The sequence below is a fragment of the Mixophyes fleayi genome, chromosome 5 (genome assembly GCF_038048845.1).
Source record: "Mixophyes fleayi isolate aMixFle1 chromosome 5, aMixFle1.hap1, whole genome shotgun sequence".
Lineage (NCBI taxonomy): Eukaryota > Metazoa > Chordata > Amphibia > Anura > Limnodynastidae > Mixophyes > Mixophyes fleayi.
Window position 1 is genome coordinate 51,931,352 of NC_134406.1, and position 288,358 is coordinate 52,219,709.

The window sequence follows — 288,358 nt, forward strand, 5'->3', positions numbered from 1 at the left end:
TAAGTAGTGAACCTGACTTTGGACCTTCTTTGAATCCAGGATTTTCTCCACAATAAACTCTTGATGTCCATCCACCGAAACTGGTTGAGGTTTGAATTTTTTGAAAGATCGAGCAGGTTTCAACAAAGAGCAGTGAAATGTACTGGGAATTTTTAAGGATTCCGGAAGCTTCAGTTTGAAGGTCACTGAATTGACTTGCTTTAGGATGGTAAATGGACCAATAAATTTAGGTCCTAATTTCTTACACGGCTGAAGGAGTCTAATATTCCAAGTTGAGAGCCACACAGAGTCTCCAACCTTGAATTAACAAGTGGAACGATGTAAATCAGCAAAAACTTTGGACTTAAAGGAAGCTCGAAGTAAAGACTGATGCACAGACTTCCATATCTTCCTGAGGCGGATGGCCGTGTTTCTGGTTTCAGGTGGTCTATCAGTGGCTAGAGAGGATAAGGAGTTGACTCTGGGATGGTACCCCAGGTTGCAATAAAAAGGAGAGTACCGGGAAGACGTGTGGCATGCGTTGTTGTACGCAAATTTGGCCCAGGGAAGGAGGTCAGCCCAATTGTCATGGTATTTGGAAATATACAGTCAAAGGTATTGCTCCAAGGATTGATTCACCCTTTCGGTCTGTCCGTTTGACTGTGGGTGATAGGCAGATGACAAACTGAGGCTGATGCCTAGGAGAGAGCAAAAGGCCTTCCAGAAGACTGCAATGAATTGTGAGCCCCGGTCTGACACGATATCCTCCGGTAGTCCATGTTAACGGAATATATATTTGACGAACAAGGTGGCCAAAGAACGGGAAGAAGGTAACTTGGTTAAAGGAATAAAATGGGCCATTTTGCTGAACCGGTCCACAGCTACCCAGATGGTGTTACACCCAGAGGATAGAGGTAAGTCAACGATGAAGTCCATGGACACATGGGTCCAAGGTCTGACCGGAACAGGTAACGGCAGTAATGGTCCGGAAGGGGAACTCCGGGAAACTTTGTTCTTGGAGCACAGGTCACAGGATGATATATACTCTTTACCATCCTTAGACAATGATGGCCACCAGACAGTACGAGAAACAATTTCAATGGTCTTGGCAATACCGGGATGTCCAGAAGCCTTGTTGTCATGACACCGGGAGAGGACCGACTTTCTGAGGTGTACAGGAACGAAAAGTTTGCCCACTGGTGTCTCAGAAGGTGCCTGTGGTTGACATTGCTGAAGGGTTTTACCCAGTTCCTGCGTGAAGGCAATCAAAATAGAAGAAGCAGAAATAATGGAACAGGGCTCAGAAACTGGATTTTGAGAAGAGATAAATTTATGGGACAGGGCATCCGCTCTTAGATTCTTTGAAACAGGCCGAAAAGTAATAATAAACTGGAAACGGGAGAAGAAGAGGGACCACCGTGCTTGCCTGGAGTTCAATCTTTTAGCGGACTCAATGTAGGATAGGTTTTTGTGGTCCGTATAGATTGTGATAGTATGTTTTGCCCTTCAAGCCAGTGGCACCATTCTTCCAATGCCCATTTGACGGCCAGTAACTCACGATTGCCCAAGTCGTAATGTTATTCAGCGGAAGAGAATTTTCGAGACAGATAAGCACAGGGATGAAGGCGGTGGACTTTAGGATCTTTCTGAGACAATACGGCTCCAACTCCAACATCCGAAACATCAACTTCAACAATGAAAGGGAGGTCTGGATTAGGATGTCTTAGAACTGGGGCATACATGAAAGCACGTTTCAAGGCTTTGAAGGCGGAAACTGCAGTAGGCGACCAGACCTTAGGATCAGCACCCTTGCGGGTCAGAGCTGTGATGGGGGCGATGAGGATAGAAAATGAACTGATAAACTTCCTATAATAATTGGCGAATCCCAGGAACCTTTGGATGGCCTTCAAATTAGATGGTTGTACCCAATCAAGAATGGCCTGTACCTTTGTGGGGTCCATTGCAAAGCCTTCAGGAGAAATGACATATCCCAGAAAAGTGACCCAGGAGACTTCGAAGTCACGCTTTTCTAATTTGGCATACAGACGATGATGACGGAGCTTCAGAAGTACTTGTCGAACATGTTTTAATGAGCGGGAATAAATCAGGATGTCATCTAAATAGACCACTACGAAGGAACCCAAATATTCACGAAGGACATCGTTGATTAAGTCTTGGAAAACGGCTGGAGCGTTGCTGAGGCCGAAGGGCATAACAAGGTATTCATAATGGCCGTGTGAGTATTAAAGGCGGTCTTCCATTCGTCGTCACTTCGGATACGTATCAAATTGTAGGCCCCTCGTAGGTCAATTTTGGAATACCCTTTAGCTCCTTTTAGTTGATCAAAGATGGCTGAGATAAGTGGCAAAGGATAAGTATTTTTAATGGTTATTTTATTTAACCCTCTGTAATCAATACAAGGCCTAAGCCCACCATCTTTTTTAGCCACAAAGGAGGAGACTTGGAAGGCCGGATAAAGCCTTTTTGCAGGTTCTCATTTACATACGATTCCATGGCTTGGGTCTCTGGAATAGATAAAGCATATAGCCTTCCCTTAGGCAACCTAGAAACAGGGACAAGGTCGATAGCACAATCGTACTCCCGGTGTGGAGGAAGAACATCTGCTTCTTTCTTAGAGAAAACATCAGAGAATTCACTGTAATGAAAAGGCAACCGTTCACGGCAGATCTGAGTAATTCTGAGTGGCAGAGACAAGCATGAGGCAGGACATCGAGGACCCCACTTGATGATTTCACCCTTGGTCCAGTCGATACAAGGATTGTGAAGAACAAGCCAGGGGTGACCCAGAATTAAAGGAACCGAAGGGCAATTAATTAGATACAGAGAGATGGTCTCGGAGTGAAGGGCACCCAACTTTAACTGCAGAGGAGGTGAACGATGATGTATTTCACCCTTATCTAGGCGACTTCCATCCAATCCAAAAACAGTGATGACGGATTCCAGAGGAACGGCTGTGAAACCCAAGGACCGGGCGAGGGCCAAGTCCAAAAAGTTTCCGGCAGCTCCACTGTCCAAGAAGGCTGGAACTGAAATATCTCGTCCGTTAAAGGTGAGCTGAGCAGGTACAAGCAAAGAATTTTGTGGAGAGATATGGACACTCTCCATGTTCACTTAGCCTGGCCTTTTTCCCGGTTTAGCGGGGCAGGAACGGAGCAGATGGCCCTTCTCTCCACAGTACAAGCAGAGACCCAAAGTACGCCTCCGGGTCCGTTCCTCAGATGACAGTCGATATGCTCCCAGTTGCATAGGCTCGACTTGATCAATAGGAGCAGTTTGCGGAAGCATAGGAGAAAAGGATGAAGAACTTTCCTTCTCAGCCTTCATTTCTCTGTATCTCCTGTCGATCCGGATAGCTAACTGCATAAGTTCTTCGAGGGATCCTGCAGTAGGGTACTGGACCAGGGAGTCCTTAATTTGTTCAGAGAGACCCAGACGGAATTGACTACGAAGAGCTGGGTCATTCCATGCACAGTCTGAAGACCAACGCCTGAAGTTGGAACAATATTCTTCAGCGGAACGTTGCCCTTGCGATAAAGATCGAAGCTGTGCTTCGGCAGAAGCCACTCGGTCCGGGTCATTGTAAATCGAACCAAGTGCTTCAAAGAAGGCGTCCACAGACTGCAACTGAGGGCTGTTGGAATCTAGGCTGAATGCCCAAGATTGTGGATCCCCTTGTAGGAGAGAGATAATTATCCCCACTCTCTGCTGTGGAGACCCAGACGAGAGAGGTCTCAATTTGAAGTAAAGCTTGCAGATTTCACGGAAGTTACGGAAGAGCCTGCGATTTCCCGAAAAGCGGTCAGGTAAATGCATCTTGGGTTCCACCACGGCGGACTGAGCAGCTTGTGAGGCTCTGGACGCCTGTTCTTGGGCAGCCTGCTGCTGGGACAGCTCCTGGACCATTTGGGACAAGTCTGGATTTGTCCTGCCAGCACTTGCGCCGGACTTGGTTCCATAGGACCGAATGCAATACAATTCACTCCCTCCGAGTAAAAAAAAAATTTGGGCCGGTAATAATGTTAGGAACCCCAACAGCCAGCAACACAAAACCCGGAGTCTACTCAGAAGTCTGGTTTTCGCTGGAGCCCCTAGTGGTGGGGACAGACTTGGCCGCAGACAGCTGAGGGTCGTGAGTAGTGCACTGACTGGGGAGAACCCAGCGATAGCGTAAAGGAGTAAATAGCAGAGTGAAATCCAGGCAAGGGTCGGGGGCCGGCAGCAGACAGAATATCCAGTGAACAAAACTGAGGTCACAGGCAAATCAGCAACGTAGGAGTCCAGGCAAAAGGGTCTAGGGGCACAGGCAATCAAACGAAGTCAGGTAACAGGCAAAGGTCGGCAACAATAAATCAAATCCAATAGTAACAGGAGAACTATAGCAGGCTAGTAGCAGGAAGCAGGAACTATAACCGGCAGGGGAGGATTGCCTCTCCCTGCCTTCTAAATGCACCCTAGCCAATGGAAAGGGACTGGGGGCAGGACCTACATTTAGCCACCTGGCTAAGGTATAGATTAGCGCGCGTGCCCGGGTACCCTGACGCGGCGCTCCATCTAATAGCGTCCCGACTGTTGCCTTGGCAACGGTCGGGGTAAGACGGAAGTGACGTCCCGGTCGTCATGACGACGGCCGGGACGCCGGGAGACAGAGGGGAGCGAGTCGCGGCGGTGCCCAGAGCCGCCACGGCACGTAACAAAGATAAACTTTGCACACACGTTTCTTGTGAGCGCAACGCTAAAGTAACAGTGACCAGCTTTCTAGACACCAGCCACTGTCTGGCCTCAGTCACACACATAAAAGAAAAAGACAGGTTTAAATAATTTACACTCCTATCACAGCTCTAACTTGATAGACAGATGACACTCCCAACTTGCCTTTAAAATACAGTTCTTTGCAGGTGTTCTGTTTAATTGCAGACACAACCTGTCAGCAGATTGCTTTGGAAAGGATGCCTTTTAAAGCACTTCAAATATATAAGTTAAATCAGACTCTTTGCTATTATTTTGTCAAACATATGTCTTCCACCTGGATCTCTTTAACTTAGTTAAACTACTGCACAAATGTGTAACTCGATTTGCAACCTTTCTCTGCAGATTGCCAGCAAAATACCTATCTCCTTGTGAAGATACCGGGTTTTCTGGCCCAATTCTACCCACTTCACTCTGGCTGGCCACCCACAGGTGCCTTCAGAGATCAGGAAAGCCTATGCAGTACCTTCTAAGGTTCTTATTAGTCACTCAGGCAAATGCAGTTAGAAAAGTACAACCGTACATTTATTGTAACAAAAACAACTCACTAGAATATTATGTACACACAGTAAACAAATGCCAGGCAGGTACTCCACATCTTCTGTCCCTTACCCCACTAGCTTAAGGAGTTACAGTCACCTGGCTGTCCAGACGTGATGACCCATGGATCTTCTGATGTATTTCACTGGTAGAGCCACCAGCCACCCTGCAGCTTCAAGTCATCAATTCCCAGAATGAACATTCCCCCCCCCCCACCTCCCGTGGAGTGGCTCCTTATATCTAGGGTCAAATTTCCAAAGTGTTTTCCCCTCCCTGGGCAAACCCCTGGGTCTCTCCTTGTTAAACATTGATGAGTCCTGGACTAGGGGGTTGTAGAGGGGAATGGAGATAAGCTGTACTTCCACAGAAACTTCCCTGCTAGATTGTAGACCAAATGTCTGGAGTAGTCTTGTGAAAACAATGGATACTAATATGCCTTATCCCTTACCAGTGTTTTGGAACCTGATCCCTACTCATAACCCACTTCACTTTAAGGACAATGACTAACAGCTTTCATGCAATATCAAAAAGATACAATAAACAATATAAATATTTACAATGAGCTACAATGTCCACTTATCCACATGTAATTAGACACTGCAGTTATACTCTCTTGAGCTGGGGAACAAAAGCAAGAGCTATAAAAAGTCCATACTATAATCCACATATTGTGAGAAATGAGGGACAGACTGGTTAAGGTGTTATCAAACCCGTTTGTCACACTCCCCTTGTACAAGCCTGTGGCGAACACCTCCCTTTGTCACAATATATAGAGAGATTAATTAATTAGTTGGGCTGGTTATGAGGAAGGAGGCCTAATTATTAAACATGAGCGCTGTTAATCTAATTTAATACTGGGGCTGTATGGGGGAATTAGGTATATTTATTAAATGTGAATGCTATTAAATAAATGCTGGGGCTGATTTGGTGAATGAGCCCTTTTTATTAAACAAAAAAAGCTACTGATTGAAGGTCCATCTTGTTGGGTGGGGGGTAGTTTGGTTACACACTGCTCTGGTTTCCAGGAGGAGAATAGTAAATATCTCGCTTCCAAAGAGTGCCCCACAATTCCATGATCCGGCCAAGCAGCATCTAAGATACCAGCAGCAGAACCAGGTAATCAAAGCTATAAAAACAGGTAGGAAAGTGCAGCGCAGTGTTTGAGAAAGGCATTGTTCTTGTAAAGGTCTAGGCACATCCCCTCCGGCAGTGCAGTGCCACTGAGAGGCAGCATCTACTCCCACCAAGGTCCAGGGGGGTGGGGGTGGAGGGTGCCAGGGTTCTGTTTTGCTCAGGGCACTAGAGTGTTACGACTTTGCTGATGGTTATGCAGGTCACATATTTAAATGGACGAGAAATGCAGGGAAAGTGGAAAACAAAAGCATTATAACTGTGGGCAGTGAGTTCAATGCTTTTCTATACAAAAGCTATAGCAGGACAATTCAATTTAGAACAAATCTGACCTGGATGTCCAATAAAGCAGCTGTCATCAAGCTGAAATTAAAATATTTCAGATACATCATAAAAGAGACTACTTAAAAAAACTCAAGGCAGTAGATATACCTGTCTTTCTGGCATACAAAAAGGGGTGTGTTCTACTGGATAAAGGGATGTGACCATGTCAGAAATGGGCATGGTATGAGTATATCTGGGTTGGCATATTGGGAATATGGTCTAATTTGTCCCAATTTTCCCATCAAAAATGTTGGCAAACATCACAAAGCATTAAATGGCTAGATTACCTATCATTGGGGGAGATTTAGGGCCATCGCTGTCTTTGCATGGTTGCCGTGTTCACACAATGTCGTGAGCAGCGCTCTGGTCTCCAGTTTTCATAATTACTTGGTAGATTCCTTGGTTAGCACTTACCACCACCTTCTTCACCAACCAATCTTCTAGTTCCCTGACAGGTAATACCATCGCTTTCAGTGATCTTATAGGAAATGGAATAAATAAAAAGCAAGTGTTTCATTTACTCCAATATGCAACCTCAAAAAAAATATGTTGTGCCCCAGGACCTAGGAACCTTAAAGCAAAACCCTCATACATGTGACACTCTATACTTGAATCATTATTGATGGAGTAAGTCTATACATCATTTATCTATTGAATATGTCTGTTGAGTAAGTGATGTTTAAACAAGAAGTCTTTTAGGAAATGATTTAGGAAAAACTGTATCCAAATTGCCCTCAAAATTAATTTGCCAGTCACCACGATAATGATATGTATTTATGTTTTGTATTGTTACATGCATGTATAAAGCAACTGAGTTTGAGCTTGTATAAAGCTGCTGCTTGAAAGATTATTGCAAACAAGTTTAATGAGATTAAGGAGAAGGTTGTTTACTGCAGCGTATTCTAGCACAAAATGTTTCTGTAACTATAGCCAGTTGTTTTTAACAATTACAAGTAATGAGTTAATGAACAGCACACACAATGCTTTGGGACATGCACAGATGGCAAATAAAAGTATTGGCTGATCATACTGGCAAGAAAGGGTAATAGAAACAGAAAACAAAGAGTTTATAACATGTTCTAGGAAAAGATGATCTTTCTAATAATGCCCATTATTATAACAGAGGGATTTGCCCGGGGGCCCACAATTACATGTACTGTTAAAAGAACCTACAGCAGACTAGAGCTTTTCTCCTTGTGATCACTTGACCTACTAATAAAAGTGTCTCCAGCCAGTTAGACTGAATATAGCCTAGAGTTGAATTATCTGGAATATAAATAAATAATTTCGTACTAATTAGAGCCCACACACCCTTTGCAAGCCAGGACAATATGCAAAGCTCTTCAAATTTACAAAGCTATGGCTCTCATTGCAGACACTTCTACACTGATTTTTCAAAATTAATTTGCAGCTTTATTATGAAATTAGTGTGGCAAAGAGGCATATTTGTCACAGTTCCCCTATTGGAAAATAGGTAAAAACACAGCTAGGGCTAGATTTACTAAGCTGCGGGTTTGAAAAGTGGGGATGTTGCCTATAGCAACCAATCAGATTCTAGCTGTCATTTTGTAGAAAGCACTAAATAAATGACAGCTAGAATCTGATTGGTTGCTATAGGCAACATCCCCACTTTTTCAAACCCGCAGCTTAGTAAATCTAGCCCCTAGTCTGCAGCAGCAGGCTGCAGCCAGGGTTAAATTTTCCCAGGGATCCTCTTTCAGCACATACACACAGATGTTCCACATAGGTGTAATTGGTTTGTTTTGCTGTGATTTGTTTGTAGTGCTTGGGGGGAGGATAAAGACACTGGGCCTGATTCATTAAGGATCTTAACTTGAGAAATTTCTTATTTCAGTCTCCTGGACAAAACCATGTTACAATGCAAGGGGTGCAAATTAGTATTCTGTTTTGCACATAAGTTAAATACTGACTGTTTTTTCATGTAGCACACAAATATCAACTTTAAATTTCAGTGTACAAATAAGCTATCAAGTATTTGTGTGCTACATGAAAAAACAGTCAGTATTTAACTTATGTGCAAAACAGAATACTACTTTGCACCCCTTGCATTGTAACATAGTTACACGGTGGCAAGGCAAGCCCAACCGGTCCCCAGCAACCCAACAGACAGGGTGGCATAGGCATATCTTGTCACAGGTTTCTGATGGCAGCAGTGAAATAACACTAGTCGGCTTTTCGTGCTCCAGTCAGGAGAGCAGAGTTATTCAGGAGAGGAATAACTGCAGCCAGGCGAATGCACAGGATGTCTGATTACACCAACGTGTCCAGGGCGGAACTTGAGACTCTGCAGTGCCAAGGGCATTGATATCCTTCATTCGCCAAATAAGGTGGAGATGAGAGCATTGCTGAGGGAATAGCACCAACACAGCATGGTACCCCGGAGGAGGAAACTGATGGCAGCAGTGGCCAGGGCGGCGGCCCAGTTATAAAACGGGAACTAAGTAAACCAGATGCTCAGACAACAGAGACCTCTTCTCAACAGACTGTACCTGCAGAACCAACCTCTCTGTACTATAATGAGCACAGGGCCACTGGGCTAAAGATCCAGCTGGCGGCCTTAGGGGACAAGGCAACAGAAGCTGAGCAGGCCCAGGTCATTGAGGCATGGTGCCAAGAGTGAAGAGGTGCCAGCCATGCAGCCCATGGAGGAGGCGCCCCCTAGGGAATCAGGACAGTCATCTTTACCTTGCCCTAAATTGTAAGAACACTATTGGAAATATTGATGAGCACCTGCAGGTATTTGAAAGGACCTGCACACTACACGCTGTACCCACATTGCAAGGATGTGCAGTGGAGGCCAACCGTGGAGTGCCCTCTGAGCTCTGTGCAGACTATGATATAGTGAAAATGGCACTCCATAGACGGTACACTATTACCCAGAGAGCTATCGTCAGACGTTCGAGACCTTGCCAAGAACCTCCACTCCACCCATGAGGAGTCTGCCAGGAAGTAGGTGCACGGAACCGGTGCCAAAGCATAGCATTATCCAAAATGACTTGGTACACTGAAGCATTAATATTGCTTTGCCCTTCACTGAATATAAGGGGCCTAGGCCAAACACTGAAAACAGCCCCATAACATTAAACCCAGACTCGTCCATCTGACTGCTAAACAGAGAAGCATAATTCGTCACTCCACAAAACACGTTTCCACTGCTCCACAGTCCAGGGTCGGTGTGCTTTACAGCACTCCATCCCCTGCTTGGCATTGGTGATGTGAGGCTTGCATGCAGCTGCTCAGCCATGGAAAACCATTCCATTAAGTTCCCACCGCACAGTTTTTGTGCTTACATTAATGCCAGTGGAAGTTCGAAACTCTTCAGCTATGGAACCAGCAGAACGTTGGCGACTTTTTTGCACTATGCTCCTTAGCAGTCGTTGAACCCGCTCTGTGATTTTACATGGTCTTCCGCTTTGTGGTTGACTTGCTGTTGTTCCTAAACGCTTCCACGTTCTAATAATACTACTTACACTTGACCGTGGAATATCCAGCAGAGATGAAATTTCACGAACCGTCTTATTGCAAAGGTGGCATCCTATTACAGCACCACGCTTGAAGTCACTGAGCTATTCAGAACAATCCATTTTGTATCACAAATATTTGCAAATGGAGACTGCATGGTTAGGTGCTTGATTTTATACACCACTTTATGGCAACTGGTCTGATTGAAACTCCTCAATTCAATAATTAACAGGTGTGACCAAATACATTTGTCCATATAGTGTCCGGGTACCACACCTCGCTTCTGATCACCCTAGCACGTCCGCCGCTGCTGAAGCCAGGCCTTTGGTTCCTACAGGGAAAGGATACTAAAAACACAGGTTACATACAAACAACACTAACAGTTCGGTGTGTTTCCTGCCAGTGACCACCTCACCCAATGGTCACTTCTACTCTGGGAGTGAATGTAACCTGCTGCTGCTCATCCGTACTGGGCCACCTGTGTCCGCCGGATACGCAGCCGCTCCGCAGGCCTCTACCTGCCACCTGAACCCTGGCTCTTAAGCCCACTTCTCTTGGGGCTCAGAACTTCGGGTGCCCTTCCAAACTGGATAGAGGGGCACTGTATGCCACTCTCACAGCCTAATGACTACACTCACTAGGGACCAAATGTCCCACTACATCAAGAGCCAAATGCTCTCCTAAACTATCAGGAGCGGTGGTAGTCAGTTTCACGATACTGACTACCCCGACACAGAACAGAAAGACATTGTCACCGTCACTAAGATTCTCGACCCAGAATTCTGCCAATAGTTGTTACTACACCCGAGGTGCGGAGTCTAACTCAGCGGCTGGTCTTCTCCAGCGACGTGGCTACGATTATCAGGCCAGTAGATGAGATAATAGGAGATGTAGCTATGATTAACGGATGGCCGGTATTTACCACAGAAGTGGCAATGATTATCCGGGCAGTAGATGAGATAATAGGAGATGTAGCTATGATCAACGGATGGCTGGTATTTACCACAGAGGTGGCGATGATTATCCGGCCAGTAGATGAGATAATGGGAGATATAGCTATGATTAGCGGATGGCAGGTATTTAACACAGAGGTTTGCGATGATTATCCGGCCAGTAGATGAGATAATAGAAGACGCTGCAGTGATCAGCGAGAGGCAGGTATTACCACAGATGTTGCGATGAAGTTATCCGGTCAGCAGATGATGTATTGAAGACGCTGCAGCGATCAGCAGAAGGCCAGTATTTACCACGGACGTGGTGATGAGGTTATCCGGACAACAGGTGAGGAGGTCTGGAGACGCTGAGACACGGAGAGGAACGGGAACTACAGAAGAGTAGACCACAGCTACCACAGCTAAGTGAGGATCAAGAACAGACAATTAGGAGAAGGTCATAGGAGCCTTAAATAGGGGAAGGCTGACAGGTAACCAATAGGAAGTGAGGAAAGGTTTTAAAGTTTGTTCTAGTCTGCACATGCGCAGAAGTATTCCTAAGATGGGGGACAGTAGCGGCGCTGCACGGACGCCGGCAGAGAGGTGAGTGGCCTGGATCTAGGTCCAGAGCAAACAGAGATCCGGCAAGTGACAGACAGGTTTCCGAATAAATAGTACACCGACCTGTGAAAAAACATACTTACCGGAATGCAGATGGCTTCACATCACGACTCCTTCTCTTACCGGCTGGAGAAAATGACATCATCAGCAATCTCGACTTGCCTTAAAGCGGCGATGGACAGAGCCGCCTGTCATTTATGTAATGTAAGTACTATTTTAGGGGTTAAGGTTAGGGTTAGGTTTAGGATTAGGGTTAACCTTAACTCCTAACCCTAATATCCCTAACACCCCTAACCCCTAAAACAGTACTTACATTACTTCTCGTGGCAGGGTAGCTCTTAGCACTTACAAGGGTACCCTGCCACTTCCGCCACCGCCGTCTTCTTGGCTTCAGGGTCATGGTGATGCAGTACGTTGATGCGGCGAGCCAATCAAGGCTTGCAGCGGTGCCAAAAGTTCAAACGGCAGGAGGTGAGTCCTGTCTTGAATCTCCCAGAGCATGGCAGTCCTCTCAAGAACCTCTGGTCACAGGTCAGTGTTCTCTGGAACCTTAAGACACAGGGCAGTTGTCACAGTTGCCTAGAATACTTGGATCCTGATCTGCCAAGTTTGACGCTACACCTTTCTGAGAAGTGGAGTCTAACATAGTGGATGGTCTTCTCCAGTGATCCTTGCAAGAAGGTTTGGGTTTAGTTGCCTCCACTACGCAGGTCGCGGCCCTCTTCGGGAGTACTTGGCGAGACTTGCAGGGAAAAGGCAACAGGAAGATCACGGAAGAAATAGTATTCTGCGGACGGCGGTAGGATTACCATTGGAATGGTGGAAGATGTAGTAGTCTGCGGTCAGTGCTGAAGACACAGAAATGTTGACAGGTGCAATGGTCTGCGGACTGCTATGATCTGCACGGAGATGCTACCAGGTGCAATAGTCTGCACACAGTGCTGATGACACAGAAATGCTGACAAATGCAATAGTCTGCGGACTGATAACACCGAGGAGATTGTGAGAGAAAAAACACAACCAACTCCAAACAAGTCAGTAACCTAAAGAACAGGCACCGAGGGTAGATAGGAAGTGTTTAATATAGTAGGTACCTAAATTGACAACCTATAGGGAATTAGCATATGTTTTAAAGCAGATCGGGTCTGCGCATGCCCAGACCGGCAACTGAGATGGCGGCTAGCTGGAGCTGTCAGCGGGAACGCCGGCGAAAAGGTAAGTGAGTTGGGCTTCAGTTTAAACTGAAGACCCGGCGTATGACAGTTGTCCTCTCTGTAACATCTGGCCTGCTATGCCCAAAATCTCGGAGAACAATGCATCTGGAAACTCAGGAGGCAGGGAAATGCTCTCTAGAATATCTGGGCTGCTCTACACAAAAAATCTGTAAAATGGCTGCGTGTAGAACCTCAAGAGGCAAGGCCACCCTCTTTGGAAACTCTGGACATATCACAGTTATCTCAGCAACCTCAGGATGCAGGGCAATCCTATCTGGTACCTCAGGCACAGGGTAGTCCTCTCTGGAACCTCAGGACAGAGGGGAGTGCTATCTGGACAACTAATGTGTTAGGCATGCCCTTGTCCCCAAGAATAGGTTGTACTCTCCCAATACCCTCTCTGTACCAGTTTCTCGGGCAGGGACCAACATTAAAAAAAATACATATTTTTTATTATACAAATTTTATTAACTACCTGTAAATACTACCATCAACAATTAAACAAAATACAATTATTTAAATCCAAATGTAGCATATTATCTATCTGTAATACTAGCACTATCAATTCAACAAATACTAATACACAATTATTCAAAGTAATATGTATCATATCAACTTTACAGAATTGGAGTTGAACTACAGCACTCTGATGCCTCGGGATTTAGGTCAGTCCCCTCTCGAACCTCAGGATGCAGGGAAGTCTTCTCTAGAACCTCAGGGTTTAGGGCAGTCCTTTCTGGAAAATAAGAGTTCAAGGCAGTCCTCTCTAGAACCCCAGCAGGCAGTGAATAGTGTCTAGAACATTTAAATGAATAGCAGTACTCTCTGGATTAAAAAATGGATGGCAGTACTTTCTGGAACCTCATGACAAAGGGCAGTCTTCTCTGCAACCTCAGGGTGCTGGTCTGTTCCCTCTGGAACCTCAGCATGCAGAGAAGTCTTCTCTAGAATCTCAGAAGGTTATGCAGTCCTGTCTTGAATCTCCCAGAGCAGGGCAGTCCTCGCCAGAACCTCTGGTCATAGGGCAGTGCAGTGTGGAACCTCCAATCACAGGCAATTCTATCTGGAACCTCTGGGCTGCTCTACACAATTTCTATAAGACAGCTGCCTGTAGAACCTCAAGAGGCAGGGCGATCCTCTTTGGATTCTTAAGGCATATCACAGTACTCTCTGCAATCTCATGCTGCATGGCAATCCTATCCAGTACCTCAGGATGCAGATCAGTCCCATCTGGAAAATCAGGATGCAGATCAGTCCCATCTGGAACCTCAGGATGCAGGGAAGCCTTCTCTAAACGCTTTCTCAGAAAGTAGTGCAGTCCTGTCTTGAATCTCCGAGAGAAGAACAGTCCCCTCTGGTCAAAGGGCAGTGCTATCTGGAGCCTCAAAACACAGGGAAGTTCTCTCTGGAACCTCAGTGTTCACATCACTTCTCTCTGCAACATCAGGGTTCAGGGCAGTACTCTCTGGAACCTCTGGGCTGCTCTGCCTGAGGTCTTTGAAAGGACTGCCTCTGGATCATGAAGAGGCAGGCCACTCTTCCCTTGAACCTCAAGAAAAAGCGCAATCCTATCTGGAACCTTAGAGTGAAGGGCAGTACTCTCTAGATCTCAAGATGCAGGACAATCCTCTCTGGAACCTCTGGACACAGTGAAAGTCTTATCTAAAACCTTAAGAGTTAGTGCAGTTTTGTTTTCAAAAGCAGGGCAACCCTCTTTAAATACTCTGGTTACAGAGCAGTGCTCTCTGGAATATTAGGACACAGAAAAGTAATTTATGGAACCTCAGGATTCAGAGCAGTTCTCTCTGGAACCTCCAGGTTGTTCTTTCTAAATTCTCTGAGAGGATTGCTTTTGGAAGGTTAAGAGGCAGTGCAATAATATCTGGATTCTCATAACACAGGGCAGTCCTCCCTGGAACCACAAGACACAGGGGAGTCCTCCCTGGAACCACAAGACACAGGGCAGTCCTCCCTGGAACCACAAGACACAGGGCAGTCCACCCTGGAACCACAAGACACAGGGCAGTCCTCCCTGGAACCACAAGACACAGGGCAGTCCTCCCTGGAACCACAAGACACAGGGCAGTCCTCCCTGGAACCACAAGACACAGGGCAGTCCTCCCTGGAACCACAAGACACAGGGCAGTCCTCTCTGAAATCTCTGGGTTGCTCTGCCCAAAGTCTCTCAGAAGACTGCTCACTGGAATCTCAGGATGCATAATATATATATATATATATATATATATATATATATATATAACAAAATACAATAGATAATACAGCGCGTAACTCTAGGTAGACAAATAAGAATGGAGATAATGTCTCTTTAGATAAACGAAAGTCCTATGTTCAGGCGGCTGCCAAATCCTCACAAGGCCAGATGGTGTACTGGATAAAATCTAGAACAAAAATAAGCGAGAGGGGGCGCCACATAGCATAATACTGTATGTAAAAATACAGACTGATGTACCAAATAGTAGAAATAAGGATCACCACGTGGGTACAGACACACAGGTTGAGGTGAATCAATGAATAAGTGCACTCAGGGGTACCGGCACCATACAAATGTAATATGCGTACCAGATATAAAATCTTTAAGGCTTATCTGTTAATATCCTGTGTCATCAGGAGCTCAGATTTTTCTCACAAGTCGGTGTTGTCAGACAATGATCAGTTCGCTGTATTTAATGGGTTATGTTAATTTCTCAGGAGTAAAAACCACAGCAAAAATAACAACATCTAAATCCGCCGGTCCAGCGTGGGCATCACTTGCAAAGTGGAAGAAGAGAAAAATAGTGCCTGGGACAAGAGGCAGGGAAAAGAGCGAAGCCGTAGAGACATTAACATAACCCATTAAATACAGCGAACTGATCATTGTCTGACTGCACAGAAAGTACCATCGCCTTGAGAAATTGCCAGCTCCGTACCCCTATCGCTGTGTGAGACAACACCGACTTGTGAGAAAAATCTGAGCTCCTGATGACACAGGATATTAACAGATAAGCCTTAAAGATTTTATATCTGGTACGCATATTACATTTGTATGGTGCCGGTACCCCTGAGTGCACTTATTCATTGATTCACCTCAACCTGTGTGTCTGTACCCACGTGGTGATCCTTATTTCTACTATTTGGTACATCAGTCTGTATTTTTACATACAGTATTATGCTATGTGGCGCCCCCTCTCGCTTATTTTTGTTCTATATATATATATATATATATAATTTCATAATTTTTTTTCAAAAATATATATTTTTCTCTTCCTCTCCGGGTTTGCGGCGCATTTCTAAGTGTCCATCGCCACACATCTAACAATCCACAATGTTAAAGGAAAAGACCCACATCAACATAGTCATTGTACACATAGATTCTGGAAAATCCACAACACCTGGACATATTGTCTACAAAGGAGGTGGCATTGATAAGCGAAGCATTGAAAAGTTTGAGAAGGAAGCTGCTGAGATGGGAAAGGGCTCCTTCAAATACGCTTGGGTGTTGGGCAAACTGAAGACTGAGCGTGAACGTGGTATTACTATTGACATCTCCCTCTGGAAATTTGAGAACAGCAAATACTATGTCACAATTATTGATGCTCCTGACCACAGAGACTTCATCAATAACATGATCACTGGTACTTCTCAGGCTGACTATGCTGTCCTAATTGTTGCTGCTGGTGTTGGTCAGTTTGAAGCTGCTATCTCAAAGAATGGACAAACTCGTAAGCATGCTCTTCTGAGTTACACTCTGGGTGTGAAGCAGCTCATTGTTGGTGTCAACAAAATGGATTCTACTGAACCACTATAGCCAGAAAAAATACAAAGAAATTGTAAAGGAAGTAAGTACTTACATCAGGAAGATTGGATACAAACCAGATACAGTTGCTTTCATGCCCATCTCTGGTTGGAATGGTGACAACATGCTTGAACCTAGTGCTAATATGCCTTGGTTCAAGGGATGGGCCCTCACCGGCAAAGAAGGAAAGGGCAGTGGAACTACTCTACTTGAAGCTCTTGACTGCATCTTGCCACAAAGCCACCCCACTGATAAGCCTTTGCAGGATGTCTACAAGATTGGTGGTATTGGAACACTACCAGTTGGCCATGTGGAAACTGGTATCCTGAAACTAGGCATGGTGGTTACTTTTGCCCCAGTCAACGTAACAACTGAAGAAAGTCTGTGGAAATGCAGCACAAAGCTCTGTCTGAGGCTATGCCCGGTGACAATGTTGGTTTCAAAGTAAAGAACGTTTCCGTCAAGTACAACCGTCTTGGTAACTTTGCTGTTGAAAGCACGAACGATCCACCATTGGAAGCTGGTGGCTTCACTGCACAGGCCAGATTAGTGCTAGGTATGCCCCAGTACTGGATTGCCATACTGCTCACATTGCTTGCAAATTTGCTGAGCTCAAGGAAAAGGATTGATCGTCGTTCTGGTAAGAAACTGGAAGAAAACCCCAAGTCCCTGAAGTCTGGTGATGCTGCCTTCGTCGAAATGGTCCCAGGCAAACCCATATGTGTGAAGAGCTTCCCTGACTATCCTCCTCTTGGACGCTTTGCTGTGCGTGACATGAGACATATTGTTGCCATTGGTGTCATCAAGGCAGTTGAAAAGAAGGCTGCAGGAAGTGGCAAAAGTACAAAATCTGCCCAAAACGCCCAGGAAACGAAATGAATATTTTCAAAAGCCAATCACCACCTCACTCTTAACCAGCAGTGGAAGAACGGTCTCAGAACGAGTTGTATCAATTGGCCATTGCAATTTAATAGTAAAAGACTGGTTAATGATTACAATGCATCTTCAGAAGAAAAGGAATGTTTGTGGACCATTTGTCTGTGGCAGTTTTACGTTATTAGTATTTTAAATCAGTGTTTTTTAAGTGGAAACCTTAGTATGCAGGTCAGTCCCCTCAGGATGCACGGAAGTCTTCTATAGAACCTCAGGAGGTAATACAGTCCTCTCTTGAGTCTCCGAGAGCAGGGCAGTCCTGTCTAGAACCTCTGATCACAGAGCAGTGCTCTCTGAACAGTCATTTCTGGAACCTCAGGGTTCAGGGCAGTTCTCTCTGGAACTTCAGGAGGCACTTGTCCTCAAATAAAGGGTAGTATTCTCTGAATCTCAAAATGCAGGGCAGTCATCTCTGGAACCTCATGACACAGGGCAGTCATCTATGGAACCTCAGGGTGTAGGCCAGTCCCATCTGGAACCTCAAGATGCAAAGTAGTCTTCTCTAGAGCCTCAGAAGTTAGTGCAGTCTTGTCTTGTATCTCTGAGAGCAAGGCAGTCCTCCCCAGATGCTCTGGTCACAGGAAAGTTTCTGGAAACTCAGGACACAGGGCAGTTTCTCTCTAGAACCTCTGGGCTGTTCTTTCTGAATGTCTCTGAGAAGACTGCTTCTGGACCTCAATTAACCTTCTGACACAGACCAGTACTCTCAAGAACCTCCTTGCCTGAGCTCTATGAGATGACTGCCTGCATAACCTCAGGAGGCAGGTCTGTCCTGTTCTGAATCTCAAGACATATAGCAGCCCTCTCTACAACACCAGGATGCAAGGCAGTTCTATCTGGACCCATAGTGCTAGGCATGCACTTACCCCTAAGAAGAGGTTTCATCATCCCAAAGACCTCTCTACCTCTTCTTGGTGGCAGGGGTGGCTTTTTCAAAGATTAAAAAAAGCATATACTTTAAAATATAAATATTATTACATGTATATACTAGCATCAACAATTCAACAAATCCTAACATACAGTTATTTAAAATAAATGTAGCAAGTCAACCATGGAGGATAGGTATAAATGCAGGTCAGTCCCCTCTGAAACCTAAGGATGCAGGGAAGTCTTCGCTACAACTTTAGGAGGTAGTGCAATCTTGGGGTAAATGTATTGTACCCCGGTTTTTTCAACTCGCTGGGAATCGGCAAGTTGACAGCTATAATTTAAAGCTGTGCTGGCTTGTAAAAGCAAGTGCTGCCTTTACAAGCCAGCGCCGCTTTAAATTTTAAAACGGGGTATGATACATTTACCCCCTTGTCTTGAATGTCCAAGTGCAGGGTAGTCCTCTCTAGGACCACTGATCACATGACAGTGCTCTCTGGACATAGGACATTCATTTCTGGAACCTCAGGAATCAAAGCAGTCCTTTTTGGTACCTCAGGATTAATGGCAGACCTTTCTGGAACCTCTACGCTGTTGTGCCCGAGGAATCTGAAAGGACTGCCTCTGGAACCTCAAAATATAGGGCAGTCCTCAGTTGAAACTAAGGCAGTTGCACAATCCTATCTGGAATCTTAGAGTGAAAGGCAGTACTCTGAGTCTCAAAACGCAGGGCATTCCTCTCTGAAACTTCTGGCCACAGTGTAATCCTCTCTGGAACCTCATTGTGAAGGGCAGTTCTGTCTGGATCCTCAGTGTGCAGCACAGTCATCTGTTGGACCTCTGGTCTGTTCTGCCCAAGGTCTATAAGGAAACTGCCTGTGAAATCTCAAGAGACACGTCCATCATGTCTTGAATCTCAGGAGCTAGTGCAATCCTGTCTGGAACCTCAGAGCAAATGGCAGTACTATCTGGACCTCAATATGTATTTCGTCTATGGTACCTCACCTCTGCTGTACCCAAAGTCTCTAAGAGGACTGCCTCTTGAACCTCAAGATGCATGGCAGTCCTCTCTGAAATCTGAGTCACAGGTCAGTCTTCTATGGAACTTCAGTAATGTGAATATCATAAAATCAAACTTGCCCACTTTCCCGAAATTTCCAGGAGACTCCCGAATTCCAAGTAGGTCTACTGGACTCCTGGGAGATCACACCATTCTCCTTCACCATGCCCACCTTGTCGTGAAGTGGGCAGAATAGGGGTCTCCATAACACGATAAATGGCAAAACGCGTCATATTGGCCCCACCTTAATCACAACATTATGTGTCATATTGTCACTGGGGTATATGTATAAAATAAAATTTACAGATATTTAGAAAATATTCCCAGACAATAGATGAATGAGAATGGTCCATAGAACAATTTCCCTGAAGATGATTCTTTTTCTTCCTAGTGTGAATAAAAATTGATTTTATTTTATTTTTATTTTATTTTTTTTCTTGAGTCCAGCTCACTCTGGATATCAATGCTGAACATCTTCCAGTGTGTTATTCTTCTGCCAGTAATTACTGATCCAATTGTGAGTGCATCTTCCTGCAATTAGTGGCCCTGAGTTTCATTGCAGCTTATCCATTTCATGGCCAGTGATTTTTTTGTTTAGGTGATGGATATATTTTATTGCAAGTAACAGTGATGTACCCTCCGGCAGCCTTTCAACTTTCATCTGCATTGGAACTTATGAGTACCATTGAGGTTCAGTGAGTGCATTCCATTTGATCATGTACTAACATGAACTATGTTTTGACTTGCATGAACTTGTCTTTCCTATGTGCGACTAGTTACATGAAATCCAAATACTGATCTTCTTTGAATTATCTGCTATCAAGAAGATGAACTGTGCATATACATAGTTATGGGTAGTGTCAAGTTATTATCTATGTATTGTGATTCAACTATGCTTCACGTCTAGCTCCTGTCCAGTCTTATATTATGAAATGAGTGTTGGAGATTGCCTGCTATTTAAATTGAAGACTGAACTTTTATCATTTTAAACCTGTGTCATCTTGATATTGTGCTTCTGGTTGCTAGAGTTAGAGGTAATTAGCAACTTGGGTCTAATCACCATCATCAGCTATTTCTATAGCAGCACTATTTCCGTAGTGCTATACAGAGAACTCACATCAGTCCCTGCCCCATTGGAGCTTACAGTCTAAATTCCCTAACATACACACACTCAGTCAGAGAGAGAGAGAGACTAGAGACAATTTGATAGCAATTAACCTACCAGTATGTTTTTGGACATGCCATACCATGCACATAAAGGACTTCTTTTATAGTTTAACGTATTCTGTGCTCCAAATGTACATGTAACTATTCTCCAGCAAACAAAGTGTACTCATGTATGTTGAGTCACATGCATCACAATATATTTCCATCTGAAAGTTGCATTACTCTTTTCATACACAATAAAATGTAATGACGTGCCCCATACATGACAGATTATTGTCTTCACATTGTTAATAAATCCAATAATTGTATTTTCTATAATTTGTAATGAAACTCAAACATTTCCAACTATAACTTACCGTTTTAAAATTCTAACAGGAATCTTTTCCCGCAGTAGTACAGTTACGTGGACATTACTGTCCTCAACTTACGCTTGCTTGTCACCATTCCCTCTTCATGGGGTAAGGGGCAACAAGTCTAAGATACACATAAATCTAGTTACAGACCCATTTTGGTCCACATTCAGTTTCTCTCTTTAAAATTTGCCTCCATTTCTTAACCCTTTTATGTCCCAGAAACACAGATCTACGCCTCATCACACGCATCTCGCTCTTAGGCCACCTCCAGACATTTTATTGCCATGTCACCACATCCAGGGAAGTGTGGAAAATTAGGCAGTCTTTATTTCCCAAGCATGTACTTCCTGTGACCTAAAAAGAAAATAAAAAAACAAATCTAATGAGGCTTTTTCTTATTGTGGTTAAAGTAAATGGAGAGGAGGTTCTTAGAAACCAAATTGGAAGCATCAAATCTTTTCAAATGACCCCCCCCCACACACACACAAAAGTCAACCTATAGTTTTGGCTATTCTATAGCTAAAGACTTTAGAACCCCCCGATATTTTCTAAAGTAGTTTTCATTCCAGCCTAAATTCTGTATTAAATTAATAATGAGATTGAGGGGATATCAGAGTTTTACTGCAACATAATTATATAACAATTATATAATATACCTGCACATCCCGAGCACTAGTAAAAAACCATTCCTTTTGCAGGCAGAAAGAGGCTGTGGCCACTGAATAAGTAAGCAAGGTCCATGTAAATGATCACTCTCCATCCATTGAATCTCATTCAAATATGTTGTAAAAAGTAGATTTTGTTTTGCAGTACATGTGGGTGCAATTCAAGCCACATGAGTGAGCCCTATCTGGTATGTCCCAATTGCCTCGCTAATCAAATCAGAAGCACATCCCACACAGATGCAGTTATGTAGACCCCTGCTGTTCCAGTAACATCAATGCAATCACACAAAAATTGATGCATGATGTCACCAAATGACATATGTGCTCTGTGTCACACTTTTGTACATAGATGATCCTTTTCCTTAATATGCAGAAATTAAGATTAACATTTATAAGTATTTTGTCCACTAGAGGGAGCATAAAGTTCAGCTTTAATAATTAAATCCTTCTTTGAACAAAAAAACCCCAAAAACATTGAAGGGAATCATTTAATAGTAAAACATTTTTGTGTTATAAACTAATATTTAGAAGTACATCAGCTAATAACACATAAGAAAGAACACAGCATATTCAATATGAATAAAGACATACAAATAAGGTAAAATAAAATTGAAATATGAACAAATAACATAATAGTGCACACTAAATCAGGCACATCAAGATAAGCTGTTCATTTTTTGTTACAATAAGGAGTGAAGCTGGGGTGGGAAAGGGAATGGTGTTACTGCTAAGGGACAGAGGAGCGTGGGAAGGATTTGTGCGAAGGGGGCCAGCTAAAGATGAAGAAAGCACATGGGCAGTAATCCATTGTTTTCCATGATAGGACTTTAGATATTTAGGGGTAAATGTATCATACTCCGGTTTCTTCAAGTCGCCGGAAATCGGCGAGATGACAGCTAAAATTTAAAGCCGCGCGACTTGAAGAAACTGGAGTATGATACATTTACCCCCTGATGTGATAACCTGAAGACTTTCAGTTTTGTTCAGATGATTGTATAGCCTGAGATGCCAACAGCCTTCTCCCTGGATGCTCCGGATCCAGTTTTGGAATCTGCTGATGAAAATAAAAGATAACACCGTGCGGCTACGGTCAACTTCTTCCATCTGGAGGATATCTTTCAAGTAAACTGTGGATTTCAATGTAATTTATTTACATTTGGGCAAGTTTGGAAAGTTTATACTAACTCTCTTCAACTAACTACTCTTCACTCAAGCTTAAAACAGCTGATTCACTAATAAAAGTTATATCATACTTACCCACTCTCCTAGAATGTCCGGGATACTCCCGAATATCAGGTAGAGCAGGGCATTCTCCCGCATCCTAGGAAGTGGGAAGGATGGAAGCCTCCATAACGCAATTTGCACCTGTCCCCTTTTGTCCTCCAACTTCACCTGCCCTCTGGGAGATTCCGGAGGGGAGGTGTAAAGTGTTGGCAAGTAGAAGTTACATCCAAAAATTTACTATAAGCATACCTGCATTATCAACCAAATAGTGGCCACTTAAATAGTTCTTTTTTTTAATGGACTATTTTCCAAGTTCATGACATTAGAATAATCTAAATTAGATCACAGGATATTAATTTTTGCCTTGGACAGTTTAGAATAGCTGTGTCTTACTAGCCCTGGACGTTTCAAAGCGTATGATTGATGTTCATTGCATGAAAGTGTGATGTTATCTCATTAATTGATATAATAAAAATAAATATTGTCAGTGTTTGTTTATAGTGTTTGTTTGTTTTTATTGTGTTTTTTGTTGACACTCTGAAGCAAAAGCAATACAAATTGAAACATCGAAGCAAATATTATTTAGATGACCGTGTACAAAATAACATTATACAATCATTATCTGTTTTAGACTATGAAATACAATGTTGTAAACACCCTATAGCAACAAGCCATATATAACCATGCTTGCTATATATAGGTGAACAAGCATATACATAGCAGACATATAAGAACAATTGGTACATTTCAAGTAGAAGGCATTGGTAGAGACATAATGTAATCCACTGCTCCTGTATGGGAAAGTACCTCCATTTTACAACAAAATAGGCAGATCGTCAGCAACAATTCTCAATTCATACCATGAGGTTGTGGAAAAAAATTTTAAATCTGTGATTTAATGTCTAGTTGAAGTGAATCAATGTAACTCTCCCACATTTCAAAGAAACCACTGACTTTAGATTCCGTAGCAAGTGAGGCCTCAAGCCAATCCATCTTGAGCATGTAAAACAGTTTTTCTTTAAACAAATTTAAGGGAGGAGTCCCTCGTTGTGACCATACCTGCAGAAGTCTTTCTGACAGCTGCATTTAGGGCCAGAGGGGGACTACCTTTTGACACACCCCTAGGAAGGATGCCCAAGATGGCACAATGAGGAGTAAAGGGACGATAAATGACCAATTTATCAAGTTTTGCCTTTGAGCCAAAAAAGCCCAACTCCATAGACAGTGGAATAAATCTGCAACCCTTTCCTGGCAACGTAGGCAGTGGTGAAAGGATGTTGAGCCCATCATAAGACTATGGTGAGGGGAAATATAGGATATATGGTAGGTATTTTAAAATAATTCAGTATACATGGATGCTGATATCAAGCGACAGGGAACATCCAAATTCCTTAAGAGGGTGTCTACTGTTAGGTCTGGAAATGAGCGTAACCATTGAGAGACACCTGTTGTAACCTCGGCATGATCAATAAGGTCTCTGATGAAATTATAATGGAGAGTGATTACATTGAGGAGGGCTACGGGACAAGAGGGAATCCAACGAGTTCTGCGAATCATCTGGTGAGAATTATCTAATTACATTGGTGATATAATGGTGCACAAAGGGGAAGGGACTAAGGAAATTTAAATTTTGTGTAAGGGGGCGTTTATTTGGAATATCTAACAAACAACCTGTTTTAGTAATACCACGTTCGCTCCAGGCCACAAAGGGGTAGGAAGATGAGCCATTTTGAAAGTCAGGATTGAGTGCAAGGGGTAAATGTATGAAGCTGAGAGTTTTTCGGGGGGTTTGAAAACCCAATCAGATTCTTGCTATCATTTATTAAGTACATTCTACAAAATGACAGCTAGAATCTGATTGGTTGCTATAGGCAACATCTCCACTTTTCAAACCCGCTGGAAAACTCTCAGCTTGATACATTTACCCCCAAGTGTCTGAAAAAGAGAGTTTAGACTTAATTTGTGCCTCAAAATATGCCAGACTTTGTGTGTATTCCATAATAGGGGGTAATCTCTTATATCTTGGGAAATGTCCTGATCCTGCATGTGTAAGAGGGAGACCAGACTGATATTCGTAAGAATGTTGGTTTCAAAGTATCTCTATAAATATCTGTGCCGTGTAGCCAGTCTCTTAGGTGTCCGAGTAGGGCTGAATGGTTATAGTGTGTGATATTTGGGAAGTTAATCCCACCATTAGTTTTTGGTTCTTGCAATTTAATCAAGCTGATCCTTAGGGCTAGATTTACTAAGCTGCGGGTTTGAAAAAGTGGGGATGTTGCCAATAGCAACCAATCAGATTCTAGCTGTCATTTTGTAGAAAGCACTAAATAAATGAAAGCTAGAATCTGATTGGTTGCTATAGGCAACATCCCCACTTTTTCAAACCCGCAGCTTAGTAAATCTAGCCCTTAGTCTCTTGTTATTTCAAATGAAGGAGCGGAAACGTGAGTTTGCTAATTTTGTGTCACGTTGGGTGAGGAGGAGTGGTAGGCATTGCACAAAATACATTAGTTTGGGGAATGAAACCATTTTTAATAAATTTGCCTTCCCTGATTAGGAGCGCCTTGTATAATATAGTCATTTTTAATACATTGAAGAATTTACATTATCAGTGCTCTTGCTTTCTCTCATTTGCTTAGATCTACAGTATAAACCTATGTTGCCAAGAGGGTCCATGTGAAGTGTTAAAGAAATCTGATCAGGGTTCCTAGACTTTAGAGAAAGTTTTGCTGAAATTATTTACAATGCTAGTCATATATTCCATATGATGAGTGTGCCAGATCCTATTAATGACAGATTGGTTTGAGGGGGTAGTGGTCTGTTTGCAATCAGCTGTCAGACAAAATTATGTGTCCTATCAACTGATTCTGGTGATGGGTGGCGGTTGGAACTCCAAGAGGGAGGAAGAAAAACTTAAGAGCAAAGAGGATATCCATTTGTAGTATCGTAAATATTAGGCTTTTGATGTCATGTCAGAATGTGGAGAACTTCGGACTGTGCCACCAAATACGTAGGAATAAAACTTCTGTTGGGAAGCTTCTTCAACACCTGTTTGAGGTATCAGGTTTTAGTTAATGCAGTCTTGTTGGTACATAGTACGATTTGTATAGTAGTTTGTATACATTCTCATTAATTCTTGCATAGATCCTTTGTTGTCCAGACTTTCACCGAGGTCCACTTCCTATACTGACTTATGGGAGTCCCTAGGAGCATACTTTGCTACTGTTAGTTCTGCATAAATCATGGATATCAAGCCCTTTGCAGTCACTTGCCTGTTTTTTTGTGAAAAACAGGTAAAATCTTAATTTTAAGTTGTTTATGTTCTTATATTAGTGTTTTATATTATTAAAATTCATTTGCAGTCTATTTTATAATGAGCACCTCACGCTGCCAATATTTTCACCAATATTGGCCAAAGGCTGCAGCAAGTTGGCTGGATCAAAATAGTGACAGAGCCATGGCACAAATACGTGGCAGTTTAATAAAAGATACAATACCTATGAAACATAGTGGCACAGCAGTGGCAGATGGGATGGCAGTTTAATAAAGTAAATGACACCTTTAAAACATACAGGAAGAGAACTGGCTGATAGGATGGTTATTTTAGAAAAGAAGATAGACCAAGGCGTCCTGCGCCCAGAAGTGAAATGGTTTGGGAAAGACAAAGGACTTATTTGTTATTGACGTTAGACAGCAAGTGTCAAACATTGTAGAGAGGCAGTAATAAAAGCTTAGTAGACTGATAGCAGCGGCATCAATAGAGATTTTAGAAAAGAAGATACACCTAGGTGGTCTGCACACAGAAGTGAAGTGGTGGGAAAAGACCATGGACACAATATTTTAAACATTAAACATTTAAACGCATGTATGACTCATTATAGAGAGGCAGTAATAGCAGCTCAGTAGACGAATAGCAGAGGCATCAATATAAATTTTAGAAAAGAAGATAGACCTAAGTGAATTGGTGGACAAAGAGCACAGACACAATATTTTCAACTTTAGACAGCATGTGCTACATATATGAGAGGGACAGAGGCAGCACTAAGAAATTTACATTTTAGAAAAGATGGCACACCAAGTAGGTGAACATTAGACAGCATGTGTGACACATCGGAGAGGGAGAGCAGTGGCAGTAATAAGAGATAACTAGATAAATAGAAGCTGCTTCAATAGACATTTACACAAGCTGATAGTCCAAGGCAGGACTGTAAAATAGTGCAAGATGTGATGGTCCTTGGGCCTTCCCACACACCTATATGTTAAAGGATATGCATAGTTTAACAAACCAAACACTACAGTGGCAGCGAATGCCACTTTTGTGACAGAAGTGCTTGATATGTTTGGGCCCTCACAAAAGAGTACATGTTGGTTGTTGCTTGTTGAACTGTAGAATAGATAGGGATTTTAACAATTTACTAATGAGCAATAGGCCAACAGTGGTCATCCTCCTCAATGTTGACAATATCATCACTCTCATCATCATCACACAATATTCAGTAACAAAGGTATTGCTCATACAATTTTTAGTTCATTTTGATAAACACGAAATAAGGATCTCTCCTCTTTGTCTGTTTTGATCTGTCATATGTGCAATTACTGCACCTACCATGTGCAGGATCATTCTTGCAGTTCACTGATTTAGCTGGTTGCTAGGTAAATAATTACAAGTTTAATTCAGCTCTAAGTCTGTCAGCCTCAGGTGTGCAATCACCTACCACACTCATGCAGCTAATCATCCTGCAGTTTCTGATTGGTTTTGCTGCTTTTATAAACCTCTTCCTGGCAGCATACCAATGCTGGTGATTGTTTACTTCTTGACATAGTGTGGCTTGTATTCTGACCTGTTCTGGTATCAGTGTTTTACCCAGATTGTTTGAAGGATTTTGCTGTCTTTTCCACTCCAGACTCTTGACCTATTAAACGGATATACATATATATCTCTACTCCTGAGCCTGGCCTGCCTGTTATTTGCATTAACCCTTGCCTGTCTGTCAGTTTGTAATACAACACCATCTGATTGCTCACTACCTGCTACCATGTGCTGTCCACTTCACCAGGCATGTGCTAGTTATATTCTCAGTTTACTTTCGAAACCATCAAAGTTGCTCACTACCTCCTACCGTGTTCTGTCTACTCTAACAGGCAATTGTAAAACAACTATTACTACCCAAGGTTTAATGGGGACTGCTAATGGGGATACATCTCGAGAAGCTGCTCTAGTAGTGGAGGATTACATACACCTTGCCCTTTACACGATTTAAGTGTATACATATAATTGGCACTGCTAAAAGAACACCTTAATTCTATAATTACTTGTTAAAAACCACTATATGTATAAGAATATTCCATTCCAGAAATAGACAATAGCCAAACAATTAACCTACCTCTCAGGTTAAAATACACACAAAAACTATGGTACATAGTTAATGTCTGTATCGAGTGACATAAATATGTAAAATAAAACATCCAATATTAAAGCGCACGGAACACTGTGCTAAAAAAAAATAAAAAAATCCTTAGCATACAGGAATACTATTTAATAGGTTAAAAGTGTTTTTATTATAAAATAAATGTATAGTTAAGTAAAGTGCAGAATTTAAGTACACCATAATTATGTGAAATGACAAATGAATGTAAGTCTGTGACAGCTTAGTCTCAGTTATTGAAATAAATCTCTCTACACTGCAACTTAACCAAAAAATCTAGATATATTGTTTAATTGAAGCCCTCTAGATGCAGAGACGCAAACATAATTGTCTACTCTCCCAGACATTTGACAGTTTAGGTTTACATAATATATTAGCACCATGTTTTTTTAAAGTGTTTGCTTTTTTAAAAAAATGATTAAATGATGAGTTGTGTGGCTGAATTTTAAAATTGGATCCAATGTGTCATGAGATAAATACCACTGGATGCAAATACTGGGATGAACAGGGATTTTATTGTCCAGGTAGTAATGGGTGGATCCCGATGGCACCATGGTAGCCAGGCAAAACAGGTATTCTATAGAGACTATGATACAGGGAATATTGGAGACTGGCCACTCCCTTGAGGAGAAGCAAGTGCTATGGCAGCTGTAGTGCAGGCTAAAATACATGGGACAGTGGAAGGTGACCACAGGCAGAGGTGCAGCTGGGTGCTGTGTTGGGCACAGGCAGTATAATACTGCAGCATCAGAAGTACAGGACTGTGGAAGCTGACCATAGGCTGAGATGCAACAGAGTGCTGTGGTGGCTGCAGTGCAGATCCAGAATATGGGAACTGGTCACAGGCTGAAGGTGCAGCAGAGTAGTCAGGCTGCAGTGAAGGCAGATACCCAGAGAGCTATGGAAGCTGGCTAAAGGTTAGAGGTGTAGCAGAGTTCTGCAGTGCTGGTGGAAACACAGGGAACTGTGAAAACTGGTCACAGATTGAAGACTGTAGTGCAGGTGAAGACCCAGTGGACTCAGGAGCTATTTCATCTTGTGGAATTTCATTCTGAAAGGAATATTCACAGGGGGCATGGAGCCTGACACAATGTCAGAGTAGGGTAATATTTCTGACTATATTTTGTACTAAATGAGACAAACTTATTAAATTCAATTTAGAAATAAAAAACATGGGATTATGAATGTTTGTCTCTCTTGCATTATATCTGTGTTTTAGCCAACATAGTTTCCTTATCCATATGCAGAGATGTCGTTTATGCACTGAGAACAAGTGGAAATTGTTACTTTTTCTGTTTAAATACACCTTTTGGTATGCTAGGTTGTTTCTTAAATGTCTCTGATAAGAAATTTCTTCATATACTTTCCCTATAGTGATTGCTCTGATAGTGTAATAATTATTAGTGTCCACTTCTTTGCAGACAGTACAACTAATTTATCATAGAGGTGTTGTCTACTAGTGAAAGTGAGATTAATTGAATTGTGAGTAAGGTGTGTGACAAAGTCATTGACAGAAGATTCGGCACAAGTCCAAATGAAAAAACGATTGTATATATAATACCCATAGAGGAGTAGAGTCGCCCTATGGTCGACAGCCCAAATAAGCTGCTCCTCAAGCAAACTCATATAAAGTTTGGCAAAACTTGCAGCGAACCTAGTTCCCATCGCTGTGCCCAGATTCTGTAAATTAAATTGGTGTTTAAATAAAAAGAGTAAAGTGAATTGATTGTAAAACTCATTCAACCTTTATGAGAGATTTCAAGAGATAGTCATAATGCCTCTCTGGTGGATTGCACATTGCTTTGTGTTTTTTTAGGAGGTGGTAGTACAGAGTGGTGATTGGGTGCAAAACAAACAAAAAAGATTCTTCTTGTCTGGATATCACCCCCTCTGTTAGTGCACAGACTAATATTATTTTTATATATTTCTTCAAACAGACTAAATTGTCACACATTTACATTTCAATTCACATAATTGTGATGTATACTTAGAGTCTACAATTTATTTACCCTTATATTTATTTTATTACAAAAACCTTGTCACTCTATGTATTCATAGTATTCGTGTATTTTTTCAGCTCTATGTTCTAAACATTCAATTTAATATTGGATGTTTTATTTTTACATATTTCTGTGACTCATTGTTACAGAGATTAATTAAGTTACATAGTTTTGAAGGATATTTATACCATGACTAAATGGTAGGTTGGTCATGTGGCTATTACCTATCCCTTCTATAGCTAAAATTAAGAATATTATAGTCTTGAATGAGTACTGACTTTCATTTAGGAGCTGGACACATTTTACTCCTGAGATATTTGTAGCGTCTCTTAGTAATTCTAGTGTTGTTTAGTCCACAAGTACCATTAAAAGGTAATCATTATGTGCTTGAATTAATATTTCAGCTGTTTTAAGACATATTACATTTTTTTTTTATTTTACTCAGTTATCAACCTTTGTGGAGTAACTTTCGTTATAAAAGCTGCTGCTTGATCCAATGGAACTAAACTTAGATATAATACAACTCTATATAAATTATGTACCATTCAACAAATTACTTGATTAGTAGAGCTTATATAAAATCAAGTATGTTCATTATTAACATAACACACACATCTGTATATATCATTGGCTGTTCCTTTGCTCTCATCTCCAACCTATTGAAATGGATTTGTCATATTGATCCATCTGTTTCCATAAGACTACATACTGTCCTGCTTATCAAAGATTGCACTGCCTTTGTTTTTATTACTTTTTCGTGAATTGTTTTATTGGTTTCTGCGTTGGAATATTTTTATTAACAAAATGTTTTTTTAACAATTAATTATATAACTAATGTCTTCTTTTACAGCTGACAATATCCCTTTGTTTTTTGGTATTGGTTAATTGCCGACAAGTCTCAACAATGAGCAAGTCAGCGTTGTCCATATTTTCTTCCCTGTGGATAAAAAGCTGGAAGAAAGAAGAAGATCCCTGTGGATTTCGCTGAATAATAAGTTTGTGAGCAAGGTTTTGGGGTAGTATTTGTTTAAATAAAAAGTTTTATCATGGTGCCTATGTTATTAACAGTATTTTTTGAGGTCTCACCACAGGTCCCTGTGGGCCCTAGATGTCAGTTCATGCTGGTGCTTGTAGTTCTACAAGTGCCAGCTTGGATTGGCAGCCATCTATAGTTTTATAAGTGCAAGCAAGGTAGCTATTATATTGCTGCAGAGCTACTTAAAAGAGAATTTTGCAGCATCAATTGTCTGATGCCCATGACCCTACATCATGTAAAGAATCTGTAAGGGGGTGGGAATTTCATAGCGATATCTTAAGTTATCTTAAATTCAACTAGTTGATGTCACATTAAAAATTCCTGTTCTTAGTCTAGGAGGTATATATATGAAGCTCCGATTTCTACAACTTTGCCTTTACAAGTCATTGCCACTTTAAATTTGCCCTACAAATTTGCCGATTTCCGGTGACTTGCAGAAATCGGACCTTCATACATTTACCCCTAGGAGTTCATGAGAGATTTCTCCAGTCTGACATTGACCGTGTTCTTGTTCTTTCCATACAATTGTCTTTACAATTATATTAAACTATTATCTGCATGTTATTCACATTAGAAACATTATGCCTCTAGACCAGATACAGGTAATCAGTGGCTCTCCAGCTGTTGTGATAATTACAAGTTCCAGCATGCCCTCTAGCTCCACAACAGCAGGAAAGCCACAGGTTGCCCAAGCATGCTTTAGAGAATTACCATGCTGGCCCCCGACACTTTGCTTAATGACATTACTATTTCACCAGGCACATCATGAACTTTAATTGTAATATTCATCTTTATCCTCCCAACAAAACTTGGACGGCTCCAAACAACATTTGTGTTCAATTACCAATAGCTCCACTCTTGCTCAAGAATTCAACCCAAGTAATGCTGTGTTTTCAGGGGTCAAAACAAGGGTTGCTAAGTCATTCGGGCTAGATTACCATGAACATTATCTCTTGGCAAAGTCATTATTAATCATGTTTTAACAGTATTTTTTAAATCACATCCAAAGCATAATTTATTGATGATAGTTAATAATTAAGAGGAAGTATATTATTCATTACAAATGAAGGTAGGAATGCTAATCTGCAGACATAATTTGGATCTGTTTTAAAAGATTAATAAGTCATTGGTAAAATTAGATGTACACATTTACGTTCGTGGAAATTAAAATATACTTTTGTGACTAATGAGCAATCATAATTTATTGAGAACAATCCATCCAGCATTGTAAGATGCCATTATTGTCGTTATCATGAGAGCTCCTCATTGACAAGATGCTGTGGAACCTCATTTAATCTTTTAGAACTGCTGACTTTCTACAGAGATGATTAGATCTTTGAAACATAACAAGGCAGGGACAATTTGGTTTTAACAACATTTTAGTTTTCATGTGGTTTTTAGAATATACTTTCTTTTTATAAATGAGTAAACTGTATATCATTTAACATCTGCGTAGAAAAAAAGCCCAGTATAAGTTTGCTGATTGTTGCTTGTTTGACAGTGTTGGCTCTCAGAAGAATAATACAGCTGCATGAAAGCGGAAATTCTTGCAGACCTATATGCTTGATTTCCTAATTCTTTATCCTTGGGTTTGAACTCATTCTGACCACATCAGAAGTCTTAGATGCAATGCTGTGTTGTCTGCTCTTTGTCACATGCAGAGTGGGATCTTGTGAATTTTTCAACAGATCAATAAATAAGTTAAACTGACCATTAGATAAAAGGGAATGAAATGGTCTTTTAGTCTAAAATATCTGTGGCATGCAAGAGGGATGACCTAAACATGGACAGCCATCCCATCAGTAGATATTTGAAAGGAGAAGAAACATTGTATATTCATTAAAAGCAATTATTATGATAGATGAAAAATCCACAGGGTTGTTTTCCACCACAAGCGTATATCCAACAACTAGATAACATGTTATAATTTGATAATTCAATCCTCATTGAAGTATGTGTATTGTAATCATATGATTAAAGTCCAACGCACCTATAACTGTCCTACTTTGCACTGCAAATTTCATTCTATTCATGTCAGTGAAAAATTGTAATGTGTGTGAATCAATCATTTTTTGTTTAACATTCTGATTATAATTGATTGGATTAAGGGTGATTGAATTGTAACCCATGTGCCTCAACTTTGACGTGACTGTGAAAAAGTAGAATTGTTTATTTGTAAACTATGCCTGTGTGGCTACCTTTAGATAAAGTCTTTCTAAAGACAATTTTAAAGAACAAATTGAAGCAAACTTTTGTCAATATGTTAATTTTGCAAATAAATTTGCACATTTTATAAAATGTGGATACAAGAATATTGTACAGTATACCCATGCTTTATTATATTAAAAATGATACGAACATATGGGATTATATGGGACAGATTTATAGAAATGTATTACTGCATTTTACACCCAAATAGGAAGAATAGGAAGAAATGGATGCCCTTTATGGCTTAAGCAAACTTTATGGTACATTTGTCACCGTGTTTCAAAATTATGGGAACCCTACTATTGCCATCCCATTGCCTTACTACTCAGCATTTCAAAAGGGTTAAAGTGACACATATGTAACCCCTGGAGATGCTAGAGTTGGACTTGAGCACCCAGGGGCTAATCATAATTGGTACTAATCATAATTGCATAAGTAAAAAAAAAAAAAAGAGAGATGGACATTGTCATTTACGAGTCCAGGAAGAGAAACTACATTTCCCACAAGTCTACTGTGAAAGGGGATGGAGCCTAACAAGACTGAGAAATCCTATGGCAGGGGATTTCCCGAATCTCTCACTGGTGTATTTCAAGAACACCCCCCAGGAGAAGAAAGCAGTGATTCGGATGGAGGCACTGAAAACTATGTACAGAGGTGAGAAGCACCTACATAATTCAATGTATATACACCCTCACAATGCATAATACCGAAGAGAGTGTTACAGTGGAGGCACTGGTGAGATCCTGAAGACACTCAGTGAAAACCGCTCAGCACAGACGTCATTGATCGTATAAGAGAACAAATGTTTTTGTGGTGTGAACAGTAGACCCGATGTTTAGGGATCTATGACAACTCTCAGGGAGTGACGGAAGAGGAAGTCCTGCACGTGATTCACAGGATTTATGGAGTAGAACATCCTAAAATCCTTGGATGGAAAGATAGAAATGTGGATAAAACCAGTCTGATCCTAAGCGAGATGCAAGAGGAATTGGATAAGGATTTTCTTCCCTCCATCATTTCTGGGCCACAAAAATAAAGATGGCACATTGTGATTCCATTGAAGCCAACAGAATTAGCCGCAGCACCTCTTACTGCTGAACTTTCGGATGGAAATATTAACAAACAAGTATACCCTGGGACGAAGGAAGAGAATTCTCAGTCACCCTCCAGTACTAAGAAAACTGGTGAGGCTCGAAGCAAACGGTCCCTAACTGCTCTACAGAAACTGGTGGAGCAGTTAGGAAAGGCACAGCTCTTCTCAGGAATAAAACCAGTCCCTGCTGGGGAAGAAACTTACGAAGCATGGAGATAGATGGCCACCCAATATCTGGAGAAATAGCATTGCTCCGAACCATATAAGAGACAGCAGATCTTTGAAGGCCTGAGAGGTCCCACAGGAGAACTAATCCAAGCTGTACACAGAAGTGACCCCCAAGTCACTGCTCAAGACTTAGTGGCTCTAGATCTGGAACGGCATAGGATGCTACAGATCTGCTCTATCAGCTACGCCACAACTATCAGGAGTCGGGGGAGACATTGTCCAGTTATATCTACCGGCTGGACAAGCTGAGCAATCTTATCGTGTCAAAGAAAGGGATACCCATAGCAGAAGTGGATGATAGGTATATACAACAAATGTTACATGGAGCTCTGTCCCTTGACCCAATAACAATGAAGATAACAAATGCTCAACTGGGACAAACATCACCTACCCTCATTCAGGTGATACAGGATGAGGAATATATAGTGGAGTTCTGAGAGAGGGTGACCAAGAAAGTCAAGGTCATACAGTCAAAGCCTGAGGCTGATCTTTCCGTCACTGATCTAATGAAGATTGTGGGGAACCAAGACAAACAGATTTCCCAGTTGTTGGAGATGTAGAAACAGATCCAATCCCAGATGCTGATAGACCACACTACTGAGCGACCGCAGACAAGTATCTGCCCCTGACAAGTATCCAAAGCTAACATTACTCTAAAGCAGGGAAAGTACTTCCCTTGTGAAATTTGCTAGACAATGTATTACTCAATGACAATGAGGGGAAGGAGGTCTCTCGCATTACCGGGGAGGACTAAGAACCCCCACACTGGCCCACTAAAGAAAGTTGACATTAGCACTTTGGGGAACTCACATCTGGGATAAAGTCATTTGCCTAAAGGATTGTTGGGACCCACGCCTCACATGCCTGCATGCCTAAATGGAAGACTTTGCATGACCTTGCCAGATAGTGGCTCACAGGTATCCATTGTGTTCGAGAAGTGGTACCGAGAGGATCTGACTTTCCCATCAAGCCGTTGTGTGGCCTGACCATCTGAGGGTCTAAGCAACAAGAATTATGCCTATCTCAGGTACATCACTGTACCTTTGAAGTTCTCAGAGGAAGTAGCTGGTATAGAAGAAGAGGTAAGGTGGTTGCACTTGTTTGTCCAGAGACTGAAGGAGAACCTTGAGATGTCCCAGTGATTATTGGAACTTACTCCACTTGTATGAGATACTGGACAACTGGTGCCAAGAGATGGGAGGGGCAAGTTATAGTAAAAGATCTATCTGTATGTGCCTGGCTGCTTATAAGAAGTAAGAGGTAAAGATTTCTCCGAAAGATACCACGTTACAAACAGGAAGTTTTGATCAATGCCTTGTTGGAAGTGATGCCAATCAAGAAGACAGACACTAGCATGTTCAGCAAATGCTACAAAGAGAAGGCTGTCCCTTTGAAGAATATCTCCAGTAATGGGTCCTTGAAGTTAGTCTGTATTGACTTTCTGTCAATGAAACCAGATGAGAGCAACAAGTGTATCATTCTAGTGATGACAGACCATTACACCCGATATGCTCAAGCCTACCAGGCATAAGACCAGAGAGCTGTGACCGTGGCAAAAATTCTATGGGAAAAGTTATTTGTACACTATGGCCTGCCTGCCCGCATTCATTCGGATCAGGGTCGGGATTTTGAGAGCAAGCTTATCAAAGCTAGAGAAAAAACAAGCCCGCGCTCAGTATATCCCACATTATATATGGTGCCAGCTGCATGGCAATAAGCCAGCGCTTGGCATAACCCATGGTACCAGCTTCGTGGCAATATAAATGCCCATATATGTATAAAAAACAAAAATATATACCGAGTGCGGGCTTGTTTGTTTTTTTTCCCCCCCAAAATAATGCCTTATTGTCATAGCAGGTATCCATCAAGCCTATTTAAGGCGCTTTGGGTATGGCTCACAAGACAGCCCTTGCTAGATGTAAACCCCTATACCCGGGAGGTGAGTGCATCTGATTTTAACTGCATTTTAATGGTGTTTAAAGCGTATAGGTCAGTGTAGGATCTGCATATAATGAGGTGCCCTTAATGCTGGTATGCAGGCTTAAAAGTTTTGAACAAAATATGAACTAATACCTCATGTTTTCAATTTGCTATATTCACACAGATATGCAGTGTAAAGGATAAGCGCAGACAACTGTCTTTTTGTTTTGTATACATATATGGACATTTATATTGCCATGCAGCTGGTACCATATACAATATGGGATATACCGAGCACAAGCTTATTTTTTCCTGGTTTTGTTTCAAAATATTGCCTTATTGTCATAGCAGCTGTCCATCAAGCATATTTAAAGCTTATCAAAGAACTGTTGAGGTTTGCGGGATAAAGAAGTCGAGGTCTACTCCTTTCCAGCCTAAGGAAATCCGCAGCCGGAGAGATTCAATCGGATACTTGTCACCATGATGGGCACTTTGGACACTAAAAAAAAGGCACCTTGGAGTAGACACATCAGCCATTTGGTGCACGTTTACAATTACACGAAAACAGAGTCCATGGGATACTCCCCATATTTCTTGATGTTTGGAAGGGAGGCTAGATTAGCAATTAATATCTGTTTTGGAATGGACACTGCTGATCCCCAAGAAAAGCCCCTTTTGAAATATGTGGAGCAACTGAAACAAGAACTAAAGGAGACCTACAGACTAGCAGAAGCGGCTGCATCAAAAGCTGTACAACGGAACAAGGATCGTTATGATCTACAGGTCAAGAAGCATATTCTGGAGCCAGGTGACAGTGTTTTACTTCAACACTTGGGCCTCCCGGGGAAACACAACTTAGCCAATCATTGGCGAAAGAATCCTCATATTGTGGTTGTGAAATTGCCAAATATTCCAGCCTCCAAATTTAGCCCAAGGGGCAGACAGGCCCTATAAAAACATACCACTGACAACATTTGCTTCCCATTGGAGCTGGTGTTTGGTCTCATCTGTTTCAGGCTCCTCCCAGAACCGAAGTGTCCAGACCAAGAAGATCACTTTGATTCAGAGAACTGCTCACAGAAGAAGAAGACGAGGAAGGAGAGGACTTGGGGTATGATGCTCCAAAGAAATTAGGAGAAATAGATTTGAGACAAGATATAAGAGGGCTCACTAGGTGTACCGAGGGGGCCGCTGTGAGACCTCCACAAGTAGAAGAAAAGAGACCTATGTGCCATTTCAGATGAAGGTGTCAACTCAAGAGTAGCTGGATGGTTGGATTCTCAGTGTCCATTGGAAGAAGGATCTAACCAGAGAGTTGACATGGATGGGGATGTGGCTGATTCAAATGGAGGATACATTGAATGCCCCAGAAGGGTGTTGGGGAATCCACCAGTTCAGGGTCAGGCCAAAAGGACTTCGAGAGCCCCAAAGATGTTGATTTATAACAGACTAGGTCATATGACTGTGATTCCTAAGGTTATTCATCCAAGTGGCCATATCTGACTCCAATATTTGTTATGCCAGGGCCTGTTGTGTATGAGTGTGAAAGTGTGTATAGACAGGATGTCTTACCCCTTTAAAATTGCAGCATGTGGGACAAGTCTCATCATTTGTTCATTGTGTAATTGCCCCACAGGAGCAGTGTGTAACCCCTGGGGATGCTGCAGTCGGACTTAAGCACCCAGGGGCTACTAATAACAATTGCAACAGTAAGAAAAGAGATGGACATTGTCATTTACCATTCCAGGAAGAGAAACTACATCTCCCACGAGACTGCTGTGAAAAGGGGGTGGAGCCTAAAAAGACTGAGAAACCCCAGGGCAGGGGGTTTCCCGAATCTCCCACTGGTGTATTTTAAGAACAGCCCCCCAGAAGAAGAAAGTGATGATTCGGATGGAGGCACTGAAAACCATGTACAGAGGTGAAAAACTCCTACATCATTCATTGTATATACACTCTAACAATGCAAAATACTGAAGGTGTTAATCATAAAATTATGTTATAAGAAATACTCTGGACTGACGCTGCTGTTTTAACATTTTTGATTGAATGCATCCAACTAGAATAACATGGGACTATGCTCCTCCACTTGGATGTATTCACACAATAATATATCCATGATATCACAAAATAACATATATTTGGCCCTTTTTACATAACCTTTTATTATGTAGTTTTTATTTTATTTTTTATGGACAATAGAGGGAGTGTTCAATAAAGTTTTATTATAATCTGAAGGCAATGGCTCCTTCTTGGTAAACCATTACAGGGATCATCTATGAAGATATTTTGTATCGTTTTCTTTTTCCAAAAAATAATTAAAATAGAGCTGTATAAATCTATAGTGTCAACTCCTGTTTTTGAAAACAAAGGTGGGTGGTATAATAATTCTACAGGACCACATCAGAGGAAAACTGCAGCATCAAAGAGCTGCTTCTTATGCCCCATACAGCCAGTATAGGAATTGTAAGGGGGTGGGCATTTCAGACACAGCTATGCAAGGGCCCACTCCCAAATAATTAGCTTTAATTCAAATAATTTATGACATATTAGGAATCCCTGCCCTTAGCTTAGGAGTTTATGGTAGTTCCATCCATTGTACTACGCTACCCCTAACCAGACTTTCCAGTATACAACATATTTTGCATGCAGGAGCTAGACTAATTTCCCTTGCAAATCATTCTTCTGCAACTGTTACACTTGATTAGTCCCTATAATGTTTGCTTGCATTTTACTGAATCCAATATAGAAAACTTCTACTAAAAAGGCAATAAAAAAAACTACACCAACACACATCTTTCCACTTGTCTCAAAATATCTCCCAACTTGACTTTATCTGTGTCTCTTATCCACACTCATTACCTTCTCTCATTCCCAGTTACAGAACATTTATCTTGTACAACCATACTTTCTTCTAGCCTCCAAAAAGTCAACTCTTCAAGCAAACTTATTAAATAAGTAAACCACCCTCTTAACCTCCCTCAACTAGGGTCAGATCTAGACTTTTCTTATTAACACCGACTCCTCCCCCTCTACAGCCCTGCCTCCTGTAGGCCATGTGCCCTACAACACTATATGTTACACGACAATGTATTTTAGGATTCAAGTTAAGCAGGTTTGTTCGTTGCTTTGAGAAATATGATTTTGCTGAGCTGACACCATCTTGTTACCTGTCAGCCATTTTGTCTTTGTACAGCTTAGATACAGCTAGTTTGTAGAACTTATTCATTATTATCTTGTTGTTTACGAGGGGCTGCGTCCATATGGCAGAAAGAAGATAAACAACAGCCCCCTTGGGAGAATTCCTGTGAGAATGTAGCAAGGTCTGTGTACCGAAATCATGCACAATGAGTGGTTAAGATGAAGATAAGACAGTTACAGGCGTAGTTTGCTGAAGTACGTGATTTTGTGTAACCAGAGTGCTATAAGTATGTGAATTTGCAAACAATAAAGTAGAGCTAATTGCACACACAGAACTTGCAGTGCCTTTTATTCTCTCCGGCTGATGAGCTCATAAACTGGCGCTCACAGGTGAACTGACTGATTACATCCAACAGCTTTTTTTTAAGCAAAACACTATATAGCTAAAACATCACAACAATAAGAGCATCAAATAACATATATGTCTGCCCCTTCATTACACTGTTTCCCCTTTATCACACTGCTGCCACCTTCATCACACTGTGTCCTCTTCATCACAAAGTTCCTCCTTCATTCCCATTGCAATGGAGACAGCAGTGTGCTGGGGGGGCGATCACCCCAATCACCGCCCCTGGATACGCCCCTGTCCTCAACCAACCTAAATCTTTGGCAAGTAACCTCATGTATCCATATTATATATGGATATTATATATGGATAGTAACAGCATAAGAAATAAGAGGGCCCTGCTTACAAGCTTATAGTCTAGACTTGTTCTATTATTTCGTGTTTTTCCCCAACTATAAAATGCTGCCACTTTATTATATTGTAAATTATATGAAACACCAGTTTATCCCTATTAAAAAATTCCCCAATCTTCAAAGATTCTGGTATTGTACAGTATAATTAGATATCAATACTCCTAGTAAATTTTATGGGGCATATTCGGTTAGCCGCGAAGTTCCTTCGGAAAAGTCATGAAGACACTCTGCGACCATATAACATTGGGGATTTCTCTTTGCCCCCATCGAGGTGTGAGAAAAATTCCACGATGTTGATGTACAGGAGGAACATCGCGGCTAATTGAATATGCCCCTAAGTATGATGCTCTGTATTTTTAGACCAGCCAATTCAAGTCCTAGTTCTCACAGACTGTAACCATGGAGGATGGCACCTTGAGAATATGTGCTATGGAGAATAGACAACTATAATTGTATTACTCCATTTGGTGTCCATAAGGTCAAAAAAGAAAACTTCTATTGCTTGAGAAAACTTTAGGGCACATGGGTGCCTGAGTTTTCTGTGTCAACATTATGGGATCCCTAGTATTTGGTGTTACCTTGTAAATATACTAAGTTTATTTTGAATGCAAGTCTCTCTCTTCACCAAGTTTTCATAGTGGTCAAAACCTTTCAGCATATAAAAATTATGAGATCCTAGATGGCAATTAGGCTTGCACACTTACTCCTTTTTTTGCTTTGCTCTCCTTAATGACTCAGGGCCGCTGTTACCAAACCTTTAACAGATAGATATAGACATGTGGAGGAAAACGACTTAAAGCAGTATTCGTGAACTTAGCAAAAAGGTTGTTAATTTCAAAACATCGTTTCCCATTTGAATGGTCTTTTAATTTTCTCCTTATCTAATTCATGTATATTTAACACCATTTAGTACCACAATTGCATAAATGCTAACTTGCTTGGCAGTCAAATGTAACATTGTTCTTTATAAATAGGACTTCATATTGGTCGTTTTAATTGTACTTTTTCCAACTATAAAATGTTTGCAAATTTAAATTGAATAGATTGTGATTCAAATTCAAAAAAGGTAGTTTTAGTCTGTTTTAAGAACAATTAAAGATCTTTCAATGTCCAGAGAGAGCCAAGAATCCTTCAAATTCAAGAAAGATCTTTTCATATTAGGTTAACTGGCAATAAAAAATGTTTTTTTTTCTCCCATTATTTAGAACAAAAAAGCCTCTCATGAATATGGCTCACTGGTTGAAGTGGAAAACAGAAGTGCTGCTATGGACATTTGAAGAGACTGGCTGGGGGCCTGAAGGAGTTAGATCAGCGGTTCCCAAAGTGTGCGCCGCAGCTCCCTGGGGTGCCGCGGCGCTGTCACAGGGATGACGCGATCGCCCTAAAAAAAAAAAATATATATAATTTTTTTTTTTTTTTTACTAATCCAGCGCCAGATCCTCCTCCTCACTGTTCTCACTGACTGCCGGGGGCGACGTCATCACGTCTGACAGTGTCAGTGAGGAGCAGCAGCAGAGGGGACATTAGGACAGAAGACAGCAGAAAATAAGGAAAGAAGGTAAATAAAGGAACGGAGAGTGAAGGGGGACAGAGTGTGAGTGGCGAAGGGGGGGGCACAGAGTGTGAGTGGCGAAGGGGGGGGCACAGAGTGTGAGTGGCGTAGGGGGGGGCACAGAGTGTGAGTGGTGAAGGGGGGGCACAGAGTGTGAGTGGCGAAGGGGGGAGGGGGCACAGAGTGTGAGTGGCGAAGGGGGAAGGGGGCAGAGTGTGAGTGGCGAAGGGGGGAGGGGGCACAGAGTGTGAGTGGCGAAGGGGGGGCACAGAGTGTGAGTGGCAAAGGGGGAGGGGGCACAGAGTGGGAGTGGCGAAGGGGGGGCACAGTGAGTGGCAAAGAGGGGGGCACAGAGTGGGAGTGGCGAAGGGGGGGACACAGAGTGGGAGTGGCAAAGAGGTGGACACAGAGTGGGAGTGGCAAAGAGGGGGACACAGAGTGATATGTTGAAAGGGCGCAGTGATATGATGAAGGGGCATGTCATGGTGAAGGGGTCTAAATACATCTTACGTCATTTTGACCCAACTACTTAAAAAAACGGGACTACCCGGTAATTGGGGTGCCTTGGAGAAATTATGGTGACCCTAAGGGTGCCTCAAAATGAGAAAGTTTGGGAACCACTGAGTTAGATGCTTTTTAACTCTATATGGATATACAGATTTTAATTTCCTTTCCTTGTGTCAGCTCAATAACAACATTACTTCAAGCTATCAAAATCCCCTTTCCATTTTTTCTAGTTTCACCGGATTCAAAACTCGGTGCCCTTTCCCTCCCGTAGTTCCCCTCACCCCCACCACTGCCATCTAACTTTACTTCATTGCACATATTAAAAATGTTTCTCAGAGGGTTTGTTTTAGTTAGAAGCAGAGTGGGAGTGGTGATACCTGCCATCTCGAACTGAAAATAGCTGTGAATCTACATAACTGCTCTCCCTAGCGAAGTTTCCACCGCTGTGCTGGTGTCAGAGGCTCCTTCTTCGGGGAAGAGAGTTTAAATTTACCTCAGGTGAGCCCAATTGACTCTACCTTAAACCCCACTCCTATATCGGTCTGCTACATGAACCTTTGGCACCCTTGCTCCTAATCCTGCCTGCCAAGCCACCAATGCCCCACAGTGACTAGTGTGCCTGGATTTCCTACTATCATTGCCTACCATCTCTGAGGCAACTACAGGATATCAGATCTGCCATTATCTCCAGTCATAAATACGCTCAGGGAGCAGAGAACCGCTTGGCCCTTCCACCGCCAGCCTTTTTATCCTCATCTGCATCTTCTCCACTGCTTGATCAGAACAAATCTCTTACTGTTCACACAATGCAACATTTCTTGGCTACTTTCAAAACTGGGATTACAGCCATTCTGAGATCTTCTCTTAATGCCCATGAAGCATTACAGAATGAAGTGTCTACTAGGAGATATAAATTAAGGGATTTGGAACACAGATCAAGAAGGAACAATATTAAAATCAGAATTATCCTTGAATCAGTTACATATGCAGTATTAAACGATTATATCCTTAACCATTTCCAGAAACTCCTTCCTGATGGAGCAGATTCTAACCTTCTGATTGATCGTATTGATTGCTTACCACAGCCTAGACATGCACCACATAGCTTTCCAAGAGCCACATTAATAAGGCTTCATTATTTCCACATTAAAGAAAACTTCTCAAGGTGGTTAAAACGTCAGATTCCTCAATAGAGATCCTGCAACTATTTCAAGATCTTTCACCAGCTCCTGAAAAAGGTGACCTTTTCAGGAGTTGACAACAGCACTTCACTCAGTGGATATCCACTGTAAATGGGGTTTCCCAGTTAAATTGATTGTCCATTACAACAGTATCACTTCTACACTACTATACTCTGTAGATGGACTCGGAATCCTCAGGAATTGATGCATTCTTCCAGAAGGAGCCCTTAACTCTGCTTCACTGATTCACAAGGACTAGCACTTGACAGGCAGAAAGAAATAGACTCACTAGTACAACTTACAGCAGTCATTGTGTTCCCCTTTTTGGGTTTTTCCTGGACTGCTGGCTGTGTTATCCCCCCCCCCCCACACTATTTTTTCTTTTCTCTAGTGATTAGTACAGTGTTGCACCTCAACTGTGCATTGCCCGAAGAACTGGGTGTCTCCAGCTGATAAACAGTATCTGAGAGTCGTTGCTCAGTTCCACATTTCATTTGTTAAATAACTTTGCAGTATGGCGGACAGCTCTCCTTCTGAATGCGGTTTGATTATATACATGTACAGCTGCCCTTATTTTCATCCTCTTTTTCATTGTCATTTTTATTTTCCCCTCTATTCTAAATCTCTTTCTCACCATCGTCATTCTTGTTTATAGTTCTCCCCTTTTTTTTTCTCCATATACACTTCCTTCTTGGATGTTGAAGTCACATCATTCTACTGATATACATGGTACAACCTCATCTTAATGGCAAAAAAAAATAGTAATTCTTTACCCAAATTAAAATGGGAGGCAGACGTGGGGACGACTTTCTCAGAAGATGACTGGGAGAGAATCTTCAGAGACAGTCACTGAATTTCTATACACACAAAGCATTCCTAAAGGCCAATTAAAATGATAAATAGACAATATAAAATATGGCCTAACCACTCACAATATTGTTGGAGGTATTGCAGTTTTATAGACGATTTATTAGATGTGTATTGAGATTCCCCTTTGGACTGATGTGACCAGTTTCATTATGCGTTTTACCAGTTCCGACCTGTTGCTGATCCCTGAGTTGGCCCTTTTGCCTCATTTCCCTGTTACGCTCTCCGCTCCCACCACAAATATCTTCCAGGACACATCCTTGTGGCCTTTAGAGTAACTATAGCACAGAAATGCAAAGACCCTACACCCCCTTTACTCTATGGTGATTGTGACAGTTCATAGAAGTTTTGAAATGGAAACCCATGGGAAAGGAATACTCCCCACTCAATGAAATGGTACGGATGGCATGTCTATAGTAGGGAAGGTTAAGACTACCATTGAGATTGGGGATTCTACACTCTGTATATTCATTACTGTCTTTTGTGTACAGCTATGTAACACTTGTATATTATCACTATTTGTTTCAATCTGTTGCAATGTTATGGATGAAGTGGTCATTTCCAGCTTGAAGCTTGTGTTTCATAATTACGTATCTAACCTGAATATGTTGTATATGTACCTTTGTAACTTTCCTTTACACATTTACTTTTTTTTGTTATATTCCCCTTACTTAAAAACTTAATAAAAAAACATTGTTAAAAAAAGGGCTATTTATTGCATCTCAGGGAAATGACTGCACTGTAGTCACTAGTGCAAACTGATTATATTTTACTGTAGCTACAATATTATATATTTTGCATTACAAACTGATATTGGGTTCCATAAAATTGTTTGAGAGTATTATTATTATTATTATAAAATATAATCACAGTGTGGTGTTCTTAGTAGAAACAGACATGCACCATGGGATGGAATACTTAAAAATATACAGCCATAAAAAAAATCACTGTTAGAGGTAGAAAAAAAACAGTATTTATTTAACAACATTATATAAAATTCATATCAACATGTACTCTAGTATATAGCATGAAAACCCTGAAGCAATTTGTTTTACATTTAAAAGGAAGCAAAATTAGAATTTCAGTGAACACATTTATATACTCAGCTGCTGCAACCTTGCTTTGGAAATCAAACAAAGCATAAGGTGGAACAGAAATGTCACCCATATTTATATATTCATAGTCAAAATCATATTCATGCTGTGCTTTTCCATTTTGCCTCATACCATCATAATCCTCCCTCTGATGTTTTGCTACTGCATTTTACAATACACTAATATATATATATATATATATATTTATAGTCAAGGAAAGTCTTTTTGATGGAGTAAGGGATGCACCTCTAAAAACCTTTGGCCGCGGTATAAACAATATCTTTATGTAAAGATAAAAGATAAGAGGAATGTCATTCTTTACTGCATGTTTTTAGACACACATTGTGGATAATTTTAATAATTTTATTTGTGCCATACGGTGCGCCAATTGGATCAAGTGTTTGTGTTTACATTGTGGATATGTTTAACATTAACACCTTACCATAAGGAAAACCAATCATGACTGCCTTAAAGCCAGGTCCAGGAGAACTCCACGAATACTCATTTCGACATTATTTGGTAACATCATGTATGTAGGCTACAACCACAGAACTCGCTTCCTGAGCTGCCACCAAAGAGCCCATTTCACACTTTAAATTGGCCTCTTCTCTCTCTCAGAATCATCAGAGCTTGTTCTACCTTATACCCCATTCATACTGCACCAAAATCCCGGGTTTTTGCCGGGGCAAGCTCAAACGACCCGGGTCTTGGTGCAGTATGAATGGTGCAAGTCAAAAATCCCGGGTCTAAAAACCCGGGATTTATCGAGGGGTAATTCCCGGGTCAGACCCGGGTTGCCTGCACTATGAATGGTGCTGCACAGAAAACAAGCTGATTTGCTGTCTGCCTGTCTCTGGAGGATGATGTCATCGATGGGAGCCCGTGGAAGATTCGAGAAGGAGTTTAGGAGAAATGGTGGAGTGCAGATCAAGCTGAAGCAGAATTGGAGTTTGTTGGAGAAAATTGCTTTTATTTCACTGAAAAAGTGTGTATTCACCACCCACTTTTGCATAATCTTTATGTGTCAAAAAACCAGTCACCTTTCAATGACATCACCATTTTTCAGCCAATGAAAACTGCTCTGGTGATGACTCCCACAAATTGCCAGGGCACAGACTTGTGCAGTATGAATGGGGTCAACCCAGGAAATTCCCGGGTCCGAGGTGCAGTATGAATGGTGTTTCTGAGCTGGGACGCTCCGAGTCCCGGCAAAAACCCAGCTTGAAAAACCCAGGATATTGCCGGGGCGGCAGTATGAAAGCGGTATTACTCATCTTTTTTGGATGGTTTAGATAAAAGTTCTGGGGGTAAATGTATCAAGCTGAGAGTTTTCCGGCGGGTTTGAAAAACCAATCAGATTCTAGCTATCATTTATTTAGTACATTCTACAAAATGATAGCTAGAATCTGATTGGTTGCTATAGGCAACATCTCCACTTTTCAAACCCGCCGGAAAACTCTCAGCTTGATACATTTACCCCCTGATGTCCTAGCTCCTCACACATCCTACAATTGTGCCATTAACCTTGTTTCAGTGGTTTAATTTTCTAAGGCTCATTTATGTACTTTGGCTGCCTGAGTCCAAGCTATGGGTGACTATATGAAAGAAGGTCTTCAAAAAGGATTTATATGCCCATCCAAATAAGCAGTAGGAGCAGGTTTCTTTTTTTATGTCCAAAAAGGACAGAGGATTAGGGCCTTGTATTGACTATAGAGAACTCAACAAAATAAACATTAAAAAAATTACCTGCTACCTTTAATCTCGGAATTGTTTGACCAATTAGGAGTAGCCACCATCTTCAAAAATAGACCTGCGAGCTTAGATTCTAATAAGGATCAGAAAAAGTGATGAGTGGACCACAGTCTTCATCACTGATACAGGACACCAAGAGTACCTTGTTATGCGCTCCTGTGGTCTTTCAATAACCCATAAATGTCAGCCTCCGAGAATCCTTGGGATGTTTTGTTGTGGTTTACCTGGAAGATATTCTAAAACAGCTAAAACTGGTGGACGGAGAAGCACAGAGTCTTCACCATCCGTGGTAGATTCATGCCAGGATATGCATTTAACTATGGGAGTGGATGCCACCATAGAATAGAGGCATCAATCGTCTCCATTTCATAACTGAAGTGTATTTTAGAAACAATTTTGTGAACAGTGGGAGAGGAGGGATATTCCCATAGCTGTGCTAGCACCGTTCTGGATGCTATAAGTATATGTATCCAAATATACCTATAGTGTTTGGGTATTTGGTCTGTGTAAAGATGGAAGAGAGCAATAAGTGGAGATAGCGCTAAATATATTGGTGACTTTCCTCGCTAATTCAAAAGACCTCCAATCAGAGCAGCTGGATAACAGGACACATCCAGAACACATGAATATTGTCAACCACAGCACCACAGTTGTACCAACAGAGCTTCCAATAATCAGGCCCTATGTTCTGCAGGCGAGCCGGGTGAGGTAGGTTCTATATAAAAGTTTAAAAAGCATTTCCAAATGATTGGCACATTTAGGAGCGGAGCCATAAATGGTTTTCTATTGGACCGAGGAAAGAGAAACATTAGGGTCTGATTCCCATTTGCACTGAGAAGCATGTTTGGGTATATCTGAGAAGTAGGTCAATTGTTGGTACCAGAATGTAATACCCCCTTTTATATTACCCACAGTCAAGTTAACATGCAACAATATCAGTGGCAATTTCAGAGGGCAGTCATGATGTAGAAGGTCAGATATCCAATCACCCAGCTACAGCTATTTATAAAAGTCTTTAGAAGGAATGCACAAAATTCTTCTTTATGTATATGCTGATGCACAGTGATTTATATATTGTGATAGTGATTTATCATATCACTGGACAACTATATTCTTTTGTTTGCATATGCACATTGGTCTCAAATTGTCCTTAGCAGCCATCTCAAATGATTTGATTCATTTGTACACATTACATTAATTTAGAGAAGTGCACCTTTTTCTTTTTCATTAATTTCTGGCTTGTTCTGTTCTTGGATCACCCCTGTGTACCTCTATCTCTGGTTGGTTCTGATCCGGATCATTTGACTACTCTTTTCCTTCTCTGCTGCTACGCTGGTAACTATCTCGGAGAACCGCGACCTGGGTACTCTTACCAGCAAAGCACAAACTTCCTTGCGGGGGTCCCTGGTGAATACCGTGAGTGCATTAGACTCTGTGCCTCCCTAATCAGTTAATACCAGCCAGTGGCTTCTCCAGTGTTACAGTTGTGACACACACACACACACACACACCTTAAAACAAACCCACCCAATCTGCCCATACACAACAACTAAGTTACAAAGGAAAAGAACCGCAAAACCACACCACGGCAGCCACCTTCAGCCTGCGTTCCACCACTATGTAAAGAGAAGTACTACCTATTCTATTTTTACTAAGTTGAGGAACCCATGTTTACTTACGCACACACACCTACACCTGCCTAGCGCAATAGTGTATTCTAAACTAAATTCTGAAGTGTGCATGATCTTTTCAGCCGACGGCTATGACAGATGAAGGACATAGACCTGAGTGTGTATAGCGTGGACACATCAATTGGCATGCTGATCGGGACTTTCAGTCATTGGCAAAAATCATTAACAATATCGCACCAGGAGACATTTTATGTAGTGTGTACCCAGCCTAAGAGGCAGATTAGATTGGAAAAGAGAGTTTAGTGTGTGCAATATGCATGTCATTATCTGTTGGTATTTACTCTAGAAATATATTGCCTAGGAGAACTTAATAACTGAAACATTTTCTCGCTATATTTCTTTAATCTAAACATCTCCAGAGGACAAATGAAAATGCACAACAGCATGTGACATTTTGCAACATCATTTGTTAGGATGGATCAATTATTTCCTTATGCATATTTATAACCCACAAATGCTTCATGTAAAACAAAATATGCGTGACATAGCATTGCATGAAATAGCTTAAAAAGCAGAAAACGACTCTTTATAATCAGTATCTATTCAGTTATTGTTTGCCTTACAGATTGCGTGTTTACATCCTGTTTCTGTAAATGAAGCAGGACTTTGAACAGTAAAAGATTTTTTTAACCAGTAACGTTCTCTTTATTGCAGCTTCCATGAACTGAAATTCAAGGTGGATAATGTCTTGAAAGCTGATTGTTAATTGCATCTGCTTTTAAATTAGTTGTATATATGCTCACATATCTGACACTGTGCTGACAAAAGTGTATGTATGCATTGTGCAGAAATAATTTTAACAAATTTCCATCATACCAGATAGTAAAAGGTATGTTAGCAACAAAATTTGCAGCGATTAACTATAGAAGATCTAATAATACAATATATTCTGTAATTGCATCATCTGACCTTCCACTGCTGTTCAGCTATTGTGCTACAGTACCATGAGTAAATGAGGCTAAGAAGTCACATGACGTTGATTCCCTATAGAACAGCACTGAGATGAAGATAGTGGAAAGCCAGGATCATGGGATTTCCGGCACCTGCTCAAATGACTTTGTCTCACTAAATAAACATTACCCCTCCCCTATCTTTATACAATGTCATTGCTTCATCATCATTATCCACAGTTCACTCTACCTAAACTCTTTCCGTTTCCATATTCTCTATGTATTTTTGTGCTTAATTTTACTTTACTTCACGTTAGATCTCAAAAATTAATATATATATATATATATACTGTATGTACTGTTTGAAGGTATTTATGTGTTTAAGTCCACAAGAGGCATGATAAAGAAAGGCACAAAAGGGAATATAGAAAGTTTATTAATAGGGTTTCACATACAACTCTGGGCACAAGGAGTCGAGGCAGCACAGAATTATTGGTGCTGGCCATGGCCAAAAGGGGACTGTTCCAATCTCTGTGTTTCCTGATGAATGGCCACTCCTCAGGACTAACCACATATGAGCTGCACCGTCCCTTCCACATGTCCCAAGTCCACTTCAAACCTCCCCTCCTACTTCCCAATGTTTCTCATGTTCCCTCCACTCTCTATATATGGCTAGTGCAGAAAGTTCACAGCTTTCAAGGTCCGGTGTCTTGGGCAGGATTAATACAATGTTAGGGTGTGGCATTAATATTATGTGGGAGGGGTATTGTTATGTGGGAGTTGGTGGGGGTATTAATGCTATGTGAGGACTAGTGTGGGGGAGGGTATTAACGTTATGTGGGAGCTAGTGGGAGTGCTACTATTATTATGTGGTAGCTGGTGTGAAGGGTTATCAATGATATGTGGGGGATGGTGGTAGGGTATTCATTTAATGTTGGGGCTCTTTTTTTTATTGTATGTATGTATATATATATATATATATATATATATATATATATATATACACACACACACACTAAGGTATTTGTTTATTATATGGGCACCACTTGAATTGAGAAAGTGCTGTGTTGGGAGTCTGGGCTTGAACCCCGGAGTGTTTTCTGCCACCTGTGCGCTGTCCACATCGTTCACTATTTCCTTAAGCAGCTGATGAGCAGAGGAGCTTTTAGGGGTTTGGGTGGGGGGTGCCTTGGCTAGCAGCATGAATCAGTGGTTCATATGAAGTGGAAGATTTTAAACAACTGTACAAGTGGAAATGGCACTGCTGAGTTTTTACAGAGATGCCTGTACAATTACCAGGTACACACACATGTACATATCTACATTATCTCTCTCTAATTATATATATATATATATATATATATATATATATATATATATATATATATATATATATATAAAAATTCATTGGTCTGTTTCTTTGTTTGTCTGTCTGGTTAAGAATTCGGACACCCCTGCACAAATTGGAATGACACCAACGCGAGGTGAAGTCAGACCTCTGGTTGGTGTACACTGGCCAGAACTTTGACCTGGGGGGCTGTTCTGAGCCTTCCACTGGATGGATTTGGATGAGAATTAATGCAAAAATGACACTGGGCGGCCGCCTCATAGGGGTGTTAAAAGAGCTGCTAATTATTGTTAAAAGGTTGACAGTTACATCCAACCGATTCATAACTTGAAGATTTAAACCCAGGCAACACCAGGTACTTCAGCGAATATATATATATATATATATATATATATATATATATATATATATATATATATATATATATATATATAAAATCTCCTCATAGCCAGGCTAGTTGCTTGGGATTTCTAGTTAACTGTGTCCACTACACAGATGCAGCTGGAACGTCTTTCACTATAGAGGTCATCGGTTTCTTTTGGCATGATCTGTAACCCATGAATAGCAGGACACACCTGGTAGGCAGCTCATTCTATTTGTGTTGTATCCTGCATTTCTATTTATGTTAAACACAGAGGATGTGTTTAACATAAAATGTCAAATGTTTTCTACAATGACAGACTTTCTAGCAGTGTCTACAGCATGGTGGATGTTTCTTACATTATCAGTAGTAAAATGTTACTGTAATGTAGTATGTGTATTTCATATATGTCAGAATTTAAATGGCTCATCTGTCAATCATATCTCTAGCATTAACATATAAGGATATGTGTCTGAACAATAAAAAAAAAATAGAAAATATAGACTTTTCACAAAAATAATAAGAAATACATATCATTACTAATCTCCAAACAAATGTTAGCCAATTCTAATCTAGATTATTGTGATATTATCATGCAAAAGGTAAGTACTTGTGTTAAGAACACACTATTATATCCTGTCTTCATCTAGTATGTCCAAGTACTTACCGGTGTTCAGACATCCTAGCGGAAAATTGTTGAGTTTATTCCAAATGCTTCACAATTAAATTACAATTTTAGTCTTTACTGCTGATGGTATAAGTTTGTTCCAATCATGCACTAATACTTTCAAAGGTAAATCAACACGATCCATCAAGGAGTCTCCTCTGGCTAGGTCAGTGTTGGCTAACCTGTGACACTCCAGGTGTTGTGAAACTACAAGTCCCAGCATGCTTTGTCAATATACAGCAGCTTATTGCTGGAAGGGTATGCTGGGACTTGTAGTTTCCCAACACCTGGAGTGTCACAGGTTAGCCTTCAACCCAGACCCATGTTCACTCACCTATCCCCCCTCACTTCTTTCTCCCGTTAATGAGAACGAGATCGTCACATTGATCACTTCCTCTCTCTCTTCCTGTTCCCTTGAACCCATTTACTTATATTTCAATATTCCTGTTACCTGTAATAGTCTAAGTGAGACGTTTAGTTCTCAGAGTATTCAGTTCCCCAAAGGTGCAAATTTTTGAATGGCTCTAGGTGTCGTGCGTGACGTCATGACGCCACGTCACGCCCGTTATTCAGCACGTACGGAGCAGGGAGTAGGAGGGGCGCCCACGCTGTGAGGAGGTAAGGATTTTTTTTTTTTTGGCGCGCTGCTCCCCCCCACCAACGAAGTGGGCGGAGCCAGTCCGGCCCTGTCACCCAGGGACCCGCCCCCCGGCAAAAAAAAAATAAATAAAAAAATGAAAAAGAAATTTAGGTTTAAAAAATAGAAAAATAAATGAATAACGCCGGTTGGTACTGAGTGCCCGGACCAGCACATGGTAATTATCACCCCCCTCCCTCTGGATATAATGATTTTAATCCTGCTGTGGCAACAATTCTCGATTTTATTTCTACAATGTACAACTGAAAACCTGTCTCATACTGCATTTATGTTGGAGTATCTGTGTCCCTTGTCTACTAGATAATCCTGCCAGGCACACGTGGAAGACATGAATGCAGTTTGCACGCCATTAATGTGATATTTACTCTTCTGCAGGTAAATGAGCTCTGGGCTATTTTGGAATGATTTCTCTACGCAGTCAGTCAGCAGGAACTAAGCTGTGAGGTTTGCAGTAATATTTCCACCCCTCCTCACTGAGGTAGGGGTGTGTTTGTGTATATGCGTCTCTGACAATCGGAGGTGAGGCTCCCAGCCTGCAGATACATCGTGCACACAGCACTGCAGCCTGTGCCAGCTGTCCACAGTGCTGCTGGAACATGCCCCTGCACCGCACGGCAGCAGTATGACTGTAGGGCAGGCGAGGAGGAGGAAGATGCAGCCCACCTCAGAGAGCAGTATCGGTGTGTCCCCTACGGGGCCAGCGGTTCCCTCTCTTAGCCGGAGCCGCAGCGTCCGTGAGCAGCAAGCGCAGCTGAAGCATAAGCTGAGGGAGCTGCCATCCCTTCTGAGGAGCGGCCTGACTCTGCGGAGAAGGAGTTCGGTCTATGGACCCTCGCCCTCGCTTTCGGAGACTGAGGAGACGGCGACGGCAACCGCCAACAATGGCCCGGTAAGTGACACCTATTCGCATTGAGAGACACATGGGTGCGCTCTCCAAATGCCTGACAACTGCAGTGTGATTACACCCGATTTATTTACACTAGGGGCACATGCCAGTGCACCTGGTTTATTTACACTAGGGGCACATGCCAGTGCACCTGGTTTATTTACACTAGGGGCACATGCCAGTGCACCTGGTTTATTTACACTAGGGGCACATGCCAGTGCACCTGGTTTATTTACACTAGAAGCTATATGCTAGTACCCTCAGTTCATTTTCACTAAGGGCAACATGCCGGTGCACCTGGGATATTTACACTAGAAGCAACAAGCTAGCACCCTCACTTCATTTACACTATAGGCAACATGCCAGTGCACACTAGTTATTTACAATACTAACATGCCAGTACGTTCAGTTTATTTACACTAGTGGGAACATCTCAGTGCACCTGGTTCATTTACACTAGTGGCAACATGCTATTGTGCCTAGTTTATTTACATTAGGGACAACATGCTAGTGCATCTGGTTCTTTTACAATAGGGGCAATGTGACAGTGAACTCAGTTTGTTTAAACTAGGGGCAGCATTCTAGTGCATCCAGTTCCCTTACTGGGAAAAACATGACACTGCACCCAGTTCTTTTACACTACAAGTAACATGAAAGGGCTCACAGTTCATTTACACTATAAACAGCATTCAAATGCATTAATTTCTTGCCATTGCCCCCAGTTTATTTATACTATGAGGGACATGTCAGAGTACCAACATGCTAGTTAGTGCACTGTTTTATACACACAGTGAGCACGATGACATTGCTGTCAGTGGTTTACACAAGAAACATAATATACCACTATATCCAGCTCACTTACAAAACATGTCAATGCAGTGTATTTACTTTTGCATTGTGCCAGTGTAGTTCACTTCTTTACGTTACAATTTGGCATTGCATACTGTTCATCTACATTAGTGAAATGCAGTGTGCCATTCGTTTAGATTAGCGATATTCCAGGGTATCAGTTCTCTGACACAAGCAATGTGCACAATCTATCATACTAATATACACTAGCAGTATGATACTTCAATTTAGTTTTGCAAGCAATGTGCCATCATGTCCAGTTCTCTTATAGTAGAAGAGTGCCACTCTGCCAGATTCACTTACACTGACATTGTATCTCTGGGACCAATTCATTTACAGTTGCAGTATGTACAATCCATTACCCACATGTGCCAGTGTCTCCAACCCATTACTCTTCAACCATACCTTGCTACAGAATCTGTATACATTTGTCACTGCACAAACACCATTGTCTTTCCACAGTTTCTTATGTCATTTCCCCCAACCATTAACTGATAAATGGCCACAGATAGATCTACTTCTGCTTGTGCACATAATTATTATATTGCCCTTTACTGATTGCACAATACTAAACCATTAATGGATTTGTTTGTTTTTCTTAATCAGTCAGTAGAAATGTTTCTAAACAGATGAAGTAAAATCTGATGCTGCTATCTAAATGAGATGTAATTTAAATCTGTTTTACCTCAACTTTTTTTTTTGTCAGAGCTTTCTCTAGGAGTTTTGACATGGGTGCAAAACTGATACAGATTTTACAGTATTTTATTTGTTTCAGTTTTAATCAATTTCCACTTGTGTACATATAATTGGCTTATACTTTTTTGTTTTTTCCATATTTAGTTGGTACACATTAGATGAGTCTTTTTCTTTATATTTGTTACTTCATACACTATATGGTCATAGGATGAGTTTTCTTAAAACAAAATTTCCCCATAGAAGTCTTATTTTGTCCCCTGAGCAGTAATTTGAGTTGGCTGTAGCTAATGTTATCCCAAAGGACGGATGATATATTACCTTACTGTGACACAACTAGTTTATCTGTGATGATATACTGGGTACTTTATCAGCAGGATGACAAATTCTCCTGAAATATCTTTACAGAGGTCTATTTAACCCTTACTGTAATGTATACATGATCTTTAGTAATACATTTTAGACGCATTTTATTGCTATTGTATCAAATGGGAAATTGGTTGCCCACTGGACTTAAGAAACCGCCAGTGGCACTACATGTTAAATGCCATTGTGTTTGACATGCGGTGGTAACCAACACTTTCAGTCGGGGTGTCAGTGGATGAATGGGAGACAATAGAGCAGACAGATGCCACTCCCGACCTTAGGAGCAAGTGGGTATGTGGACATTAGAATTAATAGGTTTTTTGTCCATTTACATGCTTTTATTAGCATTAAAAGACACAAGTAAAAGCATGATTTTTGATGCTTGTTGGTAAGGGGCCTAAAGCTGATGAAAAGAGGTTTTTCTATTTTTTGTTAGGGCTGTTCTGTTTGCTTAGGATATTATTTATGAGTTTGGTTATTGTGCTCAGCTGGTTCTGCGGATCTGCGTGGCAAAGTGGTTTTCACTGCAGAATGTGTATATTGTGCTGGAGGCAATGAGAGGATGTGGGCATTCCTAAATGGTGTATGTAGGATAGGAGCATTGAAACACTGTGCTATATGCTGCATCAGAGATTTCATTTCGTGAGAAGGGATATTAGGGGGGATCTTGTACTTGCATAAAAACATTCTTATTTTTGTTGGGCACTCCAGGGCTTTAAGGCTATACAAAGTGATCGAAAATTTGGAGGAGTCGGATACATTATATTGGGACTGTATATGTGATGGACTGATATGTTGTTTCAAGTGGTTATAAATGACAAGAATCAGCGGTATTTAATGGGGGTACGCAAAGTTTATATTATTGCCTGCCAGTTCTAGTCTATGTTAAGTTTGGTAATCTAACATCATATTTTGCATATATACACATACAGTATGAGTAAGTTTTCAGTACCAAAAAAATTCCTCCCATTGATGGTTTAATTTCCCATGAATAATCTGTTATGGGCGATGTTCATATGGCTTTTATTTTAGTGTTGATTTATTTACAAAAATTGTCTGTCATTTTATTAAGCTGGTAATATGACAGATCATTTGTTCAGTACTTTAAGAAATCACATTAACACTGATTATCATCGGTGAAAGCCTTCATGTGATTTCTCTCCGTACAGAGTTATGAATAAACCTATCCTTTTTAGATCATTAGATTAAGCTGAGACACAACAAGCTCAGTAAAGAATAAACATTAGAAATGCTTCAGCAGAAAATGAGTCAGGTTTTAATCAAACTATGAACTATCTATGATGTGTGGCAAAGTTATTTATTCATCAGTGCTTGTTGCTACACATCCTTGAATGGATCGCTATAGTCTGGTCTCTGATATATTTTTCTGCCTTGAAGTGCTGAAAAATCTATTGCATCACCTAAAAACATTTAGGGGTAAATGTATCAAGCTGTGAGTTTTCGGCAGGTTTGAAAAGTGGAGATTATGCCTGTAGCACCCGATCAGATTCTAGCTATCATTTTGTAGACTGTACTAAATAAATGGTAACTGGAATCTGGTTCCTATCATCGACATTTATTTAAATAGCGCCAGCAGATTTTGTAGCGCAATAGGCAACATCTCCACTTTTCAAACCCGCCGGAAACTCTCAGCTTGGTACATATATCCCTTAGACTGTTTTTGCATTTGGCAGATACAGTTATAACTTGGGTACTGGCAAATTGAACTAGCGTCTCTGTTTGGTTTGAAAAGCATGTAGCTTGCATAATTTCCATCATTTAGCCAGGCAAATTTGGGACAAAATAAGCCCCACCAGATCCATGCAATACATGCGCTATTTACACAAAACACGCCCTAATCTGCATAATCGCACAAATGTTTCAACCAAGACCAAATCACTTAGCTATATGCTCCACTCTTTCAAATGATTGGTTCCTATGAGGAGCGGAGTACAGGGCCCATGTGGCAAAACCACTGTACTATTTTTTTGAACACTGGTCACTGCTCCTCTCATAGGGAATGATGCTTGTTACTGCTGTTGAACTTTAGCCCCTCCCACTAAGCAATAGGAATAGAGGGAGACAATCAGGTTAACACCGTTTATTTTAGCTCTGTCAACTTGCGTACCAAGCCGTAATGATGATTACAGTGTAAGTAAGGTGGAAAATCAACAAGCAGATGTTTGAATTGCTTCTCGAGAGGAAACCTGGTTTGCCGTTGCTCCCACTGGTGTGTGTTGGGTCACTGGCCATATTGGGAACAGGAAGTAGTAAAAAAAAAAATCTCTTCTTTTAGTATTAGTCTACAGCATATACACTGAATGACATGAATTAGAAGTTAAATAAAAACAGAATCAGATTGTATTTTCATTGTTCAATAAAATCTCTTGGCTGACCTTGCATGATACTATATTGGGCCTCTATGGTGAAAATTATATTGTAAGGATATTCTATTTTATAAAGTTCTATGTAGAGCTTACAAGCAACTCCTGTTCACAAATATATAATACATATTTATATCAGGCAAATAGTATACGTAACATGTTTTTTATCTCACTCATGTGAGAAAATTCTGTGTTTGTGATGACCCGTATTGGGCAGAGGAAAGGTTCTGTATATTGTTGTTCATCTGAACATTAAGGATGGGTACACACTACAGTGCTTTCAGCCAACTATCGGGCCAATCACCCGATAAATGACTGTTTAGCCTGATATTGCATTAGTGTGTACACTTAGGCGATGAACAATACTTGTTCTAAAGCACCGACCATCGTTTGTTTTGATTGTTCAGCAGAACTATAACTATCACTCAGCTATGGAACGATGTCCTTCCAATCCTGCAGTGTGTATGCACTCACCATCAGGATCTCTTTAGAGTTTACAATCATGATCTTTTCAGCTGATGGTCATGACAGTTGAAGAGCACAGATTAGGGTGTAAATCTTTTTAAATATGTATGGCATGCTGATCAGGACTTTATTTATATTTAGTTGTTAATAAAATTGTTGTAGATAACACCTTTGTTGGAAAATTCTGTAGTGTGGAGCTTGTCTCTGTGTTATAAAGAAAAACTCCGTCTTTATTCTGCTGTAACAATTCATGACAAGCATGTGAGTGCTTTTGCACTAAAGCTACACCCTCCCCTGCCCCCACACACCTATTTTGGAGAAACTGCCGTGGATTATCCTCTGTGAAAGTCATTGTATTCTATCGCTCCAGAGGTCACAATTTTGTGGTTCTTTGGAGCAGCAGCTGCATTTATCATTCTACATATTACAGCTTGTAGTGACAAAATGATAAACAAGCCTGGGCTAGTCACTGGTATAGATGATATTAAAATTCCAAATTTGTCCAAGCAGAGGTTTACTAATATTTGGCTATAAATCAGTAATGTGGGTGCATCTTTTTTAAGCAGCACGGATGCAGGTTTGTGACTTTAAAAAGAGCCCCCCTCACCCCACCTTTGTTGTAAAAATTAAATATATACACACCAAAAAGGGACACCTTAATTTGAAGGGGGGAGGATGTGATTTAATCTCTTTTAGAGCTCACTGTCTTCTACTATCTACTTCAAGGTTATTTATTGTCTGCTGGTGAGAGAGGATCAGCAGACAATAATTAAACTGGTGCAGTCACTTTGAAAGAAGATGTCCCCAAGTTTTTCTGAACTTTTTTGAAAGAACTGCTATCCCTGATGTTTCTTTGCTTGTTGGCCAGGAGGAGCGTGCAAGTGCACACTGTGATGTCACAATATGCATGCAACCTTATTATGATGCAGTGGGTCTGCCACTATAGCACTACAACAAAACCCACCAATCACAGTGGGTAGTGATCGGTGGGTTATGTTTTGAATCCCTTAAGTACAAGAAGAGTGGGTGAGGGTGTGTCCAACTTGTCCTTAGCAGTCAAGGGGTTACAAAAGACAACCAAGGATATAAACATTAGAAGTGATTACCTGATTGCATCATAAGTATCATTGATGTTGCTAATGATTTAGAACTATGAATCATAAATATTTCCAACCAACACTGTAGTTGCCAATGTCTAACTACCAAGCGTTGCTTTATTAATAATTACCTTCCTTTTAAATCTGTATAGAGTTTTGTAAATACATTAATTTAAAATCAAACGTCGCTTGTTATTTATTTCATGGCTTTCTAAACAAAACTTTCTGAAGTTAAGGAGGAGATATATGCTTTATTACAATTTTGATACTTAGTATAGTAATTTAGTAATTTTTACATTCACATTGCACCAGGGAAACTTGAGTTTTCTCTAAGGAGGAGATATAACCTAAAGTGACTTTTGTTAATTTTTGAAATAGTTTCCAGAATGGCCATGTTTTATTTACATCTCCCAAAAGTCCTGATTTTCTTAGGCGAGAATAGGTGTGACCTGTGTGAAAAGGGACAGGACGTTGGGTGGTTCAGACATGACTTGGACAGACATGGATTTGAATTTATCCTGATATAACTATTGGAAATGTTGGGAGGTATGGTGTTACTGAATGGTTATAATAAAGTATTCAGATCATATTATGACCTGACATCTGTTCACAAGCTTTGTTTCTATTCCTGTCACTGTGTAAGGTCATATAACTATATGAAGGACTCTCACCCTATTTTTCCATTTGTCTAATGTAAGGGATGAATGTGGAAAAAATTTAGGACTTTATTTCGTTTCCATGATAGTGCTAGTTTGTCAGCTTGCACAGCTCCCAAACCAGATCAGGTCCCATTCCTTCTCTTCTCCTCCCTGTAACATATCTCCACACCGTCCTAATTTAGGAGGGACAGGTCTGAAATGATGGCACTGTCCCGGGGGATGGAAGGTTAGGAGATATGTCCCATTCACAGCTGCTATGCATAATAGTGGTGAACAGTGCCATGCACACCTGCCTCTGGAACGCAGAGCACATAAGGGGTGTTTTTAGGGAAGAGGGCTGGGGATGGCCCAGCACTTCAGAAGCACTCGATGCACACTGCCGCCCAAATTCCCCAATATCAATGGGGGGAGGTGTGCTATAATACTGTATGTTCGTCTTTTCCTAGACCTCAAACTGAGGTGAGATATTCCTAATGCAGTACAATAGCTAAGGGAATGTCCTAGTTGCAAGGGATATATGTGGCAAGTTTGGAGGTAGGTCATGGCATCAGTGAGAACTGAAAACGACATATGGATTAGCTCTCCTACCTCTTAACCTTGCACATATCCTAAACTGGACGCAATCATAAAATGATGTCTAGCATGGACATTCGTTTCTGCTAGGCTCAAGTAAACAAAGAGGTTTTTGCAGTGCTATTTGTTGTACTTGAGATTTTCTACAACAAAGCTACAGTACATAGCATTTGTGAAATTCCATTTTTCTCTCTTAGTCAATCATCAGGCAAATGACAAACAATATAGAAAGTAGAATTTTGTCTTTCATTTTTGTATTTTCAAATTTGCCAAAGTGATTCTTTTCATACCACAGCGAACTAGCAGTCTTTTAGATTGAACAGATATTCGAGAGAGTGCATTTGAATACCGAAGGAGACCGTGCCTGCCTCCCTGTTGTCACTGGTTCATAAGGTGGATATATTCAACATTCAAATGAGGATGCAGGCTCATTATTTAAGTCACTCATCAAGCTGTGTCTGTTAGGTGCTGTAGTAGGGCCAAAACCATTATGTTTTGTTGCATCCATAAAAATAGTAATGATTTAAAAATATATAATGGATAAGACAAAATTGAAACTTGAATGAGGCAGCCATTGACCTCCCCCCTCCCATGCTTGGATGTTTTCCCTTTTTCTGTACTATATCTGCCTCTGCCTTAGATATATAAGCCAAATAATAACACCTTTTAATAGCTTTGCAGACTGTAGCCCAGTTAGAGAAATGGCTTGTGGCATTTTTATCCCAACCTACAGTCACTTGATGTAATGCCATTTGGCATAAAGAATAGTTACCAGCAATTTAATATAGTTTCCAGGGACATTTTGCTGTTATGCCAGTGCATCTAAGTATTTGATGTGTGATACTGACTCGGCGGGTATAGGAGCACCACAATCTTCGTCATTACAAGTTTAATGAATCTAAATATAACCTATTCCCTGGGAATTAAGGACAGTTGCAAACTAAGCATAACGATGTGTATGTTAAGGAAAGCTTCGAGGACATAGTTGTTTTAAGTAAAGATTTTTTTACCTTTTTAAAACTGCATGATGCTTTTCAAAAGATTATTTTTACACATCATCTTTGCTCACTAGATATAATTGGAGAGTAGTATACTTTTTAGCATCAGGCTGACGATAGATTACCTTTTTCTTTGTGCTCATTCTGTCTAATAATGCCATGTGTTTCACAGATCTATTCCACTGTAGAAACATAATTATGAAATTGTCAGACAACTGGTTGTAATCTTTTCCATGAGAACAGGTATGTCAGGCAAACTAGGAAAAGCAAAGTGTCAAAATACAAATACCCAAATTTCTTGACCCATAAAAGAAATGTATTTTATGTCTTTTTTTAAATACATATATTTCTGTAATACATTTTGGTATGCACAGCAGTACCTAAATAGTTAAGTTGCAATAAGCACTTTTTGACACTTGACTAAACCACACAAAGCTTATGAATAAGTTAGATGTAAATATTACAGATACACAGAAATAAGGTAGCAAGCGTTTAAGCCCAGGTCATATTGTGCAAATCCTTTCGCACAAAACACCAGGTTCCATAACTGTATTAATACATAGATTTAAACTTATAATCAGTTTCTTAATTATGATTATATTAAGTGTTACTGACATTCCATTGGTCAGTTAAATTAAAGCATATTGCTAAAGGGAACCTTATCAGTGTGGCATCATTACGATACGATCATTACGATATGCTCATTCAAAGGCTCTGTAGTAGGAATTATATGTACTAATGTAATTTTTAGTAAACTGCATCACAACTAGTTAGGCTGCAAGCTGACAACATTGCTTCAGGAGAGACGCTAATACTGACACATGCAGGAGAGAGTGAAAGTGAGAGGTCAACCGTAGACTGGAAGATGTAGACTTGCCTTATTTACCTTCAATGCAATTCTAGTACTGGGGGGATTCTGTGTAATTGCAGAACCAGGAGATTTCTACGGTGTGCCAAAATGGGGAGGAGGTTGCCTTAAATGAGGCAATCTTCCAGTATTATTTGGCTGTTTTCTGCATGCATTTTGGCCATTCAACGAACAGGTCACATGTGTGTCTAAAACTATCCACTAATAATAACTAGCTACCAGTGTAGACCTGAACTATAATAATCTCTGTTTATCTCCGTATAAAAATGTATGTTTAGCACAATGGAGCCATGGTAACAAATTCATTTCACTTTCCATCATTTCTTCAATAGAAATTAATCTGCCGATAATGCCTTTGCTTTACCATCTTTCAATCTCTGTGACCTTTTGAAGCCAGCAAATTGTGCATTAATGATGTTAGCGCTTTGTCATTACTTTTCATGTGTCAGTGGAATGTGATAATTGCAGTAAGTCTGCTGGTGTCATGAATACAACAAATGACTAAAGTGTGAATTAAGAATACAATGATGGAAGCTCGATGAGATCCACATATGTTTTGATTATTTGGTGTATTTTGTAGGTTTTACAAATGTATGGAGCATATATTACAACTGTATAACCAACATTTAACCCATCAAATTTTGCTATAGTTTCTGAGCACTTTGGTATATAGTTTCTTAGGGGAAGTTATGTACAATATATTGTATAGTACATTGTATATAAAGTTGTTCTGCAGATCATTACTACTTATAATCTGTCATGTACTGAACATGCTGATGGTTTCTTTGTGCCTCATTAATGTCACTAATGTCTAGTGAAGTGATAGGCTGACTGTTAGCTTTGTCTAAAAATGTCGTCTTACTCTGTGTGTTAGGCTGGGTACATACTACAGGTTTTTCAGCCAACTATTGGGTCAAACTAGCGAGAAACAGCTGTTCGGGCCAATATCACATTAGTGTGTATAGTTAAACGATGATCGACAGTCGTTTCAAAGTACCGATTGTTGGTTCATTTGATTACTCATCCTGTTTAAAAATCTCGTTCCAACCGCCTTTGCGATCCTGCAGTGTGTATGCACTCACTCGACTCGCTGCCCAGAGAGAATTATCAACCTGTGTCTGTGTTGTTAATTGTAGAGAGTGCTGTAGGTGGAATAATTCATCTGTTCGTTCTGAGACTGAATATTTCATTTCAAAGTCACAGAAGCTAAAGAATTTTATAATGACATTGTGGAAAAGTTTATTTTGTGTTTTATAATCGGTGTGACAGGAATGACTGACCACACTGCTCTTGGACCAAATGAAGAGCACAGATCAGAAGGTAAATTGCGTATAGTGTGTAAACATGAATCTGCAGACTGATTGGGACTTCAATCATTTGTAAAATCGTTGGTGATAGCAAATTGGTCGAAAGTTTTTGCAGTGTGTTCCCAGCTTTCGTGATATGTATGCTTTAAACCTGAACTATACTCAAGAATAGGGTTACTGAATGGAATTCATAAATAAACTTTACTGTTAGTAAAAGTTCCTCTTCTACCCGTTTACAATTTACAATTGGAGTAAAAAATCTCCACAGTGCTGGGTGTCATGAGTTCAGTACCCGACCATGGCCTTATCTGTGTGGAGTTTGTATGTTCTCCCCGTGTTTGTGTGGGTTTCCTCCAGGTGCTCCAGTTTCCTCCCGCACTCCAAAAACATACTAGTAGGTTAATTGGCTGCTATAAAAATTGACCATAGTCTCTCTCTCACTCTCTCTGTCTGTCTTTGTGTGTGTATGTTAGGGAATTTAGCCCCAATGGGGCAGGGACCGATGTGAATGAGTTCTCTGTACAGGGCTGCGGAATCAGTGGCGCTATATAAATAAATGGTTATGGAAAAATGAAAATAAACAACATTTTTCTTTTCCATGTACAATATACCGGATTTTAGATAATTAATCTAAGTCTTTCTTACTATTCTGTGTAAACTTTATTGAATTTCATATGTATGCAGTATGTTTATACATTCTTTTGGTATGTTTCAAACTCATTGTTTTGTTTTGAAAAAACCCTAATAAAAATTACTTAAAAAAAAATAATAAAAAAAATAAATGGTTATGATGAGAGATAGATATAGATAGATATAGATATATATATATATATATATATATATATATATATATATATATATATATATATAATGAGAGAGTGTGTTCAGCCTACTTTGAGGGAGATCATTACGGTAGCCCCCTGCCAGCTAAAACAAAGTCAATGTAAATGACTCATTTGTCACTTTGTAATGCACTAAGAAACTGATGTGCAAATGTAGTTGCTTCCTAAATTCTGTATTACACTTTATTTCTGTACCTTTTATTGCTCACATATAGGGGGGTATTCAATTGTTTCTTTTAACGCGCTAAAACAAAAAAAAACGAGCGCTTGAAAAAAACTTCATATTATACGGTAATTTTGCGCGCGTAAACCGTTAATACGGTACTTACTCGCTGCCAGCGGGCTGAATTTCAGCTCGCTGCTCAGGGAACTGCGAGATGATATTTAGCGAGTAATTACCGTATTAACGCTAATATTTTTAGAGCGCTCGTTTTTTTTTGTTTTAGCGCGTTAAAAGAAACAATTGAATACCCCCCATAGTATTTCATGAGATACATTTAAAAAACGTTCTGGTGGAAGATTTCCTATGGATTTTAACATGCTTTCCTGTTCTGCATAGTAAGTGCTCCTTTTTTCTCATTTGTTTTTCTCACTCTCTGCATCTATCCTTTCTGTGTTTTGCCTGCATTATCAACTTCCCATTTTTTTTCTCTTTACTGATGTTTTTTTTTGCATTATCCCTCTTGCTCTAATTTAGGGGGGTAGATTTAATGCCCCACGTTGTTCTAAATAACAACATGGGAGGTGCATCATTACCTTTTAGTAGGGTAATTTTAACACAGATTTCTGCTTTTGGCTAAGGGAGCTGCTAGCAAAAATCCGCACTGAAATTACCGTACTGACGGTAATATTGTGCATATATTACCGTAGTAATGGTAATGATGCCCGCTCTGCGTTGTTCTTAAGACCAACATGGGGAATTCAATCTACCCCTAGGTATCCTTCTCTTTGCATCTTTCTTCCTCTCCTGGCAACCCCATTTGTGTCCTATAGATTGTAAGCTTTCGAGCAGGGTTCTCTTACCTCTCTGTCTGTATGTATTACCCAGTATTGTCTTATTAATGTTTGTCCCCAATTGTAAAGCGCTACAGAATTTGCTGGCGCTATATAAATAAATGATGATGATTTGTGCCTCTTGCTTACTCTCTTGACATCACCTTTTGCTGTTTGTCTGCTCTCTGACACCTCCCTTCCTCTGCCTCATGCTCTCTCGCAGGCTCTCCTGACATCATCATCATCATCATCATCATCAATTTATATAGCACCACTGATTCTGCAGCGCTGTACAGAGAACTCATTCTCATCAGTCCCTGTCCCATTGGAGCTTACAGTCTAAATTCCCTAACACACACACACACACACACACACACACACACAGAAAGAGAGACTAGGGTCAATTTTGATAGTAGACAATTAACCTACCAGTATATTTTTGGTGTGTGGGAGGAAACTGAAGCGCCCGTAAGAAACACACGCAAACACTGGGAGAACATACAAACTCGACACAGATAAGGCCATGGTCGGGAATTGAACTCATAACCCCAGCGCTGTGAGGCAGAAGTGCTAACCACTGAGCCACCGTGACATCCCCCCTTCCTCTTCCCCTTGCTCACTCGCTCTCCTGACATCCCCCTACCTCTGACTATTGAGCGCTCTCCTGACATCTCCCTCATCTGCCACTTGCTCGTTCGCTCTCCTGACATATCCCACCCCTCTCTGCTTGTTGTTAAATTTAAAACAATGTGTATTAGGCTGCTAGCTAATACATTTGTGGCTTTTTCTTTATGACATAACTAACTTCATCATTCATTTCAGTTGGATTGAAGAAAATCCCCAGGTTTACAATCTGACTACGGCTTTGTACACTGTCAGACAGATCGTCAGAATTTATGTGGAGATCTTAAGGCAACAGGAAGAGCTAAAAGCATGAATATTGATAAGCCTACAGTTCACATAAATTAGTCTGCATGTTAGTGTACCTCATTTTGTCAGACACTTCTAGACATAGGTGCCAGCTCTGTGTTTGCTTGAGCACCCCTAATATTTGTGCTACCACTAGGCATTGTCTATACATTAGGGGGCTCATGTTTCTAGACATGCAGCTCCGGCATTAAAAATCCTTCATATTGCTCCAAAGTAACATATTACTTTTATTGCCTTAGAAGTAGAGATGTTCACTGACCCCCGTGTTCTGGTTTTGGCAAAACCGCCCTTGCGTGTTTTGGTTTTGGATCCTGATTTATTTTTATTTTTTTTCCCATCTAAAATCTCTATTTTTTTGTTGTTGCAAAAATCGCATATTTTTGCTCCCCCCTACATCATTATTAACCTCAATAACACTAATTTCAAGTCATTTGCAGTCAATTTTGAACACCTCACAGGTCACAATATTATTTTCATACACTTTCCAGCAAAGACTGCAGATCTAGAAGACCAAGCCTGCCAGACCTATTATTGTATTTCAGCAATGACAATTGACAATGGTGCTCTCCTCTTTGTATGTTGCCTATATAACACAGTACATTATGGGACTGCAGATTTAGAAGACCAAGCCTGCCAGACCTATTTATTCTTTCTATTTCAGCAATGACAATTAGCAATGGAGCGGTCATGAATTTCACTGTAGACTTTGAAGAACACTGCAACCCCCTCCCCTTTCTATTCTACCTATGACGATGCCCAACCGCTCTACAGACTGCCAAGAACTGTGCTACCCCTTTTGTGTACCTCTGTGAAATGTCACTGGATCGCCGTGCAGGGTGGTACTTATAGAATCCAAAACTCGCAAGATCCGAGATCCGACGACGTTACAATGACGTTTTGCCTCGTTTACAATTCCGAGGGCAGCGAAAGTTCGGTACTCGGATCTGCTAAGTTCAGGTGTGTTTGGTTCTCGGTGAACCGAGCCTGAGCATCTCTACTTAGAAGTGGACATTTTGTGTAATTACAAATGTCAACATTTACTGCATTTTGCTTATACAAATACATTTTTTTTTACTGTATTTAGACTACACAGTAAAACTGGCTATTTCATTTTGGTGCTATGAACATATGGCTGTAAAGTGTCTATTATGGTGTCATCCTAAATGAAAATTGCAGGATAAAGAAATTGATAGCGGCCTACTGAAGAATGTGCATCGATCATAGTGATTTTTTTTTAATTGCTGCTTATTCCTGCGATAAAAGAGCAGTTAGTGCAAATTATTAAAATCTTGGTGAGAAAGGTGAGCTGTACTATGTTGGCGACACTGGCCCAGAGCGATAAGGGTTAACTTGCCACTCCGCCGGTGTGAGGGGACTTGCGCATGTATGATCTAGGTAGATGGTTCATGTATGCGCAGTGGAACTGAAAATAGAAAAAACTATATATGGTACATATTTGTTGAAATGTAGAATATTCTACATTTTGTTTTGTAATGAAGAACATGTAAAATGAACTGCAAGGAGAGGGCATATCTGCTGGTATGAGTAATCCTGCAACGGATATAAAGCCTTTAAAGGCTGCAGAATAACCACCAGCAGAACTGGGGCAATTTTTTTTTTCTTAAAGTGTATTACACTAAGCTAATCTTTATTTTTTTTTACCCTCCTCTTAAGGGGGAACAACCAGTATCATAAGTGCACGGGGGTTAGCAAACAGGGGGTGTACCACCGTTGCCAGTTGCGGTGTTCTCAATACAGTGATCAGCTCACAGGACCCTCTACCATGTTTTCTAAGTGAGGGAGCAGGTGCAATATCTAAGTGTTTGCCAAAAGTGGTTTTTTTTTTTTTTTTTTTAATGAAACCCACAAAGCTAGAAAATCATGGAATATTTGGTCGACTTGGTTTTAGGACTGTGATCAGTGACCATTATTTTCAGGAATAATTTTGTAATACATGTAAATAAATTCTCATTGTTTCCTGGCAAATCACACTTGGCAGGAGAATATTAGTTTTCTGAAATTAACAGGGTAAATCCACATGTCCTCCTTTGGAATCAGTCTTGGCAATGCTACTTTGGGGTGTGGCCATGGCAGTAGAAACGTAATTACATAATTTGGGGACAGAGCAAGACCTCTAGGGTTCAGCGGTAGCGTGCGGCACCCACTCAGCATAGTGATGTACGCTCAACTTCTCCGGAGTTGGGTAGAAGTGCTATCTGTTGGAATGGCGAGATAGTCCCATTAAATCAGGACAGTCTTCTCTAAATTGGGACAGTTGGTAGATATGTAGTGTAAATGTATTATTAATTAAATCAGTATTTTTCTTCTCTTCTACCTGGGGAGTGAAATGTTCCTGATGTGGGAGTCACCATATTTATTTTCCTCAAATTGTAGCAAGTTTTCTCCTTTACAGTCTTTGTCAGAACCCCCTCATTCCCCTTTTCTGCTGTACTTGAAATATATTGCTATTAATGTTAAAATGTGTGAACAGTTTGTCAGGACAGAATAAAACTGAGTTTGCCAGATCAGCCATGTAAATCTCAGCACGTATCCATTACACATGCTGTATGACATCCCTACAATAGATCACATGCATGCTGAATGCCTGCGTGGTAAAATCTGCAAGTGTGCATTTCAGCTAATTGCAGTGCAGCCATGTAGCATTTTTAATTTGTGTGTAGTTTCATGATTATTAATGGGTAGTCCATTAATGTTATGCTTGCCATCTACTCTGCGTATCAGCAGCGATACTGGGCAATATTGCAGCATGTGTGGTTCCAAAACAACTCCCAATCCTAACAATAGTTTGATCAATAGGCCTGAGCTCTTTAAATATGCAAATATGTGCTGTGTATGTCAACACCGGTATGCAGATTTGGTCCCCTCTTACATTGGTAACTCCTACAACTGAAGAGGTGGTACAGGGGAGGGAACAGACTGACAAATGCATGTCTGGGTAACTGAAACTGAGGCAGACTCACAAGGAGATACAGATACACCTGTTATTAGCTGTATCACTTGAAAGTGCCTGAGGGGCAGGGGCAGACTTACACTATTTTTTTAGGGGTACGATTTTGCATAGCCACGCCCGTCCTTTACTCTGACTGGTTGATTGCCCCTGCCCCCACCACCTGATGACCTCTACAGCAACAATTTAATGGGATGAAGATTGTTGCTAGCGGGCGAGTTCCCCGATTTTTTTTCCCCCCTCCCCCTTTCCTCTGGATCCACCAGTGCTGAGGAGTAGTACAAGGACATGCTGATGATAACTGTTGTCTGCACTAGCTAGCTGATGAGGGTTGTCTTTTAATTTAAATCAAACCTATTAGTGAATGAATCTTTCACCATCAAACAAATGTTTAAAAAAGCAAAACGTATCTTGTGCTTAAGTCCCGGTTGGGTACACGAGTACCCCTGATATAAACCTGGCTTATAGGCAACTATCGTGAGATTTACTTACATTATTTATTATTATTATTATTATTATTTTTTTTTCTGTCTACCTATATTATCTGCTTTCTTATTGGTGTTTTGAATTGATTGCAACTGGGTAAAAGCTAAAAAACATTGTAGCTGTCACAATATAGTACCTGTACAGTATAATTCTAGAGTAAGAGTAATAGAGAACTTTCAAACTGCATGTCCAAAATTGTTATTAAACACCAATGCTTCTCTCAAGTATGTAATGACCATAATTTTATAACGTATCTTTAATAGGTACTACCATAGAAAGGGGTGGGAGTGAACAATCTATTAAAATGTTATGTTTCCACAACCAAGGAAGACCAAAAACTACTTTAAAAAAATGAGACTGAATCAAGAAGATATATTTTCTCTATGTGCAAGTTTCCTACAGCCACACAGTCGGGTCACAAAACAAATGATGCCATCCTTCAATGGCCTATTATCCAAGACTAAAACTCAAAAAGAATATTCAGCTGGTGCAAACAAAATACTTAAAGCCTTAGAAAAAGTCTGAAATTACCTGTAGACAATGTAAGTGTGGTAATACATGACCAAAATCCCAATAGATAGGTCAACTGGCATATACAGTAAATTCTGTTCAGAATTGAAGATGGTGTCTGTTTCTATAGATGGGTTTTCCAGGCCTCTCAAGAGAAAGGTGTTTTTTTGAGACTAATTCAAACTAGATTACCTTTTTCACAGCAGTAGAAAACTGGGCCTAAGTTCTGATGACATAACTTCTCCTGTATGGGTAACTTAGTAGAGTCAATTTGCATGGGCTCTTCCGAAGACACTGTGGTGTATACTGGTAGAGGGTTAAAGGTTGAAAGATTGGAAGTAGGAGATCGATGTTTGAGTCTTCAATGATTTTGATTTTTTTTTTGATTATAATATTTTGAATCCATTTTGATGTTATGCTCACAGGAGTCCCTCAGTCAGTATTAGCACCAGCTCAGTAGGGCGTGGAGTCTAACAGCCTCTCAGGTCTTCACCAACAACTGCTGCTAGGCAGGATGGGCTTGGCTGCTGAGAAACTGCAGGTCGCGGCATCTACTAAGCTTACAGGCGTGAGGGATCGGAAGACAAGCGGCAAAATAATACAGGAAAGGTACCTGTGGCAGGAGTCCGATGAACAGTGGAGATTCCTCCAAGGTTGGTAAGGTATAGCCGGATCAGGTACACAGCAGCAGATGTCAGTCATGCCAAGGGAAGATCCAATAGGATAATGAGGACCAAGCCGGGTCTGGTATTCAATAGCGGATGTCTGTCACGCCAAAGGAAGATCCAAGAGAGTAGGGAGTTCAAGCCGGGTCTGGTACACTGGGAAGTCTCTGGAGATACAGAAGGGAACACAGGGAGCAGATACAGGGAGCCAGGAGTCAGGAGTGTAGCTTGTTGCTCTGACACAGGGCTTGTGTCAGAGCGCGATTTATATAGAAGGACAGACAAAGTTTGAATTCCCCGCCGGGGGTAACCTGATCGGCGCTGCCTCAATCCGGAAGTGACAGGCGGCCGACTGCGCGAGGATCTTTGAGCGGTGAGTATTACAGTTGAACAATTGATTGATAGTCCTTTTCCACCTAGTCTGAGCATGCATGAATCGGCTAGCTGGTTCATATTACATACTGGGTTGTTAATTTACATGCAGACACAGAATCGTATTTTTGAACCTATGTCTTTTTATCTCGACCTCCATCTTGTATAAATTGCCAGCACGCACTGTAATATTGTAGGCACTTTGCAAATTTGTCTTATTTGGCCAAATTGCAGGATGAGACAGGTGGCTGGATCGTTTGTTGTGGGCACCTTAAGAAAGCTTAAAATCTAAAAAATCAAAAAAAGGTCTATACTGTATCAGATTTTCATTCACATAACCTAATTTGGAAACTGGGTTAATAAGGTAGTGTGCTACTTTTAAATCCAAATAAGGACTTGATCTGAGGCGAGAGTACAGTATATGGCGGGACATTTTGCTGCTGACGAACAATTGATCTAGCTATCTTATCTATTGTATATATTCATATTTTATGGGGATTTTTTTAGACTATGGCTATTGCCCTCTGTTTGAAAAATAATTTCATTGTGAATGACAACTGATATGTAAGTGATAATATGCACTGATGTTCCAAACAGTATACATGGAATAGTCTAAAGCTGGGTACATACCTTTGCAATTTCTGTAACTATTTCACCAATGATTGAAAGTCCCGATGAACATGTCGATTCATCCGTACAAATCTACACAATTTACCTTCAGATCTGTGCTCTTCTCATAAGAATCTCCTGAAAAGATCATGACTCCGTACACACTAATACAGTTATCTGCAAATGCTGCTGGTCGTGAGTGCATACACACTAATACATTTGTCCGACATCGTTCCATTGTTGATCTTGATTTTTAGGAATGTCTTGTTGTTTTTCGTACAATGAAACATGATTGTGGGAGCATACGCACTCTTGCCATATCTGAACAAACGGTCATCAATCTTATGATGTGTGTGAGCATTGAATAGTTGTGTACCCAACTTAAGTGTTAAACATACATTTCTTAATTCAAAATATGTTGCATTAGTGATGTATCGGTCACATGAAAGCAAAACAATAAACCAGTTTGTAAAACAATCTATGTGCTTTCAACTTAATAAGCTGCTGCTGTAAGTCTTAAATTGAGACGTCCTATAATTTAAATTGCCAATTTGTATAAATGATGTTTACAAGACATTATTTTAAAACTGTATTTACTAAATTAACTCCTTTTTTATTTTATTAGGATACATTTATAATTAAGGCCAACTGGGTTGTTGAGCATGAAATAATATCAATAGTTTTGTAACATGAAAGACACTTCTATGTTCGTTCTGAGACTCGGAAACAAGAAGGTGGACAGGTTTGTCTTGATGCAGGAAGAGGAGCAGATGTGGTATATTACTGTTAAATCCCTATCATAACCAGTGCTCAGTTTCAGCTGGCATCAGTATAATACACCTTACAGATCAAATTAACCAATCTGAGATAGCATTTGCTTCTTTGTATCCATTGTCAATTCATTCATATTTTTTTAATGAAACAGTCCAGATTCAGGAAGCACATAACACCACGGAATGAACCAAGATATTTGGATTCAGAAAAAAAAAGAAAATCCATAGATTTCACCATAAAAATATCAGAGCCCGGTGGTCAGTTATACTGCAAGTTGTGTGACAGACGGTAGTTTAGCTTCATCCAACACGTGAATTTTACATATTTGTTACTCTCATTTGTTCACTAAGCCAGACAATGGTGTTCTGTTTTCTCAAAGATTGTGTTTTGGACCACATCTTTACATGTAGCATTAAGGGGGGAATTCAATTCCCCCTAAAGTAGTAGCACAGCGTTAAACCTATTACCGTTATTACGGTAAATATAACCCGGCTTTCTGCTCGCAACTCAGGGAGCTGCGAGCAAGCCGGCGTTGAAACTACCGTAATATCAGTACTATTATGCGCACTATTACCGTAAAATGGTAATAGTGCACAGGCCGCCTTACTTTTTACAGTACGTGGCCAATTGAATTCCCCCCTATGGGCCTGATTCATTTAGGAACTTAGGCAAGAAATTTCTTACTTAAGTCTCCTGGACAAAAACATGTTACAATGCAAGGGGTGAAAATTAGTTTTATATTTTGCACATAAGTTAAATACTGTCTGTTTTTTTCATGTAGCACACAAATATCAACTTTACAATTCAGTGTACAAATAAGCTATCAAGTATTTGTGTGCTACATGAAAAAACAGTCCGTATTTAACTTATGTGCAAAATAGCAAACTAATTTTCACCCCTTGCATTTTAATTTGGTTTTGTCCAGGAGGCTTAAGTAAGAAATTTATTGCCTAAGTTCCTTAATGAATCAGGCCCTATGGGGCATATTCAATAGTTGGCGAAAACGCCAAAAATCTTGCGGCGCGCGCACTATTACGTTATAACGGTAATGGTGCGCGTACATACCGTTATTACGGTAGTTTTCTCGCTGAATTTCAGCTCGCAGCTCCCTGAGCCGCGAGCTGAAATCCAGCTTACTATTAATGTAATAATGGTAATAGTTTTAACGCCATGGGGATTCAGAACAAATGAATACGCCCCTATGGGGCGTATTCAATTGTCAGCGTTAACGCTGCAAAACGAGCGCTCGAAAAATATTACCGTTTATACAGTAATATTGCTCGCGAAAAGCGTTAATACGGTAGTTTACTCACGGAATTCCAGAGCTGCGAGCTGAAATTCCGCGAGTAATTACCGTATTAAAGGTAAGATTTTTCAAGCGCTCGTTTGTTAGCGTTAACGCTAACAATTGAATACGCCCATATGAGCCTAGTCACTGCAGATCATACACGCATATGAAAATAACACACTGTAGTTATGTTTTTTTGAAACGTGTATTTCCTTTCCAGAAAAGGGAAGAATAAGTGCTCTGTATCATAATAAAAGATAATATCTAAAAATAAATATGATGCAAACTAGGCTATATAACGTGCAGAATAATAATAAAATGGCAAAATTTGCAAACTTCTGATTTAATATCTTCCATAAAAAAACATATGTCACTGATAGTGTAAAGGGAATTTCCAGTGCTTATGATTTAATCTGTATCACGGTTGTCAAAAGTAACAGGAGATAAGCAATGGACAATCAATGTACACAGTGATGTTGATTTTAATATATTGATGTTTTTGGTGATATGTTTTATTAAAGTTCCTGGTTGACCACTTTGTGAGCAGTGATATTTTTATTAGTTATTGCACTATATATCAATTTACTTATTCTTTCTTTAAACTTCATTCTGTTGGATAAATATAGATATATTGAATACTACACATAGGCCTCATGTGTTCATTCATCCATCCATTGTTCACCTATCAATTGTTTGCTGTACGGCCAAATACGTACCTTAGCTTCCAGGTGATGGAATAAACTTTGTTCCCAGTCTGAGGTGCGTTTAAATATCAGCATTTTTATAATTATCAATGATGCTTTCTTGGTAGCTGGAAATGAATTCAGTCTGTGAGAACAGAAGTATTTCAAGATGAGTTTCATGATAATCTAGAAGAGTAGTCACAGCTATAAAATAAAGTTCCTCAAACAAAATGTTCTAAACATAAAGCTATAACACCATGTAATGAGTAATTTAGTCGGTTGGCTCTATACATACAGGTTGTGTCATGTAAGCAAATGTACTTCCTCATTGAAAGTTTTAATATAATATCATTTGAGCCTTTGGGAGGTGGGGGTTGGGTGTGTTTTTCCAGTTTTCCCTTCTTTATCTCTTTATTATGCTAAAAGACTACCATGTGTATATTTACTTGTAGTATATGAGAAAAGACTGTATACAGATATAATTAGAATATTGAAACATTACTGTATTTTTTCCTTTATATCCTTCTAAGGAACTTGTTACTTTTAGAACCATATTGATGAGCAATGGAAAATTTGGTCACCTGTGTAATTACGTTACAACCGTTCCACAAGAGGCGACAGTTGTTGCTGCCGATCCTCACAAAGTCTGTGAACGTCTTTAAAATGTGGGCAGCTGCAATTGGGCTCTTTTGTTCCTGGTTTGTGTAATTGCAGTTAGCACAATTTCAGATGCCACCCAGTGTAGGTTATTGGGGCATTAGAGATTTAAGACAGAAGACACTTGAAACTAACAAGGTTTTTTCTTGCTTTACAGTAAATAGCTTATGTCATCTGTTTTCCCTATTGATTTATTTTAGACCTCATATGTAAACGGAGTGCTATATTATTAGAGCCAGCATTGTAAATCACCTTGCAGCTTAACACCTGTACTGAAATGTTCAAACTGGATGCTGTGTGTTTTTCCAAGTACATGCAATAAATCATTTCAAGATATCTACTATTGTATGAGAGGAAAATGCTGATATTGTATAAATGGTGACAATAAGCTGTTACAGGTATTGAATCCTTGTAGACTTATAAAGCAGTCTGTTGCCTTGCTCTACCTCCCAGCTGTCTTGGTTTGCAGACTTCAAAAGGGGCAGAGCTTACATGGAAGTGGATGGAGTTTTGATAAAAACTGGGTGTTGTGGGTGTATCTGGAGCGCAGTTTGGGCTGGTCAGGGGCAGAGCTTATTTTGTCACGATTTTAACATGTATAAATCTTGGGATTAGGCCTGAGTGCTATGTTACGTCATAGTGTTAAGTGAACTGTTGGGAGCCTATTTATTATGCTTTAAACTATGTGTAAACTGGTGTATCTTCATGGTTTAGGCATATTTTAACATTGGGGCTATTTAACAAAAGCCTAACGCAGGAGTCATCAGAGATATCGCCTGCATTAGGCTAACTAGTGCAGAATACAGCTGTCCCCAGGATTCTCAATGGGGAATGTGGTCTAGAATCTAGAACAGTTTATCAAGCTCCAAAAAGATTAGCTTTTCATATCTTGACCCTGATGGCTAATACCATTAGAAGATGGCCTATTCCAGCCTATGGGGAGAGCATTGCAGGAGAGAGATCTTTAGCAGGCTTCATGCTCCTCCCTTCCCTTCTGTGCATGATGGCCAGACCGCATCCAGACGTGTAATAAAGGAAGATTTATTACACGTATGGATTTATTACACGTATGGAAGATCGCAATTGCGATCACTTTACCATGGACTCTTCACCGGCACAGAAATGGTAATAAACGGGGAGAAAATGCGAAGGGTCCTAAATAGACCCCTTAGACTACATTAGTAGTTTGTGAACCACACAGTACGATCAGTTATTTTTAGACAATCATTATTAAATCATTATTAGTTTAGAGAATACTTTTGTAACATATTATAAATTTGCATTATATCATGTGCACCAGAGTCCTTTTTATTCTATGTAGGGAATTTTGCCCAAGATTTGTAATGCTTCTTCTGTAAGCTTACATGTTTGTTTATTGTGTATTCTTCATTCTGTCTGATTTTTTTTTTTTTTTTACTTACTACTTGTGATCCTAAGACCGTCATATGACCTGTTATGTTGCTGGTTTATGCAACACAACATGCAATAATGTCTTTTTTCCCCATTAAAAGGATCACATGAAAAAAGTTTTCAAGGTAGTAAAAATTCTGGCATGTGTTGTATGGCTTTTCATTATTTAAAGCCTAACAAATTGGATATCCTTACACTAGATAAGAGTAGTACATTTTTTCAACTTATATATAAATCTTGCTTACTTTTCATACCCCTCTTCAGGAAGATGGGAAGGAGAGTGGATCAGTGGGTGGGGCAATCACATGATGCCCCACCCACCTCACTAAACTTATTTGTATCCTGTCCCTGACCTCTTTGCAGCAGGTAAGCCCTCTCCTGAAGAATTGATGGCATTCTCAGGAGGCTGGGAGGTCACTCTCTAAATCTGGAGTTTCCACATCATTCTGGGATAGCAGACACCTGCACTTACACTTCTTGTAAAATCAGAACTGTAGCTGGTGAAATATATCTACACTAATGTCAACATCAGACACTATCTGGCAAATGTCTGCCAGTCACAAACTCACACAGCCAGTGAGGATGCAGCTCAGGTTATGTTAAGTTGTTTATTGCTAGTGAAGTTCAAACTTCGTGATCTCTCACCCTGCACGAGCAGGACCCTCCTTCTCACATCTGTACCTCCTCCATCAACCTAGTCTGTACTTGTTTTTGTTTTTATGTGCGATCTGGTATTAATCCAACTGCGCTACCACATTTTACTAGGTGTTAGCGCAGCTTTAACATCTTTCACAGTGGTAAAGGTGGAATTGTACCACATTGGGTTTAAAAATCCATGTCCGTAAAATAAGTCTATATAGGAGCTTTTTGTACAGTTGTATTTTTATCAAGACAATTTTCAGCAATATAAATATTAGTTGTAATTTTACTACAATACAAAAAAAGTGCCCCTTCCACCAATGATGTCCTTGTAAAACTAATGGCAAGCAATGTATCAAGCCTTATAAGCAGGAATGTTGAAACGGGACATTAATCTCACAGTATATCAGATTATAGAAAATGGTAATGGGCGTTTTGCAGTATTTATTTTTCTCATTTTGTATGACAACCCAAATATGTCAGTGTATGATTGTCTGCGTAATGTTGGAGATAACATCTTCAGATTTATATAGTTTATGAAATGTAAGTGTTTAAACGCTGTGCTTTGCGAAACTGATAAGTTATGAAGTATAAAGTATTGGGCACTCAGAAATCCTATATCAAAATATTTCAGCTATCTCTCCCACTGCAAGTTTTAAATGAATATAAATATTTGTTTCTTGATTCATTACTGTTAGTAATATATAATAAGTATTTGCACACTTTTTAAAGGGCAAGTAATATTGAAAGATTAAAACATTGTACAGTTGCAAAATATTTTGACTTTAATCTGTAGGCGAACAGATTTAATAAATGTCACAAGCAAATCTGATAAATATATAAAACCCCATTGGGTGGTAAAAGTGCATATAATCCATCAAAGAGTTGTTTCCTTTTTTTTTTTTTGCCTAAATACATAGCTTTACCCCTGCTATTTAATTTTCTTGCAGGCTTATAGAAACAATGAAAATGGTTAGGAAGAATTTTAAGCTATATCCTAAAGTCTTTGTGCAAATGAGGAGCAACTCTGTAGGAAAATTGAATTCTCAGAAATAGAATTTTCTAAGAGATAATTCCTACCTATATTGAGTTTATTTATTTTTTACCTTTATCGGGGCTCACTGGGGTAGGATAGGGGGCTTTCTGCTCAGATTGACTTGTAAATGGAATTTCCCAGAAATCACTGCTTTTAAGGAAGTTGATTGCGATAACATCATAGAATGTCTTTTGTCGCAATTAAAAAGATCGGGAGGGTTATATATTACTAGAATGCAAACACCCAGTTACCAAACACTTAAATGTAATCTAATTTCTGAATCATTGCTTTTGTTTACAGCACATTATACTGTAGTAATCCCCATCATCCCCGGGGGAAACCTCCACCCCAAAAAAACACCCCAAAAAATTAAAAAGCCCCAGCATGTTTTATAGTTTACCAGATGTTCCCATTTCTCAGGGACTGTCCCCGCATTGGGTGTTTTTGAATAGCCAACAGCACAGTGATACCTATTTTACATTGAATATACTGCAATTAGGATATGTTTTTATTATGCTGGTCTTCATGAGGCATAACATGCGGTAACCACAGACAATGGTATTTTAGCCATTGCTTAAGAATTTTGCTGGGGTACCTACTCCAGTGGTAGGAATGGAACACCATTAAGGGGCATGGTTTAACATGGGTTGCTGGGATAAGCATGGATATTAATATAATGTCTGTCCCACATTTATGTCTCAAACATTGGTACCCTCACCTAATTTTAAAAATCATACTTTTAGTTTATAATGCTTTTGGCTCAGTTGAACAGTATCCTTATAAATGATAGACAGTAAGTATATAATATGCATATGAAGTTGGCTCTGGTAGAGTTCTTGGCATGTACAGTATGGGTAGTATGGCATGCTTTAAAGAGTCCATGTGGCACCGCTGCATATTATAGTGCCCTATATCTTGTCCTGTAAGATGGGGATCCGCAATTTTGCCTCCTTTTCTTGTGGAGGGTAAGATGCTGTTTGTTCCGCTTTCATTTTTTCAGCACTGCATCTACTGTCCCCTTTTGTAACCAAGTATGATTTGTAAATGGACTGTTTTATTTCAGTGTTATTCATGCATCATTTGTCTAGATTACAAGGAAGAGACCCAGCCATTACACCATGTTAGTCATCAGGCCCTCAGAGATGATGATGATGATGATGATGATGTTAGACAGTGATCTCAGTGAGAAGGAAAACAGGTTTAACAAACAAAACTGTCTGTGAATAGGAAGAGTCTGTATTTTATTGTTGCATTTATTGTTGGAGACCTTTATTTGTACGCAAAGTGATATGTGAATGCAGACACATTTTGACAAAAAAAGAGGTTAAGGAAAATCTGTCCCATGTGAGAAAAAGCAATAAATAAGCTTAGGAGACAGGTTTATATTTATATGTCATGTGTAGGTATTCTGCACCAAGCTCAGAGTTACAAGCAATGAGCGCTGGAATTATTAAAGTGAAGATGGGCCAGAGATCTTCCACAAGTCAGACCCATCATAAACCTGGGACCTCTTGTCCAAGTCATAGAACCTAGAATATTTTGGTATGCAGGTGTTGAAATGCAGCTGGCTGGATGAGCCTCAGTGTTCCAGACCTGTGGATGTACTAGTAAGGTGCTCATGCAGTCAAGGCCGCACTTGCGCCCCATAGGAGCTCCCCCCTCTTACTTTGTGTAGAGCGGAGGAACGCCAAAATCCTGTTTCTAGGTTCAGACCTGCTTGTGATTTTAATAGTTGGCGAGCTATTTATTTACTCAAAAAAATTAAGAATAAAATTCTACTTTTAACCACTGTGAAGTTGGAGCTGTCCTAATTAGAGATGTTCACTGACACCCGTGTTCTGGTTTTGGTTTTGGATCTGGATTAACTGCGTGTTTTTGTCTTGCAAAATCGCCCTTGCGTGTTTTGGTTCCCGTTTTTTTTTTTTTTTTTTTTTTTTTTTTTTTCTTTCTCTCCTGAATTCCCAATTTTTTTTTGCTAAAATCACATTTTATTTTATTTTTTTCCCCCCTTAAATTATTATTAACCTCAATTTTAAGTCATTTGCAGTCAATTTTGACCACTTCACAGGTCACAATATTATTTTCGTACACTTACAAAGACTGCAGCGACCTGGCTGAATGCTAAGCGACAGAGCAATGACTCAAACACACGGCAGTTCCTAGCACATCTAGAAAACATTGCCACACAGCAGTGTCTGTAAAGGAAAGTGGTGCAAGATGGAATTTGTCCTTGGATCACGAGATCAGTTATGGTTCATTTGATCACTCCACCCGTTGACTGTGGTAATTCTACAGCTAATACATGGTGATGAGCCCTGACACCCCCCCCCCCCCCTCCTCTCAGGATGCATGCTTTCATCAGATCCAGACCAATCCAGGGTGCCAGACAATGCACTAAAAAGAGTCATTGTAATTCACAGCAAAGAGCAAGTTCATCACTGAGCTTTGAATCAGCCCCAGTTCACAAAAAAATTATAATATAGTTAGGTACCTTTGACGTAAAGTGCAGATTACAAACACTTTGTGCAATACTGATGAAACAGCAGCAAAGTGGAAGGTAATATATATACACGTCTATTTAGACATCCATGCTTACATTACTTCTACAAGCAACGTTGTTCTTTGTTAATAAAACTGTTGTTTTTATACCGTTCAAACAAATTAAAAATAGTCCTCCACCATTCTTTGGATGTTGATAGTGTCACTAATTCTGATCAATTCTTTTACAGTAGACAAGACCAGGGGCCTGATTCATTAAGGAACTTGGGCAAAAAATTTCTTGCTTAAGTCTCCAGAACAAAACCATGTTAAAAAGCAAGGGATACAAATTAGTTTTCTATTTTGCACATAAATTAAATGATGTGTTTTTTCATGGCAGTACTTATAGAATCCAAAACTCGCAAGTTCAGAGATCCGACGACATAAAAATTACGTTTTGCCTCGTTTTCAATTATGTGGTCGCGCAAAAGTACAGAGGCGGCTCGGCTCTGTACTCGGATCTGCTAAGTTCGGTTATCAGGGAACCAAGCCTGAGCTCCTATGGTATAAAATTGTTGAGTAATTTCAAACCCTAAAAATTGGGTTTTACTGTGACACTATGCACTAACTCAATGAACTGAACAGAAAATGCATGGTAACACACTGGCTTCCACTTTTGGCAAGCAAAATAATAAATATTTGTCTGGAATTTATATCATGTTGACAGCGTAATCTACTTAATGGCTACAGAAGTTTGGAAGTTGAAAGAGTATCTGTGCCAGACAGTCAACAACATAGATCCTGCTTTTACCGGAATATATATACCAATACAGGTGAAGACAAATATCTATGAATAATTTGTTCCTGTGCTGCTTTTTTACTTTTGTATTTGTTTTGATGTGCCTATTTTATTTTTTAATGTGTTCTTTGCAAATTTGTCATACTTACTGTGGTCATATATATACAGAAAGAGGTGGTAAGAAAGACTTCTCTCTGGGTCAGATAGACATGAGGATAAACAGGTTGTATTTCCTAGCCCACCTTGGTGACAGGTCTGTATACACCTGCAGCGCCTATTGTTCCACTGATTGCAGCGCAGCCCTGCTATGAGAATATACACAGGGATATTTATGAGAACTGCTGCACAGGTAACCGTGCAAATAAGAGACATTAATCATTACAAGCAACAAGATGTTTGCTTTAGTTTTGTAAATTGCACTAGTAAAAAAATATTAGCATCTCATTGGGTGCTGTGAGTTCCAGCAATTTTGTTTGCAGAGTTACCTTCATAAATGTCCTACACAATTTCGAAGGTGTAAAACTAAATAATGCTATTGGGAAAACTCATTTTGAAATGATTTTACTTGTTCCATAATGTTTCTGGACAAGTAGTGTTTGTCTAACTATTGCATTCCCATCTATGGTGAAAACTGTCCATGCATCTATTTTTCCTTGTGGTTCATCTCACAGTCCCTTCTATGTGTTGTGGCAGGGACCAACATAGACCAATACAAGCACGCAGCTTGATTCTTCTTTTTAGTCTGTGGGAGACTGACACCCAGTTCAGGGGCCATTTTTACATCTTTACAATAAATGATTTTATGTCATGGTATGTGACTTTAACTCATTCAACCAGTGTCTGCCCAGCTCTGGCGAAATACAAATCTCTCAACATGTACTACCAGCAAGTGACTCATAGTACAGCAACAACTGGAGAGCTACAGGTTGCATAACTTTACTGGGAGGCTAAATCCAGACATAAAATGCCTCGCCATTCTCTTTAACAGGATTCTGAGAAAGAAACAAACTTAAAACCACTGTAAATGTTTGTCTTTATAAAAACTCCACATGTAGTTATGGGAAATGAGCACTGTCTTATTTTCCACTCTCCTGGATGCAGCGTAAAAAAACAAAATCCCTATTAAGTTTTTAAAAAGAGAGCGTCATTTCGGACGCAATGTAATTCTCTAAGTGTTCGCAATGGTTCAAACGTTTTGGTGGTTCTATTAGCACTAAGGGTTAAGGAATTGCAAATTATGTGAAGTTAAATGATACTTGCAAATTACTCTCATGTAAATATCCTTGTGTATGGAAATTCTCCCTCGGAATGAGTATATTACTGAACGTGTTGTTTAGTAGTCACTCCTGCTTGTCATGTATTATGGTAATGGAATTCTTCAATATGCGGGGGATGGAGAACTCATCTCAAACCTTTGTTCAGGTTAGGACATTTGAACCAGACACTTCAAGTTGTCATCTGGTGTGTATGTGGTGTCCTGTCAACCTGCTAAGTCCTGTCTGAGCTTATTAAATATCTGGTGAAACCCCTTTCATGGCTGTGTGTTCAGCTGTGCAGAATAACCTATTACTCAGATCCTTTGCCCCTAGGCCTATGTCTGGCAGCAGAGCACACGTCATTTTGAATAACTCTGCCTAGGAATTTGTTGGAATTGGTTCGGTAGATTTCACTACGGTAGATTTGATTAATCACATTTGCTATCATTTATGTAACCCACTAAGCAATTTTCACACTTATTGCAGGAGCATTAGGATACATACAAACCTATGTACTTTTATGTATGTGGGTTTTTTGCATGACAGATGTATAAAGCGAAAATTTAGTTGAAATAATAATGTCTGTCTACATTTTTTAAACTAAGTTAAAGTGCAGTGAAACTAACTCACTCTGTTTAGCTATTAGATCTACTGAACCAACTATCACTACTGTAATTCTCTGCTCAGTTTCAGGATCTCTTGGCGTTATACTTAGAAGATGTTTATACTTAAAAGTCCAACATCCCCTCCCCATCCCCACCCCTTGCATCACACAGCTTTATCCATATTGTCCCAACACTAATCCACTCTACTATATTTAACACTTCTGGGGGTATATTTACGAAGTGGTGGTTCTGACAAACCGCTGATTCTCAGCACTTCTAGTAAACACTGGTGTATCACCAAATCCAGGACCTCCCCAACCACATTTCCTAAGATTTAATTCTAATTCTCTGCACTATGGAAATTGAGCAAACCTCAAACCTATGACCTGTCTCCCATCACTCATTTAAATGTGCCCTATAGAATACATACTCTGTTTGTGACAAACTAACCTCCATCTACGCCTTCCTCTCAAACAACTTAAACATCCTGGCAATAGCAGCAACGTTGCTCACACAATCAGACATTGCCTTACCTGCAGCCCTTCCACGTAGTGGTCCCCACTTCACCCACACATACAGGCCTGGAAGCAGCCGAGGTGGGATTGGACTTCATTTGCCATCACTACGCTTTCAAATCCCCCCCACTTTTTCCCTCGCACACATTATCTTTTGAAGGTCATATTATCCACAACACCAAGCCTTCGTTTTCTTTTGTTGCTGTAATCTATCGTTCCTCTTGATTACTCTAACAATTCCTTGATCATTCTTCACTCTGCTTCCCATATTTCTTATCCTTTGCAATCCCTATCAGCATCCTGATTAATGATCCACATTTTCCTCTTGCCTCCAGATTGCTTTTGCGAACGCCCTCTTTCTGTCTCTCCCAGTGGGTCTAATCATTATGATGATAACTGCATTATTCTTGTATTCCCTCAACTTTGTTCATTTTATGGTTTCTGTAATGCTCTTTTCCTACGCTCGGACCATTACCTGATCACCTGCAGTATCTTTTCAACCACTTTAACCTCTTTGCATTCTCACTCAACCAAGTCTTCCCATACCAATGGTAATCTCCATTCTATCTATTAATTTTCAACTTATCTCCCTGATTTCAACATTCTCCTGTCCTGATCGGGCAGCCCACATCTTAATGACACCCTAGAACAATCCTTGATCAAGTGATCCAGCTACTCTTCTTCGTGTTGGCCACGATCTCAGCCATGGCATACAAAGGAAAAGCAATGCCTTCAGAAACTCTCCCACAAAGTAAGTTGTCAGAGGTGGAAATCATGTAGTTCTAATGACTTCCTTGAATATGATGTTATTTATCACACTCACCAAAATGGTAGGGGTACTGCCAAACAAATGTACTTCCAATCTTAAATCTCCAGTCAGGCTTCTAACCCCAAATACCTCTGTAATGCATTTAAACCTCTTCTAACATCTTACTTTCCAACCCCACCACCACTGTCCACGACCTTTAATTCCTAGTTCAAGGACAAGATTGATATGAAATGGTTGCTTAGGAAAAGAATATAATCTGTTCAGTTCCTTAATCTTCTAGTACCTTTTTTTCTGCCCACAAATTATATTACCTACGTTTTCCTTCTGCTTCCACTGTTTTACTGTTCACTGAACCTTTCCTCTCACAATCCTGTGCCCATACCAGCCTTTACTATCATCTGTATCATCCATTACTATCTTTCCATCATTATTCCAGTATTTGGTAATTATTCCTGTTCTGAAACAACCACATTTTCTCCAAATTACCAACCCACCTTAACATCAATGCCCTTTCAAGCTTCCCATCTCTCCTCAAACCGTCCAACATTCCCTGAAAATTTGCATCTTTAGAAAAGCTAATCAAATTCTTAACCTCCCTGGACTATCTACTGTTTCTGTGTAATATGGGACTTTTTCCCCATTGTAATCTGACTGAACCAATATGTAATCTGTGGCTTTTAACCTTGTTAATTTAACATCAATTAATTCATACAGATCAGTGTTTCCCAACCTGGTCCTCAGGGACCCTTATCAGGGCAGGTTTTCCATGTATTCTCTCTGCTGGAGTACAGGTGTATTTATTACTAACTGACTGACACATTTTGAAAAATCCACAGGTGGTTCTCATTATTTCACTTGTGATCTTGAAAACCTGCACTGTTAGGGGTACCTGAAGACTGTGTTTGGGAAACACTGATATAGTTTATAAGCTTGCAAGCAAGGCCCTCTTACCTCTTTGTTAGAAGTTATGGTTTTTATTACATCTTTCATTCATTCATGCTAGAAATGCCCTTCATTAGGGAATGTGCAAATAAGGCTTGTACCAATATCAAGAAATCTTATCTGATCCAAAAATTGCACAGCTCTTCAATAGCACCTCCTTAGTTTCTGATTTTTCTCAAATATGCAGAGAAACTAGTGTAGTACATTCTAAACATACACTTTAATAAAATAATTAAATCACATACACATTTAAAACAAAACAGCTTATATGCAGATGATCTCACCCTCCAGCTCCACTGTTCCAATTTAAGGGAAACAGTCCAATCCAAGGAGGGCTCCTAGTCAATTCTTATAATAAAGGGTCACCTTCTCGTTGGTTTGAAAATACAGTCATTGACAAAAGTTTTGAGAACGACACAAAAATTATTTTTCACAAAGTCTGCTGCTCAGGTTTTATGATGGCAATTTGCATATACTCCAGAATGTCATGAAGAGTGATCAGATGAATCAGGTCTGTGATTCTCTCTATAACACAGGTGAGAGTTTGGATGAGGACAGGGCTGGAGATCACTCTGTCATGCTGACTGAGTTAGAATAACAACATGAAAGCTTTAAAAGGAGGGTGGTGCTTGAAATTATTGTTCTTCCTCTGTTAACCATGGTTTTCTGCAAGGAAACACATGCAGTCATCATTGCTTTGCACAAATGGGCTTCACAGGCAAGGATTTGGCTGCTAGTAAGATTACACTTAAATCAACCATTTATCGGATTATCAAGAACTTCAAGGAGAGAGGTTCAATAGTTGTGAAGAAGGAATCTGTGGAATCTGGGCACCACCAGTGCAGAGCTTGCTCAGAAATGGAAGCAGGCGGGTGTGAGTGCATCTGAACGCACAGTGAGGCGAAGACTTTTGGAGGATGGCCTGGTGTCAATAAGGCCAGCAAAGAAGCCACTTCTCTCCAGGAAAAATATCAGGGACAGACTGATATTCTGCAAAAGGTACAGGGATTGGACTGCTGAGTTCTGGGGTAAAGTCATTTTCTCTGATGAATCCCCTTTCAGATTGTTTGGGGCATCTGGAAAAACGCTTGTCTGGAGAAGGAAAGGTGAGCGCTACCATCAGTGTCATGCATCCTGAGACCATTCATGTGTGGGGTTGCTTCTCAGCCAAGGGAGTGGGGTCACTCACAATTTTGCCTAAGATCGCAGCCGTGAATAAAGAATGGTACCTAAACATCCTCCAAGAGCAACTTCTCCCAACCATCCAAGAACAGTTTAGTGATGAACAATGCCTTTTCCAGCGTGATGAAGCACCTTGCCATAAGGCAAAAGTGATAGCTAAGTGGCGTGGGGATGAAAACATCAAAATTTTGGGTCCATGGCCAGGAAAATCCCCAGACCTCAATCCCATTGGGAACTTGTGGTCAATCAAGAATGAGTGTCTATCAGTCAGTATGTGGCCCAGAAGTTGATTGACAGCATACCAGGACGAATTGCAGAGGGTTTCAAAAAGAAGGGTCAGCACTGCAAATATTGACTCTTTGCATAAACTTAATGTAATTGTCAATAAAAGCCTTTGACACTTATGAAATACTTGTAATGTTACTTCAGTATACCATAGCAACATCTGACAAAACCGTCTAAAAGCACTGAAGCAGCAAACTTTGTGAAAACCAATATTTGTGTCATTCTCAAAACTTTTGGCCATGACTGTATATATAATTTTGTTTTGTGATGACCGATAAAGGTTTTCTTTTTGTAGGTAAATACATTTTAATTTTGAAAACATAACGTAGGTAAAAAAAAAGTCATAAATAGAAAATGTATGGTAAATCTTGTTTCCCTGGGCTGATGGTAGTGTTTCTACCCTTTACTCCTACGTTGCTGTGTCTTTGGAACAACCACCTGGCTGTAGCCCAGTTTTTCTCGCCTCAGGCTTTTATGGGTCAGATATTAGCAAACAGGTGTCCCTAAACATACAGGTTATCATACGGTGAAGCAGGTGTAGTGGTGTACAGTTACTAGTGATAAAAGGAATGGCAAGCTATCTCCTTTTGATGAAATAAATGAGGTTGTTTATGTACAGTCACTTACTAACTTTATTCTCCTTCACTACATTACATGTAGTAGTATAATCACTTGATATAAGAGTTGATACTCTCATGTTATGGGATTGTTACTGTACACAGGGTTGCGGTCTTGGTAGCATGCACACTGCTCCAGAAAGCAGCTTCACCTCACTCTGTGATACGTACTTGTAGCAGCTGCACTCTCCAAACTTCCAATGCACACACCATTTGACTTGCATTTGGTTTGCAGCACTCTGACCTGAATGCATATTTGGTCTTAACACACCAGGCTCTATCCACAGCATCCCCTTTTAAGCTCTGGAGTCAGACACAGACAAGTAATGACGCAGTAAAACATTTAACATTGGACACACATGAGAGCGCTCTAAAAGATGTCTCTCGCCTGCATAGAAACACAATTTTAAATCGTTTGTTACACTGTGCTTCACCAACTATTTTCTACTCTTCTTCAATGAAAAATACAAGATGTATTTCCTGACAAGTTTTTACAACAATCTGCTGTTTTTAACCAAACCAAGGAGCAGTCTCCTCACAAAGAGTTCACTGTTTAAACGTCAAGCTACAGCAAAAGAGCCTCACCTTCCCTGGGCTCAACCCTAGGGATAAGTAATCCTGGTGGCTCTTGGAGGGTGGCTTTTTGTGGTAAAAGGCAGACAAAATTTTAACTATAAAACATCATATATCTGCTCTAATAAACAGGCCATGTTTGGGGAAATGCCTGTCTTTTACAACCATTAGAAACATAGCAATACACTATGAGGACCAAATGTTGGTGTAACTTCCAAATTTTGGTTCTGTTCAGACTAGGACAGCATCCAATCTCCTTCTTCTCCTCACTCTTGATCACCTATGAATACCAAAAAGCTATCGGGTATGAGCTGCTCAGTGTCACCCTGCTCTACAGGCCATCAGAACCAATGACAGCCACAGCCTATTCCTCCCCCTTGGTCTGCTCAGGGCTGACATCATGGTCCTACTCTGTGCTCGTTGACAGGACCTCAAAGTTGGGCACATCATCTGATCTTTGTCACTAGATCCTGCTCCTGCGAGAGTATCATCATCTATTTATAGAGCGCCACTAATTCTGCAGGGGAGAGTAATCATATTGATACCTTCTGCACAACATCGATTGGTTTATACAATTTAGTTTTACAAATATTCTGTAATACTAATGTTTCCCTGAAACATAAGTAGAAGAAATTTTTGGTTTAGAGGCATTTGTTAAGAGAGCCCAAGGTTAATGGGACATCAATGTGCTGAGATAGCTTTTCTGCTTTTTTTTTGCCTGTGTCCATACCTGTAATTGAATCCCCTGGCATTTTATTTGGTTATTCATATATTTGTACATTTTAAAAATACACTAAAAAAAGGTTATTTCCACCCTTGTGTGCTTTTAAAGAAGTGGCTGGTGAATATTATCCTGCAACTTTTATTTATGGCATCCTTCTGTGCTTTTCATTACTGCCAACTGTCTTGATTATTGCTGGACAGAAAGATTTGTGGTGGCCTGCCAGATCGGGTCTAGTCTAGTTTGTGTATATTGTCCAGGTTTAATTTGTTCTGATTCTCATATTGGGAATGTTGATAGGTATGGATCTTGTCTGTTTCCATTATTAGCGCTTCCTGAAAGTCAACCTCTCCAAATCTGATCTCCTCATGTTTCCTCCTGCCAGTGTTGCTATTCATCCCAATATCTCCCTCTTGGTTGACAACATCACTCTTTCTCCTGTCACCAAAGCCGCTGCCTTTGAGTCACCCTCAACTCAGCCCTCGTATCCAGACCCTCACCAAATCCTGCCACTTCAGTTTCAGTAACATCACGAATATCCATCCCTTCCTCTCTCAGGAAGCAACCAAACTCCTGGTCCATTCACTCAGCTTTCCTTGTCTCGACTATTGCATCCTCCTTTTCACTGGCTTTTCTGATTCAAATTTTTGACCTTCAGTCCATACAGAATGCTGTGGCTAGGCTCATCTCATACCTCCACCACACCTCTTCTCCTTTGCCTCAATCCCCTCATTGGTTCCCTATCTGTTTTAGAATTCGGTTTAAGCTCCTTACCCTCACTTACAAAGCCCTTACCAACACTATCTCCCTTACATCTGACCTTGTTTCAAGTTACATGCCTACCCGACCACTCTGCTCTGTCTCTGACCTCCACCTCAATTCACCTTTCATTACCTCCTCCCATGTATGCCTCTAAGACTTCTGCCATACTGCCCCTAATCTTTGGAACTCGACTCTCCCCCAACCTACAGTCCTTCAAACGCCTAGTACTCAGCAATGTGCATATCTACTCTCCACTCTCAGGAGACACCTTCACAAACTAGAGCACCTAGGTGTGTAGGGAGGTGACAAATCAGAAAAAGCACAAGTATGCAGAAGTTACATCCTCCAACCACTTTCATTAAGTTCAACTTTTCCATTTTTCTACTTTAAATACTGCTTGCTTTAACCTCCTTTGTATAGCTTAAATGGATCATGAGAGTGAGTTGACCTCAACATTGCATGTGACACTGTCAAGTGTTTGAAATTTCCGTTGTCGTATATAAAACACAATGCCCAGATGCTAGTTGAAGCAGCTGGATACAATGCATCCTGGCTCAATGTGAAAGGTGTTTAATGGTGACTAAAGTCTTTCTTTATTAAACTGTTTTTAGATTTTGAAAACCAATTACAATAGTTGTTTTTTAAGTCTGGTAGATTATTGTTCGGTAATTATTCTCCCAACTGTTTCAACCACTTACAATGGCTACAATCTTAATATATTATTTTGACATGCTGGAATAAGTGATTGTTTGTTTGACATACTAACTGAGGTCTAGATTAATCTGATTCTGATTCTAAAACAACATACTGTTTGGATGGTCTACGTGAGGGGAGATTCTGCGCTCAGATCACTGTTACATTTTATGCAATTCATTGTGTGATACCATGTTAATGGCACATGGCCGTAAACATATTTATAAAATAAATGTAGCTTTCGCATGACAAACTTGTATTACAAATAAAGAACTGGTAGTTGCTCAAATCAATTTATAGGCTATAACAGGTGCATGAAAGGGTGGGGTTATCCTAAAAGGAAAAAACAGAGACAAATACCCCCAGCACACTGCTATAGCCAGCAACAGATCTGCTATTTCTACTGTAGATAAAAATGCAAAAGTCTCAGTTGCACACATTTGCAAATGTATGTTGAAGCCACCCACCACGCCAAGGTGCTTTTGCTAATAGGGTGGTCCTACTCTAAACAATGAGAGTCCCATATATTTGGGCCATACATATGTGTTTTTAAATTGAAAGCTAACTTACCAAAGAGGTACCCCAGAGACCTCCAAATAGCAATCCAATGTCAGTACTCCCCCTCAGGTACTAACACCAACATGCCTCTCAGACAAATAAGTGCAATTCATTGTGTGATACCATGTTAATGGCACATGGCCGTAAACATATTTATAAAATAAATGTAGCTTTCTCATGACAAACTTGTATTACAGTGATCTAGAGCAGCACACCATATAATGATATTTCTTCTGTCGGTATCTACACAATAACTTGTTCTTTATTGTTATATGGAACAGTGTTTGTTTTGTTTGTTTTTTCTCAAGCAACAAAGCTTGGTCATTCTTTTATGTTACCCTCTTGTTTTTTGATTTATAGGCTGACAGCTGGTGTGGCAAGTGGGACTTTTTTCTTTCTTTCCAAAGTCTTTGTTGGCCTAGAGCTGTGTAACCTGAGACTATTTGGCTTTTAATCCCACCTACACAACTCCCTCTTTGTGTGACCTTGAGCTAATTAATCGCCCTTCTGTTGCTTTTCCTCCGTGTCTGCTCTCCTTTGTGCTTCTCTTCCGTTTTTCTCTCTAATAAGCAGAATGATGGCACAAGAATAACTCCAGTGAAGTGACCTACTGTTCCCTGATTGCTATCTGTTATTGTTTATGTGCTGCTAACAGTATGCAATGACACTTTAATCTCCAGGCTCATAGTTGTGTGTGAGTGTATTTGTGTGTGGGATGGAATCTTGATGATTATTACTATATGACTACTACTCTGTTTACATTTTGTATGACTTTTTTCTATTACTTATCTTGTATTCACTTGTGATAGTACCCAGTGATCTTAAAACATATTTCCAAATTATCCATTTATTAACACAAGCATAGTGGTGATTTCACAGGAGACTACACCCTGAACACTAAGGGCACCAATGAGGCTAATCAGGGTTTCCACAATCACTCTTTTTAATTTGGTAAATCTACATACTAAACAAAAGTAAGTCCAAAAACTAAAACCAAGCCAGTGTCTTTCCAAACTTAACTTGGATGTCCCTTTGATATAGTGATAGTATCATTTCACTTGACATTACTATTGTTTAAACTCCATCTGGCTAGTAGTGTGAGCTTATCTTCATTACACAATGTGCACTGATGTCCTATACCACCTTTATCAATCAAATTTAGGATATCTTTAAATATATAAACTGGGACTCCCCAATGATAGCAATTATACTCCGTTCTTGTGTACCCATAATTTATGCCCAATAAAGATAACTATATTGTTCAGCTTGTTAATTTAATATAAATTAGAGACCTCACTAAATTGATCTAAATGCATTAGGAGTCTGACTTCTGAAGCTTACTACACGTGGATTTGTGGTAGACACTGAAAGTGGTGAAGTAAATGAGTGCTTTTCCTCCTATGACACTATTTCTAAGGATAATTTTTGTAAAATAATAATGTCATAATTGGTAGTTTACTGTAATTGTTTTCTACAGTATTTAAATACACTGTATGAATTGGTTAAATAAGGCAATATTTTATGTTCTGATACAATTGAAAAATTCACTAATACAACTATCATTTGTTTCACATACTAGTTACCACTACTATTTAACAACCAGTAATGCTCTTTGGTAATTTAATAATGCATGTAAAAGAAAACCATCAGGATACCTAGGGGCTTGTTCAGCCCTTCAACCGTAGTCAGGGTAATCTCCTATTACATATCCTGCATGCTTTCATGTGGCCGAAGAGGGACGCTTCAATTATTGTTTTTCTGGGGACATGCACGGTGGACTGCTCCGCACCTATTATAGAAATGCCCATTACTGCATTTAAAATTGGGTAGAACACATAATGCATTGTGTGACCTTGAAATAATTAATTTAGAGATCGTTCCCTAATAATGTAGAATTTGTTTAGAGGTTTCTACTAGTGGTTTCTTCTTAGTAAACTTAGTTACGATTAAAACGTCAATATTTGTGTTTGGTTTGCACACATCCAGCTTATGGTCATTTCTGTAATACCATGTTAGTTGCCACTTCAGGCAGTACACTCACATTGACATATTCTATAGTTGACTGAATTGATTTCTTTAAAGTTGAAATTCAGGTTCTGCACATAATTTAGGCATTTCTGAGTCTTTTTTGTTTTTTTTGTTTTTTAATATTTATTTATATATTTTTATTCCCCCTAAGTGAATAGATGACCATTTTAGAAACGCATCAGAAGCGCCAAAGCAAAGCTGTGAATGGATGAATCGATTAGTTTAGATTAGAAATATTTAATTCCTCCTGATTTGTAATTACATGTGCTCCTATTTATCATGTAACTGTATTTCTCTTGCCAACAGCGTTCTGCCAGCTTAGAAGGTACAATGATCAATCTAACTTGTTCTATCTGCTGCATGCAAAACAGTGGACTCCAACAATTAGGCCCCCAACTTCCCTTTCAGCTCTTAAAATATGTTGCATACAGCCCTTAATTCCTGCCCAGCACATGAAAGGCATAAACGACTATGTATTTTTATAGTCTGGTAAAACACATCATGTTACTGATGTCTTCATTTGCTAAGTGCACTGAAAAAACCTCCACCTCTGTGCCTAATTTATGGGTTTTTATAATACTGGACAAATTACGTGCAAGCGCCTGTCTAGGTAAAACGAGTGCATTATATTTAAATACAGTAACCTCTCTGGAAGGGGGTAATACAATGGGAACCCATGGGAGTGCAATTGAACACTAAATGAAAGTCTGTACACTGTGTATTTTCCATTACTGGCTTGAACATCTAAATGCTAAACATTTCAGAATGGACAGGAATGCTACATGTGTCAGTGCATTATTAAATGTTTAGAGTGCATGCAGTTGCTATGGGAACTTGGGCTTACGGCAAGTATCAATAGATGCTGTGTAGTTGGCAAGGTCTCAAATGGCTGGAAAAAAAATTGGTTGATAGGATTTTTTTTCTTCACATTCAGCTTGGTAGAGATATCTTATCAGTGTATTGTCATATCTACCACACAGCAACAAAGACAAGCTTATAAAATGGTACCTTTTGTAGGAGTATTTCTGCACACCTTTTTGTGAGAATTTTAAAGACACAATTTAGTGCATACATCTTTAGACATATCAAAGCCTTTTTTTTCATTTGATATACCAATGTAAACTTTCCCAGATTTTTTTTATTTAGAAAAGATCTGTTTTTCTTTCTGTGAGGACCCTTTTGAAGCGAATTCTTTTAATCCCTGCTTTTTTTTGTTCTCTCCTGATAGATTGGTTGGGAAACCCTGTCTGACAATGTACCCTACACAATGACCAGTGTAACTAGCCATATAGTACATTGAACAAAGTGCTTTATTATATAATAATATTATTATTATTATTATTATTATTATTATTATTATTATTATTATTATTATTGTTGTAACTGGTTTTAAGTCAATTGACTAGCTATATTCTCATCAATACTCACAAACGGCTGCTTTCATTATGCACAAGTAAAAGGTACACTTTAATTATATGTTCCTTGTAAACAGAGCAGGTCTTTCATTGTTCTCTTTTCATGTATGCCATTGCTCCTATATAACCTATAATTCTATAATGTGTAGTTGTCATATGCCTAGCAGGATTTTTTTTCACATTAATAATATATAGTGCATGTACACCTATACATATTTTAGTCTAGTAATATAAATGTTTATATAGGAGTGGTACTGTAAAGTATAGTATCCGTGTAAGATCTGAATCTGAAGCCAGTGTAATGCTTTTGAGTTTTGTTTTTTGTTTTGTTTTTCTCTCATTTTACTTTATGTGATTTAGGTGATTATTGATCTCTCGTGTTCTGCAATAAAAACTCCAAATATTTAATGCAATCATAAAGCATAAGATATGAAGACTGGTCCTGATGTTTTGTGTAGCAACAACTCCGTGATCATTAATGTGTGTGTGTGTGTGCTGTGTGTTCGCATTAAAAGAAGGATAGCAGAGCAGCTCTTGCCTGTGCAACATGTTGTGACAAGGGCATGTATTTCAACTGTGACTCCCAATGTTTCCACAGTACAGCTGGAGGTGCTGTGAGGCAGAAACCAGTGAAGCGTGGATCTTGTAAGCGTGTGCATGACCAGATACTAATCAGATAGAAAAAGATTCAGATTCTCACATGCGTAAACTCTAATTCTTACCTAATGTGATAGTTTTGCCTGTGAAAAAAATGTGTTACTTGGCTTACTTCATGCAAAGTATGAGCCTCTATTTCTGGAAACCTGTAATCTCTGTTCAGTAAAATATATATATCTGCTTGTATCCCTATTATACAGACTGTACTACCCTGGGCCAATGGGAATTAATACAAACTTCATAATTGTGCAGTGGGTGTTCTTTTTCTGCACTGTTGAATACCCCCTATGAATTATACTGAATATGTGTGTGACCAACTAAATAAGAAGGTGCAGTAGGAGGGCTAGTGATTAGTCAGTGACTAATCGAAGGCGGTACCATTGATTGGCCGCACGTCACTGCCCCTTTCACAGTAACACATCCCCTTGGTCCTCTCTGGTGGAGCGTCCCTTGGTGTGCCTTTGTGCGGACATGTTAATGTCGAGTCCAGAGGGGGGCAGTCGCGATGAGACAAGGCTTAGCAGCGGCCAATAGTAAAGTTTGGATTCTTGGGATAGTAGTAAGTACGGTTTACCTTCTGCTGTGTTGGTTTAAAGATTGGTAGTTAGCTGACTGCTTTGCTCTCATCGCCTCCAGATTTAAGAAAGAAAGATGTTATTTAAGTAAACTGCAACCTTTCTTTTGCCAGATTTATTCTCTGTGACCGTGTGTTTATTTTTAGTTAAGTATGGCAATACGCATAACACATAAAGGTATTGGGTGCAGTGACAAGAGACATTAACTCTTTTATTGAAACCAGTAAATATAATCAACTCAAAACTTAACAAACTACATTACCTCAAATATTGCTCACATTTGTAAACTTAATTAGGAATACTTCGACACATGACCCCCAGGTACTTGGTCCGGCTCCTGCTCCTTAATAGCCCAAAGGTTATTTTTGAACATATTACACAAAGAAGGAGCAGATTTTCAAACCTATACACTAATGCGTTCCCATGTCCGCTTTTTTTTTTTTTTTTTTTAAAGTTTTATTTTTGAGAAGGTCAATAATGAGCATCAGTCCAAGACAAAATCTGTTACAATCAGGTTATGCATGTTCAGGGACTAATACAATCATTGTATATCATAATAAAGAGAGTTTTGATATTGACCAAGTTTTAACTATAAGAATAGAAGAAAGAAGAGACAGAAAAGAGAGGATAGTCAGAGAAAAGTGGGCAAGATAGATTAGGAGGCGGTGTGGCAGGCCGCCAAAAGAAGAAAAAGAAAGCAAAGCAAGAGGTAGAAGAGAAGTGGGGGGGGGAGGCAGGGGGGGCGGGGGATGGTAGCAGGTTGAGGGGGGATATCAAGTGGAATGTTTTAGAGGAGTCATAGAGCAAAAGGAATTTGGATTTGAAAAAATGACATCCACGGCTCCCAGACTTTGTTGAATGATTTAGAGGTATTGCGCAGTATGCATGTCATAAACTCCATTTTGTATGAGTGCCAAACTCTATTAATAATTGTCTGCATAGTAGGCGCGGAGGGTTGTTTCCAATTAGTGGCAATTTGACACAGTGCTGCAGAAACTATGTGGCGGAACATTTTTGTTTGATGTTTAGTTGCGGATGGAATCCCAAGTGGGAGAAGGAAAAACCTGGGAGAAATTGGGATGTCAATCTGTAGAATCTGAGACGCAAAGTTCCGTAGTTCCAACCAGAATGGGGCAAGCTTGGGGCATTGCCACCAAATATGGAGGAAGGACCCTTCCGACGAACATCCTCTCCAACATGAGCTAGATGAGTCCGGAAAGATTTTTTGTAATCTGGTCGGGACCAAGTACCATCGATAAAGAAGCTTATAGGCATTTTCTTTCAGCTTCACACAGATTGAACTAGAGGCCGTGTTGGCTTTTATTTTATCCCAATCTTCCCCATCCAAAGAACCACCCAGATCCTCCTCCCAGGCTCGCTCATGGGAATCTTGGGTGTCTGAGTCAGGGACTCTCAGCTCTCCATATAGCCGAGATATAAGGCCATTGGTAGAAGATCGCCGAAGGAAAAGTGAGTCGAATGAGGTCAACGGCCTGATTCTTAAAGATGATTTAGTGGTGGAATGAAAATTTCTTAGTTGCAGGTATTGAAAAAAAAAAGTGTTGGGAATATTGAATTTGGTTTTTATGTCTTCGAATGAGGGAAATGAAGCGTCTGTAGTGATATTATTAAGATGGTAAACATTGTTCCTTTTCCAAAATTCAAAGGACGAAACTATACGACCCGGTGGAAAATCTGGGTTATCAAAAAGAGGAACAATTGGACTAGGAGCCGGGGCGAGATTAAACTTTGAGTTTGCTCGGTCCCAGAGAGAGAGCGAATGCGATACAATTGGGTGATAAAGAGCGGACCGAGGACGTTTAGTGCGAGGGAGCCACAGGAGAGAGGAGGCGGAGGAAATACCTAAGCTTTCGGTTTCGATCCAGACCCAAACTCTGGAGGAGCCCGGGGAGTTCCATAAAATACATTGGGCAAGTTGCGCTGCCAAGAAATAGTTTTTAAAATTGGGAGCCTAACTCTTGGACGTTTTCTACCCCATATGAATTGTGAAGTATAATGTTGCAAAAATTTGAATACATAAGGAGGGATGCGTATGGGAAGGGCTTGAAAAAGATATAATAACCTGGGCAAAATGTTCATTTTGACTGAATTGATTCGCCCTATCCAAGATATGAGGTTTTTACTCCAGGTTTCTAAATCAGATTTAATTTGGGATAGTAGTTTAGGATAGTTAGCTTGGAAAAGCTGACTATATTGTTTAGTTATGTAGACGCCTAAATATTTTATCTTTTTTTGGTGCCATTTGAAGAGGAATTGTTGAGTGAGAGAAAATTTCATGCTATCTGTGAGATAGAAATCCAGAGTTTCTGTTTTTTGAGGATTGATTTTGTATCCAGAGATGTAACTGTAGGTTTTGATGTCTGCGAGAAGGGGGGGAAGAAAAACAGCGGGATCCGAGAGAGTCAGAAGAACATCGTCAGCATATAATGATATTTTATGTTCGGATTTCCCTGTTTTAACTCCGTGTATCGCCCCGTTAGATCGGATTTTTGCTGCTAATGGTTCAATTAACAGGGCAAAGATTAAAGGGGAAAGTGGGCATCCCTGCCGCGTCCCATTAGAAATTGAAAATGGGGAAGAGGCGACTCCGTTGGCCACTACCGTTGCTCTGGGAGACTGATACAAAGAAACCCATTGACCCCAAAACCCTAGACATAAAGGTCCAAGAGATGCGATCAAACGCTTTTTCGGCATCAAGTGCCATGATTAGTGATGGTGATTTACCAGAATGAATAGAATGTATGAGGTCAATAGCCCGTCTGGTGTTGTCTATAGCTTGGCGGCCTGGTATAAATCCGACCTGATCTGGGTGAATCAGGGAGGGGAGAAGGGTGTTCAAGCGGTTAGCTAAAATTTTGGCATAGATCTTGAGGTCCACGTTTAATAAGGATATAGGCCTATAACTGGGACAGGGGGTAGGATCTTTATCTGGTTTTGGTATAACAACGATAGTGGCCAAGGTCGTCGCCTCATTAAAAGGTGAACCCATTAAGATGTTGTTAAAGAAATCTGTCATATGTGGGGCAAGGTCCAGTGCCGTAACTAGACATTTTAGTGCCCTGGGCGGGACAGGGCACCGGCGCCCCCTATCTAAGTGGGAGTGACATTTGCCAAGTGGGTGTGGCCAACCTAATGTGGGGGTGTGGCTAGCACTTTACTGAATGAATTCTTTTGCATTGCTGTGTAGTTGGTAGCCTCAAAAATACAGGTGTAACCTATACAAATTTCTCTCACTATAGGGAAGAAATATAAGAGCCCTTGGCTACACCTGTATTTTTTGCAATAGACAATAGACAATATGTGGAGGAAAATAGAAATCATAGATTATGAATATGAAAATGACAATTCGACATACACTATATAAATTTGGATTTTTAAATACATATAAACCCAGTGCTGGAAGTGGGCTGCAGGATGACAAGTAAGAGGAATAGGGGAGAAGATGGTGCAAGGGGGTAGATAAGAGGGACAGGGGAGAAGGTGGGCCTGGGGACAAGGTGGCACAGAGGGGGTAGTAGATGAAAGGGCCTGGGGACAAGGTGGCACAGAGGGGGTAGTAGATGAGAGAGCCTGGGGACAAGGTGGCACAGAGGGGGTAGTAGATGAGAGGGCCTGGGGACAAGGTGGCACATGGGGGGGAGTAGATGAGAGGAACTGGGGAGAAGGTAGCACAGGGGGGTAGATGAGAGGGACTGTGGAGAAGGTGGGACAGGGGGGTAGATGAGAGAAACTGAGGAGAAGGTGGGACAGGGGGGTAGATGAGAAGGACTGGGGAGAAGGTGGCACAGGGGGGTAGATGGGAGGGACTGTGGAGAAGGTGGGACAGGGGGGTAGATGAGAAGGACTGGGGAGAAGGTGGCACAAAGGGGGTAGATGAGAGGGACTGGGGAGAAGGTGGCACAGGTGGGGTAGATGAGAGGGACAGGGGAGAATACATAAATGCAAAATACCAAAAAATACAATACCAAAAAATAATCATTATACATTTTCATGTCCCCTGCCCCCATAGCTTTTGCTTCCCCACTACACTCCCTCAGTTTTTGCTCCTGGATGGAGCACCCTATTTCCTATTTTTTTTTTTTTTTAAATATATATTTTAATTACAATATACCATTTACTTACCTATTTTTCTTCCCTCCTGGATGGTCAGCATAGCAGTCAGCAGTAGATGCAGGGGACTCACTCTCTCTGCTCAGCAATGGCCGCTCCTCACTTTCTTTTCAGAGGGGGGGGTGGAGCGGAGCACAGCATCCTGGAAGGGGAGGGGGCGGGTCCTGACAAATAACTTTATACACACTGTCTGACAGACAGTGTGATCATTCTTTGACCAGCCACCACACTAGCCCCTCCCCCGACTCGCGGCAACCGACCCCCCCCCCTCCCCCGACTCGCGGCCCCCCCCCTGCATGAGTCGCGGGGGGGGGGGGGGGCAATATTTTTTTATTTTATTTTATTTTTTTTAGATATTTTTTTTTTACTTTGTGCCACAGAGGGGAAGGTAGCGGGCGGCTGCTGCGCCCCCTCGGGCTTGCGCTCGGGGCGACGGCACCGCCCGCACCACCCTAGTTACGGCTCTGGCAAGGTCTATGGCATATTTCTTATAATATTGTGCCGTGAATCCATCGGGGCCTGGGGCCGATGATGATTTCATCATTTTTATCGCTGAAATTGTTTCTATCTGGGTGATATCCGCGTTCAAAAAAGCGATATCAGTGTCTGAGAGATGTGGTAGTGAGAGAGATGACAGAAAAGATGTAATTTCTGTATCAAGAGATTCGACAGAGGCTGAGGTCTCGGGGAGATTGTATAAAGCTTCCCATGTCTGCTTTTTTAAGTACATACTTGCAGGTGCATTAGGTGAAAGTTTGTGCAATTTCAATCTGCCAAACACCACCTTGACACGCTAACCGATGCACATAACCATAAAATGGGCACAAAATTAGGCACTTAATGTTGCAAAAGAAGAGGCAGCATTTGCTACATTCATTTGCAATTTTTTAGCATTCATAACAACTTTATGACCTGTGCATCAAAAACTACATAGAAATTATTTGTTTTCTGTCTGCCAATATGGTAACTTTTGTATTTTGTGACCTTTTGCCTATTTTGTAGATAAAATGTGGAATGATCGTTCTTAGTATTACTTTCTTATAATCCCTGTAAAATGTATTTTAACATTCCAGTTTGACATTGGGCATTCACATGGGAAAGGTGTGGTAAGCCTTTAATTTCATATTGCTAACCACACCTGTGCTATTCCAATTACTGTCTTTTTTTTTTTTTTTAATTAGCTGCAACTTTTAAGCCAAGCAAAGCTGGGCACACTTTTCTACAGCTGTCAGCCTCTATAATGTCTTCTGGTTGGTTGGACTTGAATTATGAAAAACAAAAGATGGTATAGTTTGTGAGGAATTAACTACTGCTAAAATAGATGTTTTTGTTTTTTTTAATACGTAATGTAATTTTAAATTTTGGTTCCATATAGTGTTCTGGTTTCTTTATATGGTTGGATTTGTTTTTTAGTGATATCGGGTGGTTCCAGTCCTCCTAAACTCGACCTGTGTCCTGGGTTAGGGATCTTTGATATTAGGGCCAGACAGCAGACGCTGATATATAGATATTAGATTTATATGTATGCATTGACAGTTTTTTTTTTATATCGATTTCAAGAGTGACAATGCATTTTATAGGACATTGCTACAGCAGCACCAGCATATGGTATCTATATTATCTATGAATTATTATATGCAATTTTGTTTGTCTTCTCTTCTAAATATTAACACTCTAAAACACATGTGCATATAAAGTTATTTAAAGTGTGGATTTATATAAATATTTCATAGATGACTGTGAAAGATGTGTTAATAAGATGGTTAGGCTGATGACATTTTGTGCTAATTATGATGAATTCTTTTGCTGAAAGGGCATTAATTTTCACCATAGGCAGGAGATGTAAAGTGACTGTCTTGTTACTGTTATGGAATGTACTAAAACAATTGTTCAATTTGTATTTTCAGATTCTGTCTGAAAGGATTTCAAATTTGTATGCAGATAACTCAACCAACAAGGTAAGGTAGAAGTTGTTGTTTTCCTCCAGAATTAATTTGACAATATTTATCAATTTATAAAGGCAGTGCTGCTGAGATGGGGGGGGGGGGCAGGCCTGCCTGTGTAGTGGTAGGAGGAGCCACTAACCTGTGTGGACACGCCCCTCTCAGTAGTTCTGAAAGGGGCCCTAAGAAGTTGGTGTAACGGGGCCAGAAATTCCGCTTGGTGGCCTGCGGGCACAGCATACCATTCACATTTTTGTTGTCTCCGTCCAGTAAACTCTTTATCTTCTGTCAAAGCCTCTTGTCAATCCTATTAATGTGTGATAATCTCCTCACAATATAAATGCTTGTTGCTGTGGCCTAATGGGGAATGGAATATGATCTAATTTATGGCTGTGGTTAGCTCCATAAATGTTTGAACATGTCAGAGAGCAAGAAGATGAGAGGTACACATAATTTTCTAAGTTTGCTTGTAGCCTGTACAGATGAATACTATAGGCTCTCTCTACTAAGCACACATGAGGTCAATGGCTTTAATTTAAAATATAATTTATGTATGTGGTCTTTTTCCAGACTTAGAAGCACAAGTCTGTGGACTGATCCTAATTATAAATAAAATATTGAACAATGAAATAGCCATAAGCTAGTGGTCACATCCCAAGTTAAACCCCACAAATATGTTCTTTGCTTCATCTATGAGATTTTCGTGTTCTCTTCTGTGCTTCCAATCTCTGAAATGTGCAATGTATAGTCATAGTCTCAGGCCAACATTTGACATCCTTCTCCACATGCCCTTTGTACATTTGTATCCTGAAGAGGTGACAAGGTATACCAAATTTTTGCTGCTTGATATGTTGCGTGTGCATAAACGTATAATGACCCCAGAAAAAAGTATTTGTTTTCAGCTTTAAATAAAATTGTTTCTGTTGTACATTGAAAGGCTAAATCCACTTGTCTTCTTAACTCTCCTGACCTGATCTTACATAGTGGGCCAGCTTCCTCTGTGCTGTTGAGATCTCTGAAATGTGACGGAGGACCCGGATTCCAAGTAGACATTGGCAGAGCCTGGGCCTGTTGTGCTCCTTTCTGCATCATGAGGCTGGGACTTTAAATCTTGTCAGCCAGTAGCTGCACCAATAAATTTTGCACTGTAACTTCTGTCGCAATCAACTTTCAAAGTTCCAGCTTTTGATGAGGCCTCCTCAAGATCCTCAACCGTGCAGAGGAAGCGGTTACAGTGCATTATGTTTCTGGAATTATAAAGCATCACTGCTTATTAACCATACTGCTTTTGTCTTTGTTTTCTTTCAGTCTTATGGTGAAAGTGTAACTTGTGCTGGTAGAGCATTAAGGAATACCGTAAGAAACCAATCGCCTGGTCTAATCAGGGATCGAATGTATCTTACTTGTATCTGCAGGTAAGCTACTTTTTGCAGCACAAACTTATTTTTCATCTGATTAATTATACAGTTAAAACATACTTTACTAAACAATCATATTTTGCCATATGTTTGTATGGCACATGCATACATACAGCATAAACAAACCTCACTTAATTTATCAAAGGATGGTTCTACCCAAAACTGAGAACTTTTGTTTTGGGATGCATGGCAAGGTATGTGAATGCATTCATGCACAGAGCTTGCAGCACTAGCATTCTAAATCATCCTGCACAGAGCCGATTGGTTCTTGTTTCTGCTGCAAACTAAGGTTTGCCAACAGATCTGCTTGTGGTAGAGGAGATCTAGTAATGGGGAATATGAGCCTTACAGCAAGCTGAACATTTTCCAAGGTCTGGCTCTCATAATGGTGCTGATTCATGTTCCCCAGAACGGAGCTCTGCTGCAGGCAACTCTGATGCCTTCATGGATAGACATTAACCCTATGGGGCTAATGCAGAGTAACCAAAATAAAACACACGCATGTCCTTGCAGGCTTTTTGGAATCTGACGCTTGCACAACCTTCCGCTTAGGAAATCCGTAACGGGGAGGGGGAGGTGGGGTAAACATAGGCCGTGTACCGTAAAGATGTGGCCTGGACAAAGTCACATGTGCAGGATCTGTGCAGATTATGATGATGAGCAGCACAGACCTTGCTAGTGTTAATAAAATGCTTATAAATAAATACATTTTAAAAACTGCATTCATAGAGGTTACACCCCCACATGGTGCAACCACCACTACTAACCTATGCAGAACGGGTTTCCCCCACACTGACAAATCCGTATTGTCTAGAACAGACTTGGCCAAACTGGGCTCTCCAAGTGTTGTGACACTACAAGCCCAGCATGCTCTGCCAGTAGGTAGCCCCCTGATAGCTGCTAGGGTATACAGGGACTCGTAGTTTCACCACACCTGGAAAGCCACAGGTTGGTCAGGCCTGAATTAGAAGCTGACAGAACGGCCTGAAACAGATAAATTAGATGAGTTTTAGCTTCAACCCATGATGAGACTGCATTTCCTAAATTTGTTTAAGGTATGGGTGGACATTTGGCATCTTAAACATCCAAATATGTTAGAATACTTCTTCCACATGTCCCACCCCTACTTGTTTAGAATAGATCTCACACATGTCTAAGGGGATGATTCAGTCTGTTCTTAATATGATGACACTGAATGTAGGCTTACAGGGAGGGACTTCATTTTGGAAACTTCAAACCTTCCTATCTGGTACTCTTATTTCAAGGATAGCTGGTCTGATGACATTCACTGCTGAAAAAGAGCAGGAGTTAGGGGGGGAATATAGACTAGAAAGAGTATATAGAGTCTCTTAATGATTCGTTGTGTAAATTTTGGACAATGACAGAAGAATTGGTTGGATTTTCTAATTAATCCAAGCATAGATTATTAGTCTCAATAGGTAAACTAAATGCCTTGGGTGATGAGGCAGGTAGTTTTTTTTATATCACACTTTGAAATGAAGTTTCAAGTAATGTTATTCCTGTAATTAGCTCCAATGAGGCGCTGTAAAATACAAGGGAGTAGGTTATCGCTATTGTTCTTTAATGTTGTTTTGAAAATTTGTATGTTTTCTCTGATACATATAATCTTAATGGATGTCCTATGTGGATAATATTAGACTACCTGTCCTGACAAATAAAAGACAGGGAATTTGGGGGTTTTCCCATTACTAAAAAGAAAGTGGACCAGGCCACTGGCTCTTTCCCCAATAATAAGGCACCTGAATTAGATAGGATCCCTATAGAGCTCTACAATAAACATAGAGCATTATTTGTGACAAAATTCTGGGAGATGTTTGCTCATTTCTCGCCTGCACAAACACTGCCTGTCTCTAGGTCCGAAGCACTAATAATTTTGGTGTATAAACCCGTCAAGAATGCGCTTCTCTCTGTATCTTACAGACCCATATTTCTTTTGACAATAGTTGTAAAAGTGCTTACATAAATTCTTACCATTAGACTACAGTCCAGTGCTGTAAATATCAGGAGTCTGTTTACTACTCTACAGAAGCCCAGTGTTAAAGACCCTGAGGCGGTGGTGATGTACTTGAACGCCACCAAGGCATTTGACTGCTGACTAGGGCTTCCTCTGGGAAACCAGCCAGAGGTTTACACACTAGTTCCTACTGCAATATGCAGCTCCATTAGCGATGATAGCTGGGTGATAGATGCTTTTCCCTCTGGGTAGAGGCACCCTTCTTACAAGGAATATATCCCTGTCGAGGGAGGTATTTAGCATATACAATCAAGAAGACTTCAGGATCTTGTTGAAAAAGTCAAATAAATAGCATTAAAAAATAAGAGTAATATGAACGCAATAGTGTTTAGAATTAAAATATTATTTGTTTGAAGACATTTGTAAGAAATTCCTTTTATCAAATACCCATTATTATTAAAATGAAAAGACTAGAGACCAGTCTATGGTTGTTTAGAATTTACTGTACATGTCAGGTTACCTGTCAAACGAGAGAGCTCAGCAGTTCCTATGTTATTTGTTTCCTGTTTGTGGTAAATGCTTGGTAATGTAGTTTTGTTACTAATCTGTTTGTTCATAGACGTATCATTTTATTTAAAAAAACTGTTTTGTTTTGTCAGTTTATAATGTATATTATTGTATCACAGCACTTTTAAGTTTTATTCCACAGAGATCTGTTTAATAATTCCCAATATGCCTTTTGCTTCTCAGAAAAAGTTGTGTGGGGTCGGAGCTGGTGGATTGGCTCTTGCAGAACTGCCCATTTGTCCAGTGCAGATACACAGCCGCTGGGGTTTGGCAGATCTTACTCAAACTAGGAATTCTGCTTTCAGGTCTGTTTAATTCAAAAGTTTGTGTTTAAAGAGCACACGTAATCTGTATGTGAGACCAGAGACAGTATAAGCAATTATACTCTGTAATATATCCAACTGTTCTTAGGATTAATTGAGATGAAAATAATTTTATGGACGTCTGTTACTTCTGCTCCCTGATTTGAAAGAAGCAGTGCATAAAGAGGAAAGATTACCCTAATTTGATAGCATTTGCCAACTGTTCTATATAAGTTTGGTGCCTTCTGCGTGCCATTTTTATACGGGTGCAGAATTACCCATAACTGTTATTTTTTTTTGTACATTCTGTAGCTAATCCTTCATAGAACATGTCTGTACTTGGGACATTTGTTTCCAGTGCTTGTGTTCATACTTTGACTTGCTGAATTAATATTTCAAAACACATGTATTTATATATTTAAAAAAATTGAAAGTTCATAAAGTTGAACTTAGTCTAAATTATATCTTTGTTTCCAGATAATGACACAATTTAACCACAGTAAAGCAGTTACCATTTATCCAGACCCAATAAATTATCTGGATTAACATTGCCATGTATGTTGAATTGGTAACAAGATTTGAACCACACATTTGACCTAGTTTTTGGCACAAATATGCAGTTCGCACTATAAAGCGTGTTACCAAATCAGCATTAAGAAAACATGCCTCAGGATTTTGCACAGGGCATACCTGGTTCACCAAAGGCTACAGCAATTCTTTCTGAGCATATAGTTTTACAAGGTACCGGACTACCCGATCCATTTGGCATGTTTGGTGGTAAAGAGGCTATGGACTAAAGTGGTAAACTCTGAAGAGTTCGGTGTCCCTATAAATAAGTTGGTACCAGTGGTCTTATAAGGCCACAAACCTCCTGGTATCAGGAATTCACATTGTTCTATACAACTTTTGGAAGGATTGCATGACTGCAAGTAGCAACAATGTGGAAGAAACATAATGTATTGTCCACAGCTGCTAGAGGTATAATAACATTTCATTTCTACATTATGTATAATAAACATTGTGTCAGACACAATTTTTGAGTGGACATGGTAAACTTGGATTACATATAGTAATCTGTATTAACTATTAACCACCAGCTTGGTGGTCTGCTTTAACCGCTAGCCACCAGCTTGAAAGTCTGGTTTATAGATACAAGTCGCCACAATTGCCATTGCATAGTGTAACTGCCCCAATAATAGGTGTCTGTTTGTATACTATCCATGCAGGGTCTATGTTTAAAGAAAAAAAAATTGTGGGAAAATAAAACGGGGACGGTATCAATCTAGTAGATTATTTTACTGAATGTAAACGGTTATGCACTCTTACATATGTAACAAAATGTATCCCTTTTGGTGTTTTACTTACATAATTACATTCCACAAGTACAATATATGCGATAATTACATTTCTATTTATGGTTGTGTTTTAATATACTGTGTCACCACTCTGTGTTGTATATTGTAATTATTTCTCCTTTTATATAGTAAAATGTTTTGACTTCTTCTTTAATTAAACTGTGCAAGTAGATGTATACTATAATCTAAAGCAGACAATCGCATACAATAGACAGAATATAAATTGCTGAAAACTGATATCTGATTTAAATAGGCCCATTAGCTGTTTTTGATTAAATATCAATCATCATGTAGTTAAAACATTTTTTATGGCTTAAAGCAGTTTACACATAGAAAGCATGACTCATTTGAAGCTGGCACTGTCATCTGCACATGACTGACAAGTGAGTTGACCTTAAATTTCATCTTGCAGATCAACATGTGCTGTTATACACAGGTCCCCAGGGGCTCCATTTTCAAAATATTTTATCACACGTTCTACCTAGCAGTATATTTTCTACATATCTCTGCAGTACATCACAGCAGTGACATTTTAACACATCGCAATTATAGAATGTGCTTTGCTGGTGGATAAATGTTGTATATTTACATTCTTGCAATTCCCATTTGCATGAAGTGAGATAAGAGGTGATAAAACAGATCCCATGCTGATGGTTTTCTATCCGTGTGATGCCAGAAAGAAAATGTTTCCACATTTGCAGAATTAACCCTTTTTTATTATTATTAATTATTTGAATTATTCGATTTTTACTATGGATTCACAGCTATGAACTCTCACTCAGTTTCTTTGTGTTTTGCACAAATGAAAAATATTAATAGGATGATATTTATGAAAACTGGTGCAAAAGAATATTCATGAAAGGAAAATTTAGGCTACACCTCCAATGTCCCGATTCACACTAATCATTACCTTTCTCGGGCTTCTTTCCTGATATGAGATACGCTTGGGTGCAACCAACTTTGTGGGTTCCCATTTTCATCATGTGTCCTTATCAGTGTAGATTTGAAATGTTTCTCATAGGACTGACCTCGCGGTTCAGGGGGTCGGAGGTTCAGATTCGCAAACTTTTTTTCCAACTCCCGATAGGCTTATAACTCTCTAAGCTTGACTGGGTATTTTCTGGATATAAATTATAATGTAGGTTACAGTGGTTTATTGTTGTGATATGAGACTTTTTCTTTATGCCATTTTTCAAATTAACAAACTGTAAACTCCATTATGACTTTTGTCTCTTCATACAGTGGACAAGCAACATTGTTTCCAGGATGGTTTTGTGTTCTACCAATTTTCTTCTGACGAGTGTGCTGATGCTGTCTGCGAATTTGAAAGAGATAAAGGGTGGCAGATGGGTGTTCGACTTCTGAAACAGCTTGCACCACTTGCTCCACTGACATCGAATATCTGTGATGTGTAAGTTTTCTACAAATGTTCAAACCGGCTAGTCACATAAATGCTGCTTGTACAGTGTATATTACAAATGTGTTACATTTAAGAGCATAGTAGATACTATTAAAAAATATTTTTTTTTTAACAATCTCTGACAACATCCGTTGCAAACCCTAGGTAGTCATTTTTATAATGGTAGTTATATGTTTTGTAGTAGTTAGGGCATTGGAAAGCTGGGTACACACTACAGGGTTTTCGTCCAATAATCTGCTCAACCAGCCGACATACGACCGCTCGTTCAAAAGTCGGGTCAGTGTGTGCAGTGACACGATGGTCGAAAGTCTGCCCAAATGGAAGATTGTCGCCTCATTTGGTTGGTCGTACCGTTAAATATTTTCGTTCCAATCTTGTTTCCGTTGTGTAGTGGGTATAAACTTCCGACCGATCCACGACGAAATTGCAATCATTGCTCACGACAACATGGCTGTAAAAAGTCGCTCTTCCCTTTATCATCTAAAACAAGGCTAGTGTGTATGCAGTCCATGGACCAAGCGATCGGACCATCGATCGCATGTAAAATCGATCAGCATAAAAAGTTGGTGGGAAATTCTGTAGTGTGTACCCAGCTTAACTAATGGTGATAAGCAAATCGTTGAACAAATAAAGATTCCCATACAGATATAGGTGGACAGAACAAGGTAGCCCTATGTCTGTGTGATAATTTGTTCAAAACTTACTGGTTAGTAAAGACAAGCACGTCTTCTACCATATTCTGTCATAATATGGTTTTTCTAGTCACTGTTCTCTTGGAGTCTATTGCTAATATTTTTTTTTAACTGGGCCAGTAAATCCAAATAATATCTTATGTTTATAGATTCTTGACATTCTCTGTATAAAAAAACTGAAGTTACTGAAACTTTTTTGTAAAAATTAAGCAGCAACCAATAGGATAGGGTTCCCTTCTGTTTAAATGATGCTCCAAGGTCTTGCTTTGCTGATCACAATCTCCTGCTTTGTAGCCTCTAGCTATAGTTCTTTGGTTACAGTTCGTTCCATTGTCCTTTCTCATTTTCATTCATTAAACTTATTGCGCTGTCTTCCTGTCATATGAATATCAGTAAAACCATATGTAGGGCTACTAACATGCTTTGTCTAATTGACATTCATTTTCACAACGTTATTCTCTACAACGGTGTATACTAACATATTTACGGAGAGAACACTGTGTACATATAAACATCACACGGTATAGAACAGTAATAATATTATTGTGATCGTGGACACCAGGCAGACATTTCTTGGGAATGACTGGTGCATGTGAGGTTTATAGAAACTTCTCCCACATAATAGCTTAAAAAGTAGATTGCGAATTAAATTGCCATAACAGTGCACTATAGTGAGACATGCCTATATAGCAGGATGTGCAGGATTGTGTACCACGGTGTGAAAAGAGTAGCGATTAAAGGAGAGGAGACGATCGGCTGGACGCATAGTGAAATATTTACCAAAGTAGCCCCACTAAAATAATAAACTTAGTGATATAAGAGCAAGCTGCTAAGCTAAGGACATCTACAGAAACTGTCATTACAGATTTTATAAATCTAGTTCATCGTTGTCGATTTACTTATGCAGTTTTCGTTACACAGTTTTTTTTATACAACCATCTTTATAAATGTTCCCCATAACTGTTAAGATTTAAAATGTGCTCTGCAAAATGATCATAAAATATGTGAGCTTTGCCACATGCCTGACTGAACAGATGCCATTGTCTTGTTTCTTTCTCCACCTCATTTTACACTGTGGAAAGCCAAGTGTAGTAATGCAGGAGGATGAGTGATAACCCTGGTGTAGAAGCAGGGTGTTTATGTAACAAATGAGGAATGAAACATTCTCTTCAACGGTTGGGAGGTGGAGGAAATAAATTAGCATTAAGTAAGATTTTCATTCTTAGATGATGCACTCCCTCTTAGAGCATCTCCGTAATACATTCAGCTGTTCTGCTAAATGAATCTGTAAATAAAGGAGCATGTATAGCAAGCCAGGATTCAGCAGCAGTAGTAGTGTCTGCAGTAGATCACATTAACGTCACAGATGTGAGTGCATTAAATTGACTGTCTGGAGGTTATTTGGCTCATGTGGAGATGTTGCATTGAAAACAAAATGAGAAGCCTCTGTAAAGACCAAGCTGTTATCCTGCTATCTGATGACTGCCTGATTACACATACATTACAAACAGTGCATCTAACGTAGAGACAGAATACCGAAACATGGAGACAAGTTGCCTAAATATGATGATGTACATATTTCCTGAACGACACTCCAGCTTCACATTTCCTGTCCAGCAGGATTTGCAGAAGCCTCATCCTGTTCTCATCTCACAGTTTGTAAACAGTATATGTCTGTCTTGTTTGTTTTTAAACATTGCATAGCCATATGGTGTGTACAGAACCAACAGGTGCCTGCTTATATTGCACACATTACATTTAGGTAGTTTAAATATCAAGTTTCTAGGACTAGACCATGGGTAATATTAACAATGTTTGCTTGACATATTTATCTGCAGCATTGTGTCTCTCCTAGTATATATGGATCTTCAGTCTTCCAACCTTGGAAAACATATAATAATAATATGGAGGATGCATATAATACCTTACGCATAAAGTCATATCTTTATATTAGGCTAGTTAACTGCCTCCCATTTAATCTTCTGTCCCACTCACTCATTCTCACGTTGGCCCTCACCCAGGGCACAGCTCATCCCAGGAGACAAATGTAATTTATTTGGTGAGTTTAAAGTTCAATCAGTAAACTTGTCTATTTATATATCATTTTTCATAGTTTCCTAGCTTGGCTCAATTTTGATTCTTCCTTCATTTCACCATGAATCAACAATCTATTACTCTCACACCCTTCAGGTTACTCACTTTTTCCTAAATCCATAATTAGTTGCCTTTTCTCATTTGTTCCCCTCTCAGACTGCTGGTGGGATGGGAAATTTAGGAAGCATATGAGCACACAGCTTACATTTTGTACCTATGTGTTAGACACAAGAATGTAGAGAGATGCTGTATTATGCAATAGAAAGTGACCACAATAGACGTTAACAAGTAACATAGAAAACTGCAGTCTAGGGACAGTTCAGACAGAATGAAGTAATAAAAAAAGAAAAGAAAAGATTTGTAGTCATTTATTTACACTACGTATAATGCTGTTTTATACTGGAACAAATAGTTGTAATTCATTTGACATTCAGCTTAGTTACTTTGTAAAAATCAATGTGTGTGTTCAGGATTATATGTCCGTGTGCTTATTTGTACATATCTGTTACAATAAAAACAGAATTTTTTTTCACTTATTGGATAAATATTTTTTTCCAAGATCATTAGTGATACAGTGGGGTTAAGTACAACCCGAGGTGATGGGTACAAGGGGCATATTCAATTAGCTTTTGGATTCGCGGTAACGCGCGTTACCGCGAAAAGTGCGCGTTCTTGCGGGTATTACGGTACCACATTAACGCGGATTTTCGTTCGCAACCCTATGGGCTGCGAACAAAAATCCACGTTATTGCGGTACCGTGTATTACATTTCGCGGCTGTTCCGGCGCGTTACCGCGAATCCAAAAGCTAATTGAATATGCCCCAAAGAACCTTACTACCATCTGCATATATGAATGTACTATAATAGTGTTAAGTACATTATCTGCATAAGCTTGTCATACTGCCTGTCTGTTGCGGTCAGTATTAACTGTGAGCAACTGTATATATGTATATAACATCTGTTACAACTATTTCTGAAATAAAACCAACAAATTGGTTAAGGCTAAAAGTTTGTGGTTTAACATCTACCACCGACATCGCTGAAACCTATTCTATATAACAGCACAAGTGCCCTGATAGGTTTCTGCCAATACAGCTAAGGGGGACTCAGGACAAAGGAGACATCCCACTGCACTTGGTTATGGGGAGAAAGGGATTGTTACTCTGCGACCCCCATCTGGAACACTTTCTAGCCAAAGCTAACCTTAGCCAGTGAGACGCAATATGCACCCAATAGAAGCAGTGTAGGGAAGACTACGTGACTTCATGAATCCACATGTTTCCTCATTTTGAATTTCTCTTGACAAATAAAAGTATTAAGTGTGAGGTCTAGTACAGGACAGAAGGAACCATCGTCTTGGAAACTAAAAACAAGTTTGAGTAGAAACTGAAGCACCATGGATCCGGAGGTACCAGGGTGATCACCTGTGAGTCCAAGAGATACTGCAGGCACACATGCAGTGTACTTTGCATTTTGTATCCCTGAAAGTCTAAGAAATAAAGAAACAAGATGAGGGGCATTACTTGATGAGGTAACATCTGGAAGGAACAGACAATATCTAGTGATCCGCGAGGGATTTATCCATACAATCCATAATACACTGTTACCCGCCTACTGATCAGTGGGGGAGAGGCATCTAACGATCAGAATACATATGTTTGGGCTTAGAGCCGGCCTGCCAAACCCAGGAAGATTTATAGTTTATTTATAGTATAGTTTAAAGTTGCTTTTGACAACCTTATGCAATTGCTTTTGATTACCATTACAGGGGAAGGAAACCAGAGACTTGTTTAAATGATGGTCTGCCGATCAACCTTTAAGCCATATATCTTGGCAATCCTCAGTTGAGTTAGTTGAACAAATAGATGTGTGCTTGGCCGTATGCAGGATTACATCAACGATGTAGGAGACCTCTTCAAGTGTCCAATCATTTTATTTTGTTATCAAAGTGTGACAGATCCTATACGGTAGCCATGTGCCCATTTCCCCATGGCTTTTGCTATCTAGTAAAAGAGAGTTGTAATGTTTTTCCAGGTGTGATTTGATAGCCTAGTCAATAAAACGTCTAATTTAGGGCCTGCAGACCAGGGGGTAAATGTATTAATGTCCGGATTCTTCAACCCCAGAGTGTTCAGCGTCTTCGGCGATTAAATTTAATGTGGCGCTGCATTGTAAAGGGAAACTTCCCTTTACAATGCAACGCCGCTTTAAATTTAATCGCCGAAGACGCTGAACACGCCGGAGTTGAAGAATCCGGACATTAATACATTTACCCCCAGGTCTGAATGTCTTCCAGGGTCAGGGGTTATGAAGTCCTAGATCATCTAATAGTTTAAAAACTTTTTTGAAGGTGTTCCATTCTGCCTCAATAAAGACAAAAGATCCTCATCACACTGGAAGCAGATTGAGTGGAAATTAAAAGAAACCAACTTCTCTGAGTCCAAAGAATGTGAAATATTAATGCTATGAAAGATTCTTTGGAAAGGATACTCACTTTCCTCTACTGTGGCTGAAAATTCTCAATTGTGCCATGTTTTCCTATTAATAAGGAAGAAACAGATAATCAAACGAAATCTTGATTTATAGCTGCTACCGCTGCCAGACCCTTCATTTTCTATTTTTTTAGGCAGCCATGGCTAGAACAAAGGCAAGCTATTGTGATTGTCTTGTGTTGTCACCTATTTTGAAAACTGGCAGCTCTAAGAAGGTACTTTGCAACATACTGTAAAGGAGGAATATCAAATGAAAACAAAAATCTAATCATAACTGCAATTCTATCAATATTTTACGCAAAATAGCAAATATTTTGATGCTGTTTTTATAATTACATAATCTAAAAAAATAATATATAATATTAGCTCTTGTTTGAATATGTACCCAAAATTTATATTTCTTATTTTTATTCTTAGGTCTGCTGATAAATTAGAAAATGGCACAGATGCAAACAACAGAGTTCTGCAAATACAAGCACTTGCCCGGCTAACTTCTGCGGTATGTTAACCCAATGCAATATATTATTACTATTAATTGTGCATTTAGAGACTCATACTCTCTATATTTGCAATAAAGTTTTCTTTCCGGTGCAGTCCTATCATTTTGTATTATATATCATGCCATTCATGGTTCAGAGTCTTAATGGGTCTCAAGCAAATTGTCCTCATGGAGCAGTGCGACAATTACATTTAATTTTGAGGAGAGTAATTATTGAAATTAGATAAAGGGGTGGAGAGGGTGCATCTTTTAGGGGTCGTTGCAGTGTGACGTAAGATGGCCATTTCCACTCTGTAAAAGGATTTTTGTAGCAGCTGTGATGGAGATTTTGTCTTCTATACTTTTAATGGGAACAGTTTTGAGGCTGATTGAACTTTGGAGAAGTGCATTTCTAGGGGCACTTTGTGAATCAGAAGCCCTCTTTTACACTGGTCAAAGTGCAACATGTAATGAAGGCAGTCCCAGCATCCCTCACTCATGATCAGTGTAAACCATAAACTGCACTGTATTAAAGGAGAAAAATGTAAAAGTTTAATTTAATGAAAGGGGTGATTCTAAAGTGGTAATAGGAGGTTACACTTTTTTTTTTTTTTTAAACAACTCTTTATTAACTGAATCAAGTAATTACAAAGATGAAACCAATAAGCATCCTACGTAGAGGATAAATGCAATAAAGGTGCACTCCTTATTATTCCAGTGATTTCTTCGGAAGTGGTCATTGCATGCAGTGACTGGCTGAGTTCTATTACCACCCCCCAAGAGTGCCAGAAATATGGTGCTGGCTGTCACTGCTCTGGGTGCAGGTTGGGCGGTGCAGGCCCCCCTTAACTCATGTGTCCATGTGCCCTGTACTCCATGCACCCATTATCCACCACTGGGGCAGCTGAACACCTTTACTACATCCCATCCCATCACTGTTTTAGCAAATATCACATACTTGCCAACTTCTTATAGTTGGCTTCCGGGAGCCGGAGGTGGGCGTGCTTCCGGGAGCCGGAGGTGGGCGTGCGGCCGGCAGGGACCCGAAAATCGTGTCATTTTGGCGCCGTGACCTAATGACGCAAACGCGTCACTTTACAGCGGGAGATTCCCGGAGAATGGCTGCATTTTGGACCTAATTCTGCCCTCTTCACTAGGAAGTGGACAGATGCGGGAGATTGCCATACACTCCCGGGAGTCCAGGAGACACATAACTAGTGACATATTAAAATTACTTGCAACACTGAACTTGAATCTGCAATTTATTACATGATAGGGTTTGCTGAATTATACAGAACTTTTACATTGGTCCTTTTAAAAGTACTTGGAAGCAGGAAGAGTAAAAATGCACCAGTGGTTTTAAAGTCATATTCTTTTTTTATGCCATCTTCTATTTACTGTAAAGCTTTGTTCCTGTTTGTTTTTGCCAGATTTGAATAGTCACACCTTAATTTGATTGAGATCCTGTCTTGGTTTGCTAACAGTATTTTCTTTGTTATTGACATAGTCTGGACTCTGTGTGCCTGTAAAAAGAGCATTCACGTGTCATTTTTTCAAAGTTTGTAAATCCACAGAATAGCCTGAGGGACGGCAGTTGACTGTAGCTAATTAGAACGCTCATTTACAGAAATCATTAAAATAATATCCCAGCATTTCAGAATTGAAAGACATTTGTTTTGTCTTGCAAGATGTAAGTCAGATCTGTGATGGGTAAAACAGCACTTGTCAGAACACAGCCCAGCCAGTACAGTGAATCCATTCTTTCACAGTAATTGGTCACAAATGAGTGAGTAGCTGACAAAACTGATCACATTAACCCAGATAACATGGTCTGCCTTTAGCCAAATGGGATATGCATATGCCTGAACAAACACATTGACTTTTGCACTTATGAATCCATAACAACTTTGAAGTCAAGCTTAATCCTTATACACTAGTGATATGGTTTTTGTTACCTATAAAAATTCATATATTTTTTTAATTTTTAAAGTTGGGACCAGGGCTGATCTATTTTTTTTAATGGCTCATGTAAGGTTGACAACTAATCACTTGTTTAAAAGCCAAGCAAGAAGCCAGTACTTCTAGCTCAGGAGAAGAATTTATAATCTGCATCAATCCGGGGTAGCCAAAATCAAACCGATATATATAGAAATGAGTATCTGCACCATCCTAGTCACTTTTGTAAGTGAATTTTACTATGAGCCAGGAACTTATATTATAAAGCGTGGCACGGCCTAGCAACCGCCAATGAGTCACATGTCGCCTTAGGCATGAATGTCCCTGTTAGTATTACAGCCCCTTAACAGGACTTAACACCCCCTGCTACCTTGGGATCCTTCGCTGTCTGTCTGCAGTAGCTGGTGTGGACCGCAGACAGCCATGTTTCAGCCGTGCTAGGGGAGACTGGGGCTGCATGCTGCGGCTCCTGACGCGGTCCGTCACCGACCTGGTGCAGTTTCTTGGTCCCCATTCGCTGCATCTCTGCAATCAGGTGACCAGCGTTGGTTGGGGAGCGGCATGGACCTCTTCCCCGCTCTCATCTGTGGTGGTCACTTCTGTCAACACCGCTATGTACCAAAACATACAGATAATTAAAATAAATTTAAAATGAAATAGAACTAACTCTGTAGCTACTATACAAATTAAGCTGATTCTCCTCCATCCAGGGGGCATTGAGGGGAAGGAGCGGACCAGACAAGTTGTTAGAATTTAGTGCCTTACTCCCAGCACAGCTCCCTCTATACCCCATGGTAAGTAGTGTCCCCCAAATGGCTGTGCCAGAGAAACTTGTATTCTAATCCGTGACACAGCCTAGCAATTTCCAGTGAGTCACATGTAGTCTTAGGCTTGAATGGGCCCTAACCACAAAGCATTCTTAGGACATCAACAGAAGTAGCTCCTCTCCTTCAAGTTCTCCACGAAATCACAGATAAAATCAATTTTTCACAACAACCCATTTGCTTGCATATAACTGTGATTGCTGAAGAGGGTAATGAACAATCCCAGTGCTCCAGCTGCAGGCCCTTTTATCTGCTCAACATAGACTTGAAATAATTTGAAATACAAAACATGAACCATCTCAAGCTCCTACATCTGGTCCTAACCCAGAATGGAAGAATGCTCAGTACATATTCTGGCAAAAATATTCCCAGTAGATACAAGACCCTGCTTGCATGACTCGCCTCATAATTGGGCCACTTTACACTGCATAGATGTTCTAAAACACATATCGTCTCAAATGTCGCCACTCATTGCAATACTATGAAGTTCAAATTTCTCCCTGGGCTTTCTCCTCATGCACTAAAATGCAGGTCATAGATGAGGGTACTTTAGTTGGCTGATTGGTAGGCACTCTGGAAATCCCTCCTCTTCCAAAATTCAACAGGAGTTTGCTCTATCGCCCCTTGAGCAAAGGGTTTAGTTGCAGAGCGTGAGTATGCCTAAGTATGCTCAATAATTTATGTATTCATCTTAGACCATAAGAACAGAACAAGTAGAATTCTATTTAGTATCTCACTGTCAACTGCCTCTGGGAGGTACCTTGGTCAACTACACACTAGTTGATTTATTCATATAATCTCACAATAATATAGGGACCCAACCAGCGCTCTTTATTTCTCAAATGAAGATGAGAATAAACCTAAAAATACTTCTATTCAATGATGAGTGGGACAGATGTCGTTCACAACTCTTCCATGTTGAAAGCAGGCATACATATGGGGAGGAAAGATGAACACAAAATAGCGCTACATGATTAAAAAAAAAAGCCAGTATTTTCTTTATGTGCAAACTAATTTGCACCCTTTTGCATTGTAACATGGTTTTGTCCAGGATCAAATTAACTCCTTTTTTTTGCCTTGCTCTCCTTAATGACTCGGACCCAAAATATATAGCTTGGAGCAGAGGATAGAGAGGGGTGATATGATAGAAGCTTTAAAATCTATCAATCGTTTCAACAAGTTACAGGAGGAAAGCATTTATATAGATGAAGGGAAGAATTAGCACTAGAGGTCATGCACTAAAACCAGAGGATAGTGGCTTTAGGGGAAAATTGAGGAAAGATTACATTACTGAAGGCATAGTAGATACCTGGACTAGCTTTCCAACAAAAGTGGTAGAGGCTAATATGGCAGGGGCATTTTAACATGCTTGGGATAGATATAAGGCAATGCTAAATCTGGAAAAGTCTAAGGATCAAATATGGTCTGACTATTTTAAAATAAAAATGGGTTGTGTGCTTCTATAAACCTTCAAATTTAATGTTCCTAAGCTTAAATGATCAGACATGTTCAGCCTGTCAATAAGAAAAGGTGCATTCTGAATGACAAGTATTTCTTCCTGACACTACTGTTTTATTAAAAAAAAAAAAAGATTTTACGATTGTGCAGGGTTTGGAACTCCTTAGCCTACAATTCCCATTCCTTTCAAATGACGTTTTTCATTTTTGTCATAAAATAATATTGCCAATAAAAATACAGTAAAGGTATTTAGAGAGTTTGGTAAGCTTAATAGCATGCTCCATTGCTCCATTATTTACATAGACCATAATATCCTGATATTTTCTGCTTTTATAAGGTAAGTTTAGTTGGTAATTTACAAAGCATCAATGCTATTTCCTTAATTGTCATTCCATATAAACAGAGACTCTCTGATTACTGATGTGCATAAATACCACATTAGCCAATAACAATTAAGCAAGTAAATGAATTCCTATTAAAACCTCCAGTCTGCAACAGATTACCCTTTTTGGAAGAAAACCACACATATTGCAGATAGACATTAAACTGAGTCATTAGAATATTTTGCTTAGTTAGGTTAAACATTGGGAGTCTTACGGACCAGAAACCCTTGAAGACTAGCTGCATATTTTGTTGCATACATGCATCTATTTCTTTCTGTGCACTTTCAAAGATGAATGCACACAATTGTAATTTAACATTAGAGGAATTTAGGAGACCTTGCAAGATAACTCCCAAAAATGTAAGCATAACATGTATGAATGTAATAAATGTAGAATGTTAGGTGGGTCATACTTTGAGTTACACTCTGCTAATGCAAATGAAGTTACTAATTTAATTATATGCAGTGGTGCAGTTTACTTTGTAAAAATCAACACCATAAATTCACATTATCCTGTGCAGTGCTGCCATCTAGTGTCGAGAAATGAAATCCGTTAATACATTGCTTTAAACTGATCTGAAATCTTAAAAGAAACATTGTGGTGCTTTTTTCTTTAGTTTGAATTCTGATCACATACCCTACAATATTTATAACCATTTCATCAGGGACCTCTGTTCATATCCCACTTTTTTTTTACTGAATTAACATGGGCTGAATTATTACATTGATAAAAGAAATCTTTTATCTTCGGTTTATCATCATCATCATTTATTTATATAGCGCCACTAATTCCGCAGCGCTGTACAGAGAACTCATTCACATCAGTCCCTGCTTACAGTCTAAATTCCCTCATATAAACACACACAGACAGACAGAGAGGGGGACAGACAGACAGGGAGAGACTAGGGTCAATTTAGATAGCAGCCAATTAACCTACCAGTATGTTTTTTGGAGTGTGGGAGGAAACCGGAGTACTCGGAGGAAACCCACGCAAACACAGGACGAACATACAAACTCCACACAGATATGGCCATGGTCAGGAATCAAACTCATGACCCCAGTGCTGTGAGGCAGAAGTGCTAACCACTAGGCCACTGTGCTGCCCATATGAATTCAGGTGACTGAAAGATAAGTGACATAAACAGGAGCAGATTATTTATTATTAACATCTATTTATGCACCAGCATATTCAACAGCACTTTACAATTTGGAGGAAACATTGTAGTTAAAAGTAAAATATGACCGGGTAGTAACAAACAATAAGGTAAGAGGGCCCTACTGGCAATTATACAATTTATAGGAAAATAGCAGATTGATACATGAGGTTAAGTGTCACGTATTTTAGATTAGTCTAGCCAAGCGCTTAGAGAGGCTACTGATCCAGTCACACTGCTGGTTTGGGCACTGAGTTTTTGCATAGAAAATAAGTGTAAGTTTTGCGTGAAAAATGTAGAAGTGTAGCAATTGGGTAAAATACTTTAGGGAGGTTAAGAAAGTGGTTCAGGCATTTGATAAGCATGCATAAAGGTCAGTTTTTAGGCAATGCTTTAAGTTTGGAGGCTTGGTGAAAGTATTATATAAGGGAAGTACCACAGAGAGGATGCAGCCCAAAAAAAGTCTTGTAACCAGGATTTGGATAAAATAATGGGTGAGGAGGAGAGAGGTGCAGGTCTTGGCAGAGTGGAGGGATTGAGTTGACAAGTAAAGAGATGTGTGCTGCTGCAATGTTGTTAGCGGCTTTTGTGACCGTATGGGCTTACTCTGTCACCCTATCAGGGGTTGGATTTTACTGACCTGGCCTGGGGTTCCTCTTACCATTGGTAATTTGCTATTATTGACCACTCATACTGGTGTCACCAGGCACTCACCGACTGTAAGGGTCAGAGGCTCACCACCATGGTGCCCCACTTGCAGGACAATAATCACTGCCACCAGTGGGCTTCATCACTTGCACTTGGAACTGTGTGTGTGTGTGTGTGTGTGTGTGTGTGTGTGTGTATAACTCATACGGCACCCTCACTGCCGGTGACTGTGCCTGATTGCTTCTATCCATTTAGCATCAGGACCACTTAGTAGCCGGCAGAGCATTAACACACACTAGATGGTTTCAACACAGAACATCCGGGGATGGTTGAGTGTGTCTGTTCTTTCTGCAGGTCATGGGATTTTAGAAATATATAGGTATCTTGCAGGAATAAAGTAGGATATTTTAAGAATAGTAATGTTTATTGCTCATCAGTTGCTCTTAAAAGAGCTATTATTATCGTAGATTTGTAAGGTGCCACAGAGCTCCGCAGCGCCGTACAGTAGGGAAAACAGGACATACATAAAACAGGGATATACAAGATAGACAAAATAAATGCAGACATGAAAACAAAGGGTATGAAGGACCCTGCTCATTACATTCGAAGTGGAAGAGGGCACAGCTGAAACAAGAGCAGCAATTGTGGCTCAGAGTAGTGATTGGGACAGTTGTGAGGGTGCATTAGTGTGAATGGTGTTATCGGGGATAATGTCACCTCTAAAGGAGAGAAGGGTTTTCAAAGACCATCTAAAGATTTGAAGGCTGCGGGAAAGTCTGATTGAGTGTGATAGGGAATTTCATAAGTGGGGAGCAGCACGGGAGAAGTCTTGTAGGCGGGAGTGAGAGGTGGTTACCAGAGACCAGACAAGGCACACACAGGTCAGAAGTAACTCTAAGAGGGCGGCAGGGAGAGTATTTTGATATGAGATTTGAGATGTTTGCAGGGGTCGTGTTGTTGGTTAATACACACTACCCACTTTAAAGTAGTGGATGTACACACAAATTACAACAACATGTGCTCCTTTTATAGAGCCAAAAGCAGTTTCCACCACTGCTATAAATTCAAATAAGCAATTGAAATATCATACCTATTCTATGGGGTGATGTGTGTAGGCAGGGCAGCTAAGAGGAATTTCAGGGACCTTCTTGGGGCCCCTTGCAAAGCCACAGAAAAGGGTGGGTGGCTCCTGCCACTATGCATACAGGCTAGAACCCAAGGCAGGTAAGGGCCCTGGTATTTTTTACTGTGGCCCTATGCAGGTGGCCAGGCTGGGAAAGGAGGGCAGACAGCACTGCGCCAATCAATCAGGACATGGTTTGAATGGGTCAATAACGAGGACTTTCTGCTCATGTGCAATTCATTTTCCCTTGGTTCGTTATTCATAAGGACAAACCTATCTTTTTGCACACTGCAAAGCTTTCAACACAATGTTATTTCTTAGTAGAGATTGGCATTTGGGGGTGGACTCATGGAACAATGTGGTGTCTAGAAATTGGACTTAAATGCAGGTTACAGTATTTCTCCCCAATAACTGCGTATGCCTACATAGTTTTCGTTCATCATTAGTACAATTTCCAGAACCGGCCCTTGCTGATACAATAAGGCTCCTGGTGGTTTCATGGCCATTCCTTCTAAGGAATGTGGTTGGCAATATAATGTCTTCCCCCTCCCCTTGTGCCAATGGCACAAACATCTTACAATTGCTAGATCTTCTAAAATGTACAACCAGCTATGATAAGAGTTTTTGTGATGTCTTTTGAGGGATACATGCCTATTCTGGAGATGTTGCTTAGATGCATGTAACAGGATTTGGAGACAGATTGGATGAGGGGACCGTTCTGAGCCATGGATGTCATCTAGTCAGGGAGCTTATGGACTCGATTTTATTGAACTATTGTCAACAGAATAAGGGATGTCTGGTAAGTAGCTTCTGTTGGCTAGCGGAAAGATTATTAGTTAAGTTTTTTGAAAGATTGAGTTTGAGGTTCTGAGAAGACGTCCAAGTTGAATTGTCAGAAAAACATTCAGTAAGCCAACAGAAATCTGTAGATCTGGAGGGGATAGATACATGTGGTGCTGAAACTAAAGGCGCTTATTACTTTTCCAAGATATGTAGTGATATAGATAGAGAAGAGCAGAGAGCTCAGTGCTGAACCTTGTGATACTCCCATTGATAGAAGAAGCATAGAAGGGGAGGATCTAGAGAACATTGAATGAGAGGTTTTATGCCTTGGAATGAGAACTATGGGCCTGATTCATTAAAGAACTTAGGCAAGAAATTTCTTATTTAAGTCTCCGGGGAAAAAAAAAAAAGGTTTCAATGCAAGGGGTGCAAATTAGTTTTCTATTTTGCACATAAAATTCTTGTAGCACACAAATATCAACTTTACATTTCAGTGTACAAATAAGTTGTCAAGTATTTGTGTGCTACATGAAAAAAACAGACATTATTTAACTTATGTGCAAAATAGAAAACTAATTTGCACCCCTTGCATTTTAACATGGTTTTATCTGGTTAAATAAGAAATTTCTTGCCTAAGTTTCTTAATGAATCAGGCCCCATGATAGGACAGTGTCCTAAAGAGTTAGGGAATGATGCATTTGTATGAGAAGTTATTTGTCAAGTGTGGTAGAGAGACCAGGAAGACTTAGAAGCGGGAATTGTCCTTTTGATTTAGTAGTGATCAAATCAGTGACATTAATCAGTGCAGTCTGTGTAGAGTGTTGGGCACGAAAGCCTGACTGAGTAGGGTCCAATAAGTTGTGTTATGAAAGGAAACATGGGAGTTGAGATATGGGTTGATAATCTGGCAGACATTTTGGGGCAGAATTTGTTGATGATTTTTCCAGAATAGAAGTAATCATCACATGCTTGAACAATGATGGAAAGATACCAGTGGAGAGAAATTGCAGATGTTCATTAAGGCTGGGAAGAGACAGCGAATGACTGATTTGTGAGGTGAAAGGGTCAAGTGGCCAAGTTAGTAGTTTGGGAGAAGTGAATGAAAGACAAAACCCATCGGGTTTTGGCTTTAATAAAATTGCATTTTTTAAAAAATGACAGTCGGTGGTTCCTTAGAACCGCCTCTTAGTAAATATACCCCTTAATCTTCGTTTGTGGGATCAAATATAGTGAAGTTGACAGTGAATGCAGGTGGTTGCTCAGAGAAGAGGATACCAATTTATATTGGATCTTGTCAATTTTGTCATTGAAGTAGGAAGAACTTAGACAGTCATAGGAGTTAGAGGGGTTTGTGTGGGTGCGTTGAGAAGAGTTTTACATGGATTAAAGAGCCGTTGGAAGCTTTAGATTTGAAATACATTTGTTTGTCAGTGTCCAGAGTGGTAAAAAGCAGTATATTTGATGTGGTCATTAGAACTACGACATTTCCACCAATGATGATCTATTTGTTGGAGAGTTTTGACAGTAGTGTTTCCTTTGTTTGCCATGTTTGAGATTGGGGATGGTGCAGAGAATAAAGAGGAGCTTTAGTCAATTGATCAAAGGCTTTTGCTGGGGTGTGAGTAAAATGGGGGACTGTCAGAACAGGAGCATGAAGAAATTGGGTAGAGAAGTTGTTCAAGAGTGGTGGAAAGCTGATGACATACAAATTAAATTGTCATTTCTGTGGGTATGAGGAGGCTTGGTTTAGTTACAGTGCTGAGGGAAAGATTGTGATCAGGTCATGGTCTTAGAGAGTGAAAAAGGTGTGCTAAAGAAATTAGAAACTGAATATGATGAGTAGAAGATGTATTCCAGCAGGAGCAGCCGAGAGAGATAGAAGTAGTAGTAAGTAGGTAAGTTAGTTATTGCAGATCAAACTCCTGTTTACTAAGCTCTGATGTCCAATGATGGTGTCTATTGCTGGTCACTGCAGCTAATTATTGCTATTTACTATATGAGCGCTCCTCATTTTACTTGTTCCCCTCTCTATCCAAGAGAGGGATGATGCAGAGGGTCGTCTCTCAGTCTAGTTCTAGAGGCCCTATACACCCCTCCATTGTAGGATGGGTTGTAGTAATCAGACTGTAATGCTACAGCTGTTGTGGACTTACAGTCCAGTTGCCTTGTCTACTACAGTTTTTTGAGCTTCTCCATCATTGATCACTGTCAGTGTATCCACTGTGTTGTAGCACTGCTATCTGTCCCAACTTATTTAAGGTACCACCATAATTCTTGTTCAGCTATCGCCATATTAGCATGGTAGTAACAGATGAGAATCATTTAAATAGGCTTTATTGTTTGAATAACATTCTTTTTAATGTGTAAACATTTTTTAAATATTTTTCTAAAGAAAACCATAATATTCAGTAGGCCATCATGTTTTAGACAGGTGTTTTTTCTATTCTCAATACATATATTTTTAATAAAGTGTAGAAATGATTAATTGTCCCTTGCAAATTGTCTAGTGTGCCATTTTAATTTACAATTGCACAGAAAATGCAAATAACAATCCTAGCCGGGAATGATTAATGCAGTATTGGCAGTGTGGCTCCTTTGGGACTTTCAAAGCAGATTATTTTCTTTAAACAGTAGACATTTCTTAATATTTTAATGTAATTTAATTTAATTATGACCTTGATCACAGTTAGGCCTCATTGTATCTTGTAACCATGACAATAATAAAATATATTTAATTTTAACCACATAAACAGTTTTGTTCTTCAAGACCTCAAATCCCTCTCCCCCCCCCCCCCCTCCAAAAAAAAATGGATAGTTCTTAACTGTTAACATTCCAGATATTGTTTTAAAATGGTAATTTAAAGTACTCTTAAAGATATCTGAAATTAGCCATGCATAGCCCAGTTTGGAAATTTGGGGACCCAGTTCAGAATGTCCTAACTGTTCATAATAAAGTAGTAAATAGTATGTCTGCATCAGCTAATGTCTTGATATTGGAAGGCTCTTATATAGGTTGCCGCCATATTATGACCATGATAACCACTTGCCTTCACACACAGGTGTTCTTAATATGCAGTTAGACTCTAGTAAATTTGATGTTTCTAAATTTATATTAGCTTCTCTCCTGTATATTATGTATTTTAGTGACAGTTTGAGGTTGTGTTTTCTTAAGCTGTTCTTTAATGATGTATGCCTGTAAGTCTGCCAAGGTGTGTGAGCAATTAAAGCCTAAACATAGTTGAAATATGTTCTGACAAGTTGCAACTATATCCCTAGAATTGTGCATTTTAAAATATCATTATGTTTGCAGCATTTTGAAACCTGATATTTTGTAATTTCTCTTTTATATTTTAAAGGTGCTAGAAAAAAAGCTGACATTAAAATGTCATCCATAAGACCCACTGGAAGCCTAGTGACCCTTGTTATGGTGGACTTAATAAAAGGCTTTCTTATTACACAGTGGTGCTATTCCAGTTAATACATTTAGTTCCCCTAATCAAACACTTTTTGATGATTAATTACGGTACCAAGAACATACAATACTTATCTAGTAAAGTTGATGGCAACTACAACTCTGTTACACATTTGGACAAAAATAAATATACTACCTTCTTGTTTATTTCTATGAGCCATGCTTTTAATTACAGTTTGCAGTTTTTGCGGCATTTTCAAGCTACATTATATTATCTACGCTGTTAATTGATTATTTGAATTCATTATCTAGACTGTGGTATAGTCAATAATTTATTTTTCTCTGTTCAATCCGAGATTTTCTAATGCAGAATTAATCTTACACTTTGATTTTAATTATAATGTCAACACAGATTTATCGTTTGCCAAATAAAGTAAGGTTGACTACCGAAATCAGTTTTATTTGACTGGGTTTTTCACATAAGTACCTTTCATAAATTAATTAATTTATTTTTGATTTTATAGGTGCAGCGAGAGCTGGCAGCTGTTATTGCATTGAAAGCAAGAAAATCTGGTAAGTAGTAATTAATCAATGCCACATAAGCATCAGATTTGATGTCTGTTGGTATATACAATATTACTATGCACTTTCAATAATGTAATGGAAAAATCCTTATTCTCACAACTCTGCCCATATAGGATTTGTTCATTGAGCAAGTACGGTAATTAGTTAGCACCAGCCTAAATCTTATAAAAATATTTCCATACTTTTAACTGCATACACACAGTGGAGGCAGCTATTTCAATATTTGTCAGAATGTAGACTTGGTAATTGTAACATCATGCCTCAGTGTTGTCACTAATTTCTATTAAATGCGTAGGCTAAATATTATTTGGCTGTCTTCATATATTGATGACATTTCCCGTTTTTTACTCCAACATATAGATTATGTACTTAAAATTAACGTAGTAAGTGTTTATGGAATGTCCAGACAACTCCCAGAGTGCTCACCTTCCACAAGGTGGGTGGGGGCATTACACAAATTGCATAATAAAGCACGACCCATGCTCAGTAAGTAACTAATGGCAACGAGTGGGGTTTGATAATGTGATCACCCCACCCACTTTTCTGACTGATCAGGATAGTAACTATGGTCATAACGGTTCCTTCTCTGCCCTTCCCTGTGCAGGCTTCTTCCTCCCCTCCTGATCTCTGCTCTGCTCTGCTCTTCAATTTACATATGACTGTCCTGACAGTGCTTATTCTTATAGTACAACAAGCTACCCTTCTCACTCTGCTCCATCATTCCTTCTCCTGTCACTCCTTGTACCTCTTCCTTCTGCCCCTCTGTTCCTGCTCCTGTCACTGCTTTTACAATCCATTGTCTGTTCCTCAATTTCTGCTCCTGTAACATCTTCTGCACTTTAATTTAACTAAGACTGTGCTGTCAGTGCTTATTCAAATAGTACAACACTTTAGTATATATCACCATACATTACACTGCTCACTCTGCTCCACCATTCCCTCTCCTGTCACACATTGTATACTCCTCACTCTGCTCCACCCTTTCTTCTCCTGTCACTCCTTGTACACTCCTCTCTCTCTGCCCCCCAGCTCAGCCAGCCTGTCTGTTTCTATACTGCTCTCCCTGCTCCTACATTCATGCTCCTATATCTGCTTGCACACTCCTATCCCTTGGTCCTGCATTCATGCTCCTATAACTGCTTTCACACTCCTCTCTATGATCCTCCATTCATGCTCCTATAACTGCTTGCACACTCCCTGCATTTATGCTTCTATAACTACGTGCGTACTCCTATCCTTGCTCCTGCATTCATGCTCCTGTAACTGCGTGTGCACTCCTTTCTCTGTTCCTTCATGTCATGGCTTATGAACTCTTGTGTCTGCGCCTCTGTTCCTCTCACTTCTTGTACACTCCTGTCTCTGCTCACACAACTGCTTCTATCTGCTCCTGACACAATGCTAGTGGCATATTAGGATAGTACTAACAGTGACAGGAGGAGCAAAGAGAAAATTGCACACCAGGCACAATTATTTATTTAATTGCCATTGAATACAACACAAATCTGATCACTAGATACAATTGTATTCTGTGCACAAAAGAGCTGTCCAACAGGGCTGTCTTAACGCATGGGCACGCTGGGCAGTTGCCCGGGGGCCCCATGAGCATAGGGGCTCCATAGGCTTTCAAAGTTTTCAGCATATTATTCCAGGAGATTTATTCAGAACCTTCAAACCCTCTTTATTGAAAAGTTTAGGTGGACTAATCACCTCAGTATCAGCTGTTATCTGTACATGTGATCTTGCTGTTGTGAATACATATCTTGACCTTAATGAAAACAGCGTACACGTACTAAGTGTACATCAGTGGGTGAGTGGTTGTGTAGGTAGGGCCCCAGTGCACTACTTTGCCCGGGGGCCCATAATGTTGTTAAGATGGCCCTGCTGTCCAAGGCAACAATAGTAAACAACTCTGGTTAATGCTATAACTACATGGCTAAAAAGTGCAGAAGAGCCATATACATAAAACAATGTATTTAGTAAAAGTTAGGGAGAGTATATGTGTATAAGCCAACACATCAAAGTCATCTGAAGGTTTAAAACATATTTAATCCTTATTTGGCTTTGAGTTACTTTGATATAGTTAAGAATGTGGCAAAAATCTCAGAAATTTGTGCATTTCTTTCTTTAAAAAATGTAACTGGTATCCACAAACACTTGTAATTTAAACAACAAATCAAAGATGACTAAGTCCACGGCGCAAAACAATGTATCAAATCAAAAAAGGCTGCCTGTAGCAAACTATATAGGAAACACCAATCCCTATCAAACATATATATACACACAGCAAATTTGCAAACAGGCGCCAATCATCTAAAAATCCACCAAAATATAAAATCAATAATAAAAAGTCCAGAAAAAGTATATATAAGTATAAAGGACACGCTTTTTGCCCTTCTGAGCACGTTCAATTTAATCGAGGGAAACTCTACATTATTGGATTGATATTTGTGAAGAACTACATCTCGGGTATGATTTGGGTTTTACCACACTACCTGTCCGGTATTATCGAGTGATATTATATATTAGAGGACCGACGAATCTGAAGAGTTACATCTTGCATACAGGCTTGTTTCACTATACTATTTGGTGAGTGCGCAACCCTGAGGGGTTAAGTTTAACCCATCATCACGTGAGGTGTTCCCGTTTTTCTATTATTGCACGGAGTACATAAGGTTTTTTTTTCTCCTCCATCTACATTTTTGGTATATATGTGGATTGCACTATGTTTTTTCTCCTTCTCTTTTACATGTATGACCTATGAGAAATTTTGAAATATTCGACTTGATCAGAAGATTCCATAACTGTGCCTTTTGGAACATAGGACTTCCTTTATACTTATATATACTTTTTCTGGACTTTTTATTATTGATTTTTTATTATTGATTTTACACTTTCTGTAATTTGTAGGAGACTGGGGTCTCCCTACCATTAGGTGAACCTAGGTCTAGGTCACCAAGGTTTAGGGTGTGCCTAATATTACTCATCCGTATTTTTAAAATGATAAAGGTTCCTATAAACGGTAATATTTTTTGAGCGCTCGTTTTCAGCGTTAATACCCCCCTACAGTTTAAAGGTAAAAGTACCTGTGTTTTATTTGTGTACTTTTTTAGTTAAAAGCAATAAAAAATGCATTTACCTTCTTTAATGGCTTGTCTCTATCTTGTTTGTTGTAATGCTGCCCCCTTGCTGCATGTCTTCAGTAATACAATTCTTTCAGCCAGTAAACTATATAACGCTATGAAACGTAGAACCATAGAACTTCCTCAACCACATAAATTTGTGGGGTTGTCTTTAAATGCCACTGATAGACGTGAAAGTGCTCTGCAGATCTTAACAAAGAAATGATACAGAGAAAAATAGATCATTGTGCCCCTTTATTTTCTTTTGTTTTGAAAAAGGATAAAAAAAGAAGTCTCTGTTCTCATCGCGGATCATTTATATGCATCCCAATGACACCATATGAAGATCATCTTAGCACAGAACTGAAAGGAAAAAAACAACTTTGAAACATAGTGGTCCATTGTTGTATTAAATGAATTTGCCCGGATACATGAGTCAGGAGAATTGTTCCTGATATAAGTTTAGTCACATAAGAACATTTCAGCTGTAACACAGATAATAAATATTCTACATAAATACCTCTTAAAGGTGCTTATTGACCTGATACTGATTCTCAACCAATGTGTCTGGACACACTTGTGTGTCATAATGCAGACCTAGATCATACTTATCAACTTTATGGATTTGTCTTCCGGGAGCCTGCCGGGGGAGGTGGGCGTGTGAGGGGGGTGGGGTGCCAAAAATCGCGTCATTTTGGACCCGTCCCCTGTGACTTAATGACGCAAACGCGGCATTTTACACCGGGGTCGGGGGCCAAATGCCACGATTCACTGAGAATCGCGGCATTTTGGACTAAATTTGGGAGATTACCATACTCTCCCGGGAGTCCGGGAGACTCTCCCAAAATGCGGGAGTCTCCCGGACATTCCGGGAGAGTTGGCAAGTATGACCTAGACATGTCACCAGAATTTACCTGGGATAAGTGAAAATTGTTAAGACAAACAAATTACAGTATGCAGTGAAAATATGTGAAATATATTTTATTAAACTAAAAGTAAAATTAAAAGAAATGGATGATTCCCGTTTTTACACATCTTTTTCCTTATCCACATGCTACAGTGGTAAAGGTCATCTTTAGTTTTAAACTAGAAAGTCTGTAGAATTTTTAGGAGAGTGGATCCCAATTGGTGAAATTCCTGCTGATACAGCTTCCACCTAATTAACCTCAGGCCATTATTAAAATATGCAAAGCACAGAATCATGAGTAAATACTTAAAAATCAAAGTAAAATGCAATTATTTTAGTTTACAGTTATAAAATAAGGATTACATTAAACAATACCATGTCTTTCTGCATTGTGAGAACATAGCAGAGGAAAACACTTATGTTATTTCATGCACCATTCAATCAGAAAATGTTAATGCATGATGACCGGTATATGTTAATTATGGGAAAATGTACTAATGTATGTTTTGTGTAAGGTCTGCTTGCTGAGTACAGTAAGGGTACTTGTTTCTTAACTTCTGAAATACATCATGTAAGCATCCTAAACTTTGTGTGCACATGTGGGAAATATTATGGTGGGACATGGTTATACTGTATAAATTAGAGGGTGTGTGTGTGTGTATATGTGTTATACTCGTCTTTAAACAGTGGTGTATTTAAAAGTACCTATGGTGTGTGTCATGATGTCCTATGGCCATTTCGGGGCCCTTCAAGCACCTTTGACAAGGGCTGCCACCTTGTGTTAGTGTGGCAAGCATTATGGTAGGGTTTGGGTTATACTGTATATATTGTGTGTCTATGTATTTGTGTATGTAAATATATATATATATATATATATATATATATATATATATATATATATATATATATATATAGTGTATATGTGTGTGTGTGTGTGTGTGTATGTATATATATATATATATATATGTATGTATATATATATATATGTATGTATATATATATATATATATATATATATATATAATATATAATATATATAGCCACTGCAAAGTTACAATTATTTACTTTTTTATTTTATGTTTTTTGGAACTTTTTAGTTCCCATCCTGTTATATGTACTTTTTGGTTTAATATGATTGTGTATGCTTTTGTAATGTGCATAGAGGCAGATGTTTTGTATGCAGGGCTGGCACGATATCCTGATTGTTCATCGCTGCAATTTTAGTCTGATATCGTGCTGTGGCTGATCAATTAAATCAATGTCACTTTACACTAGGCTTGTATTCTCTGTGCCCTGTATAGCTGGCACCTGTATTTTCCCCCTTACAAACAATAGGGCAGATTTATACATTGGGGGTGCAATTTTGGCAGACTTTCTGAAGCAAAAGGACTGTCTGACAAATTACCACCATTAAAACATCAGTGACGTGATGTATCTGCATCGTTCTATCATACAATAACATTGTCAATATGAGAAAATCACTGTGTTCTGTTCCTACAGTGTGACCAATCTGGATGTCTGTGCATTCTGCTCTTTTAATCTCTGCGTTCTGCGTAATTCTTTTGTCAATGAAAGGAAGTGTTTCTGTGTGTCTTTCTTCAGTCCCGCTTCCTTTTACTTTTTTTCCCAGCAGATAGACAATCCCCAAGATATTGATGCATAAATACAGCTGTTTGTTTATAATCTAGGCCATTCTACATATATTTATATGCATATTTATAACTGCACTAAAGTCAAAGTAAAGTTAATAACATTTGCATAATGGGTTTTTGATATATTGTGGTTCTCTATGTATAAGGTTGTAGAAACTTAGGCTAATTGGTTTTTAATCTCTCTAGCATTTCCAAATTAAAAAATCAGGGCGATAACATGCTCAGCCGGGAGATACCTCCAGTTATTGTTAATAAGATCCTGTGTTTTTATAAAAGAAGAGGAGGAGGGGAGGGGAGGGGGGGTATGGTGCTTTTGCATGGAGTTACGGTATTGAAAGAAATCCCCATTTATTTTTGGCATATCTGAATATCCATAGCACTAATTAGTTTCCTTTTTTGTAATTTAACTGATTTACTTAGCAAAACATGCCTTTTAGCACTTGTTATCTGGGCTGCCTTTTCCCAAAGGCTCATGGAGTATTCCTGAATTAATGAGAGACTCTACAGCACATTTTCGTAAAACAGAAATAGCTACAGTAGATACATTGTACGTGGAGACATTGGTAGAAAATGATGGATTGTTACCTATTATAGCAAACACGGCATCTGCTGTCCTGTATCTTCATAACCATAAAGTATGTAGCAAGAAGAGTGGGTTATCTGGGCTGCTGTATGCCTTACTGCAGAAACATTTGCAACATTTTCTTTGTCTGGTGGCTGTGTTTTTTATTATTATTATTATTATTATTTATTTAAAAAAATGTTTCTGTATATTTTAGTAAATGTAGCAGATATTAATTTCCAGCTTTGAATATACTCAAAGCATCTATTGCCTTTATGCAAAACCATGAACACATGGAAAACTCAGAGATGTAATGGGCACAGCTATGACAACCCAATCAGGGCAATCGGCAGAACAGAGTATTTCAGCTCTGCATACTTGTGTATGTCCAGCTTAAAGCGGGAAGGGCTAGGTCATCATATAGCCAATGTAAGCACTATCAGCAGGACACGTAAGGCTGTTGTGAATCTGATCCTGGAATAATGCCATGTCGGTCACTTCTATATAAAATAAAATGTATACATCTGATTTGTAAATCTTGAGCATCTAGGGTGGTTGTTGGAGTGCACAACAATAACCTGCATTTCTAATTTAATAACTGTCCTCATTGATTGTGATTATGGTTCCTACATCTAGGTAAAGGCAAATGGGCTAATTCAATATTTTTAATATGTATAGAACGCATCTTATCCCAAAAGATGGTTTCTAATAATGATTCTAACATCATATTAGATTATATTAAACAATAGCTTGATTTTTTTCAAGCTGATGTGATAATTAGTCATCCTCTTCTTAATATTATACACCCACTGTGATAATTGGTATCTACCTCCTTTGAGACCATCAGACGGTAGGTATTCTTCTACTCAAAGTCTGTTTTATTTCTTTGGGATTGAGCCATATCTTTCTACAGACATCTGGCAACCAAGTTATTCTCCAGTAAAGGAGCCTGACATTCATAAAAGGAAAAGATATTATAACAAACTAATTATAGGGTGCAGTGAGGCAAATGCGACTGAGCTCTCTCTGTAGACTGCACAGGAAGTAGAAGCTGGTTTTGAGATTAACATAGAGGTACTGGAGCAGCATCATTAATAGTCATTTTACCTTGTCTTAAAATATGCAATTCCCTTAACATCCTGTGTGTCATGCAATGATTAAAATAACCAGCCCTTTGTGTGTGTTGAATTAATATCTTGTATGAAATCGCAAAAGCATTTGAAATGGATGTGCTATAGGGTTATTCTAGAACCTTGGATCAAATAGGTCACACAAAGTATTATGGATAGCTAAATACACACAAATTAGATTTCATGGCTTACGATTAAGGAACTTTCATTTTGCCCTCATACTTGGGGTGTTTGCAGCAATGCCTTGTGTGAGGCCTATTTCACTGTAGGTTTTCTGGTTATTGACTTGGTCATCAAATGTCTGCATTTCTAATATCCTTATAATATAGTGTTTGGGGCATTTCATCCCTTATGAGTTACAAGTAGGTGACAGGGAAAGTGGTACAGTCTGTGACGACATGATTGCTGTAATACATTAACCCATCTTATCTTAAAATAAAAACATAAGGGGGTAGATGTATTAAACTGCGGATTTTGCAATTCGTTGATATTCGGTGACACTGCAGAGGAAATTTAAAACTGCAATGTTTAAAGGGAAAACTTAGCTTTTTTTTTATTAGTTTTTCTTAAATTTTTGAACAAACAATTGACAAGTACATTGTATGAGAAATCAGTTACATATTCTGATGAGTTCAAATACAGTTAGGGTTTTCAGAACAATTTGGCATCAGGTTTCAACATTAAACATAGACCAAGTAATTGTACTGTTATGATTATATGGAAGCATTGTAAATATCCTTATACGTATTCATCTATGCATATAACTGATAAGGACCATTATCTGCTGAAGAACAAAGCTGAAAAAAACACAAATTTAACAAAACATAGAAACATGGGAAGGGATGAAGGGGGAGGGAGGAGAGTAGTTGTATTTTAGTTAATAAAAATAAAATAAAGGATATAGATCAAACCTTTATCAATAAACTGTGTCCTTAGGGGGTTCAGGAGGGTCAAATTATTGGCTTAAGGGATTATCCTCCTGCCATTTCAAAAGTCAAACAAATTAAATTTAAATTTCAATTTTAGATTCCAGAATTTTAGGTTTTTGGGTTTCAACCAGTCTAAGTAAATACCAGGTAGTATATTCAAATAGTTTAAAAATGTTTTGTTGAACCGAGGGCTCCAGCCATTCAATATATACGCCCCATTTTTTCTGGAACCTCAACCCACCTTTTTCTATATCTGAGAGAGTGGCTCTCCTGTAAAATATACAATATTTAAAATTTTCAATTTTGAGCATTCCTACTGGTGATATCCAATATCGCAAAAATCAGCTTCTTTGTTATCATAACTATTACCTTCAGAGCAGCTAAAACATCAGAGGACGGTAAAAAATCTTTCCAACTACTGAAATCAGCCAACAAAAGAGGTTCTGCGGCTAATATAACCCCTATCTTAAAAGCCAAATTAATAAAGTTAACAAACTTATACCAATATTTCTTAACCTTCCTGCAGCCCCAGAAATGATGTAACCAGTCCGCTCTTTGAGATTTGCATTTTGGATAGAGACCTGTCTCCCCTTCAACCATAAAACATCATCTTGTCTGTGGAATATATGCTCTATGGATCACCTTTAAGTGTACTTCCTGGAGACGGGCAGTAGATAGTGATTTCCAAATGGACTCAAAGTGGCAAGTTAAAGTAATTGGATCATTTATACTGATATCTTTTTGCCAAGCTTCCACTGTTCGTTTCCAGGGGATTGTAAGTTGTGTAGATACCAGATTTGCGTAAATAAATCTAATTTTAAACTTAATGTTTTTCTAAAGGCAAAACTTACCTCTAAAGACATTGTCATTTTAAATTTCCCCTGCAAAGATGCCGAATATCGGCAACTTGCAAAATCAGCAGTTTAATGCATTACCCCTAGATTGGATGGTTGCCATGGCTGTTCAATCGCATCTTAACACAGGCATGCTCTCTAAATTCTCCAGGCTGGTTAAATCACATAGAGTTTACAGAGTCGTGATCTTTTCAGCCGACGGTTATGACAGGTGAAGAGCACAGATCTTAGGGTAAAAGTTTTAAAACGTCTGTATGCATGAATCAGCATGCGGATTGTGACATATTTATTTTCAGTTGTTAGTACAATCGTAGATAACACATTGGTCAGAAAATTCTGCAGTGTGTACCTAGCCTTATGTGTGTTAAAGGTATAATGAGGTGTTATAACGAGGGAGCACTGTATACATCAGGAAGAACTGTCTCTGATGTAAAATATATGGGGATTCTAGTTTTCTTCTAGGCTGAGAGGAATAAAGACTATACAGATTGTGTCGGCATAGACTTAAGGACATTGTGTTTGGCTGTTCTCCAAAGACTACAGACTTTATGCCTATGTTGGATTACAAGGAAATTTCCCAGGAAAATACAGTATTTGGAAATATTTTTCCATCTGTATTTTGTATTCTCTTCTAGGACTGAATGTTGCCGATGTAGCATGGTCGCTGAGAGAAAGTATTTAGTGTAATTTCTTTTTCTTAACCTCTGTAGAGTGGCGGCCTGATTTTCAAAATACTTAATAAATGAGTCTAAAAATATACAACATGTATGGAACTGGTGTAATAGAGGTATAGCAAACATTTGTGCCTCGATAAACATCACAGTTGTTATGTCGAGGGAAGTGAGATGGAAGCAGGAATCCATTAAATTAAAACATTTGAGTTCTACTCAGCACATAAGTGACTTTGAGCTTTTTGCATACTTTTGTTGCATTCAGCGGAGTTTAATTCTTTACACTAATAGAGCTCTACAACTCATGTCCATGCACGTTTCAAAAGCTGGAGAGACACACATCACAGACCGGAAAATATTTACTATGGACACTAACCGTTTGGCATAATGCAGCTAAATAGAATGCAAACCAATAGGTAAAGGCAAATGTTTGGCGATGTTTTGGATAAAGCATTATTTATCCAGAATTTTGATTTGATTTTAAAACATAAAGTAGTGATTTTCTCATTAGGAAGCATATATTGTTTTTACAATATTTGAACATTACATTTGTACCAATATCTACCATGCCATTGATATTTTAATTGCACAATAAGTCTTCTGTGGATGGAAGGAGGCTGATTTTCGGAAAGGAAAATCAGATTTTGCATTTGAAGATTATTTGGGAAAGAGTCACAATTGTGGGTAAGACCTTTGAAGAATTTCATAAGACAATATATTGTGTTTTGAAAACATCGTGTGATACACAAGCAAGGAATTGTAAGGATAATTGTGAATATAGTTGTTTATCTACGTAACATCCATTGACTGGTTGGCTTGATGGCTATTTAGTAATGGGTATAGGTGTAAGCATCCACAAAATTTGAAACTGTAAAATTGTAGCTTATTTATTTAATGCAGCTTAAATGCAATTATAAAAGTCCTTGTTAACGGCACACTTTTTTCTTTCATTTTGAATTATTACGGCATTGTTGAAATTCTCTTTTCATGTTCTTGTACAGTCAGTGATGAAGAGGAGTTCAACTGCCCAGAAGAATCCACTTCGACACATTCCGAGCATACATCGGACACGGAGGTAATTTTCATAATCGTTACTAAATCTGAAATCTGTTAAATGTATAGTAACTGTATGTGAGAATACCGGACTTATGTGTAGCTCTGTCCTTGTTGGTCCGCCAGCAGTCGTCTTATGCGCTAGGTGAATGGACCTGGTACTTTCATGAGTTCAGAATCACTTGGGCAAAAGCAACTGGAAAGATACAAATGTACCGTTATTTTATTTACAAATCACACTGTAAAAGCCAGAGGGTTCACCACACAGAGAACCTACTGGACTATTGTACTATAGAGGCTATAGTTACTGTTTTCTGGAGCACTGTCACGTTCACTGAGTCAGACTGCATGCCCAATGTCCTCCTGCTTTTGGCAGGCCCTAAAAGAAGCATAATCTACAGAGACTTAGCAGATCCTATCTTAGGCATGATCTTGAACCAATCCAACAGGAGCTGTAAACCATATTCAGATTGCCATTTAGAAGCGAGAGAGAGAGCAGCAGCATATATGCTTTGTAATGTATCCCACCAGTTATTTAATAAACCTATAGAACTGAAGGTCTAGTCTTCACCTACAGTAGCCCATATTTCTGTATATCTATATATGCGCACCGGTACTCAATTTCCTCAATGTGCAATAATATAGGTTTATATTTATGAAATGGTAACTGAATACAGAAGGCAGAATCGTCAAGTACAATCCCATCCAAAGTAGAAGTATACAGCAAACAGAATAGTTGGGGTCCAAATCTGTGGTCAGGTAAGGATAATCGGTAAAGAGGTTGTACAGGTGGCAGACAGGAATGGTCAGTAAACAAGCTGGTCAACAATCCCAACAGACAAACAACAAAACAGATACAGAGTATATTGTCTAAGCAAGCCAATGCTATAACAGAGAATGAGTGTACTGCTGATAGCCTTATAAAGCCACCTGGAACCAGTCCCAATAAGTCAGTCAGTCCAGCCCTCACTGTGCCAATCAGTGTGTCAGGGAAGTTAAGGGTTGTCAAGGCAAACAGTGTAAACACAGGAAATAGGCTGAGTTGTATTGGAATGCCTCAATCTGCCACTGTTTCTATCCCAACCGCTGTTAATAATTCTGACAACTGTTTTTATAGACTCAAAGCCTGTCTCACCCTGGCCATAAATTCAAATAAAGACTTGAAATCTACTCCAACACTGAGGGGTGTTTGAGCAGAAGTATCTATTTAGCCAAGGGGGTAGTCTGGCCTGAAGTGGGCAATTGGGATGGGATTTGACCACGCCAAAGAGTAAAGTGCTTGTGAGCATGTCCAGTTTATTTCTTCTGTGGATATTTCAAGGTGTACATCTGTCTTGTTCATGTCACATGACTGTGTTCAATAAAGTCATTCTATATTATTATTATTATTTTTTTAATATATATATTTCAATTTTTTTTATTGCTATCACTTGTGACAATATACATTTAAATACATACAACAGTGCATGAAAATGTGTATGTCTTCAATACAATCAAAGCTATATTGACAGCATCGTAAACATCATGTTATACAGCCATATCAAATACAATAGAAATCCTATACAGTCCTAAACCACACGGGACCCATGTTAGCCCTCCGCTCTTGTCTCACATCATAACCCAAAAGTGTAATGATTTGTTGCACTTACCACGTAATAATTTATATAATAATAGGAGGATCTCTAGGCACATTTCGGAGTTCATATCAAGCTGTGTTTTGGAGACATTCTCTTATTTTAAGTTTGGTAGCAACAGGAACTGTATTAATATAGCTTTCCCACATGTCAAAGAACGTTTCAACTTGATTTTCTTTATCAATTAGTGCCTCATCAAAATCCATTCTAAATATAAAGTTAAGTTTTTCTTTGAACAGGGAGATTGGAGGATCCAGTATCCAGCCATAGGTGTAGGATAGACTTGCGCGTAGCAGCACTGATAACTAATAATGAACGCCTACATCCTTTTGACTTCTTTTAGTTAGCCGGAAGAATTCCCAGTATGGCCCACTCAGACGTTAGTGGAACATAGTTTAGCAGAGAATTTTCCGCATAGCATTTTACTTGAAGCCAAAATGGTTGTATCATGGGACATCCCCACATACAATGACATAGATCTGCATCAACAGAATGACACCGAAGGCAATTGCTGGATTGCAAGAGACCCATTCTAAAGCGCTCCTGGGGGGTCAAGTATGTACTGTGATAAATATTTAAGAACATCTCAGTATACGTATTAGCTGATATCAGTTTACATGACTTGAACAAAGTATTAAGTAATATTTTTGCGGTTAGATCAAGGAAATGTGTCGACCACTGCGATATACCTGAATGTGTGGTAAAGTAATCTATCACATCTCTCCCTCATCATTCCATAATGAATGGTAATAGCCTGGCATTTAGGAGTAGGCAAGAAAAGTATAGGGTCTAGGGGGTTGTCCCAATCCACATCTGAAAATGTTCGAAGGACCCCTTTAATATAATGTTGAGCCTGCAAAAACGCCATTGGTTAGGCTCGCACAACTTCATATTTATTTGATGCTTCTAGAAATGTAATGGGTCTCTCTTCTCACTTATTAACCAGTTTGTAAATCGTAGTAATCCTTGTCGCTCGCCATATTGTGAATGGATAACTTGCCGCCCCCCTATGAAAGTTTGGATTGTGTATTAAAGGTAAATGTAACGAGTTCTGTGCATTGATACCATGTTTATGACGTAAAATGCACCATATTCTTTGAGTGGTCCACAAAAGTGTATTGTCCCCAACTTCATCGGGGATCTGTTGATCAGAAAGGTGTAATAAGGCCTTTAAGTCAAGTTTTGGAGTAAATTGATTTTCTAAGTGCGTATTAGCGTGTTTATATTAATATTTAACAGCAGGGATCTGAGATAAAAGGTGCAATGGCTTATCTCAGACTGAAATTCATCCAATGTTTAGCCATCCAATATACATTAAAAAAGCTGTTTCAACACACTTTTCTATTTAGACTGGGGAATTTCCATAAGGTTTTCTAGCTACACATAGACTCACAGAAGAGCGCCCACCTTTGGAAAGTGCTAATCAAGATAACACCGTCCCCCAGCCCTAAATAAGGGTAACTTGAGAACAATACGAACTAATATTCATTACACAATTTACACAGGCCTCACTAGTTTTATACCACTAAGAGGTACCTCTATCCCTTCTAATGACTGTCTTGTAATATCCCTCTAAACAGAATAACTATCACTAGTAACATACACTAAACTCTATCACCGTTACTTTAACTTTGCTAAAGCATACCACACAAATACAATTAAGTATTAGACAAATGTATACAATCATACATTATTTGTTAATAGGCAGTTCAAATACAGATTACCTCTTCTTCTCTTTCATAGGTAATTTGATAAAACATGCTCCCTTGTCCGTCTTTCCTCCCAATTTAACACCAATGCAGAATACAATTTACACCCCGCTCCTCAAAATCCAAAGCGGTTCTTTGTGAAGACAGGGGGTTCGTTAGACTCCATGCCTTGGGAAGGCCACTGCTAACACTGACTGATAGAAATCCCCTGATAATCGTAACACAAGCTCCCCCTCATTACATGTTGAGATATGTAGTTCGCTGTCTGCAGTGGAGGCATCCAAAGCACTCGGGTTGCCAGCGCCACATTTGCATTAAAATAAAATGTAGTTTTATCACATAAATGTATGTCTCACATAATAAGCATTAGACAGGAGCTTCAAGTTTAAGTTTGTGAATTATTCCTTACATCTTTTTCATTCTGACATCATGACATGACTCGTGTCACATGCAGCTCTGTCAACAATTACACAATCACATGAGCGTAGATTGTTGCCTCCCACAAGAGCAGCATACTTGCCTCCTGAAATACTCTGTACTGATGTTGAAATTAAGATATTCTGCTCAGCTACAAGATGTTCTCTCCCAGCCACTTAAAAACTGGGGACATCTGGGAGGTGTAAATGAAATACTATAAGATGCGTTGACCCTATTTATATGGACTTAAAAACCATATCTACCCTCAGCTAAAGAATGTTCTTCACATTACTAGCTAATGTAAAGATCTTGATTTCCTTGAAAATAGCCATCGTTATGGTTCCTCATGTCTACATACTAATCCGGAGATGAATCCAGCTGAGAGCTAAAGGGAGGGAGATTAATCAATGACTGTGAGACTTTGCATTAACTTAGTAGAGTAATATTGTCTAGACATAATGATGACTGAGTGACCATGCAGATTTGTGGATCATTTATTGAGTCTAGAGACCAGTGCATATTTGGGGAAAATTAGTAAAGCAGTAAACGCATTTTGTACACTTGTGACTCTGTACACTCACATTTTTTACTCATTGTGATGTATTGCAATATTTTATTTGCATGTACATACATAATATTTAAAGAAACCATGTATTTTTTGAAAGTGTAACATGGGCCAACGGAATGCATTAAGCGTGACAGGGGAAAGCCACACTTGCCAGCTCTCCTGTCAGCCCGCCTGAGCTGCGAAAAATATTCTTTACGGCGCAGGCATCTGCCCCCTTAACATTCTAGTCCCCGCTCTGAACAGAGTAGGAGCAGTGGTATGGGGGAATGGCGGACCCGCATTGAAGCCCCAAAGGGAGGGGGGTGCTGGAGATTCCAGCACCGGCCCGGAGTATAAACATTATTTCTCGTTATAATGATGGTATTGTTCTATATGAGGCACTAGTGGGGGTGGGAGGGGGGTTTCTCCTTTAAAAATCTGTTTTACTAAATTGTTTGATAATGATGGTACTTGGTGGGACACATTCACATATAGGTGGGGCCTCTGCCAATCACTTGTCACGCACGATCTCTGTACTAGAGATGATCTGACACAATGGCTCTAATTGAATGCTTTATACCTGTGGCATCAGATCTCCCCTGTTACAGAATGAGACGCTGATTAGAGTGGCAGAGGTCTTGGCCAAGACCCTGCAACAAAAATAAAGCAAATGGTATGGACACAGGGGAGGAACTCCAACCAGAGCGCTATTAGTAGGAAGGGATTTGATCAAATTGATTTTTAACGTGGAAACCCCCTTTTAGTTGTAGTGGCAACCTTATGCTGCACTCTTCAGTGCTATACACTCAATATACATATTAGCTAATGGAATATATCTCCATTTCGAGGATTTATTACTTACTTATTTTAAATTTATGCATACAGATGCTATATGAGTTGTAACATGAATTCATGATGGAATGTGAAATGTACAGGCTTTACTTCCTATCCATCTCAACGTTACTTTCAACTTTCAGAAGTGTTAGCTCTTCATAAAATATAATGGAGTATTTTAGGAACACTTATACATAGCACATTATGGGGGGTATTCAATTGTTAGCGAGTTTGTAATTTCGAGCGAGTCAAGTCTTTTTTTCTTATTTTCGAGCGCGGAAACTTCTCCCGTAATTCTAATCTTTCTTTTTTTTTTTTTTTTTTTTTTTACCGAAACGGTCTTATCGCGCTCCAAACGTTTGTCAATGTTAAAGTATAGGCTGGATGCGAACCCTCAGCGGAAAAAGCTATTCAATTGTTTTTTAACGCTGTGGGTGAAACAGGCAAATCTGCTGTTTCATCTCGCACCTCCTTGATCTGCTCAAAGCAAAAAAAAAAAATTGAAGTTAAGAAAAATCTAAATTAAACTGAAAAAATAGGTGTAAAAGTTCATTAAAATAACCTGAAAACTGAAAAGTACTATTTTTTTTTAAAAAAAATAACAGTGTAATAATTTAAAAAAGTTTAAAAGTTCCCCCTTTAAAAAAATCCATTAGTGGTGCATGTATTTAAACTTTATTTTTTTTTTTTTTAGGGGGTGGGGGGGGTGGTTGTGCCTGACCTCAGTCAGCTCTCATCAAAATTGTGAAAGGTAGCATGTTATTTATTTATTTTTTAAAACCAAAAGCGTTTGCTCCCCACTCTATACTTAGTCTTAACCCTAGTGCTGGCAGGCTATTGCTGTGTGTGTTTAAATCTTTGAAAAATTTTGCGTAGGGTTCCCCCTATTTTCATTGAACCAGCACTAGGCAAACCAACCGGGGTGATAGGCACTATAGCGGGGGGGGGGGGGGGGGACGCAGTTTGGGTCCCACAGCCATAATGACTAAACACCCACAGACTGTTCAGCGCTGGCCTGGATTCCCTAGGGAGTGTGGTCCGCTGAAAAATGAAAGCGGGCCACCCAGCCCAGTGCCGATAGCACTAGGGCTCTTCCTACTACCGCTGTGGGTAGTAGGGTAATAAATGGGGATTTTGTATGAAAAAAAAAAATATTTTTTTTTTGCTGCTACTTGTCTAACTACAAGCACCAGCGTACCCATGGCACCCAGGGCATGTTTGCACTTGTAGAACCACGGCTGGCTGTGATCTGTAGTTCCACAAAGCAAAATGTTAAATAAAAGAACAACACCCTCATTCCAACCACAAATCTTTATTAAAAATAATAAAACCCCAAGAAATACAGTAAACACCCTCATGTACACTATAGATTTTTACTAAAAACAAAATACTCACCATGGACGAAATCCTCAGTTTTCTGATGCTTTACCTACACACGCTCATTTACACAAAGTCCCAACAAATATTTGTACCTTCGAAGAAATGTCCGGCTTGCCCACTGTCCCAGAAATATTTGTACCTTACAAATGTCCATGCTTGGCCAGTGTTCAAGAAATGTTTGTAAATGGCAAAAAATGTACCTGCTTGTAAGATCTTTAAATCTGCTGTCCAAGGGGGGGGGGTGGCATTGTTGCTTGCAGTGTGAGGGCCCTTCTTGATTGCAGTGTGAGGGCCCATTCTCTTGTGCAGTGCTGGGGCCCTTCTTGATTGCAGTGTGGGGGCCCAATCTCCTTTGCAGTGCTGGGGCCCTTCTTGATTGCAGTGTGAGGGCCCATTCTCTTGTGCAGTGCTGGGGCCCTTCTTGATTGCAGTGTGGGGGCCCAATCTCCTTTGCAGTGCTGGGGCCCTTCTTGATTGCATTCATTTTCTATTTTTTTTTTTTTTATACTAAAATGACTGCCTAACCACTCCTCATTTCAAACTCGCTAGCACCAATAATAGAGCGCGAGGGGGCGGATGCAATGTTAACAATTAAATTGAGAATTAATTTTTTTATAAAACGAGCGCTCGAACAGGAAAAAACTAGCGCAGTTTTTTTTTTCGAGCGCGGGATTTTCACCCGTCTCGCTATCAATTGAATATGCCCCTATGTTTGGAAGTTTTAACACAGATTAATCTGATTTAAACAGGTTGTTGATAAGGCAAGGATAAGACTTTCCTATGCTTCTAACTAGCGTGCTTTAACAGTGGTTTATATGATCCCTCAGTTATGCTGTGCTCCATGTACTGCCTAGTACTTAAGACCCTTTGTTGTGGCACAGACTATTGAAGTCTGTAATGTTTGATTTTGATGCTTTCATTTATGTGTGCAGCCTAGCTGCATGTATTTGCAGTTCCATTCATCCCCTGTGTAATTCTCACATTTCCCTCACTGTCAGTGGCACATAATTCACTTATGATGGAACGTTTGTTTTTTTTTTCCCCTGGGAGAATGATATCCACTGAACTATCCATCTTGTTACACAGAGCACTGCCTGGACTGCTTGTCCTCTGCGCTTCCCAGCAAAGCCTCATTTGATGTTGAGTTACAGATAATAAACACAAACTCTATAATCCATAATTCACTGCGCTGCCAATCACCCGCTGGCAGTATGTAGTCTAGACCTAATATTTGAAGTCTGTATACAAATGCCTGTCTTAAAACACCCTAATGCAATTACATATATTTTTATGATTACCCATATGTGTGCAAAAATAGGATGACATTTAAAAATTTAATATCGGTTAAAGGGAAACTTTACTGAGCCAATACATGTAAGCACGTCATGCATAATACTGTCTTACTGGACGTTGGAGCATTACAATTCCCATCATTGTCAATAAATTTGATTAAAGTATATTTTTTGCATTTTGAATACTCCTCTCATAAAGGACAACTAAACTCAAATCTAAACTAAAAAATATTGAAGGCAACTTTTTGTTCTGTTAAAAAGTTTGAGTTAAAGCAGTAATCCTGTGAAAAAAATTGGTGTGTTTCTTTCAGCATAAATAAATGGCAGGCTATAAGAAAGCCTGTCAATTAAATACTTTTCTTTGGTTTGCGTTAGGCTGCTGATTTATAGTTTTGCAACGTTTCCACAGTGCTTTGTAAGTACCATGGCAACCTGGACACATGATGTAGCGAGCAGAGAGGCTTCAGAACACTCCTCTGAGCTCTGACTGTACAGTCATGGCCAAAAGTTTTGAGAATGACACAAGTATTGATGTTCACAAAGTCTGCTGCCTCAGTTTTTAAAATGGCAATTCGCACATACTCCAGAATGTCATGAAGAATGATCAGATAAATTGCAATTAATGTCAAAGTCCCTCTTTGCCAGGAAAATGAACTTTATCCCAAAACAACATTTCCACTGCATTTCAGCCCTGCCACAAAAGGACCAGCTGACATCAGGTACTGTACTGTAATGTACTGTAAAATCCTCCCCCTCCTTCACATGAAATGCTGAGTGTATGTGTGTGACTGGTAACCATACTTGTCTACCCTCTAGAGAAGTTTTGAAAAGGAGACAATGATTTATAGGAGGATAGCTAAATAAAATTACATGCATGCTTAAAAGGTACTTATCTTGCTTTTTAAAAAAAAAAAAACAAGCTTTGTGTGAGATTTTAGCTTTAATTATATACTCCTCCCACATCTATAGGACAGTGTCCTAAGTGGATGTGAGGGAAAGCTGATTCTAAAGGCACTTCAGATGCGGTTACAGCACTGGTCATCCAGTCCTGCAATGCAAGTCTATGAAGCTGTTAGTCACTGTCTGCCTGGTTTAGTTAGAGAAGCACCTTCCTCCTGACATGAACACCTGCTGCAGAGGAGTGAAGGAGAACATGGTGGACTTCTTTAGTTAAGTATAAACACTCCAGTTATTTCATGAATATTATTATTCAGTTCAATAATACACAGCTTTTAATATACATTAATGCATTTTGGCCTACTCTCCCTAACTGAGTGATCTCCTAGACTTCAGGAAGAGAAGGCAAATCTCATGAAAAAGTGGTTACTTGTCTGCATTATCAAGCCCCTCCCACCTCAGTGAACACAGTGGGCAGGGTCGTGGTGATGCATTTACCATCATCATATGCTTTGCCCCACCCACTTGACAACAATTATTGGCATCAAGTACCGTCCACCTTCTTCTTTTTCCTACCTCGCTTCTCGTCAGTGAAGTATTAAAAATAGTAATGTGTTAATGTCAAATAGTGGCTTTACTTGCTCTTAACTTTTAAAGAGAAGTATTATTATAATGCCCAGGTGTAGCTAAGATTTTTATAGTCTCCTGTAAGTAATATCTATAGGTAAGTGGGTGAGATCTTATGCCATCACTTATAATTGGTGAGTTATGTCATCACTTTTGTCTTCGTTAGATTTAACGTCTAATATCATATTAAGTTACAGTAGGGGTTGCATTATTCCTTATAAATCAAAAAGTTATTCTATGACCTGCATTAAAGCACCCTTTATGCAGCCTTGAGCGTTTATATGATCACGGAACTCCTCAGTGACTTATGTCCTTATACAGTATTTTACAGTAGGGGGTACATTATTCCATATATTAGTCATTATTTATATAGCTCCAACATATTACACAGCGCTGTGCGATCACAGAATGTTTATACATTCACTTCAGTCCTTAACTCAGTGGAGCTTACAGTTCAAATTCTCTACTACAGGCACAAATAGGTGCTGCAGCTTCCTGTTGGAGTAAACTTGAACACTTAGATGAAACCAACACAAAGTGAATATTTTAACTCCACTTGGATAGCAACTTGGTTAGAATTTAACCTAATGTCCCAAGTGCTATGAGGCAGCAATTGTAAGTGTACTGCTACCATGGGAATAAGGGTAAATGGTAAGAAGTACATCTACCTTGCAGGAAAAATGGAATTCTCTTATATTTGTCAGTATTGAAAGTAGGGACATTTTCAGGAAAAAAAGGTCCAGAGACAAATCTTTTAAACCATGGACCAAATATGGAACAATTGGCATACAGAGAGGAAGCTGGTTATGTTATTTTTATACCTCCCAACTGCCCTGATTTGTGGGCCATGAAAGGGTGGGGCTCTCTAGAAAATGAGCATGATTGGGCAGGTTTTTTTTACCTTTGCATGGATTTGGGGTGGGGTTTATTTTATCCTAATTTTGCCTGGGTAAATGATGGGAGGTATGTTATATGCCTGCATTCAGTGGTATTAAAACTGTAGTATTTCTTAGCATTTAATATAAATATAGTCTGCAGGTAGTTGAGTCAATGGATATTTCATTGCTCGCTGCATAGAAATTGCTGGAGCAATCAATCAATACATGTGTGACATAACATGATAAAGTAACATGATCTGACCTGACTGGTTGTCACTTAATCTCTCCGTAGCATTTAATCAGTTTTTGTGTGATACATCGGGTCATCTGTTTAAACCATCCTTAAGCTTGTGTTCCTACCATAATGTTAAATTGCATTTGCCAGATATATTATATATAACATGATCTGTCATGTCCTTTGGACTACATGCTCCACATTCATCAACAACTGTATCTAGTTTGTTCTGCAAAACAAATGTAGCTCATACTCTGTGTAATATGAACATAAATGTTAAGAGGCACAATGAAGTCATTAGTATCTACTGAAGGTTTTATTTTTCTAATCCGGAATTCATTATTCCATCTCTTTTTTTTTTTTTTTTTTTAAGTTCTTGTTCTTTCCATCAATTTAAAAAAAAAATGTTATTTTACCAGTGATGTTCTAAAAAAACAATGACATGGCAACAGTAATTCTCTGGGTCCAGCAGCTGAATTGAGGTGATATTCTAGTAGATCTTCAAATGATACCTGCCATTTGTGATTCTACTCGTCTTCACCAGCTTAAAATTTGTAAGGGCAGTGAAAAAATGATGTCTGCTTTACATTTGTGATTTGTGAGAAGATAATTTTGTGGAATACGAAACCCATAGCAACAAGACATTTTGCATTCAGTAGTAGAAAAGTGAGGGCTAGATTTTGATTAGCATTAATGGAAAAAAATTGACTTTATTCGCTCTTTGCTACTTTTACATGTCCTATTCCTTAGTATTAAGATAGTTTAAAATCAAAATAACCCCCGGGCTTTAACACTGGCACTAATATTATTCCTAGCAGCCCAAACCCTAGTTGAAGTTTAAACTGTAACCATAGTCCTAGCCAAAGCTAGTATAAAGCAATCCCTAAAAGAATTCTGGAAGCCAGAGTGCACAGTTTGGGTTATATTGGTAGAATTGTGCCTTATTTGTGTTTTTTCTTTCTTTTTATGCATCTTTGTCCAGGGTCAAGTAACCATTTCAATCTATAAACCGATTGAGGAACTTCCATTTATGTATTCAAGTCATTTAAAAGGCCCTTATTACAGTGTCTTTTGTTGTTTGCAAAGTTTGTATTTAAAAAGATAAACGTATCTGCTGGCCAGGAAAGCTTCAATTAGTAAAACTATGTGGGATGTATATAAAACTGGCCACACCTGTGCAATTTATTTCTTTTTTTAATGATTTGAATCTGTACAAATCACATAGATAACAATTGAGGTACACATATATTACAATCGGCTCATTTTCAGTCTAATCATTTTAGACAGAAAAAAAAAAACAGGCTGTTGTTTCAAATACAACAGTTTTGATCTGACAAAACAAAGACATTTGTAGTGTTTGCGCCATGTTTAGGATGGCTAGATTCTAATTGTGCCATTACATTACAGCATTGGTTATTATTGTTTGTGTATGTGAAAGGTACTGTAACTCAGTTACCTGTACGCCAGTTTTTATTATTATTATTATTATTATTATCTTTGACTTATAAGGCGCCACAAAGGGTCCGCAGCGCCGTACATTACATATACAGAACCAAGACACAACATGATACACAAATATATACAAACACAGGTGACAGGGTAAAGCAAATCAGATTATATCTGACAGATAGTGAAAGGGATAGTAGAAATCAGCAAGAAGAAGGCCGAAGATTAATAAAACAGGGAAAACAGGGCTAGCGAAGCAGGCCAAGAGGTACAGAGGGTGAAGGAACAGTAGAAGGAGCACACAAGGAAAGAGGGCCCTGCTCATGATAGCTAACAACCTAAAGGGAGGGGGAGACACATAAAGGGTGGTACTAACTAGGGGAGAGAGCCAGGACAAGAAAGTTAGGAGGACTGATAGACTTGAATAAAGAAATGAGTCTTAAGGGCACGCTTGAGCCTTTGAGAGTAGATGCTAACCTGATGGAACGTGGAAGATCGTTCCAAATGCCCTCTAGTGTTTACCATACTTGGGGCAGGTGGGCGTGCTGGGCTCCAAAATTGCGTCATTTTGGACCGGTGACGTATTGACGCAAAACGCGTCATTTTACAACAGGAGGCGGGGCCAAATGGTGCGATTCCCGGAGAATCGCAGCAGTTTGGCCCTAATTCTGCCCAATTCTAAGTGGGCAGATGCGGGAGATTGCCACACTCTCCCGGGAGTCCGTGAGACTCACCCGAAATGCGGGAGTCTCCCAGATATTCCGGGAGAGTTGGCAAGTATGGTGTTTACACAGTTACGTTACCGATTGCTTTGTGTTTTCTTTTTAAATTTCACCAGAAATGTAAAAGGAAGTGGAAAACCTTCACATACGACTGCTTATTTTTCAGTTCGAGAATTCCTCTCCTTATCCATAAGTCACGTTACTTTTCTCTATGACGGTGTATGGAAAAGCATTTCCTGTGCGGTGCTTGACCATAAATAGTGTTTGTTCAGAAAGTGTATCCTGGCAGTGGAAACTTCCTTTAGTTGCGAGACTTCACATCCTGCTTTATTTGCTGTCCTTTCTCACTGTAATCATTTACATTAGAAGTTAGAAGTTATTAACACTGCACTACACCTACAAAAATATTTTTCAAAGGTGCCCCCCCCCCCACTAGCTGGAGTCAAGGGGTCTGCTAGGTACAGCTATGTTTCCATTGTTTCAATAAAGCTTACCATTTAAATGACGATGAAGGGTGGTGTGAGCGGAGTACCTATCACTACACACAATTTTGATTGTCTAAAAAACGACCTGGTTGCCTGATAATTATCCTATCGCCTGATGTCTGTTGCGATATTGCAGTGCTTATGGCCAGCATTACTAAATCTTGTCTTGAAGGTCTCTATTGTTGTTTGTATTTATTTATGTATTTTTATGTTTATTGGCTTTTATTTATAAGGTTCCAAAATATTATGCAGCACTGTAAATTGAAATGATCATGATACAAACAAATGACATATAATTACATGAAACAGATGGTAAAGAAGATCTATCCTTGTGGAAACCTAAGAATCAAGAAAATTCTTTGTTTTAAAGTGTCATGAGTCACTTGATACAATAATGAAAAATAAACTAATGGCAAAAATTAAACGTTTCTTATATGAAGCACATAGATAAGATACATTGTTCAGGTTTAGCCTGGCTTTATAATGCAGTTTTGTTAAAAACCAAAAAAAGTTTCAGTATTTCCACCACCTTCTATTAAAAACCACTATAGTCACCCTGACAAATATGAAAAGTGTTTTAAAGTGGTGAAAATATATTGAGAGAAAAAAAATCTTAAATGCACGACCGTTATGCTTGCAGTTACATAGCTGACGATGCCTCATTGTATGAATCCACCAAACTACAACAGTCTCTGCAGTGTCTCTGTTACCTAGTAGACTGCAAATTAATCACAAGATCTATATCTGCAGAATAATGCAAGAAAGCAGAGTACCACTGTCCTAACCAATGTTTGCTTTTGCTGAAGGATAAAGCAACAGGTTGGATAGAATTAGTTACATGTGAACAATGCCTCCGTCCAAGCATGTCACTTCCTCTTTAGCCAGACACAACCTGCTGCCAGGCCTCCCCACCAAATGTACTCATTGCCAGGATTTTTATCCCCTTTAAGTATAAATCAGTATGTGATTTCTTATATTTTATAACTTCTTAATGCACAGGCTTTCATAGACATTAATGGTAAAAATTGGCTTTATTCCCTCTTTACTACTTTTGCTTGTCCTATTTCTTAGTCATTGAAGTAGTTTAAAATCATAATAACCTCTGGCTTTAACACTAGCACAAAGATTATTTTAGCAGCCGAACCCTTAGTTTAAACAGTAATCCTAGTTACAAAGCTGGTATAAAGCAATCCCTAAAAGAATATAGCTTATGCAATTTTGGTTCATTTGTGCTTTTTTTTTTTTGTTGTTGTTATGCCACCTTGAAAAGGTAATAAACTGTAGCCTTGTGATACACCTGGGGGTAAATGTATCAAGCTGAGAGTTTTCCGGCGGGTTTGAAAAGTGGAGATGTTGCCTATAGCAACCAATCATATTTTAGCTATCATTTTGTAGAATGTACTAAATAAATGATAGCTAGAATCTGATTGGCTTTTTTAAACCCGCCGGAAAACTCTCAGCTTGATACATTTACCCCCTGGTTGTGGATCTTTGCCCACGGTCAAGTGACAACTTATGGCTTTTATTGTTTGCTAAGGTTGTATACAGTTGTTGAAGTGGAAATTTAGAAGTGGCGATTTGAAAAATGTAATAGGACTATAAGTGTATGGAATTTGACAGTTTTATAATAGTGGCAGTATGGCATACCCACTTCTACACCCCCACTTCAACCATTGGTTGTATATAAAAAAGATAATCCTATCTGCTGGCCATGACAGCTTTACTTAGTAAAACAATGCGGGGTGCATATAAAGCTTGCCACACTCATGTACTTTTTGTTATTAGAATGAATGATTGGGTTTCTTTACAAATCACATGGATATACAATTGAGGTACACATATTACAATCTGCTTGTTTTAAATCTAATCATTTTAGACAGAAAAAAACAGACAATTGTTTTGCATACAGCAACTTTGATCTGACAAAACAAACATTTGTGCATGTGCACCATTTAAGCACAATTCTAGGAGGGTTAGATTGTAATAGTACCATTGCATTACAGTGTTTGTTATTATCATTGTTGATTTGTAAGGTGCCACAATGGTCCACAACACTGGACAGTGGAGGAAATGGGGCATACATAAAATAGTACAAAAGTGGAAGCTGCTCAAATCAATTTATAGGCCATAACAGGTGCTGAAAGGGTGGGGTTATCCTGCAAGGAACATACACACAACATTTTTTCCCCAGCACACTGCTATAGCCAGCAACAGATCTGCCATTTCTACTGTAGATAAAAATGCAAAAGTCTTTGTTGCACACATTTGCAAATGTATGTTTAAGCCATCCTGCCACGCCAAGGCGCTTTTGCATATAGGATGGTCCTACTCTAAACAATGAGAGTCCCTATATTTGGGCCATACATATGTGTTTTTAAATTGAGAGCTAACTTACCAAAGAGGTACCCCAGAAGCCTCCAAATAGCAATCCAATGTCAGCACTCCCCCTCAGCTACTGACACCAACATGCCTCTCAGACAAATACAAAAGTGGAAGCTGCTCAAATCAATTTATAGGCCATAACAGGTGCTGAAAGGGTGGGGTTATCCTGCAAGGAACATACACACAACATTTTTTCCCCAGCACACTGCTATAGCCAGCAACAGATCTGCCATTTCTACTGTAGATAAAAATGCAAAAGTCTTTGTTGCACACATTTGCAAATGTATGTTTAAGCCATCCTGCCACGCCAAGGCGCTTTTGCATATAGGATGGTCCTACTCTAAACAATGAGAGTCCCTATATTTGGGCCATACATATGTGTTTTTAAATTGAGAGCTAACTTACCAAAGAGGTACCCCAGAAGCCTCCAAATAGCAATCCAATGTCAGCACTCCCCCTCAGCTACTGACACCAACATGCCTCTCAGACAAATACAAAAGTGGAAGCTGCTCAAATCAATTTATAGGCCATAACAGGTGCTGAAAGGGTGGGGTTATCCTGCAAGGAACATACACACAACATTTTTTCCCCAGCACACTGCTATAGCCAGCAACAGATCTGCCATTTCTACTGTAGATAAAAATGCAAAAGTCTTTGTTGCACACATTTGCAAATGTATGTTTAAGCCATCCTGCCACGCCAAGGCGCTTTTGCATATAGGATGGTCCTACTCTAAACAATGAGAGTCCCTATATTTGGGCCATACATATGTGTTTTTAAAAAAATGTTGTGTGTATGTTCCATACATAAAATAGTGGCATACAAGATAGGCAAAATAAATTTATACATGAAAACACAGGGCTGTGAGGAGTGGATGTAGCTCAGAGTGGAGATTGCTACAGATTGTGTGTACCATTGTTCGTAGTATAGGTGTGAGTCGAGTAAGCTCTAATAAAAAGATGGCGGGTGTTTCAGAGAGTGTTTAAAGATTTAAAGGCCATGGGAGAGTCTGATCAGGACTAGTAGGGATTCCATAAATGGGTAGTGGCATGGGAGACTTTTTGTAGGCAGGTTGAGACTGAGTTATCGGAGATCAGGAGAGGAGCATTGTGGCACAGTGGTTAGCATTGTTACCTTACAGCACTGGAGTTATTGGTTCGACTCAAACCAGGGCCCTATCTGTATGAAGTTTGTGCGTTCTCGCGGTGTTTGCATGGGTTTCCTTCAATAAGACATGCCGGTAGGTTAATTGACAAAATGTAACCCTGGGGTGTTTGCCCATGTGGTAGAAAATATAGATTGTAAGCTCCACTGGGGAATGGACTGATATAAATGATTAAATATTCTCTGTAAAGAGCTGAGTAATATGTAGGTGCTATATAAAGAACTGGTAAAATACTCTCCCACATGATCTCATATGGAGATGAAATTTGAAATGTATGAAGGTCTGTCCTGCCGCGGCTATTAAGATGGATTGAGGTGTGAATACATGAATGAGGGCAATGCCAGATAGGAGGAGGTAGTCAAGGTGTGAGATGTGAGAATAAGATGCATCTTGTGTATGAAAAGGACATATTTCAGCACTATTTCAGAAGTTAAGACGGACTGGGAGAGAGACTGGTTGTGAAAAATAAAGCAGTGGTTGGAGTGAAGTAGGACGGTTGGTTAAAAAACTGATACAAACAGAAGAAGCCTAAAGATCTGTGTCCTAGACTCATACTTTGCCTCTGTCTTATGAGTAGCCTGACATCGGGGGGCAGCAAGTTGGGGACTACTGTTCATTTTATTGGATATTAAATGAACTTTTAACTTTTGCCATTTGTAAACAGATTGTACATCACTCAAATCTCTATAGCATTACACTATTGTACATTTCTTCTATTTTCTATGTAAATATGACCCTGTTGAGGGTCTTTTTCATTGGAGACGTATTGAAATCAGATACCTAAGAAAAAGCATCACGCCGAAATATAAGTATTCCCTTTTTAGGAGATGATATTTGCGCTTAAAGGGGTTTCATATTCTTTTTGGTACTCATGTTTATTGGTAAACCGGTGTATATTTATGTTTGAGACCGTTTAGGCTGCATTTATAAGTGAAGCGGTGATAAAGTTTAGCTTCTTATATTAACAGAATGTAACGTGTGTCCAGCTGTACAATCATCTTTGATGTACAGATTCTTTAGAAGATTGCCTGTATACCTAATGTGTTTTAAGAACTGAAACCAGAGAAAAGAAACAAAATAATTAGATTTGGTTAGGATTTATTTTTAGTAAGTAAAAATGAGATATTCCAGACGGAGTTTTCTTTGCAATATAATAAGTCTCAGAGTATAGTTGTGATTTGTTCTATCCATGCCCTTAAGTGTCTGATGACGTCTGTTGTGAAGGTGAATTCATGCTACAGTGGAAGTGAAGATGGTTATCTGTAGGCATTTATCTGTAAATGTGATGTTCTGGAAAGAGAGTGTCTTAAAGATGTTATCGATTGATACGGAGTTCACTTTCTGTAATCTTACCTTAATTAAAATTGTCTTTCCGTTTGTATTTTTTTCCTTATACTGTAGAACAAACAATAATGTTAGTTTAGTATGACATGTTTTGAAATTGAACTACTGTTAAAGTTTGACATTTCTTCTGTCCCATTCTCATAAATTGCAAATGTTAGATTTGATATAACACTGAAGTTTGTAGTTTGTGATATCAGCCTATTTACTCATGGAATAATTTTCATTAGAAATATGGAAGCAGGCAGCGAAGAAGTCCATGTGCAAAATATAGTACAGCTGCCTTTTTTTGTTTATTTAAAAGAAACGGCTCATAAATATTATCATGAAATAGTATTCACTCTCAGCTTTTACCACAAAGCACCTTCACATTGAGCCAGATTATCATAGAAGTTGAGTTTAATGTTTGTAGCAGTTATTGCAGTATAACTACAACTGGTGCACTTAAACTTTCCTTCGTGGCCCCAGTTTGACTCCTGTCTGTGTGTTCTGAAGTTCCTCAGACACTGCGACCCTAAGCTATATGCAGTAGGTACCATTATAGATCAGTTTTCTAGTTAAGTCCAATAACATTCAGCAGTTCCTGGTCTGATATTTGCTCAGACTGCTGTGGATGGCAGCTCTATTGATTTCATAAAATTGATCAATCACAGTAATTTCCCTTGGTAAATGTCTTCTGAACCAGTTCTTCATAGATTAAGAACTCTGCATTGATTATCAGGCGGAAAAGTAATAATTAGCATACATTTTTATTTGCTAATTATAAAACAGATCATCATTGTACTTGTTATAAAGAAGCTTTCTATTTGTTGCCCTATATGGACAGTAGAATGAATATACTGGGTTACTGTTCTGCTTTGTCACATCAAGTCTAATAAATTAAGAATATGTAAATGAAAAACTGCGAACCTGCAAATTCTATGTTGTATGACACTGGTGTCCTCTTTCGAAGTTGATAAAGTGGATCCACAGTGTATTGCAGCACAAGTTTACTAAAACCACTTGCCAAAATGTATCACAGATTGGTTTTACTACTCTGTGATGCAATTTAAACCATATTTACGGAACTGTTTTGCACATCGATGATGTCCATCACTGGGACTCTGCAATCCTGAGTTCTGTCATGAACTTTAGTTCAATTGTATAAGAGTTCCACACTGCACTAGGTGTAGCCAGAATAGGGCAACCAGCTCTAATCTCCAAACTTTTTCATGTACGCTTTGTTTCCGGTGTGAGGGGAAGGCTAAGTATATCCATTGTTTACACCAGGGAGACCAGAGATTAGTCCCCACCATAGCTGCTCCCATAAAGATTGTCTTTTCTTTTTTTTTAATTTGTTAGAAATACTTTCTAACAGTTTGTATAGTAACTGTAACATAAAATGCCCACCCCACTACCATGCCATATATCAACATCATTTGATTTGATCCACAGCACAAAAAACGATTTGGCCACTAATGTGGGGCAAATGATACAGATCTACCAAGCCCCAGAAAACAATTTTTATTGTGCAGATAATGTTAGATACAGTCTGGAGTACATCTAACTAAAAAAACAGTAGTAGTAAGGGGATATAATTTACAAATATGAACCTTTTGGTCTATAACTACAATATATATATTGGCATAAAAAAACCCTTATAACGTTGTAGACGTCTTCAGTGTGGATGTGCATCTTCTTTACACCTAGTGGATTTCAAGTGCATGCCTGTTTCTCAGTCTTTGGAAAAAATCTGTCAAATCAATCTGCACCTAGTTTTGCAGGTTGGCGGATACGCAGGGAGGAAATGGTAAAAACGTAGCTTCAAAGTCCATCCTACTATAACTTTAACACCACCACCATCATTAATATCAAATTTACATTTTTCTTTTAAAATACTGCTCTGTATGGTTTTACATATGTCTTTAATTAATTGGAACCAGATGTCACTCTGTCACTGTGTATGGTTCATGGGTTGCAAATAATATGGAGCTCCTTTACTCCACCAACACAGTTCTTAAAATAGTAGCAGTTGTGGTTACAAAATTAGAGCTAATACTGCTCAGCCATTCCTACAAAGGTGACACGGCCACATGCATCACTGCCTCTTTCTTCTTGCGAGGCCCACGCCACGGCTCGAAGTGTCATCCAAGTGACGCATCGGATGCAGTCACTAGGAGGCGGACTAACATAACGCCAGAGGAGGTGTTTCACTATCATGAGAGTGAGTGGACATCAGGACTTTCTTTATTTTTTTTATTATATTTTTTTTTGAGCTGCAGTGAATGCATGTAGACATATCCAAACAAATCTGTAAAATACAGTACAATGATGCAAACAAAGAACATTCTAATGCCAGTTTATGGGGAAGCAATCATAGGGGCAAGAATGAGGGGGGGGGGGGGGGTAAAGTATGGAGATATATTCAAAGATTCAGGTGAGAAAATGGGTATGTCTGACATGTTGTAAAGAAGGGAAGGGGATGTAGAGGGGAAGAGGAAAGTCGCTGAGGGGTGAGTTGGAAAGGGAAGGAGCAGCCTAATGAGATTATCCAGTGGACATTGGAGGTTCAACTTCATAGAAGCTTGTCCAAGGAGTCCATTTTGAAAGATGGCGGGGGTATTATGCAAGGTGGTCGTGACACTATCCATATGATACATGGACAATTTGCTTTATATGGAAGAAGGCGGCAAGACATTTTTCCATTAAGCTGCTATAAGACTTTTTCCGCATTAAAAATGTGTCTGATTAGTTTCCCTGTGGGGAAAAGGGTATCATGGATAGGTCTGGCCAATAGTGAGCATAGCGCTGAGTCTGGCATATGGACATCGGTTATGGATTCAATGAGAGAGTAAACCTTCTGCCAATGTGGAAGTAGTTCTGGGCAGGACCACCAAATATGAAGCAGGGTACCTCACTAGCCACAGGCTCACCAACAAACATCCGAGTCATCAGAGAAGATTCACCAAATGTGGTTGGGAACCCTGTATCTTCTGTAGAAAATCTTGTAAGAATTATCTTTCAGTCAAACAGATATCGAAGACTTAGCTAAGTTGATCTTCATTTTGGACAACTCCTTAGTATAATCGCTGAAGGTCTGATTCGATGTGTGTCGTAGGTTGCCATAAAACACATTAAGTAAGATGCATTGCTTGATAATATTTTTGTAAATTGGGGACAACTAAACCCCAGGCTTATTATGTGTGTCCCTTTTGCACATTTAAAGATGGTCTCTTACTTTGGTCGAATTCATGTTAGAAATGTGTCTTCCTACAGAAGTGCAACTGCATCCCATTATAAATAGAACTCAAATTTGTTAGAGGATTCAAGGTCCTTTTGAACGGGGGGAGATTTCTGCACTTCTATATAATATTAGGTGAGATTTTTACCTAATCTGCACTTGGCAAATAATACCAGTCAGACCGTTTAAATGTTTGCACTTCCACAGAGACCTCCACCTTGGCCTGCAAATCCATATGTTTAGCATGTAAAACGTGGAGTGCATCATCAGACCTAAGCATGTGACATCACCCAAAAATGTTGTGCTCTACTTTTGTGAATGATCCTTAATGTATGTAACCCATATTCTTTAACAGACAACCAGACGTCCCTGTTTTATCCTGGAATTTGAGTACTGTCTCTAGGAAGTTAAAACTGGTTTTCATACATATCAGTTTTATGCAATATTTTATACAATACATATTATATCGCCTCTATTGTGTGTTAGTGCTGAGGTTATTGTTGGAATCTACAGAGTAAGGAAAAAGTACATACAGTGGTCGGTCAGCCAAACATCTTTACAAAGCTAATACATTACTCATTCCTGACAATTTTCTATTTTGTATGAAAGGTAATCTATATTATTATGCTTTACCTTATTTGCATTTTATTCTGTTCTTTAAAATGAACATCTATAATAAAGTGGCTGATACAAAACAAGAAAAGAGATCTTTCAGGTACAAAGATTAAAGTGATGGAAAATAAAAGGCAAATAAACCTGACCATTACATTGATGGATTTGTGTAAACATAGCAAGGGATACATAGCCAGGATTGTTTTAGCGGCATTTTATTGCAATTCAGTTACAGAAGCCGTAGAAAACTAATGTTTGAAGCTTGGTTTTAAGCTCACTGTAAAGTTGAACTCAAAAGATTAATTTTGTAAATGAAGTAGTGTACTGGTTCATGTAGCATCCCTGTAATCACTGGGCAACTTGTTTTGTGTTCAGGGCCAAGGACTCAAGCAGATGAAAAGGAGGTGCTACAATGTTATTTTTAGGAATGACAAGTCTACTTCACTTTATCCAATGTCGCATTTGTTCCTGTCCAGCTTTCCCATGGGTTTTTAACCTCTTGCTACAATTCTCCTATGTAACAGGAAATAGGTGGAGAGGAACAAACAAAAAGTCAGCATATCAGTCGCACACATAGTGGACTGGGATTTAGGGCAGCGTCCTACTGTTACCAGATCCAGCACTCAGCTGACATACTGATACATGAAACTTGTGTTCTTAGATATTGGATTTGTTTAAACTGGTGCAAAATATATTATGACTCTTAAGTGAATGCCATGTCCTGGGACTGTGGATTTAAGTACTTATTTGCTCTTTCCCCAACCCTCAAGGCCGGGGTTATGTGCAAGCTGCATGGACGAGAAGATTTCAGACGCATCGATTTTGTACAGAAGCTGGCCCGTGACAATCAGATCCTGCCATCAGCGGCTAAGCTACCTGACAAGAAGCCACAAGTAGGTCTTTGTAGCAGCTTTGCTTATTGAATACTTATACAGATAAATGTATACAAGCTTCGTGCATGAATGCAGATTTTTTTACCCTATGAAAATAACCGTTGTTCACAGGTATTTTTACCTAAAGCAAAACAGCTGACTTACTTTCTTGACTTTGGGGGGAAAACTATGGTTTTAAGTGCATGCTTTTTCACTAAGTAAAATAAGTCACTGATGGAAAAGATTTCTCCCTCTCAGGTGATGAGGGCTAAGAAAATTATTGATTTATTTTAATGCACTTGAGTCTTCTGACATAATCCTGCAAGAAGTGTTGTCAGCTGCACTAGTGTTGTAGATTCCAGTTACACCAGACCTGTCCCTCTAAGTTGCCCTTTGCGGTTTTGGGTATGCTGAGGATGAACGTTCTTACTCCACAACACACACAATGTTGTGACTTAAAAGACAATAAATAATTGATATAATTGACACTAATGGAGAATAGTTTACTGCTGATTTATTGTATCTTTTTTTCTGAAAGTAATTTTCCACAGATGCCACTTTTGTAGAAATTTTTTGTCAATGTCATATATTGTGTGTTTATGTTCCACAGCTTTATGATGTTGTTGCTTGGCCTGTATGGCGGCAGGCAAAAATATGTGGATGTGTCTAGGAAAATATATGCATAAAATATTGTTATCCTAAATCCATCCATCTAAATTTTGTTATAAGCTTCAGAATGCCACATGAGCAGTTAAATACAGTTTTACAACTGAGTGTATTGTAAATTACATCACATATGGCTAAAGGTACATTTTGATGTTAAGAAGTCATGTAACCACGCTTTTTAAACCTTTTCTCCTTTACATTTCGAAATGAGAAGTGATTTACACGCTGTGTAAATGGACTAATGTGGATGTCTTTTCAAAGTAGATATTAATACAGATATGCAAATGGATACACACCACAGTGGTGACCCAGAATATGCTGTTGTCATAACACAACGATAATTTATTGGCCTAGCGAAACCGTTATCGCCACTCGGCAGGAGGGCTGGACATCAGGACTAATGATTCATGTAGTCGCTGAACGGCCTTATTGCTTCATCACATGACGGGGTCCTCTTAGTGTGGTCAGAAGATGAACGCACACACACACTGATAGTGATCTGCGGTCATCTTCCGAGTGCTCTTATCACTATCTTCGATATTGAGACCATTGATTATGATGTGTTTATTATCATCATCGCAGTTATTTTCTGACCATGCATGCTGCGATCTTGAGCCAGTTGCCCAATATCGGCTGCGATCTTGCAGTGCGTGTAGCCAGCAATGCATTTGCTTGACCCAAAATCACCTGAATTTCTCTAGGTAGTTCTAAACATGTGCTCAATCTAGTCATCCGTTCAGTGATGGAGATTTTGGGAAGACTACTACATGCATCCCTAAGAGGATATAACCTAATTTTTAAATGTATCCATAGAGAGATTCTGTTATCTTCGGAACAGAGATTATGTAGTTATAATAACAGTAGTTTACTTCTAAATGTATCCAGTAAAAATCTCTTTAAACTAATTGTTTACTGGGCAGTGCTGTCTCCACTGCTGTCTGTACTGTTACACATAGGCGTTCCCTTCTCTAGTCTAGTGGACAGAGCAGTACAGTACAGCAGGTGGAGGTGGCATTGGAGAGGCAGAGCAGCGCCATGCTGCCCACTGGTTAGCTCTTCTTCTCAGGTGCTATCTTAGGTGAACAGAGGTGGGGGGATATTTTTTGTAATTAGGCTCCTCTTACTACCTAATTCATTAAATAAACTTTGTCCAAAAGACAGGTCCTTTATAAAGATTCTTTTAAAAACTATTGTCTTACAATTCCAACACAAGTGACATAGTTATCTTTCTTAATGTGGTTTTATACTTTATACATTGTCTTTTCATCCCCCGTGTGTGTGTGTGTGTGTGTGTGTGTAGCTACTTATTAGCCCATCAGCTCCTGCCAATGGGAGCCATTTATCAAGAACATTCAGTGGTTTTAAGACTAGTGCTGGGAGACTGCTCCATATTAGGTTACACAGCACCTGCTATGAAATATGTTATATATTGATAGTGTCTTGCATGTCTTCCTATGTACATTTCCTTCCTATCACGAGTACATGATTTGAGCTGTGTTTTTGAGAGATAACAGTTTTGGCCTTGCTGTGATTAATGCCCAGCTCTATGTCTCTCATTCATTCTTTGAGGCAGAGATGAAGTCTTGGCACATTCCCATCTCAGTCCAGACACCATTGATAGAAAAGCCTTGTTCATTCGTTTTGCCATTATTGAAACATTCAACATTCTGTTTAACATCCTTTTTCTGCTGAAAAGACTTTTTTTTATAGAAGCATGTTTAAAGCATTAATCATCAATACACTGATGTAAATATGTCCTTGTGAGCGTTGCTGAAAGTTTTTATTTTTTCTATGAATTTTCTGATGGAGGGTGGGGTGGGGGCTTATTTGTCAGCTTGATATTTGATCAAACAAATGCTTCTTTGTTTTCACACTTATTGCCGGGATGAACTGCATCATTTTTGTATATTTCTTGTTTTTAAATAATGAAAGAGAGACAAAAATAACTTCTATAACTGTCTGGTAGTCCGTTTCTGTCTACTGGGCTTAACATCTACTTTTGGCTACATATGTTTCATGTATTAACTATAACCTAATGTAAACTGAGGTTTCACATGATACATGTCATCCTCTGTAAAGTGCTGCGATGTTTGCTGTTGCTGTGTTAATAAATAAATCTCCTGGTTTCTTCAAGTATACTTGTTTGATGTGAAGATATTAGAGAAAATGTTCTTTATTTACTGTATTGACAGCAGTGGAAATAAGCATGATACAGTACCTTTTATTGTTTGAGTAATATGTATCTTTTATAGGGAAAAGTAGATGGATGCACAAGGAGCTCTGTATAGAGGAATACTAATGCTATCCAGTCAGCGTTGTTGATACATTTGCTCTGAGCAATTTTTACACAGTGGTCAGCCAGATAGATAGATAGAGATATATATATATATATATATATATATATATATATATATATATATATATATATATATATATATATATATATATATATATATATTTGTTTAATAAACAAAGGTACTGTGATATTAACAGAGAAAGAAATGGGGAGACCAAATACTGTTGTTAATTTCAACTTATGTTTGTAGGAAACTGAGTTATTTTATTATTTCTTTATTTATTTGGAAACTTTGTATGTTTTATATACAAATGTGGAACTGGAAGTCCAAGTCCAGTCTTCCAGCTCCAGTGCACATATGCAGGTTGGCATGCCGGCACATGCATGCACAGGGGGACTCTGCACTGGCCAGGCAAGCAGTAAGACTCCTCTTACCGCTGCCAACCAGTATCACCTGTGAGCGGAGCATTGCTTAGCTGTCACGGCAACCTTTTTTGATAAATTGTCCGATAGAAGAATTTCAATTGCTGTGATAAACAGCAACAGGAAATCTTCAAAATCACAGGGTCCTGATAAATTGGGAAAAGTCTAACACACAAGGCTCCATTTTAGTTAGCAACCATTTAACCTATGCGTGTGTTTTTGGACTATGGAAGGAAACAGGAGCACTTTGATGAAACACAGGGAGAACACACAAACTCCACAGAGATAGGGTTTTGGTTGGAATGAAGCTCATGACCCCAGTGCTGTGATGCAGCAGCTGCAGTGTCAGGTAACAAAATGGTTAGGCATATTCCTGCCAAAATGTCATAGTCTTGCTTTCCCGTTGTCTCTGAATAAATGATTTGTATCCAAAAGATAATGTCACTGTAAGACTCTTATTCCTTCCTCTGAATATCCCATAAATATGTATTATTTTATGAGACACTGCAGTAAAATGTAAGGTCTAGCGAGCATGTCCCCTCATCTTCTTATTCATTGTATGTTCCTGTATTGCATTATGGGGTATACTGTAAATCCACCGTTTTATGAAGTTCTGCAGAATATGTTGGCGCTGTATTTATGAATGATTTTGTTGCTGTCTTCCAGGTCAGTGTCAAAAGCCTGTTAGATAAGTTAAATAAATCACATTTCCAGCCAGCAATGCTTATCTACACCAGTACAGAAATTGTTTTCTTTACCAGGATATGAGGTTCAAGTTATTATGTGAACTCTGGAGTGCAGTGCAGCTGTCACATTTTGCATGCATTGAAACTAGCAAATGGCTGGGTTTTTCCTTCCAACAGGGGTTGTAGTAAATAAATATACAACATGGGTTTTACATCACCCTCATGTACCCAGTCTTTGTCTGTAAATACTATATATTCTGTAAGCCAGACTAGCTTAAATCAGTGCAACTTAAAGGATTCACAGAATCTGAAGAGTCCCCAACAACTTAATTAGTCCAATTTTTTTTTAAAACACAGTGAAAAATGGATGAAGTTAATAGATATAGATATAGATATATATATATATATATATATATATATATATATATATATATATAATCTACTATATAAATGCCTAGTGGCGTATGTGGAAAAAAAAAACCCAAGCTGCAGAGCCACCTATATATTTCTTGAAGGAGAAGTGACAGTTGGGAGTGGTCGGTGGTTGCCGGGGGTGACAGTGGGGAGTTTTTGACACCTTAAGTAGCTTGATGAAGGATGTGGCGATGAAGATGAAGGATGAGGTTATGGAAAAAAATGATGAGGTGGTGACATGTGGACAAAACCACGTTAAAAAAGGGCGCTTACATCGGGAAGTAACGCTCTTCCCCTGAGGAGGACTGGGCTAGGCCCAAATGCATGACAAGAACCTTTTTAACACCTTAAGTAGCTTGATTTGACTAGAATGCATGAGTATCATGCATGGGTTAACTTGTGTGTGTGTATGTGTATATATATGTGTGTGTGTGTGTATATATGTGTATGTATATATGTGTATATATGTGTATATATACATATATATATATATATAGTGACATCTATACAGTCTGATACTGGACACATACATTTTGCTCATCGTCTTTTGTGTCACATAAGCTGCTATTAAGACTTTTTTTTGCTGCTTTACAGGAATTTTTTAAGTGTTTTGTTTTCTTCCTATTTAAATTTGAGAAGAAAAAGCTATGCAGAAAAAAAGCAAAGAGAAAGGAGACAAAGTGTAGCAGAAAATAAAGTGACACAAAAGCAAAATGCTTGTGTGTCCAGTCTCTTCTGGCTTGGGGAAAGATCTGCTTGGCTGATGCATCATGTATTTCTCATAGCTGATTTGTAATGGTAACCACCACCCAAATAAGAGTGGCAGAGGAGGAAAGTGTATGCGTAGACACATATTGGAGGACATTTCTGAACAAATAGTGGTGTTGTGCTTAACAACTAATCAGATATTGGCTTACACTAGAACAGTTACAATCTAGTAGCTATGGGGAACGCAATCTTTTTTTTTTTTTTTTTTTAAAGTGCACAGGTTTTTAAAAAAAAAAAAAAGTCCTAAATAAGCTTAATATTTCAGTTCAGGTTAAGTACAGTGGATGGGAGCTGCCAATTATGCTGTCGACAATCACAGATTGTCATTCCAACGCTATTCTTAGGCTTTTGCTATTTTATTGATTTCTTGGAAATGCTTATTATAACAATGTGGCTTTACCAACTGTACCTCTGGGAGTAGAGTCATTGTCATTACCTAGAGCAGCAGGAGAAATAGTTCTTGCTAAGCAGGGGGTCTTGGATAATAATACATCTGAACAGGACAATAAAATGTTACACATATAGAGAATTCCTTCTTGCTTGTGCAGAAGGAAGGTTTCAATTTTTAGATATTGCGCAATTTGTAAGGTTAGTTGAGAAATATAATTTTGCCGGCCTGTTTTGGCACATTGTCCTTTATCATGGCTCATTTACCATGTAATCACTGCACCACTTAGAAGCACTCGGGTGAAAAAACGTGCCCTTGACTTGTTAGGGGCTGTAATTGCCTGCATCATTGCTAGGTTAAGGGAATCTGCAAAGAGAACCCTTATGTGCTCTCTGAAGAGATGACTATCTGTGACTGTAAAAGATCTGTTCTATACATTGCTGACGTTGGCTTGTTTCCTTCCCCTGTAACATAAACACATACAGACTGAACAAAGCTAGTTTATATTTTTCAACCAGAATAATTTCTAAAGACAGCACATGTGGTTTTACATGGGAAACGATTATTTTGAAAATAGTCAGGGCTCATTTACAAACTGCAGAAGTGCAAAACTGCACAAAATATTTCATGTGCCTACTTTTGTGCAGATGCACTCAGATTTATGACCAAGTTGGCAGCATTTTCTTCCCACAAGATTTGATATTTCTGCCACCTTGGTGCTGTACATCTGGCCTAATGTTATACTGCAAATGGGTATGTGTTGTGCTTCTGTGAGAAAACATATTTCCAGGTTACTTGCCCAGTAATTTACAGGAGACTCCCAAATTCCAGATAGGTCTCCCGGTCTCCTGGGAGAGCTGGCCATTCTCCCACATCCTGTCCACTTCCTAGTGAAGTAGGCAGGATGGAGGCCTCCATGAACCCCACCCCCCACCCCGATGTCATGGCTGGGTCAGAGGTCTCTCTCCTCTGATAAATTGCATTTCAGGTGGCAGAAGGACTGGCTCAGATGGCTGGGTTTCCAGCACTTCTCAAAGTAGCATTATTGTCACTTGGCTCTAATGCATTCCTATTGCCAGATTTTTACAGGTTGTGCAGAATCCGTTTTGTGTGGCATGATAGAAAAGCTAGTATCCCAGACCTATGCAGTAATCATGAATCAGTTATACTATATATGCAAGTCCAATTCTTTCATACAAATTAGGTGAACCAAGTTGGAACATTTTGCTACTGTCTTAGGATGGACTTTAACCTTGTTCTGAAACATGGCTTCTGATACATACCCTATGATGATTCTTATTCTAAAAGTTGTGTTGAGTCTAAACTTAAAATAGTCCACTTTCACATTTGGATTTTTTTCCTTGCTTGAGTTTCCCACTTTTAACCTGGACTAGATGTTTGTGCCATCTGACCCCATAATAGGGCAGGCCACCTTCACTCTATATTATGTATTTGCTCCTTGAAAGAACTAGACTAAATTAAAAAGTTTGGTTCTCATCTGCATGACTTCTGCTGCTACTCCCAGTTAAACACTTTGGGGCTTATGCTGAGTTAGACCTATGTATGTTTAAAAAAAAAAATACTCCTCTGAAGATGCATCGAGCTCTGCTCCAATCGCAGATGCACCAGGTAAAATCCATGCGTACATCAAATACACTCAATTTTTTTAACATTTGTTTTAATAATGAAAAACGCATTCGCTATTAGATTTGATATGGGTTTGTACAGCGCTGAGTAATATGTTGGTGGTAATAATAAGTAAAAATACCTCTTTGGTACAGCAGGTATAATCTTCTTTCTCATATGCAAATGAAAGTAGCAAAAATTTAATTCTAACATCACGCAATCATATAGGCACTGTCAGTGAAGAAAGCATCAGCTTCAGAGACAAATCCGCACTCAGCCAATCAGAAGTGGCTAGCTAGTGCTGGTAACCATCACTATCATTGGTGTGCACCGTCTCTGATACCCACAAGTGATACAGCTACTGACAGTCGCATAAGCTTCTCCGTGTGGATCTGCCTCACTTTGCATTTGCGCGAATATGCCCTTCCTGTAAGCAGTCTACATTTGCATACGCCTTTTTTGCATACACCCTTCTTTTTTTTTTGTGGGCATGTGTAGTACAAATTTGCATATTATAAGCTAAGCAAACGGACGTACACACAACTCTGCATGAGTCCCTTTCTTCCTATTTGAGCAACTATGTCCCTCCCTACTGCACCTACCTCCTGCCACAGTTCCACCACTTGATTCTGGCCCCTATTGAAGATCTAAAAGTTCATTACAGAGTGGGAGAGTGAGACCTTCACAATGCTTTCTATGCCGATTAGAATGTGATCAAAAGCCAATGGAGGTCATGTTTACAAATCCATTAAATCCATCTCGGTAGAATCCTGGGTAGTACTCTTTTGTTGCACCCTGTTATCATACAGAAACGCTGGTGTCAGATGGAAAAACATGGCATTCTGATGCACCCTTCAGTACATAGGAAACTTTGTTTTCTTGTCACATGAGAAGCATTTTCTTCTTTTAAAGTATTCTCATCGCCTATAATGAGGAAGACCATTTTGTGGGCTGAACCAATATTTAAGAACTGGATACATCCCTAAGGCATAGGGTGCAGAGTCACTAGTTCCTGGTGAATGGATAGATTAAATATGGGTCTCACCCACAAACTGATTGCCTTCGATGTATGTAGGTGATGGATAACGATTAAGTAAAGGATCCTATTAATGTGACCCCTAGTGTTATGTTTTGGTGAGCCTTGGTATGTGTCTGTATGGCTTTGTTGTAGTTTCAGCACACCCTCCCAATCCAACACCCTTCGCCCTCCTCTTCTGTTATGTCCTGTTGATTCTTGTTTCTCTCTATGCTTTTTTATATGGAAAATGTTGCAAAATTCATAAATAAAACATACAGAAAAGTGATCCATCCTCCTTGCTATATATGTTGGCATTTTGCTTAGTCAGTGAGAGTGCTTATGGCGTGACCCTTACAAAGGCCACAGTACTTGGCAGCAACTCCTACGTGTTCTCACCATTTCCTGGAAGACTGAGCACATTTGTTTCCTCTTCCCACCCTTTTCCTCTAGCACCTTTTGTTAACTGTTAAATCTTATCTCCATGCACATCATAGGGACTTGCCATAAAAATGGGTTTGGAGTTAAACTACTTTTATCTTAACAGCCAAAAAGTATCCTGAATGAAGGTTATATCACATTCGGAAACATATGGGTACATGTTCTGTGTAAGAAGTTCCTTATATCTAAAAAAAAACAAATCCAATAAATAGAAATATATGTGAAATTTATTTGTGCTTTTATATAGTGAATAGACATGGACAAGTCACTCATAAGCCAGTCAGTTGGAGTGATAGTCCTTGGCACTGTTGCTGCACCATGGCCTTATGTATGTAAAATAAAAGGTTGTGGTTGGTGCTCTTCATGTGATCAACAGTGCCACCCAGTGTCCAAATGAACATGTAAAATGGTTTTCATTAAAAAAATTTCCTTTTTAAAAAATTTTATTGAAGGATCTCCTCCTTAAATATGGAATTGCTCCTTGTTTTACTCATCAAGAAAAGCTCTATAATACTGTGTTTTTTAAAAAAAGTATTTTGTTCGGTATATCGCCACAGAATACCACATTTTCAATATTTCAACATACTCTTATAGTCTAGCATAGACATCAGGGGGTAAATGTATCAAACTGAGAGTTGTCCGGACGAGTTTGAAAAGTGGAGATGTTGCCTATAGCAACCAATCAGATTCTAGCTATCATTTTTTAGAATGTACTAAATAAATGACAGCTAGAATCTGATTGGTTTTTCAAACCTGACGGAAAACTCTCAGCTTGATACATTTACCCCCAGGTGTTCCTGGGCCCTAAATATTAGTAGGTTCAGGCTTGGAAGTAGTAAACCTATCCTGCCCGGGCTGCACATGTGTATATGAATCTCAGTGTATTGTGGTGAAACAGGCTATATCTGTTTTCAGTGGTAACTTGAATCGGCGCTGACTATTTTACCAGTATTAATGTTTTACAGAATGTTGTAGGTGGGGAGTAGGGTGGAATCAGAATGTCAGGGGTGACTAGATTCAGTGATCAGTCAGCTAACTGAGAAAGTTCTCAGTTTCTACTAAGTACCTCACGGAAGTATATGATGAAGTGTTTGCTTTAATATTCCCTGCCACTCCAGGTCTTTCTGCCAATGCCCACTTGCCTGAGCTCCTGTAGTTTGCATGAGTTCCTCTGAGCAGTATAAGAGGAACTCCTTGATTATAAGATAGTTATTAGTGTGTATGTGCAACAGAATGTGTAATTGGAATCTAGCATGCTGCATGGTATGTCAACCGTCTTCCACATTCAGAGCTCTCTTACACAAAAAGAGCACTATTTGACCATATTTTGAGGTTGGAGAGCAATGATGTTTCCCAGGAGTGAATCGTGCCATGAAGGCCAATGAGTGTGCAGGAAGATGAGGTTGGTCAGTGGTGTCAAACGCAGCAGAGGATAAGCATGTAGATGTGACTTTAGTGAGTATAGTCTCTGTGGAGTGAAAGGGACAGAAACCCAGTTGGAAAAGGTCATGGACGGAGTAATAGGAAAGATAGCTTATAAGGCAGTTATAAACCCGCCACTTAAGTAGTTTGTAGGCGAATGAGAGGACAGAAATCATGTGGTAGTTTGAGAGAGAGAGACTTTTTGAGGATAGCGGAGTATACAACCATCATTGCTTTCTATAGACCCACTACTCATTTTTTCCAATTGCAGTTTGGTCAAGTATGTTGTATGTGGCACTTGGCGTCAAGTATTAAGTTTCTATTTTCCTATAGATTGTAACCTTGTGACCCTCCTATATTTTTGCCTGCTTGTTAATAAACACTTATTTTGTTACTGTTTTTGTAAAGCATTGCAGAGGGTATACTGATGCTATATAAATAAATGTTAATAATAATAATAACACACACTCAACCGCTTCACACCGCTCAAAACCAACACACCAATAATAACACAGACTTCGCCTATACCTATAGATTGCTTCTTATGTGCCTTCCAGGAACTACCAAAGTCTCCCTCGGGTCAGGCTCCGGTGGGTGAAGTGGGAAACAAATTTATAATGTGAGCACAGCAAGTGTAGATGTATCCAATTTCCAAGGTTGTAATAAATGGTTGTCCAGACCATCTCTTTTGATAAACTTTATTTACATCTTCCAGCTTAGCACACCAGCACAATTCATTTAGCTACTTTGGGCAATATGTTTGCTGAACAGAAGAGCTGCAGCGGGACTGTCACTCTGTCACCTCTCTGCCCTTCTCTGCACAGCTGCAGTCACAACAGTCCACTCACATGTACTCGATACTGTCATGCTTCTTGTCATCCCTGGCTACACTTGGGGTATTAGGTAGTGCTGTCTCCAGCCTCAAAATAGTCTCTCAATGCAAACTCTAACCCTTTCACTACAAGACTTGCAGGCAGGACAGGTTAGCAACTTTTTGATAGTCACACCCATGGTGTGAAATATTTTCCCGGGACATTTTGCTGCTCGAGATACTTCCTCTGTGAACGTTGGATGTTAAAAATTACTTTTTACTTTTTGTATTTTAAATACTACTTTTCAATAATTTATATCTAAAAAATAAGAATATATGGTAAAAATTGCATTAAAAATGCAAAAAAGGAATTTAATTGTGAAATTGGTCTATGCTGAAAGATAGGGACATTTTCAGGGATACATTTTTAAAGCCTGGGAGTGTCCGTGGAAATTAGGCAGCAAGGATGTATAAGGAATGATTTGCATGTCTGTCTGCAATTATTTTAATGAGGGTTAAGGAGCCTATTTAGACTGATTTTCTATCACTGTAATCTATCAATAAAATACCAGAGCAGCTCAGTGACTCTGGCCCGGATCTGTGAGTGTTAACTTGCTTCTTCACCAGGCCAGACTCAGGATATATGAGCATGCATAACTTTGGCTTTCAGGTCCACTTAGTGGACAAAAAAATAATTGTTAGAAATAGTTTAAAAAAAATAAGTAAAATTTTTTTTTTTACATCTTTACTCGTGGGAAAAAATTCTTTATTCAAACAATAAAGCCTTTCTCTATGATTTTTCAAATAGTTTTCCCCCTGCAAAGCAGGGTGGTGATACCATCTCCGGCGAGACCCGGTGAATCTTATCACCGGTGCCGATTAACGCCGGCAGTCAGAGACCACCGTTTGGCAGTATCCCCTTGATGAATAAGGCAAGACCTATTGTAGCCATAGGGTTTTTTGACCTTGATAAATAGACCAGTATGCCTAATTTTTTGTTTTTTTGAATTGTGTCTTCTGTTTTAAAAAGGCTATGGTTGGGATCAGGGATGTTAGGTAGTCCATAAGTATGTGTGACACACACTACAGGCCTAGCCAACAAAAGCTCCATATTATTGCCTTTTATATGCACATAATAACATACAAGTAGCCCACAATATGTGTCCAATCAATTATTCATGTAGTATAAATTGCAATTGCATAGACATGTTTACCTTAGTAGACCATAAAATAATGTGACTAGATTGAATTGAACTCCAGAACCCCCATAGCACATTCTAGTGTAAAGTGGATAGATAGGCATTTCTAATTATTAAGCACAATTCCAGACATGACAGAACATAGATCTCTTCACAGGTATGGAACTTAAATCTGGTATTTATTTTTTCAACAATAAACAATGTTATTACTGCATAGACTTGTTACATCAGTCAAAAAAGCTGTAATGTTAATAACAAGAATAAATGTCTGTACATTGTAGAAATTCCACTAGTAAAATACAGTAGCTCCCAAAATTCTTACTGGTTACATGAAATTCATTAGACGTTTCATTTACACATTAGGCTGATATCTGAGCAAACACTTGGCATTTATATAAAAAAAGCATTTCTTTGAAAGAAGCCTAGGGTTTACAAGATAGACGTTTCATGTATTTAACCCTCTTTGCATTCTACACGGTTATGCAAGTGCTGGGGTCGAGCATCGTGATGACTTTGCAATGTTTATATACATGATTATAATCTCCATACATACAATAACGGTCTGCGCTGATCCCTACTTGAATCAAAAGAACTGCAAATGGACGTTTTTTCAGGGGGGAAAAATCATAAATATTTTTATTTATATTCTAGTTACATTATTAAAATGATCCATTTGGCAATACACACAATGGGTCTCATTTACACTTAGGAGTAAATCCAGTTAGACTGTGCAATTTTATACCTTGGCAAAACCATGTTACACTGCATGAGTGACAAATTTAAAATGTGCGGACAGATTTGAAGTTGATGGGGGGAATTCAATTGCCAGCGATGCGGCGTGCAACATCACGCTGCGCACATTGCCGGCAATTGTGGTAGAAATCGCCTCTCATTTGAGGTGTGCGGAAAAATGAAATCGCCACCATGAAGTGTGTCCGGAACATCCGTGAGACTTTGTGTGCTACAGGCATGGAATTGTTTTCCTAGCATGCAACAATGCTCTAGCATCACAACATGGCTTATCCAATACAGACAGCATTGCAGTACAATGACATGTTAATGGAGATTGCACAGTAAAATGTTAAATCCGCTTTCTTGACTTTTAGTTTCTTTTGTTGTGGTAGCAAGGCATCCACGCTGTGACATCATTAGGAGTGCTTTCTAAATCCTTGTAATATCTGGTAATGACCCCACATGATCCAAGGTGACCACTTATCTTAACGGGCTTTTATGCCGAGCAACAAATAATAATAATAAAAAATCCCATTGGGTTTAGGCACCACATTACATCTGATAGGTAATATAACATGTTTATGGACATATTTGGCCTATTAATAAGAGGGATGGTTAGTAAATAATGCCCTGAAGGTAATACACAGAGCAGGGGAGTCACATGGGACTCCTAATCCCCGCAAGTTAGAAATGACAAAGCTGCAGCAAATGCTGCTAAAACAGGGCTGATAGGATCCCTGCAGTTTACATAAACATACCTATTGATGCCATAGGTCATGGGGGTGCTCCCAATTACATGTTGTCGCCTTCTTCATGCTGATACCCTTGTCTTTGATTTTTCGCATTATCTATTCCCAAAAGACCCTTTTTTTTTGTCCTCTATAAAAGGGTATTGCTTGAAAATAATTGTGTGTAAATGACAAATGGGAGCCAGAAGTGTTTATATTGTCACAGAATAATACATGAAAGGAGAGACATGAGCCAGCTCAGTGATTCTATACCCTCTCTCCTGAGGGAATCCCAGCCAGATGCCATTTCAGTAGCAACCAATGGATTACCATGTGTCCACTTCCCAGGAAAATGTGTCCTTGGTGCAGACAGTTTGCCTTAAAAACGATACATGACTCTAGAAGCGCTGACCTAATATAGTGTTAGTCTACAAACCTACTGCAGTGACTTCAGCACAGTATCTGCATGTAAAACAGAGAACAGGAAACGCTTCAGAAATCGTTATTGTAAAATAATATTCGATGTGAATGATGTCTCAAGTAGCTGCAGCTTGTGGCATATTACTCCCTTTATGTATTGCTGAGGCTGCTGAGACTTGTTGTCCTGTAGTAGCTGGAAAGGTCGTCTCTTAGACTGGGTTATCAATATTGGCTCATAACCAGTATTCTCCAAATGGGTAGAAAAGAAACTAAAATTGAATAAACTGTGTTTGTCCCTAATTGTACAGTGCTACAGAATTTGCTGGCGCTATAGAAATAAATGTTGATGATGAACAAAGCGCTCCTTGCTCTCCAAATCCTGAATCACCGTTATCTTTGTATTTATTTGTCAAAAGTTAAAAAAAATAAATCTACCATTACCACATTTTTTTTTCTTTTCTTTTTGTTTTCTCAGTTTTTATTTCATTTTATGTTTTGTGTACAGCAATTAAATGATGGAAGTATTGTTGGAGAATACCTTGTTTTACCTCCATTTATTTCAATATTAACACTGGATGTATTAAATAATACAACAATATAACATTTTTTTTTCAAGCCATCACTTTGGGGACACCTCACTTCCACAATGTTTCAGATTGATATTATTTGACACAGTGTTTCTGCCCCCATAGTGTGTGCCCTTCACTCACTAGTGCCAACCTTCCTTACTTATATTTTCCTGTGATGTTTCAGTAGAAGTAAACATGCAGTATCCAATATTAATTGTTTCCATCATACGCTGAAATTACACTTGAAAACTACCCGATCCCTTGATCCACTTTCCGTGTGACCCTCAATTCACCAGTTAATCTCCCTTTGCCTCAGGCACCAACAACATTGTCTGGGTGTAGCAAGCATCACCAATAATATTAGAACAAATGTTACGGTTATTCCTGCTATGGAGCAAGTCCTCACTACCCTTAGCTTTGGGGAACTGTTTATCTGTTTGGTAGAGGACTGAGAATATATATCAGCTGTTTGTGTTAATTTCTAAACTATTCTACAAAAATTCCAGAATTTGATTGGTTATTATGGGTTGGCTACAGTACTATATGTGTTGCACAGTTAGTTAGGTGTCACTGGCCTTTGAATAACACATGTTGAGATTGCACTGAAATAGAAAATAAGTTTCACATGTGGTTGTTAACTTGCGGTTTTACCCCAATTCGGGAGGTCAGTTCAAGTTACTCCATTGAAAAAAATCTGTTTACCTTATGCATTGAATGTGTCAGGCAGCATTTTAGAAAACTGTAACACTCCCCAACACATGTAACACTGTGAGTTAGTGTGGGCTCATTGGAATATTTCAAACTCCTTTTGGTGTTTGTAGTAGCATTAAAAATGCTAGTACAATTCATTAATTGGATGCATGTGAGTATAAGGACCTATGCGCCACTTTTTGTAAATGTCCCACTTTGTGTTTCTAAATGAATCCCGGGCCTACAATGTGTGTGTTCTGCTTGTGTGTGGCAAGTTTAAGATGACACTCTAATCATCCAGTTGTATTCAACAAAGCCAAAATAGAGCAGGGTAGTATTGTTTACAATAGCTGGGTGAGGCTCACAGACACTGGGTTGTTGTGGAAGAGATCAGATATAATTGTTGATCTTACAAAAGCAACTTCATTACAGGAAGGGAGTATAATGACTGCTTTCTGCAAGTTAGCTTGATGTCCTTGCATTGACTTTATTTATAGGATTATTGAAATACACTATTAAAAAGAGGGTTGCAACATTGGAGCAAGTTGTTTTCATGAGGTAGACGTCATACACTGCTGTGGATGAAGCAGGATTTTCTAGTTACGTGTTGCAACTACCAGTATAATCTAGCTTGTACTGTTTATGCGATTACTCGTTTATGGCCAGATCGAATACCTAGAATTGAAGCATTAAAACTTGGTGGAACCTGTACTTGTGTTCTATATTGTGTTGATGTCATGCAGCTCCTGTGTATGTAGATAAGTATACAATGTATCATTCCTCCCCTGTTCAATATGCTGTATGGCTATAATTGAACTTTGTGTTCAGCGTGTAATAGGAATTTTATGAATAATATATTTTTGCTTTATAAATATAGATGTACTTTTGTGAATAGAAATGACGTAAACAACCATTTCTATTATGCCTTTTTTTTTTTTTTAATAGTCTTTTATGTTGGAGATATTAATGTCTATTGTCTTTGTGAAAACATAATGTACATTGCAGTTTCTCAATTACTATTGTTCATGTTAACCTCTCTTGACGTATTCATTTGAATCACAATTAATAAAGGATCTATTTATTTTGGGTCAACCTATCCTATTTATAAGGTCAACCACTTGAATAGTAAATTAAGCTGGTCCCTCACCTAGCACTGTTACTTTGGTGGCAGCTCCACAATCATTTACTTTGCTGTTGATGGCAGTTTTGAATATGGCACCTGATTGGTTGGCCATTGTACCTGTCCAGTCAGGTGCTGCACTCACTACAAATATCCCGGCACTAGAAACTGTCCTCACTTACAGTAGTGCACAGTGGTGAATTGTGGGTGGCAGCGCTAGTATCTTGGCTCTGATTCTGACAAGGATGATTTGTGGAATTTGTATGTTCTATATGTGTTGTCTATCCTACCACCTCCTGACCACCTTATCCGTTACCTCCTTTTCCTCTCCTGCCATCTCCATTTTTTCCCAGTTGGACCTACTGTCTCTCACCACCAATGTGTAAGCTGTCACAGACAGGGTCCTCTCTACCTATTGTCCCATGTCCGTCTACTGTATGACTCCCTTGTCCCTTGTCTTGTCTATGCTGCACTCTGTGTGAGTCCCCATAGCATTACTCACACTATTCTATGCTAGTTAGGTGTATAACCATCTTTTTGTTAATTGCTTACCCTACCGGCGCTACTGAACCTGTGGTGTCTCCATTCTTTGCGTGATTTTTCTGTGTGCTCCAATTTCCTCTTAAAATTGTACATTGATTGGTCAGTTTACTTGGCCCATGTGTGTGTTCGTGCCAGTGGTAGGCAATAATATTGTAAGATCCAGGAACTGATAGCACAAACATATTATGCAGCACTTTACAATCAAAGGCTAATAAATACAAGGTAGCAATATAGGTATTCAAAGAGGCATCTACTAAGAAGGGTTTTGTTCTAAATTGCCTAATTTAAATACCTATTACTAGTATTCAAATTCTAAATTTTGTGGATGCTGTCTTTTTGGCACATTGTTTGTATATTAATCTCTTATAACGTTTAAACTATCTAACCCAGGAGTGATTGACTTGTTGTGTCACATATCTAGAATAGGACTTCCCTAGCAGGTGTGGTGTAAATAGCACGTTAAAGGTGGATCTAGTAGGTGGGGATGTCGGTCACTCCTTGTTCTGTCATTTGATCAGTTGATGATTACTCTTTAATTACTTAAGGTAATAAATGGTAGTAAGTGATTAATTGTTCAACTGTTAATTATGAGCAAGAGGAATATTTGCAGAGAACAGTTCTTTCTTTTATACAGTTTTCTGGATGTAAAGTCATGTGTTTCATAAGGCTGGTTACATGATCAGCAATGTTTGCTTATAGTGTGCTTTACCCTTTTTAGATCGTCTAACTGCTTTATCTCTAAACATTGTTGCACCAGTCATTATCTCTCAACATATTTAAATTTGGTCTGGCCATTGAAAATAAAAACCATGGGATCCATCTGCGGAAATGTACTTTATTTTTATATAATCCATCAAACAGTTCAAAGATCCTCTCTACAGTATTTTGTATGTTTTTGTATATGTATGGGTATCGAGTGTGGTATATATTAACTATAAAAGAGGACGTGTTGCTTACACACAGTTTGAAAGCTTTGCTATTTGTATAATATTTATGAGAATGCAACAGGAACCAGTGACATCACTGAAGCATAAGGTATTGTGGGTACCATTTCTTTATTTTGACTCGGCAGAGGGCCCATAATGCCGCAGTCTTACTCTTGGTTTCTTCGAACACATGACCTCTGATAATGTTAAAATAGATGACCCGAATACAGGTGATGCACAAAAAATAGATACGTTTCTTATAGTACCATAAATCCCACCTGGAGAAGCGTGTTGGCCTCAGTTCAGCATAAACTGAATAATAGCAGACAACGGTATAAGAATACTCTCTGGTCATGAAATGACCTTGGGACAATAGTTTCCCTCTGGTCATATGGTAAACTATTCAGTGTCACAGTTAGTGGAAGGATTTGAGTACAATAGGCAATGTCATTTTAGTCTTGGAACTATGATCACATTAGTGTTTACGAGAAAGCCGTACAGCAGTCCATGTCATTTTATAGCTAGCTCTATGGGTGGATAATTGTTAAAGTAAAACATTTAAGTAAAATATATATTCTACACGCCTAACAATTTCCTTACCACAAATGTCATGCTGATAGAAATAGGGAATGATTAAATTAATCTGCAATCATCCCCATCTCCTAATATTTCTTCCTAATAATTTGTACATACATGAATTTACATTTAATATCTTGAAATACCTTCTTCTGCTCCTCACCTGTTATGCATTGATTCAAGACTCAGGTCTCATGTATTCCCTAGAGTCTTGTGACCCCCCCCCCCCCTGCCCCACCCAAACAACACCCATGGCATTTTTTATTCTGACCCATAGTAATCCGTAATCATTGCATATGTGATATCTATGTCAATATTTTCAACAATAGGTGATGTCCTTTCAATCCCCTGTCTGTCACTATCCCTGCCCCTGCACTGTGATTTTCTGGTCTCCTCTGACTCTCGGTATAACCCGATCATCATTGTGTTATTATTTTTCCTGAAGAGAAAGCATCTGTCTCTATCCCTTCTATTGATGCACACTGGAATACCTATAGCACCATTGTGCTCTGCTTGACTACTCTCACTGTACAACATTTTACTGCCTCAGCCAATTGTTCATGATGACCTCTGTCTCTTTCAATAAACTGCAAAACCACAACCGCGCCATCTCCAAATCACTAAATTACCTTTTCTTTTTATGCATCCTGATTTTCCAGTATATGCTGTATAGATGAAGCAGAGTTTAATGGGGTGTACAGCTGCCCCCCCCCCCTTTTCCCCGGGCTGGTCCCATAGTGGGCTACCTGGGGCTGGGCCACCTGCATTTTTTTTCCTTTAAGATGTTCCTAACGGGATGCTGAGTTGAGTCTTTACCAGCCTTCCCCGGACAGTGCACCATGACACACAATGATTTTTGCAGTTAACTCAAGTATCCTGAGCTATTTACAGATAAACAATCAGAAAAAGACAGAATGGGCTCTAGAAATTCATGGTGTACCATTCACTAAAATAAATTCTGCTCCATCTCTACATTCCAATGGATTACCAACCAACATGCCTATTATAATAAGAGGGCATTGTTCTGAGCCACCCAATGAAAAATGCCCACCATAGGACTTTCAAGCAATGTCTGCTAAATGCGGCAAGGCTCTAAAAGAATTTAGAAGCCAATAAAGGCACTTAAAAAAGAGTTTATCTTCTAATTTATATAACATAAGCTGATACCAGAACTCCACCACCTTTGTAATTGTGGAAATCAGACAATTGCACAACCATAATTAATTACACTGATTGTCTCACTTCGAGTCATTATACAAAACTGCTTGTTCCACAAATTGACCCTACAGTTCTCTGTGCCATACACCACTGCCACATATTATATTTTGTGTGCTGTAAATGTAATAAGAAGTCAGTATGTCTTTTTTTCTATGTTGTTTAGCTTTCCATTGTCCGGGATGCCCCACAGAGCATTCCCTATTTAAATAGTAATAATAATCTTCCATTTGCATATTGGATACCTACTTTAAATGGATCATCTCGAGAGATCACTGCAGTGATGATAAAAACATTATTTGGCTTCATGAATGTTACCCACGTTTGTGCTCCGGAATTGGCACTGTCAGCTAAACATTTTTGAGTACAGAAAAAGATAAATAAAATGTAATACATGGCATATAATGCAAAAATTATATATCTACTATATAAATGCCTAGTGGCGTGTGTAAAAAAAAAAAACAACAAGCTGCAGCGCCACCTGCTGGGCAGAGTTATACACTGACCTATATATTTCTTGAAGGAGAAGTGACAGTTGGGAGTGGTTGGTGGTTGCCGGGGGTGACAGTGGGGAGTTTTTAACACCTTAAGTAGCTTGATGAAGGATGTGGCGATGAAGATGAAGGATGAGGTGATGGAGAAAAATGATGAGGTGGTGACATGTGGACAAAACCACGTTAAAAAAGGGCGCTTGCGTTGGGAAGTAACACTCTTCCCCTGAGGAGGCCTGGGCTAGGCCCAAATGCATGACAAGAACTTTTTTAACACCTTAAGTAGCTTGATTTGACTAGAATGCATGAGTATCATGCACGGGTTAACTTGTATATGTGTGTGTGTGTGTGTATATGTATATATATATATATATATATATATATATATTATATATATGTGTGAAAATTAAATGTTCCCACCATTAAGTGCCTTGTAATTTAAGTCTACTAACATTTGTCCATGGGAATGTTTTAATATTAGTGGATCAAATATAAATTGAAAAATATTGAGAAACCACTACAGTGCATGACATACATGAGGAGGCATGTCTTAAATACGTAGTATGACATGGTATTCATATTGTGTTGGAAGAGTTATCAGGATAAAGTCCTCCAACCCAGCCTAGAAGCAGCATCTTGCCAACATAGGACTTCATTTAGAGTCGGACACAAAGTCAGTTTCAGGCATATGCTGCACATTTCCAATGATGGACATGCGCAGTAAGCAACAGTTCCCTGCAGTTCCGTCTGCATTTCAGATGCTTTGTACACTGTGACAGCTTGTGTCTCAGTACGAGGGAAAGGGCGAAACACGGAGTTATGTAGGCGTGACCATGAAAAATGTAGATACTATGGGAGTCTACCCGCAAAAACTACCCTAGTCCGATCAAGACGCAGGCGGAACACACGTCAAAAAAGACAGAAAAACTGCGTCAGGAATTAGGTGGCGCAAGTAGCTAGCTGTAGGAACTGGTCACAACTTGGTAGGGTATTATGAGTTGGACGCAACTGGGGTTGCATGCCACTTGTAATACTCTACCAAGCTGCAGCACACTCCCACTCCTGCTCTTTCATGTACGTCTTAGACACACGTTGCGTCCGACTCTAAATGAGGCCTATAGTGACTATAAAAAGTATTCACCCCTTTACAGTCACGTTCTATTTTGTGAAATCAAAATATATTTATATGGTGTTGCTTACTGCTGATCATTTCAAACTACAAAACAACAACTTTCCTTAATTAATTACAAATAAAAAGCAGAGAATGTATTGTATAAGTATGTGCCCCCTTTGCTAACCCTAAATAAGCCTTGGAGCAATCAGTCTTCTGAGATCACACAATTATTGATTGGAGTCCATCTGTGTTCAATTAAATTGTTGCATTTGATGTCCCAGTAAATACAACTGACTGTGAGAAGTCCCACCTTTGGTTAGTACATTTCCAAGCAGAAGTTTCGTCGTGAAGATCAAACAACATTAAGAGCAAATTCGAGAATGAGGTGTAGAAAAGCACCAATCTGGAAGGATATAAAAAGCACTGTGAAGTTCATCTCAAACATATGGTGAAAATATTTATATGTAAAGAACACTTTTTAAGGAGTCAGAATTAGTCTTTCATGGCCCACGTACTTCGCAAGTCTGTAATTATAGGAGTGTGGTGAAAAGAAGACTGTTGATTTGAAGTCATATTTTGACTGATGATCTCTTTGAGTGACCTTCATTCCATTTCATTCCACAAATTAGTTTGAAAACAAATGGCAAAAAATTAACAGTTCCAACCATTTCAAAACATATTTTTGTAAGAAGAACAATTATTGGAATATTTCCAAAGTGTCCAAATGAAGAACTTTAAAGCGGAGGATTGTGTGCCATACTTGCCAACTCTCCTGAAATCCGGGTCGGTCTCCCGGACTCCTGGGAGAGCAGGCAAGTCTCCCGCATCCCACAATTCCCTGGCCAAAATAACACGATTCACGGTGAATCGCGTAATTATGGCACTGCCCCCCCCCCCTTTCCCCCGTGAAAAAACAGCATTTCCGTCGTAGGCGAGGGGCCAAAATGACGCGATTGACTGCATCCCACCATCAAGGGCACCTCATTATATGCAGGTCCTACATGACCTATATGCTTTAAATACCATTAAAATGCAGTTAATCAGATGTACTCACCTCCCAGGTATAGGGGTTTACATCTAGCAAGGGCTGGCTTGTGAGCCACATCCAAATGTGCCTTAAATAGGTTTAAATATGGACATGCATATGCCCAATTTATGTGCATTTATGTTTTTTAACAAACGTACAATACGTACGTTTTGCATGCCGTAATAATTCAGGCCCATAATGTATGTAGTTACTAAAAATATAATGGAAATATAACAGATTTCAAATTTGTGATGTGTACAAAATAATATTTCATGATTAATTATAAGCTCAGTAGTTTGAAATAGCCCATATCTTAGGTTCATAACTATAGCCAGTCCAGTTGACAATGCACTAGTCACTCAGACTTAATTTGTTAGAAGTGTCTATTACTTTTTCCACTGTGATAGAAAAACATAGTTTTGTCAGTTACTAGATATTGCCTCTATGGGGCCGATGTCTGGCTGTGCAAATTGCCACCTAATACTGTACGGAATCTCTGCTTCTTTTCTGCGCACCACTCTGGGAAGCGAGGAAAAATAAGCGAGGATTTCTTGCCTGACATCGCCTAGATATGTCTCCACAAACTGTTTTGGAGAATCTGAATTGAATCTACACCTGTTACTTGAAGCTGAGACCTGTGGCTCTTGGTGCTAAAGGAATCAATCTGTCTATAGTTCCGCACCATTGAGGACTCATGGACAGAGTGAAATATGCTCGTTGTGACCATGACTCACTCTCCATATGTTGACTCCTGGATGAAGGTCTCAGGTGGACACACTGTTACACTATATGTGTGTGGAGGAGTTTTCCAAAAGTGGGAATCGTATACATGTATATTCCCATAGGTTTTGTGTACATAATACATATGACTGTGGTTCTCCATGCATTATGATTTTGCGTGTTTCCATTGTTGTCTCTTGGAAAAACTAATTCATGCAGACATTGGTATTAGTTTTCTATAATATTATGAATCATGTTATGATAATAGGTACATTTATGCAGGAGAACTGATGATTAGTGATGGGCCTCCCATACTAACCTGTTTCCTAAACTACACTCTAATGTGACATGTATTTCTGCATTGTAAATGGCCTTCAATAAATTTGAACCAAATGAAGCAAAGAGACAAAGTCATTATAGTGAGGACTGCATTCCAAAATACATAATTTCGGATAGTTGGCAACTATCAATGACTTAAAGATATATATGGATCCATCAAGACTTTAGACTGTGGGTCATAAGGCCACTAAACTGGGGATAAGGAGAAGCAACAGACAGCAAGTGATGCATGTTGTTAAACACATAGGACATTTCGTGACTGCGATGCATTATCATACTCCCTGCTAATCATGCTTCTTACAAACTGAAGAGCATGCTATTTGCTGCTTATTTATAAAGCAACATGATACAAGAGAGTATTATACACATTGGGTAATATTGTGAAAGCAACATTTCTACTTATGCTCCATTATGTAACTGGGCAGAATCCCATTTACAAAGCTCATAAACAGGATTATTTTGCAGTCAGCTGTTACACAACTTGTCACTTTTTTACACACTCAGTTACAGTATGACTCATCTTGCACTGGTTGGAGTAGCAGACAGTGCAGGTTGCTGTGCAGCTTTCCATCAGATAACATTTAATCAACTCATTTGTACAATATTAGAGATGTAATTTTGTCCATTCAAGAGCTTAACTAAAGTCACCTCGACTACCATCACATCATGTAAGGCATTTCCAGAATTACTTTTTTAGCTATAGCAATGCATTTCTACCATTTATTTTGCTTCCTAAACTCTCTTTACTTCGGATGTAAAGAGGAATAATTGTGCAGCCTTATAAGCTAAAGGGCTCAGTGCTGTTAATGGATGTGGCAGTGGCTTTGTGCAGAGAGATGAGGATGGATGCAGCAATCTATGGGTCACTGCACCAACATTCTCTGAATCTCAGCTGTTTCAACAGAAGAAGCTGAATAATCATTGCTTCCTGCATATGCAGCCCACTGGGCTTCCACAGGCAATGAAATCCTTGAGCCTGATCATTATGAGCTGTGTTATTTAAGTGCTTCGGGAGGGCTCAGAGCTATGAAGACCAATGGTAGAGTTGCTTCTCTTTTAATTTTGCTGCCTCAAACACTTCCGTTTTCATGATGAGTACAGAGCTATAGGCAAAAGTGATAACTACCCTGGCGTAAGAGTAAATGCAGTGTATCTATTCACTTGGAATTAGTGTCTTTGTGCCTCATGCTTCAGTGCTGTCATTAGTCCCTAGTGAATTGATTGACTACTAAACATTGTGATATGAGTACATTTTTTTTTTTCTTGACAATTACATACAGGGTCCAGGTAAAACAAACTCTGGTATCTGTTTTATTAGACAAAGACTTGGAACAATTGTATAGCTTAGTGGAATATGTTTTACACATAAAATAATGATTTCCCAAAATCTGAACTATTAAGCAATTGGCTCAAATGAATTTATAAAGTGATATCCACAGTCTAGCCTTGATTTATCATTTCCCTTGTAGGATTTATTACACATCTTAAAACATTTACAGGGTGACAAGTATTTTACCTGTATGTCATCATCCATTTTTTTTAGGTCAGGGCAATTAAGACAGAGTCAGTACAGATCAAGAAAAAGAAATCCGTTACTGAGAGCGCAGCTTGGGTGATGGACATTAAAATGCATAATTATAGAAAGAGCAGTGTGGGCAAAGATCAGGCCCTTTGGTCATATGTGATGTATTTTGCAGTATAAATCATTGGGATTTGTGTACAGCAGCTGCACAGGGAACAAGGCTCAGTTATAATAAGCTGTCATCGTGCTCTCATGAGAGAGACATTTACATTTTTTATTTTAAAACCCTTCCTATTCATGCATTAAAACAGGATGAAGAAGCGACTACTATTCAAGTAAGAGAACAAGACCAAGATGTTCTGGTGCTTAAGAAAGTGTCGTCAGAAAGGCCGGCCTCCACAGCAGGGAGTGGCGAGGGTGATTGGAGGTAAGAGTTTCTCCTCTAGGCACACAGACACACACAGATAGACAAGCACAGGCTGACTGCAGAGCTCTCAGCTGCCAGATGGATTTAGCTAGCAAAGATAGAGCGGCTTCAGGCACACATTGCACATTGTAGGGGATGCCTTTTGTCATTCAAACATCACAATGGGAAGTTCGAAGCTGAGGATCTTTGATGCTCACACGGATGAGAAGCTGATAGCAGCTTTTACTGTCAGAGAGCTTCCTTTGCCCACATTTGATGTGCCTTATTTTAAATACATTGATGAGGAGGATGAGGAGGATGAATGGAGCAGCCGCTCTCAGTCCTCCACTGAGGATGACTCTGTGGACTCTCTGCTTTCTGATAGGTACATGGTGGTGTCTGGAACCCCTGAGAAGATTTTGGAGCACCTCCTGAATGACTTGCACCTGGACGAAGTACAAGACAAAGAGACAGGTACGATAAAGAAAACAGCTGTGAGCGCCTTGCCCTGTACCGATGCCAACGACCTCAAAGCTTTGCATGCCACATTGTGGTCACAGAGAATAAAACATGTCCTTATTATGCCACACAAAGGACTGAGCAGTGGTTATTGCAAACCACATAAAATAAAATAGGAACTTTAGATGGCAACTCAATACTCACATTACACTCACACAAATTATTAACAGACTTAGAACAGCGCAGAATTTTTAATCTTAAAATGTAGGCCACAGCAAACTCTTTTTCTAAGGCCAGAACAAGAAAACCATTATCTGCTGCAGAACTTATTGAGCCACAAAGCTGACAATCTATTGTGCTTCTAGACATAACAAACCTCTGATGCACAAGAGGTTCTGTATGCAGCAGTTGTGGTTTTTCTATTAATAATTGGCTATGTAGAGTTCTGTGTATTTCAGTACTGTCTCTGTAATATGTGAGAATTAACCCCTGGCCATCCCCAAATCTTCCCTTTGCTCCATCATACATTGCTGCTACCATCTGTAATGCTCAGCAATTTCATTTAGCCAGTAGCAAGAATACTGTTTCCACTTACTGTGGAGTGGATTGAGAAAGTGGATAGTCACATGTTTTCTGTCATTTCATTAACTGGCGCAGAACATCTGGATTGATTGGCACCTCTCATGCGTGAAAATTGACTTGTGAACTTTTTAAAGCTTGCTTTTCCTGCACATGGCTAAATAAATCACTGCAGCGGCTTGGAGCAAAGCATTTGTGACTTAATTGTGAATGGAGCTGCAGGTTTTTTTTTTAGTTTGACAAAGAAACCTGACAAGTTTGTACTATTTTTATATGAGTTGACTAAAAGGAATCATTCCCTGCAACCAAGCTACCCCCTCTGTGGACAGCCATGTACATTCCCTGTTTGTGAGCACTCGTGTGACTGTTGTGAAGCAGAAGAATGAAAACCAAAGCTAAATGCAATACATGTTTAAATTTAATATTTTTGTGCAGTGATTCCTGTATCCATTGCTTTTGATCTTCATTATTGTCACAGGCAGAACAAGGAAAATCGTCAGTAATTACATTTGTGCATTTTTCCAATGTACTGAAGGTGACGTGTGTAGTGTCTCTTATTACATAATAATTGTTGATAAACAGAGTTTATTTTGGAAAGCAAGGGCTGGCAGCACAAGGTAGGCGTGCAGGGAATCCTTGCTTTATCATTATCTGCAATATCCTTTATTGCCTATTGTTTAGCTCAGGCCATCTCTGGAGGAACCGTCCTCAAACCTGCAGCGTGTCGGCTCTGTTCTGTGTCAAGTAGCTATAAAATCCCATGTTTCATTTTCTGTTCTTTACCTCACAAAAAGGCAAAGTGAATAAATGTCCTTGCAACACCCCCTGTCAAACTGTCATTAATGTCCTAGTCTTCATTTATTATTCATTTATTATGACCGTAGTAAAAAACAGGCTTAATAATGTAGCTTAATAATGTCTATAAATCTAATCCAACCCATTTTTGGTATTGCTATACAAGAAAACACTAATCAAGGGCCAGCTATTAACTTTAATTTTGATGGTTTCTCATTTAGTGTGTTAATGAGTTCCATGAATAGTATTTACCACTTTGGTTTTTGAGGAAATATTTTTTACGTAGGTTCATGCAGCAAGCATGGACCATCTGATGACATGCTGATAATGTGCAGGGACAGTCTGCCCTCCTCTACCCGTGGGAAATAATAGGTCATATCATTGCAGAGAGCATCCATCCATCTGCATTCCTGATTCAGATTGAGTGGCTGTGAATATTCAAATTGAATTACTCTACTAGATTACCACTTCCAGCTTTCCTGAAAACCTCCAAGATTACTGCTAATCACTCATCCAAAATCTCCCTAATACTATTACATCCTGTGATTAGTACGTGGTCTTGGGAAGTTTAAAAAATAAAACTTGGGAATTCTACATGTGATCAAAAATGGTCCTAAAAGCATATATTAGTAGATAAAGTGAAGAAGCTTATTAAGTTATTAGCAATTGAAGTAGCAGAAGTATCATTGCTGGCTGACCATGTATTAAAGTTCGTATGTAATTACTTCTATACCAGTATTGATGGTCTGCTGATAGAGATCGTTGAAGTGTGATATGTTTTATCAACAGTATTCTAGTCTTTAGCAGATTCACACTAATTGAACAAAGTGGACATTCTTAATTGCAGTCTTGATACATACCAGGAGTTGCTTCCCCCTAACAATGGTTCTGTCAAACAGGGCAGCATCAAAGAAATAATAAGAAACATACATAAGTGGTGCCATAGGGGTTTAGTAATTATGTTTATGCTTTTTTAGTTTTGTGGCACCTTATAGCTCCGAGTTCTTTTGGGAGATGCACTTCCAGTGTTCCTCAGCATTTACACACATGGGTAGAGCACATCATCTTCATGATGGATAGATATACAAGAGGACACAAAGCCAGATGTTTGGCATTCTTCTGCAGCTGGTTTAAAGGGAACTTATACTTTTGTGGCAGCTCATATAAGAAGTATCTCTTGTGAACCCTTGCCAGTGGCATCACTGTTTTTCTTTGTCTCGGACCTTATAGAGTAACCTTTTGTGAATCAAAATTGACCAGGATCAGTAAAGATGGCAGTTATGTTACATAGAAGTAAATGGTGTAGGAGACCAGGTATTCCATAATGTACCTTTAACCCTTTGCAAACCTAAGCCCCTTTGCTGTGCATCCATACCACCATCTCCATAGTGCTTCATTGCCCCAACTTTCACCTTGTCCAATCTGTAAAAATAAAAGTATATTACCAGTATTAATTCTGATCATGAATAGGCGCGTGTGGCAAAACATGTCCACATCTTCATTTGAAGTACATAGTTGTACAAAAAGAAAAAGGAAATATAGAAAGTAGAAAAAATAATATAATAATAATAGAAAAAAATTACAAACAACTTTGGCTGTACACAGAATTCCCTCATAATGTAAGTAATTAGCCTAGGGCAGTGATGGGCAACAGGACGCCCTAAGGCCGCATGTGGCCCTCTGAGCCTTTCACTTGCAGCCTCCAGCTCCTTAATATGTTGTATTGTCAGATTTGTTTATAGCTTGTAGCCCTTGTTTAAAATACCTGCTGATATGTTATTGCAGAGAGTTGTATCTTTGATTACATGTATTATGTAGAGCATTTCCTTTTGCTCATCCCTTTAATTAACTTCAGCTTTTTAATTTTTCTCCTAAAATAATGCTTAGATTTAGCCTAATTGTGCTTTAATATGGTCACAGAACTCCCCAATCTATAACTGGGATTATATTGGTCCTTTATTTCCTGAACATCTTTTGTTAAAGGATTTCTTCAACATCCTTGTCTCACCTGTTCTTGGCAGCCTTGGGATGTAACGTGATTGGTTACTCTAGCTCTGAGCCAGGAATGTGCTGCCTTCTCTGTGTTAAAACCTTGCCCCGGACCTCCAGCTTTTCACTGTTAAGAAAAGTAATCTGAGTGCTATTCCTGTGGCAAATTTTCTACAGGAAGGCCATTCTGGTCTGTCCCTCCTTACAGACACTACTAACATGCACTTGAGTAAATATTATCAATTTGAATTCAGATATATTGATCATGAGATGCCTAGAATAAGGAAATATCATCTCTGCCAGATAAATTATGTTTGGAAGGCTTAACAGTCTATAAATGTAATAAATATGAACCAAACAAACAACCCTCTTAATAACCTCTAACTTTCTCTATATATAAAGCTTCTAAGCCCCACTTTGCCCCACCATATATTAATGACACGTAGGAAGCATTAATACTTATGAACCATTCAGAACTCACTACATGCTCACTATTTGAGTAGAATGAGACTAGAGGGTGGACATTAACATACTGGGGACACAAGTTTGACTGCTGAAAGGTTTTCTTTAAAGTTATAGGTAACATAATGTGATGAAGAATAGTTTCTGTAGATGTATTAGTAAAATACATTTGCAGAGTGCCACTACCTCGAAAAATCTTAATTCCTGCTCAGAATTGTATAACTTCTTCCCCATGAGCTTGTGACTGTTTAACACCACAAGTACAGAACAAACTGTATCGTCACGTTTACACACATACAGTTCAGCTGCCCTGCGCCACTAGGGAGAAAAAACAAGCAAAGTACTTTCAAATACCAACACATTATAACACTTCTTGTTCCCTTGTACAAACTTGAATCATTTACTGTCTGATTTATGCAGCACAATAGCCTGGAGCAGTGTTAAAAACTAAGAAGTTGGCTCTTTCAAGTGGATGACAGTTGGGCAATCCCAACTTTTGGCTGCTAACTCAACTGTATAATTTTCTTTTTCTGTAGTAAATAACTTTTAGTGAGCCTACATGGTTTTATATTATAACTGTTTTCCATGTTTGCACCCGGGTTTAAAGTACCATATTAGGGGTATATTTATGACCCATCGTATTTCTCTTACGTTTGTTATCACTTATCGCATCGATAAGAAATGGTATAATGTGTCTATATAGAATGTTGAGGGGATTTTAGCCTCTTCGCAGGTTGATAAATAGGCCCCATAGTGTTATGTGATAATGATGATAAGTGGCAGAAGAATAGAGAGGGATTTACTGATGAGGGCTTACCATCTTTTAGGGTACAAAGGGTACACCGTTGAGGAAGAGTCTGGTAGGGAGCGCAGAGAATGGGGGTATATTTGGAGGCATGAGAGGTTTCAAAGAACAGGACAACAGGATTCACAAGAGTGTTTAGGTGGGACAGTCGCGTGAGTGTTTAGGTGGGACAGTCGCGTGAGTGTTTAGGTGGGACAGTCGCGTGAGTGTTTAGGTGGGACAGTCGCGTGAGTGTTTAGGTGGGACAGTCGCGTGAGTGTTTAGGTGGGACAGTCGCGTGAGTGTTTAGGTGGGACAGTCGCGTGAGTGTTTAGGTGGGACAGTCGCGTGAGTGTTTAGGTGGGACAGTCGCGTGAGTGTTTAGGTGGGACAGTCTCGTGAGTGTTTAGGTGGGACAGTGGCGTGAGTGTTTAGGTGGGACAGTCGCGTGAGTGTTTAGGTGGGACAGTCGCGTGAGTGTTTAGGTGGGACAGTCGCGTGAGTGTTTAGGTGGGACAGTGGCGTGAGTGTTTAGGTGGGACAGTGGCGTGAGTGTTTAGGTGGGACAGTCGCGTGAGTGTTTAGGTGGGACAGTCGCGTGAGTGTTTAGGTGGGACAGTGGCGTGAGTGTTTAGGTGGGACAGTCGCGTGAGTGTTTAGGTGGGACAGTCGCGTGAGTGTTTAGGTGGGACAGTCGCGTGAGTGTTTAGGTGGGACAGTCGCGTGAGTGTTTAGGTGATAGAAGGGGTGTGTCCTGCGGTCTGGTCAGTCAGCACTTTTGTCACAACTGTTGGAATACTGGGGTTATGAGCCGTTCACCAGCAGTGAGCTGAGGCCATATATGCGGCACTGAATGTGAATTTTAAGAGGGAGGAGGTTAATAAAGTCCAATTAGCAATAAAAAAAAAGATGAAATTAAGATGAAACCATGTCCATGCAGCCCATTTTAGCTATAGGGAAAATACATTGGTTCATGGTTTCACATTGCTGCCGCTGTATCCTTTGCATAAAAGCTTATGCCAGACGTTTACTTCCAAGTCACTAATTGTTTTTATTCTATTGCTATCTCTGCAGTAATAGACTCAGTGCTGTCTGACAAATGTGCACAGTACTCTGAGCTTCCGCATTGCTGGGTAATAAAAGGGGAATTGCTGATCGTAGCAGTAAATCACTAGTTAATCATGTTAACATGCCTCAGTTTAAGCTTACATTTTTGCTTTACATTTTTATTTTAAAACAATAAATTAGATTTATGCCAGCTGTAATATTAATTTAAGCTGTTCACTGCATTTTCTTGCATTGTCCTCCTAATATAAACAGTAATATTCACCAAAGAACCCTCTACCCTCTGTCTGTATGAAGACATGAGGCTATAGACAAGGCCGGAACATGACACTGGTGGGCCCTATAGCAAACATTGGAGGAGACCCTGGCAGTGTCTGTCCACTCCCTCCTGAGCCCCCCACTGTGCTCCTCTGAGCATGCGTGAGGCCATGCACAGTGGCACCAAGTGCGGGACTTCTCTGCGTATATGTCACAGACATGCTGTGAGAAGGCCACAACTCTGCTCTTCTGGGCCAGCTGCAGTCCCTACAGACTATTATAAATGGCACAGTACTCTGATGTGATTTCTGATCATTTCAAATAATATAGGATATGTTGATCTGTATATTACATAGTTGTTTATAATGAATATGACAGTGATGACACTAAACATTGGTTATAATACTGTTTAATACACTAGTGAATCTAATATATGTAAAAATGCCTGTAAATAATATCATTATGAACGGTGAATTCTGATGTCATTGCTTATAATCTATAAGTTATGATGTTATCACTTCACTGTTCCTTAGAAAAACTTGTGTATTATAAGGAATAATGCATCTTCTGCTGTGACCTGTTTAAATGAACTCTGCTTGCGGCCTCATGCATTTATTTGGTCCCAGAACTCCTCTGTGAATTATAGGTGGTACATTATGCCTTACATAATGTATAGGAGTCTATAAATATTGTATATTGATGCCACTGTATCGTCTATATTTATTACAGCACATCTACTAGACATTTTAAAGGGATTGTCCACTGCAAGTTGTTTTGGTATTAGAAGCCTCACCTTCCACTGACTGGCATTTTATATTAGCAAAGCAATATCTAGGTTTTAAAGGCATCTGATTACACAGCGTCCGTGGTTGCTCAGATGGATTGTGTTTGCACCCTGAGATGTTGCATCCTCTCCTTCAAGATTTTGCACTTGCTGTAATGCTAGTTAGAGGAATTAAGGGTTTCTATTAAAAAAACGCACGGTTAGACAAGACCTATGGGTGCAGAGTTCGGCTCACGTTATCTTATGTATACTGAGTATAGCTCTAATCTCTCTAAATACGGTGATCCTGAGATATTTCACAATAAGGAGCCTTCAGTAGCAGCATTGCAATAATACCCTGAATCTGGGCATTTATAAAGTATGATTTTAAGTCCAAAAAAGAGAAATTCAAGGTTTTAATGATTATCAGTAACTGTAAGATTGGAATAGGGTGCTTTGAGCAGATATTTACTGAGCGTTTTACACCTGAAAACTGTTAGTGGCCCTAGAGGCATAGGAAGTAGGTACACAGTAAGCACGCACAGTTACTCAGTTCTACTCTTACTTTGCATACAATACGGTACATACGCACTTATGGAAACATATAAGTTTATATAGTGTTGTATAGTCCTATACATATCAGCACACATTGTAGGTTTATCGGTTATGTTCATTAGAAGGGTACACAGTTTGTTAATAAATAGAAACCATTTCACCCAAAACTTAATATGTATTTTTGAGAGGCATAAAAATCTGTGGTCTGATACATCTGCCAGAATACCCAAAATCATTGATGATTCAGTGCCAGTGTCCTGTAGACTTCCTACACTCACCTGAAGCTCATGGAGGAGAGACAGCAACAACACCATTGCCTATGTGAATCAGGAGAGTGTAGGAAGTATATAGGAGACTTGCGTAGACTGTTGAAGGGTTCCAGTGCCTAGTTAATTGGCAGAAACCTTAGTATGTAAGATTTCAGACTTTGTCCAAACCTAGCATTGCTATCCTATACTGAATGTTATGTAATGTGCGGAGTTCCTATCTCCAAGCAGTGTTTTCCCCCACATAATGTGGTTCCACGCTGTCCCTACCTCCAAATTGCAAAACAATGGACGCCATTGCTTTGTAGTCATCATTTCTTGCACTTTTATATGATTAGTTAAAACTTTTGTTTCCTTATAAATAGATTGATAGGCCTTCTTTTCCTTTGCTGCTCACTAGCATTTAGTTTATTGACATGTTGTCAAATGAGGAAGTAACTGCCAATAGGTGTTTTATAACCTGAATACTAATGTGTCATTCAAGATCAGCTTGCTTTAATTGAGTGCCAAGAACATCTTACATAAGACAGGATTGTTTCCATTGCAAACCTTCAAAGCCGAACGCAAGGGCAGATCCCCAGCTATAACTTGTCACTCTCTGCATAGCTAAAGCTTTTTTCACTCTGCAACACTTTTTATGTAATCTGCTGTACAAAGCTAAGAGTGTGTTTTGTGTAGGACGACTTTTTTATCTGTCGGCCACATGAAATTTCATGTTGGTTGTAGAAGGAAAAAAAATCAGTTTATATCCCACTTTTTCCAATATATTACAATCAGGGTGAACATTGTTATACTGCAAGGATAAGAAATGGAAGAATTACAATGTAATGTGACTTTGTATTTTATCACCCACAACAGACTATCAAATAGAGTGCAGCAACAACAAGAAAAGTCATATACATAAGACAGGATCAGATTTTGAGGATGAGCCTTGGCTAATCGCACCTGATCATTACCACTATTATTTTTTAGATACATATTGCAATCATCTAGTACAATATAGGATCCACAAACCTTTCTATGGGGAGAAAAGAAATGTTACAAACAAGTGATCACACCTATATTGGATTGTTTTGTCTTCAGTGTTTACTGTTATGGAACACATGTAGGTGGGGTCTGATGTACTCAAGAGATGGCAAATGGCTAAAATAGGATTACCTTAAATGTATGTTGTTCTATAGAATGCTAGATAGTATATCCATTCCATAACTTTCCAGTAGAGCTCTATTATTAAAGCTCTCTGTTTAATAAATAATTATTTATATACTGGACTTTCTATTATAGTCTTCAGCATAATAACTATGGGTGTAATATTCCCAAAGCCTGCAAAGGAGCAGCACGTTCTGAGATGTTGCTGAACCTCATGCTGAGACCGACTGAAGAAAATGAAAGCTATCATTGGTGTTCAAATTGTGTGTAGAAGCAGGAGGGGATGTGTTTTAGTTACTAGCCTTTTCATTGCTATTAAACAAGGTATGTTTCTGTGTCTTCACACTGCCAGAGAGACAGGCAGCAGGTCTGTGTATCATTGCATTTCAGTGAAAGCTGAGTGTCATGCTCTCATAAGGCACTGTTTGTACAAACTACGGAGAATTGTGCTACTTTCATAGTGTTAAAAAGTAAGTTCTTGAGCAGGGCAGAACAAATCCTAACCTATATTAATACAAACCAAATTAACTCACCAGTCCTTAATTGCAACCAAACTGATTTTAGCCAATCAGGGGACCGCTCAAGGGAGCAAAAGAAACATTGGGCAGTTAGCGTAACGTTCAGCAATAGGAGAAATCATCACACACGCAGGCTGCACATAGTACAGGTGTGCATAATTTATATGTACATGAGTATAAAATATAAACATGTTGCACACTGATTTGCTGTACACTTACAGCATGACCTTAATAAACATGATTGTGGTGCAACTTCACAGTTTGATGTTTATAAATGTTATGCTAGAGATGACCACTGTGTGCCCCCACGTACACTGCCAGCACTGGTCACTTCTGTCAATCACTATGATGGTGGTTTACCAGCCTTCTGATCATATCTTGCTAAAACCTTGATTTGTTTTGTATGTGATCATTGAGACAATTCTTAAATTGGATTTATTTATTTTTAAACTTTATGTGCGTAGATCACAGATGTAAAAGTGCAAAAAAAACTCGTTTTTTGTAGTCTACTCTTTGTAAGTCATGTCAGGGGTTTTAATCAAGAGTAACTGTAGTATTATGTACGTCTTTGTGTGTGTTTGTAAGATTATAAGATCATCCTAAAGCCTGCTGTGCAGACAGATACACACCTGAGGAACTTTCTTCATCAAGTATAAGACTGAATGTCAATGGAAAATGTTTACTTATGACAAAATAAATAAATAAATATATATATATATATATATATATATGAGAGATAGATAGATATATGCAGTCATTTTGTCAGCTGCAACCATATCAATGTCATGCCTCAGTGATATCAATGAGGGAACTGATAAACTGCGTTTGCGTGAGTATTAGTTCAGCTGACACAGTGGCTGCCTCCAATGTGTGTAGTTGATAGTTCACTTTAATTGTAATTCTTGTTTTCCCCTACTTTTTGCATGTACTGTTAGTATTTTCATATTCAGGACTCGCCTAGAAGATCATGATCTAGTCATTGTTATTGCAGTAGTTGGGTAATAAAATAGGCTTGAGTGCTAATTAATAGTTTCATTGCACTGAACAGACTCTAACCCCTGCCAAAATCAGGAGATGTTTACTGAATAATTCAGTGTATTTCTCATGATTAAATCTCTGGGCATTATACGATGTTCCCTTTGGGCATGTTCATGAATATTGTTGTAGTGACAAAGGCAGCTCTCAGAGACTCTTTCCCTCACCTTGTGGTTTTATGTTTGTGTTTTCTACAGATACCCTCCTGGATGACTTCCTCCTCACATACACAGTCTTCATGACAACAGACGACTTGTGCCAAGCACTGCTCAGACAATATCCTTAATTAACTGGAACAGTCATGGCCCTGATTCCGAAAGAATGAAAAACAGATGCCTAACATTAAAAGCAAATGGCATCTGGTGAATTGCTGTGAGAGGCATATAACTGACACATTATTCCATAGTGTGGTGACTCCAGATACTACACTGTTGATAAATAGGATTAGATATAGAGAGGCTAAGATACAAGACACTGCTGTGCCATTTCCCTCAAGGCTTCCATCTCGCAGTATCATTCTAAGCATACAATATGGCTTAACAGAATTGGGTAAAAGCATATAAATTAGTGGATGCCTGTCATCTGCCATTAGTGTTGGCGTCTATCTAGTACTATAATCCAAGCAACACAATAGAAAAAGAACACACCTTTACATAGTGCTCAAATACACATTTCCAGATTTCTGCTATAATAAAGCCATGTTGCAAGCATTATCAAAAGACTCTCCTAGGAAAAAGGAATTGTGATAGCCCAGTACCACTCCCACAGAGCATTTAATGCAATGTTTGTCTACCGCCACATTGCTATTATTGGGATACAGTGGAGAGGGCAGGGTATTCGGTCGCTCGATTACATCATTGACCTAAAAGAAATGTACTTCATCTGTACGGTATGTAGATGCCGGTTTTCATAACTGAGGTCTAGAAACCACATAAAGCATTGCTTTCTCCATATGAGATAACGAATATAACACACACACACTGACACAGTCCGGCTCATCCAGTGTGTATGTTAATTCTAATTTCTTAGAGGGAATAAACCATTGCTGTATTTATGCTCACTATTATTTTGACAGATCACTATAATAAAACCACTGTGTAAGGCCATATTTATATTACTAAAGCAAAGTACCAGGGAGAGGACGATCTGGTGATTAGTACATTCTGTGGACCTGGCTCTGCCCCTAACTCCACATATATCAAATCACACTCCACCTCTACTATTACTTTTAAGCACATATAGACAAACACACGCAGATGACTTTCCCACCCTTCCAATACTGCCTACAGTTCCTGCTTTCCTCTCCCTTCCTTTGATTTCCATTGACATACAGCCGCTTTCCCTTCCTCTTATACCCACTCCCATATATTATCCTGCTTCCAAAACAATGGAAGTGGTACTGGCCAACTAACCAATATTTTAACTAAGTGAATATTTAAAAATTGGGAATGTCCCTGGAAATCATGTACAGTTAGCAAGTATTCTGTCCTAGATCCCTTCACACTTACCAAGTTTAATCAGTAAAATATCTTTGCTGAGTTTAAATGTAGTTGTTTTCAGGTTTTTTTTTGTTTAATTCCACGTTCAGTTCAGCCCTATGTCAGTGCAAATGTTCATATTCATTCCTGGAAACTAAGTATACTATTCTAAAAGCAGCACAAACATACAAAGCATTTTCAGTCTAAAATCACATTTTAGAAATACTTTTAAGAGATAGGAACATGCCTCAAACTTGCTATCAAGTGTAATAACTCTGGAGCAGAATGCTTGTGATTGAACATACCGCAGTTATGAGTGAAGAGACAAGAAGATGGCATGCAATAGAAAGCATGCGTGTTACTCAACATTTCTCCTTTTATGACAGGTCTCTGATTAATTGTTTTCTTTTTCTGCTTCAGGGAATTTAATGCATTCCATCTCTTCACCCATGTGCCATGTTCATGTACTGACACTGAGAGCTGGAGAGCTCCAGGGTAGACTTTATTGGTAATCCAGGCAATAGGTACATTACTAGAACAAACAGGAGACTGCAAACAACATGTTACCCACAGTGGGGATTTTTTCCAAGTGCAGTTAAATGAAAACTTGTCTGTTCTGGCATTTTATGTTTTCACGCCACATAACACACCTTAAGGCGATCAATCATTACAATGCGAATGAGGATCAAAGGTAGTTCTTTAAAGTCTAATCTGTCAGATTGCGAATGGATAAAGAAAACATTCCACGTTTTTTGGAAATGTGAATACAAAGTATTTAGCAATGCAGGACCCTATTTGCTTTTTTTTTTTTTTAATTAAAATTACTGTAGATTTCAATTTTTTATCTCTAATGACAGCTAATAAAATTCTTTAAACAATGGAATGGGATGTTTTCAGCTGAGTTTGGACAGTGTCCGTGTCAGACTGAGAAAAATGATGTTATAGAGCCACTGTGACAGGTTCCATGGAGAAATAGATGTACCTATGGTATCTATTAACTGTACGCGTGTAAAAGGGTTAGTTTTATAATATATACTTGTAAATAAGTGTATATTTTTTTTCTCTTATTTACATATTTAAATATAGCTTATTGCTAACCTATGTGAGGCATGTTGCAATATTGTCAGTCAATGTGTACAAAATGATTTGTAATGCCCATACAGGGTGACTGACAAAGACAAATGACTTGAATGTTAATACACCCAAATAGCAACAAATGCAGTGAAAATGAAAATGAATCTACCAGCTGAAATGCTGATTTTTAGTGTCTCTTACTGGCGTTTTCTAATTTACCCTGTATGTTCTCTAGTACTGGCAATTTGCAGGGTAGTCGTGGTTTCTGGTGACAACCCAAACTGCAGTCAGAGAGAAGAGATTGATGCGTAGATGCAGAGAAGAGTCACTTAATTAGCTGTGTATTTTCAGCATGATATTCTCCTCGTTTCTGTAATTGGTTGCTCTTTTAAAACACCAAATGTTTTCTTGTTGTGCCTTGACCTGAAATTACCTATTGTGCCAAGAAATACGACGGGAAGGCAGACAGCCCAGAGGCCCTGTGCACAAAGAGGAAGGTCTTGCTTCTTGCATCCCAGTGGACTGCTTTGTACAAAGACTGGTTACATGATGATGAGCATTCCAAGTTGTTTCTGAAGGTAAGCGGAGAATCCAGAATGTTGTGCAGGCCTTTCTGAAAAATAAATGTGACAGTCAGACAGTTAGTGACTCACTGTAGTCCTTCTGTAGAGGATAAAGGAGAACTATGCTTCTCTTCTGTACCCGTTCTATACAAATGGTGGAAGTAGTTTATGAAGCTCAGCACAGTATTTTTGGGCTGGTAATGCACCTTGGTTTGTGCAAGTGCACCTTGGTTTTTGCTAGACTGCACAGATTTGCAGAGCAAGATGGCTGCCTTTGTGGACAAACAGATTTTTACAGCATGAAAAAGGGAAGAGTTGGGTGGAGTGAAGGCGACGTACATTTTATGCAGCAGTCCTGAAATAAGATTTTATTTTGCAGAGTGAAATTATTATATTAAGTTAAATAGGTGGAGATGGTGCATTGCCTGGGGAGTTTCTTGTGACTATTTTCTCTATACAAAAGGATTTGAATACTATACAAGCTCAGGACTGATTAGGTCTCATGCTATACTTTAAATGAGACAGAAGAGGGCCCATGCACAGTAAAAACACATATGTATACATAATAAAAACAGGCAGCACAAATGAGGTGAAATGACCATAGTCAGGAGTAACGGGGGCTCCCCTTCACCAGCAGCCAGTCACAAGTATTTTCCTGCACTTGTGATTGGCTGCTGCTGTATGGAAATCCAGGGAATTCTGATTTTGATCATTTCATGACTGTCATTTGTTGTGTGCAGGTTTATTATTATTTTATTTATTCAAGTCCTAAGCAAGGGTTTGGGGCAGAATATGGTCCCACAAAATGGCAGCTCCACTGTGAGTCAGTGATTGGTGCACTTAGACTGAAGAGAATCTGCCATTGAATATCTTATCCTGGTAGCAAAAAATGTTTTTCTTAAAGAATGTTGATTTTTTTTCTTTCCTCCGCATCAGCTGTAAGTATTTGCAATTTGTTTTATCAAGTCTGAAAATTCACTATGAAGTTGTGATATCATTGAAGAAAGTACTGCATTCTTATTAATATTGGTTCAGTGCTTTTCAGCTTCCACTCTTAAAAATAAGATTACTGATTTCTAAAGGGCTCATTGCCACCATTGCTTTCTAAAATTTGAATGCTATGTTTAAAATTTTAGAATGTGCCACAGTGTATTACTTCTGCATTAATGGATGCTGACGGTACAATAAATTCTATTGGTAAAAGCACAATGCCTCAAAATCGCATGGAAACATTATACCCATTTTAGTCCCTAAAAGAGCAGAAATAAGAATAGTTTGGTATTAAACTGTTCACAAAAATGTACAGACAACAAAGAGTTTTTTTTAGAGTTGACATAAAGCAGCTACATCCAGCGTGAAGTTATGTGTGAGACAAAGCATATCCTGTGAAAACAAAATCCAATTTATTTTTGTGAATATCCATTTATGGTCTAGGATCCTTGAAAAAGCTATACCCTATATGAATTTTGACTATATGAATTTTGACTGGAGCACTACTTGCCCTATATAGTATTATCCATTAGCATGGCTTGTCTGAAGCAGTATTTCTTCACAGTATTGGAAATTCTGCATCTACATCTCTGTGGTTCAGTGTGCAAACGTTTGTCTGCAAGAACCAAGTATTGTCTTAAAAAATTAAATCGGGTACATTCAATTAAATGCTAAATTCAGCTGTCATAGGATGACCTCTATCATGCTGCTGTAAATACACTGCTCCTTCTTTATAATACCAGCTTAAAACATAGGCAACAAATTGTTCTAGCAAGGATGGTGTTATAAAGAGGTTAATATATAATAGAATGAATATGTATAAATGTATTTGGCTCAGAGAATACAGGGATGGAGTTATAACAAGGTTTGGTATAAAGAGGGTGCACGGCACATTGTGTGGTTGTATGAATCCAGCGTGTCATTTCATCACATATTTCAGCACTGCATTCTGTTCTGTGTTATTACTCAGGACCCGCTGATGAGGAATGCAGATCATAACAAATGAGGCATGATGTTTCTGTTGTATATTTTTCAGACTCTCTATCGGTATGTGCTGGATGACGTTTATGAGTATCCCATCTTGGAAAAAGAATTAAAAGAATTCCAAAAAGTTTTGCGTATCCATCGTCGTCAGTAAGTGTTATTACAACAAATTCTCTGTTAAATCCAAAGCGAGTTTCCAGTAACAGCCTAGAATTGTATGTCACTGCAAAGTGGAGGATGCAGGACTGTGGAAGAGGCTCACTACAGCAATGCACTATGTGTAGTGTGTGATTCAGTGTTAACTTTAAACATAAAACACAGCTGATCCGGAGCTGGACACACATGTATAATAAAATACTCCTCTAAAAACACGCACGTAAAAATATTGTATTTATGACCATACGTTGAGTCACCAGTAGCAAATGCCCCATGTTTACCTCTGGTGTACTTACACCCAGATACACTTATACCGCCTCCGTGTGTGTCTACCTCCGCTAGAACGCCCTTACTGCACTCGGACTGCGTTTGCACACACTTTCCCTCCCCCGTTCTGCGTCGCCAGGCATAAAGAGATGCAAGTGTTATATCTGCATACATACTGCATGCAGTATAAATTTGTGTACTTCACGCTTACCAATCGTACAACCCAACTTCACATCCGTTCCAGAGGGTCCACAGCATTTTACTAAAAGATCAGTTTGGTGTAAGGTGCAGCGTACATGTAGTTTCATTGTAGAGCCAGAGATTTAGCAGCATGAAAGCACTGATTGTTCTTTCTCTTCCATTTGCAGCACTGTAGATGAATACTCGCCTCATAGAAAGGTATTGTACTCTATACTGTGTGAATTGTATTGCTTATTATTTCTAATAAACAGTTAGCATTATTGTGGAATCGTGTGCTATATATGAGCTGCTGTATGCTGAACAATACTTGGGACATATGTAATATTTGAATCAATATACAAGATAGATGTTGTCTGTGTCACATATCCAGACAGTAGAACATGTGTTTTATACAAATATTAAAAAGCGGAGATTATTTTTATATTACGGTCAATGATTTGTAAGGCGCCACTGTACTCTGCAGCACAGGAGGGAAAATACATGGTACATAAAACAAGAACATACAAGATAGACATATTATATGTAAATGTGAAAACAAAGGAAAAGGAGGACCCTGCTCATGAAAAGTTATAATCTAGTGAGAAAGGGGTAGAGCTGAGATAAGAGAGGTAAGTGTGGCTCAGAGTGGAGATTAGGGCAGTTGTGAGGGTGTTTTAGTCTGAATAGTACTATAGTTGGGAGTAAGGTAAGCTCTAACGACTGGGTGCATGTCTGGAGACCACTTAAAGTTGGATGGCTAAGGAAAGAATTTTATAGGTAGATAGCAGAACGGGAGAAGTCTTGTAGGACACAGAGAGGCATTTATCACAGAGGAGGTTGAAGTGCAGGTCAGAGGAAGATCTAAAAGGGCATGAAGGAGAATATTTTGAGGTGAGGTCAGGCCCGGCGCTCCCATTAGGCAAGGTTAGGCAATTGCCTAGGGCGCCGGGCTCTGCAGGGCGCCTCGAAATTAAAAAAAAACGGAAATCCACGGGGAGGAGAGGAGGGAAGGGGCTATTGAATCTTATCTGCATGAAGCTGCTCCTCTCTGCTCTGTCTTCTCCCCTCCGCTCACTGACAGTGACAGGCCGTGATGATGTCATCATCAGGGCCCGACAGTGTCTGTGAGTGGAGGGGAGAAGACAGAGCAGAGAGGAGCAGCTTCATGCAGGTAAGTTAAAGAAAGACATGGGGAGGGGAGCTGAGGGGAGGATTTTTAAAGGGGGAGGGGGGCGATTTTCACACTGTGCCTAGGGCGCCAAGGACCCTAGCACCGGCACTGGGTGAGGTTTGTATGAAGAGGTGGTTTTGGGATTTTTAGGTGAGTAATTTGAGTTGATTCTGCAGGATATAGGGAGAGGTTACATATTACATACAGTCTACACATCCCGGCACATTATAGAACAATAACGTGTTACAATATTAAAGGCATGTTTTGTCCAGATTTGGGCAACCTCAATTCAGTATTTTCTGCCACACCATGTAGCTAGGACCCACTAGGTTACCTATAGCAGGCAGGAGCTGGGGCAGCACGGTGGCTAAGTGGTTAGCACTTCTGCCTCACAGCGCTGGGGTCATGAGTTCAATTCCCGACCATGGCCTTATCTGTGTGGAATTTGTATGTTCTCCCCGTGTTTGCATGGGTTTCCTCCGGGTGCTCCGGTTTCCTCCCACACTCCAAAAACATACTGGTAGGTTAATTGGCTGCTATCAAAAATTGACCCTAGTCTGTCTCTCTCTCTGTCTGTGTGTTAGGGAATTTAGACTGTAAGCCCCAATGGGGCAGGGATTGATGTGAATGAGTTCTCTGTACAGCGCTGCGGAATCAGTGGCGCTATATAAATAAATGGTGATGATGATGAGCTGAGCTTTGTATCTCAGTGCAGAAGGACTGAATCTGTCTAGAAGAAGCTAATTAGGTGGATCTTCTTGCTCTGTTGAGCACTGGAAGGGTTCAGTCTTCCCTTACTGTGAGCTGCAGCACGATATAGTGTCCTGGGGCTACCAGCTACAGATTATGGGGAATACAGTGCCTTATTCTGCATGGGGCGGGTAAAATAGGCAGTTGTCCAGATGTAATTAATAGTTTGGTTTTATGAAGTTTTATTACTTATTCATATAATAATCGACAGCTTCCAATGTTTCCAGAGTTTAACAAGTCCTGGCTTTTACATAGTGGGCCTGAGTCATTAAGGAATGCAAAGCAAAAAAAAAAGTAACTTTGCACCTGGGCAAAACCATGTTGCACTGGAAGGAGGAAGTTAATTTAAAATGTGGGGGGCAGATTTATAGTTTGGGTCGGGCATGTCCTAGATCAACTTTAAATTTCAGTGTAAAAATAAAGCTATCAAGTATTTGTGTGCTAGATGAAAAAGCAGCCAGTATTTGTCTTCTGTGCAAAATAATAAACTAATTTGCACCCCTTACATTGTAACATGGTTTGTCCCGGAGAACATTTACTCTTTTTTTTGCCTTTCTTTCCTTAATGACTCAGACCCAGTATGTATTAGATAATTGGGTGTTTCCTATTTACGTTCTTGGACAGTTCTTATTGGGAACATTCTATATTGTTCTTTATCTTGTGCCCACAGAACAGATCCCTCTTCCACCAATTCAGTCTGAAGGAGAACTGGCTGCAACATAGAGGAAATGTTAATGAAATAGAGGAAAGTACGTATGAATTGCTGCAGGGTGGTTGACCATTCACAGCTTATCTACTTATTTGCGCTATGATATATAGATACCAGATCTATAGAATATACTAACTGATATTTACTAATGACTTCTGTGTTTCCCTACACTGCCCCTGGCACCCCCTCCTCAATACAGTGGTTGTAGGAGAAGGGGCTTAGTCATCATGTCTGTACATATGTGCACATGACATTATTATGGAACAGAAGCAAATCAGATTTATGTGTCGACTTATTTTTTTCCCTGTGATTTCTACTCTCAAGATGATTCACCGTTGCCCAGATGATTCCTGGGAAAATTTGATTAACTGCTCTGAATAATTCAGTGCCTAAAATGAGTTTTCTCATCAAACAATAAATTCATTATAACTTGTGATTTGCAATTACCATAGATTTAATAAACAAAGATTTTGGTGTACTCCATATATAAACATACACCCCACTGCCACCATTCCCTCCTCTACCACTAACACCTGCACAAGATCTAATGGAGTGATATTCGCCAGTCCGTTTACAATGGTATTGACATTATCCAAGTATGCCTAGCTCATCTAAGGCAAACCATATGTCAACATTAGCTATGTTTCTGACATTATCCATAGCATGTTTTCTTGTGCAGAATGTACTTGTATCTCGCACATCTTGCCACGTGCCTTTTAGGCTTTATCTGTTATAAATATATATGTATGCACTTTATGTATAAACATTCAGTGAAGCAGCAATATATTACAAACACCATCCTTATTGGAGCACACAGTTTACGTGCACATCATTTCACGCACCACTGAGTTACCTGATAAAATCACAGCAGAAACATAAATGTATAATAGTAATTGTCGCCAAATAATACGCTTCAATGATGAGCACAGTGAGGAAAGCTGGAAAGTAAATAAACATTCTGGCTTATTGTTGCTTAAGGCTTTACATGTGTTTTACTGGTAGTGTTATAATCAGTAATTCATCTAATTATTTTTATTATAATTATATATAATTATAATTCAATAATCATTGAAAACCCACCTGTTTAGAAAAACCTACCAGTCTTACACCATTTAGTATACCTCACTCTCTTTCATCCTCCACTCTTGTCCTTAGATCCCCTTACATTGGCTCACCCCCATATGTCAACCTTTTGTCTGCCCCTTTCCCTTTAGATTGTAAGCTCTAGTGAGCAGGGCCCTCTTCCCTCCTGTTCTCATTACCTATAACTTCTGCTCACCAGCTGCACTGTGCACCTCTTCCTCTAGCTCTCTGTCCATTGACTCCACTTCTCCATTGCCCTTTTCAGTGTCTCTAAACCTGTTAGTTACGCCCACTCTAATGGGCACAGGTTTCAGCCTGTGCTGAATATACCCCTTGCACCCCAGTAGGTGTGTTGAGAGTTGTAGTGTTATTTGTTTACTATATTGTACTGTTATACCATGTACTGTCTTGATGTTTGCCCTCTACCCCAAAAATAAAGGTTAATAATAACATTCACAGGATACAAGTCCTGTGTGTGTATGTATATATATCTAGAGAGAGAGAAAATATACAGATGTAAAAGAAAATGTTACGTACTTATAGAATAAATACTTAGGCAATAGACTATTATTAGTGGGTGATAGTTTTCATAATACTTAATTCTTACATGCTTATTCAAAACATATGTTTACAGTTCTCAATTAAACAGGAATTTCTACATTGTGTGTCTTATGTCACTACATCTGCTTGGAAAAATGTGTTTTATGTTAGAAGAACCCTCTGGCTTCATTGGCCTTTATTAGCTAAAAAGCAGTAACCTCAAACTATGCGTAATACCTTGTCATTGGTAGCCGAGAGCAGTCAGAGATATGTAAGTGAGAATTATCTCGCTGTTTACAATCCATAATGTTTTGTTTTCACTGCAAACCAGTAGAATAATGAGCACCAGTAAGGCCTGTGTGTGATTTACTTCCCAGCTAAATGATGGTTAAAGGAGCAACACTGCTGTTTGGTTTGACAGACTGGCGCTTTCATTTACCATACATAGCAGGAAAGCACAAGCTGACAGCAGCAGAGTTTTATGGAGATCTCCGTGGAATGCTTACTCTTGTACCCTGCCTTTTTTGTGCAGTTTTCTGCCGTGTCTACATAACAGATCACTCCTACGTCAGCATCAGGACTAAAGTATCCAGCTCTGTTCAAGATATCCTGAAGATAGTGGCTGAGCGGATACAGCATCCAGAAGAGGACCTGGCTTTGGTCACTGTCACATTTTCTGGGGGTAATTTCAATTCCTTTTTCATTCCACAATTACTGCTGTCTCTGAAGAATAATGGCTGACAATTTCTAGCACAGGTACTCATTCTCTCCCCCGGGGGACGTGCTCAGCTGTGTGACCACAGCTATTGTGGTGAATTCTAGTAGGGGGGTGTTACCATGGTAACAGCTGGTTCCCTAGTCCTGATAAACGCCCAGTGCCTCCTTAGCAAATAAGTTTTCTGTGTTTGTAAATATTTTCATTGGATTATAGTTTTTTTTATTTTTTATTCATTTTACATTTTCAGAATCTTATGATGATATAAAGCAAATCAAAATCTAAAAAAAATAATTTAGTGCTCAAGCATTCTTTTACATACAAGGAGTACACATATGCCTAATTTATGTTCCGTGCTTGCTCTGTACAGAATTTATAATTGGATTTCATTGGACAACACTGTGGTGTTGTACATATTACATGGGGCTCACTTAAACAGTCCTTTTTGTATATGACAGCAACACTTTTATACGGTCATGCCTTACTGTAGTAAACCAATTTCAGGTTGTGACAAATCGCATGTACTATAATTGCAGTAAAATAAATGACACCTGAATTTTAGCAATTTATCGCAAGTTAAAAAAATATTACTTTCCCTTCTCCCACTACTCCCTTATGTCACAAACACCCTCCTAATGTTAATTTTCATTTACACTTGCCTATCCAATGATTGAGTGGTGTACAAACACTGTCTGTGCCGCTCAGTGCATTGTAATCAGCCAGACAGTGACTGAGAGTAGGAATAACTGAATGGGAATCTATTGTATTTCCTGGTGTAGAGGTGAACTTGATTCCACCAAGTAAATTGTTTCCCATGATTGATAGTTTGGGATGGGGTGGGGACAAAGTAGGGTAATGTGGAGGCTTCTGGTGATGCTGGAGGTAGTTTCCTGGGGTGGCCCAAAATCCCACGTGTAGAAGTGAGTGGGTGGCCGAACTCTAAGAAGAACAGGGCTAAGATACCACGTCTGAAAACCAAGTAGGACAGGCTGTGGCACCTCACTATTACTACAGCCTAGTTTTGAAAGGTGGTCACTTCCCAACTAAAAAAAAAAAAAAAAAAAACAGGTCAGTGCCACTTTTCACATTTAGGGTTCAAATTGCATAACTTCTTCCTTAGGCAGGACTCCCACAATCAGCTGCAGCTTAGGATAGGCAAAGGAGGAGCTACTCCCACTGCAATACTTGCAGCAAAAAGCTAATTTGATGAAACATAATTATAAAAGAAGTACCTAATATGAGTATACACAAAGCACTACTTATCTCACTGTAACTACTCGGAGATTACAGCATCTGTCCCTTGCTATATGTGTTTCTTTCTCTCTTCTGCCTATCCCAGGTTGCAGGGATATACTGTATTCTCAGCAGATTGAGTTGGGTTTGGTCCCCTTCGCGATGTCCTAGACCTATTGACAGCCCTAACACCCCTGGTAATAGGGCTCGGACTGCCAGATGTCAGTAACATAGCAAAGTGGGCCGCACCCAACTTTAACTCTGTAGAGCAGGTTTCACTGAGCCCGGCAACCTCGAGCAAGAAGGCAGTGAATATAGACATGCGGAGGTAAATCAGTAACCGCGTATATTAATACTTTTTTATTTAAGTAGTTAATTAATATTGTCATGCAGTAGACTACATGCACCATCTAATATAGGGGAATTTTCAGCCTCTGGAAACTGTAAACCTTACTTTGCAGAGTGTCAGTGTTTTGTAGAAAGACTTAAACTACTTATTGACTCTTCCACAGTATATCAATATTTATTATCTATTATTTTTCATTGCAGAAGTGACTTCAGTGACCTCTAGTCACATTTCTAGTAAAAAGATCAATCTGCCATCTCCTGACACAGCACCCAATTGACACTGAGCATTTAATACCTTTTCACACATCTTCATTTACCACACAATCCGACCTGCCTGACATACGACAGTATACTGCACTGCAACCAGTCCAAAATAATAGCCGCTTATCATATAAACACAAGCCTTGTATGATTGAGACAGTTAACAAATATTATTTTGAAAAAGTCATAAGACTTAAGTAAAAGTAAAACAAATTAAAATATACAAGTTAATTTACTTAGACTAAATCTGTGAATCGTCTTGTTTAGAAATTAAACTGAATATAAACATTAGCCATATTGTCAGTATTTTTCGACTAGTATAATTATTGTTAAACAGTTAAGAAATTGTTTGACAATAGTTTTCATCAAGAACATATATATATATATATATATATATATATATATATATATATATATATATATATATATATGTATTGAATCTGTCTCTTAATATTTATTAAAGACACTCTGTGCTTTCCTAAACCCACTAACCCTGCCCCCTTTCTTCTCCTCCCATTTACAGAGTAAGCCTCGCATAAATATTATTCTTCATCCCTGCTTTAAAATAAAGTTACTAAGGGACAGAGTCAGTTTTGTTATAACATGCAGAGAGAGGAATGGGCTGAATGAATATAGTAACATTAACAAATGGATCTAGAATTCATCTCTGCAGGCTGTTACCCTTTTGTTGTGTATGCCTTATTTTTGCAACACTAGAAATTATCTGTAGAACAAGGACACCACCGCCATACATAGATCTGTCCTTTCCAAAGTAGACAAAATTCTCTCAATTTCCCCTTATTGGGGTGATCATTCTGTGTTCAAAAACTGCTAGGTTTATCCTAAAGCACTTTTTTGTTTGATTTCCACAGAAAAACATGAACTTTTGCCAACAGAAATGGCCCTATCCAAGTCCCTGGATTCATCCAGCCGTATTTATACATACAGGAAGAGCGACACTTTGGTGAGTGATGAAACTGCAGAATGCAACCAAAAAAGTTGGTGAATGTATTTCATAACTACACAAGGAGATTTCTCCTATCCAAATGTTAAAAAAAATGTAAACTAAATAATCACCATAAAAAATTATTTTACTTTTTAAACATTAATGGTTCCTTAAAGGTTATTATTAGAATTATGATTATTATTATTATTATCCTTTGTTTATAAAACAAATCTAAGCACTGATCACACCAATTGCCATGTCAGGTATTGTAGCAACTAGTTTAGAATAATGTCTAAATTTTCAGTTATTTTATGGTGGAATTATCACAGGATTTAGCACATGACACTGGACATTTATAGCAGTATCCAACAACAAAGGAACACAATGTGGTGCCAGATATTTGCACTGCATTGTCTTGCCCAGCATTCAGTGAGTTAATTATCATGTGCACTGTATTTATTTATTTTTAGCCTATCTGCCTGGTCAGTTTCTTTATAATTGAATTTCTGCCCAGAGCGCTTTGTTCAATGAGTGTCAATTCATCACACTGCTTTCAAGGCCTTCTCCTAAATTGACTGTATAATCTTGTAGAAGGTGAACAAGCATGAAAAAATAAAGTGCACTCAACCTGGATTGCTTAGCTAACAAATCATCCACTTCAAATCAAATGTTTACACTGGATTTCCATGGAACTGTTTTGCAGAACCCGTTTGCAGAAAATGAAGAGACGCAGAACAGATCGGTTAGGATCTTGGGGATGAACACTTGGGATATCGCTTTAGAACTAACCAGTTTTGACTGGAGTCTGTTCAATTCAATACATGAGGTGAGGTCTCATCGCAAGCCAATGTAAATAGAAAATGTGCAGAAAATTGGTTCTGTTTCTCAAGTCAAAGTGTAATCATTGCTTACACGCAGTTGATGGTTACCTCCACTGTGTGTGGTAAGCGACAAGTACACTTTAGGATTCCTGTTGAATATGTGCCCTCGCTTTGCATTGCATAAAATAACCATTAAATTTACTAGGATCTGCTATCAAAAGAGAGGAAAGGTGGCTAGACCTTGTCAATGACACCATGAATCTTATATACAAGCAGAAAGGCCATTTACAAATATCACATAATATGGTTTCCCTGGTATAGGTCTTGGTAGGAAGACGATGCATAGGGTTATTATTTCCCCTATCCCCCCAGGGGTTTGTCCAGCCCTGCGTAGCCCTTTGCTATATGTGTTGCATTCTCTCTTCTTTATTATCTAATATACTATAGACGCCAACTTATCCCTCATGTGGTTTACCTGTCATGATATGTAAAATAATGCAATGTGTTTCAGTACTTTGTGTTAGTAGTTTTGTTAGTTAGCTTAGTTTGCACTGTTTTGTTTTTTGTTTAAATCTTATAGAAATTTAAATAAAAACACGTGATGATCCATTTAGGTCTATGGGAAATATGTAATCTGACCTTGGCTGAACTAGTAGTATGACAGTTCCAGAACCTGGTAATAAATACAGAAATGTTTTATAGAGCATTTAGGGCAAAATACATTGAAAGTAAACCTTAGTTTATTTTTTTCATAAGGAATAACTAAAATAATTTAATGGTATTATAACTGAAATAGTTATCATTCAGCATTTTAGTGCACCAGTCATTGTCCAAGCCTTATGTGCTTTGTTGAACATGATCAGTGATGTCATCAGCCATTGTTAGATTGATAAAGATCCCTACTTTATAAGACTATTCTCATTCATTGTGAAAATGTAGAAAATGTTCGTAGATCAACCAGTGAGTGAAATGACAGATATGATTATCGTATACCCGATTTATATAAAACTATATTCACATCATATATGGCCTATTGTTTCAATGTAGTGCTAAGATAAACTCTATTGTTTTGCAGCAAGAGCTGATATACTTCACGTTCAGCAGACAAGGGAAGGGGGAGAACACGTTGAATCTGAGTCTTCTGCTTCAAAGATGTAACGAGGTTCAACTCTGGGTGGCCACTGAGATTCTGCTCTGCAGTCAGCTGGGGAAACGCGTGCAGCTAGTGAAAAAGTTCATCAAGATCGCAGCTCAGTAAGTTGGAATGTCCTCTTTTCCATATGCACTATTTAGAGGTAAATGCATGGGGGAAATATGTATGTAATTTGCTGCATCCTGAAATCTGCCAGGACATAGTTGGGATCATACTTCCATATTTTAGTCTATTGAATTCTAGAGAGGACCCTATCATCATCATCATCATTAATTTATATAGCGCCACTAATTCCGCAGCGCTGTACAGAGAACTCAATCACATCAGTCCCTGTCCCATTGGTGCTTACAGTCTAAATTCCCTAACATACACACACACACAGACACAGACAGGGAGAGAAAGACAGAGAGGGAGAGTCTAGGATCAATTTTGAATGCAGCCAATTAATCTACCAGTATGTTTTTTGGAGTGTGGGAGGAAACCGGAGCACCCGGAGGAAACCGACGCAAACACAGGGAGAACATACAAACTCCACACAGATAAGGCCATGGTCGGGAATTGAACTCATGACCCCAGTGCTGTGAGGCAGAAGTGCTAACCACTAGGCCACTGTGCTGCCCTATTGTAGATACTGTTTTTAGCTGTATGCAGAATTCATCAGTTGTATATATTCAGATCTGATTGCCTGCTATCCCTGGCGTATTGCCAAACATTGTGGTATGGTTATATTATAAATTATCTTTAGTACAAAATTATTCCATAAAAATTCCAGTTTAACATCAACTGGAGAGAACTTATTCCAAGCACAGAATGACCAGAAACCTGATGTTCTACACATACCCATCCTCATAACAATGAAGAAGACAGTGATGAGTGATCTGGTGATTACAGTTTATCACATTTTCCTCTCATTCATGTAAGAATTCTATTGATCGGCTATTTGGGTGTGCAAAAGTCTATGGACATTCACTCTTCTCACAGCAGTTACTTGGTATTCACATCCATGTTGTGTTTACGCATCATGCAGTTTACATATGAACTAGAATGAAGTATATGTGTTTTTCATTTCTCCTATGTCCTTTGTGAAACAGCTAGATTTACAGCTAGATCACCTCTTGCTGTTTGTAATTCTTATGTTTACACGGATTCCACCAGACAAATATTAATATTTGTAATCTTTGTCCTTCATTCTCTATATCAGTCAATGTTACACAGTTCAATGTTAAAATATTGTTATATGTAAGATAAGTGGTATCAAAATATCATGACTTTTCAAGAGCAATTAGATTATCATATATCTATATTTTTGTTTCTAACAGTTGCAAAGCTCAAAGGAATTTGAATTCATTCTTTGCCATTATCATGGGGCTAAACACGGCATCGGTCAGCCGACTGTCTCAGACGTGGGAGGTAAATGTGCTTCTTTATTCTTTTATGTCAGTATTACACATTTCGTGTTTTGTGTTTTTGGATTGTTCGACAAATTGGTAAAAATATGGATATGATTGTAAGCTTGCGAGCAGGACCCTCTTACCTCTCTGTCTTTATTACCCAGTATTGTTTTATTGCTGTGTTTATTCCCAATTGTAAAGGGCAACGGAATTTGCTGGTGCTATATAATTGTTGATAGTGATATGCAGTTTAAAAGATGCAAGTTCTATCAATATTATCATCATCATCATCAACATTTATTTATATAGCGCCAGCAAATTCCGTAGCGCTTTACATTATTGGGTCATTTTTTTAATCTTTTCATAAATGTATAATCCTAAAATGACATAAACATGTAGGTGGGCTTTTGTTAACTGTTCAGTTTGTTTATCTGGTCTCACTATAAGTTTATAAACAGACTAAAGAATAACTCAGTGGGACCACTCGCAACTGTTACTTTCATGCATTAAAACTTTGTTTCTAAGCTTCCTGTTACAATATCAAATTGGAGATGAACATACTTGGCATTCATCGCACAGAATCCATGCAGAACCTTCAAAGTCGCAAGTTGTTTTTTTTGTGTTCCTGTGCTACGGGGTAACATTATGTATTCTCTTTATGTTCTTTCCAAGAAAATCCCAGGAAAGTTCAAGAAACTCTTCTCTGAACTTGAAAGTCTGACGGTGAGTTTCTCGCTATGTGTGCATTTGTTGTATCGCACTGCGGATGTTTAATATTTCAAGTGTACTCCTCTTCTGTAGAAGGTGGAGGCAGATATATTTTTGGGCTAAACCAATATTCATCAGAATACAGCATTTTACAAAGCTATAGTGAGATCAGTGAGCATAAAGGAAACTTCATTATTAGCTTAATAAAGCCTAGCCACTGCTCTGTGCAGTGGCGGATCCAGGGCGCCCCCCCTCGCAGGGGCTTGCTGCCGACGGCTGCACATTATGTTCAGGTCCGTTCTGCAGTGATAGTGTGCTGCCCGGCTGCTCTGATTGTGTTTTGAACACAATCAGAGCATTCGGGACAGCACACTGTCACTGCAGAACGGACCTGCACATAGTGTGCAGCCGCTGGCAGCATCAGAAGGCAGAAAGGGGGCGGGGCCTAAATCGCCCCCCGTACACCAATTATCTAGATCCGCCCCTGGCTCTGTGTGTAGGTGATAGGTAGACTTTAGATAATGTACAGGTGACGTTAAACAGGGCTGGAGAACTACAGCAGGTAATCAAGAAAGAGTCTGCATGAAAAAAACAAGTACATTTCTATACAAAACTGTTTCTGTATGTGTATACAACAGTGTGGAATACAATCACAGAGACGCAAATGACATTTTCCGATAGGAGTACAGATAAAGGGTGGCATGCACACTTGTGAGAATGCTGCACCTGCACACATGTAATATGCCAAGGGAAAAGATGCGTGTAATTTGCTCACATGTTACTGAGTGAATCAGCCTTATTGATTACACATGTTTCTCAAAAGAGAACTATGTGTAATTATGTGAAGAGACTTGCAGTGTGCATGTAACACTAGGAAACTGGCTACTAACTAACATGTACTTCCCCATCGTGATGCTATATTTAAATGAGGTACATTGGGAGTGGAAGAGTGTAGTCAGCATGGTAGGTCCAGGGATCGGGGAAGTACAGTACAGTACAGATCAGGACATGTGAAGCCTTGCTCTTACTGGACCCAATATCTAGCAGACGGAGTCATGATTTTTATCTCTTATAAATGGTCAAATGTCTTTTTTATTTTATTACATGCCAGATATTATTGATCACAGTGTATATTGAATGTGTATTTTGGCAAAAAGAAAACATTTGCATGATTCTGTTGACATTTTCGGCTATCAGCATTGTTTATCTTTCCCTGATGTACAGGACCACCCTGTTAATAATTTATTTATTGTTTTGAGATTATATTTTATATATCTATATTATATATATATATATATATATATATATATATATATATATATATATATATATATATATATATATATATATATATATATATACTACAAGTTGAGATTTAAAAGCGGTGAATATTTAAGATACGACAGGACTGTACTGAATTTGCATGTCTTATTAGAGAGTATAATTCAATACCTTGAGCCGCATTGCAATGTGTCCTTGGAGATGTTATATACATGCTGATTAATGATAACATTGGCGTTTTTAGGTTACACTATGTATTATAAGTACGTTACGTGCACAGACATATTTATATAATCCTATAATAGTGTGAGTCATGTTCATACTTGGTGTGGAAAGTGGAACCATTGACTTTACGTTTACTGCAATCTTACAGGATCCATCCCTAAATCACAAAGCTTATAGAGACTCTTTTAAGAAAATGAAGCCGCCAAAAATTCCCTTTATGCCATTACTGTTAAAAGGTAAGTAAAGTATTGTTATGGATCTTATGAAGGTGATTGATTTTGCTTTACTTTGTAAAAGTTTGTATAGACATTCAGCATTATCTAGCACTGGCCAGTGTGTTCTTCCTGTATTGCTGTATTGTTTGTATAGCAGCACACACCCATTGACAATACGTGATAAATAACAATCCAGGCATCAGTAAGGGTGTCCCAGCATTGATAAATGATGACATAACATGTCATGTATTTGAAAATGTATCATTCTCTCCTCACCCATAGTGTAAATTCATGTCCAATGTCGCATATATAATGTATTCTGATTTAAGAACAACTGAGGCAGCCATGTATATAATTTGTGGCTCAATTATTTCATCGCCTCCATCTCTTAAAAGACAGCTGTATCCAGTGCTGGTTTAAATGCAAATTGCATTCCAGCTTCGGTGGCTTTGAAGCTTTACTGGAGCTCTTAAGGATCTTTGGTAATTAAAATTTACAGCTGAGTTTTGCTCATGTGGATGTTCCTGTATTTATGAATGTTAAGTATATTAATTCCCACTGACTCATCTTCCTGTCCTGATTGAAGGATGCACAATACTTTGTTAGTCACTATGTGTTCAATATTCATGTATAGTTCATGTAGAAACAAATTTTCTGTCTAGAAAGTTCTATAAAAATAAATGATGTATTGTATTCTGTATATTTATCTTGCTATGTATTGGACTAAAACATGCTGAGGAAAAATGTATCACATTTGTCATAAAAATAATAGGGACATGTACAGTACAAAGCAGCATCTCCTGGCTAATTAATATTCATGTATTCCGTTAGAAGGACAAGCCTCATTTAGAAGTTAGCACAAGGCAAAAACGGATTGTCATGAAAAATGACATGTGGTTTAGTTCTTTGGTGTGGAGGTTCAGCTTATATCATATACACTCTTTAATATATTGCAATTATACATTAATAGGAATTGCAATTATGTGTCTTTTTGATTTGTTTTAGATGTCACATTCATTCACGAAGGAAATAAAACCTTTTTGGATAACCTGGTCAACTTTGAAAAACTGGTAAGTTCCTGAACTAATTCTTGTTAAATAAAACTTGAATTTTTGCATGTATGTTTCGTGCAGATAATGCCAGAAGTATATTATATGGAATAATGCGTTACCTAATGTAAATTATAGGGATATTAAAAGTCATTGACAAGTACACAAGTTTTCCTAATGAATACTGCAGTGTGCTCCCCAGTAAATTTTGCCATCAGTGTGGCATTAAGAAATAGCCAGGTGGGGGCAGTTGTAACACTTTGCAATAATGTTGAAAAATGTTTGAGATTATTGCCCACACTTGTCAGGACTGGTCAGATTGGTGGTCAGTGGTCTAACACACACTGCTGGCTGTAGTGCTCACATAGTGCCTGTTCTAATAGGAGAAACAATTGTTTATTCTATTATAATAGGACTAGTTGGGCTCCTAGAGCTGGGTGGTAGCACCTGGGAAACAGGTGCTGGGGAGAACACTGAACTGAAATGGTGACAATAGAACTTATTGATTACAAGCAATAACGTCAGGGTTTATACAGAAAGTATTCCCAGAAGTTGTATTAATAAATGTATACCTATTAGCATCACATGCTTATCCAATCATTATGTCAATCTTACCTTTTCTCAAAGTTTATGTGGCACATACGTTTCCTTTGCAATGAAACTCGGACTGTAATGATTTGATTGTCCAGAGCTGACTGACCTAGTTGCTGAATGATCACATTAGATATTGTTGTGTTTGTGCCCAAAAAAAAAAAGATTTGATAAACAAAAATGGTTTGGGCCATGCAGGAAATATTAATTGAGCACTGTATGTAAGCCTAAATGATTAAAACTGCAACGATCATTGTTTGTGAATGTGATTTGGTCTGGACAGTAGATTTGTTGTGTGGTTGGTTGGGTCGGCAGGTCAGACATTTACATTCAGTCACAATGCTGCATGCCAGTAGAGCAATAATAAGAGTCAATTGTATTTCAGCCATTCAGCAACTGTATCTCGTTTGTATTTGCTTTTAAATGGCTGACTGGAAACCCCAGATTGCTTTGGTTCATTCCCGTTTGGCAGTGACCGAAAACAAACATACTTGTATTTTGTAGTGTAGTTTAATCTCCAATGCAAGTACAAATGAGCCACATGTTTTTCTGTTGGAGTGTGCACCGAGAACATAGGAGTGATTCATGAACCCACTTTTTATCTTGCTCCTTTCTCTTCTGCACCTAGATTTTTGCCTAGGCGCATGGTTTTGTTGAGTACTTTTGCAGAAGAGCAGACGTTAAGGGAAAAGTGGAGAAACAAGATTTCATTTTGTAGAGTGAGATTATCAAAATTAGATAAATGGGTGGAGAGGACATATTTGTGGGCCATTCCTTGCTGTGCACGTGGCCAATGGCACTCCTCAAAAAGATTTGAATTTTTCTGATCAGGTCTACTCCTATACTTTTAATGGGACCCGCTTAGCCTCTATGTGGCACTTCTACAGCAAATTTCCATGTCCACTCTGAGCAATGTAATAAAATATTTCACGTATACAAGTTGTCACATGTAATAAAGACATTCCCTTAATACCCTGAATCTCATGATTAATTTAAGCCACAAATAAGGCTAAGCTATTGTAAAGTGGTAGGTGGTTGGATTTTGATGTGATGCTTACACTTGCACAGTGAGCACCTGGAGACGTTCAGTTCCTTGGCATAGTAAGGCACATGTCTTGTTTTCATGGGCATGTCCTGAGAGAGGAGTTTAGGTGTGCGTTGGGGGCAGACCACCCATGCTCAGCTGTGCCCAACCAAGGTGTGAAGATATGTGGTTCCCAAATCATTCAGACACGGTATTAGAAGAAAAATAGAAGGATGATTTATTCTGCAGAACAGGATTAAATACAGCACGGCCCCCTTAACGATAGCGGGTACAACAAGTGAGGAAATCAGTTCAAATAAATGCAGTAGGATAAGTACAGCATGGCTTCCTTAACAATAGCAGTCCAACAAGTGAGGAAATCAATTCAAATAAATCCAGTGAGATAGGTTCCACAGCACCTCTCTGGCAGAGCATCACCTCTTGGCCAAAGTCAGTCACATACGTGTCCAGCTCCCAAGGTAGGCTCTTTTATCACCCCAGGTGCAAAAGGTCTCGATTGGTGGGCTTCTTACACTATCCAGCCCCCTCCCCTAGCTCCCCAGGTGTCTTCCCTCAGGTGACCCCTGATTGGTCCGGCTCCTGGCTGTCTGTAGAGATCACTAGTGGACAATAGGGAGCAAACACAAAAAAAAATTACAATGGTAGCTTAATTCACTCATCTCCTGAGTGTTCCCTGTGTAGGTGGAATTTAACCCTTGAAGTACTTTTCCAAGGAGATGTTATAGTTCCATCACTGATACTTTCTGATAACAACATGGCTAAAAAGTGCAGTCCGGGTATGGGCATAGTGTATGGAACAGTGGTTCCATACACCATGCCCATTTATTTACACAAGGGTTTACAGTGTGAATATAGAGCACTTCATAAATTACCAATGGCCAAATGCCAGACAACAGTGAATTACATTCATCACCCTTGTTGGACTACTTGGTAGAATCACCTTTAGCTGCAATTACAGCTGTGAATGTGTTTGGAGAAGTTTCTATAAGCTCTGAACATCAGGACTCTGCCATTTTCTCCTATTCTTCTCTTCATTATTAGGTCCATATGATTGAATGGGGGTATGGGTGATAGTCAATTGTCAAATCATTGCACAGATACTCCATGGGATAGGGGTCTGGGCTTCACTGGGCCACTTCAGGATCGGTTTTTTATTTAAGCCAATATTATGTGGATTTTGCTGTATGCTTTGGATCATTGTCCTGCTGGAAAGTAAGTCTTCTCCCACAGCATAGGTCTCTTGCAGATTAGATTGCAGTAGGTTTTCCTCCAAGATTTGTCTATATTTCTCTATCTATTTTGAAAAGTTTCGCTGTCCCTGAGGCAGAGAAGCATCCCCAAAGCATTATCCCTCCACCACAAGGCTTTTAATATGACGATGTGCAATGTTAGTCTTGTGCCAAACATAGTAGCTAGCATTAAGGCCAAAAAGTTCACCCTTGATCTTTTCAGACCATAGACTCTTCCTCCACTCGGGATGATGCTCTCCCACATTCTGGCAAATACTGGGTGAGATATTACATCAACGTGTTTCATCAGTGGTTTTCTTTTTTTCCCCCCTTCTGTATAGCACAGATTCATGAAGGGTCCAGACTGTTGTCAAATGGACAGTTTCTCCCATCTCCACCATGGAAGACTGTAACTGTGTCAGATATGCCATGGACCTCTTGATGACTTCCCTCACATGTGCCTATCTTGCACATATGCTCTATTTTGGAGGATGACCTTTTCTAGATAAATTCACATTTGTGCTGTTCTACATACTACAAAGCTTGTAGTTTACCAGTACATTCTGCAGGATCGGTAACACACATTATCACAAAACATGCAGAGTTCCAAAATCTAAAATATATTATATTTAAATTTTAGAACGCAGTGGTCCCTCGGGACCCTGTTGTAAAGCACTACTGTGTATGCTGGCGCTATAGTAATAAATGTTAGCATGAACTGTACACAGAATCACTCATTGTCTTTACTCTGTAGAATCCTTATCATTGTTATATATATATATATATATATATATATATATATATATATATATATATATATATATATATATCACATAGTAGTAAACAGTGTATATTTAGCTGTGCTTTGTGATTGCAAATCTGTTTGTTATAGTATGTCTGTACTAAGTGACTCATTAGCGTAGCCTAACCCCTGTGTGTTTTCCATGCAGATACGCCTTGTGTTGTTCTTTATCTGTGGTAATCAACACTGCTGTAAGACTGATAATCAGATCATTTCCTGCGTGTGGTGCTTTGCATTGTTTTGATTTTCAGAAGCAGTAAACATACCACGTGCAAGTCATGTTTTCATTTCTACTGTTTTGTTCTTCAGAGAGGATGCAAATAGGTTATCAACATAAGACCTCATCCCTGTAGATTGAGCGTGTGATGTTTTCATACATGGTCTATTGTTTTGATTCTGCTGTAGTAGCAGCTTTGTTTTCTTAAGCAGGAAATAAATTGACATTTGAGCTGTGCACACATATGACCTTTAATTCAGATTTGTGCAAAACAGATTCACTGCTTGTCCACAAGTATGTGCTGGGAAATTGGTAAAAACGCTTCCAAAACTTGGAATGCCTATTGATATGTAACTAAATATAGGTGTCACTTTCTTTGTTTAAATGTATTGTATTACGTTACTCCTGAGATTAATGGTAATGTGCGCCCCTTTTGAAGGTTAGAGGATCGCCCACGCGGCCCCTGAGGTGCATCAGGTTATCCATTACTGCCCCAGCTGAAGTTCAGTCATAATATCGTCGTCACAATGGTCTGATATTGTCTGTACAGAGTAAGAGAATTGGAGGTGGACAGTGCCAGAAATCAGGAATAGTAACGTGTGCTAGAGATGGCAGTTGGCGGTACAGATGTAGCTGCATGTTGCCCGAAAAAATTATCTATTTCTAACACATGGCGACTTAACCAGTGTAATCCCTATAGTTTTCCAAGTAACACCCATTGCTGAGCATTACATTGATTTTATTATCATACAGTATTACTCATTACTCCAAGTATTGTTCCACTTCTGCAGCTGTGTGAGCCAGATAAAGAGTCAGCAGGCTGTGTGAGCACATGAATCAGTAAATTCCTTATTAAGGATAAACTGTGGTTTGCTAAGTCATTCTCTTTCTAGTGTATTATTCATAATGTGATGTAGAGTTATATAGGTAGAACATATAGCAGTGCTGCTGTGTTGGGACAGGGATGAAGGTGGGATCTAAGGGGCTGATAATCCAGAAAATACATTCAGTTTCACTCCTTGACTTCTGTGTTCCAGGAACAGAAAGATTGTGATAATTATGGTAATTTCTATACCAAGCACTTTCTTCCTAAGTGACAGAGCTGCATTAATCCCTCACAAATAGAAAACTAACATCTTTAGTTAAGAGCTTTGGAATAAACTGCAGGCTAGGAATTTGTACTATATTAAATATATATGCTAATGATCTATTATTTTGTTGTATCCTGTACTGATGATTTTTTTGCCCCTTTTTCAGCATATGATAGCAGATACAGTGCGATCGCTGAGGCACTGCAGGAATAACCAGTTTGGTAAGTGATCTTTTTGGTCTGGTCATATAGTGAGAGACTGGCAGCAATAAATATCAAGACAATTACACTACTTAGTAGTAATTAGACACTTTTGCTATTGTGTATAAACACATAAGGACAATCTAAAGCTCTACTTCTTTAATACAGGGAAACATTCTTAATTTTACCCCTTTATTAAATGTACACAACATTCCAGGGCGTAATCCTCCGTCAGGTAGAGATAGAGGGCCTGAGTCATTAAGGAAAGCAAAGCAAAAAAAAGGAGTAACTTTGCTTCTGGACAAACAATGTTACAATGCAAGGGGTGCAAGTTAGTTTGTTATTTTGCACATAATTTAAATACTGGCTGTTTTTTCATGTAGCACACAAATACTTGGTAGCTTTATTTTACACTGAAATGTAAAGTTGATGTAGGACAGTGTTGGCTAACCTGTGACACTCCAGGTGTTGTGAAACTACAAGTCCCAGCATGCTTTGCCAATATATAGCAGTTTATTGCTGGAAGGGTATGCTGGGACTTGTAGTTCTACAACACCTGGAGTGTCACAGGTTAGCCAACAGTGATGTAGGACATGCCCTCCCCAACTATAAATCTGCCCCTACATTTTAAATTTACCTCCCCCTCCAATGCTTTGCCCAGGTGCAAAGTTAGTCCTTTTTCTTGCTTTGCTCTCTTTATTGACTCAGGCCCAGAAAGTCTGGTAGTGATTGAATATATACTATACATCTGGACCAATATGGTTAACTTCTCCGAGTTGGTTCATTCAGCATGTGAATTGGAATCACTGATAAAGATTTGTACTTTTCTACATTTGCTATTGATTCATACTAAAGCTTAAAGGTACACATTTGCTACACAAACACTATACACAATATTCACCATTTTTCTCTGCATCTCAGGGTGGTATATCCCCACCAGACAGTTCCTGATCACATTCTTAAATGAAGACTATAAAGCAGCATGTTCTTTGTGGATTGTTCATCCATTTTAGAAAAAAATCACAATGAGAAATACTGATATGTGAATGTCTGTTCTTGGACATTTTTTGCACTGACCATATGAAATATAACCTATTTATGTTATATATATACAACTCCTTACTAGTTTTCCATGGATGTTCAAAAAGTATTTGTCACCTTTACACAAATGCGACATTAAAGGGGTTCTCCAATTTCATCATTCCCTTCTTAATATATCCTGCGCTGTTTGTATAGCAAATAGGAAGGGAGGGTTATGTATAGCAAAGGGGGGTTGGGAGGTAGTAGAAGTACTCCCCATATTTCCTGCATTGGTGAGCCATCTCTCACCACCGTTCTCAGAGCTGGAAGGTGCAGTCTGCTCCCAGCAGTTCAGTAGAGTTCTGTGGCAGCTCAGCCATTGCTAGAGTGCTCCATTATTATTATTATTATAGATTTTTAAGGCGCCATAGTGTTCCTTTTCTGGAAACAGAGGGAAACTCAGCACAAATATTAACGAGTTGACTTTACAAATCGGGTAACAGTAGAAAGTACAGGATTGCTTAAGAAGAGGTTGTCCAACAGTGGTCAACACCTATAAATAGATATCTTATCATATCCACAAACACATGCTACATGTACTGTGAGTTACAGCTTTATAGTTTCTTGTTACTTTACCTTTTTTACATGTCCATATGACATTAGCCATCTGCTGGGCATAAATTAAAGTTAATGAGAGTGAACATCCAACATACTGGCAGGAGCATCCTCTGTGCTCCTGAGAAATTTCTGTAAAATTATCAGACTGTAGACTGTTTCCTGCCTTTAGCCATTGATTCTGAGTACTCACCAAGAGCTGATTTATATCCAGTTTTCTCAAGATTGGTATGCGAGTTACTGACAGTAAATTACAACTAGGCTTATAATCAGGCGGCCCTATTAATGTTATATAGTAGGAATAAGCCACACTGCCATAAAACATACAACTACAAATGGGTATCCAACATTTTAAATGTGGTAAGTGCTGTAATGGGCAGAATGAGCTGGGTCTGAATAGATAATTTGGTGATGCAGACTGCTGACCTCCACACGCACACACTGCAAACGAATAATATAGTTTTATCATCGCTATGGTTTTATTGTATTTTATATGGTTTTATTTATCTTTCTTACTGTGTCTATAAAAATAGCACTAAAGCCAAGACGTAATGCACAGTTTCCAACCTCTAAAGTGCACAATTACTCATCTATGGCTTCAGGGACAGAACACAGTGAGAGATGACTTGGTAAAGGACAGCAAGTGAGAATAGCAGCCCTGAGGACATAATATCTCCAGTGTGAATTTTATGAAGACATTAGACTAATTTTCTAACCCCTCCTGAAGACTATAATGACTGTTTCAGTACCCGAGGGAGTCTTACAATCTTTAACCAATGCGGGTATCTGGGAAACATGTTAAAAACACTTATCCACACAGGCTGCCATAACAAAGGAAGCTCATGACCTCCAGGCCTGATGCACATTATGTCTCTGATTATGTACAGAACACTGTACACCGAAACCAGTGAGATGGAAACAGTGTGGGCTGAATGTGTAAAGCTAATATCATTTTCATGTCAATAGAACAGAAACACTTCTTTCTTGACTAAACCCCAAAAAGCCAGTAATCACTCTTTAGAAATCCTCTTGGAAATATTTTATTTAGTTGATCCGCTTGCAAAAACAAAAGTAATTAAAGAGCTGAGTGCATTTGAGCTGAATGCTAGTCATGCTATAAATTGCTAAATTCCTAAAATCGCCTTCCCCAAAGACAGAATCGTCTCAATTGTCCAAGTCCAAATATAAATTGCCATTTGTTGTCATAGTTCTATATTTGCAATAGCAATGAATTAAATAAAATCCTGGTAAATGCAAACAGGATATTCACTAGTCCTTTTCTTAGGATAGATGGAAAATAAATGTACTTGGAAACCTCTTGTATGTTGCTTTTCAATGCAGATACTTTTGATTATGAGCCATGCAGCTCTATAAGCTACTCACAATGAATGTGTCTATTTAGTAAGGCTGGCGTCCAGTGGGCATATTATAATGCTGGTGGCATATTCACTTTAGTTTTGTATACATCTGACACCTTCATAACCTGCTCTTAGCAAGTGCTTTCACAGTTGCTGTGCTTCCAAAGTTGTGCTGCTAGTATTATAAACCTGTACTAAATAAAATTAAACACTAAATTTAATTTACAGAAATGCAGAACTTTTTGTATTGGCGCAAATGCTCCGAAATTGTCCGCCTAGCGTATTACTCAGTACACGCCCACATCTCCTTGAATCTGCACCTAGCTCTTGGCATGGGACACCCCGATCCGCACAGCTCCTCCCATCAAAAGGTTTTGAAGCCACCCCCTTGGCCCACAAAAACATATGCGTTTACTCAAGAGTAGGCTTGGATGTTGCAGAATAGCATTTGCACTGCGCTTTTCCATGTTTGTAAATGACCCTAAGTCTCCGTTCTCTTTATTTATATCTCTCGTTCATAGAGTGAAAGTATCATTTCATTTAAATCTGGAAGTGCCAATCATTTTTGTTGGACAGAAGGATTTTTTTGTATTTATAATTTATGATACTAATATTCCTGTTTTCGTTTTTTTTTTCATGCAGCCAACGACCTTCCCCAGAAAGAGCACCAAGAGGCAAAGTTTTACACACATCACTTGCACATGATTGACAACCAGCAGACTCTGTTTGAGCTATCTCACCGGATAGAGCCGCGGGTGTAGACACACACCCAGTCTGGACAGAATTACTGCTGATGCCAAGCATGTAGCTTTACAAGGAAAATATTTTTACTGAGTTTTATCAGTAGTGGCCAGAAAAACATAACAGGATTAAAGACAGAAAATGGAGCAGCCAATATCTCTTCCCAAGAACAGAAAGGCTGGCCTGGAAACTCGCTTTGCTTTGTCTACACAGCCACCAATGTTTGCATAAAGATATACACATAAAATGAAAACATGCACATGTACTGAAACTTGTTATACACTTGTGGCTGATATGGTATTTGCACTTTGGGACTGGATAGAGCTTTTCCCCAATGCCAGGAAACACCATGGTGAGACCCCTACAGCTTCTCCTGATGCCCTGTACCTATTTACCTACCTGAATTTTCTGTGTATATCTCACTAAACAAGCAGGGTACTATTTACTTACGCTCATGCTAACATGTCATTTATCATTGGCACTAGCCCAAAACTCAGTGCTGAAGTTTTTATATAAATGGATTTATTTTCAGAAAAAGAAAACCACATAGAAGTACACTACGTCATGGTGGCAGAGATGACGTGGTTGTGTTGTCATTTAATCAGCTGGCAGCAGTTCAGGCTGCACTTACTGAAAATCCTAGTGGCTGGATTGAGTCAGAAGTAATACAGAGGCCAGTGGCAGAGCAATAACTGCAAAGTAACAGTTTGCTAAACTTCTTATCCAGGGCTGGTTATGAGGTGGTTCGGAATTGGCACTTTCAGAGGGGCTGCTGTTACATTATATGTTCTAAACGAGACATTTGTGGGCCCCATAGCAAATTTTTGTAAAGGGCCCCTACTACCGTAGTTTGACCTTTGGTTATACGGTATTTAGCTATATTTCATCATCAACATTTATTTATATAGCGCCAGCAGATTCCATAGCGCTTTACAATTTGATTTATTGAACATATTCCTTCAATTCTTACTTTTATCTGCCATTTTAACGAATATGAATTTTGAGGTTGCATCTTGTTTTCTACCGTGGACCATTTCCAGTTATTGTGTTGAAAGACATATCTATATACACAAGATGTTCAGATCTGTAAATGTACAGAGCAAAATTTCTGATAGTCGACTATTGTGATTGTCTTACATGTTGTCAGCTGGGGATATGAATCTCGCCTGTGCTAGGTGAGCCTTTGAGAACATTCAGGCTATGCCTTGGGGTGTGATGGTAACTTGGCACATGCGTCCTTACTGCCTGCATTTTTTTTTTTAATCTAAATTAGATTTAATTAATCTAAATTAGGTCAGCATTTATTTCTGCAAGTTTTGCCTATATGGTCCAGGAAGCTGGGATTAATGTGCCAATTGTGCAACTCATGACTGCTTTTTGGGTTTATGCAGTGATATTCCTTGAGAAATAGATATCACATAAATCGCTAATTTCATGATTTACTGAGCATGAAATAAAATACGCTGAAACGGCTTTACCTATAAAACGTAAATGAGTTTTTAAGTCTAAACAGAGACAGACAACAACATTTTCCTACTAACTTATACTGCCTGCAAGTATTTATGAAGCTCTATTTTTATGTGGTTATAAATGTAATATTTGTACATAGAATAAGATGGCTTATACATTATTGGAAACAGTAGGTGGTGCATTCCAGGGAGTATGCAACTGAATGGTGCAGACCTATGCTCTGGTGGTCTATAAGAGCCTTTTATAGCATATATTTGCTTATATGGCCTCAAAGTACATTTTGTTACGGACACGTAGTAGAACCAGTTTAACCCTTACACGCACAGTACATCTGTATGGTGATAGAGATTGCAGTCACTGTGCAGTCTACAGCCTTGGCTGTATATTCGTACTGTCATCCACATATAATGAAGCTTGTACACTTGACCACGTGCTGAGAAAATAGTGATTACAATGTTTTCTTTGCAATTCTATGCATAGATTTTAAGTGTCAAACTAATGATAACAAACAGTATGTGTTACCCAGTTCTTGAATGGTGCTCTATTCCTCATTAACCTATCAATGGCATCATTAAGTACAATTCATTTTTTAATAAAAATAAAAAATTAAATTAAATTAATTCCATGACTTGAATCAAATGGCTGTAAAAACAAAATTGTGCAAGGTTGGACCTCACGGCTGTCATTAAACCAAATCCTCCGCTATATACAGATAGATAAATGAAGTTGTTTACAGTTATCCCACAGACATTTTATAAATCTAAAGTAAAAGAAAAAAGTTATCTATAATTATTTAAATTATCCGGCAAAGCAAAGGATAAACATGCACCAAAAGACGTAAAAATATATATCTCTCAGATTTCATGTGATTGATGACTAGATTAATCACCCATTATAACATAGGACACAACATTGTGATACCAGTGGTAACATTGCTAATTCTTCAATGATGCCAGTATTGCCACATAATTCCAATGATGCTAGTATTGCCACATAATTCCAAAAACCCTAGTACTGTTAAATAATGTATATAATTAGTGAATGTGTTTTGTTTTTTAAACTCTTAATTGAAGTTCAGCATAAACCTGTTATATGTATATAGATTAACAAGTCTACATAAACTGTTCTACGTTTGTTTTGCATGTTAAAAATATTAAGGGCCTTTATAGTCTGCAAAACTGCAGAGGGCCAGTGTACAATGCTCTTTGGTGGCCTGCTTACAAACCTTAGTGCACAACTAGTTTGCAGAGGCGTCCCCAAAAACCAGAACTAATGTGCACTGTGTCCTGTGTGCATCTTAAATGACCTCTTATGTATGCATTTAATTGGCTTTTAAAATGGCTATGCCAAAGTGAAGTGGTGGTTTGTGAATCTGACACCTAAAATAGTCTTTTTATAAAGATTTGCATCCCCATTTGCTAGGTTTCTTATTATCTTAGCAAATGATTGCACAGTACTCCTGCTTTCCCATAATCATACTTGATCATTTAATGAGTTATTTGTAAAATAAGCAAAAACATTCTTGTGATGTTGCATTTCATTTGGAAGCTGTTACACATGTATGTACATAAAAAGAGGATTTTCTAAGTGGAATATAACCTTTAAATGCCAATATTGTCAGTAACATTTCTTGTACATAGTGGTATTTCTTAGAGCTCCATCTTGTGGTTCTTTGTATGACAGCACTGATCTATAGTTAATACACTGCATTTCTATTTTGGAAGGCACACACGTTCAGTACACCTCTCCCTCAAGTCTGTGCAGCAAGTATACAATATTAACATGATCTTTCTGAAACAAATTTTAGTCCATTCTAAATTTTAGTCCATTCTGCCTGTGATGGCTGCTGTTTTACACACTATACAACGGTAATAGAGCACAGGCCAATTGAATTCCCCCCTATATGTCTGCAAATCTTGGAATTATGTTTATCCTGTGCATACTCCAGTTACAAACTGTTCCAGATATCTTATTAAAAAGAAATAAACAACCAGTAACATTTGTGTAAATGACACATTCACATACAATTAAAACACCAAATGGTATATTTACTAAACTACAGTTTTGAAAAGAGATGTTGCCTATAGCAACCAATCAGATTCTAGTTATTTATTTAGTATATTCTACAAAAGGATAGCTAGAATCTGGTTGCTATAGACAATATCTCCACTTTTTCAAACCCACAGTTTAGTAAATATACCCCCAAGACACTTATATTGTACCTTTACATAAGGAGATGCAGCTAAAATATGAAAAACGCACAACAAACCATCATAACACAACTAGAAAAGACATCCTCAAAATATAGACTGATTCCTTTTATGTTTTCATAATATGTATTTATCAACCAGCTATTTTTCCAGTAAAACTATGGCAGAGATGGTGTTTGACAATCTCTAGTTTTGGGTATAGTCAGTCTCAGTACCTAGGTAAGCACCAATAAATACTGTGTATATTTGACTCGGCAACCAAGGGAACTACTAGCTGTTACATAACCTTACTGGGACCCATCCAAACTACACAACCCTAATTGGGTCCATATCTTCTAATATAAGCCACACTATTCACCTTCAGCTCTTATTCATTGATGCTGGAGAAGGAGGATTCAATTCTTTCATTGTACTGAGCTATGTTTCAGTTACCCTTAATTTAATTAGCTAAATATAATTAACACATGTAGTACAATATATGTGGGAAATGAATATTATGGCCCACATAGCTTTTTATATTTATTATCAATTAGATAAATCATTTTTACAAGAAGGTTGCCGTTCACCACTGTACAGGCCCACGGGTTCATGACAGGTGCCTCAGTATGTATGCGGAAGTCATGGCTCGTCAATGTAGGGTTGTTTCTTTGGTCTCTGGATGAGTAGAATGGTAATGAGGTCAAGGTCAGCACAGCAGGGTCTACGTGGCCATTGCATAATTCTGAAGCAAACCACTTAGATGTAGGAATATGTTTTCAAACCTTGTAATGTTTGAGCTATATTTCCTGTCCATTCATATAAAACAAAGGTCAATATTTACATAATCATACTGTGAGAACAAACCTTGGATGGACGAGGACATTGCGTTGTCATTCTGCTTCGATCACAGAGCCATAACATTGCTGTCTCTTGTGTACATATTGCAGTAAAGGTGGCAAAAAAGGTGGCACCATATTATGCCATTAGGTCACCTGTGGGAGCTAAGGGATAAATTGAGTTCTCAGGTACCTCCTGTACGCCAGGCCTGATCTACTCTAATAGTCCTGGTGAGCATGACGCAGCCTGGCTGTGGATTTCGCCGGGACTGCTGTTTACAGGCGCTTTTTGTATTTACTTGCTTTATCACCTTTGTATATAATACTGTTTGTGTATTTATTAGAGCTTGTAAGCAATAATTTAAATGTATAATTGCCAAGCAATATGAGAATTTAACTCGTGTAAGCCACTGTAATATTCTCTTGCATTTCAAATGTTTGGACTTTTTTTTATCCCCCTTTCAAGAATAAATGAGAAAATCTGTTTAAAGTCTCATCCTGACTCATGTTTTTCTTCTGTGTCTGTTTAATAATATAACATTGTATTGGAACATTAGTTCCTACCCTCCCGGGATCTGCTGGAGATGCCAGATTGACAGACCTCCAGGACTCCCTGGGTAGTACTGGGGAGTAGGCAATTCTTCAAGGCCATTCATTGATCGCAAATCTTATCATCTAGTTCTGCCACCTGAATGACTAGAGATGTGATGATGTAGTTTGTGGCATCACAGACTTTTTCCCACCCACTTGAAGATGCAAATTGCATCATCAAGCCCCGCCCACTGCCATTTTTCATATCTTCTCCTAGTATAAAAATATCAAAACTATGTAAATGTAATTATATAAGAGATTTAAAACAGTTTCCATATTAAAGGCCACCATCACTTTGGACATTAAACCTAGGGTCATACAGTAAAACAAACTATGATCTATTATAAAGTCACATATCACAAGGAAATATATGACTTTTTGATAAACAATCCTGCTTGCCATTGTATTCACTTTCATTTTTGCTATTTAAATGTGGATGTTGCTTTGTATCCGAGCACTCAGATATTATGGTAATTACTGAATGGGCCTATGTGAGTTAAGGCCTGTAACTGCTTTATTAGTCCAATTAGTGACAAGTGTTTATCCTACATGAACAGTATATTCATGTTTAAAATTGAATAAAATGTTCAGCGATGTTGAGTAAAAGTTGTGAACCTTTGGATTTGTCTCTCGTCCTTATTTATATTTTAAGGAGAGTTTTCATCTCCATTCACACCTGTACATGCAAATCTATAATAAGACAATTATAGCGGTGATGTACATTTTTATGACACTATAAATGTCGACAGGCACAATGCAAGTGTCGGCATTTAGTCTGCCAACATTTTCGTGTCTGCAGGTTAAGTGCAGACATTTACAGTGTCGGAAAGACGTACCCTACCCAATTATAGTATGTCAATTGTTAGATAATTATCCTGTCCTTAGATACGAACAATTAGTGACCGTAAATGGGAGCTGATCAAAAAGAAACAAGAATGTCATACTCACTGGTATATAGCAGTCATGATATCCACTCCACCATATAGAACAAAATCATCTCAATACAAGATATATGCAATATCTTTGTTTACTAAACTCATGACTTTACACACTGCACTAAAACACACCGTATGCTCCCCACACAATATGTAAACCTGCTTAAAGCAGGATGACCTACAATGTGTCATGTGGGAAGGCAGTTGGACTAAGCTGTACACTGGCTCAGCTCTTTGCCCAAGCTCCCACTTTTTCTTATTCTCACAAATATAAAGCATTGGACATTTCTGAATACTGTTGGCAAACGTCACAGCAGTGCTGAAGATCAACTTCATACCGGAAAAAACGCTCTTTTACGACCTACAGAACTACCATCTGTTCAGCTGTGGGGCCCACAGAGCTCTTCTGTCATTGCTGTTTCAACATCTGTTCAGCTGCCCACTGATCTCAATTGTGGTTGCTGTTTCCATCTCTGTTTGGCTGCTGGACCCTCTGCACCCAATTGTCAGCATTCTGGACTTCGTCATGTCAGAGCTGCAGAAACTGACCACTCTATTAAAACCAGCTAGGGGGTAGTAAAGTATCCTTCACCTCTTCAATTGCCCTGCACCATTTGGATCAATTGTTCCTTTCCACTCTCTAATTACCTATCCCAGCAAATACACATTCATTCACATCTCTCCATCATGCACCTACTCAATTTACAGTCTCCTATTTATGGTCACCATACTTCTCTTCAAACTCCTCTTTCTCCATTATCCTATTTCTCCCTCCCCTATTATGATTTCCTTTTCACTACTTTACCCCCATGTGTGAGATTAGTGAGGAGGGAATGTATCAATGTCTGGATTCTTCAACTCCGGCGAGATCGGCGTCTTCAGCGCTTAAATTTAAAGTGGCTGAAGACGCCGATCTCGCCTGAGTTGAAGAATCCGGACATTGATACATTTACCCCATGATCTGTTTTGTCTCCTGCACCCACCACACTCACCAGCCTACATAAAGAAAAATAGACCTCACACCCACAAATCTTCCTCGTATGCCCTCTTCCTCACCCTGCTTCTTCTCATGGCTGCTGGCGACATCTCACCTAACCTTGGACCCCGTACAATAACCACTCTCTGCTCACGCTCCTCTTTCTATCCCAAACCTTCCCATCCCGGAAACAGACAAGGTAGTGGAGTAGGCATTCCACTTTCTCCAAGTTGCAACTTCCAAGTTATACCCTCTGAACTCTCACTTCATTCTCTTCCTTTAAAGTCCACACTATCAGTCTACTTTATGGTCTTCACCTTTGTGTTGCTGTAATTTATGGCCCCCAGGTCCAGTTTCCAAATTTCTTGACAACTTTGCAGCCTGGCTCACTTATTTCCTATCCTTTGACTTGCCCATTCTCATACTAGGCGATTTCAACATAATCCCATCGTCTCTTCTACCACTAAACTTATTTGACTTACTTCCTCCTTTGGCCTCTACCAGTGGACCTCATCTCTCACCCACTGTTATAGACACTCCCTTGACCTTGTTCTTTTCCCGCTAATGCTCCATCTCTATTTCACCAACTTAGCATTCCCACTCTCTGACCACAACCTCCTTTCCTTCAGCCTAACCTTACGTCATGCCCTCCCTCCTGTACCTAAATCCACACATACACAATGACACCTAAGTACCCTTAACCCAATCCACTTCTTATCTTTACTAAAACAACTATTGTCTCCTATGTCTGTATTGTCCTGCCCTAATCAACTGCCTCTTTCTACAACAAAACACTCAATTCAGCTGTAGACAATGCAGCTCCAGCTACCACATACAGTCTCTGATGATCCAAACCCCAACCATGGCACACCGAACAGATCCGCTACCTGCAGAAGTGCTCCCGCACTGGAGGAAATTATCCTGATTTCCTCCACTATAAATTCATCCTTTCATCTTACAGAACTGCCCTTTTAATTACCAAACATTCTTAAAATCTTGAATACCCACCCTGTCTTCTAACCCACATCATATCTTTGCCACCTTCAACACACTTCCCTGCCCACCTGCACCTCCTCCCTGTTCCTCCCTCACAGCCCATTATTTTGCCACCTACTTCAAAGAAAAATTGACACCATTAGGCAAGATATTTCCTCATGCCCAATTCCACACACTCTGCCCACTCTACCCACCTTCACCTACACTCCCCAATCCCGGTGCCCTAGTCAACATACAAGCTGCCTCCACACCTCTCGCCCCAAAGCCCGCTCACATCGCCATCCCCTTAAGACCCGCACCACAGCCATCTAACCCTATAAACTAGATTTCCCCCCCCCCTTTTTTAGCATCCATATCATAGCACCACCAGGGGGATCCTCATACGCCCGCAAATGTTCCCCATGTTATCTTTAGTCCTAATGCAGCAACCAATAATGCACATAGATACAACACCGTATTACCACCACACCAATTTAATCTCTCCATACCTCCACATCAAAACTATGATTTAATCCCATGTTAGGATCCCCTCGTCGATCATAATTAGGACCCCCACTACACATACAGCTTCAGATCATATTTATTATTAGCACCATTTCCAACCTTCCCCGTAACAATACCCACTTTCCTATCCATAATAGCCCCCATAATTAACAAAACACAAATTAAATTATAACGATACCTGCATATCCTCCCCCACCATGCCCCCCCTCCCTCCCACTCCACATCCCATTGGACAATACATCAGGAAACCAGGATAAGAAGGCCAACATACCAAACATCCAGTAACATCCCTGAGGAAGTCTCCAGACGAAACGCGTTGGAAGCACACCCACAAAGACACAGACCGACTAACCAGTCACCACAAGAGAGACCCCACACACCTAAAGGCAAGCAAGACAGGAGAGGAGAACCCAACCTCAAAGTGGAACGCACAGGCGTCTGTGCGCTCCACCCGCCACCCGGAAGTACAGCAGGGACATCAGCCGCTCGGCCGCAGCTACCACGACCGCTCGTCCAGCGCTACCAACCTGCAATATACACCTAAGACACACCTGCCAACCCACGGCATCAGGATAAGGTAACCTTTTAAGTAATATTCTACAACTGCTCTTCTAAGAGCATAAGAGCAAACCCACGTAACTTTTAATCAAATAGCTCAGCCGCGGTTATCACACATCACATAACAGCCCCTCGAGTATTTTCTAACCCAACCTTTAGTTCATCACACATTTAACTGTTTAACCTGCACATAATCAAGACAATTCACCAATACAACCACACATCGCTTACCACACCACTTACACTAATTCCCATAATCACTAAACACCATCCACTATAAATTTAAGCTAATTATTTCGAGCCATAACCTTTGCAGCACCGTACACCCCCCGCTGTAAGCTACAAGCTATCTAATATATAGTAAAATTTAATAAGACTAAGAGCTTAAGGAGCAAGTTCTGTAATCTATAAACTTCGAGCTGTAAACAGAGCCCACATTACACCCCCCCCATATCCGTCCTCACCCTAAGCGCTATACACACATAGCCAAGCCCTCGCCACCCCCAGTCTACACCGCACTAGAGCTATAAACTGAGCAAAAGAGCTATAGACCATATCTGCACATTAAAGCTATAAACAGACGGCAGACATCTTTCGCCTGTATTGTGTATTCTGTCTCGCTCTTCCCCCCCCCCCCCCTTCTTTTCCTCCCCTCTCTCTCTCTTTTTCCCCATTCCAGGTTGCGCCACGGAAAAAACAAGAATACAACCAATAAGCACGGGAACTGGAACACCCGGATAATCCGCCACGGCAGCACCAACTATCAAAATACCAACACCAAGCGCAGACATCCAAGGTAAGCCCTCCCAGAAGGGTTGTCGCCACCAACTCCTAAACTCCCCAATCCACCCTTAATTCATTCTCTCCAGTAACTGAAATTGAAATCTGTACACTCATCTCATCTTCTCGCCCTGCAAACTGTCCCCTCAACCCTATTCCATCCCAACTTCTCTGTTCCCTTTCCCCAATTGAATGCCCACCTCTAACTCACCTCTTCAACCTGTCTCTCGCCACTAGCCCATTTCCATCCTCCTTTAAACATGTGCTCATCTCACCGATTCTAAAGAAACCATCTCAGGATCCAATCTCTCTCTCTCCAACTACTGCCCTATTTCTCTCCTCCCCTTTGCCTTCGAAACTACTTGATCCTGTCTCACTTTCTCTCCTCACTCCATTCTCAGCTCTCTGCAATCAGGCTTCCGTCCCCAACATTCCACTGAAACTGCTCTCACAAAAGTGATCGGTGATCTATTTACTGCAAAGTCTATGGGTCATTTCTCCATACTTATTCTCCTGGACCTCTCTGCTGCTTTTGACACTGTTGATCAATCTCTTCTCCTACACACCTTCACTCCATCAGCATTTGTGACACCGTTCTTTCCTGGTTCACTTTCTACCTATTGAACAGCTGATTTAGTGTTTCTACTTCTGGTACATCCTCCCCTCCACTCCCATTCTCTGTTGGGGTTCCAAAAAGCTCTGTTCTTGGCCCTTTACTTTTTCCATTGTACACCTCTTCTCTTGGGACACTAAGTAGCTCATTCAGCCTCCAGTACCACCTCTACACTGATGACACCCAAATCTATATCTCTTACCCTGACCTCTCCCCCTCTGTAATATCTTGTGTAACCGAATGTCTTTCAGCTATGTCCACATAGGTATCCTAAAGCTCAACATATCCATATCAAAGCTTATTATCTTCCCTGCAGCCAGAATCACAACCTCCCCTCAAATATCCCTCACTGTTAATAACATCATAATTTCCTCAGTCTCCCAAGCCTGCTGCCTTGGTGTCACACTTGACTCCGTCCTCTGCTTTATTCCTCACATACAGACTCTCTCCCAGTCCTGTCAATTGCACTTTAAAAATATTGCCAGAATAGGGCCTTTTCTAAATCAACATGCTACCAAAACTCTTATCCATTCTCTCATCATGTCCTGTCTTGACTCCTGCAACCTCCTGCTATCCGGCATTCTCAACACCCATTTATCATCATATCTATTTATTTATATAGCACCACTGATTCCGCAGTGCTGTACAGAGAACTCATTCACATCAGCCCTTGTCCCATTGGAGCTTACAATCTAAATCCCCCAACATGCACACACACAGACCGAGAGAGACTAAGGGCAATTTAATAGTAGCCAATTAACCTACAAGTATGAGTGTGAGAGGAAATTTCTGAGCCACATACTGACTGTTGGCCACCCATTCTTGCCTAATCAATGCTTGGAGTTTGTCAGAATTTGTGGGTTTTTGTTTGTCTAACCGCCTCTTGAAGATTGACCACAAGTTCTCAATGAGATTAAGGTCTGGGGAGTTTCCTGGCCATGGACCCAAAATTTCGATGTTTTAAACCCTGAGCCACTTAGTTATCACTTTTGCCTTTTGGCAAGGTGCTCTATCATGCTGGAAAAGGCATTATTCGTCACTAAACTGTTTTTGGACGGTTGGTGGAAGTTGTTCTTGGAGGATGTTTTGGTACCATTCTTTATTTATGGCTGTTTTCTTAGGCAAAATTGTGAATGAGCCCACTCCCTTGGCTGAGAAGCAACCCCACACATGAATGGTCTCAGGATGCTTTACTGTTGGCATGACACAGGACTGATGGTAGCGCTCACCTTTCCTTCTGCGCACAAGCGTTTTCCTGATGCCCAAACAATCTAAAAGGGGATTCATCAGAGAAAATGACTTTACCCCAGTCCTCAGCAGTCCAGTTCCTGTACCTTTTGCAGAATATCAGTCTGTCCGTGATGTTTTTCCTGGAGAGAAGTGGCTTTTTTGCTGTCCTTTTTGACACCAGGCCATCCTCCAAAAGTCTTTGCCTCACTGTGCGTGTAGATGCACTCACACCTGCCTGCAGCCACTACGGAGCAAGCTCTGCACTGATGGTGCCCCAATCCCCCAGCTGAATCAACTTTAGGAGAGGGCCACTACTTTCTTGCCCTGCTTGGAAACGGCAAACATTTCCACCTACCTGCCTTTATCAATTTTGTCCCAGACAGAAATCCTGACCCCTTGAAATTTTGCCATGATAGCTCAGCGCACCATTTCCCCCCAGAGATACGGGAGCCCTCGTAACGCCTGGCCCTTCGTATTGTCGCACGATCGCCATCGCGGGGCACAAAATGCTTCCGCAAGCACTTAACCAGTTGATAGGGGCAGTCCCTGGAGTCAAAAAATGCAATACTAGATCTATAACAGTCCAACAACAAAGGTTGAACATCAGGCAAATCATACATATTCATCTCAACTTGATAAACAGAACCGCCCTCAGAGCCATCAAACTGACCTTCCAAATCCGATTGTGATGAGGCATGCTGCTCGCGATTACCTGGAGATTCGTTCGTCACGGCAGGTTCCGTCATCTGCTAAAAGAGACGTGTTACTAATAGAAGCCTGACACATAGAGCCGCAAACATAGACCTACACCCGTGATCATCCGCCACTGGGAACACCTGTGTTGCCCTGCCAACTCTCTCACCTTGGCGTCTGGACCTTGCAACGCTACCATGGGCCAACCTACTGCTGGACCGAGACCTGCATAAAGTGGCTGCTCTGTGCCCACTATATACCGAACCATGGGCCGATTGCTGGCTTCGCTGGGAGGTTGGCCCACGCCCACCATTCAAACTCTGAGCCTGCGTGCCTTCCTGTAAATTATACGAACTGCGGGCCTTCGCCTCCGTGTATTCTGGAAGAACCCCCTTTTTCATAATGGGTTAGGCCTGCAGGCTGGAAGTTTCAACTTTTGTGCCATGAAAAGTATGACGGCTTCTCACCTGCCTGGAGGACCTGCTACTAGCATGGGGAGCCATCCTAACTGCCTCCTGTCCCCTAATGGGTGCACTGCTACTCCCCCCATTCTGCATATGCCAACAGGCCCTGTCGTCACGTATATCAGATGGGAAGGGCACCCCAGACTCCTGATACCTGTGTTGGGGGGCATGGCTCCCCCCATCAGAATGGCCTCGGTGGAGGAACCAGCCCCCTTACTGCCCTATAGCCACTGGAAGAGAAGCAGCCCTGTGGCGACACCCCCAGTGCTCTCCGAGCCTGCTCACTGCTCGGGGATGCGCCGGAGTAATGAACGTGGGACCGAAAGTGATGTCTGTCACTTCCGCTTGTGAGGCCCAAGGCCCGGGAGGAGACGTAACCCCCCGCCAAGGGCCGCACCGGAGGGTAGGATGTGCACCCACTCACCCTCCTGGAGAGAGAGTGAGGCACTCTGGAGGAGCAGGGGTGGGAGCCGGAACTGGCCGGGGGGCGAGAGGGGGACACAGACGGACGGTCCATAACCAAGGAATGAGGCTTGTGAAGCAAAGGGAAAAGGAGGTAAGAAAAAGGATGACAAATGGTGGGAGAAAGGTAGGGCGAGTGGTACCTGGGGAGAAAGGCAAAACAAAACGGGGGGCCACAAACAAGATAGACAAGGGAGAAGGGGGGGGCGGAAAACACTAGGTAAAATGAAAAGAGGGAGAGTAAAAAACACTGCACAAAAAGCCACTGACAGAGAAAAAGAAAACAGGGGAGAATAGCAGGGAGAAAACAGGCAAGGAAAAAGTGAGAATGCACAGAAAAACCAATGAACAATGCACTAGGGGACAGGCAGAGAGAGAGAAGTGATACTTATCCATCAGTGTCCAGAAGCCTGGAGGCTGCTTACTCTCCGTCCATCCAATATATCACTTCTGACCATCCCTCCTCCGTGACATCAGATGGGCGTACTCACTTAGTCAAATTATTAACCCCAGAGTACCATTACAGTCTATATCGTGATGGCTGTCACAGACCCAACCAGCCAGTAACAGGCCTCAATAGCAAGTGCTGGGCCCCATTAACTAGCGTCAACGTCTCTCTAATAATAATTTAAAAAAAATCTTAAATCCCATGAAGCAGCCCAGGCCCCCTCCCGACCTTGTGTCCTGGATGGTCGCATTGTCACACCACCCTAGTTACAGCTCTGATTATTAGTATAAAGTTCTTGTTTTTGTATTTAACATTCAAATAATATTTTGCATTGATCAGAAGTATAAATTCCAGAATAAATCAATTTTAATTCCATTATGCAAGAAAGGGGGTGATTTTTTTTGTATACCCATGATTTTTGTGGGGTTGCTAATGGGACCCTGAAAGAAGATTTCAAGTCTAGCAAAATGGTTGTTATTGCTGCATTAAATAAGAACTTCCCCAATAACTTGAAATCCAGTATTGGTTGTTTGTCACTTTGTAATTACTACATCCTGAGAATTTCCCCTGAAGTCTACAACAGACCTGTGTTAAGGTAAGCCTCTGATAAATGCAACTCCAGCCACTAGACTTGTCTTTCAATTAGCCCTTTTCCAAGATGGCCAGTATTGCATCAGAGAATCCATCTGGGATCCTGGTTTCTGTTTGGGCCTATAATCAGCAGTTCCTGGATCAAACCTTTACTTATTCTGCTTGCTCAGCTCCTTTTACTTGCCACACTTACTTGTATCCGAGATCACCCATGGTGTACCAACACAGCAAGCGTCTGACTACTTCCTTGTATGTCTCCTCAGCCATTGGCAAGTTTAGCCACCATGCTAATCGACAGGTGGAGCAGTAATTCCTGAAGGACAGTTTTATAGTTCTCGAGTTACAGGGTAAGCAAGAAATTCAAGTTGCCTTTCAAAGGCTTTGAACACACATAATGGTTTCCAGGAATTTATAATTAGGATCTCCTAACATGAAAACCGTGTCACAGAGTTGGAGATGCCATCACTGCAATAGTCTGCGCCATCACCACATCTCCCGTCTTCGGATATTTTTTGCCGCAGTAGTCAGTGTCGGAATTATTTAAAATGGAAAAACGTACCCCCAACCCCACCAACTCCCACATTACATTAAAAAACCTGCATTACATCAAATAGTCCCTCTTCATTATAGTCCACCACCACAGATAATAGCAATGCAGAATATGTTTGACCAAATAAAGTAGCATTAGCATGCAATATATATAATAATAATAACACCTATTGAAAGTACCTCAGACATAAGTGTACTATAGCCTTACCAATACACAATATATTAAAATAATGTCCTTTTGAATATACCAATATAATGGCCAATTAATTGCAGTTTAATTTTCATGAAACACTAAACATAGCAATTGGATGACATGACTGACATCTAGTGGTCATTTTTAAAAAGTTGTTTGAATTTACCTACTAATCCCATTTCCTTGGCTACAGACAGACTGGAGGTCAGTTATAAAGCACTCTCTATGCCTTGGTTTTGAACCTGGGCATTGGATAGTCTGTCCAGCGCAAAACATTGTGTCACCCCTCCTCTCTATGCTCAGGAGACACTAGAATTGCACCTAGGTGTGCAGAGGGGTATGATACATATGATCGACAATTACATGATCAACATTTATATAACTGACACCATAATATAGACAGGGTTGGAAAGTCGACAATAATAACATCAACAGTATTATTAGGTCGACAATTCAAATGTAGACAGTATTATTAGGTCGACTAACTCTATCCCTAACTCTAACCCCAACCCTATTCCTATGCATAACCCTATAATACTTTCTACATTTGAATTGTCGACCTAACAATACTATCTACATTCAAATTGTTGACCTAATAATACTGCCTACATTTCAATTGTTGACTTAATAATACTGTTGACATTCGAATTGTTGACCTAATAATACTGTCTACATTTAAATTGTCAACCTATTAATACTGTCGACTTTCTGAATGTCGACCAAATGGTGCATTGAGCAAAATAATACTGTCTACATTCGAATTGTCAACCTAATAACACTGTTGATGATATTATGGTCGACTTTCCAACCCTGTCTATATTATGGTGCCGACAATGTAAATGTCGATCATGTATCACACCCATCCTTAGCATTGCTAGCAACAAGATTTTGTGGCCCTTTTGTCATCAGTAAGTAATCTATTAGCTGTAGAAACCCACAATTAATATTTCCTCTAAATTAAATGACTTGAAAATAAAGGAGTTAAAAGTTTAATCTAATAATTCAACCCAAAACGGATGCATTAAGAATCAGCTGTTTAAAACATGATGATTGAGACACTACATAAAGAGGAGCATAAGAAATCTTTGTTCATCATTGTCACGAACAGCACTCACCTGAGTCTGCGTGACGCTTACGTGACACAGGGTTAACCACACAACAACCACTTGGTATGTCTAAAATGATTAAATACTTCCCTATCTATGCCACACACTAGCTTTGCGATACTAATTACCACCACCAAGGTTTTTTCGGATAAGAGCTGACACTCTTATTTAGGAAGCCTTCGGTTCTCCCTAGCATTAATCCAACACAATTTACTTTAATCAGAGTTCACTTAAACCACAAGGTTTGCACAGTTTCAATTAGGTAGCGTCTGGACCAAACTGTCGCGTGAATTCATAAGAACACAGAGACTAGAACTTATTAAGTGTAATTTAATATGGAAGACACATCCACAATGCTTAAGATAAAAAGATAATAAAATGACATACAAATATAGTGCAATTGTTTCTTATAAAATAAAAAGGATAAAACACAGAATTGATACCTCACTTAGAATCAAGTTTGTGGTGCCGGGAGGAGCAGGAAAAAATGGAACCTCTTCAATTACTCCCTCAGAAGAAGAACCCAGAGTTACATTTTCAATACAGTTTTAAAGTCAAGCTACAGGGCCCCCCAGCCCCCTTCCCTGTGAGGTCAGAACCAACAGGAGGGGAGAATGCAAATTAGGGTCTTATGACTTTGCTGTTTGAATACCTCTAAGTCAAGTTTTCTTTACACCGTCCTAACTTTTCAACAGTATGGTTTACGAACATGATTTTACCTTCACACAACAGGTCCTAAGTTTCCCTTCATCTGCATACCACACATGCCTCTGGTATGTATGATATTGGAGAAAATGATATGATCTTTTCCTGTGCCCTTATTCAGCTTGAATCTGTCATTAACATACAACCCAGTCTCTGCAGTCGGCCTGTCTGGGGCCTCCCAAACATGTGTGAGATTTCATTGTCTTGCAAGAGATCTCCTCAAAGGCATTCACATTTGCCATCCTGCCATAAATGGTATAAGGTGCTATCCTTATCTACCAGCCCCCCTGGGTGGTTTAACATCCACAAAACCCATTGATCTAACAGCTTCTAAGAGAACCAGGTCACACTATTTCTAGGAAGTAATTCACAAACATATATTTGCAGATTTATGCCTAAACATTAGCTTGCACATGACAATCATCATCATTTATTTATATAGCACCAGCAAATTCCGTAGCGCTTTACAATTGGGAACAAACATTAATAAAACAATACTGGATAATACATACAGACAGAGAGGTAGGAGGGCCCTGCTCGCAAGCTTACAATCTATTAGCATCTCCCTTTTATTATGCTTTATTATATTGATACAAGTTAACCCGTGCATGATACTCATGCATTCTAGTCAAATCAAGCTACTTAAGGTGTTAAAAAGGTTCTTGTCATGCATTTGGGCCATAGCCCAGGCCTCCTATGGGGAAGAGCGTTACTTCCCGACGCAAGCGCCCTTTTTTAACGTGGTTTTGTCCACATGTCACCACCTCATCATTTTTCTCCATCACCTCATCCTTCATCTTCATCGCCACATCCTTCATCAAGCTACTTAAGGTGTTAAAAACTCCCCACTGTCACCCCCGGCAACCACCAACCACTCCCAACTGTCACTTCTCCTTCAAGAAATATATAGGTCAGTGTATAACTCTGCCCAGCAGGTGGCGCTGCAGCTTGTTTGTTTTTTTTTCACACACGCCACTAGGCATTTATATAGTAAATTCTCCTGAATCATGACCCCTCTGTAATGATCTTTCTCTGAAAATGACTCCCCAAAGGAATCTCCCCAAGATCAGAATCTCCCTGAATTGTCTCCACCAGGTCACTAACCTCACTCAAATAGATTCTAACCAAGATCATGATACTGAATTGTTACTTTTTTCATTTTTTTAATGGTTTATCATTAATGACTATATTATTAAAAGGTGACTTTAATTGAATATGTTATTTTCTGTGTGTTGTTTTGTGATTAGATAATCCACATAGGTATTGGACATATCCTGCAGTGTGTTGTGTAGTAGAGCAGATCTACACCCGTATTCTTCACCAATTCGGACGTGCATGGAGCCGATTTATGTGTGTTTTCAAAAAAACACGCACATTACATTCAGTATGTGTCCCTTAATAAATCAGGCCCTCTGTGAGAGACAGTCTGGTATCAAATCAGAGTGCAGCAGATTTATTCTGACTAAATAATATTTTGCTGAGTTTTTGTCAATGAGAGATATGGCAAATATCACATCAGAGTAGGCCTACAAAACAGACCACCCCCTTAATTAATAGCAATTCTCCTAAAGTGCTGCTTGTTGAAGCCTCATTTATATCTTAAGACATGACAGTAAGGAGACACTAGAGCTGGCTTAATTTAAAGGGTCATAAGTTTCAGTTATGTAATACTAACTCATGTGTACAGAATTCAGCATTAATGTGGGTATCCCACGTCCTGCATGTAGTGCCCATATCCCACCAGTTCCACACATCAAGCATGATAAATATTTGCTCCTCTTGTAATTTCATAATGCTGTCTTGCAGCGCTAATCTTTGTATATAAAGGGAAACAGGCATGGACTGGGGTGGTATACCTGTCAAACCATAACGCAGGTGTCCTAAGGTGAGCTCAAACCTCTCATGGAGCACTGGTGCAGTTTTTCCAGTTTGACAATAGTTAGGGAAATTAAATGAAATGAGAGAGAGAGAGAATTTGCCTCGTTTTCATTTCCGATGACGTGTGATAGTACTGAGCCACTCGGATCTGCTAAGTTTGGGTGTGTTCGGTTCTCGGGGAACCGAGCCTGAGCATCTCTTATATATATATATATATATATATATATATATATATATATATATATATGTATACACATATATATATATATATATATAGATATAGATATAGATATAGATCTATATATATATATATGTATAGATATATATATACAGATATATATATATATATATATATATATATATATATATATATATATATATATATATAGTCATAAGGTGGGCACCATCTCCTGGGGTTAGACGGCACTTCACACACTGCAGCCGTATAACTCACACGAGTCCAGAGTCTTGGTTCAACTAGCATTAGCTATATTTATTCTCCAGGCATAAAAATAGGCAAACAGAAACAAAACACACACATGAATACCCTCTACAGAACTTACTGGTCACCATTTGCTGTGTCTCTCATGAGGCATCCAAGTTCCTCCCCAGGTCTGAGAGACTGATTGAGCTGCCTTGCAGCCTTTTACTAGCACCACACAGGTGCAGCTCCTGCACTGCTACATGTAATTGAGAATACCTGGAATGGGCCTTAATATTGTAGCCCACCCTTCTCTCTCCATTCAAACCCCAGGGACCATTATACAGGCTTAAATTGTAGCCGATTACAGTTTTTGGGAAGCTCCTTCCCACACAAAACAGTCTCCCTGAGGTTTTAAAGCACATAAGACAGAAAGCCTGGGACATATACCTCTGTCATTTACCACTTGGCAAGTGCTTTTGTCAAGATAAATAGATAGATAGATAGATTGATTTATATGTAATTGGTTTGGCTAGTGTCCATCTGAACTTCTAAAAGTTAGCAGACAAGTGCAGATTTATATAAAGATGAGAATTCCACATTTAAATACATGTGCTACATCTGGTGAGTATAATGGTTATACAAATCTGTGCATAATTATGTGCTTCTGTACCCGCGCTTGTGCATCTTTAGTAAACCCATGTGTCTCTCTTCACTGTACTAGTCTGGTTCTGCTTCTCCTGTTTGGTTTGACCTACATTCCCCACTATGTGTTCTCTCCAGTGTGAAATCATAGATTATCCTGCAGAGAAAAGCAGTGGCTATTGGCAAAAAAAAACCACTTGACTCTCAGGTTCCAAGTGGTGACTTGTGTCTATAGACATGTTACAATATGTAAAATTTAAGAAGAATAGACAGACTAGGGTATTAGCTATATACAGTGTTGTTCCAATACCCCAACATCAGTGACCCTCAAAGCCTGGTTCTTCCCAAAAGAACTTGTGGACACAGGATGTTCCCATTATATATCGATACTACATCTACTTTTATGTGGAAAGAAATTATGTGTTGGTTATTATAGATAAATATTGTATATCATACCAAAAGACTTTCATGATTTTCACAATTTAAAAATTACCAACAGTTTTATTCAAATTCCAGACACATTGCTGTTGGCAGGTGTGTATCCACAATGCAGTGTAAGCAGACAGATATGTGTAACAATATTTGTCTTGTCAGTTTCGACAATAAAAGGTGCAAATTGTTGAAGTTTTTATGAAAAGACATTTGTTCAGGCTAGTTGGACTATGCGGTAATTCTGGTGTTCATTGTGGCATTTATGAGCTGGTTTCATGTACTATAATTGAGAACTGAACAATGTTCATTTTAAAAAAGTCCTGTGTCTATAAACTCTGTAATAGGATCTGTGAAAAAGACGAAGAGTACATCTGGTGATGACACCCACAGTTAGAGAATGTTGTTAAAGGCAAACTCAGGGAGAATAGAGAACCGATCCTTTTTTTGAAAACCAATAAAATAGATGATGCACTACTTGAGTGACTGATTAGTGCACCCTGTTTACCAATAAATCCACAGTCAAAAATCAAATACCAGAATCAAGAAATAAGTTGTGCTCTTGAATTTGAAATGATCTTCTCCGTGCAGCCATGCAGGTGGAAAATCTGTTTTAAGAATATCAGAGTGGTCTGTGGGGCAGTAGGCAAAGTTTAATTGGAATAAAGTGTTCTTATTTTATGAATCAGCCCATTATAACACAAAATGTATCATAGAATGCCAAGGCAGACAATTCTGTGATGAAATCCATTTATGTTGATCCATTGTTCCTGCACAATTGATAACAGCTGAAGGAGACATTCAGGTCAAGTTTATGTACCTTAATTCTGGCACATATCATCCAAACTGTAGTTTTCATTTTGGGTTGCCAATAGTATTAAACTGAGTCAGAGGTACACCAACTAATCAAATTAAACTTTGTTTTCCAATAGATGTCTCATACTATTATATTATTATATATTATTTATGTATCTCATTTACTCTTAATTTGCTCCCTTTACAGAAATCAATTAAGCTCCAATGTCTGGTGTTATTTCTTTGGAGATAATGTGGTCCTCTCACACACTGCAGTGGTTTGGCAGAATCAGTACATATTTAGGCACTCTAACTTAGACGTCAGAACACCAGGCCATGCCCAAACTAAGTCCAGATCCACTCATCAGGAGATGTCACCCCAACCACCCATTTTAAACACTTGAATATGAGACTCTCCATGAAGACACACTTGGCATTTATTCTCTAATCTCATAAATGTTCTTTGCATAGTTGTGCCTAGTGCAGAGTAGGAGCAATCTATAATGGGGAAAAAAAGCAATCAGGTTCATTGTGTCTTTAAATTGAACATACTTTTCAGACTCCCATCCTACATTTGGGGCAACAATTGTTAATAGATTCAAATAAATTCAATATATATAGACTTAGAAAACATGTCAATCACTACAATTGAGCTACTATCCTGAAGTATTGAGATAATTAATCTACTTATTAAGTCATTGGCCATTAAGCTCCTGCAGTCATTAACAAAATTTAAAATGGTCTGTCAAATGTTAGGATTGTGAGTAGTTATTTACTTCATCTCCCCACTGCAAAATCCTTATTTTTTTCTTTCAGTTCTGACAATGCATCTTACATCAGTCTATACCAACTCAATCCCTCCTTGTTGTGTCTCTGGGGAATGTGTGGTCTGTTTTCTGCATTCATGTTAGTTTATTCATGTGAGGGGACATTACTGGTATAATCATGTGTGGGGAGCACTGCTGTCACAATCATGTGTGATAGACCATGTCTCTACATTGGTAGATAGACAGTGTCCTAAACCATGTGTCCCTGTACCTTGTGTAAAGGGTGACCCTGCTCACTAAACTTACTGTCTAGGTCATATTATTCGTAAGTGCAGTCTACGGAGGTCATAGTAACTAGCTGTAGAAATAAATTGGCTATGTCTAATAAGACTATGGAGCCTGGCTACTGCTCTTAGTTGCCACTACAAAGCTTTAGTGAGGACAGTCCAGTTGCAGCCATAGCAACTTAATGTTCTAGTTGTTCTATGGCTGCAGGTAGGTTGCAACTACGTATATGGTGTAATGGGAACTCGGAGGCAGCCATGTTTCAGATGTAAAATGCTATAGTATTGACCTAATGACGAAACATGGATTGATTATGGACAAATGCAAAATTGAACAAGGACAACCTAAAATTCTGGGAAGTGCTTATTTTATAAGCAGGAAAGGCACAGTACCTCTAGGCATCCTAGATAGCACCCACCCTTCCAACCTGTGCCACACCATCATCATCATCATCAACATTTATTTATATAGCGCCAGCAGATTCCGTAGCGCTTTACAATTGGGAACAAACAGTAATAAAACAATACTGGGTAATACATACATACAGAGAGGTAAGAGGGCCCTGCTCGTAAGCTTACAATCTATGGGACAATGGTTTGATACACAAGGGTAAGTGCTACATCATATTGAACATTTGTGGGTAATAGGATATCCAAAGGAAACTAAGAGAGTGGTTGAGGAATTTTATAAGCTTGCCTGAAGAAGAGGGTTTTCAGAAAACGCTTGAAAAAAAAAAAGGTTTGAAGACTAGAGGAATATTGTGCGAGAGAAGGAATTCCACAAAGTGGGTGCAGCCCGAAAAAAAGTCCTGTAACCGGGAATGGGAGGATGTGATGAGAGTGTAAGGGAGATGCCGATCTTGTGCAGAACGGAGGTGTCGCGTTGAGAGATATTTTGAGAAAAGTAAGGAGATGTATGTCGGTGCAATTTTGTTGATGGCCTTGTATGTTAGTAGAAGAATTTTATATTGGATTCGTTGAAAAACATGCAACCAATGTAGAGACTGACAGAGTGGCTTTGCAAGGAAAATCTATCTAGCTGTGTAACGCTCCGGTCCCACAGATAGTACCTGTCTCGTTACCTGCAGTCCATTCATCTGGAAACTGTTATGTCCCAGCATCAGACATTCTCCAGTTCATTCATTCAGCTATATTCAGATCTGTGCAGGTGCAAGCCTATTGCACTTCAGGACCTCCTACCTCTTTTTCATTGGCTAAGCACTTCTGGAGCACTATTTAAACCTCCTGGATTCACCTGTCTGATGGCTGTTCTTCAAGCTTACTTCCTGCAGCCTGTGGTTCTGGTTCCTGTTCTCCTTGTGGTTTGCCTGTGTGCCAGTCTGCTCTCAGCTCGTGGTCTGTGCTAAACCATCGCTGTTCCAGTACCTCTCTTACCATCTCCAGTGTACTTCATCGTGACAGCTCCGGTTCTCTCATCGCTACCACTCAGAGCCGCTATTACACCTGTGACTCCTCAGCTGCTATCACTATTTACCTCTGTTACTCCAGTCTGCTCTCAGTCTCTGGCCGTGTTGAACTATCGCTGCTCCAGTACCTCTATTACCATCTCCAGTGTACATCATCGTGACAGCTTCAGTTCTCCCTTCACTACCACTCAGAGCCGCTACTACATCTGTGACTCATCAGCTGTTACCACGTGTTACCTCCGCTACTCCAGTCTGCTCTCAGTCTCTGACCGTGTTGAACTATCGCTGCTCCAGTACTTCTCTTACCATCGCCAGTGTACTTCATTGTGACAGCTTCAGTTCTCTCATCACTACCACTCAGAGCCGCTACTACATCTGTGACTCATCAGCTGTTACCACGGGTTACCTCCGCTACTCCAGCCTGCTCTCAGTCTCTGGCCGTGTTGAACTATCGCTGCTCCAGTACCTCTATTACCATCTCAAGTGTACTTCATCTTAACAGCTTCAGTTCTCTCATCGCTACCGCTCAGAGCCGCTACTACATCTGAGACTCATCAGCTGTTACTACAAGTTACCTCCACAACTCCAGTTTGCTCTCAGCCTGCAGCCGTGTTGAACTATCGCTGTTCCAGTACCTCTATTACCATCTCCAGTGTACTCTATTGTGACAGCTCCAGTTCTCTCATCACTACCGTTCAGAGCTGCTATTTCATCTGGGACTCATCAGCTGTTACTACGAGTTACCTCCACCACTCCAGTCAGCCTTCAGCTTCTGGCTGTGTTGAACTATTGCTGCTCCAGTACTTCCATTACCATCTCCAGAGTACTTCATAGTGACAGCCTCTGTCCTTTCGTTGTATACCACAGAGTACCTATTCTCCTAGTGACTCATTGGCTGCTGACCATCAGCCTATATTATTGTTGTGCCTGTATTTATACCACTTATCTGTGAACTCCATCGTCTCCATCCACTTCACCTGGCTCCCCCACATTGTTCTGCTGTACACTCACTCATGGGACCGCGACCTGCAGACTTGGTGCAGCTTCTCCTTGCGGGGGTTCCTGGTGAAAACCACCTGTCTGTTAGACTCTGCGCGGGTTCCTGGTGAAAACCACCTGTCTGTTAGACTCTGCGCCTGTGGGTGGGCTTAGACATGTTCAGCAGAGCCTAGGGATCAATTTCCTGTAAGCCAACCGTGACAGTAAGAACAGGCCAAATGTCTGATCACCCAGTGGAGCCTTCAGCAAGAGACTTGCTACAGCATCTAGTTTCACGCATCGAGCAACAGGATAGCATCCAACAGCAACTGTTACAATTTTTCCAGACTCTGACCGGTCACCTGGACATTCTACAGGCTGCTCAGCCATCTGTTGCTATCTCTCCTCAAGACCAGCGTTCTACTCCACAGAGTCCGTCTTCTTTTCTGAGACTACCTACACCGGAAAAATTTGATGGGGACTCCAAACTCTGTCGTGGTTTCATTAACCAATGCTCCATACAGTTTGAACTACAGCCCCAAAATTTTCCTTCCAATAGGTCTAAAATAGCTTACATTATCTCCTTGTTGTCCGGTCAGGCCTTGGCATGGGTATTTCCCCTATGGGAGCGAGAGGATCCTTTACTCAGCAACTACTTAGTCTTCTTAGCTACTTTCCGGCGGATCTTTGACGAGCCCGGACGAGTTTCTTCAGCCTCTGCCAGCATTCTCAGGCTTCGTCAAAGTGCTAACACAGTCGCCCAGTATGTCATTGAATTTCGTACCCTTTCCTCAAAACTGTCCTGGAATAATGATGCCTTGGTAGCAGCATTCTGGCAAGGGCTATCGGACAAAATTAAGGACGTACTGGCACCCCAAGAACTTCCTACCACTCTGGATGCGATAATCTCTCTTTGTAATAAAGTGGACCTTCGCTTCCGCGAAAGGTCAGCGGAGAGAACATCCTAACTGCTCATCCTTCAAATCCAAAGAGGTCGGGAAATGCCAGGCCCTAGTCTGCTTCCGGGGAGGTCAGACTGGGGACATGTAAAATCCTTCCCATCCTCCACTTGTTTTCTCACAGTTTCCGTATTATGGGGTTCATCTGAAGAATTCTCTCAAGCACTAGTGGATTCGGGTGCTGCGGGGAATTTTATTTCCTGGTCTCTAGTATCTCAGTGTTATATTCCTGTGTTACCCTTAGAGGCACCTGTTACCATCACTGCCATTGATGGGTCTCAACTCCCGGGAAGTATGGTTCGCTACCAAACTAAACCACTTACTCTCCGTATTGGGGTTCTGCATTCCGAAACAATCTCATTCTTTGTTTTAACAGGCAATGTAGAATGATCTTTCTGCGCTGTGATGTCCAAAAAAACAAGACAGAATAATCAATAAATAAATAAATACTTATATTTTAAACGTCCAGGTATATCCAATTCTCTTCACTCTCCAATGGTGATTTACATGTAAAGAGAGGAGGAAAAACAATAGCGTAATCCTGTATGGTATAGAGTGGGGTAATCTCTAGTTTGCAGTATTCAATAACATACAATGAATAGAGAATTATAAATTAAATAGATAAATAAAGATGTGGATCATAGTAAGTTGTCAAAATGAGCACAGAATCAGGTGCAATCGTTAATCCTCCTGCGGCCTGGGAAGTCTCCCACAGGGGGTACTACTTACAATGTTCAGCAGAGCCTAGGGATCAATTTCCTGTAAGCCAACCGTGACAAGCTGCTGCGTGCAAAATAGATTGTAGGGGCTCGAGTCTGATTTTGGGAAGACCAGTAAGGAGGGAATTACAATAGTCGATGCGGGAGATGATGAGTGCATGAATTAAAGTTTTTGAAGTGTCTTGTGTGAGATATGTACATATTCTGGAAATGTTTTTTAGATGTATGCAGTATGTTGTAAATATAGAGTTGAAGTGGGTAACAAAGGATAGTTGTGAGTCAAGGATTACACCCAGGCAGCGAGCTTGTGGGGTGGGGTTTATGGTCATGTTGTCAGCAGAAATAGAAATGTCAGGAAAGAAGCCTCTATTGTTGGGTGGGAATATTATTAATTGTGTTTTTGAAAGATTGAGTCGGAAGTCGGAGAGAGGACATCCAAGATGAAATGGCAGAAAGACAGTCAGTAACGAGAGACAACACAGATGGTGAGAGATCAGGAGAGGATAGATAAATTTGTGTATTATCCACATAGAGATGATACTGAAATCCAAAGGAGCTTATTAGTTTTCCAAGAGAAGTGGTGTAGATAGAGAATATCCAGGACTGAGCCTTGCAGTACTCCAACTGATAAAGGAAGCAGAGTGGTGGTGGATCCAGAGAAATTAACACTGAAAGAGCGATTAGATAGGTAGGATGGGAACCAGTAGAGAGAGATAGATTACAGATAGAGGTGGAATGAGCACACGAGACAAGGACCTACCAATTTGTGAGGGTATGAGAAGAGGACAGGAGGAAGAGTAGGAAGATAAGAGAGTAGAAACTTCCTCTTCATTTGTGGGATCAAAAGAAGAGAGAGTGTTAGAAGATGCTGGGAAGGAATTGAACTGATTGCTTGTTGAGAGAGATGATACCATTTCAAGTCTGATCTTATTAATCTTGTCTTTGAAATAGGAAGCAAGATCCTGGGCACTGATCTCTTGAAAGAGACTGTACCACAGGCCTGTCCAACCTGCGGCCCTCCAGGTGTTCTGAAACTACAAACCCCAGCATGCTTTGCCAGTAGACAACCTGTTGATAGCTGGAAGGGCATGCTGGGACTTGTAGTTTCACAACAACTGGAGGGCCGCAGGTTGGACAGGCCTGCTGTACCACATCCCACTTCTTAACCTGTGTAGATCAGGGACTGGTAAGAACTTGCCGACTGCTGTCCATCATGTCAGCAGCCGGTACATAATGAGGGAGGTGACAATAAGGACACTGTGTGACGTTATGTCACTCATACAGTGGTTTAGGTGCACCCCAAATCCTGGTGCCCAAAGCAGCTTCTTGGACGAGAAGGAAAATGGCCGCCCCCCCAGCCCTCAATTTTAACCAAATTAAGCTAAAAATTCATAAACTATACCTGCCTTCAGCTTTGCACCCTGCATGGCTTTCCCTCTCACACAGCCCTAGTTATGGCTCTGACCCTAAGTGACCACCTATGTTCGCCTAGTGTTGGCCCTGCTTATAAGGAGGCTGTTCAAAGGGAATTAGCAATGTGGTGCACCTGAGACTAGCTAATAGTGTAGCATAGTAGTGTGGTGCTACAGGTTCAGACATTAGTACATATGTAGGATCCAGCTACCAAGTTCAAATGCACAAATACAACACATTTTGAACCCAGGCATGCCATGACAAGACTGGATGTGATTAAATTGCAAAAAACACCTTGTTAAGTAAACAAGTGGAAGTGCTTTTATTGCAGTCAATACAAAAGAAAATATTGAGTTCCTTTTTTTAGTTTTTGTACAACTGATGGGCACTGCTACTGAATGCTTGTAACATTTTGTTTGAACATGTTCGCATAAACTCTTTAAATAATGCTGAGGGTGTATAGCTTACCCTTGAACACTAGTGGGAGCTTTGGTTCCATATTTGTGCCTTACGCAGTTGCTAAAAAATGTTCTCTGCCAAATATCCTCTGTTTGCAACACGTCAGTGACCTAACAACAGACAGTCTGCAAAAGATACAATGTATGTTATGACAATTTTATTTAGCAAAAGAGACTTAATTTAAAAAAAAAAACACATTTTGTTCTAAAGGCTTATTATTATGTTCTTAGTGGGGAATTCAGTTCTGAGAGATGTCTATTATCTGAGGTGCGAGCAAAGATGTGCGTAATCGCGTCCTAATTCCAGGCGTAATGAGTATAGTGGGCCACGGGATTAAAAAGTTATCCAGGATTTTGGCACATATAATAGATATGCGAGGCACTACATTCAGAATGTAATTCCTCCCATTGTATTAAATCTCTATATTTCACCTATTCAACTCCTGTCTTATTATAGATCTTACAATGTATTACTAATAATAGTAATAAGGGCTAGCCAATAACAGCTGGTTACTTTTGCTAGAATTTATATAATGATTTTACCCCTTAGAGTTCAAAATGCTATAAAGAATATAACTACCAGAATTAGGTGTCTGAGAAGAATGAAATATACAGTATACTGTATATGTCCACCTTTGTGGATATCGTTTCTTTGCTTCACATTGTTAAATATAAAAGACCTGTAGATGTATTGAATATCATGATTTCTTATACATGTAACAATAGGAAAGTGTACTGTAAAACAGAGATGTTCACTTTTCATTCTATTACCTGCCCTGACCCTCATAAAACTAAATTGCATAATTTCAGGTCCTCACTTAAATCACTGGCTCCCTCATCCACACAAAATTGGAAAGCATAACCTGCATAATTTGATACCACATAATTTTCTGCATGATTTTTTATTACATCTAAGCGGCCCACATAAAATGTTTAATAAACTTGATATAGTGCGCATGCACAGAATTTAGATTTTTTGAGAGCCTTCAATCTGCGCACGCACATGGGGTATATTTACTAAGCTGCAGGTTTGAAAAAGTGGAGATGTTGCCTATAGCAACCAGTCAGATTCTAGCTATCATTTTGTAGAATGTACTAAATAAATGATAACTAGTATCTGATTGGTTGCTATAGGCAACATCTCCAATTTTTCAAACTCGCAGTTTAGTAAATATACCCCAAAGTGATTAAATTGTTTTCAACTACTTCAATGTTTAAACTTGAGCAATCTTTCTAACAGAAGTTTTTGGTTATGATCTTCCAATTAGGTTATTTTTTTTGCAACAGACAGAGCAATCATTGTAAAATCTCATCTAATATGCAGGGCCATCTTAACAACATAATGGGCCTCGGGCAAATGAGTGCACACTGGGGCCCACATATATATTTCTGAAAATATTATTGGTGGTTCTTCTATAAGTAAACTTGTATTATAGGTATAGCTGTTCTTTAAAATAGTAATTAAGTTGAACATGCTTTATAATTTTTTATGTACTCTGTCAGTAATAATGCCGGATTATAATAGATTGTGGGTATAAATAGTATGAGGGTATTGTAAGAAGGTTTGGAATGTTGTGTAAGAAAATTAATTGGGAGATTTTAGTTGCAGTCTGGTTTGCACCACTTCCTCCCCTCCTCTCTGTGCCAAAATAATTATTCACCTGCTCTCCATTTTGGAGCTGAGTTATATGTTATATCTCCATACCGCACTGCACAATACACAGGGTTCTTTTTATGTTAGTACATCTATTCTGCTCCAATCACAGTACAAAACAAAAGTCAGTTTTCCAAGACCAATATCTTTCTATTCAACGAGATACACTTCTCCAAAGAATACATTTTTCCTTTGTATTAATGGACAAATACACTGCAATATCATAAAACTATTCATCCCAGTGTACGAGACACAAACAAACAACATTTTGCAACTGGATTAAATAGATGAATAAGAAAATTTGTAGTTGACATAACCATTTTGTATGGTCATGGCATGTATCTATTATATACATCTCTCTCTATATAACTATACACACTATACATATATATATATATATATATATATATATATATATATATATATATATATATATATATATGTGTATATATATATATATATATATATATATATATATATATGTGTATATTATTTGGATGTGTGAACAAGAATATGTGAATGGTCACTCCTGGACATAGCCCGGGCAGATTGGAGAAGGGCAAGTAAGATTCAGACACATGTAGTGACTACTTTCTGCTAATGATATGTGTACTGGCCAATATTACATAATGAGAAGTTGTCATACACTCTGCCACACATCCACGCTACTGTCTGTTCCTCATTGTCATCACTGCTAATTACACAGAGCTGAGCAGTTAGGAGAACACACAAATGGAATATGCTATGGGCCATAGCACCAAGTTTATTAAATGACAACAAATTAACCAAAACAGGATATGTGGCACTAATCATAACTATGACTGAATGCAATAAAACAAATTTTGCAAATATTTCTACTTCCCTGTGTTCAGGAAAGGGCACTACACTGAATTACATGTCTTTATTTAAATTAGCAAATGAGACTAGAAAACAAAAACACAATTTTTTAGGGTCACAAACTAACATAACATAATGTTTTAAACTTTCGCTAGACCACTTTTCCAAAGTCACTTCACCAGATAAAAACCATCCACTGAATTATTGAAGGTAATGTTAGCTCCAGAAGTTGTAGAAAAAAGTTTATATACATAATCACTATTTTTTAATATACTCCAGCGTCCCTTGAAATAAAAAATCAAATCCCCCTTAACTTACCTTTCAATCGCCTTGTTCTCCGAGTCTGATCCCCTTCTCTTCTTTTCGCTGAATCCTCACTGAGTCGCTTTTGCTGTTCTCAGTTCTGGCGTGTGGCTCCTCCGTACCGCTCTCCTCAATGAAAATGTCGGGCGCGATGACGTCATCACGCCCCACATTCACTGCGAGCACAGCACGGAGGAGGGGACCATGGAGGGAGCCTGACCTGACCCCCTGACCTGAACGGTCACGTGCTCCGCGTGAACGCAAAAGGTAAGTTTGTTTTTTTATCTACAGGATTTTTATTGAGAGCCCTGCCTGGGGCCCCCCTTGCCCACGGGGCCCCCAGACACCTACCCATCGTGCCCAGTCGGAAAGACAGCCCTGCTAATATTGCCTCATCATGAGGAAAAGTTGTTGCATGCGTGGGCACCCTCTGGGAAATGTAAGATATGGAGCTTTATCCACCTTCCTCTGCCCGGAGTGCAATTAAATTCAAGTGATTTGATCTTGTTTTTACCTAGACACTTAGGAATAAAGCAGTTAAGTTTTTACCATAAACAAATAGCTTGACTGATTAAATCATACTCTGCCCCTATTTTCTAACACTGCTTTTCAAATACTTATCTAAGCAGCAGGATAACACTAGAGATACCGTAATTTGCTCGTTTATTTTATTTATTTTTATTTTCCCAATTATACTGATTGCTGAAAATCAATTGTACAGTGATAATCTATGCCTAATGGACGGATGCAGAAATGTGTCTCCGGCTGTAGATATAAGGCAACATACACTGTGTTAAGATATCTAATATCAACCTGGTATCATTAAAATTTTAGAAATAGTTCCCAGCAATCACTGGCAGCCCGATGGAGGGAAAGGAGAATTTAGCAAAATTTCAAAGCTCAGAGGCCTAAGGAAAATACCTTAATAAAAAATAAATGTCAACTGCATTCAGGGCAGGATAAAAATAAGTATACACACATGGGGGTAAATGTATCAAGCTGAGAGTTTTCCAGCGGGTTTGAAAAGTGGAGATGTTGGAGATGTTGCCTATAGCAGCCAATCAGATTCTAGCTATCATTTTGTAGAATGTACTAAATAAATGATAGCTAGAAACCCGCCGGAAAACTCTCAGCTTGATACATTTACCCCTTGGTATCCATTGTGTTATCCAACTGAGGAGTAAGAAGATTTTATGTGTGAATTTTAACCCTGGGAAAGTGCTTCACTTATATGAATTTTGGGCTGGGACTGGATAGTATATTTCTGTAAAATACAGTTTAGTGCATTAAGAATTAAAATATTAAACTCACAATGCAGCCAACCAGTGACAAAAGCACACTGAATTTTAGTTTTACATATCAGAATTATCTCTTGTAATACTCATATTGTTTATTAATTAGATAACACTGTCAAAAGGATGAATAGAAATGTCAACATTATTCACATTTCTTTGGATAATTGTCTCTTGTTAGTGCTGTGAGGACATTTTAGGATGATTGTCTTCCCAGGTACAAGTATTGGAGTTATCAATGCTTTCGTTTCAGTTGCCTTACTCTGGGTTTCTGTAAAATCTCATATAAATAAAAAAATAATAAACCAAATATAAAGTGTACTCTTTAACTCCTAACCCCATCTAGTACTTTACAGTTCTAAGGGGGTGATAATCACACTGATAACGTGCTTTCCTTATCGGCCATCATATTTAGACGCCTCAGTAACAATACCTGGATAATGATAACATTATCAACGTGTGTCTCCCTTCCTTAGGTAGCTGAGAAGAAGGTATTACTGCACAGTGCACCGTGTCCCAGAGATTAATGAATAGAAGTTAAGTCAGCTCTGGCTCTGTTCCATTTGGCCACCACATTTTTTTTGCAACCTATTTATCAAACACTATTAATGTAATGAGCCTGTAAGCCACCCAGCTCATTACAATAATAATACAGCTCAGTGAACTCTGTGTTGGTATTCCAGGGATACACATAGATACATGGTTTTATTACAGTTATTGAGAGCTGCCAAAATCGCATGGTATACACAGATTAATTTTTCACACAGCTCTTAGCAACTTATGGCCCTTTACCCACTGATGTCAAAATACAGGTTTACACTCTCAATATCTATTTATAGTAAAATCAGTAAAGGGGTGTGAGAAGGGAACCCATTGGTTCCAATACCCCATACCCCAGAGCTTTAGCAGGCGTTTGCATTAGGGCTCTGCTTTTGAAATTTGCCTTCTCTATTTATTTCAATTGCTTTCAAACTTTGGTCCTGATTCCCACTGGGAGCCATTGAAAAGTTCACCTATCGCTCATGTTATTATCTATTGCTGTTTGCAGGACAGCTAGCATTTTCTTGTTGCAGCTTATTCGCATAAATATATATTTATTTTACAGACACTGTATTGGAAAAATACACTTCCAAGATTGCAATATTTACTTAAAATGCCAAATATGAGTCAACTTCTCTTGAGTAGATGGATACTAAATGTGTAGTCTATTCATGGCTTCACAAAGTTGTGTGCTCACTTTAAACCTTAGAGTGGGGCTAAAAAAGGATAGAGAGCAGGGATGGGAGAGATAAAGTGGGGGATTGAGGCTCATGAGGGTTGCAGGGGATGCCAGCTATGATTAAATAATTATTACAAGTGATTTACTTGTACTGGGGGGCAGGGGAGAACTAAAACACATAGAAGTCAGAATTGATTCTTGGTAAAGGAGTTCCAATGGGTGCTGCATTGCAAAGCACATGCATTGTTACTGCAATAAGTAAGTGGTATTAAAGAGTTTGGACATACCAGACTGAGTCTGGCTAGCTGATTGGTCTGTTGGCAATATATTATTGATAGGTGCAACTTAGTTCAGGGTAAGTAAGTCAATAAGTAGGTCTGGGAGAAAGGAACGTGCTGTCCTGCCAAGTACCACCAGGCTTGAATCCTACCATTCTCCAACCACACATACTGCACTGCAAGGCTTTAATAAAACTGAGTGGCACCACACTCAGAAGGATGCCAGCACAATCCTATGAGCCCTCTTTATATTGTAACAGATTACTGGATTACTACTACTAATCTTGATTAGCGCTGGCTTACCTGAGGTGCGGAGTCTAACGATCTCCCCAGTGTTCACCCAAAACCGCCGCAAGGCGGGGTGGGCTTTGCTGCCAGGAGTCGCAGGTCACGGTCCTCAGGTTTGCCCCAAGATGTAGTGCAACGGAGTGGAGCGGAAGATGCAGAGTCAATCAAGCCAGTTCGGTACACAGGAATGGAGGCAGGCAGAATCAGGAGGCAAACTCGGAGACAATCAGGCCGGGGTCGGTACACGGATCAGAAGAATAGAGGGATAGTCAGCAAGCCGGGTCGGTACACAGGGGTTGGAGAGCCAGAATAGTCGAACAGACAGAGGTCAGAACACAGGCAGACACAGGAGACTGGAAGGCACAGCAATCCACGAAGCACAGGAGCCAGGAACAGGTAAGTGTTGCTCTGACACTCAGCGAGTCAGAGTGATCTTTAAATACTGACGGGGATTCAAAATCCCTGCCTCTTGGTTGCTGTCACGTGACCGCCTCTGGGTTGCGGTCAAGTGATCGCTGGATGCGGAAGTGCGGCTTCCGGGCGGCGGGGACAGGTAAATCCGTTACATATATATACAGATCCTGCTCTGTACAGCTAGGTGATTACATGGAGCACAGGACCCTGCTGAAGCTGAGCAGCAGGGCTTCATTTTATTATAGAATATTTTAGTGTGAGAACTGATGTGTAATGGGAATGCATGAAGCAGGACTGCTACAGTGTTGGGGATATGTATACCTCCTAACATGCCTAATTGAAAATAACAGCATTTTAGCCTATGACTTTGCCCACTCACACCATGCCCCACAAATAGCAAGGTTTAGTCCTCTTTTCTATTAAATTATGGACTTTCCACCAGACAAATGGACTGTAAGTGGGTATGGAAAAGGATTGTGCCAGCAACGCTCACAAAATACTTTTCAGTTCCATATTTCACTTGCTGCTTGACAAATTTATCTTTTCAAAGATCTGTTACCCTCTAGTGGTTCAATTCTTGTACAGTGGGTAGAAGTACTAGATCCTATAATGTCTCCAGTTTTTTAATGGCTAATAGTATATATAATATCCAATGGGTAAATTGGACAAGATCTGTATGTATGTCATTAGGGCCTGTTAGTGTGGTCAGAAGATGACCACATACACATTCTGATCGGGTGTATCTCCAGTCATCTCCCAACCACATTTCTAAACATCCCTGATAAATATTGTGGTTATTTCTGGGCTATACATGCTGTGATATAGGGTCTGTTGCCTGATATTATCTGATTGTAGGGTCAAAATTAAATGTAAACAAGATGAATCCATGGATTCTTCCTGTCAATGTTGCTTCTAGATTTGGGAGTTCAAGGATCTTTTTCCAATTCGTATTGTCAATGGGACTCAAATATCTCTCACGCTTGATTTTAGTTTCCAGAAAGGTAGTTCCAAGAGCTGATGCTGGCCATTTATATCCTAGAGATGTTGGCTTAATTGTATTCCCTGATCTAAACCAATTCTCTAGTTGTGACAGCTGTATCTGAGGGGAAGGGATGCTCCTGAATTGAGCATTAAGAGCATGTATTCATATTCTTTGAACAGCTAAAATAAGTCAAACCCTCCTTCCCTGTAGATATCCCCAAGAATTGTTTTTCTGATTCTTGAATGATTCTTCTGCTGATGTTGCTTCCAGAGGCAATTTGGAACTCGGTAGTGAGTCTTGCAACTGAGTACAGACTATTTTTATGTGGCACGCTCTTCAGCACTAGGCAGTACCTTTCTGTGAGCTTGTGGGAGTTACCACTTTGCGCCTGAGCTGTTGTTGCTCATTTGTGAAGTGAGTTTCTGAGGAATTTGGCAGATTCCGAGGACGCTGACCTCCGACTGCAGACGGGGAGAACCCTGGTGAGAGTTAAAAGCTCTATTGGCTTTACCAGTGAGTGCAATTTGCATCATTTTTATCATTTAATTTAATTTTTTTCATTAGAATAAATTTGTGCCTTGGAAATACATTAAAACCTCTGAATGCTGGTATTATGATAGATACAGAAGCACATTTGAGGATTAACAGTCTGATATGTGATTGCGAAGTTTACACAAAAGTAAGCAGGTTTTCATTACATGATCTTTGATCCATTTAATATTTTGTACACATCACTGGGATTTCTAGAAATACTCCAATTTATATTAATGCACTAGTAAAGTCCAAACTCTGAGACCACTGTTATTTTGCAGAGAAGAATGGTATTTGTCAGATAAACAAGCATACCAGATGTATATAGTGATATTTCCTCTTCTACTAATCAGCAAAACTTCAAAATTATTATCTTCCCAGATGGAGATAACAGAACATGTAGCGCTGCGAGCAGGGTCAGCGCTACCCTTAGGTGAATCATACAGTGTTTTAATGCCCCTAAGACGCCCCCCACACAAAGAGTGGGCTGCAGATATGAAGAAGAAGCAGCCAACAGTTTCTTACATGTTAAGCTGCCTCTCCTCCATGCCAGTGTTATACTGGGTATGATGTAATAACCATGTAGCACACTTCCAGTCTGAGGAGTCAAGGATCCTGCACACAATGCCTGAGGGTAGGCAGGGGGAGGGGGGCAGTACCCTATGGTGTATATGGTGAAGCCCCATTGCTGACAGAAAAAGACAATTTGCCAGTTATAGAGTTTTTCACCCCTTTCACCAATATAAATATAGTACAAAAAAGTTGGTTTGGTTTTTGTTTTTTTTACAAACACTGACCTGTTCACAGTACAACTAAAGAGTGCCTTTAAACAACTGGTGTACTATATTTATTCAGTCCCAATAAATGTGTATTTCTACTGTGAAGCGATCCCTGCAAGATGCATTCAAAGCATCATTTTTTCTAAATAAAAATGCAACACAATTTAAATACACACAGATAGCTATGATTTTAAACTATAACTAATTGGTAAATTTAGGGCTAATGATGTCTGGTTGAAATATTACAGTGTAATTGTGTGTAGAAAATGTCCACAGCACGAATACTATTACATTGTAATGTTGTCCATGATCTGATGCATAATTTATTCTGCATGTACCATATATAAATTTATAATGTAGTGGGATTTTTGAGATGTGAATTTGAAATCACACTAATTAAGCAACCATCCTAAGAGCGGGAATGGGCCATTTTTGATTAAGCTAAAGGATTAGTGGGCAAGGAGAAAGATAGACTCTAGGAATGTGCTAACAACAGAGGTTCTCTGTAAGTAGCCTTTTGGTGTCCCAATAAAAGTAATTAGCAAGGATCACCAAGACCTCTTAATAAAAAGCTTGTTCAAAACTGTTACACCCATGGGTTTCAATATTAGGGATGATTATGCATGTTTTGCTAATCCAATAGTCATCCATAAGATCTATAAAAATGAAAAACATACCAATACGACACTAAACCCTTAATTACTCTAATATATGTATAGAAGATTACTCTCTCTTTCTGCCTCCCCTTCCAAAGCTTTGTTTTTTTTTATTCTTTTGGGCGCTGTGTACTAGTCGAAGCATCAAATCCATGGCAGCGCACTTAAACAGCTGCAGGAAATTTGTTTTACAAGGCTGGTTTTAACTGAACTACCTGCTGTGCACCACATTGCTATTGTTTGTGAATTGAATGATGGGAAAGGCAAGTCTGTGATTTCATTTGTTCAGACCGATTAGTCACACGTTGCATACAGTATCATTTGCTTGTCACTTAATGACTGTCCAGCCTGCCTGAATCATTAGCGCTGCCGCGTAATGAAAGGAAGACAGAGGCATAATGATGAGATGAAGGAAGCGGGGTGCTGTTTTACCTAAAAGAAATGGTGTGCGGAGATCCAGCACAGCTGCAGGTGTTCCGATGACAATGTGGGAAGCAGTTAGCTTCCAATTTAGCAGAAAATTAAGAACGAAAAAACTGTTATTTGTGAGAGAAGATACTCATCGTAGGCAATCATCCGTTCCCTGTATCCACAAGATGAGCATTCAGCTGTCTTTGTCGTGACTTAAAACAATTGGTATTTTGGGCTGCATTCAACACCAGATTGGTGCTTATTATCTGCAGTTTATTCTTTCTTGTGATATTTTGTTTCTGTCCCCCGAAATCCCTCCCTTCCCTTATTTTTTATGGTTAATTTACTTGCTTGAATGTAAAGTCATTTATGCTGAAATATTTGGATGGTATCTCATGTATTATGAGATCAATTGTGTGCATGTTAGCTTGAGATGGTACTGTGCTTACTGCTCGCAAAAACAAAGGAGATTGGATAATTCCAAATACCTCTGAAGGTGGTGAAAAAAATATGTTTTAATTCACTTTACAAACTAGAGACTTTATACTATATATGACAAGTAAAGGGCACTAAATTTATATATTTGCTAAGTATTCAGCCTGATATTACTTCAATAATTGGATATTGTCTGAAGGCATAATCAAAATGCCATGAGAAATGTAATGCTGGTGGGACAGTTTGTGACAACGTCTTTCTATAGGGGCTTTCATTACAATTTACTAGGCCAGCGCTACGTGAACAGAGAGTGCAGGTGTTTTAAGTAAGGACACTTGGGGGCAGATTCAATTCGGCACAACGTACCACTGAACATTGCCTCAATTTTCAGATGTGCGTATTGACAGCCATTATGGTAAGAAATCTCCACCCATTTTTTTTCCCACCTCTATGGGACACAATAAAAAATAAGTGGAAAAGACGAAAATTTCTGTAAAAACATGATGTGTCTCTCAGCGATGTGACCCCATTTTTGTGGGCCCATTTTCCTAGGGAATCAGCCCTCTGCTAACCAGGCTGCGGTTGGTTCCCACTATGACAGAAGACCTACGTGCTGCAGGTCTCCCTGTTATCTTGTGACTATCCAAGCCTAGCATAGACTGGAGATGGTTGCGGATATTGCGTAAGGACCCACCCTGTTCTCTGCTGAGAAATGTATATGTTTTTGGGACAAATATGGAATAAAATGAACATATAGTAGAACTGTTTTGAAAATGGTGCTGATAACTGTGATTTTGCATGAAAGTCACCAGGGCCTAGTGGGAGTTACTGGTGAATTACAGTGGCTCCTGACACTAGAAGCCCAGCATAGGTGAATAAGAAAGTGAAAGGGAAGAGAGAGGGGTGAGTGCCGCCATGTCGGAGCTCAAGTATGATATAAAATTAGAAAGCAAGCTCCCTTCCTCTTCTTTCTGAAAGAACGTGCAGAGACAACAGCAGCCTCCAGTAGATAGGTGTTGTTTGTCTTGTGATTGTCACTGTTAAAGTAAACTGCAAAGCACTGGAGAGAGTAGACATGTTTGGTGCAGGCCTGGGAGGCAGCTTGGGGAACTGGTCCGGAGTTATTGGTATCACAGCCATTCTCTGGAGGTGCGGGATCCAACAAATAATCTATGGTGAGGGTTACAGGAATGACCTCTGTCATCCCATTTGGGCTGGGTAAATCCGCAGTGTGGGACATACCAACATTAGATTGGGGTATGACTGAAATAAGGAAATCCCCAATTTAGGTGAAATGTCACTTAATCAGGCTGAGTGGAAGTCCTGGGGAGATATAGTAGAGGAAGCACTTGGAGAAGAAGGGGAGCGGTCACCTCAAGGATCCCTGAATGTATTGATGCTATCTCCTATTGTCTCTGCATTGATGTCTCCCTCTAGATTGTAAGATCTTACGAGTAGGGCCCAGTTAGACCCTTTGTCTCATGTTCGCACTTCCTTTATCAACCTCATATGTATTTGTTGTTTTTGTATGCAATTTGTAACTCTGACTATCTGTCTCTGCAGAGGTTTTTGGAGCCTGTCAGATAACCAAGACACTGCTAGTGTACAGGGTGGGAGCCTTGTGGCAATAGAAATGAGACATTCCACCGTACCATTACTTTATATTACTGCGGAGTTACTATCGGACTGGAATAATGCCAATTACTACCTTCCAACTCTCAGTAAAGTTGGGACAGTCCCAACAGAGCAGCACTGTTCCCCAAAAGCAGGCCCATCTCACCAGTATTGGGAGTTTTGGCAGGCAGCAATGCTCTCTCCGTCATTGAAAACACCAGGTGAGGTGTGCAGCCAATACCACCCTGCCCAGGTGTCATCAGTGCAATTGTCCATGACACAATCTCACCTGCTGTATATTACAATTTCACCCTCTGCTGATCTGCAGGCAAAGTGATGTGCTGCAAGGACTGTTGTGAAGGTACTGTCACCTGCAAGTCTGTGTTCATGGTTTTTAAATGTGCTTGTATATACTGTTTCTGTATACTTATATCATTATTGTATTTCCACTAATACAAGACGGGCTCAGCTACACCGTTCATACAGTGAATTCACAAAGTGACTTTTACTACACAAATAACAGATGTACATTGACTTACTGGACACACTTTTATATTAAAAATCAAATAGCATCTTGTGATCATATCACTTACCCAGCCAGTAAAGGCCTTGTGCCTTTCACTCACCAGCTGCTCTGTGCAAGCACTGAGCTACAATTCGTAATGCATTTCCTTTAATAGTCTCTATCTTTTGTTCTGCCAATTCTGTGCATAATATCTTTATTTTTTCCTATTTGTTTGCAATCCTCTAGATAGCCATCAGTTTTTGCTTCATTAAACCTCTCTTCTGGTTGATCGGTAAAGGATGATTCGCTATGAGGTTGGCATTAGACTGATCCTGTTTCATAAAGCACAAGTCATTGTTATCTAAGTTATGAGCGCATTTATGGCCCCCATTTAATTGGTTTAGATGCATGCATTCTGTGAGTCTTTTATATTTTGGTATACAGTACAACAAAGCACTCGTTACTAAAGTTCATACCCACTCTTCCAAATGTGCATCAATTTGCACTGTGACTAACAATATGCATTTCAGTTCAGAAGTCTTGGCTAAATGTTTTTCTCATTAGTCAGAACTGAAAAACTGTAGGCAAAGTATCTGCAGAAGGAATAATCTATATTTAATCACCACAACCTGCACATAATTCACGGCTGTAGTATTACTTACTCATCTACATAATTGCTTTAAACTGAAAGCACAATTCTATTAGAGGACTAATAAACTTAAAATACAGATAGATCCAATCAGAAAACACATATTGTGACATTATTAAATATATATGTACATAAGACTATACACAGTGGTTGAAGTTGAAATTTAGAAGTGGAGGTATGAAAAATCAATGGAATGTGATAGTGTTACAATGAAGGCAGTAGTAGAAGTGACGGTATGACATACCACTGTATACACCCCCACTTCTACCACTGTATATATAATGTAAGTGACTGGAATGTGATAGTGTTACAATGAAGGCAGTAGGAGAAGTGGCGGTATGGCACACCACTGTATACACCCCCACTTCTACCACTGTATATATAATGTAAGTGACTGGAATGTGATAGTGTTACAATGAAGGCAGTAGGAGAAGTGGCGGTATGGCATACCACTGTATACACCCCCACTTCTACCACTGACTTTACACATAACATTTACCCTGTCAAAAATCAGTTTGACATTGTCTGTAACTGTATATTCTGTCATCAGCCATTTTAAACCCAAAAAAGCTCCTTAACTTCCAATAGGCTTAAATATATGAAATGTATATACGCTCACAGCCTTGCTCAAATATTTTGCGCAATAGTTTTTATAGAATAGTGATGCTAAACATAACTCTCGTTAGTTTACTTCTTCCCCAGCAAAGCTTTGCTTTGCTAGTTACCATTATGCGATAATAACTACATATTCTATAGCGCAACTTATCGCAGCGATCACCACAATTCACTAATAAAATTTTGCCGGCGCAGCAGAGTTATTCGTCGCTCCCCAGTGATATTTACTGGCAGTCTTACCACTTTGCCAGCCAGAATGCTGTCCTCTGTGTATGACTTGAAAAACTGAAACCACATGAAATGTAGGCTGTTTTCAAACACCAAGACCGCAAATGTTAAAGGGTTAATGTTAAGAGTTGCCACTAATGCAATTATTGCCCCTATAATAAAATAACATATTAATATTGCACCCTGAGAAAAACTTGCTTGATCTTGGGGAGAGCACAACTTTTCAAATATTGCTGAATAACAGAAGTATTGGCAGTCGCAAACAACTGTTCATTCTGAATATTATATAGAGCAGGGGTGGCCAACCAGTCAGAGACCAAGAACCAAAAAATATCTATAGGTACTACAAAGAACCAACTTTACCTTTTATATGTGTGTGAATATACACATACCCAGTATAAACATGCGACTACATACCGTACACACATACATTGAAAGTATAGCATAATTTACAATATCTTGCTAAGAAAAAAAAAATATCCAACACATTGGCAAAATGTTCAGAATAACCATAAAATCCTCCTCACATGCCACTGGATCTCACCACATGCCCCTTAAATGCCATCAGACCTCCTCACAAGCCCCTTATATGCCCATCAACCTCTCCCACATGCCATCAGATCTAATCAAATTCCCCATACATGCCATCAGACCTTCCCATATACTCCATACATGCCTACAGACATACATACTGTCAGGCGCTGTCCCCACACTGTGCATACGTGCAGGAGGCCTAAAGGGATACTCTGCTGTTAGGGATATCTTTATGCTACACTACTTTCATGCATTCAATAAGTGAGTCTGTAAGGGTCTGTAGACCCACAATGCTTCCCTTGACACCTAACAAAATGCTAACTCACTTATTCAGTCATGTTGTGTCTGAGTATGTTATTTTATAGCACTGACAGCATAGGTCTATCTAGCCTTAGACAGTAGGGCACACAATTACCATTTTAATAGAACATTTTTTAAATGTCTCGCCAGATGTTATATTTATACAGAATGCATGTTTCTAATTGTTCAGGATTATCTGATAAATGTTAATAGAAAAACATATAATATTACTCTAAATTCAATTACTCATAATGTGATCAGAGCAGTAATAAAACATTGGGGCTTTTAAAAGGTTGCTCTTTCTCTGATTGCTCAAAATAGCCCCCTTGTGGTGAATATGAATATCACTGCAAAAGCATGTTTACGCCATTGGTTTTCTTTCTTTTAAGCTTCCTTTTCAGCTTTTTACCATGTTAAATCAAAGTCCATAAGCAATGGAAGGCATTCATTCTTATTGTTTAATAAGCACCAGCATCTTCTGCAATGCTGTTGTTGTTCATAGACCCATTAACACAATGTCCTTCTGCTTTTGCTTATATTCATTTATTTATCTATAGAGGTGTGTTCTAATAATACTGTGTATACACTTTTCTACATACTTTTCTACACTTTTCTACATATTTGGCTCAAATGACTGTCTATTGTTATTTCTTACAAAAATGATTAACACTGTTTTTAATGTGCAATAAATATTTTGTTTTTAATGCTGTAAGGCACTGTATTGTTTATGTGCTTCTTTCATAATATTATTTTAATCCATTATTAGCCCAGTCTCTGTTTTACACTTATAGGGGCTCCACAACCTCTACAGACAGCTGCTTTTAATTGATATCTTTAGCATTCAAGCAGTTTATTATACACATGCATGTGTGAAATGCTGGACTGGGGAGCAGGGGGGCCTCTGCCCCTCCCCAGACCGGTCCCATAGTGGACTACCTTGGGCTGGGTCAATGGGCCACCTGCATTTTTTTCCCTTTAAAGTGTTGCTAATAGGCTTCTGAGTTCTGAGTTAAGTCTTGTCCCCCAGGATAAAAGTTGTCAGCCCTCCCTGTTTGCTCATGTAAGAGAATACAGTAAATTTCTTCCTAGAGGTAGAAAGAGCCCACAATATATACTGTGTCATTTCTTGTTCACAGGCCATCACAATATTAACAATTCTTACACTTGGGTCTGGTATATTATCATTGGTTCCTTGCCTCTGGTGACGCTGTTGGGCAAGCTTAATGAGGTAACAAATTAGTTTTCATCTCAGATAACTTGGTTTCCACCAATGCTCCCTACTATTAATGCAACCTTGTGACAGCATGTAAGACACAAGCTGCTGGATAAATATAGATGGCAATAGCTACTGGTATTTAAAAGGAGGCATCTGGCAAATGTGGAATCAATGGCTACTAGGAAAATATGTGGCATGCCTGCTGGTGTGATCAATGCATACAACTCCAGTTTCTGACTACTGACATAATTTGGGGTACTGATGACTAGCATAATATCTGTTTTAAGCACAGAGTTCTGGGGGATCCAATGCAACCCTAATATGCTCTGAAGACTTAGGTTTCCTTTCCCTCCCTTACATGTCTATCTATGAAAGTCCCCACATTTTTGTAATTTTTTATCACCTATTTACTCAACTAATAGATTAGTTAGATTAGTTAGACCCTTAGATTGTACGCTCCTCTGAGCAGGGCCATCTCTCCTTCTGTTTCCACCACTTCTAACTCTGCTCTCCAGCTACTTAGCCCTCCTCCTCGAGGGTCCTCCACCCCACGTCCACTCTCGCTCCCTCCTCCCTCCTGGGGGTCTCCCTGTCTTCTGCGCCCTCCTTCTTGGGCCCCGTCGTTTGCGGATCCTCCCTCCCCCTTCCCCGCCCTCTCTAGCTGTGCATTGAGCGTACTGAGTTGCTGTGTTTACTGTACTGTGCTGTCTCCCATTGTATTGTGATTTTGTTTGTCTCTGTACGGCGCTGCGGATGCCTTGTGGCGCCTTATAAATAAATATTAATAATAATATTAATAATAATAATAGGCCTGGGCAACCTGTCGCTACAGCTGCCTTGCCTAGCTGTCAGTATTTGTCCCTCCTTTTGATTGACAGATATATAGTCAGCGAAGGGGTTAAATATTAAAGGACCTGATTGCTTGTGATGGTGCAGTGTTTAGCCACACAGTAATCCTTCTTTTAAGGAGAATTGCTCTATTTTAGGAAGCCGCTTTCCCTACTGACCTTAGCACAAATCAGTCAGGCTCCATGCTCCTACACACCACTTATATACACTTGTAGAAGAGGCTCTAGAGGTCTATAGCTATGTCCATAGGCCATATAAATGTACTTAAGTTAATGGAACTTAATGCTGAAAGATTATGGAAATATAATGATTGTAGGAATGGGTAAGACATTTAATATAGTGTGTTAATGTGTGTTATATAAAGCGTAATTGGTGATGTGTAAATACATGTAGCCTTCTATTTACTATAAGCTGGTGCCCTGAGGACGGAGGGAAAGAAGTAGCAGCCCTTAGAGGAGGAGGCAGAAAGAGGGGAGCTGCCACTTCTACTCCAGCGGGGTCAGAGATATGCTGATACCTTTTTGACACTTGATAAGTTGACACATTTTGTCACCCCATAGCGCTCTATAGACTCCAAATATTTGTGCATTCATACATTAGACAGCAGACAAACTTTATAGAAGAACTCGCCAAGATATTGATACTAAACTTATAGGATTTGCCTGGTAGAAACTCATCAATTAAAAACACATAGATTTGCGATAATTATCAATAGTCAGTAGCAGATATGTTGATTCTCTATCCATTAGAATTGTGTAGAACTGTCACATTACTGAGAAGTCAGATTACTATTACTGTACCTTAATATCCATCATATTTCCAACAGCTGTTGACTTGCTCTCTCGTTTACAAACTGTTGTACATAGTTTGGGTCTGGACTGCACACTCCTTATCCCCAATTTTGTCCTCTTTCTCATACCACTACCTGCTCCAACATTATTATTTTTTTTATTTTTGTTTTTTATGTTGCTACTTGACTAGGTGGTAAATTTATGAAGCTGCGGGTTTGAAAAACTTGAGATGCTGCCTATAACAACTAATCAGATTCTAGTTGTCATTTTGTAGAATGTACTAAATAAATGATAGAATCTGATTGGTCGCTAAAGGCAATATCTCCACTTTTCCAAACCCAAAGCTCAATAAATTTAACCCCAGGAATTCCATACTACCAGCACTAGTAGATTCAATGTAATTAACAGTTTAACTATTTTAAGTGCCAACTCCAAGCACCCTCATAAAACTCCATGGTAGCGGTGTCCCCCAGATTGGACGAAAGAAAAAAATTCTTTATTTAATTAAATAAAGCATTTTTTACAATTAAAATTATTTTAAACTTGTTAAAAAGAAATTAAATTTTCTCTATTTTTCTAAATATTTTTTTTCTAGTTTTTACATTTTCCTAGAATCTGCTAATGGAAGCCCGAGACTATGCCACCGATGGTGTGCGCATGTGTGACCGGGTAATGCTGGGTTACGCATACAAAGAAGGGATCCCAACTAGCCAGCAAAGAGGTAAGTCTCAGCTTATAATAGGGTGTGTGTATGTAGGACTAAAGGTGATTTTAGCCCCCTTTAAAACATACATCCAAGCCAAGTTATTTCAACAAAGAGAGTGACGTTTAACAACCTTTAGAGAACTAAAATAGTTATCACTGTTACTACTGAGAGTACTGCCAATGTTGTACCTGTCACTTAATTAATGTTGTTAGTGATCTTTTGTCTACATACCATTGCCTAATCATTGATTATCACTGATTATCTTTACACGTGTTTGCGTGGGTTTCCTCCCACAATCCAAAAACATACTAGTAGGTTCATTGGCTGTTATCAAATTGACCCTAGTCTGTCTGTGTGTATGTTAGGGAATTTAGACTGTAAGCTCCATTGGGGCAGGGACTGATGTGAGTTCTCTGTACAGCGCTGCCGGAAATAGTGGCGCTATATAAATAAATGATGATGATGATGATGATTGAATGCCATTTGACTGCTATTATTCATTACATTTTTGCACTAAGATTGTATCATTGTCTTTGCGTGTTTTTACATTTCATGGTTCCATTGATCTCAGACAATTTATCCTAAATACAGAATCCTTTACTCTCACACTTTATTTATCAAGTTAATGGCTTGAGTGTGTCTTTTATACGGTTGAGCATGGGTTTACTGAGTTAATCCCTGGTAGACCTTGTCAGGATCTGTAACCCCTAAGAGAGAACATGACTTGGGTGTAAGCATTGCGTTTGAGAAGAGACGCGATTACCCTAACTGTGAGATTGACCAGCCTCCCACTCCAGGTGCGTAGAGGTACTTGGCAGAGCAGTGGCTACATATTGAATTTTATAATTTATAAAATATCCAGAATTTACCAATGCATAACAATATTGTCCGCAAATTTTAGCATTAATGTGGTTGGTTATAATGACAAAGACACTAGATTTTTAGATTACAATTAGACAATGAGCGCATGATTGTTGATCTTTTGCTACATATTATAATGCATATGATAAATGTGTTGAATGAATGTCCAGCAATCTAATAGAAGTGTCAAAATGCATTTGGCATTTCCGACTACTAAACAAGCAGAAAGCTTAATAAGTACCATCTAAACCACACAATTCTCTGAGACGAAAATGACATCATTATACTAGTAACAATAACTACTAAACATATCTTTATTTAGGTAGAGTTTCCATTGAAGTTTTGGTGCCAGTAACCACAGGGCAATCACTCAATGTGTTTTAGAAAAAAGCCTGCTAAAATTACCCGCGACTCACAAGTCAACATTTCTTCAACTTGAAGTGTCTACATTAATAGAGCAATTAGCCTCTCTACCAGCATTCTGAACTCTGCACCCAAGACTCAAGATCAATATATGTCATTTTTTCCTTTGATAATGCAACTCGAGGAACGTAATTTTAGCAGCAATCTATAGGAAAGTGCTGAGTGACTTTTCAGTGTTACACAATAAAACAGACATTCAATCTGAGCACTAGTAAGAGCTGTGGCTAACAGCTTCAACTTAAAAAAACACCTTTACCAGAATGCTGAGATACTAAATATCGGGGAAAAAAGCAGGATAAAGGAAATTGTTTCAGATAACACATATAAAAGGTAAAATAATGTTGATTGTGATTTTTGATCTTACATAGCCACAACAAATGTATAGCATTGAGTGGTTATGTTCATATTGTTCCTTCGGGAGAAAAAGAGTTTATATAGTTTGTGATGCTTTATAATTGACCTAGAAATATAAAAAAAATAAAAATGTTGTTGTACTAGAGCCTACAATTTAAAGAATTTTACTATCATAGTGTGCCTTAGATTTCCATGCCTGCAGTGTGTTGCATTCACCACTCCTCACCATAATAACACGCTGCATTCACCACCCCTCACCATAATAACACCAGTCAATTTATTATACAGCTCTAAAATTAAATTTACATTTACGCTTGCTATTCAAAACAGCAGACGTTATTTTGTTGTTAGTTTTAACTCTTTTAGGAGCCTCTGTGGGACTAATAATTTCCACCTTTAATTTGCACACCTGGCCATCCCTTGTCTGGCCCAGACTGGTATTAGGTATGGGTGAAAACACCGAGGGTCTGAGTCATTAAGGAAAGTAAGGCAAGAAAAAGGAGTAAATGCTCTCCTGGACAAACCATGTTACAATACAATGGGTGCAAATTAGAGTATTATTTTGCACATAAGTTAAATACTGGCTGTTTTTTCATGTAACACACAAATACTTGATAGCTTTATTTTTACACTGAAATTTAAAGTCTTGGACATGCCCTACGTCGACTATAAATCTGTCCCCAGATTTTAAATTTACCTCCCGTTCAATGCAACATGGTTTTGTCCATGTGCAAAGTTACTCCTTTTTTATGCTTTGCTCTCCTTAATGACTAAGGCCCTGAGTGTGGTATTGTGCACAGCAGAGTTACATTTCCTCCTGTACTTCCATGTGTGCAGTGATTATCTGGCAGTTCCAGTTCACCATTGTGAACTTTTCTCAGCTATGTTACTAAAGTAGAGATGGCTCATAATGCTAGAAGTCCTGCCTATCACATATGTAACCTCTACATCCGATATTGCCTTGCTACTGAATGTAAGTAACATTTCAGAATATTGTCCCTTTAACAATTCCACATAATAACCATACATCAGTAAATGAATAGATGGTGGATTTAAAATTATTTTCATCCCTCACTTAACATTGAACACCCCATAAATGAATGTACTCTATTTACCTTTGAATCTCATTTAGAAACTTCAACGAGCAAAAAGAAATTTAAATGTTCTCATATGGGTGCAATACACTTAGCTTGTATTTATCTAATGGCCAGACCTTTCCAGCCCCTACCATACCCCAGCAGGTGTTGGCATCTTGATGTACAGATTGATGCACTTCCACAAAAAAAAGGGGTATCTTTGCCAAAAATATGCTCGTAGCATCACAAAAATGTCATTTGTACTGTGTGTCCGTATTTCTGCAGTTTTGTAAATTATCTTTAATGACTGAACACTGCAGTCTGAAGATGATGAACATCAAAAAAAGACTACAAATATATCAAAATAAATTCACTTTACTTTAATGAGATAAGTTGCTACATTCAACTTTATCTAATTTAACACAGCAAAAATCTGTATTCTTAACTAGTTTTGGTTGGTGGTGTGGCCTGACTAAGGAAGACATGTCACCAGAGAACTCTGGTACAGGTAGTAATATAGCAATAAGTGTCTCACCAGGGGCCTGTAACCTCTACATCCGATATTGCTGTGCTACTGAATGTAAGTAATATTTCAGTATGTTGTCCCCTTAACAATACCTCATAATAAGCATGCATCAGTAAATGAATAGATGGTGGATTTTTATAACAATGGCATAATCAAACAGGCTCTCTGTAAGGGAGCACTAAACCTACTTGCATCGTGGTAGTGTGTATTATTGAAGTCTGACATGTTTGCATAGAGGCTGATTTTTCATCTCACTTTATTGTGCTGTGCTAACTTTTGTCATTGTGTGTGTCTTCCATTAACGTGTATTTAAAATAACTTTAGGTAGTGGATTAATCCACCACAATCCTACAAAAAGTTTTGATTATTTATATTATTTTGGTGTCTTTGCTCTCCACAGAATTGATAATTTATGTTCATATTCCCCAAAGGCCACATTAGGGGTCATTTATGAACTGGAAAAAATGTGTCATAACAACAAATGTTATTTGACATAAATGCACCTATCTGTCCACCTGGTAGGTAAATAGTTGTTTGCCCACATTCCCCATTCTGTAACTCTCCCTCTAGGACCACCCTTTTTTATTCATAACTTTTCCTTTTTCTCCTATAATACTGCTCAATTTAGCCTCACTTAGTTTGTTAGGTATTTGTGAAAAGTAACACAAGCTGGTTGCTATGGCGATAACCCAGCCCAGTCTGCTAAAGACAGAGTGAGAGGAAGGAGGGACTGTCAGCAGGAGGGGGGGGGGGGGGAGAGACACCCAGGGACAGGCAGAGATAGACACAGGAACAGCAGAGATGATGTGAAAGCTGGGGACCCTGGCACAGTAGAGATGGATGTCCCAGGGTTTCCCGACATTGCCCAGGAGCGGATGAGCAGCTGCCTAGAGACAATCACTACTGTCCCCTAAGCATGAGTGGGGGAGCCTATAAGAGGAAGGACCCCAAATGAGAAATGGGGATTTCTGCATGCAGTAGTGTGGCTGCATATACAGAGGGGAGGAGTCCCTAATCCCAAAGAGGGGGAGAACTCCATTTCACTAAAGAGAACCCCATGAGAGAGGGTAACTTTTTGCATGTAAGAGACCCTGGAGTGAGGGTTGCTATAAGAGGCATGGTAGCTGAAGTGTCAGAGCCAGGGGCTGAGAGTACACAGAGGAATGTGTCAGAGCCCAAAGGAGAAATCATCCTCGCAGAAGAGGGGTGAGCTGCAGTTGAGAGTTACACAGCGTGTGTCAGAACTGCAATAACAAGCTGCCTGCCTGTTAGCATCCATGTGAATGCCCCTGCAGAGAAGGGGTTAACTGCAGTGAAGTATAGAGTACTGGAGTGTACATGTCACCAGAGATCTCTGATACCCGGGTCTCACAACAAAATTGTATACTTTTTGTACTTTCCCTCGGGGAGATCCCAGCAGGTTGGTCCAAGGAACAAGTGCAGGGAGTGTGAAAACGGGATTTGTACCATTACGGTGCCACCTGCCTCTGTGCAAAAATGCGATGTGCGTCATTGTGCCAGGGGTGACACAGCCATGATGATGTGACTCTCATCGAATTGCCTCATCAAAACCAAGCCCAGTCCACTTCAGAGGAAAGTGAAGTGTGATCTGGGAGGATGGCCTACTCTGCCAGGAGTTCTGGAGAGTAAGCAAGTATGTCTCACAATCTACCTCCACTGGTGGTATAAAACAGCTAAAGAGACCCTTTTAAAACATAGGACTTCCACCACATATCACACCAGTGCCCTTTGCTCATCATTTGGGCTGTCAATGTGGGCCTTATTCACCCAATCCATCTGGGCTCACACCACCACCCTCACGGTCTGCACCAGATGCCTCAACACAACCAGACAAACACTCATAAGCTACGCTTGGCCATCCGACTCAGAGACATACTTACCACTTTGTACTGGTGTGAGGCCCTGTTGAAAATTATCCACTCTGCTCAGAGTTCCCCAGTGCCAGGGGTCTTCAGCAGGTTGCTGGAGCCATGCCAACCACCAGAAGATGACCAGACCGTTCTAGCCCCCTTCACACAATCAACTCTCCTCCAACCCAAAACTGCTCACTTGTACTACAGGAAAAAAGTGAGATCCACACTGTGACTGCAGTGCATCAGACCACTTAATAGGCAACTGACAGCTTCAGGAGCGTAACTTCCTACAATACCTTGAACCAAACCACTCTCATAAGTAAAAGGTCTCTTAGAGGGAAGGAGTCTAATCTCTCAGACCCCAACATTGCACCGAAATGGGACAAACAACCTCAGTCGACTCAGGCAGTCTCTCAAGAGTCCCAGTAACTCTCCTTCTCCCAAAACACAACCAGAAGAGGAAGTATCCCCTGGAATCCAGAGCATAATTTTCTCTTTGTGCAGGATGTTAAATCAACATTTCAATCTAAACTTTGACATGCTATTAGTGATTTCCGGAAAGACATCACTGAAATTGGAAACTGCACAGATGTTCTGGAACCAAACTCTGTTGCTCTTTATCTGAGGCTTACAATAAAATTGTCTTGTAACCACCCTCCCTGGACTCGGTGGTACTCACTTTTTTGGCTGCAATAATCCTGACAATAGTTAGTCCGACATAAATATTCCGAATAGTATCAGCCCAACAAGGATTAAATATAGATTTACTATATAAGTGACATAGAACTTTTCCTACACACCCTTTAAAATAGGTATAAATTATGACTGTGTAAAATCTTGGCATGAAGAAATGACATGAATTACAATGGCCAGAGTGAGACTGTCGGTTTTAAAGCGGCAATGGCTGGACCCAACACTTGGATTATATTATACAGGCCAGCCATTGCCGCTTTAAAACCGGCAATCTCACTCTGGCCACCGTAATTCATGTCATTTCTTTACGCCAAGATTTTACACAGTCATAATTTATATCTGGCGGCAATAAAGCGTGTAGGAAAAGTTCTTGGTCAGTTATATAGTAAGTCTATATTTAATCCTTGTCTGTCTGATACTATTTGGAATATTTATGTCAAGCTAACTGTTGTCGGGATTATTGCAGCCTAAAAACGTACCCCACTTCCCTAGACTGATATTCCCCAAGCCACACACATTGCTTACTGGTTGTTGAGTAATATATATTTCTCATTCACCCTTAATTCATACAGCACATGGTATTTGCCTTTGACTTACTCTTTAAGTCCCCACTAATGATGTTGGTGCTCGTCCCCTTACACATACTCTTCCCCATGCAATACTCCATTTCATTCCTCATGCCGACCCACACCTCTCTTCCCCCACCTCCTTCTTGGCTCCATTCTCTTCTCCCAATTGCCATACAATCACATGTTGAATTCCAGAGCTACCCAGTCTTCCTTATCAATCATTACAATTTTCCACTTCGCTCTTGCCCAATCTCTGGCCACCCATCCACCTAGTTGCTGCCCATCATGACCTTTCTTTTAACATCTATTAACTACGAGGTAAGTTTGTGAGATTCCAATTTCTCTATAAGGAGCATATCAAATGAGCTGTTCTCTTACCTCTTCTGTACCTCACCTTAACTTATCTCCATAAATGTAGAGGGACTGAACTCCCCAATGACGTGATCTTTTTACCTGCAGCTCTCATTTCTCAAAACTTCTATGCCTCTACAAAAACTAAACATCAGGGTGTAGCCATGGCCGACCCCACGCCATGTATAATGGACACGGACCCCACGCCATGTATAGTGGGGTCCTAGTATTGCCGCTTTAAAATCGGCATTTTCGGTGTGTCCATAGTAAATAATGTCATTTGGTACTGTAGCTGTTTAGGGCATTCGGATCTGACAGTGGACGGCGATTTAAAGCTTCGGTCAACTTCATGCCTGACATATGGTAAGTAGTGATTTTATTACTGTCACCCTTACACCTATTGTTATTCTTCTGTCCTTTAAAACGATGTTGGCTTTTACATGGCCGTTTTAATGTACCCCACCCGATTCACCTAGATCAGGTCAGCTTTGGCCCCAGCCGCCAGGCTTCTGACAACATCAGATAAATCACAGACCTGATCCATTACTTAAAGAATGTAGCAAACCATCACTTTTTCTTAAGGGGTATATTTATTAAACTGTGGATTTGGAAAAGTGGAGATGTTGCCTATAGCAATCATATTCTAGTTATCATTTATTTAGTACATTCTACAAAATGACAGCTAGAATCTGATTGGTTGCTATAGGCAACATCTCCGCTTTTTCAAACCTGCAGTTTAGTAAATATACCCCTAGATGTTGAGAATGCATTTCTGCTGAGTGGCCCTTCATGTTGAAAGTTCTCGCCAATATGGCTTTTAATGTAGATTTCTTTAAGGTATTGTAGAACTGTACCATAACCCATCAGTATCTGTCCAGGTAAATAGATTTATCTTCTTACCCTTCCTTACTAAAAAGTGGCAGCAAAGATCCCCTTTCTCCCCTTATCTTTGCTTTAAACATTGAACCAATAGCCACTAGGATCAGAGCAAATCTGAATATCACTGAGGCCCATGTGACCACAAAATATCCCTACATGCAAACATTATACTCCTCTCAATCACAAATCCCTTGACTAGCACAAATTAAGCAGGCGCATACTCAGTGCTACAACATACCAAATTTTCATGTCCTGGAAAAAAACCAACTGCCCCAACTTTGTCTACAATAGTGAAATGAGTTTGGTACACATAGCAAATGTAATATATCACCAGTATTTTGCAGAGCTCCTCTACCTCTTTTCCTAAAGTTTGGGCTTCCTGAGTTTCTTTTCATAATAAACCCTTATTTATTTATTTGTAAGTTTAAGCTCTATGTATGTCAGCCCTATTTACTCCTTTCTGAGATGTAAATGTGGATTTTTCGTTATGGCGTCCAACCAAGTGGACCAACACTTCCCATTTCCCCCGTCTTTTTCCTACTTATTACCTCAAATTGACAGCGTCACTTGCTTTTCTCTTTGTGTTTGACTTCATTTGTCTTAAACATTTGTAGTGCACACATTTTTCTACATTTTGTTTTATCAACATTTGTCTGTTAACCAAATCATTTTGTTGTATATATTATTGAATTCTGTTGTCAACCTGTATCTTCAATGTATTACAATAGATGTCTTTTAATAAAACATTTAAAAATTAGTTTGGGTTTTGCAGTGTCATTGCATGGAGAATTGCCAAGATTTTGTTTTTGTTATTATAACCATTGCACCTGATTCCATATTTTGCTATTCTGACATTTAAAAAAAAAATCAGTGATTTTTTTGAACATCATATATTAATAGGTCGTATTATGCAGAGCAGCGTGCTCATTAAATGTATTAGTTTCAACCTATCCATAATTATTTATGTCTTATTAGACAGCAGCCTGATTTTCACAGATTATTTATGTTCCATACACTTTTAGCTTCCCAGTAATCACATAATTCATATGGCAGTATCTGCAGTTGTCTTTGGAACTATTGTGCCAGGAAATGAAAAACTACTACAGATGTCATCTGGCTCATAAAGAATAACAACTTGCATTATAAACAGCACCTGATTAAACAATAGGCAACTGGGCTGCAGCCTAGGTTGTATGGTTTTTACAGGGCATGAACAATTGAGATCCTACCTTCATACACTTTTGGGGGTTTCCTTGTTTACTTAAACCAGTATTGGCTAACCTGTGACACTCCAGGTGTTAAGAAACTACAAGTCCCAGCATACCCTTAAAGCAATACACTGCTATATATTGGCAAAGCATGCTGGGACTTGTAGTTTCACAACACCTGGAGTGTCACAGGTTAGCCAACACTGACTTAAACACTTGAATGAAACGAATTTTCTGAGACACGGTATCTGTAGATATATGTTATGTGTGTTTGGTGGAAGTGACATCACTGCCATCCACTTGACAACCAGAAGGTGCTGGCGCACAGGAAATTCCTGACAGCCATTTTCGTCTATCTCTATATATACTACACAGTAAAGACATGTTCTCACAGTTCTCCAGCCTCTGCTTTTGATTTGAACTCAGACAGTTCTACAGCATCCTTGATAGTTTGTAAGAGAAGTCGCTCACATCATATGAGCTGCACTGAATTTAATGTCATTTACTCACTTCCCAGTGAGTCACATTCCCAGCACGTCTCTGAGGTTGTGATTGCAAAAGGGCTACTAAAGGTAAATGCTGCTGTGGAAGGAGAATGAGTAGGAGCTGCAGGTCTCCATTTAGATTTATTCTGAATAGATAAATGGAGCAGATAATAGTTAAGTACATATAACCAGGGCCATCTTTTCCATTGGGCATGATGGGCAGGTGCCCTGGGGCCCCACGGGCAAGGGGGCCCCATAGGCAGGGCTCTTAATTAGAATAAATAATCCTGCAAAAGAAAAAACCTGAAAAAAACCTTCAAGGGTCACTGAGCAAGTACATCTATCTATCTCTATCTATCTATATCTATATCTTTATACATATATATATATATATATATATATATATATATATATATATACATACACACATGTAGGGGCCCCGGTGCACTGCTTTGCCCGGGAGCCCATAATGTTGTTAAGATGGCCCTGCATTTAAAATTAGGAAGAATATACTAAAATTTACAAAATGAAAAAAAATTATAGTGTAAGACAATACTTATGTTACCACCTGGATTGATCTAGAGCACAATGGAGACATTAAAAATTGCCCTGTTGGTTATGGCTTTGCCTCTCCTAGTGAAATAACTGCACATGTTCGTGCTTAACGCGATGACCAGATCACACCCTTTACCTATAAAATATTCACATGTGTTTGTTATAATTTCCCAAAGGTTTAAATTGCTGGGGCGTTACATTTCTTGCTTCTAAGGGGGGTTTATATCTAAGAGGGAATTATGAGCGTATTAGCCTAGGGCGGCCTAAATCCATAATCTGGCCCTGATTATAAATTTACTTTGAGTGCAATCTTAGAAATGTACTAATTGATCATCAACAACAACATTTATTTATATAGCGCCAGCAAATTCCGTAGCGCATTACAATTCAGAACAAACATTTATAAGACAATACTGGGTAATACATACAGACAGAGAGGTAAGAGGGCCCTGCTCGCAAGTTTACAATATATAGGACAAAATTGATAACACTTAACAAATACAAAGAAACAAGGTAAATGATAATTTGGGTGTAAGGGGACATATTGACCATTATGTGAGAGATTTAATAGTTATTATAAGTCTATAGAGATAAATTATTGGACCACTTTTATGTGGCATGAACGCCCTGTGCATTTTAAGGGGGCTTTGGTTGTTGGGTAATTTCATACTGAGTTCTGAGTACACCCGGGCTAATCCTTCCTCTTGGCCTGAGCACCAAGCAACAGCATCACTTTCAAATTTGGGAAAGTGCTGGGTGATTTTGCCCTGTGTGTTACTTTCCAAGTTGGACAAGATCCAAATGTTTGGTGCTGTGGCAAGCAGCCAGATCACTTTCTAATAAACTGATGGGGTTTGTATCGTGGAGGAGAAATGAGAGATGTGTCAACCTGATGTGATTCGATTCTCAGCTGCAGTAATTGCTGCGGTGGCACTTATATTACATTACCAGACTGAAGCAACAAGATGACAAGGTGGAGGGACAGGGTGTGCTACAGTACGCTCTGTACATTACGCCATGCTTTGTGGACGCCCTGGGGGTCCCCGTGGCAGAGAGAACTGGATAAAAAAATGTTAGAAATAGTGGAACTGTCTTAACATTTATATTTATTAACTATTATGGTGATGTTTGCAACAAGGATTTGCTGTATCTAAAACACAATTATTAACTTAAGCTTAAGGTACTTTTTTTTGAGTTCTTTACTGGCCTATTTAATAAGGGGAGAAAAACCCTTTCTCCATTGAAAAAGGAAGTTTTCAATGGATTTTGGGCTTATCCCTATTTAATAAAGGATCCAGGCCATTGTAGGCCAGTGTAGACCATCGCAGACGATAGACTTTGTTTAGGCCTCCTACAAAGCTGCCCTATTCAAAGCATGTGGTACCCTATTCACCATGGACAGCTGCTGTACAAGTACCATTGCTGTCCTCATATCACTGTCTCAGGATGGTGGTAGCAGAGGCTGCCACCTTTATCTAACGCTTTATATTTTAAATAAAACATTTTTCCTTAAACACATGTGTGAACTACTATTCCAGGTCATGCATGCACAAAGGGACTCTGCAATGGCTGGTAAAGAGATGAAGATTCCTCTTGCCTCTACCAGCCAGTATCGCTCAACTACCCATACTTGTATTGGTGAATTGTAGAGTTATTACATTTTCTATTACTGCAAGAAGCTGAGATAGAAAATGTAGATTAACACTGTATATTATAAAATAGACCCCTCAGTCTATTTGGGATAAAAGATTTCCAACCATTATAGTTGGAACCACCACTGCTGTGGAATCGTTGATCCTGTTACTGGGTATAAGTCCACTAATCTGCACAATGCATTTCTGCAGAACATTTCGTCACTTGCACGTGTGGAAGACTTTTTCTTCTAACCAGCCACTAAACTAGAAGGAATTGATGTTTAACTAAAAGAACAATGTGACAATTTTAAACTACAAGTAGCAGGTTGGATAATGAGCCCAAAGAGATACGGCAAATGTTACTTCTGTCTTGAGCTCCACAGTCCAACATTGAGGAGTATCAGATTCAACTGCATTTATATTAGAGATGAGCGGGCTCGGATTCCGTTAATCCGAGCCCACCCGCACAGTGCGGATCCGACGGGATCCGAGCACTGTTCGGGTATTTCCGGCGGCGCCCTCAATCCAAAACGAGGCTATAACATCCAAGTCTCGCGTCGGATCTCGCGAGACTCGGATGTCATAAATTCCCCGCTTGCGGCCACCATCTTCATTTGGGCTGAGATCAGGGAAGAGGGAGGTTGTAGGGTAGTGGTGCTCCTGTGTGATCAGTCCAGTGGTGCTTTATGCTTTTGTCCTGTGCTCTGTGCTGCTGAGTCCAGTGGTGCTTTGGCCAGTGTTCTGTCCTGCTGAGTCCAGTGGTGCTTTTGTCCTGTGCTCTGTCCTGCTGAGTCCAGTGGTGCTTTTGTCCTGTGCTTTGTTCTGCTAAGTCCATAGTAATTTTATAATTATTAAAAAATCATAAAAAAAAAATTAAAAAAAATTATACAAAAATAATTTTAAAATAATATAAAAAAATAATTTAAAAAGTATAAAAAAAAATCTAGTGCAATATATTCTTGCAGTCCAGAAATATTAGTACTGCAATACCTACATTCACTGTTCTTGCAGTCCAGAAATATTAGTACTACAATATTTACCTACGTTCACTGTTCTTGCAGTCCAGAAATATTAGTACTGCAATATTTACCTACGTTCACTGTTCTTGCAGTCCAGAAATATTAGTACTGCAATATTTACCTACGTTCACTGTTCTTGCAGTCCAGAAATATTAGTACCAGAGATTTAACTATAATGGAGTACAAAAATTTGGAGGATAAAGTAGGGAAAGAGCAAGACCCACTTCCTCGTAATGCTGAAGCTGCTGCCACTAGTCATGACATAGACGATGAAATGCCATCAACGTCGTCTGCCAAGGGCGATGCCCAATCTCCTAGTAGAGGGCATGTAAAATCCAAAAAGCCAAAGTTCACTTAAATTAGCAAAAAAAAAAAAATTGAAATCATCTGAGAGGAGAAACGTAAAGTTGGCAATATGCCATTTACGACATGGAGTGGCAAGGAACGGCTTAGGCCCTGGCCCGTGTTCATGACTAGTGGTTCAGCTTCACCCAAGGATCTAAGCCCTCCTCCCCCCCTCCCCCTCAAAAAAATTAAAAAGAGTTATGCTGTCAGCAACAACACAGCAAACAACTCTGCCTTCTAAAGAGATGGCATCACAAATCCCCAAGGCGAGTCCAAGGGTGTTGGTGGTTGCGAAGCCTGACCTTCCCATCACTGTACAGGAAGAGGTGGCTCCTTCCACCATTTGCAGCACACCCTCTGCATATGCTGGAAGGATCACCCACAGTCCAGTTACAGATTTGGCTAATGAAGGTGTGAATGTTGTACACCGGGAGGAGGATATTGATGTAGCTGGCGCTGAGGAGGAACTTGACGAGGAGGATGCTGATGTGGTTATCTTAAATGAGGCACCAGGGGGGGAAACAGTTGTTGTCCATGGGATGAAAAAGCCCATCATCATGCCTGGGCAGAAGACCAAAAAATGCACCTCTTCGGTCTGGAGTTATTTCTATCCCAATCTGGACAACAAATGTATGGCCATATGTACCTTATGTAAAGCTCAAATAAGCAGGGGTAAGGATTTTGGCCACCTAGGGACAACCTCCCTTATACATCACCTGAAGAACCTTCATAATTCAGTGTTTAGTTCAGGACCTGTGGCTAAGACCGTCAGCAGTCCAGGGACACCTAAATCCCTTGGTCCTGTTGTATCCACACCAGCAACACCCTCCTCGTCAATTTCCTCCACGATCTCGATCAGAGATAGTCCTGCAGTCCAGAAATATTAGTACCAGAGATTAAACTACGTTCACTGTTCCTGCAGTCCAGAAATATTAGTACCAGAGATTAAACTACGTTCACTGTTCCTGCAGTCCAGAAATATTAGTACCAGAGATTAAACTACGTTCACTGTTCCTGCAGTCCTGGGTGGGAGGGCCCAAGGACAATTCCATCTTGCACCTCTAGCAAACTCTTGCAAACTGCCATCCTGTCTGCCACTGCAGTGCCACTCCTAGATGGGCCACGTGTTTGTGCCACCCACTTTTGTCGCTTAGCTTAGACATCCAGCTACCTCGGTGCAACCTTTTGGACTAAAAACAATATTGTGAGGTGTTCATAATAGACTGGAAATTAGTGGAAATGAATGTTATTGAGGTTAATAATAGTGTAGGAGTGAAAAAAAACAAAAATATGGATTTTAGCACTTTTTTAATGCTTTTTTTAAAAAAAATCAGAACCCAAAACCCAAAATCAGAACCAAAACCTTTCGTGGGGTGTTTTGGCAAAATAAATCAGAACCCAAAATCTCAAGCTAATCAGAACCCAAAACCCAAAAGTGGCCGGTGCACACCCCTAATTTATATGTAAGCCACAATGTACCTAATAATTAGGTTGAATATTTTCCACTGCGGCAGCAGATATGGAATAGAAATTCTCAGGTCATCATGACTTAGAAAGACATAATTTGATCACCCATTGCTCAATTAAATAAAGACTTAATCAATTAAGGATGCATTACAATGTGTCCTGAAAAAATGAAAAAAAAAAACATTTTTCAAACAGTTACTAAAGTAAAAGTGGACAGAATGGGATCTAAATTAATGCTCAGTGCAGCATACTACAACAAATCGTTCTACGCATTCCCAGAAAGTGGATGCACCTCTGCAGTCTTGCCAAATTCTGACAAGTGTATTGTATGTTAGAGCAGAGCTCTTTACATCCACTCCTTGTTGAATACGGACATGCACATACCTGATTTATACACATTTTTAATAAAACAGACAATCTGTTTGTTTTGCATGTGTTAATGAAACAGACCCATAGTGTTTATATAATAAATCAAATTTGCATATGTATATATATGCTTTACTAGAAAAGCTAGGAAACACCTCTTCAAGACCTCAAATAAAATCAGAGAAATGCTGTTGTAAAGGAGTACAAAAGTACTAATTTGACTCTATAGAAATGTACTATAAGCTGTCTTGCTCAATTTTCTCCTTGCAGCAGGAAAGAAAAAAACAGGAGCAGACAGTTGCTGTTTCGCCATGAGTTGTTACCTCTGCATGCCATCTATAAATATGGATTGTCATTGCTTGTGCTTGCCCCTGAAGTGAAAGGCTGACAGCCCTCCCCTGAGTTTCTCATAGCGATTAATTATCCTTACCACTCTGAATTTAAGAAGCTCCCATTGCTCATAACCATTCTAAGTATGGCCATCAAGCTGAACCCTACTGGAAATGTGCTTCTCATTAACCCTTTTCGGGCAAGTCCTATTTACATCCAAAGCCTGAAATCATTGTGGTGAAAATAGAACTTTCTGAAGTACCAGAGAGATTACAGATTGCTTTATCTAATGACCAACTATACATGCATGTGTTTTGTAGCCTGTTAAACAATTGTTATGCATTAATTTCATGCTCAATATATTGCATGTTTTTTTCCGCAGATATATTTA

The 288,358-nt window shown here is 39.5% G+C and overlaps 1 protein-coding gene and 1 pseudogene across 1 annotated transcript; both read left to right on the forward strand.

Moving 5' to 3' along the window:
• The first annotated feature begins 16,254 nt into the window (after positions 1 to 16,254).
• On the forward strand, positions 16,255 to 17,672 carry LOC142158320 (elongation factor 1-alpha, somatic form-like; annotated as a pseudogene).
• Positions 17,673 to 53,574: 35,902 nt separating this feature from the next.
• RAPGEF5 (Rap guanine nucleotide exchange factor 5) lies at positions 53,575 to 231,795 on the forward strand. Its single transcript, XM_075212192.1, has 27 exons — positions 53,575 to 53,589; positions 53,808 to 54,321; positions 102,908 to 102,958; positions 104,252 to 104,358; positions 107,087 to 107,208; positions 109,803 to 109,971; positions 115,677 to 115,758; positions 128,002 to 128,050; positions 138,888 to 138,961; positions 161,533 to 161,655; positions 186,833 to 186,948; positions 187,313 to 187,401; positions 197,802 to 197,880; positions 200,590 to 200,734; positions 202,746 to 202,843; positions 203,485 to 203,515; positions 205,888 to 205,966; positions 208,082 to 208,231; positions 210,979 to 211,070; positions 211,756 to 211,878; positions 212,949 to 213,127; positions 214,346 to 214,436; positions 215,090 to 215,140; positions 216,780 to 216,867; positions 217,852 to 217,916; positions 223,037 to 223,091; positions 226,706 to 231,795. The coding sequence occupies exons 2-27, from the start codon at positions 54,055 to 54,057 to the stop codon at positions 226,822 to 226,824; spliced, it is 2,694 nt and encodes an 897-aa protein (XP_075068293.1). The 5' UTR covers positions 53,575 to 53,589; positions 53,808 to 54,054; the 3' UTR covers positions 226,825 to 231,795.
• Positions 231,796 to 288,358: the final 56,563 nt, after the last annotated feature.

Coding starts and splice junctions, on each gene's coding strand:
- RAPGEF5 (XM_075212192.1), top strand. CDS start 54,055: ATGACTGTAGGGCAGGCGAGGAGGAGGAAGATGCAGCCCACCTCAGAG. Junction 102,959..104,251: donor CAGATAACTCAACCAACAAG/GTAAGGTAGAAG, acceptor GTTTTCTTTCAG/TCTTATGGTGAAAGTGTAAC. Junction 216,868..217,851: donor TATGCCATTACTGTTAAAAG/GTAAGTAAAGTA, acceptor GATTTGTTTTAG/ATGTCACATTCATTCACGAA.